This window comes from Eulemur rufifrons, chromosome 8, assembly GCF_041146395.1.
Source record: "Eulemur rufifrons isolate Redbay chromosome 8, OSU_ERuf_1, whole genome shotgun sequence".
NCBI classification, from domain to species: Eukaryota; Metazoa; Chordata; class Mammalia; order Primates; family Lemuridae; genus Eulemur; species Eulemur rufifrons.
The window spans coordinates 12422999-12707565 of NC_090990.1; the positions used below are offsets into that span (position 1 = coordinate 12422999).

General features: G+C 48.7%; 8 protein-coding genes across 12 annotated transcripts; 3 read left to right on the forward strand and 5 right to left on the reverse strand.

Moving 5' to 3' along the window:
* The first annotated feature begins 1988 nt into the window (after nucleotides 1-1988).
* Nucleotides 1989-15229, forward strand: NBL1 (NBL1, DAN family BMP antagonist). 3 transcript variants are annotated; one of them, XM_069477409.1, is made up of 4 exons: nucleotides 1989-2071; nucleotides 11499-11690; nucleotides 11812-11923; nucleotides 13672-15229. In XM_069477409.1, exons 1-4 carry the CDS (start codon nucleotides 1989-1991, stop codon nucleotides 13933-13935), a joined length of 651 nt encoding a protein of 216 aa, XP_069333510.1. In that variant the 3' UTR covers nucleotides 13936-15229. The 3 variants fall into 3 exon arrangements, with proteins under 3 accessions (XP_069333510.1, XP_069333512.1, XP_069333509.1); XM_069477411.1 differs by lacking the exon at nucleotides 1989-2071 and adding an exon at nucleotides 3040-3160 and having other exon boundaries at nucleotides 11496-11690; XM_069477408.1 differs by lacking the exon at nucleotides 1989-2071 and adding an exon at nucleotides 4654-4733 and having other exon boundaries at nucleotides 11496-11690.
* A 6256-nt stretch (nucleotides 15230-21485) lies between these two features.
* Nucleotides 21486-33007, forward strand: HTR6 (5-hydroxytryptamine receptor 6). The gene is made up of 3 exons (XM_069479151.1): nucleotides 21486-22199; nucleotides 32206-32364; nucleotides 32570-33007. The coding sequence occupies exons 1-3, from the start codon at nucleotides 21486-21488 to the stop codon at nucleotides 33005-33007; spliced, it is 1311 nt and encodes a 436-aa protein (XP_069335252.1).
* A 1775-nt stretch (nucleotides 33008-34782) lies between these two features.
* On the reverse strand, nucleotides 34783-127798 carry TMCO4 (transmembrane and coiled-coil domains 4). Of its 3 annotated transcripts, XM_069479431.1 has the most exons (16): nucleotides 127672-127798; nucleotides 126745-126918; nucleotides 115498-115605; nucleotides 113374-113542; nucleotides 107114-107288; nucleotides 106345-106372; nucleotides 93346-93478; nucleotides 85126-85223; nucleotides 84733-84876; nucleotides 83796-83915; nucleotides 80106-80270; nucleotides 79103-79239; nucleotides 76614-76698; nucleotides 48709-48826; nucleotides 42538-42655; nucleotides 34783-36634 (listed from the first exon to the last, which is right to left on the reverse strand). In XM_069479431.1, exons 4-16 carry the CDS (start codon nucleotides 113532-113534, stop codon nucleotides 36227-36229), a joined length of 1890 nt encoding a protein of 629 aa, XP_069335532.1. In that variant the 5' UTR covers nucleotides 113535-113542; nucleotides 115498-115605; nucleotides 126745-126918; nucleotides 127672-127798; the 3' UTR covers nucleotides 34783-36226. The 3 variants fall into 3 exon arrangements, with proteins under 3 accessions (XP_069335532.1, XP_069335530.1, XP_069335531.1); XM_069479429.1 differs by lacking the exon at nucleotides 115498-115605; XM_069479430.1 differs by lacking the exons at nucleotides 115498-115605; nucleotides 127672-127798 and adding an exon at nucleotides 127439-127463.
* A 15892-nt stretch (nucleotides 127799-143690) lies between these two features.
* On the reverse strand, nucleotides 143691-144807 carry RNF186 (ring finger protein 186). The gene has a single exon (XM_069477412.1). It carries the CDS (start codon nucleotides 144706-144708, stop codon nucleotides 144037-144039), a length of 672 nt encoding a protein of 223 aa, XP_069333513.1. The 5' UTR covers nucleotides 144709-144807; the 3' UTR covers nucleotides 143691-144036.
* A 42945-nt stretch (nucleotides 144808-187752) lies between these two features.
* Nucleotides 187753-217748, forward strand: OTUD3 (OTU deubiquitinase 3). The gene is made up of 8 exons (XM_069479433.1): nucleotides 187753-187975; nucleotides 195548-195696; nucleotides 201095-201207; nucleotides 204402-204524; nucleotides 209319-209450; nucleotides 209935-210031; nucleotides 211215-211399; nucleotides 212716-217748. The coding sequence occupies exons 1-8, from the start codon at nucleotides 187755-187757 to the stop codon at nucleotides 212890-212892; spliced, it is 1197 nt and encodes a 398-aa protein (XP_069335534.1). The 5' UTR covers nucleotides 187753-187754; the 3' UTR covers nucleotides 212893-217748.
* On the reverse strand, nucleotides 200053-201043 carry LOC138389069 (large ribosomal subunit protein eL31-like). Its single transcript, XM_069477247.1, has 3 exons — nucleotides 201028-201043; nucleotides 200738-200825; nucleotides 200053-200383 (listed from the first exon to the last, which is right to left on the reverse strand). The coding sequence occupies exons 1-3, from the start codon at nucleotides 201041-201043 to the stop codon at nucleotides 200053-200055; spliced, it is 435 nt and encodes a 144-aa protein (XP_069333348.1).
* Nucleotides 217749-222880: 5132 nt separating the features above from the next.
* Nucleotides 222881-225898, reverse strand: LOC138389200 (group IIE secretory phospholipase A2). The gene is made up of 4 exons (XM_069477413.1): nucleotides 225859-225898; nucleotides 225049-225187; nucleotides 224754-224860; nucleotides 222881-223023 (listed from the first exon to the last, which is right to left on the reverse strand). Exons 1-4 carry the CDS (start codon nucleotides 225896-225898, stop codon nucleotides 222881-222883), a joined length of 429 nt encoding a protein of 142 aa, XP_069333514.1.
* A 30544-nt stretch (nucleotides 225899-256442) lies between these two features.
* On the reverse strand, nucleotides 256443-259468 carry LOC138390251 (phospholipase A2, membrane associated-like). The gene is made up of 4 exons (XM_069479152.1): nucleotides 259429-259468; nucleotides 259077-259221; nucleotides 258706-258812; nucleotides 256443-256585 (listed from the first exon to the last, which is right to left on the reverse strand). Exons 1-4 carry the CDS (start codon nucleotides 259466-259468, stop codon nucleotides 256443-256445), a joined length of 435 nt encoding a protein of 144 aa, XP_069335253.1.
* Nucleotides 259469-284567: the final 25099 nt, after the last annotated feature.

Sequence of the window (284567 nt, forward strand, 5' to 3'; positions counted from 1 at the left end):
ACTAACTGCCTTTTATAGATAAGGAAACCAAGGCCGGGTGTGAAACAACTTTCACGGATTCCCACAGTCAGGAGGTGATGCAGCATGATTCAAACCCAAGCAAGGAACCTCCAGAACCTCCCATGAGTCCTAACGGCCCCTCCCAGCTCCAAACCTGGAAGTGTGCACATTCTTGGTCTCTGTCTTGAAGAGGAAAGAGAGACTGTGCACCAACCCTCCGATTCCCCGTGGGGCTGGCCTGGGAAGGAAGGCCTCTGCTTGTTTTCATTCTCATTCTCCAGCGAGAGTGCAGAGGTTTGGACCCCTGGCGAGGCCAGACTGACAGGATTAGAGGAAACAGCTGGCCTGAGCCCGTGCCCTGCAGGAGGGAGCTCACATTCCCGGGACTCAGGGAGGGAGCAGCTCCCCACAGCCCAGTCACATTCCAGGTCGGTCATTTTCCTGAGCCCAGATGTTTGCTAATGAGCTGGGGAGAGGGGCTTTCAGCCCTCAGCCCAGCTCTGGGCCCCACGTTACCTCGGCCCCAAGAGGCTGGCCCAGGGCCAGCAGGCTCTGGCCTCAGGCCCATGCCCTGTGCCAGCCAGGCCTGTTGGGGCAGCTGGAACGCTGCTGCCAACCAGGTGCATCTCCTCGAGCTTGGAGCCTCTGACGTGACTGGTTCTGCCTTTCCCGCTGGGGCCCCACTACCCTGGGTCCCATTGGTGCAGCATCCACACTGCGGCCTGATGGGAGGGGCACTGAGGCCACCTTGAGGGTGTGGTGGGCATGGGAGCATGGGCTTTGGCATTGACAGGTCTGGGTTCAAGTCTAGTCACTAGCAATGTGGTCTCGGGCAGGGAGCTATACTTTTTGGTGCCTCGATTTTTCTCACCTGTAAAATGGGAACAATGATGGGATTGTGGTGAGGATTAGAGGAGATAAAGCAGACATGGTGCTTTGCATAATGCCTGGCACAAAATGTAGCTGTTGACAGATATTATTACCAATCACCTGCCAGGCCCCCTGCCCATATTGTACCCCTCCCGTAGTTATCAGTCTTCACCAGACAGATGCGACTCAACTCCAAAGCCCATGTCCTTGACTAGGTGACCGGTGTTTGAGAGTGGTGGGCTGCACTGTCGCACTGCCTGGGAGTCCTAACTTCCTGGTCGTGTGTGATCTGACAAGCTTCAGTAGCTCCACAATCAGCCTCCTGCCATGCGGGAGTGGATTCTTACCAAATGTAGACGTCCACTCCCCACCTTGCCCAGGGTCCACATGGAGAATGGTGGTGGTAAACTTTGCCTGCAAAACGTAAATATTTCCTGAGTGCCTACTGTATACAATGCAGAGAGGCTGGTTTCTGCCGTACATGGTCATCCAATAGACGATAGCTGGCACGGCCTCTTACTGTGTGACTTTAGGTGAGTTACTTAAGCTCTCTCTAGGCCTTGGTTTTTTTACTTATAAAATGGGGATAACAATACTGTTTATCTCAGATTTATTGTGAGACTGGAAAGTGCTTAGAATAGGACCAGGCACATAGTAAGATGCTCAATACATGTGAGCTATTATAATTATAGTAACCATTATGGGAAGACTTATCTGTGCTCCAGCTATGAGGGACAATTACTTGATTCAACCAAATACATTGTACATCTCATCTGGCCCCACCTTAGGCACGGGGGACACTGAAATAAACATGTGATCCCTGCCCAATGGAGGAGAGAGATGCACACAACTATTCTAGAGGGAAATTAGCATTGACAGAGGACTGTCCTGTGCTCCCGGAGCACAGTGGAGGAGGGAGAAGTTTGTGCTTCCTGTGAGGGTCTTGGGAAGGCTTGAAGACTGTTTACCAGGAGATGAAAGGAGGGGAAGGGAGTCCCAGGCAGAGGGGAAAGCACAGGTAACAGCCAGGAGGCATGGAGATGCAGGCTGGGTTTGCAGGGTGCAGACAGGTGGAGCACACTGTAGGGTTCCCAGCAGGCCTCTAGGAGACCCCCAGGATGCTCCACAACCTCATGACATCAGATGAGCAGGGCTGGTCCATCTGGAAGATTCCAGCCAAGCTGGGCAAAATGTATGGACACAGATAACTATGATATAAAGCAAAATCCCCCAATCCCACAATAGCGTCCCTGGGCTACCACTTTCCGGGAGCAAAGCTATTTTCTTACTCCGTTGAACACACAGAATAGAGAAGGCACGAGTGCAACCCACCCAAGTGCCCACTGATTACATGGGTTACCCCAAACACCGCCAGGTGAGGCTGGACGCTGGCCCAGGCGCTCCACTCTTCCCTGGAGCCAGAGAGGTGAGTCCATCTGCTGGCGTTCTTAGTTCCTAATAATAGTCCTTCCTGGGACTTCTCAGACCCTTCTCGGGATGCTTAAAGCAAATGCCTGGAGCCGAGCGGAAGTCGAGTGACACTCGGATGACACTGGGCGGAGGATGAGTGACCTAGGGTACAAACACCACGGACTGGAACCCGGTCGCATGCCCGGGAGCGGATAGGATGGACACACCGCAGATGGTCTGCGAGTGAGGACGGACTCCTGGTGCCGGCAGGCTGGAGCACAGCGCCACACTCTCGGGGCAAGACTGCAATACCGGGTTCCCACAAAGAGGACCCCTCCATCTTTGTCACCCAGAGGCCAGGCACCGCCTGACGGCTCAGACTCGGCAAAAGTCGGGCGGGGAGAAGTGGAAGGGCAGAGAAAACGGGGAGGCGCTTGGAACGGGCCGGGGGCCCGGCTCGCTGCCCGGTCCCTCGGGCGCCGGTCAGGCGTCCCGGCCGCCGTGCCGCGCCGTCGGAGCGCGCCGAGCCCGGCCCGGGGGCGGCGGGCGGGCGAGCGGGGGAGGCCCGGGGCGGGCGGCCGGGCGCCCCCTCCTGCGCCGGGAGGGAGCGGCCGCGCGCCCGCCCGCTCTTTCTTCGCGCGTCCCTCCCCTCGCTGCCCCCGCCCTCGCTCCCTATTTGGAGCGGAGACACCCTGACGTCGGAGCCGCTCGCTCGCCGCTCCCCGCGCCGCGCGCCCGCCCGGGCCGCAGACGGCGCAGCGCAGCCCAGCCGAGCCTCGCGGGGCCGCCGCCAGCGCTGCCGGCCGCCTCGCCCAGCGTCCCGGGCACCCGGGCCCGCGACCCCGGCACCCAGCTCCGCAGGACCCGGCGGGCGCGCGCGGTAAGTCCCTCCCGGGCCGGCGCGAGGGCTCCCGGCTTCCCGAGGCTTCTGCCGCGGGGGCTGCGCCGCGCCCCTGGCCGCGAGCTGCGTCCCCCGGCGCGTCCGGCAGCCGCGGGCACCGGGCGGAGGTGCTGCCGCCGAGTCCGGGAACCGGAGGCCGGACGGGCGCCTCCGGACGCGGGCGCTGGGGATGTGGGCGCGGCACGGGGTGGCCGGGGGGCGCCGATGCGCCCGGAGCCCGCCCCCCGCCTCGCCTCGGGGTGCCGTTTCTTGGTGGGAGTTTCCGCGGCAAGAGAGAGAGGAGGAGGGAGGGAGACGCGCTGCTGAGCGGGGGCCGCCGGGCTCGCGTGTCCCCGGCTCTGCCCGGGCCTCTCAGCTCTGGACGTTTCTGCCCCGCTCTTGTCCCCGTCCCCGTTTCGGTCTCCCCGTCTGTGTGTCTGTCTCCGTCGCCGTTTCCGCCCCTCACTTTCTCTGCTTCTGCTCTTTCTGTCCTCTCTGTCTCCGTTTTCAGTTTCCCTGGGTCTCTGTCTCCGCCTTTATGTTTCCTCTCCCGCTCCCTGCCTCTCCGCGCTGCCCCTGTGGGAGTCTCGCTCTGTGCCTGCGCGTGCCCCTGACCCCCGCCCTCCGGTTCAGACAGTCCCCAGTGTGGGAGGCTCGCCCCCTCCCCAGCTGGGCTCAGGCACAGTTTGCTAGACCCGGTAAAAGACGCCAAACCCTCCCCCTGCCTCCCGCCTGCCCCAGCCCGGCCTGGGTCATCCCCCTGGAATTGAGTCTGGGGCAGGGAGAGCCAGCCTTTCCGGGGGCTCAGTTTTCTTAAGAATTCCACCCCCGCGAGGCAGTCTGGACGACAGGGCCCTGCTGCCGGCCACCTGCCCGGCCGCTCCCAGGGCAGGGCCGTTCTGATCTTTTACAAGCCCCGGTAGTGGGGCAGCTGCCTGCCCTGGCGTGGCCGGGGTTGGCGGGCATCGGGGGAGAAGGCCACAGTTCCAGGCTCTCTGAGGCCCTCGCCCAGCTGGAGGCCACCAGCCTGTAACTAGGGGCACCCCAGGAAAACAGGGGTCGGGACTGGAGGCCAAAGACTGGGTGCTGGCTGGGCATGGGGGTGGCGAAGCGATTTGTCAACAAGGAGCCCCTCACCCTTTGTTACTGTGGAATCGGGCCTCCTGCGACTCCCCCAGATGCAGGGGCTGCCTGGGCGTGGTTTGCCTTGAGTTGGGGCCAAAGAAAAGGTAAGGCTGCAGTGCCTCCTTGGTGACCCCCACCCCTCTCCACCCACCCCTGCAAGCTGGACCTCTCTCTCCTGGGCCTGTATGTTGGAGGATGGACAGAGGAATGGGTGCTCTGCATCAGCCAGGGATGTGGCCTCATTATTTTAAAATGAAATTTCAGACTGGGTTTAGTTCCCCTCCACCCCCAACCCCAAGGGTCGGAGGCTGCTGGAGCCAGCGGGCAGGGTTGTTGGTGAGGTCTGCAGTGGGACTTCTGCTGAGCAGATGTGCCGGCTGGCCCTGCAGCAGCTCATTAGCATGGATTTGTTTTGGAGACTGTTTTTGGTCTGCGGGCAGGAGGGTCTGTGGGTAGGAGGGCTGTGGCCTGGGTTGGGGGGCTGGCACAGAGGTAGCCACGGTTGGAAGGTGGAGCTGCCCGGCAGAGACAGGCAGGCTTGGGTGGCATGGGCTTGGCCTGTGTGTCTACCCACCGGACAGTTGGTTCATGCTGTGCCTGGCCCAGAGCCTCCCCTGGGCTGAAGGAAGGAAGGAAGCCGCCCTGCGGTGAGACTGGGGTCGTGGAATCACTGTGGCCTTAAGGAGCGCTCTTCCCAAGGGAAGCTGCTAAAAGGGACATTCCCAGGCCATGCCACCCATTGCACGGGTGGCTAACGTGAGGTTTAGGAGGGTGAAGCAAATGGCCAGTGGCTTGGTGTGCAACCATGAGGCCTCCAGGCACACAGTGAGCCAATGAATGAGCTTTGGCCAGAACTGTCCTCGGACCCCACAGTGGGCCCAGGAAACCCTGCAGGGCTGACCAGGGCTGGGGCCTGATCTGGGCCAGGGGGATCCCCAGGCCGGACACTGCATTGCCCCTTCCCAAAGCCACATTTTCAGTTGCACCATTCAAGGAAGTCCCTGTACTCACTCCAAGATCTGGAGCGATTGCCCCACCCTCGCCAATCCCCAAGCCTAGGGCTGCGGCCACAACCACCACACCCTCCGCACCCATGCTGGCGGCTGGGCAGAGCCTGTTTTCTCCAAGTTGGATTCTGGAGGAGGCTGGTCTCTCCTGGACCCTGTCTTATCAGTGGCCCAAGGGTTAGAGTCTGGTGAGATTTTCCTCCCAGTTCCCACAGTGGCAGGCCAGTGCGTTGGGCAGCACTCGACAGTTTATAAAATCCCAACTCATGAGTTTCACCTCAATGTTTCCCCTAAATCCGGTTTCACTGGGGCAGATACTATCCCAGACTGAGGTCGCTCTCACATGCACAGAAGCAGGTGTACTCCAAACCCACCTGTGCCCTTAATGAACACATAGTAGTAACACACATACACACAAGCATATGCATATAGAATCATGGGTATATACACACGGGAAAACGCATACCACGCAAGCTCACAAACACACACACATACATACACACACACATTCCTGCTGCCTTTCCCACCAGCCAGCCCACGGCAGGGGCCATGGAGAGCCGGGCTGGCCAATCCTCAGTAGAAAGGGGGGCCTCTCCCTCCCAGCTTCAGTTCCTGCTTCCGTAACCTCCTCCGGGAACCTTTCCCACCTTTGGTCCCAACTGACTGGGATGGATGTTCTACCTGCGGGTTCAGCACTGGGGGGCATCGAAATACACGAAATAAGCTCATGGGGTTGTGGCTTGTTTTCCAAACTAGATGCTCCCCCTCCCCGCCTCGGCCCCCTTTCTCACCCCCCTCCCCCACCTTGAGGGCAGGGTCTGGGTCTCCTCCATTCTTCCCAACTATAATAGGACAGACCCAGGTTTGAATCTTAGCTCAGCCATTTTAACCTTTCTGTGCCTGTTTCCTTATCTGCAAAGTGGGAATAGCAGTAATACCTCATATCTCACAGGGCAGCTGTGAGGATTAAATGGCAGAGTCCATGGAAAGCTCTGGAGAGGTTGCCTGTCACAGGGTGAGTCCTCGTACATGTCACCCTTAGCGCTAGCAAGTGGGGCGCGCATTCAGGCTGGATTGGCAGCCCTGCCCTGCATGGCTGCAGCCCTGGGCGGGTTGCTGGGAACGGTAGCAGGAAAGGCTGGTGTGTGTTAGTGTTATTATGATGTGGTCAGTAGGGGCACAGGTGGGTTTCGGGTACACCTGCTTCGGTGTGTGTGAGAGAGACTGGGGGTGTGTAGACACACTTGAGAGTCCTGGTGTACTCTGCCTCAGTGACCCCGAATATTCAGATTTACCCAAAGGAGCAACTGAGGAGTGACTGCTTGTTTTACCAGATCAACTCTTTGCTCTACAAAGGATTTCGTGGTGGGTGGGTGGTAGGGAGGAGGTGTTCCTTGAAATCTAGGCCTTTCTGGTGCATTTGGGATGCTATTCCAGGCACTAGAGCCCAGGTGGTGGAGCTGGGAGCCCCTGTCAGCAGTGCTGTTAATAGAGGTCCCTTTCCTGGGGGCCTAGGGGGGGACTGCTGCTCCTGGCCCAACTGGCTTCAGAATCACGTGGGGAGTGCATTCAGATGTCCCGGTCACACCCCAGACCTGGGGATTCAGACCCTCCAGGGCTGGGCCGGGCATTTGGGTTTTTGGCAAGCATCTCAGGGAAGAGGCTCCAAAGGCCCCACCCTGGCCTTCCTGAGGGACCCTCTGAATCAAGGCTTCCAGGGGAGCCACCAGGGCAGGTGGACTGTGTTTGTTCACTGCCCTCTTCCCCAGAGTGGGAGGTATGGGTGCCTCAGTTTCCACAATGCCAAAATAGGTCCGCCAGTGTCGCCCTCTAGGGAACTTCCTTTCTGTGTGAGCAGCAGCTCAGAGCATGTCAGGCATTTACAGGTGGCCTCTGAGGAACCCAAGCACTTGGATTTGGGGGTGACCGGTGGGTTGAGTGGTAAGAAGGCACCCACCTGTGCGAAGGACACCTTGGCTAAGCCTCATAGCATCGCTGTGAGGGAGGATAGTGTCATACCTTTTCTAAGGCTCCGAGAGCCAGGGCTCTGCCCCCGGCCACATGCTGGGGAGTCCAGTCTGCTGGGGAGCCAGGAGCTGGATTTGAACTCTGGTCTGTGGGCCTGCAGGCTTCCAGCCCGGGCAGTGGCTGAACACCAGAGTGCTATCAGGAATCGAGGCACAGTCCGCGGGGCAGCGGCAGGGAGCCCCAGGCCTCATCCCAGCTCCAGATTCCATTCTTTCTCGCCTCCTTCTCTTCTGTGAACCTTTTCATCGGCGAGGGTAGCTGGGGCTTAACCTGCTACTGTCCAGGTTCAAATCCCAGTTCTTCCATTTACTGATTGTGTGACCCCCCAGCAAATCTCTGAACCTCTCTGCGCTTCAATTTCTTCATCTGTAGAATGAGGGAAGGAACAGGCTCTATCTCATGGGGTGTTGCAAGGGCCAAATAAGTTAATGCACACGCATGCACCACGTAACGACAGACCACACAGAAGATGGTGGTCCCGTAGGATTAGAATATTGTATTTTTACTGTTCCTCTTCTATGTTGAGATGTGTTCAGATGCACAGACACTAACCATCGTGTTACAGTTGCCGACAGGGTTCAGAACAGTAACGTGCTGTGCAGGTCTGTGGCCTGGGAGTGACAGGCTACACTGCACAGCCGAGGTGTGTAGTAGGCTCTGCCACCCAGGCTTGTGTAAGTGCACTCTGTGATGTCCCACGCAACGAAGGAACTGCCTAGTGACGCATTTCTCGGAACGTCTCCCTGCTGTTAAGCGATGCATGGGTGTAATTGCAATCCTGTATTTAATCCAGAATGAAGAACCTCTGCTCCCCTCCCTGCCGGCGTCTCTGACTGCCCGACTCAAAACAACTGCTCCTTTTTACCCACTTTCCTGCACCTCTCCACGGGGCCCTGAGCTCCTGGGTGGGTGCAGGGTTTGGGGCCACAGCCCTCCCCCTCCCCTGTCTCCCTACTCTCCTGGAAGGTGCTCAGTGAGCGAGTGTTGAGCTGCGGGGAACTGCGTGGCCCAGGGAAGGGCACTGCTTTGCCTGCCGTGCTGGGGGGCCTTGGGACGACCCCTCTGCAAAGCCGGGGGAGCTGGCCTGGAAGATCTCTGACTTCCTCTCCCGCCCTGGCTTTCTGGGAGTCCCATGACTTGCTGTGTGACCTTCAGGGCAGGGAGGAAGGGTTGAGAATCTGGGTGAGGCTCTCAAGGCTCAGGAAGGAAGGTCTGATTGCTACTTAAAAAAAAAAAAAAAAAATAACTGAGTTGCTGCTACAAAAAACAAAAAAGCATAAACCAACAAAAAGTAAAACCTACTAGCCAAGAGCCCACCCCATTGGTGGGGGGCAGCGTGGGTTCCCGGGGGCTGGGCGGGAGGAGGTGGGTGTGTCTCAATGGCAGGCATGTGTGGGAGAGGCTTCACCTGGCATCCGTGCCGCCTCCCTTTCCAGCCCTGCCTTGGCTCTGATGCCAGCCCAGCCTTTCCCATGATCCCCTGGGGGGCAGAGCTGGCCTTAGCGGGCGCCTGCTGGGTGCTGACTGCTTTCATTGGATCCTCCCAGTTCTCCAAGGAGGGGACTATTTTAGGGTTGAGGAAGGTAGGTTCTGAGGAGTGAACTTACTTCTGGAAGTCACACGGCTCCTAGGTGGGAGGGCTGGGATTCAAACGTTGGTGACTCAAGGGTCCCTGCTTTTCTGGGGAGTCCAGGCAGCGTGCTGGGGCTTGGGGCTGCTGGCCTGGGAAGCAGAGTGTGTCCCCAGCGCCCCGCTGAGAGCCCGGTGGGTTGGGTTACAGCGCCCCTCTGTGGGCACAGCTGGCCCTTGCGATCAACTCAGCCGAGTACTGGAAAGGGAGGAAGGTAAGGGAGGTGACCTTCTGCCTCAGTTTATCTCATTTCTCCTCCACTTCTGCCACAACGTCGCCCCAATAACCAGTTCCTGATCTCTGGACAGCAGCCTCCCCCCAAAACTCACCATTATCCCAACTCTCAGTAAACCTTGTGACTCACCCGAACCCCCATCTCGGCTCTACTGCCTGTAGCCGGGGTCCTGACCCGCAGCCTCAATTCTCACCTCTCCTGATTCCAACGCCAGCCAGACCTGTGTGCTCATGTCCAGGCTTCGTCATCTCAACCCCCGTCTCAACTCCAGATCCGAGGAAACCTCAGCATTGCTTCCTGCCCCAGTCACCTCTCTGGCCCCACCTGACCTGTTCACGATGGCTCGGCTATAGGACAAGAGTCCCTGGACCTCTCTGAGGTCTTTGGGGGACCTTAAATGGGCCTCTGGACCCCCTTCAGGTGTGCCGTGGTCGGGCCCCGCCACAGAGGGCGGAGGACCTGTTAGGGGTGAGGAAGCCTTTCTGGATGCCAAGCTTGTTGAAAAATGTGTTAGGCTGCCAGTTAGGAAGGAGGCCATTCTATTTTGTTAGGATGTGGTTGTACTGAAAACACGGGCTTTGAGACCGGAAATGTGTGGGTGAGAGCCTGGATTGTGACAGGAACTCACTTGGGATGGGGGCAGACTGTCTGGCCTCCCCTCCAGCTGCTCTCCCTCCCTGGGCTGGGAGCAGGGCTCCCCCAGGCACTGGGGTCCCTGCAGATGGAGACCGCTGGAGGGGGCGGAGCCTACAGGCTAGCCCGGACCCTCCCTGGAAGCCCCACCCCAGCCAGTGCACCCCCACACCCCCTCTCCGGCCACTTTGCAAAGTGCCTGCCTGTGCCGCCCCTACCGCCCCCGGAAGGGTTTTCCTGAGTGGGACACCCAGTCCCAGCCATCCGACCTCTGGTGCTGGGCTTCAGTGGGGCCAGTGGGACTGCGATCTGGCCCTTCCTCCCAATTCAGCCTCGCCCAGACCCCTCTGGGGACGGTCCCAAGACGCAGAATCCCAGACTGTCTGAGCTGAAGTGGTTCCCTAGCCCGGCTGCACATCAGAGCCACCCGGGAAGCTGGTTAAAAATGCAGAATCCCATCCCACCCTGGAACTTTCACTCCACCGGTCCCCAGGGAATTCTGCCGACCTATCAGGTTTGGAAACCACTGCTCTATGTCACCTCACTCATTTTACAGGTGGGGAAACTGAGGCCTGAGTGTTTTGGTCACACAGCATGTGTGGGTCCAGTCCCCTTTCTTCAGCGTCCTGTCCTTAGAGGGTTTGGGGACCCCTTGCAGGCACTGCCCTCATTTCTGAGTCTCTCTGAAGCCTCCCTGCCCCGCGCTTTCTGAAGTGGCGGGTGTGGGTGAAACCTCCGGAGGATATAGTTGGGGAATGTGGTGGGGATGAGAGTCCCCTTTGAGCGGAATACTGTAAACACAGACTGCCCTGCAGCGCCATCTTCTGGCAAGTTCTGACGTGGTCTTGGTGTCGTAGTCCCTTCCTCCCACAGCAGGGGAATTTGCAGACGGGCCCTGGAGCAGGTCAAGTACTTGGCTTTGATGGGCTCCTGCTCCAGGTTGGGGCGGGGCTGCGGGTCATGGTGTATGTGAGGGGCTCTGGTGGGCTTGAGGCTCTGGTGGGGCATCCTAGCGAGACATACTGTCTGCTTCCGAGTTCGTTTTTTTGCATGAGGTTCAGCCGGCCAAGGTGGCACAGGGCTTCGCTGCAAGAGGAGGGTCAAAGTTAGCTGTGACTCCCTCAGAATCCCGGCAACTGTGGTGGTGGCTTTCAAGGAGACATGGTGGGTGGGCAGCCCCTAGAAGGATGCGTGGACAATTTTGTGTGTGTTTCCCTGGACAACCCACATCAAAGAGAGAGAAAGGGAGCTGATGTTTGTTTAGCACTTCATCACTTAGTGTCTTGTTTGTAATTGCAGCAATCCTTTGCCATGCACCCTGTTACTGTCTCCCTTTTTTAGATGAAGAAACCAAGGCACAGAGATAAAAAGTTACTCGTCCAAGGCAGCATAAGTTATAAAATTAACAAACACATATGCGAATAGCAGAATGTGTATTAACTGTTAGGCTTAATACTTCATTTACTCTTCCCGATACCCATCTGATGCAGGTACTATGAACAACCCCAATGTTGAGGTTCAGAGAGGAGAAACGACTTGTCCAAGGTTGCCTTGGTTAGTAAGTGGGAGAGCTGGGATTTGAGCCGAGGAGTCAGATGCCAGAGTCCATGCTCGTAACACCACCGCCTCTCACTGCTGGTCCCCTGGGCCCAGCTGAGAGCTGCCACCTGTGCTCAGTTCCAGGGCTCTGGAGGCCACGGGCATGATGCTTCGGGTCCTGGTGGGGGCCGTCCTCCCTGCCATGCTACTGGCTGCCCCGCCGCCCATCAACAAACTGGCACTGTTCCCAGACAAGAGTGCCTGGTGTGAAGCCAAGAACATCACCCAGATTGTGGGCCACAGCGGCTGTGAGGCCAAGTCCATCCAGAACAGGTGGGACCCAGGGGGTGGGTGGGGGGAGGAGGAAAGGGGCCCAAGAGGAAGGGAGAGGACCAGGGCTGCCTGTCCCTGCCTCCACCGCGTGACACAGGGACAGTGACCTCTCCTTCCACAGGGCGTGCCTAGGACAGTGCTTCAGCTACAGTGTCCCCAACACCTTCCCGCAGTCTACAGAGTCCCTGGTGCACTGCGACTCCTGCATGCCAGCCCAGTCCATGTGGGAGATTGTGAGTATTGCCCTCTCCATCCCTGCCCAGCCTTGGCCTTTCTCGCCAGGCTCCTGCACTGCAGCGGGCGGCCACAAGCACTTAGCAAGAACCCCGCTGTGTGCAGGGTGCGAGGCTTGTGCTGGGAGTAGAGATGTGGTCCTTGCTACAGGATGGCTCACAAGTCTGACATCAACTTGTACAGGACAAGGGGTCTTTCTGAAGCTCTGATCTGATGCCATGGGTGGAAATCCTTTTAGTGGCTTCCTATTGTTATGAGACCAAAATCTTTGCCATGCCCACAAGGTCAGGCAGCGTCTGGCTCACCAGTCTTTCTAGTCTCGTCTTGCCTCCCCCCTGCTTGACACTTGATACCAGCTCACCTCCTTTCAGCCTCTGACCCCTGCTCTGCTTGCTGCCACCACAGGGCCTTTGCACATGTTCTTTTCCCTGCTTGGAATACCTTTCTTCTCCTCCTCATCACCTGGTTACCTTCCATTCATTCTTCTGCTCTTGGCTCAAGCAGCGTTCCCTCAGGGCCCCTTTCCAGGCCCCCCGCCTGGGTCAGGCCCCTGCACCGCTGGCTCTCAGAGCACTGCCTGCCTCCACTTTGGCCATCTGTCACATCTGCAGTCCTCCCCCTGCATCTGGGTGATTTTGGAAGGTCTCTTTCCCCCACTGGACTCTGAGTTCCTTGAGGGACCATGCCTGTCCTTGCGTCCTCAGAGCTGGCATAGAGTGGGTGCTCTGTGGAAGGAAGGGAAGAGGGTAGGGAGGGAAGAAGGAGGGATAATTAGAAGTATGGTGACAGGAGAAGGGCAAGATGCAGATGGGGTGCCTTCAAGGTGAGCCTCAGCTGGCTGGAGGTTTGGGATGGGGCACTTTTTTTTTTTTTTTTTGTTGAGACAGAGTCTCACTTTGTTGCCCAGGCTAGAGTGAGTGCCGTGGCGTCAGCTTAGCTCACAGCAACCTCAGACTCCTCGGCTTAAGCGATCCTACTGCCTCAGCCTCCCGAGTAGCTGGGACTACAGGCATGCGCCACTATGCCCGGCTAATTTTTTCTATATAGATTTTTAGTTGTCCATATAATGTCTTTCTATTTTTAGTAGAGACGGGGTCTCGCTCAGGCTGGTCTCGAACTCCTGACCTTGAGCAATCCACCCGCCTCGGCCTCCCAGAGTGCTAGGATTACAGGCGTGAGCCACCGCGCCCGGCCGGGATGGGGCACTTTTGAGGAAGTGATGTCTGTGTTCAGACCCAAAGGCTGAGTTTAGAATATACTGGGCAGAGTTTGAGGCAGGTCATAGGGGGATGTGTTGGGCAAGAACCTTCTAGGCAGCAGGAACAGCATGTGCAGTGTCTCTGAGACAGATCAGGCAGCACAGAGTCGGTGGGACAGTGCACGGTCAGGGTGGAGGGGTCAGCCAGTGGCGCCTGCAGGTCCTGGGTGGTCTTAGTAAGGAGTCAGGATTTTTCTCCAGTGCAGTGGGGAGCACTGGGTATTTTAAGCAGGGAAAGGCCATACTGGACTTTTTCCCTAGGCTGCCCTGTGGCTGCTGTGGGGGATGGATAGGAAGGTGGCAGGACTGGATGTAAGGAGACAAGTCAGGTGGCTCCTGCAAGGGCCTGATCCCCCCACTCCCTGGACGGGACCCCAGAGCTAACCTGGGTATCATCACAAGTGGGCTCTGGGATTCTTGGTCCTGTGAGGGAGTATTACTTGTAGGGCCTTTGGAAACATCCCTCTCCTTCTCTCCTGCCCGCTCCAGGTGACCTTGGAGTGCCCTGGCCATGAGGAGGTGCCCAGGGTGGACAAGCTGGTGGAGAAGATCTTGCACTGCAGCTGCCAGGCCTGTGGCAAGGAACCCAGTCACGAGGGGCTGAGCGTCTACGTCCAGGGCGAGGATGGGCCGGGCTCCCAGCCTGGCACCCATCCCCACCCCCACCCCCACCCCCACCCTGGTGGGCAGACCCCTGAGCCCGAGGACCCCCCTGGGGCCCCCCACACCGAGGAAGAGGGGGCTGAGGACTGAGGCCCCCTAACCCTTCCTCCCCTCTCGTCCCCCTGTGGAATGTTGGGTCTCACCCTCTGGGGAAGGGCGAGGGGAGAGGCTGAAGCCCCCGTTTGGCACTGGATGGACTTGGACTCAGACTTGGACTTGGAATGCTGCCTGGTTGCCATGGAGATCTGAAGGGGAGGGGCTGGAGCCAAGCTGCACAATTTAATATATTCAAGAGTGGGGGGAGGAAGCAGAGGTCTTCAGGGCTCTTCTGGGGGGGGGGGTCTCTTCCTGTCTGCCTTCTAGAGATGTGCCCTTGGGAGGGAGAGGAAGTTGCCTAAGCTGCTGAGGTTGGCATGGGGCCATCCAAGATGGCGGGAACCAGGCTAAGGCCCACACAGCCCCGGGGGTGGCAGGACCCCTGGGGGTGCAGATGGTACAGCTGCCTTGGGCTGAGGGTGGGCACCTAGCCAGCCCAGCCTTGAGGGAGGGCCTGGGCTAGGAAGGCCATTGGCAGAAGCTCCTGCCCCACAGCTTTCCCCAAGGGCCTTCCACCCCACTCCCCATGCCCAGGGAAGCATCGCCCCAGTGGCACTGAGGTGGCTTCCCTCAACGGCGTGGCTTGGGAGTCAGGCCTGGGCAGGACCCTGCTGACTCACGGCACTAGAGCTGGGAGCCAGGCTCTCTGGGCCTTTCTCTGGCTTCCTTGGCTTGCCTGGTCTGGGGTGCGGGGAAGAGGGGGAGGAGGAAAGGGAGGAGTCTTCCAGGGTCAGGAGTTGGGGCTGACCCCCCAGGTCACCTCTGAAGAAGAGCATCCCTCCCTCCCTCCCTCCCTCTTAGAGATCTTAGTGCCTCTCACTGCCCCCCAATTTCTGATGGAGCCAGCCCCACCCTCTTGGGGAAGCTATATCTGAATATCTGACAGGGAGAGGGACGTGGGGGGTCATCTCCCTTACCCAGAGGTTCCAGGAAGGACCTGGGTGCGATGGACTCTGGCCAAGCCTCAAGGAACTCCAGGACAAGGAGGAACGAGGGCTCTCTCTAGCTCCCCAATTCTGCCCACCTCCTCCCTCCCAGCTGCACTTTAACCCTAGGGGGGTGTGGGACCTGGGGGAAGGGCAGGGCAGGTGGGCAGTGAAGAAAGTCCGTCAGTCCCCAGAACTGCCTGCATCTGCCCTTCTGTGCCCAGGGCAGCTGCCAGCACACCACCCCCGGCCTGGGGATGCCCCGGCCCTCACCGCTGTTCCGACGAGAGCTTCTGGAGCTTGTAAGCAGTAGATGGTCTCCCTGATGGACCCTGAGTCTTCTCATGAATAAATTTGTTCAATGCCTGTGTCCTCTTCCTCACCAGCTGGCTCTGCTGACCCAGGGTTCTTGGAAGGTCCCAGCAGCAGGGTCTAGGCAGGAGCTGGGGGTGGGGTGAATTCTAGGCCCAGGCCTTGGAATGCTGAGCAGAACCCCAGCCCCCGGCTGCAGCCCCCCTGCATCCCATGGCCTTCTCATTCTCCTGCCATTCGTGCCCCAGGCTCCTGGTCCCCCAGCTGGCTCCCTGGCTCCCGCCTCTTCCTCTGGTCCTGAGTCTGGCCTTGCAATACACCTTGGGTGGCCTCCAGAACTGGACTTGGTGGATTTGACCCTTGATCCCTTGGACTTGCCTCATGCCATCTCTTGTCATGCTCAGAATGACCCAGTATCAGTCCTTGCCTGGGCCCAGCCTGCCCCGGCTCCCAGGAGAAGGGGAAATGGACAAAACTGATGGTTACAAGTTTGTACACAAGGTTCCGCCATGTGCTGAGTGCTTTACATAACTCTCCCGATCTGCGCCCTCACCCAGCTGCGTAGATGTTGCCCTCATTTTACAGATGAGGCATCTGAAGTGCAGAGGGAGTAATTTTCCCAGGGCCGAGCAGGTCAAGTCATCAACAGGACTTGAACCCAGGCATTCTGGCCCAGAGCCCACACCAAGCTTGGGGACTCCAGTACTCATTTAATCACTCGACAAATCTACAGGTAGGACTGTTTACATTCGTCTACAGAGCGAGAAACCAGGGCTCTGGAGGTGTAGGTGACTTGCATAAGCTCACAGTTCCCCTGATGTCACACCAGGACACTTGAGTGCAGCAGTCAGGATACTGCCATGGGTGTGGCAGCACAGGTCCCCGGTGCTGGGCCTCTGAGCCCGGGTGGGTTTTGGCCTTGTCTTGGTGGCAGGATGAGTCTTGGTCAGCAAGGCAAGGTATAAATTCACAGACACATAAGAAATTAAAAAGGAGCTGGTTGGAAGTAAAACAGAAAGGTGGGTTGTTGGCGTGGTTGGTAGCAGCCGGGAATGCCGGCCACAGTTCAGACTTCATTCTCTCTGCAGCAAGGAGCCCTGGGGGTGCCTGCGCAGAACTGGGTGTCAGCGAGACTAGACTGGGTGGGAGGTGGGAGAGGCTGGGGACCAGCAGGGCTGACTGCACGGGTCCAGGCAGAGATGATGCCGCCGGCCTGGTGGGCAGTGGGGTTGGAGGGGCGGGGCCACATGGGAGGGGCGGGGCCGCGTGGGAGAGGCGCTGCCGATTGGATGTGGGTGCCCAGCGAGGGGGCGGAGCCTGACTGGAGCAAGGGCAAACGGAGCAGCATGGTTAGGTGTGCCAGTTTTGGGGGTGTTGTGAGAGTATAGCTCAACTTGAACCACCAAGACAGCCCAGGAAAAAGTTGCAGCTCCCCTGCCCCTTCTCCACAAGGGTGGAAGGAGTTAAAATCTTTAGGAGGGATGAACTGCGATGCCAACGTTGTCAGCCCCTCTCCCCTAACTTGTCAGCCTACACGGAGCCAACGCTCAACTGGTTTTTTTTCCTTGCTCCAACCCCCTGGGGAAATCCAGTCCACCTGGGTTCAAATCCTGGCGGAGCCACTTCCTAACTATGTAATCTTGAGCAAGTCACGTAAATCTCTGCGGCTCAGTTTCCCTATGTGTAAGGAGGGAATAATGATCACTCCTACTTACTGGCAGGGTCGTGGTAAGCATCACATGCATAGATGCACGTATAGAGCACAGAACAGCGCCTGGCGTTTAATAAGAGCTCAGAGATGTTGGCTGTTGTTATTACTGAGAATGAATGACTGGCCCACGCTGCAGGTGGTTGGGCTGATGGTTTTGTTCATTGATAGTTATTGAGAGCTTAACATGTGCCAGGGATACAGCCACAAAACAGACAAATCCTAACCCTAACCCTAACCCTCACAGCCTTACAAAGGAGCCTCCCAACCTCCTTGGGAACTTAATATCTCCATCTCTGTGATGAGGAGCTTCCCACAGTCCTCTGTACTGACAGCATGGAGGTCTGGGGCAGAAGATCTCTAAGACTCAGCTGTCCCCTTATGGCATCAGCTGTTTCCTCCAGGGAGGAAGCTCCTGTGGCCAAAGTAATCGAGCAAAAGCTGCGAATCCTTGAAAGTCTCTCTTTGCTCTGAAATATTAAGGAAGTCTAGGCCTTTATTATTCCAGTATCTAGATGACAGATACAGGAGCACACACAGCTCCATCAAGGTCTCAAGTTCAAGATAATAACAGTGTGGCCACAAGGTGGCACCACGACCCTGGCCCAATCTTAAAGTCATTTTTAAAATTATAGCAAAGTACAGGTTAAAATACAACAAACATCTGTGACTCTATCACCTAGAATAAGCAAATGTTAAAGTTATTGCCATGATTTCTTTCGGTCTTTTTTTTTTTTTTAACAAATAAAAGCCATCAAACAGAAAAAGCTGACCGGGCGCGGTGGCTCACGCTTATAATCTAGCACTCTGGGAGGCCGAGGCGGGTGGATTGTTTGAGCTCAGGAGTTCGAGACCAGCCTGAGCAAGAGCAAGACCTCCCGTCTCTACTAAAGAAAATAGAAAGAAATTATCTGGACAACTAAAAATATATATAGAAAAAATTAGCTGGGCATGGTGGCACACACCTGTAGTCCCAGCTACTCGGGAGGCTGAGGCAGAAGGATCGCTTAAGCCCAGGAGTTTTAGGTTGCTGTGAGCTAGGCTGACGCCACAGCACTCTAGCCTGGGCAACAAAGCGAGACTCTGTCTCCAAAACAAAACAAAACAATAAAAAGCTAAAAGCAGGGAGACTAATATTCTATTCCACTACACACTAAGTGTTACAAAGCTAAAATACACGAGGCAAATGGTCTATCGGGCACTCATCCCGTTCACAGCCCCACTGCCCCAGTTCATAGCAGCAGAGAATTTTAGAGGCTTTGCCAACCTCACAGAGCAAGTAGCAGAATTGGGATGAGGAACTCAGGTCACCGGGCTCCACAATTGTTCCACACAGCACCTCTTGAGTCACTGTTGCTCACATCACAATCCCTGGGCGGAAGGAGTTACCACGGGGCTGAATGCGTCACCATTGCACAGATGGGAACACTGAGGCCAACAGCTCGCACTGACATAGTATGGTAAAGTCTACAGATCACACTGTGTCATTTCATCCCCTCAGCAACCCCGTTGAGACAGGTGCTGTATTGTTCTGCTAACTATTGTAGAGGACAAAAGGTGACCCAAAGAGATGGAGCTGCTGGCGCTAGGTCCACAGAGCCGGTAAGCGGTGAGCTGGATCCCAAGCCAGGCCTTTCTGGCTCTCAGCTCTGGCTTGGTGTACACATCCTGTTCCTCGGGGCATGCAGACCCCTCACAGTGCTGCAGTGTGGTGTGGGGGGTGGGGTGGGGAGGGCAGGCCTCCTTCACCTGCTGAGCAGGTCCATCTGTGGGCAAGACTGGGGCTCTGAGCACCCAATAGTGGCTTAGGGGTGGGTGGGGCTCTGCAGGGGCTGAGGTTTGTGTCAGGAGGTTTTTGACCGTCTGTAGTGGGCTCCCTCTGCCACAGGCGTCAGGCAGACTGAGTTTCAGTTCCTGCTGGACCGCTTGCTGCTGGTGACCGTGGGCCAGGACCTTGGCCTTTCAGAACCCCAGTTTAACATCTACTCGGCATTATTGTCGGGGTAGGAATAAATACTTGGAGAAGTAGGAATATTGTAGGAGTAAGAACAGTATAACAGGCCGGGTGTGGTGGCTCATGCCTGTAATCCTAACACTCTGGGAGGCCGAGGCGGGAGGATCGCTCGAGGTCAGGAGTTTAAGACCAGCCTGAGCAAGAGCGAGACCCCGTCTCTACTAAAAATATAAAGAAATGATCTGGACAGCTAAAAATGTATATAGAAAAAATTAGCCAGGCATGGTGGCACATGCCTGTAGTCCCAGCTACTTGGGAGGCTGAGACAGAAGGATTGTTTGAGCCCAGGAGTTTGAGGTTGCTGTGAGCTAGGCTGACACCACGGCACTCTAGCCTGGACAACAGAGCAAGACTCTGTCTCAAAAAAAAAAAAAAAAAAAAAAAAAGAACAGTATAACAAAGCCCCTGGGAACAGAGCAAGAGCCTTAACTGTGGAAGGTGTTATAATACTTTTCTGTTTCTGTGGAGGAAAAAAGACCTCTCCTCATCCCTTTGTACTACATTTTCTTTTTTCTATAGCAGTTATCACTTTATGATTACTTTACTTTTTTTTTTTTTTTTTTTTTTGAGACAGAGTCTCGATTTGTGAACCGGGCTAGAGTGCCGTGGCGTCAACCTAGCTCACAGCAACCTCAAACTCCTGGGCTCAAGCGATCCTCCTGCCTCAGCCTCCCGAGTAGCTGGGACTACGGGTGCACACCACCATGCACGACTAATTTTTTTCTATTTTTAGTTGCCCAGCTAATGTCTTTCTATTTTTAGTAGAGACAGGGTCTCGCTCTTGTTCATGCTGATCTTGAACTCCTCAGCTCAAGCAATCCTCCTGCCTGGGCCTCCCTGCTAGGATTACAGGCGTGACCACCTGGCCTTACTTTACAGGTTTATTATGCTTATTGTTTATTGTCTGTCTCCTTCCACTAGAGGGTAAGCACCATGGAGGTGGGAATCTTTGTTGTGGTCACTGTAGTGTCCTGATTGGCCAGAACAATGCCTGACACCTAGTGCGTGCTCAATAATTATTTGCTGAATGAATGGATGGAATCCACAGTAACAATCGGCACGGCAGTGTTAGGTAGAGACTCCTCGGCCACAGGGAAAAGGTACACAGGGAGGTCACACTCAGGGGATGCCACACCCCACCTCTCTGCCTGCAGTGACTGCTACCACACCTGCCTGGGCGTTCCCCAATCTGTTCACACTCTGTTAGACTGGGAGTGCCAAGAGGTCAGGGACTTCATTCTTAGTGCCCGGCCCCTTTGGGGAACCGGATAGTTTCTCCCGGTAAGACCCTGGGAAGGGCAGCCAGCTGCTCAGACTAACGGTGAAGAGTGCCCAGAATTATTATTAACCCATTTTGTAGACACAGCAACTGAGGCCAGAGGGGTGTCAAGTGATTTGCCTGTTTCCTAACTCCTGGGTTTCCCCGGAAGTGCGGTGACCTCGCTGGGAGTGGGCAGACCCCATTAGGGAGCAGTCCCCTGACAAAAGGAGGTCACAGCCCGCTTCTCTAAATTCTGCCTGCGCCGCCGCCCGCGCGTGGGTTGCGGAGGAGTATGCGGGGGGTGGGGGCTGCCGTACCCGGGAGGCTGCCCGGCGCAGCTGGGGCCCTCGGATCGCTGGTCCCCAGGCCCGGGGTACTCGGCCCCCGCCCGCCTGCGGGGCCCGAGCTCTGCTCTCCCCGCCCACCACGGGGCGGGGCGCACGCTCCGCGGCGCGGGGACCGCGCGCTTCTGGCCCCCTCCGCCCGCTCCTCCGCGCGCCCGGGCCCCTCGCGGCGCCTCCCCGGCTCCGAGCCCCCGGCCCGCCGCCCCCCCGGCTCGCGGCTGCCTCTCCCCCTCCCAGCCCCGCGGCGCTCGCCGCAGTCGCGAGCAGCAGAGCAGCGGCAGCGCCCCAGGTACCGAGCGCGGGCGGGAGGCGGGCAGCGACCTGGCGGCAGGGTGGGGAGGGGGCGCGGCCGCTGCCCTCCTCTCCCCGCGGGGCCTGGCCGGCCGCGTCCTCCCGCGCGCCACAGGGGCCGGGTGCGCCCGATCCGGGGGAGCCTCTGCGGGCTGCGACCTGCTTTCCCCGCCCGGGCTCCGCTCGGCCCCGAGGCCCCCACCCTGCGACCCCCAGCGCTGCGGCTCCCGACCTAGTGTCCCCGCACGCCCACCGCCGCGGGGAGCCTGCCCTGCGGGAGGGCGCCCATTTGGTCCCTGCTGCCACCTCCCCGGGCTCCCACCGTCCTCGTCCCCATCTTACCGCCCACCCCTCCAGGGGGCTCTGTTTCCACCCGAGGGTGGCCCCCACGACCTCCTCCCAACTTTCTTCCGCTGTCTTTAAGGGATTCGGCTCATTAGGTGCCCCTCCCTAAACTTCCCACCCGTTTGCTCCAGGTGTCCCTGTCCCACCCCCGAGGGCGCCCGTGTAGCTCCTCTCCGTCTTCCTCTGGTCGCTGACCCTGGACCTAGCGCCCCCGCCTCCATCTTCCCACCTGCCCCCGCGGGGGAGGGGGGAGGGACGCGGTCTGTTGTCACCAACGGTGCCCACCCAGCCTCCGCTCCTCCAGGCCACTCCATCACACCCTCACCCTCCATCCCCGGTCCCCATGGTCCCGGAGCCGGGGCCCTCCAACAACAGCACCCTGGCCTGGGGGTCGGGGCTGCCGTCGGCCCCGGGGGGCAGCGGCTGGGTGGCGGCCGGGCTGTGCGTGGTCATCGTGCTGACGGCGGCGGCCAACTCGCTGCTCATCACACTCATCTGCACGCAGCCAGCGCTGCGCAACATGTCCAACTTCTTCCTGGTGTCGCTCTTCACGTCGGACCTGATGGTGGGGCTGGTGGTGATGCCGCCGGCCATGCTGAACGTGCTGTACGGGCGCTGGGTGCTGGCGCGCGGCCTCTGCCTGCTCTGGGCCGCCTTCGACGTGATGTGCTGCAGCGCCTCCATCCTCAACCTCTGCCTCATCAGCCTGGACCGCTACCTGCTCATCCTGTCGCCGCTGCGCTACAAGCTGCGCATGACGCCACCGCGCGCCCTGGCACTTGTCCTGGGCGCCTGGAGCCTCGCCGCGCTTGCCTCCTTCCTCCCTCTGCTCCTGGGCTGGCATGAGCTGGGCTATGCGCGGCCGCCTGACCCGGGCCAGTGCCGCCTGCTGGCCAGCCTGCCCTTCGTCCTCGTGGCGTCGGGCCTCACCTTCTTCCTGCCCTCGGGTGCCATCTGCTTCACCTACTGCAGGATCCTGCTGGCCGCCCGCAAGCAGGCCGTGCAGGTGGCCTCCATCACTACCGGCATGGCCAGCCAGGCCTTGGAGACGCTGCAGGTACCCGGGGTGCACAGGGAGACCCGGGCTTGTGGGATGGAGAGGAATGAGCAGCCACTGGGCGCCCTGGGGCCTCACCACTCAACTCACACTTGCTGGTGACCTCCTCTCAGCCTTTCCTAGCTCCGGCCTTTCTGCTCCACTCAATGCCTGACCGTCCACAGGACAGCTCCATCAGACGGTGGGGCAGGCTTCTCCCAGGTCACATGTGCAACAAGGAATTTAGGGCGGCCCATCTCTCTCCATCTGCTCCTCCCCTGGTCTTCCCCATCATGGCAACGGCACCATCGTGGCATCCCACACCAGAAACTTGGGAATAATTCTTGCCCTCTTGCTCATCCCATTCATTAGCGAGGCCTGATGGCATTGCTTCCTAAACTGGTGCCATCTTCACGGCCACTTCTTGCCTGGGAGCCTCTGATAGACTTCTACTGGCCCCCACTTCCGCTCCAGCCACTGCTGTGCATTTTCTGCACTGGAGCCAAAAACCCTGCTTCAGACCCTTCAGTGGCTCCTCATTGCATTCAAGGTAAAGAGCAAACCCATCTCAGGCTCTGGCCTCAGGATCTGTCCCTGCCAACCGCTCCAGCGTCACCTCCCCGCCCTCTGTTACTCTGCAGCAGCCTCGTGGCCCTTCTGACAGTTCCTAGGAGGCAGTGAGCTTCCTTCTGTGCCAGGGGCTGTATTTGCTATGCCCTCTGCCTGGAATGCTCTTCCAGCAGCTGCTTTGCCTGACTGTTAGCTCACCTCTTCCCAGGGGCCATGCCTGGCCACGGTGTCTGCAGACCCAGCCCTCCCCCCCCGCCGTTCCCTAGCAGGTCCCCTGGTTCATTTGCCCACTTGCTCATCCTGCCTCCCTGACGGGGATATAAGCTTTGTAAGGGCTGTGCATATCTGGGTCATTTTTGCTCCCCGCTGCACATAGAGGGTGCACCTATTTAGGTGCTTGTGAGTGGGGTAGGTGCTCTTAGCTCAAGGCCTTGCAGTGTCTGTAAGTGGAGTGGCTGCTCTTGCCACCCACACCTCTCTGTGCTTCAGTCCCGCAGTCCACCCTATGCGGTGGGAGTGTACACTGCCCAGGCCTGGGTCCCAGGGACTTAGGTCATAGGCCCTGGGGAAAGTCCCAACTGGGCTCTCTTGGTGGAAGAAGCTCCAGGAGGATGGGGGATGCCTTGGGGGGTCATTGGGTGGACAGGGACTTGGCTGAGGGGTGAAAGGCCAACATTCCCCTCACCCCATCAGTGAGGCCCAGAGCTGCCCCTGGCCCATCAGCGGAGAGGGCAGGGCCCTGTGTGGCCAGGGGGTCCTGGGAGCAGCCCTGCTCCTTCTCCCTGTCTGCGCTCCCTGAAGAACATTCTTGAGTCTCACAGGTGGCTGTGACCCTGACTTGCTTCTCCAGGTGTGGATGGCTGGCCTGGGCTGTCCACGCTCTCTCCCTGGGTTCTTGTTTCCCAAACTTCAGGCGTCCGGGACATCTGCCTTGCTACCTCTCCCCACCCCCATCTCAAGCCACTTAATTCATGTGTACTTAGCATTTTCTTTAAATCATCTCTCTTATCTTTTTACTTTCATGAATTTGTTTAGAAAAAAAACTTCGTATCTCTTCCAGAAATGGAAAATCGGTGTCCCTTGCCCTAGATTGAAGGTGATGATCACAAACACAACTTCAGTGATATTGAAGACACCCCAGCAAGAGCTCTGAAGTCCAGCTTGGTGCACTTGAAGTGGCTGAGCCTGAAGCCCACTTCCTCTTTGTGAGTGTTAGAGGGCCTCAAAGACATGGTAGCACCAGCATGGGTCTTTCTCTTGACGTACCTGGAAGAGTTGGAAGAGAAGTGGCAAGGGCTAACGTTCTCTGATTCACTTATTTTATGGGGTGTCCACTGACCACCTGAAATCACCACCATTCCCTCACTTTGGGAAGCTCTGCTCTCTTAGCTGGGGGTGTGGGACCTGGGCTGGTCTGGGTGAGGTCCAGGCAGGAGAGATCAGGATTCCAGGTTCCAGTGGCCCTGGTGACACAGGTTTTCTTTCCATTAAGCTAGTCAGCTGGTACCAGGATGGGGCTTGAGACTGTGGCCTCCGAACCCGGGCGGGAGTCTCCCAGGTGCCATCAGGTGCAGCCCTCGCAGTCTTTGGGCGCTCACTACGTGCCAGGCACCACCGAGCTAAGCTTATTAATCTCCCAGTCACCCAGTGAGGGCAGTACTGCTGTCATCCCTGTTTGACAGATGGGGAAACTGAGGTTCAGAGAGAGGGGAGGCCGCTTGCCCAAGGTTACACAGCTGGTGAGTGAGGTTCAAGGTCTGATCTGGCTGGTGCCACAGCCTCCGTCTGAGCCAGTGCACTGCCTTTGGGCAGTGATGCCCTTGAAACGCTGTGCTTGGGGACACCACACTGTGTCCCTTTACTTCTCCGTGCCGTCTCAGTGTCCTCTGTCGGGTCCTCGTGATCCGCCCAGCCGTGGCATTCCCGGGCCTCATTCCCCGGCCTCTTTGCCCTTTCCCACATTCGCTCCCTTAGTGATCTCATCTTGTCTCATGACTGCAGATGCCACCTGCACGCTGATGACTTCCTGCCTGGGCTGCTAACTTGACATGCTCGCAACAGAGCTCCGGATTTTCCGGGCCCCAGACCTAGTCCTCCCATAGTCTCCCTTATATCAAGTCACTCACTGTCCCGGAGCGAGTTGATCAGTTGTTCAGGCCAGAGACCGTGGAGGCAGTCTGGACGCCTCTCTGTGTCTCACACTCCACATCCAGTCCTCTTATGGCTACCACGAAAACATGTCCAGGCTGGGACACTTCTCACCTCTCCACTGCTGCCCCCGGGGCGGAGGCCCTCCAGCTGCTGCCTGGGTTACCGCAGGACTCCCTTGACTGATTTCCTCATGTCGTCCTTGCTCTCTTTCAACCTCCTACAACAGCGAGCATGATCCCTTTGAAGTGCAAGTCCTGCCGTGTCATTCCTCTGCCCCGTGCCCTCCTGTCACCTGGCTCTCTGCTCCTTATGGGGCCCCTCCACTCCCCTGCTCTCCTTGCCATGGATCGAACACAACAAGCACATTCCTGCCTCAGGATCTTTGCACCTTCTGTTCCCTCTGCCTGGGGTGCCCTTTCCTCACTTCCCCACGTGGTTCTCCCCCTGACTTCCACCGTTTCCTTCCAGTCTCTATTCAGTCGCCTTCCCCAATCCCTCTATCCACAGAAGCAACTGCCACCCCCTCCCCAGGTCCTGTCCAGCCCTCACTTGCTCAGTGATTTCTCTCAGCAGCGCTTACTACCCCCTGACATATTATGCACTTACCCCTTTATTTACTACTTTGCTCTATTAGAGCGTAAGCTCTGTGAGGATGGGAACTTGTCTTTTTGATACCCTGCCGTGTTCCCAGCACCTAAAACAGCTCCTGGCTCGACATGGTGATCAGGACGGGATGAAATGAACGCAGTGCCTCAGGTAGCCTGGGAGTCTATCCCTGTTCACGTGGCTGCCTTTTCTCTCACTCCTTTCAGAATCAGTTCTTGCATGCGACAACCTAAGCTTTTTATCACATGGGTTCATTTGCTTGGTGACACGTACCGAGTACCTACTTCGTGCAGGCTGTCCTGGGCAGTGCACGTGCTGGCGGACAGGACTGCAACACCGGCCCGCCTGGGCTGTGTTCAGCTGGGGAGACAGACACTGACCGTGAAACGCTACCACGATGAGGATTATGGAGCTTACAAGAGGGGCGCCTCACCCAGCGAACGTTCCCTGAGTATACACTGGAAGGGTAAAGCGAGAAGTCACACTGAGCTCTAAAACCAAAGGCTAGGAGCAGCCTTCACGGGCTACTTAGGCCAGCACCCCACCCCCGAGGCAGAATGACCTGTGGGCCTCTCCAGCCAGAGATGTGTCTATTCGCATACCCCTCTTTCTGGAAAGCCTGTTCTGGTTCGTATGTGAAGTGTCAGCTCCTGGCTGCCGGCCTTGCTTCCAAATCACTTGGCTCCTAAGTGAGCCTTCTGCAGGCCTGTTTTGCTCATGGCCAGGAGATCGGGCTGCATTCTGGGAACTGGCTTCTGGGATGCTGCCTCTACTCTGACCTTCTGGGTCACCACCCCTTCCTTCCCACCGGAGCTGGCCTGTCTCAGAGACCGGCAGCTTCTAGCCTGGAGGCGGAGGCTCCCTCGATGCCTGGACCTAAAGGCTCTGCTGAGAATGAATAAGACTGGGGGTGCGTCAGCCCCCTTTCCTCCTGTGCTCAGTCCCACTCACCCCTTGCTGCTGTCCCCAGTGCAGCCTCCAGCTTCCCTGCAGAAGGGAGGGAGCTGGGCATAGGTTCCCGAAGCCTCAGTTTCTCTGGGGTCCAGAGCATGGGAGCTGGTAGCCTTGAGCATTTTATCCCTCCCATATAGTCTATGTATGTAAATGGGCTTTTCCCCCTTTTTTTTATTTTTTATTTTTGAGACAGAGTCTCAGTCTCTTGCCCAGGCTGGAGTGCAGTGGTGCAATCATAGCTCATTGCAGCCTTGAACTCCTGGCCTTACGCCATCCTCCCACCTCAGCCTCCCAAGCAGCTGGGACTACAGGCACATGCCACCACACCTGGCTAATTTAAACATTTTTTTGTAGAAATGGGATCTTGCTGTGTTGCCCAGGCTGGTCTTGAACTCTTGGCCTCAAGTGATCCTCCTGCCTGCAGCCTCCCAAAGTGCTGGGATCACAGGCATCAGCCACCGTGCCTGGCCTAAATGGGCTTTTAGAAAAACACTGGCTGGCTTAGTGGTTTCCCCAGGCCTTCCTGCTGCCCCAGGGGCTGGAAGAAGGGGCCCTGCTTAGTGCTAAGGCAGGGGCTGTGGGCTGGGGGTGCAGGGGTATGGGGGCGGTGGTGACAGAGTGAGATGCCGCCAGGGGCATGTGCGTGTGTGTGTGTGTGTGTGTGTGTGTGTTTGGTGGGGGCGTGGGAACCAGACTGGGGTGGCCTTCAGCCTTGGGAGACTCCAGAGGGCCCAGGGTCTGGGGCAGTTCAGGGGCGCAGCAGGAGTAGCCCAGGCTCTTCCTCTCCGTGCTGGGATTTCTGGGTCTCTGTGGCCCACGACCTCTGCCCACCTTCTCTGTTCCTCATCTTCCTCCCCTGTTCCCTTCTCTGCCTTCTGCGTGCCTGTTTTCCCCTCCCCCTATCAATTTCTCCTCCTCCTCCTCCTCTTTTCACCCTCCCTCACTCTCCTAAGCATTATTCTGCCTTAGTGATCCATCTTCCCTTCCATCTCTGTCCTTCCTCCCCCTCAGAGGAGGCTGTGATCACAGAAATATCTGCGAGGGGGAGGAGGGGGCTGAGCCGGGGAGAGGCTGGCAGAGTGGCACTGCTGAGCGCGGCGGGCTGGGCTGCGCTTGGAGCCAGGTGGCCTGTGAGCCAGGGCTCCGGCTGTGGCAGGAGCTTGGGTGTCTGGCTGCTCAGGGCTCGAGCTCTGCCTTGCATGGAAGCCGGATGACCTTGGACAAGGCATCTCACCTCGCTGTGCCCCAGGGGGAATGATGTTTATCTCATGAGGTTGTTTGAAGAGCCAATGAGATAATATACATAAAGTACCCGGCACACATAAGGTGCTCAATATATGTTCGTTCCTCTCCTTTCCTGCTGGTGGGAAAATATACGCTTCTGGGAGCTCACGCCTTTGAGCCTTTCTAGGGAAAAAAGTCACCACTGCCGCCACAGTGATCAAATAGCTGCAGCATCACAGTGATCACATAGCTGAGCCGGACACTAATAATAGCAAACGGCAAAGACGACAGCTAACACTTACGTGGCGCTTACCGTGTGCCGGGCACTGTTCCAACTTGCTGTACGTTATGTTATCGAATCCGCGCTACGATCCTGTGAGGTAGAAGCCGTTATAATTGCCGTTTTGCAGAAGTGAAGGCTGAGACAGAGAGGGGCGAAGCGACTTGCTGAAGGTCACTCGGCTAGCTAGTAACGGAGCCAGGGTTTGCAGCCAGGCAGTGCGGCTCAAGTCTGTCTTGTGATCCTCACACTAGGATTAGATGATGGCAAAAATTTTAAATTACAGAAGGGGATATATAAGTACATTTTAAAATATAAATTCAACAGTAGAGATGAAATAAAAGACACCCCCTCCGGATTCCATCTAATCACCTTCTACTCCCAGGGACACTCTTATCAATTTAGGAAATGTCCTTCCATTTTTTTTTTTTTTTTTTTTTTTTTTTGAGACAGGGTCTTGCTCTATTGCCCAGGCTGGAGTGTAGTGGCATCATCGTAGCTCACTGTAACCTTGAACTCCTGGGCTCAAGTGGTCGTCCTGCCTCAGCCTCCCAAGTAGCTAGGACGACAGGGTAGTGCCACCATGCCCAGCTAACTTTTAAATTTTTTGAAGAGACAGGGTCGTGCTATGTTGCCCAGGCTTGTCTTGAACTGGCCTCCCAAAGTGTGGGGATTACAGGTGTGAGCCACTGCACCTGGCCAATTCATTCGTTGAAAACGTCTGGGTACCATTCTGGAGTGGGAATGTACCGTGGTTTATGTAAACACTCTTGTTGGGCATTTCGGCTGCTGTCAGTTTTTTCCCATCACACATAGTGCTGTGGGACACATTATTGTCTATGCCAGGTGAACAGACAAGTGAGCAGGTATTTTTTGAACATAAAGACCTGTAAGTAGGATTGCTGGCTGGAAGGGCACTGCCAGATTGTCCTCCAGGTAGCTGCCCTCTGACAGTGCCACATGCCATGGACGTGTACAAGGGACACCCAAACAAAAGAACGTGGCCACGAGGGGCCGTGAGGTGGTTACAAGGCAGAGAGAAGCCAGAACGGTGATGCTGGTGTCAGCCAGATCCCAGGTGTGGCTGGTGGTTTCTCCTAGTTTCTGCTCCACGAGGGCTCTTGGTGACAGTAGTGGGGCTTCTTAACCCTACCCTGTCTGTGGCCCATGGATGCCATCCCTGAGTGTGCAGGTGGCATGGTGAAGTGAGAAGGGTGCCGTTTCTGGGGCCAGAAATGGGTCCCTGACTCAATTCTCACCTCCTTTGTGACTCCTGGCAAGTCCTTTTGCCTCTCTGAGCCTCAGTTTTCCCATCTGCAAAATGGGGATACTCCTAACTATCTCTGAGAAAGAGCGAATGACTTAAAGAATACCAAATGCTCATGTGTAGTGAGTGCTCAAGAAATGGGGATGATAATGCTGACTTGAAGTCACTCTGGTTTGTGTGGCCTTGCACTGGTACAGTGGTGACCTTGGGAAGGTCCTCTACCCTCTCTGAGCCTCGGTTTCCTTCTCTATTCCCTCTTGGTTGTGTTCTCCGGTCAACTCTTTGGGAAGGAGAGGAGAAAGAAAGATCTTGGGTTATTCCCACGGAGACCAGAGAGAAAATCTCATTTCATCATCACTCCCTTCCCTGGAGCTTCCTTCCAGATGGTTGCCCCGAGACACCCCCGCCCCGAGTGCCTCAGGTTCCCCCTTGCCCTAGAGCTCTCAGAAGGCCAGGGCTGCTTCCTGCCCTGTCCCATCCCCAGGTCACCAGGGGGCAGAGGGGCACCTGGATAAGTGGGACCTCCTGGAGACAGTGTCACCTCCCTCCATAATGTCTGTCCCCATTGACGGCAGCAATTTGAAGGTGTGGCAGGTCTTAGGATGATTCTTTTGGGGAAGCAAGAGGCTCCTCCTCCAGGCTGACCATGGTGGGGCCACAGAAACCATATAGAGTCCACTTGGGAGGAGAGAAAAACTAGAAGAGGAGAGAGAAAAGCGGATGCTCTTTTTCTCCCTTGCTGACTTGGGCCAGACTTCAGAGCAGACTTGTGTATGGTGGGGTGGAGGTGGAGGGGCACCCTCCGGTCACAGAGCCTGAGCTGCAGCGTCATGAGTCAGAGCTTCTGTCCTGGTGTCTGTGCTGCTTTGGGGAGGCCAGAGCTGCTGGCAGAAGGACAGGGACCTCGAGTGCTCAAAACCCTCCCAACCTCACACACATATCACAGAACCAGCCTCAGGGCTATCATGTATGTAGCACCTACTCTGTTGGGCACTGTGCATGCATTTATTACCCACAGCCTCACTCCGTAAGCTGAGTATCATTTTTGCCATTTTACAGATGTGGAAACAGAGGCTCTCGCAAGATCACAGAGCGAGTAAGTGGTAGAGACATGATTTGAAGCCAGCTCACCTGTCTTAAAAGCCCAGCTTTTGTCTCTGCAATGCTGCCCCTCCAAGACAGCAGAGAGAAATCAAAGGCCTCTCTTAGGCTGCTCTTTTGCAAATTTGTCCTTGGTATTTGTGTAACCAGATTTCACCTGGATAAGCACATTGAGGGATGTGCTCTGCCCCCCTCTACCATTCTAGAATTAGAACCCCCACTCCCATAGAAAGATGGTATGTAGCTGGGGTTTCAGCACCATGGACAACACACCAACTTCCGGCACCCGGAGGAGGCCCAGAGGAAGGATCCCGGGATGGAAGGAGAGCGCATGCGCATGAAAGTGGGTGGGGCTGTTGGCTTTGTACTGCCCGGGTTGGCACATCTTGGCTTTGCCTTCTCCACCCCCTTTCCATCTGCAGAAGATCGCCTGGGAATCTGGTTCCCTTCCTGCCTCCTCTGACCTTCTCATCTCCCAATAAATACCCAGCCCACCTCTGGCTGCCTCAAGAACGAAGCTGGGCTGTCACGCAATATAGAAAATGCTGGGCCTATCTGGCTGTCAAAACCCAGGTGTGTGCCTGGGCAGCGCACACCCCCTTTGCATAGCTCACGATGAATCCCGCACACCATTGCACACTGGCATTTACTTACGCTGTAAATATGGGTGGGTCTCACTTCGTGCAAGTCTGATATACGAAAATCCAAATTGGTTGCAACACGTGATTTGGAGGAGGCCTTCACATCCCAGCCTTTGCGGACGCCTAGGGGTTTCATGGTGGGAACCCACAGACTTAAAGGCAGTCTGTGAGCCTTCTGGAAGTGTGGAACATTTTTTTCCTTGTGTGTATGTATATAAAAATGTATAAGCCTTTCATTTTCTGGGGAGAGGTTTTTTGTAGATTTTCAAAGGGCTCATGAGGTTTAGAAAGTGAAGAGAACTGCAGCACTGAGGGATCACACAGTTCAGGGAGGCTTTTAGTGTTTTGGGGCTGCTGGTTGCCAGTTTGCAAAGTCAAAATCTAACCTCCCACACCCACGTCCTCCTGTCAGTGGCTCCTGGGAGCAGCTTCTTTCTCCTCTGTCCCTCCTCCCCTCTCCTCCTCTTCTGTCCACTCCTGAGAACAGAGTAGCCTGCCAGTCCACAGCGTAATGGAGTTGTAAAATATCAAGGTCACTAGCATCCCTTGTAATCTGTAAAAGACTTAATTGCAAGCATTTGCTTTGTGCATGTGTCCTCAAAAAGCACTTCTATCTTGTGGAACACGAGAGTAATCACACAGGCAAGACCATTACTCCCAAATATGAAGAGAATTCGTATACAGAAAAATTGCCGAGCCTTGGACAGCAATGGGTCCTCTTTTTTTTCAATTACTCTTCCATTGCAGCTGATCGCAAAGGCGTTGGAAGGTGCTGGGGCTCGTTGTGATGCGTGTTGGCCTGTGTTGCGTGTTGTCTTTCCAGGGATGGTGGTTCTTCCAAACCATCTGACTTGAGTTTGGGGTAGTATTGCTGTGTCTCATTGTACTTCCTAGAGCTCCTTATGAAATTCTGGGTCAGGGTTGGGGCTCAGTGTGGACCAGGATCAGGGCTCAGTCTAGGTCTGTGGCTGAGGCTCAGTTGGAGACCTTGGTTCCGTAGGGCTTTATGGCAGGTGTCAGGATTCAGCCTGGGACCACGGTCAGGACTTTGTTTATCACTGATGTCAGGCCTCAGTCTAGGACTCCAGCTGGGGCTCAGTCAAGGATCAGGGCTCAGTTTATTTCGGTACTAGGGCTCAGTCTAGAATTAGGACTGAGGCTCAGTCTGTGGCTAGGACCAGAGTCAGACTGGGGCTCTTTCTCAGCTGCCTCACTTGGCCTTCCTTTCTGCAGGTGCCCAGGACCCCACGCCCAGGGGTGGAGTCGGCTGACAGCAGGCGTCTGGCCGCCAAGCACAGCAGGAAGGCCTTGAAGGCCAGCCTGACGCTGGGCATCCTTCTGGGCATGTTCTTTGTGACCTGGCTGCCCTTCTTTGTGGCCAACATAGCCCAGGTAATGCCACAGCGGGGGGGGGGGGGGGGGCAGGTGAGTCCAGGCCTCGCTCGGGAGGCCCTGAGCCCCAGCCCAGGCTCGGGGAGTGGGGAGGGTGGCTGCCTCGCATGGTGCATGCCTTTGTGTGCATCTGCTTCGTCCCAGCTGGGTCGGGGGGTCTGTGTCCCTGCCCCAGGGCCAAGCATGACCCGTCCCATCCCCTCAGGCTGTGTGCGACTGCGTCTCCCCAGGCCTCTTCGACGTCCTCACGTGGCTGGGTTACTGTAACAGCACCATGAACCCCATCATCTACCCGCTGTTCATGCGGGACTTCAAGCGGGCGCTGGGCAGGTTCCTGCCATGTCCCCACTGTCCCCGGGAGCGCCGGGCCAGCCTTGCCTCCCCCTCCTTTCGTACCTCTCACAGTGGCCCCCGGCCCGGCCTGAGCCTGCAGCACGTGCTGCCACTGGCCCTGCCGCCGGACTCGGACTCGGGCTCGGGCGGCTCCTCAGGCCTGCAGCTCACGACCCAGCTGCTGCTTCCTGGGGAGGCCACCCGGGACGCCCCGCTGCCTACCAGGGCAGCTGCTGCAGTCAACTTCTTCAACATCCATCCCGCAGAGCCAGAGCTGCGGCTGCATCCACGTGGTTCCCTCATGAACTAACTCAGGCTTGGAGCTGGCCAGCGGGGAGCTGGATTAGATGGAACTAAGTCCCTGGGGCCTCGGGCCAGCTCTTGGCTAGGAGCAGGAGGCTGCGGGTCTCTGAGCTCCGAGGAGTACACAGGGCCAGCGCCTACTGCCCACTCCCGGGCCCTTACCTGGAGGGATGACAGCGGACTCAGATACAGCTTTCTGTGGGACGCCCTGGTGTGGAATGTAACCTGTGTGTCTAGAGGACGGTTTGGAGGACTCCATGTTGGGGACAAGGACCTCTTGGTTCAGGTTAGGATGAAAACAATCATGTCCTTTGCCCACGCCTCCATCCGCAGACGGGATCAGTGCTCGCTGCGCCCCTCACCACCCGCAGTGTAGTCAATGGACCATCATCGTCATCGCCACCCCCTGGGAATTTGTTCAAAGTGCACACCTCTGCCCCACCCCACACCTGCTGAATCGGAACTGCATGTTAACAAGGTCCCCAGGTGAATCCTGTGCGCATTACAGTTGAGATGCGCTGGTGCAGATGGTCTTTAACCCTGAGAATGACGTGCTGGCCGGTTTTCGGGTGTGCGGCCCCTCGGCGTGTGCGTGGCAGCGCAGAAGAGCACGTGCGCCAGGGAGCCCGGCGCACACCCGAGTCTCTGCTCCACTCCTCTGGCACAGGTTACTCAACCTCTCTGAGTCTCAGCTACCCCATGTGTAACGTGGGCTCACGAGGCCTACCTCACAGGACTGTCTGGAGAATAAGACGTGTGCAGTAGACAGTCAGCAAGTCCTGCTGCTCCAACCCCTGGCCATCCAGCCCTGGCCTCTGGCTATGGGCCAGGAGGGCTGTTTGTTCCCACTGTTCCTTTTCCATTTTCCTCCCCTTCAGCCCCAACCCAGATTCCCACAGCCTGACTCTGGTTCCCCAACCCCTCCTTCTGGATGCTGGGTGGGGCCCCGGCACTCAGGGACCTTCCCAGCCCCCAAGCTGCTGCATTGTCCCTCCTGGGGGCAGAGGGGCAGACGGCAGTTTCCTGTTCAACCTCAGGGATGGGTTTTCCTCTACCCTGGGCTTCCTTGGACCTAGAAGGGAACAGCTGGGATAAACCCAGCCCCTTGCCCATCTCCTGGCCTTCCCCGGGGCGAGAGAAATGGGAATGGCGGCCACTTGGGTCAGCAGAGGTGAAGAGGAGCTGTCCCTGGTGGTGGGGCCACCAGGAAGGTGGATGTACCCTGGCACAGGGGCCTTGTTTTGGGGGCCAGGGGTGGGGGAACTTTTGGTCCCTAAAGTTTACCTGTCAGAGATCCCTTGCTAGCCTGAGGGTTTTTTAAAGCTTTCGGTTCCCCAATTTCCATCAACCCAAACTCCCGGGGTCCTCGACCCGACCTGCGGCCTGGCGCTCTCCTTGGTGCTGACTAGACTCAACTCTGGCCCTGACTGCTGGCTGCAGAGGGGCCATGGTGCTTGCTGGGGCTTCCCCTGTCCCCCAAGACCACCCGAGGGACTCTCAATAAACACTAGCTGAAGGCTGTGGCTGTGGTGTGGACTGGATTTGATCTTGGGGCCACTTGGGGTTTGAGAAGCAGCTGGTGTAGTGGGAAGAGACCTGGGTGTAGGTGTCCTGGGTTCTGGTCCACACTCTGCCCCTAATTGCTTTGGGAGCCCAGCAAAAGTCATTTCCCCTTTCAGAACCTCAGTTTTCCATGTGTGCCGTGAGCAGTCTGGATTAACAGCAGCAGGAGTTGTATAAATATTTGTTGAATGAACAAATACACATATGCCTGAGCAGAGATCCAGCTCCTATATTCCATGACTCCGATTTCTCCTGCCCTCCTCCCGCCTCCCCCAGAGCCCGTCAGTACTGCCTCCACCTGGGCCTTGATTTCCCCATCTGCACAATGGGGGAGCATTATCTCTGGCCCTGTCACTGAGGGACGGTGTGGGGAACAGAGGGAGGCTCCCATGGATGCAGATACAGTGGATAAAAACTCGGGCTCCAGAGTCCAACTAACTGTGTTTTGTTTTGTTTTGTTGAGACACAGTCTCACTCTGTTGCCCGGGCTAGAGTGCCGTGGCATCAGCCTAGCTCACAGCAACCTCAAACTCCTGGGCTCAAGTGATCCTCCTGCTTCAGCCTCCTGAGTAGCAGGGGCTACAGGCTCGCACCACTATGCCTGTCAAATTTTTCTATTTTTAGTAGTTACGGGGTCTCGCCTTTGCTCAGGCTGGTCTTGAACTCCTGACCTCAAATGATCCTCTCACCTCTGCCTCCCAGAATGCTGGGATTACAGGTGTGAGCCACCGCACCCAGCCTCAACCAACTGCGGTGTGAGACTTGGCTCCATCACTGACCAGCTGTCTGACCCTCGGCAGGTCACCTGATCTCTCTGAGCCTTAGTTTCCCCAAGTATAAAATGCAGATTATAATAGTACCTTCTTCATAGGTGGTTGTGAAGGTCATCGGAGCACCGGGTACGTGGTAAATATTCAAGCAGCCGTAGCCATTGTTGTTATGTATTGTTAACCACCTCTGTTCCTGCTACAGGAAATCCCTTCCCCGTATAATTCGTTCTTGTCAGAAGGCCCAGTTCCCGGCCACACTGAATGCTGATGCAGCATGTATTCGTGTTGCACAACTTTGGGGGGGGGCCACTCACACGTATCTATGTGAGTGATGCCCCAGCAGTTGTGCAGTGCATAGCCTGCATGGCTGTACGGGGCAGATCTGTTTGGCTCTCCTAAGGGCAGAAGGAATAAGCTGCCCTGTTTGCCCCTGTGCCTGCTCTGTTGGTGCCAGGTGGCGGTGCCTGTGGGCTGGGGCAGCCCTGGAGTGTGGATGGAAGGCAGGAGGGCACCCAGCTTTACCGAGGCCAGGGGAGGGGCGGCATGGGAGCCCCAGCCTCCAGAGAGCCCCCTGGACCTCCGACGAACAGCCAGACTCACAGCTGGTGTAGAGTCCTCGTGCTCTAAACTGTGCTTGGCTGACTCCGCAGGTCTCTGGTCTGGCTTCCTCAGGGAGGGAGTGTTTTGTCCCCAAAGTCCCCTTCCTTCCATTTCCTTTTCCTTTCGGCTCCAATTCCTTCAACTTAGGAAAGATACTTGTGGAAATTCATCTACACCTCCAGTCCCGTGAGGACCCTGTGTCCCGTGAGGACCCCGTGTCCCGTGAGGACCCCGTGTGTAAGAGTGAGCTGCACACAGCAATCTGGGAAGATGGCTCACGTCCCCCGCTGGGGTCATTCCAGCCCTGGGAAGGGCCCCTGGGTCTTGTGGGCACAGTCAGGGCAGCCCAGCGGGTTGGGGTCCACGCCATGGCTGCAGATACAGGGGCTCTCGGCGGAGTTGGCAGCAGCGGGAAGGGAGGCCCCTTCAGATTGGTCTGGCCCTGTTGGCACCTGGGCTGGGCTGGGGTCAGTGGACATGGCCATTTTGGAGGTGTCTCCCGGTGTGGGACCCTGGGTTTGCCCAGCCTGGCGAGTGGTCTTGCCTGGTGCAGAGGCGGTGGCCACCTGGCGAGGCTCCTCCTGGGGCAGGCTGCCCGGGGCCAGCAGGAGCCCCTTCTCGTCCCAGCCCGGCTTGGTGCGGATGCCCACAGCCTTCAGGATGGCGTCCATCTGCTTGGCGTAGTCCAAGTGGCCGCTGACCTGCGGGAGGACAGTGAGTGAGGGCTGCGGTGGGAGGGCTGGGCTCTGCCAGGGCCCCAAGCAAAGCTCCTGGGTCTCCCCTCGCCCTCAGCCAACCGGTCACCAAACCCATGACTGCAGCTCTCAATGTCTCACATCCAGAGGGGGCTGGAGAGGCTCTAGGTTCAAAGCTGTTCTAGAGTTTATTAAATAAAGATGGAGGAAGTTTCTCTAAAAATCGTGGGTCCTCTGGGGGCAGGAAGGAACCTCCTGAGAGAAGGAAAGTTGGGGAGGAAGTTCTCATTCTGGGCCGCAGCTCCGGCTGCTGTGGGAGGGCTCTGCCGCCCACCATCCCTCTGGCTCAGTTGCCTCAGCTGTAAACTGGGGACAACAAGAGTGGCTCCACCGGGGGGTGGCCGTGAGGACTTCCCCAGAAATAAAGCTATGGCATGGACTGCAAGGTACTGGCTACAATCCACTCTCCCCCTTCTCCCTTAGTCTTAAGAACCCCACTGTGTAGCTGGGCACGCTCCCCGCCTCCCTTGCAGCTAGAGGTGGCATTGTGACTAGTTTTGCCCAATGAGATGAAGCAGTAGTGTGATGTGGTGCTCCTTGGAATTCTTTTTAAGAGGAGGAATGCTCCTCTCCCCGCATCTCCTCTTTCCTGCAGGCTGGAATTCAGCCGGGATGGCCAGAGCTTGAGCAGCCATCTTGGGCTATGAGTTGGCCCGCTAAGGAGGGCAGCGCAAGCCACAAGACAGAGGGAATTTTGGCCCCTGAAGACAGTGGAACCAGCCCTAAACTGCCAATTCTGGCTTCTTTTATATGACAGAATCAACTCTCATGTGTTTAAGACACTTAGTGAGGCCTCGGTTACATGGGCCTGGATCTTGACTAAGACAAAGGCTGAGAACTCGGAAGTGCCCACCCCCTTCCTCAGAGAGTAATACATCCCCATTTTTGTGTTGGGATGTGTCGGTGAATGAAAAGTTGGGGTGTGACTGGAATGCCTGATGCCCGACTGTAATAATGGACAACGCCCAACACATAGTAGGTCCTTAATACGCTGTGGCAAATAAGCTTATTGGACCTACACCTTTGACAGGTGTCGGCTGCTAATTGTAGATGAAGAAACCGAGCCACAGAGAGGTAGAGTGACATGACCAAGGTCATACAGCTGGAACACATCAGAGCTGGGATGGGAATCCAGGCCTGTCGCTAAAGCCTGTTCTTTTCACAGAAAATCAGTTGGGGGTGGCATTAAAAGCCATTCTCATTTACAGATGAGGACAGCAGAGCCCAGAGAGGGATGCTGGATTACTTAATGACACATAGTGCGTGAAGAATAAAGCTGTGTGCGGTGCGAGACACTGCCTGAAGAGGCTGCTTGGCACACATCTGCCCCCTGAGAGGGAGCCTCTCGCTCTCCCGGCCACTGGTGGGGACCCGCTTCAGTGCCAAAGGCAAGCACAAGACAGAACGCTCTCTTAAGGCTGGAGGGGGAAGGCTTTCTTTTAAAAAGAGAACAGGAAAACACTAGGGAGGCTCTTGTTGGGAATCTTAGCAAACCACACAAAGACTCGGCTGGTAATGTCTGCATTTCCATTTGAATCACAAATCACACTGGGTTATTCAAATGAGTTTTCGAGAACACAAAAAGATAATTCCCTGTACAGTTTTGTCATTTCTCACCACCAGCATCTGCCTACCCCTTGTTCCTTTCCTTATTAATGCTTTTAAACAGTGGAAACGCACGTGTGTATCCACACATCTCAGTGGCTTTTCAGGCCCCTGGGCTCAGGCTGGAGGTCAGGGTGGGGCCAGTGCCCTTCCCCAGTAGGGAGCATATTTAGTGGCTGCAGGGACACTAGAAAGAACGTCAGTTAGTAATTCGAGAAACTGGCTGGTCCTCACAATTCCTGAACCACACCTTCCCCTAGCCCTAACCCTAACCCTTACCCTTCCACATCAAAGACTCATGACTTTGAATTCTCATTCAAACAGATATTCAAGGGCCTGACAATTCACAGGGACTCAGTACATGCTATCTTTCATTATTATGTTTCATATATGATCCAAAATACTTTTAAAGAGACATTACCCAATTCGAGTTAGTGATACCTACCTGAATGGGTTGTTTAGAATAATATCTACAAATCATGAAGCACAGTGCCTGGTATGTAGCAGGTGCTCTATAAATGAGTTCTCTTACTTTGGCTTCCCTAGAAGGGGGGATGGAGAGTAGGGAGGTAGCTGGGCTGATCCATTTGGGAGCCCAAGATAGCTGCTCAAGCTCCAGACATCACGTCTGAATTCCAGCCAGCAGGAGCTTCATACCCACAGAGACAAACAGTAACTGCCTAAGGACAAACAAGAACTGCCTCCCTGTACCTTTTTACTGTAAAGGGCTGGTGCCAGGGCTAGAAACAGGCCAGGAAGGAAGGGAGGAGGTGTTTGTGGCCACTGGCTGCAGGTGATACCAGATGAAACTCCACTGCACAGTTGCCCTTGAACACACAGCTCTGGCCCTCCTTGGTGACAAGTTGGTTTAGGCCTCAGGCAACCCTAGTCCCTGAGCTGTCATTTTACAAAGACTTCAGGGGAGCAGTCTCTGGCCGAGCTCCGGTTTCACAGTTGGCGGGACGGATGGAAGCCAGGGTGAGGTGCGCTGGGAAAGAGCCTCTTCTCAGCAGCGGAAAGTTCTGGTGTGGCTGATGTTGGATGAAGATCTCAGCCCCTGCCCATCTCCCTGGCTGTCCTGATTGAAATCTGCCAGCTGCCCGGATCCGCACAGGCCGTCACGGAGTGGAGCAGCCTTCCTTGACTCCCCCTGCTGGGAGGGACCCGCCCTGGGGCTCCCCAGCCTCTGCGGACACCCTTGAGAGCAGTCAGTGACCCCGTCGTCACCTCCTGCTCAGCCGTTTATGTTCTCGGACAGACCGTGCGCTCAGCGAGAGCAGGGACCACCTCCAACTCCCCCTGCTCCCAAGGCCAGCCCTGCACGTCGGGGGGGCTCCACAGTTACTGGGTCCACACAGCTGCGGATGGGTCCCAGCACCTCCTGTTTCCTGCCTGTTACGACACTTCAACTTGCTCAAATGGAGGCTGCCACCGCCCACCTCTGCCTGCCCCGACAACTCCTTCCAAGCCCTTTGGGTTCCTTCACCTCTCGGGCCTCAGTTTCCTCATTTGCAAAATGGGGCTAATAAAGATACTATAGCATGTGAGTGGGCTGTGAGGATTCAGTGAGCGCATGCGTGTAACAGGCTTGTCGGCACAGGTGACAGGTCACCACCAGTGGCCACGGCGACGGATGAATGAGGGCAGCACAAAGGCAGTGGGTAAGAGCCCAGGTTCATCCGGCTCTACCGCTCACATGCTGTGGCACCTCCTGCTGCCTCAGTTTCCACATCTGCACAATGGGTTATTACGCCTCCATGGGACCGTCAAGAGGATCAAATGACATATCTGCAAAGCACGCAGCGCCCGCTTCGCATCAGCTACTGTTATTACAGAGCGTCCACCTTGTGCCAAGCCCTTTGCGAAGTTCCAGAAGCCAGCTGGCATCTCCTCTGGGACATGAAGAGTCTTGCCCTGGGCCGGGCCTCTGCCCCCCAGAAGCCTCATGAGTTGGCCCCTGGGGTGGCGAATCCCCCACCTGCTGCGACCCCATCCCCACGAGGGAGACTGAAGGGCACGAGGGCAGCTTCATTCGCCCCAGAGATGCCCCCTGCCTGCGACAGGGCCAGCCCCGTGGGGTGCCCCCGAAGGGCCCTGCCACGTCGTTGGTCCAGCCGGGAGAAGACAGGTGCTGCGGGTCTCTGCTCAGAGCAGAGGGCGACCAGCTCTCCCCGACAGCAGTAATGGAAACTCTGCCAGCGTTCTCAGGGAAAACAGGGGGGCAGCAGAGGCCGTGCTAATTAGCTCTAATTGCCAGGGACGAAAGCGCTGCTCTGCGCTGTGCTCCTAACGCGGTAAAGAGCTGTCATCAGGCAGGAGCTGGGAAGCTGCCACCGAGACAGGCTGAGGAAGGAGAGAAGTCTGGGGAGCCGCTGGTGGCAGGGACGGGAACGTGGACAGCACAGGCTGTGGACCTGGGGTCAGAGTTTGGATTTATGACTCTCTGGCTATGAGTCCATTCTCTCAAGCCTCAGTTTTCCAGTCTGTGACTTGGGGATGCTTAACATCTGCCAGGTGGGGTGGGTGTGAGGTTTACATCGTATGAGCCAAGAGTATCGGGGATAAAGATGGTCCGAAAGGCTTTCTGTGACTCTAGGCACAGTCTTTCCAGTGACGACTCTAACCAGGAGCAATCGGTTTCACGAATGGATGAGTCTAGAAACCCCTCTTATCCTTGGGCCTACACCAGTCCCCAAAGCTTCCAGTTAGGAAGGCACAGGGTGGCTTGATGTGTGTTCCCTGAGTAGATGAGGACTTGTGTGTTAGGGTCCTGGGAATCTGGGAGGTGAAGACAGAAAAGGGGATGAATTGGCTCCAGGACCTGATATCAGGTGGAGTGACAGGCCCAGGTGATCTCCAGGCAGGGACGTGGTCTGTGGACTTCAGGGGCAGCAGTGCCTGGTGAAGTTTTGGTTTCATGTTTTTTGTGCAATAATTCCCCTATGTCATCCAATGCCTGGTCAAGTCTCAACGAACATGCTGCCCAGATCGCGCCAGGCTGGGGCACGTATCGGGGTCAAGGAGCCCCGCTTTATCTGCCACCAGGGCGCAGTCGGGGGGCGGTCAGCTGCTGATGCTCAAGGGAGAAGCCAGAGCCCTTCAGAGGCCGCGCGAGCCGGGGGGGTTTCAGACGCGCAGGGAAGGGTCTGGTCTGTCTACTGTTACGCAGAAGCTGGGTTACGCTCGGGTAGCCCTTGGCGCTTCATACCAATAACTGGAAACCAAAGATCTCACTGGCTGAAGTGGGCTTGTGGCTGTCCCTGTGGCTTACTGCCCTTCCCCGCCTAGTGTGGGGCACTCTCCCACCGCTTCTCGTATCTCCCCGAGCGGGGGCTGCATCCATCGGCTTCAGACCTGGGATTGAGTCCTGCTCTGCCATGTTCCAGTGGTGTGACCCTGGGCAAGCCCCTCAGCCCACCAACCTCAGTGTCCTCATCTGTACAGTGGGGACAGTAATGCCTGTGCAAGGCTTAGGGCAGAGCCATGCAGAGTCCACATGTGGAGCTATTAACTCCCTGTGACAGGCGTGTGGCAGGTTCCTTCAGGCCTAAAGGCGGATCTAGAAACTCAAGCTGAGTGTGTGTGGCTGCCCAGCAGGCCCCCGCCCACCCCATTCCCAGCAAGGACTCTGCCACCTGCCCCTGCAGCCCAGCCCAGTGTTTGCAGGAGAACCCTCGGGAGCACGTTTAAAATGCAGACTCGTCGGCTGTGCCCCTAGAGGCTGATGCGGACCATCTGGGCTGGAGGGCCCTGGGCTCTGCATTCCAACCTTTCCCCGCCTGGCCTGGAGCCCTCCACCTGCATCCTGTGTGCTCTGTGTGTTTCTGGGAGAAGCAGGTGGTCCCGACCAGTGATCTGGGAGGGGGGTTGAAGCGCAGCCTTCAGGGGAGGACTGCAGGCTGGGGGCAGGGTGGCAATGTGGGGGCAAGAGCGTGGGCTCTGGAGGTTCCCATCCAGTCCTGTTAATTGCTAGTTGTGTGATAGGAACATTTTTAAGCCTCGGTTTCCTAATCTGTGGAATGGGGACAATAGTGCCTACCCCAGAGGCCGTGTGAGGATTAGAGATGGTGTGTGCAAAGGGCCCGGGGACAAGGCCCCGCCCAAGGAAGGTGCCTGGTAGAAAGGAGCTGCCTCTTCTCCACCCTCTCTGGGGTGGACCGGGCTGGGGCCAGGGGTAACCAAGTCCCGCCCCGCCCCTCACCCTGGGCAAACGCAGAGCCCTGGGGGGACAGGCCGATACTCACCACCGAGGACAGGTCCACGTTCTCCACCCTCCTGTCCTGCAGCAGCACGGGCTGCAGGCCGGCGACGCGGAGCTGCACGGAGGACGTGCGGTACACGAAGCTCAGCAGCCAGTCTCCCCTGTGGAGAAGGGAGCCAACGTCAGCCTCGGGACGGCAGAGGACGGGACAGGACAGGACAGGCCCAGGCTGCCTCCGGGGGAAGCCTGGAGGGACTGGAGCTTCTGCTGGATACCGGGGCCCCTGACTGCCCCGTGGAGGAACGATGGTGGGAGCAGCAGCAGCTGGCGCTTTCGGAGCCTGGCCGGGGTGCCAGGCGTGTGCCCAGGGCTTTGCACAAGTGCCACGGCAGCTCCACGAAGGCTGTCTGCTTTGTTCCCTGCTGGGTGTCCAGTGCCAAGAACAGGGTCTGGCATGCAATCGAGGATATCTGTTGAGTGAATGAATGAATGAATGAAGAAGCTGGATGAAGTTCTCGACAAGTCAGTGCGTTGCTCAGGAGAGCTCTCCTAGCTTGGGAGAGGGGCTGGGCCAGGGCTCCCTGGGAAAAGCGAGAAAGGAAGGGTGGGGAGTCGGGTCCTCCTGGGGGGAGGGGTGGAACTCTGGGGCCTGGGTGGCCCATCTGTGGCTGGAGGGACCAGCTCTGCTTTCTGAGGACAGGCCCGGCCCAGCCTGCAGGTCCTCCCTGCCCCCAGCCATCCTGGGGGAGGGGAAGGGTGGTTGCCCAGGCAGGTCACAGTCCGGGGACACTCCTCCACTTTCGTGGGTGCTGTTAACACCACTCCCCGCACCCTCCCCCAGCCAAACACACCCCCTACACTGTCCAGAGAAAATAACCCAACTCTCTGCTGTCCGTTCTTCAGGTGCCATGAGCACCGGCCACAGAGCACATGGTCTGAGGGGCCCACCAGGCAGCCTTCCCTCTCCAAGCCCTGGACTTTGGGGTGAAGCCGGGCCAGCCGAGGGCCTCTTGTGGGCAGGGGCCTCCCTGCTCCTTCTACCAGCTCCTCACCACGTGGATCTGGAGCAGGGCCCACAGGGTGGCCTCTTGTCCCTGCGCTACAAGGAGTCCCGCTGGGAACTCAAAACGAACCCTCTCGCCACGGAGTGAGACAGGCCTGAGGTCACACCTGGCTCTGCTGTGGGACCCTGGGCGAGTCACTTCCCCTCTCTGAGCTTCAGTTCTGCTGGGGTGCAACAGGGAGCAGCGCTACTCACCCCAGCTAGCTTCCAGAAGGTTCACAGAAAGCCCAAGTAAGTGAATGAATTTGCAGAGCTTTATCAACATAAATTACACATTTATAAATGTGTAGTTTGGTCACGTTGGCCTGAATTCCCTTCCCTCTCACTCCCCCCACCGCCATGTTTAAGGATGTTCACAGCAATGACGAGGCCTTTGGAGGCCAAGAAGCTGGAGCCCTGGCTGGTGCTTGATTTAACCAAGGAGACACAGTTGCTGTTTGGTCTATATGCGCCCTCCCCCCTTCCCTTTCTTCCTGCTCCTTTTCCTCCTCCTCCTTTCCGTCTATAGAGGGATGGCCCAGGGCCTCATAAAATAACCGAAAACCAAGCAATTAGCCTCAGGTGCTCATCAGAACAGATGGGTTTAATAAGATCTTGCTGCTTCCACGCTGCACACATGCAATTTTAATACGTTCCCTTTGCTGTTTATAAAAAGTACCAAAAAAATCATCTGTTATGTGAATATGCCCAGCAATAAATACTATAGCTACTATCATTTATCGGGCACCTACTAAGTGCCAGCCCTTTTGCTTCATAATGTCATTTAATCTTCCCAGAGCCCCTGAGCAGGAGGAACTATTATTCCTATTTTATTGGCAGAGACATTGAGATTCAGGGAAGCTGTTTGCCCAAAGCCACCCAAAAGATAAACGGCAGGGCCAAGACTTTAACCCAGGACCGTTGGACATCAAAGTCTTTGTCCATTCTTTTTTGTTTTTCTTCTTCTAAACACTATGCTTATTTTATTTACTTTTTTTGAGATGGGGTCTTGCTATGTTGTCCAGGCTGGACTCCAACTCCTGGGCTCAAGCTATCCTCCTGCCTCAGCCTCCCCAGTAGCTGGAACTATAGGTGTGTGCCACTATGCCCCACCAAAACTATTCTTACTTTAAAAACAAAATCAAATCAAAGTCTCTGTTATAACCTATTTCCAATCTCTGCCCACTCCTTAGGGGCGGCCACTCTTATGTTTGCCATGGTTCTTCTATACCTCACTGTACACTTATGGACATACACAGGTACATACATGCATATGCAGAATTTTCTCCCTCCTAAATGGGATCATAGTATAAACTGTTGCATTTGCTTTTTTTCACTTTAAATTTTCCCTATTTATGGCCATTTTTGGTTGTTTTAAATTTTTCATTATAAATGAAGCTGCAGTGATCTCTTTTGTACATCCTGCATTGCTGTGTGAGTATCCTGTATTGTAGAATCTTAGAAGTCAAAATTTGTGGGGTCAGAAAATAGGCACATTAAAAAAAAATTTTTTTTTGCATCCCCCCTGCCCCCGAGCTACTGGGGACCTTACATTAAAAATTTTGACAGATACTGCCAATTGTCCCCTGAAAGGATTTACTAAATTCAGCCACCACCAACAGTGTTTGATGCTGACCATTTCTCCAAATCTTCACCAACACTAAATGTTATTTATGTTTCAAATTTTTGATAATCTGATGGGTGATAAATAGTATCTTACTGATTTTACTTATTGCATTTATTTCATTGATGATGAGGTTGGGCATCTTTTCAAAAGTTTATTGACGATTTGTATTTATCCTATGAGTTTGTGTGGAGATATCCTTTGGTCATTTCTTAGATTTTTTTCTTATTTATTTGTATGAGCTCTTTATATATTATGGCTCTTTGTCGTTTCTGTTGCTGTTCTTTCCACCATGTCCCAATTTTAAGCACTAAGTTTAGAGTATGAGTGATAGAGCCTAACTGATTGGCTGAACTCCTGTGTCCTACTAATGCCCTCTATTCACGGCTAAACCCATCTTTAGCTTTGAACTACTGAGCTACTATTTCTGTGGGCTAAATCATTTGAATGATAAAGACTTTCCAAATCAATTCCATTTAGTTTTGGATGGTTGAGCTTAGATCAAAATTAAAGTTAACCGACCTCATCTGAGTATACACTAATTGCTAGCAAGGGGAGGAAGCTAGCAGAAAAATGTCATCTGGGACGAAAATTTTACTGTGTATGATTCAAACTATAGATCAGCCACTCACAGACTGGTGTGTCGGTAGTGCTGAAAACTCTCGACAAATAAGATCTGAATGCAAACTCCAGAAGGGCAGAGATTTCCATCTGTCTTGTTCAATGTCAGGGAGAATAGAGGGATAGAGGGAGACAGTTCTGGTTTGGAGAAGACTAAAGAAGTCCCCAGTGCCTGGCACTTGACAGGCACTCAGTGAAGACCTGCTGAATGAAAGTAGTTTTAAAAACTCAAATAGCCTATAAAATTGTGTCCTGGACGGGAGGAAAACTCTCGCAGAGGCCCATTAGTCTCATACAGAGTAATCAGACTGGCTTGACATAAACATTCTGGTTCTGCCATGACCTTGGGCAGGTGACTTAACCTCTCTGAGCCTCAGTTTCCTCACCTGTAAAGTGGGATTAGTAATACCATAGGATTTAGGGGAAGATTGAAGGAGATAATTACAACAAAAGATGGGGTCTGGCGGGTGGTAAAAGTCTAATACTCATTATACCCCTCCCACCATTGCTGCATTATTGCATTTTTAGATTTTTAAAAAATAATTGTGTTTCCATACGTGTCCTTTCTGTTAGACATGGGCTTCTCTCATCTTGTCCATCTTGTATTCTCATGCCCAGCATAAGCACTCAGGCACATAGTTCATTGGATGCTTTTTTTTTTTTTTTTTTTTTTGAGACAGGGTCTAGCTCTCATCACAGCTCACTGCAGCCTCCAACTCCTGGGCTCAGCCTTCCTAGTAGCTGGGACTACAGGTGCACACTGCCGAGCCTGGCTAATTTTTCTGTTTTTTGTAGAGATGGGGGTCTACACTCTTGCTCAGGCTGGTCCCGAACTCCTGGCCTCAAGCGATCCTCCCACCTTGGCCTCCCAGAGTGCTAGGATTATGGGTGTGAGCCACCGTGTCCAACCTGTTGGATGCTTTTGAGTTGCCCCTGACCTCAGGCTGGAAGCTCTTCCTCCTCCCATCCTGAAATACGTTCCTCAGAATTGGGAACCCAGGGCTTTTTTGTTTCTCTGCTTTTTTCCCTTCAAACGATTCCACCTGTCCATCCTTCTGGCTTCAGCTGTCGCCCAGGAGCCGATGAGCTCATGGTCCTTGCTCCGGTTCTAATTTCCCTCTGAGTTCTAGCGCTGCCTTTCCAGCGCCTGCTGCAAAATCCATGCTCATCGCTCAAAAGAATCGGCTGCTTCCCCTCCAAGTTCTTCCTCCTTATTTTTTTTCAATTGTTACTTTTAAAGGTGTGTTAATGGAGCCACTCACCTCCCATCAAAGCCCTGGCGTCATTTTTTCTGCCTTTTTCTTTTTTGCCTTCCTACAACTAATCAGCCAACTTTACTGTTTCTTAAACTCCAAATGTGTCCTTTGGATCTGGGCTTAGAATGTCACCTTCTCTGGGAGAACTGGTCAGCATCCTGTGCTTTTGTGGCAATGACTCCAAAATTATAGTTCACTTATCCACAATCCTTCGGGGCCTATTGTGTTTCAGAATCCATAATATTTTGGATATTACAAAGGTAATGCTGCTTGTAGCCGACATATCACAAGATATTCCTGCAAGGTTTGGGGTGCTGTCCCCCAGTCACTCAGCCATCAGCACAGGGGGACAAGTGAAGCCCATAATTGTCTCTCATCAGCTCAGGCCAAGTCTGTCACTACCTGAGTTTGCATTATACCTGGAGAAAAGAATCTTTGGTTTACTTTATTTTTGTTTTAGAGATGGAGTCTCACTATGTTGCCCAGGCCATACTCAAACTCCTGGGCTCTAGCGATCCTCCTGCCTCAGCCCCCACCCCGAGGAGCTGGGACTACAGGCGCGGTTTTCAGAGCTCTTGGATCTTGGTGTCACTGACAAGCTCTTGTACGCCTGCTGGAGTTGTCTGTTCTCCTGCCTGTCTTCCCTGCTGGATGTCACGATTCACGAGGCTGGGGCTGGGGCTTGTTGGCCCACCACAGTGCCTGGCACGAGGTTGGTGCTCACTGAGTTTGCTGAATGACTATCCCAAGTGCTTGATGGTGATGATAAAAAAAAATGATAACATCACCTGTCACTCACAGGGCATGTATGTGCCATGTGCAACTCTGTAGTTCAACCATCATCACGAGCCTGGGGACAGTTGCTACTATTATCTGTCCTTTACTGATGGAGAAACTGAGGCAGGCATTAGGACCCTGGTCCCTGTGATTCCAAATCATGCACTCTTAAACACTGTCACCCTGTCCTTGGCTTCATCCAGAGGCTGAACAGATGGGCATCTTCTCAGGCTGATCCCCTGAGGGCTCGTGGCGGGCTTCGCCCTCCCTCCTTCCCCAAAGTCTGGGTGGCAGCGTTGGCCGACATCCCGCAAGTCCTCCTTCTCAACCCCAAACGAGACTTGCTTCCTTTCCAGCCCCACAGCGATTGGCCTTCGCAGGCCCCCACACGTGCTGGAGGGTCCGTCGCCCCGTTTGGGCACTGGCTCCCCCACACAGTCAGCTTCCTGCTCTATCGCCCTGTCCCCGCCTCGGGCAGCGCTCAGACAGCTCAGCCTGGACCCGCTTCCCCCACCGCCAAAGATGAACATACGCGCTCTTTAGTCCCTGCTTTAAGACCTCCCTGTGGGCCCATCTTTGTTTTTCAGTCTGTGTCCCACTCGCCCACGTCCCTCACCCAGCTCCAGTCGAGCAGAGCTCGCCCTGCAAGCTGCTCCCAGCCTGACACGGGACGTCCTTTGCGGGATCTGCCCCTGATGTCCATCACGCTACGGGCACCGACGCCTCCCAGATCAGAACACGTGGCCTGGCCTTGCTCCTGACAGGGCCATGCTGACCGGTTCCTGGGATCTTCCAGGACAGGCCTCAGAGATGTGCCCCCCACTCCAGGGCTCAGGCACACTAGGTGTGCGGTAAGTGTAGTCACCTCCCCACTGGCGTGAGGTTTGCACAGACCTGCAGTAGCCATTGATGATCCTCCCGGACACCACCTTCCGGAAGGGCTCCCAGTGCTTGGCTTCTCCTTCCACGGGCGCACCCAGCAGGACGACATCCTCGATGATCCCCTGGCAATCTGGACAAAGAACCCAGAAAAGGCTGTCAGTGCCCCTGGCCACAGTGGGTCCTGGGAGGGACTCTCCAGCAGTGGAGGACACAGGTGTCACACACATACACATGCATGCACACGTGAACACAGACACACACATGCAAATGCCTACACGGGCACGCACAGTAATGGGGCCTTCTGCGTATTGAGCTCCAGGCCCTGGGTCAAGCCCCTGGTGTGCCTGATCTATTCCTTCAAGCATCATTCTCCCCATTTTGGAGGTAAGAAAAACCAAAGGCATCTGCCAGATCACATGGCTGGCAAGTGACACAGCCCAGGTTGGAACCCAGGTCTCTTTCCACCAACCACGAAGCTCACACCAGCCGAGGACTCGATTCCTTTAGAAGGGACTAACAGGCCCTGTACCAGCGCACATGCCAGGCGGGAGCGCCTTCCTCTGCAACAGGTTCCCGGGGTCTGTGCAGCCTGGTGCCAAGACAGGGATGAGGAGGACATGGGACGAATGGGTCCCGGGGCAGGGAGCGTCAGCTGCACTGATCTAAGGGTTCAGAAATATTTCAGGCCACGGCTATTCAACGTGCAGCCTGTTTGTCCTGTAAGGACAGAAACAGAGGTGCAGCATGTCTTTTATCTTGCAGACTGGAAACCATAGCTGGATGGGTGTGCAGAACAGGCTTGGGCAACACTGCTCTAGACAAATGGGAGGTGCACACGCACCCCCTCACCCAGACACTGTCCCCTCCCTCTGCTTTCTCTTCTTGTCACCTGTCATTGTTTATCATTTGTCTCCTCCCCTAACGTTGAGGCTCAGTGAGGGCAGGTGCTCTAGCTGCCTTACCCACAGCTGGGTGGCAGGGCCCCGCTGTGCCTGGTACAGAGTTGATGCTCAATAAAGATTTGAACGAATGAATGAATAAGGGAGTGAATAAACTTCTGTCCACCAGGAAAGCCAGTGTATGGGCTTTGACACTGGTTCAAATCCCAGCTGAGCCACTTCTGAGCTATGTGACTTGGGCCAAGTCATGTAACTTCTCTGAGCCTAAAAGAAGACAAAGATACTGGCCTCATAGGGTCTTTATGAGGATTAAGTCATGGTGTGGGAAAAACCTCAGCACGGTGACCGCCCAGTGGAAGTGGGCATGCCCCCCGCCCTGGCCCCCCCACTCCCTGTCCCCGCCTGTGGCTCTTTCCTTAGGATCCTGAGTCCCCTCACATCTGGGGACCTGCACACTCAGTTCATTCCTGGGGAATGTGCCCAGCTCTCAGCTCTCTTGCTGAGTGACACAGGGCAGGTGGCCTCCTCTCTCTGCGTTCTGGTTTCTAACCAGAGCGCTTCCAGCTGCTGTCCATCTGGGCTCCCGTGTCAGAGTTTGTCGGAATAAAGGGTTCCAGGCTAGCAGGAGTTTGAGGACCCCTATAGTACCAAGCTTCCTGAGCTCTCCTCTGGTGCCGACGTTCAAAGATTCAGTGGCACAGAATTCTGGTTTCACTCCTTTTGCTTCCAGGGAGATGATAATCTGGCAGAAGGATTTAACATTTCAGTGAACTGACGGTTTGTGCGGAGTGGCAAGGATGGCTCAGACACCCCTCGTGAAAGGGATGTTTCACGTGCGTATGTTGTTGGCAAGGCTGTCTCTGAAAGTAGAGATCAGTTTCTTTCCAACCCCTTCTCTCGGGAGAGGACGAAACAGGCTCAGAGAGGCTTGCCCAAGGTCACACAGCCAGTGAGATTAAGTCTGGGACCAGAACTCAGACTACAGGCGAGCTCCCAGTCCCCGGGGCGTTCTCTCTGCTGTTTGCAGTAACAACACACACAGGGGTCACCTGTGGCTTATTGCTGTTCCCGGAGTGTCAAATGGCTGTGAACCCAGGGCTGACCACTGAGCCCAACGCTGGGGGCTGGCTGTTCAGGGGGCCTTCTCTGCCCAACAGAGTCCCACCTCGTGGAGGAGCTGGGGGCTGCTTTGCAGCGCCTGGAGGGCGGGGACCCCTTGTGGCCAGAAGTGGTAATAGCAGCACTCCTGGGCGACCGTTAGGGTCAGTGGAAAGCAGTCAGGAAAACCAAAAAAGGTAGTTAGTTGCCCGTGACCTTAAACTGAGACTAGTAGCTGAATCTCATGGAACATTCCAGAGTGCAGCCAAACCAAGCCAGGGTGGGCAGTGAGCTGGCTTCTGTCTTATCAGGTCTCCCCTTTCCATCCTCAGGCTGTTGCCATGCCCAATGTGCTCTCTGCGTGGCTGCAGCCTGGAGTAGCCACGAGGCCAGCGCTCAGTGACGTGCAGGCGTGAGCTCGGGGAGCTTAGCAAGAATCACCTTAGACCCACCCGAGGTGGAACCATGGGTGGGTGGTCAGAGCCCAGTACCACCTGCTGCCCCTGGCATGGGAGGCGCAGGACGGGAAACCTGTGTTAGGACACAGACACTGCTGGCTACTATAGTCGCAGCTGGAAAGGAAAAAATGTCAAAGTCCACTGTTCGGTTCCCAAACCATATAATACCAGAAGATTTCAGCCTTCTAGATAAAATACAAAAAATCCTCACTCAGGTACCACTTTTAGTGTCACGCAGGCCCTTTCCACGGGGACAGACGATCCCTCGATCGTGATGTGGGCTCAGGGTAGGATGCCCCCACTGCTCAAGACCAACAAAAGAAACTGGAACTGGGCTGGGCGCGGTGGCTCATGCCTGTAATCCTAGCACTCTGGGAGGCCGAGGCGGGTGGATCGTTTGAGCTCAGGAGTTCGAGACCAGCCTGAGCAAGAGACCCAGTCTCTACTAGAAAACAGAAAGAAATTAGCTGGTAACTAAACATATATAGAAAAAATTAGCCGGGCATGGTGGCGCATGCCTGTAGTCCCAGCTACTTGGGAAGCTGAGGCAGGAGGATTGCTTAAGCCCAGGAGTTTGAGGTTGCTGTGAGCGAGGCTGACGCCACGGCACTCTAGCCCAGGCAATAGAGACTCTGTCTCAAAAAAAAAAAAAAGAAAAGAAAAAGAAAAACAAACAACAAACTGGAACTGAACATTTTAATAATAATTAATGTGAGACGACCTGCTTCTCTTTTTGCTGCAGGGACAATGAATGTTTCCTAAAACATGTTTGGGGTTTATTCCTCCTGCTACCATCAGCATTTCGTCTTTTGAATTCTTAAGGTGTTGAGTTAGTCCTACAGCTTAGCGATGTTCAGACTTTTTATGTAAAAAAGGGCAGGGATCATCTTCAAGTTCGGAAGTCACAGACACATACAGCTTTAATGCTTGCTTCTCATTTTTTAAACAGTTCTCTAGATGTTATTAATACCCTACTGTTACTGTCAGAGCTGGAGGCCTTTCATCCTGTTATAACTTTAGCATTAAGGCGGCTCCAAACCTCCGGTAGTTAAAAATGAAAAGCTCTACCAGGCACGTTGTTACCCGCCCCCCCCACCCTTAGAACTTTTTTGCCATTCACACGTGCCGTGAAAAACATTTCTTTCCAACACTCTTTGCTCTACCTCTTATTTCTATTCTTAAAATGGGAGCCAAAGCGATCTTTTTAAAGTATAAGTCATAAGCATGAAGTGTCTTTTTGGGGTGATGGAAATATTCTAAAATTGGGTGATGGCTGCACAACTCTGTGCATTTCCTAAAAATCGTGGAATTATATACTTAAAATGGGTGGATCTTATGGTACGTAAATTATACTGCAGTAAAGTCAAATCATGTCACCCCTGTGCTGAAAACCCTCCTGGGCGGACCCGTCTCTCATGGAGTCAAGATCAAAGTCATTGCAGTGGCCCCTGAAGCCCTATATGACCATCTCCACTCTTCCCCTGCTCCAGCCACACTGGCCTTGCTGTTCCAGAACACGTCAGGCCTTTGCCATTGCTGTTCCCTCGTGCTGAAGGCTTTCCTCCCAGACACCCATACCTCCCTCCCGTACCCCCCGACTCTGCTTCACTGTCACCCACAGGGGTAGGACAAGCAACCTCCCACCTGACCAGGTGCCCCATCCCCCTTCCCTGCTTTAATTTTCTCCATAGCACTTACCACTATCTGACTTCCTACCTATTTTTCTTCTTAAAATCTCATTGACAGTCTGTCTCCCACTAGAATGGAGGCACACAAGGGCGGGGATTATTGTCATTTGAGTTCACTCTTGAATCCCCAGAGCCTGGAACAGTGCCTGGCATCGATGCGGTGCCCGAGAAACATTTGTGGAATGAATGAAAGAAAGCAATGAGACTCAGTGGTATGAACCTTCATGTTGAGAATAAATGCAAAGAGGGTTTTCTTTTCTTTGGTTCCTCTTGGCACAACTTCTTCCCAGCAGCTGTGGTTGGGGACCTCTGAAGACTGGATAAAAGCAAACGGAGAGTGCTAACTGCTGAAGGGACACGGAAGAGTATTGAACCACTGTTCTCAGCTCTGCAGTTGCTCGTTTCTAGAGCTCTGCTCTGGGAGACGGATGCTACTGTCAGTGACAGCAGGCTTCAGAGGGCAAGAAGAACCGACGATCCTTCCAGAAGCTAAAACCTCCTCCAGCCGCAGACAACGTGACTCGAAGGCTTGCGGGAACCCTCCCACGCAGTACCTAACACCGGCTGTAGTCCAGAATCCCTATCACGTAGCTTAGCTTACGTTATGAAGGCTCAGGGTCTCCGGATCTTTCAGCTGATTCAGGGCACATCTCAGGGGTGCCCCGTCTCTGGGGGCAAAGATGCAGAGTGACTCTGAGGGCCTAAGAAACCACACGGGCACTAACCGCTGTGGGCCAGCTAAATCCCTCGGATGTCTCACGAACCACGTGCCGTGACTTTAAGACTGTATGCAGGTGTTGTTGTGACTGGTAGACTTCCTGGATTCAGAGTAACTTGGCCATTACATATTTTCTCAATCAGGAGACTGAATGTGTGACCGCTACCATGTGTAGTCTGTGCAAATGTCTGCCATCAGAAAGGGTCCACGTGCTGAACAAGGTTGGGGACCGCTGGTCCAGTGGAAGTGGCACAAGAGAAGCCTGGGTTTGAATCCCGGTTTTGCCACTGTGGGAACTGAGGTCAGTTCTTTAATAACTTGGAGCTTCAGCTTCCTCGTCTGTCAAATGGAGAAAATGTGATGACACCGATGTCCCAGGGCCGGAGCCAGGTCACAGGTCACGTATACAGGGCAGTGTCTGGCACGTGGCTTGGTCGGCAGTGTCTGTTCCACAAAGACCACCAGCTTGGCAACCATGTGGAAATGGCGTGTATGAAATATTGTTTTTGGAGATGGCCTGGCCACCTACGGCCAATGTATCTGTCTCTAGCCAGCCACCAAGTGCAGGTACTGTTCTGGGAGCTCAGCAGTGGTGACGCCTGGCAGGTGGCAGCAGTGACAACCACCAATGGTCTCCTTTAGAGCAGAGCCTCTGCAGAGAAGCAGCCAAAGAGCTGTAAACTATGGTCAAACACTTCCTCATTTACTTTTCTCATTAAAAAATTTTTACTGTGGTCAATGCATACAACGTGAAATTTCCCGTCGTAACCGTTTTCGGTGCACAGTTCAGTAGCGTTCGGTACATTCATTGTTCTGCAACTATCCTCACTGGCTGTGATCAATCAGAATTTAGAGAGTTTAGTTTATATCGTGTCAACTGCTCTTTTTGAGCTTTCAGTGGTTCACACTGGACTCCTGAGATGGCGCTTTTACCACCTGGCACTCACAGCAGCCTGGGATTATCTTAGTTTTTCAAAAAAAAAATCAAAATCAATAAAAATCAAGAGCTGGGGATGGACAGCTTCCTCGCAATAGCAAACTTCAGTTCACACTACAGCCTTGGTCTTGAAAATTGTGTATCACTTGAGTTTTTGTAAAATTAAACTCAAAACTAAAGTTAAAATGTTTTGAGGAGGATTGTGAGAATGTAAAAGAAGAAAGAAAAATATGAAAAAATAAATAAATAAATAAATAAAACGTACCAAGCGGGGCCAGCTCTTTCAAAGAGCCTCATGGAAAACCCTTTTGGACAGGGTGGGGCCCTTTGCCAGTGGGAGCCACCCCTCCTAGCTTTACCCTTCGTGTCCTGCCTTTTCCTTAAAGTAAGGCAAACCGTGCGGAGCTTCCTAGTCCCTCCAAACAGCCTCTCTTAGCTGTTACACCGGGATCTCATTCATCACACAGCTGGCCAGGCGACACGGCCCATCCCGCATGCCTTGCACGTTGGCAATAATAAGATTCTCCTGGGCCGCAAAGACCAAAGGACCGCAAGTTTGAGAAGCAAAAAAGGATTTTCCCTGTCCCGGCGGGGGTCCGTGTGTGCAGCGACTGATAAGGTGGGACTAAGGAGGGAATTATCCCCCAGCGGGGCCAGAAAGCAGACCTTGAAGGAAGTGACAGCAGCTGCACCCAGCACAGATGAAATCCACACGCACACAAACACACGCACACACACACACACACGCACATGATAAACACACGGTGGGGGGCAACAAAGGGGAGAGGGGGACAGAGAAAGGAGAAAGCGGGGCTTTGACTGTCCCCCCAACCCCCCAGTGGAATGACGTCCACACCGGAAAGAACTGCTTAAAGGAGCCCGTTTGGACATATTATCGGGATTAGGGATGGATTCTTTAAGGGAATGACTAAGCCTTCATCGCTCTCCTTTGGTTCTCATCTCTTTTATTTGGTCATGCACAGGGAGAGACTGTTAGTAGGTTCTGGGACGCTGAAAATTAATCTGCATGGCGTGATCCTCCTCATCCCCCGCCACCGCCCCCCCGGGGGACCAAAGCCAGGTTTGTCCGAGGATAAAGCAACTGGTGGACGCACCTGCAGTGCAGATTAATTTTCAAGAGGCAGTTTAGGGACTCAAGGGTCAGGATGCTGAAACGTATCTGTGCGAGCACACCGACAACCTCTTTTGCCTTGGTTTTATCTTGGAAACATCACGGCCAGTCGCGGTGGCCTAACTTCACAGGGGCAGGGAATGGAATTGGAGAGAGAGATTTTGCTGCAAAGGATTTTTTTTTTTAAACAAAGTTCTGGAATTCTATATCTTAATCCTTCTCTGCCTCTGCCTGTCCTTGATCGTCATCATCGTCACTGTAGCTGGCTTCAGGCTAGGATCAGGACAAAGCGCTTCACTCAGCCCCCACGGCCTGAGGACAGAGTCTTCCCTGACCCTGAACCTGGGACTCAGAGACACCTGTATCCAGCCCCCAAACCGGGGCTTGAGAGCAGAGCACCCACGGCCAGTCTCAAACTGTGGACTCAGAGACCCTCCCTTGACCCAGATCTGAGACCCACTTGTCTCCTGTGCTCAGCCCCTGAGCAGGGGCCTGGGGCGAGGCATTCTCAGACCCTGCACCAAAGCTTTTCCGAACCCCCACCCCAGCCTGGAACCCAGGTCAAGGCACTGCCAAATCTCAAACCCCAAACCCAAGTGTTCCCAGCCCCCATCTGGGTGGACGGGGGTATCCTGATTCATTGAACGCTTGGTCCCAGGTGATCCCAACCCTCACCAGTCCCACTTGCCTCCCTCCAGCTCTGCTTGGGATTTTGCCCCTTACCCTGATGTTCCGCAGTGTCCAGGACCAAGGGGTGGGTGGGGTGGGGGAGGCCCCAACTGGGGGTGGGACACATATATCAGTATTGCTGCTAATAAAGGCGGTTGCATTTCTCAAGCCAAAAAAGAAAAAAAAAAAAGACGAAGTGCTTTATCCATCTGTTCTTTCCTTTACTCCTCGCAGTGATCCCGGAGGAAAGCATGGCGACTCCCAGTTAGCGATGGGAGAGCCCAGGCTCAGAGACACCAAGTCGTCTGTCCAAGGTCACATAGGAAGTAGGTGGCATGGTGGGATTTTTGGTTGTTCCTAAATTTTCTCTCCTATTCTCCTGTTCTACTTCCCTTTGCAATCAAATATAATCTTGAACCAAAATGTAGGTCCTTTGGACAACTGTGACATCTTCCCAAATTGTTTAAAAACAGTGCACACACACCTGCAAAGATTAACATTTCCAATCTGGCTGATTCAGGAACTACGCTAGCAGGAAAATTTGCTAAAAGGTCAATATCCCGGCGCGTGGACCAGGCAAAGGGGCACACGACCTCTTGCTTTGGTGCTCTCCGGCACGTTTGCCAAATCAGAGGTGGGTGAAGAGATACTGCTAAGAAAAGAACAAAGGGCCGTGTGAAACGCGACATGCTTTCTAGTTTGGTGGAGAGTTATGCAATCAGCCCACACCCTGCCACATGAACTTGACATTTCCCGTCAGGAGGATGAATTTAACCGAATTAACAGACCTTAACAATACAGCTGCCAGTATGCTGAGGGTGCCAGCCAGTGCGGAACCAGAAGTTTCACTGCATCTGTGCATACAGGCAGCCCTCGCTGCATTGCGCCTCACTCTGCTGCACTTCACAGACACTCTGCTTTTCACGAATTGAAGGTTGGTGGTAACCCCGCCGCGAGCAAGCGTGTCGGCGCCATGTTACCGACAGCACGTGCTCACTTCGTGTCTCTATGTCTCACTTTGGTAGTTCTTGCAATATTTCAAATTTCATTATTATTATACCTGCGATGGTGCTGTGATCAGTGATCTTTGATGTGACTATTGTAATTGTTTGGGGCACCACACACTGGGCCCATATACGACAGTGAACTTGATTGATAAGTGTTGTGTGTTCTGACTGCTCCACTGACCAGCCCGTCCCTGTCCCCCTCCCCCTCCTCCAGTCTCCCTATTCCCTGAGTCACAACTATATTGGAATTAGGACAATAAATAGCCGTACAACGACCTCTAAGTGTTCAAGTGACAGGAAGAGCTGCATGTCTCACTTTAAATCGAAAGCTAGGAAGGATTAAGCTTAGTGAGGAAGGCACGCTGAGCTGAGACAGGCCCAAAGCTGGGCCTCTTACACCGAACAGTTAGCCAAGCTGAGAGCGCAAAGGAAAAGTTCTTGAAGGAAATTAAAAGTGCTACGCCAGTGAACACACAAATGATAGGAAAGTAAAACATGCTTACTGCTGACACGGAGAAAGTTTGAGTGGTCTGGATAGAAGATCAAACCAGTCGCGACACTCCCTTAGGCTGAACCCTAATCCAGAGCAAGGCCCTGACTCTCTTCCATTCTATGAAGGCTGAGAGAGGTGAGGAAGCTGCAGAAGAAAAGTCTGAAGCTAGCAGAGGTCGGTGCATGAGGTTTAAGGAAGGAAGCCGTCTCCATAACATAGAAGTGCAGGGTGAAGCAGCAAGTGCTGACGGAGAAGCTATGGCAAGTTATCCAGAAGATCCAGCTAAGACCATTGATGAAGGTGGCTGCACTGAACAACAGGTTTTCACTGTAGACGAAACAGTCTTCTCTTGGGAGAAGATGCCATCTAGGACCTTCATAGCTAGAGAGGAGAAGTCAGTGCCTGGCTTCAAAGGACAGGCTGACTCTTGTTAGGGGGCTAATGAAGCTGGTGACTTTAAGCTGAAACTAATGCTCATTTACCATTCTGGAAATCCTAGGTCCTTAAGAATTATGCTAACTCTATCTGTGTTGTCTAAATAGAACAATAAAGCCTGGATGACCGCACATCTGTTTACAGAATGGTTTACTGAATAGTTTAATCCCACGGTTGAGACCTACTGCTCAGAAAAAAAGATGCCTTTCAAAATACTACTGCTCATTCAAAGTGGACCTGGTCACCCAAGAGCGCTGATGGAGATGTACGAGGGGAAGGATGTTGTTTTCATGCCGCTAACACAACATCCACTCTGCAGCCTACAAATCCAGGAGTAATTTTAACTTTCAAGTTTTACTATTTAAGAAATACATTTCATAAGGCTATAGCTGCCAAGACAGTGATTCCTCTGATGGATCTGGGCTAAGTAAATTGAAAACCTTCTGGAAAGGATTCACCCTTTTAGAACATTTGTGACACAGAGGAGGAGGTTAAAATATCAACATTCACAGGAGTTTGGAAGCAGCAGATCCCAACCCTTATGGATGACGTTGAGGGGTTCAAGACTTCAGCGGAGGAAGGAACTGCGGATGTGGTGGAAACAGCACGAGGACTAGAATTAGACGTGGAGCCTGAAGATGTGACTGAATTGCTGCAATCTCACCATAAAACTTGAATGGATGAGGAGTTGCTTCTTAGGGATGAGAAAGAAAGCGGGTTTTTGAGACGGAATCTACTCCGGGCGAAGATGCTGTGAACACTGCTGAAATGACAACAGAGGACGCAGACCGTTGCCTACACTTGGTGGATAAAGCAGTGGCAGAGTGTGAGAGGACTGACTCCAGTTTGTAAAGACATTCTACTGTGAGCACAATGCTATCAAACAGGATCACATGCCACAGAGAAATCTTTTGTGGAAGGAAGAGTCAGTCGATGTGGCAAACTCCACTGCTGTGTTATTTTAAGAAATTGCCACAGTCACCCTCAACGTTCAGCAGCCACCACCCTCCTCAGTCAGCAGCCACCAGTGTTGAGGCAAGACCTTTCACTGTAAAAAGATAATGACTTGCTGAAGGCTCAGACGACTGTTGACATTTTTGAACAATAAAGTATTTTTTATTTATTTGAGACAGGGTCTCCCTCTGTTGCCCAGGCTGGAGTGCAGTGGCGTCACTACAGCCCACTGCAACCTCAAACTCCTGGGCTCAAGCGATCCTCCTGCCTCAGCCTCCCAAGTAGCCGGGACTACGGGTATGCACCACCACACCCTGCTAATTTTTTAATTTTTTGTAGAGATGGTGTCTCGCTCTTGCTCAGGCTGGCCTTGAACTCCTGGCCTCAAACAACCACCTGAGCCTCTCAAAGTGCTAGGATTACAGACGTGAGCCACCTCGCCCAGCCTGAACAATAAAGTATTTTTAAGTTATGTACATGGTTTTTCTCTAGATATAATGCTGTTGCACATTTAATAGACTACAGTAAAATGTAAGTATAGTTTTTTTTTCTTTTTTTAAGAGACAGGTTCTCACTCTGTCACCCAGGCTGGAGTGCAGTGGCACGATCACAGCTCACTGCCACCTCTAACCCCTGGGCTCAAGCCATCCTCCTGCCTCGGCCTCCTGAGTAGACGGGACTGTAGGTGTGCTGTTTTATTTTTAATGTCTTTATATTTTACTCTTTCTTTTATTTATGACAAGTAATACTGAGTGTCCATCTGAGGCAGAGCTGCATGAAGGTGACAGTGGTTGGGACGCCTGGCCCTACACCCACAGTGGTTATTATTAACCTGCTCACGGTCACCACCGCCCGGCGCCCACAGCCTCCGTTACGGTTTAGCAAGTCTGCATCCCCTTGCCTTTGATGTTCTCAGGACCAGAGTGCCAGGCTGACTTCCTGACAGCACTTCTATTTTAAAAAGTGGTCATATTTCAACCGGTAATTTACTTAATTTGACTCGAAAATTCTCTAGGTACAAGATAAGATTTTCCCATGTTTGCTTCCCTTACCCCCTTCCCAAGCTTTATAATCCTTTTTCCATTCCTGAAATAAACGCCCCACTGACTGCTGGTAAGAAATCAACAATTATCTCCGCCTTTATTAAGGCAGGGAGTACTAATAAAGCCACGGGTGGTGATACATGTTTATGACCAATTATGCTGGCTCCTGGCATGAACAGCCCTGCCAAACTGCAGAGCCCCGAGTGGCTGGCCAGCATCCTGCGTGTCTGAATGTCCCTGTGAGCTGTGAGCATGCGTGCGTGTCCGTGGGCCTCCTTCGCCTAGGCCCGGGTCCCCAGTAGGGTTTGCGGTGACTCCCGGAAGCCCAGGGGAAATGCAGTAGAATCAAGGCATGGACTTCGCCATCGCTCCTCCTCCTCTCTAGTAATGACGTTTCGGGTCAGCCACAAGCAGGGGCCTCCCGGGTCCCTTCAGGTGCTGCGGAATTCTCAAAACCTATTCCATCTATGAAAGAAAAAGGGGCCATATGACCCTGATTTTGTATAGATTTAGTCATTAAAAAACAGGCAACTTGTCACTAACGGGTTCCAGTTTTTATTTCTTTGTCTTGTCGTACAAGAAGCAAACCTCTGGTCAGACCATTTCTTCCTGACTTTTATCTGGGAGAAAAGGCCACTGAAACAACAGTGCGTGTCGGGCAGCTGCTGCCAGCAAGTGCAGCCGTGCTCGGACAGGCGCGGGGTCGGCTTTGCCAACAGGCGGGCAGGGCCCGACGCGCGTCCTGTGCCGCTTGGCTGTGGGGAAATGACCCAAGAACCCTAAACCTGTGCTGTTGGGAAGGTTCCATGGGATGACGTCCGGAGACACCTGTCACAGCAGGCGCTCAATACATACTAGTTCCCTCCCCTCCCTGTGTCTTTGATGCCTAACGAATGCTTGTCAAGTCAGATGAGAACAAGGATGTAACTGGTGACATGAACGTTTCTCAGGATGTAAGAGCAGCTGCGACTTCTGCACGAGCCCTCAGGGAAAGGCAGGGGACCCTCCCAGCAAGCGCCCTCTGGAAACCCCTCTGGGCCCGGCTTGGGGGAGCCCTGGCTGTTGGAGGCGCCCACAAACCCTTCTCCTCTGTGAAGCGCAACCCCCTCAAAGTCGCCACAAGGTGGTGCTGTGGCGACCACACGAGCTCCAGGTGTCTCCAAAGCTGGGCCCTACCCCAGTTCAAGGAATGCCACCCCTGTTAGGGAGGGAGCACCGCAAGGGGTGGCTGATCACACCCCGGAGTGCCCGCCCCTCCCTGGGGTCCCTGGGACGGAGCTATGGGAGGGGGACTCCAGACTTGCCCCTGCCGTTAATTCACTGTGCAGCCTGGGCCAGTCGGGTACACACGCAGCTATGAAATCAACAGGACAGATACGGGGTCAGTAGGAAGAAGCCTGGTGTGGGTGGGAGACGGGTTTGGGGCCTTCTCTTGGCTCCATTGCTTACAAGCTGTGTGACTATGAACAAACCTCCTGAGCTCTCTGAGCCTGTTCTCTTGAAAAACAGAGACAGCACCAGGTGCTGCCCCCAGCTGGCTGTGAGGACTGACGAGATATCACATGCACGGGCCCGACCTGAAAAAGACACCCTATCCTCTGTGTGGTGCAGGCCCTGTGCCCGGGCAGCCAAGGCCGGAGCCCCAGCCCTGGGGAAGCAGAGTGTGCGGGCAAAGAGGAACCAGGACTAGGGTCTGACCGGCCTGCAGGGAGGGGTGGCTGAAGGACGGGTGTTCAGGAACTGTGTTCAGAAGGGAGGCCCCTTCCCATCTGAGACTGCACCTGGTGGGGATGGAGTCTGCCTCACCACTGTCCCCTCCGTGCCCTGCACAGGCCCTGGTGCGTGGTAGGTCCCCAGCAGAAGTTTGCTGACTGATGGATAAATTAACTACATCAAGTGAAAATGCCACCACTGAAGATTCGAGGCAGAACCTGCTTCCAGGTCTCTGCTTTCAACGGGACAGGCGAGGCCCCTGCATTCCGCACCCTGTTTGTTCATCTCTCCAGCCTTACTTCTCTCAGTTTCCCGGCAGAAACCTCGGCTCGGGTCCCCAACCCTTCCCAGACCATTCACCTTCCTGCCGCAGGAACTTGGGTACTGCCAGTCCTGGGCCCTCAGGCCTCCTGCCCCCTCAAAGTGTCTCTAGGGTTACCTGCTCTTCAAAGCCTGCCTGAAGCCTTCCCTACCTTCTAGAAGGAAAGGCTCCTTCCTCTGAACTGCTGCAGCCCATAATGTCTAGGCTCTTGAGATGTAGCATTTGGTACTGTTATTTGCTGTTTTAAGGCTGGCATCTTATTTTCTTAACTAGATTATAGGCTCTCTGAGGGCAGCAAGCTGGTCAGAAGCGGCAGCATAAAAGAAGGGTTAACAGGAAACGGTTCAGAGTCAGACACACTGGGTTAAGAATCCCAGGTTTGCTAACTGCTGGCTGTGTGCCTTTGGACAAGTCACCTAACCTCCCTGGCCTTCGGGTTCCCCATCTTTAAAAATGGAAACTGCAACTGTTTCCAGGTGTCATAATGCCCACACCTTCCAAGGTGGCTGGGAAGAAGGTGGAGATGGATTCTGTTCCTACCTGGCACACAGCAGGTCCTCAACACACACCAGCTCCCTCCCTGTCCTTGGAACAATGGTTTCTTATTTTAGAGAAGAGCAGGTGCTCTCTAAGCAATTTTTGCAGAGGAAGGTGGCAGGACTAACTTCAAAGCATGTTCCCCGTTGTTCGCTGGGCCTGCCATCCAGCCACCGCAGTTCCAAAAAGCATCCTTCTCCAGCAACTGCTAAATTACAAAATGTAAAACCACCCAGATGAAAATCCAACTCAAGGCTCGTCACCTAAGTAAGTTCTTCCAAGCACCCAGGTGCGCAGCAGAGGTGAAGAGAGAATTATCTGCAGTCTGAGTTTCTGAAGTCCCTGCTGCAGCCATCCCGACACACCTCTGTACACTCAGGCAGGCACCTTATAAACATCACTTCCAACCACGACATTCTCCGCACAGCTCCAGGTAGGTCAGCTCCAGCCCCGACCTTTCTGGCTAGCCACAGGCAGAGATACCTGAGGCTCTGACGGCTAATTAAGTCTGATCCTGAGCAGAGGAGAGGGTGCGACTCTCAGACAGAAGAAATCAGGTTGAAACGAAAGGTCTTGCTACCGTGGGGCTGGCATCTTCACATCCTCTCATGGACAGGAGAAAGATGCTGTCAGCTCTTTGTTTTTATTTTGACTGCTAGGAAGCCAACAGCTAAAGTCACAGCTCAAATATAGCACTGGGTAATAACATAAACATATGATAATAACAGTAACAAAAACAGTGGCTACCAAATGCCTACTGCTCGCCAGCCGTCCTGCTAGGCACTTTACGTCTACCATTTCACTTAATCCTTTTAATCATCCTAGGAAGAAAGTGTTACTAGACCCATTTCTCAGGCGAGGAGACTGAGGGTGAGACTACGTGGTGTCTGTTTGCCCAGCGGGCAAGTGGTGGAGCTGGAACTCAGACCCAGGCCTGGCTGCAGGGTCAGAGCACCCTCTGCTCCAGGCTGCGCTTCCTTACGCTGGATCTTCCCACAAGGCTCTCGGCGTCTATTCCCATTTATGTTTTTTCTGGCCTTGATGTTTTATGTTTGTCCATCAGCTGTTGCTTTAGTGGCTGTATTTCCTAAAATGTCCTGAAAATCCTTTGAGAAAGGATGATGGGGCTTTGCATAAATATGTAAATGGATGTCTCAGTAAATGAATGAACAAAAGATGAAAGAAATAAAGAAAGAATAATGAAGATCTTACTAGAGACCTGAAAGGTCAGAGTTGACACAGGGACATCGCATGCTGGGGTGGCAGAGACAGGGGCCCCAGAACTCAGACTGTCACTGAAGCACAGAGTATGGGCTACGCGCTGACTCATAGGCAGGAGCATTTTTATCTTTTGCTCTGCAAAACAGACTTGGCAATTTTCTAAACGGTAAGTTTCGACAATACTGGCTGTGCAGGCTTGACGATCATGGAAATCTTAGATACAAGGAAAAAAAAACAGTTTCCATTACAGAATGCTTTGAACTGAGATGATTAATTAATATGTAAGTTAATGAGACTCTGGGGTATTTTTTTTCCCAGTTGGAACCCCCCCAACCTCAGAGGATGCTCTTTCACTGTAGATGGTCTGGATTCTTCTGTGCACCAAGACTCGTGCAAGGGACCTGTTTATGCAAAATTCTGAGTGACAGAGGGACCCAGCGGGAAGGAAACTGAGAATGGTCCCTAGAGGGGGCATCTCTGACACTGGGATGGCCATCAGGGCTCACTGTGGCCAGGAAAAGATATATTCCTGGAGACCGTTCCCTCCATACACCTGTGCTCGCCACAGACACGTAGGCAGAGAATCTGTCCCCCTGGAGCGTGGGCAGGGAGTGTGGCAATTACTGGTGGACCTCGAGCAAGCAGGGTTCAGTCTGCAACACTGTCCCTTGTGAGTTTGCTTAATGGGGCCCTTCTCAGCTGTGGGGGCAAAATGGATAAAATCATGTTTCAGCAAAGCCCAGGACCAGCCCTGAGGACACGATGGCCATCCAGGTACTGTGGCCACAAACCTCTGTCTGGGGTGCCAGCGGCCTCTTATCTCGTCACACATTCATGCAACACCGACAGCCTTAATGACTCTTTGGGCAGGGCCTGATGTCCCACAATCTACAAGGTATTGACTCTCAGATTAAATCGATCAGTTCCTACATTCCTAACTTACTACCCCTGGCATAGTGTGTCTCCTGTCACTAGAAGCAATTAAGCAGAGGCCAGTAGACTCCTTTGATAGATGATGTCAAGGGGATCCCGTACAGGGTGGAGGTTTGAACCTGATGATTTCAAGAATCCCTTGGAGGACTGAGTCTAGGAGTCCACAAACTCAGGTTCACGGGCTGAAAGAATGAGATGAGGCCCACTGTACTGATGCCAAGAAGAGGTTCTTGCAGTGCCTTCTGGGTCATCAAATTATGATTAAAGTATAAGGATCTCAGCCAACGACTGAGCATGTACTGTGCACCAGGCTCAGCGCTCGGGGCTTATATGTGCTGTTTTATTTATCCTTATGAGGTTGGGAGCATTTGATTTATTTTGGTAATGAGCAAGGTTTGAAGAACTTATATAACTTGGACAGGGTCATGTTGTTCCCCTGATCTTATTAACCCTGTGGTATGGAGAATCGTGGCCTTCCGAGTAAATTTAGCAGACTTTTCCCTTAATCAACTCCTCATTCTGATACACTTTATAGTTGGGGGCAGGAAGCGTGTCTACACATGGCTAGAGCAGAGGACAGGAAAGACAGGCAAGGGAGATAAAGTCCTGGAATAAAGAACTCCTGTGGACTTTGGGACAAAGGGTTCCCTGGCTCCAGGGAAGTGCTGCTGGTCCAGAGGTGGCCAGATGTGTGGCCTTGGAGCAAGGGGACCTGGGTTCCACCCAGTGTCAGCTACAGGAACAGCGGGATTCTCCGCCCCTCTTCCCGTCATGCCAGCGCACCTCTCTGCCCACCTTCTTCCCAGGCCTCCCGTTACTGCCCCTAAGGGAAGAGGGGTGCTGGTCTGATTAGTCAAGTGCAAGGACACTGATGGGCCACATGTACCAGTGCGCAGGTCACAGCACATGGGGAAGCCAGACGGCAGGCTCTGCTCCCTCCCTTGAGCTGGACAAGTCCTTTGGGGCAGGCAGGGCCACCTCCTCTCTCTCTGGCCCTATAAAGGTTGAGTGTCTCTCACCTGAAATGCTGGGGACCAGAAGAGTTTTGGATGTTGGAGTTCTTCACATTTTGGAATATTTTTATCAGTTGAACATTCCAAATCCAAAAATCTGAAATGTTCCAATGAGTATTTCCTTTGAGTGCTATGTCGGTGCTCAAAAAGTTTTAGATTTTGGAACATTTCGAGAATTTTGGATTTGCGATGCTTAACTTGTATTCAACCCACGTGGGAGACAGTTCCCATCATTGTCTTCCCCTCTCCTTTGACTTCCTCCTTCCATGCCCCTGGCCAGGAAGCCACAGGTCCCCAGACCAGGACTGGAGCTTATGGGTGGCTGAGTCTGGGGCATGGTGGGTACAGCTTCTTCCCTGGGGGTTCCCAGGTCCCAGCCTAGGTGGCATTGAAGCGGTAGGTACCAGAGTCTGTGCTGTCTCTCCTGGGAAATCTGCGGGGAGAAGGGGCAATTTCCAGGGCTAGGATTTGGGCATTCCTGGGTTCCCCCAGCCATACAGCATCAAACTTCCAACACAAGCACCAGGTACCACTGCCTTTCAGAACTGTACTCCCTCGGCCTCCTTTTCCTTGCCTCTAATATGAAGGTGTTGGACAAGGTGATTTCTGGGGGCTCTTCCAGCTCTGATAGGGGGCCCTGGAAGCTAAGTGGAAGCATTTAGTAGGCAGTGGGGGCTGGGGGCCAATCTGTGAGAGGAAGGTGAAGCCGGTCACCAGGGACTACGCCCTGCCAGTTAACCGTGTAGCAGGGGCCAGGCCACGGGGGTGAGGCCAGATCAAGCCTGAAAATTTTTCCCTTCTTCCCACAGCTGAGACAACCCACACTCAGGGTGTGATCAAATGCATTTTAGCAGGTGGCGACTGCTAAGGTCAAGGGTGTTTGCATCCCCTAGAGGAAGCAAATGCCTTTCAAAGAGTCACAGGCCAAGCCTCTTGGGATGACCCCAAGGGCTGGACGGCCTTTATTTAGATTAAAGCAGAGATTAAAGAACCCACGTTCTGCTGACTCACTCCTCCCCTGAGAGCTGCCAGTCCAGTCTGAAGACATTACTGTTGCATTAGTGAGCTCAGAGGCAGTGAGTACTACAGCTCTGGAAAAATCCATTTGGCTAAATGAACAGAGAGAAGGAGAAATGGACGCTTATTTACTGAGCCCTGTGTACAGAGAGGCTAGAGAGTCCCAGGCCCACTGCATGTAAATTATTGCACCCATCCTGGGTGCAGGTGACAGAAAAGGACATAATCTCTGCCCTCAACCTTGTCATAGGCAAAATAGGAAAATCAATACCTACATCTCAGGGTTGTTTGTATATTAAATGAGAGAAAATGGGCAAAGCCCTTTAGCATATCCCAGGCACATAGTAAGTGTTCAATAAATGGCAGTTATTAAATCCCAGAATAACCCCTAGAGGCGTCAATATCCTAATTTTACTAATTAGCCGGAAGCTCAGAGAGGTGAAGAGACTTGCCCAACGGCACCTGGACAGTAACTAGTGGGGTCTGGATTTGAACTCGGGTTTCTAGACTCTAAGCCCAGACCTCCTTTCATGTCCTCGACCGGTTGCCACGATCCCCTGCATCTTGAAGGCACTAGGAAAAGTGATCTCATTGAGCCGGCCTATGGACGGTGGAGGGATGGGGGAGCCAGGACTGGCTGAATTATCGGGCCCCAGTGCCCAGAGTGAGGCAGGTCCTCAGGCTCTAACGTGCTGAGTGAACACACCCACGGCCCAGCTGCCTCAGCTCAGAATGTCTTGCCAACTGCAGGGACAGGGCCACGGGGCAGAGACAATATGCAATACACTTAATTAATTTCCTTCAAAGCCTTTTGCAATGAGGAGGAGAATTAATGCATAAATAAACTAAAGCAGCAATTGATTTCTTGGTTCATGTGGCCATTGTTTGGCTCAGCCAGATACTATGAGTCAGTCCGAATTGAATTCACTTTTCAATGACTTAACTTTTGAAAACTTTTTAAAGCAAATACTTAGAAAAGATGACCAATCCCCTGTGATCTGGGGCCCAGAGTCTCTCGGCGAGTGCTCAGATGGTGGCTCTTCCTGGGAGCAGGCACCCCCTCCCTGCCCCTTGCCACCTGCTGGGGCCAGAAATACTCTTGGGCAGAAGATCAGTCACTACCAAAGCAGATCCATGCCCTTGGCTGCGAGATGGACCATGGCCGGAGGGGGACCGTTCATTTCTGGGAATCCTGACTATGTTCATTTCCTGCGCAAAGGCTCAGCCATCTGGCAGGTGCACATTCTGTCTTTGTTTCGAGTGGGCAAGGTCACTACCCGGCTGTGCGTGTGCTGGCTGACCATGCCTGGGGGCAGTCTGGAACGGGGTGGCTAAGCACAGCTCGGCCACTGGGAGGTTTGGGCAGTAGCTTAGCCAGCTGGCCCAGGTGTCGGGGCCAAGGCAGCTCAAACACTTCCCCACCCAAAGGCCTCGGGCACTGTCCTCTGCAGGCAGCGCTCGCTGCGAATGTCACGGCTGCCTTCATGGCGCTCATGAATGAATCAGCTCCTAAAGTGTACTGGGCAACTCCTACGTGCCAAGGCCTGACCAGGAGCTGGTGATGCAGAGGTGACAAAACAGTGCCTGTCCCGACGGGACCACGAGTTAGCAGGGGAGAGAGACGTGTGAGCAGATGTGTCATGACACAACACGGTGAGTTCAGAAACAAAGACGGGCAAAGCCCCGAGGGAGGGGGCAGGGAGGTGGCCGAGTGGAACGATGCAGGTGCTGGGGGACGGCCCCGGGGTGTAAAGCCCAACTCCGCCCCCTCCCAGCTCTGACTCTGGGCAAATCCTCTGCCTCTCTGAGCCTTAGTCTCCTTGTCTGCAATTCTATAAAATGGGCTGAATGGTACTCCCAGAGGATGCTGTGAGGATCGGAGTCGATCAAACTGTTGCCATCTGGCATCAGCGTGTACATCCCATCCCCCTGTGACAAATGCCAGAAACAAAAAACAAACCCACGCTTTGCTGTCTGAGATAATGCAAAAATAACAGGTCGCCTTGTCCAGTCTGGTTCCTGAAATAAATGAACATTTCCCACAGGCTGCTGACTCCCTAATGAGAACTCTGTCCCTGGTGTTTGGAACGCTGGTGTCCGAAGACACCTACGCCCCAAGTGGCTTCAATTACTGCATGAGAAAATGGCTGGTTTCTCATCAAGAACGAACAAATGACACCTTGGTGCCTTGGTCATCATGAGAGTGTGTTTTCCCCTTAATTACTGCGTGTGTGTAGGGGCGTGTGGCCTTGACGCCCATTTGAAAGGAAGCTGACTGCACGGAGCTTGACGGAAGGGCAGGCCAGGCTGTAAGGGGAACCTCGAACGGTGCAGATGCCCAGGGCAGCCACCGCTGTTGTCTGCAGCATCAGCCAAAAAGGGAGACGAAGCTGTGGAGACAGTTGATTCCACAGGCAAGCCAGTTTTCTAAAGTCTGACTAGATTATACCTTTTTGCAAGAAGCAACTTTTCTAAATGCTTCTGAGTCCGAGTCCTCTTTCCGCGTGGAATAGGGAGGAAGGGATTTGGGGCCACAGTTTGAGGGAGACAGGAGTTGCCCTGAACCCCCAGGTTTCCTTCTTGTGTCCAGGGGAGCTCGGGGTGTGGCTAAAGGAAGGGCAGTTTATGGAAATCTCAGGGACTTGCAACCCCAAATCCTAATGGGCCTACCTGGGCAAACCACTTTGCCTGACATGGAGCCTCCGCTTCCTTAGCCGTAGAATGAAGGCAATGATCTTGACCTTGGGGCGCTGCAAGGCTTAGAGATCAAGTCGTGAACAAGAATGCGGGTCAGCCACTGTGGATCCAAACTCCAGCCTCATCATACTAGCCCTATAACCACGGGCTACTTACTTTACCTCTGTAAGCCCTGGTTTCCTCAACTGTAAAATGGGGATAATTAAAACCTCAGAGGACTATTGCAAGGACTAAATAAGGCATGTAAAATGTTTCACTGTGCCTGGCACATTGTAAGTGCCCAATAATTCTTAGCTGGGCAGATGATGACGATGTTGATGATGATTATAAAGAATCAGTCATGAAGCAGGCAGCAGGAATCTCAGCAAACGCCAGCTGAATCTGGGCCTGTTTTTGTCTAAAGAGAAGATCCCTAAGCTACACAAAGCATTCACAACAGTCACTCAGAAGGCAAGGGATTCCCACTGGAAATCAGTCCTTCTCACTCAGCCTGGGCACACCTGAACAGGTGGCAGAGCTGCTTCGGGAATGTGAGTAACAGCTGGAGAAAGTCCCTCAGACGCCCACAGATCTACAGGATGAAGCACGGGGGTTTCTGCAAACCACATGCCTGGAGCAGAGGAGCTGGGAGCCTTGTTGAGCATGTGACTCTGTGTCCAGCTTCTGTGACTCCTATTTCCTAAGCCAAGTGCTCTCGGGTTTGGAACGGTAGAGATGATGGTCTCCGTGTTAGGGCAGGACAAGGAGACAAAGGGATGTCAGCTCCACCTGGGCAGCTGCCCTAGAACCTGGTATGGAAGAGCAGCAAGAGCTCCCTTTCCCAAGCACCTACTATGTGCCAGGTGCTCCGTTGGATAATTGACACGTGTCACTGCTGACCCCGACACCACTCTGCAAGGCCCCAGCCTATGTCTCCGGGAGGGCAGTTTATGTCAAGACTGTGAGCTCCGTGAGGAAAGGGGCCACATATATCAGCTGTCAGCTCCCCAGCACCTGGCACAGCCCCCAGCACGCAGCTTACTGTGAGTCGATGGCGTGAATTCGATGTGGACCAGTTCTCTGTTTAGAAGTCTGATCTGGGAAACAGCTTTGAATGAGAACATCCAACCAGGAGGGATGGAAATAAAATGGTACAACAAAAATAGGAGCTCTGGAGTTGGAAGAAGATATGTCAAAATCCTAGTTCTAGGGCGAACTGCTCCACCTTTCTCCGAATCTCACTCTTCTCATCTGAGAAATGGGGGTAGAAGTACCTGCCTCATGGGTTTGTTATGAGAGTTGAAGAGAATGTGTGTAAGATTCTGAGCAAAACCCAGGCAGGCAGCTGGACCTTCACAGCCAGCAGCTATTGCTGCTGTTACTATTATTATTATTATTATGGTTATTCTCATTTGTGGGCAGCTCTGTGTTCTCAAGGCATTTTCACCAGGTCATCTCCTCTGACTCTCTGGGCGCTGGGCACAGTCTGGGGCCAAATGAGCCCAGAGCTTTGGCCGGGACTGCCTGGGCTCTGCTCCCTGCCAGACTGAACCCGGGCTCTGCACTGGCCTCCCCTGTTCCTTAGGCAGGTGACATGCTGACTGCTGTCCCACCTCTGTCTGCGTGGAGGCCCCCTGGGTACCACCCATCACTGGGGTGCTCGTCCCAGCACCCCCAGAGCCTGCTCCACTCTGACCTTCCATCACGGAGCACTTCTACCTTCTGAGTGTAACGTCAGGCAGAGAAGGGGAAGAGAGGAACGTCTCAACTTTTCAGATAAAGACACTGAGACTCAGTGAGGACAGTTTCTTGGCTGAGGTCTTAGCTGAGAATTAATTACAGAGGCCAGAATACAACTGAGGGCTTCTGGCTGCTAACTGCATGTGAAGTTCTAGTTCACGTTCAGGAAATGGAAGCTGCTACTTGGTGTCATTTTGTATGCAACTATGGGCCCCCACGATGGATATAAGAATAAGATGTGTGAGGTGGTCACTGGGGCTGTTTACCAAATGGTTCCAGCTCTCTGCCTTCTGAGCACACTGTAGGAAGATGTTTACTGGCCCCTCCTTGATGTTAAAAATATCTTTGTGCCTTGGTTTGGCCAATGACATGTGCATGAAAGTGACACGTGTTACTTCTAGGTGAAGGCGTTTAAGAGCCAGTGCATAACTCAGCACATCCTCCAACCCCCACTGAGGACCACACGTTGACACGGAGCTCCCTTAACCTGGGTGTCTCCGTGACTCCAAAGATCAGTGCCTCCCTGCCTACTCAAGTAGCGCGAGTGAGAAGTGAACCTTTGCTGTGTTAACACCTCTAGGATGTTGGGGATGTTTGTCACTGCAGCATAACCTAGTCTGTCCTGACTGATACACTGTGAATGCTGGTAACATTGGACTTCAAGTTCAGTTTACTTTTGGGGCATGCACTCTCTGTTGGCTTTATCCCAGGTATAGGAGGCACAGACGTCAGTCAGGTACAATCTGTGCTCTCAAGGGGCGTGTGGCCTTGACACCCATTTGAAAGGAAGCTGACCGCACGGAGCTTGACGGAAGGGCAGGCCAGGCTGTGAGGGGAACCTCGAACGGTGCAGATGCCCAGGGCAGCCACCGCTGTTGTCTGCAGCATCAGCCAAAAAGGGAGACGAAGCTGTGGAGACAGTTAATTCCACAGGCGACTTCTGCTAGGGAGAGGAAAGGAGGGAGGAGCTGTGTTGGGGGGCGGGGTGGGGGGGAGGCTGGCTGAAGGACTGTGTGCTCTGTGCGACTCTGGGATTTAGTGCTCCGGTTCATTGCTGCCTCTCAAGGGACTCCACAAGACAATTAGTGGATTCAAATGCATTAGAGTCATTTCTTTTTTAACATCCCAAACTCAGATAATGTCAGCTTTCCTGCAATTAGGAGAGGGTCTCTTCAGTGTGCAGATTAATTGGGTGTTAAACAAGTGCAGCTGCCTGAACCCAGACAGCTGAGCTGGAAGCATTTGGATGTGAGCAGCAGCCCTGGGCAAAGGGCGAAACTTTCACTGAAGACCACAGCCAGCCGGAGATGCGGGGATGCTCTGTTGGTAACCCGCGGCAAAGGGCTTGGGAGGGAGGATGCCGAAGAGGAGGGCAGGAGGCGGCCGTAGGAAGGAATAGAAATGCAGGCCCTGACCCTGCGCGAGGCCACTTTTTCCTCGACTAGGTTCAGGGTTCATGCCATCTATGGGGGAGGGGGTTGCTGTAATACTGCGTGCCTCTCCCGTTTACTAACAGCTCCTGGCATGTTGTCAGTCAGTATCTCCATATTATCAGTATCTCCAGGCTCTCACTACAGGCCAGCATTTATACAAGCTATTGCACATAATGCAATCCTACTAATGACCTCCATGTAGATATTTAACACTACTATTATTTGTTATGTTTCACACAAGCCCACTGAAGTTGAGAGAGGTGAGGTGACTGGTCTCCTGGTGGGTTTGGGATTCAAACCAGAGGCCCTGACTCCAGAGCCCATACACTTGCAGCAACTAAGCTGGTAGCCTCATGACAGGGAAGAACCATGTGGCCCATCATCTGTGACCACGGAGGCCTGCACCTGGCTGCATCCCACAGGCTCTTGGGATTCAGGACCTCTCCGTTCCCCTCTGCAGGTGGTGGTGTTTTGTTCCAGCTTCCCACGCCTACTACCCGTCAGGAGTTCCCCTACGTACTCTCTGGAAAGAGCTCTAGCGTCAGAGAGATCTCCCTTCCACCCAGAGTTGCTGCGAAGGCCGGTGGGGTGCAGGGGGTTAAACCCAGCACGACTGTGCACCCACCTGCGTGGGAGGACAGGGACTGGCCGCGTGTCCACAGGCGTGTGCACAGCTGCTGCTCACATTTGGAATAACCCACCAGCAAGGGCAAGGCAGAGAATTACCAGAGTCCTCCCTCCTGTCTAGATGATGAGATGCAGATGGGGTGTTACGAAATAAAGGGGGAACCATCAGGCCAACTGAGAATAAAGACTGTGCAGAGTTTCCTGGTCCCAAGTTCTTCCTTCTGAAGGTGACTGGAGGGGGAGAAGCCAGCTGCACTCTGACCACTGGGTTTCTATTCACCTTGGAGTCAGGGTCCTGTCAAATTCGTGTTATCTGGAAAGCGTCTGATCCTAGTCTACTTCTTTTTTAAAAATGTAGGAGGTTCTCTAAATAAAATGTTGCAGATCTATGGTGCCCATGTTAAAAGGACTCCCTCCTACACTCGAACCTCATTGCGATCCACACCAAGCACACACAGCACACACACATCTCCCCAGCACACACAGCTGAACACGACATGCTCTTCCCTGCAGGGAACTTCAAGCTAGTTGGGGCGATGGACATACAGACCACCGCCGCTGATTCATGGTGGAATTCACTCGTTTACTTGGTTCATGGGTCCTGTGTTCACTGAGCAACTACTATGCACCAGGCACTGTTTATGGCTCATAAGGCGACAAGGAGAAGCACGGCCTCTGCCCACCCTTACCCTGACGGTGCTGCAGTTCCTGGCAAGGGCTGCACACCAGAATTGCCCGGGGAACTATTTCCAAAATAGGCGTGCCTGACTCCTTCCACGTAGGGCCCTGGCATATATATGTATTTGGGGGGGGGCTGCCTGGGGGTTCTGATGTGTACTCCCAGGTAACAGTTACTAGTGGGCTGGACAGAAGCAGGTATTAACAGGTGGATAGATCCGTGCTGAGAAAGATGTCTAGGAGTTGGAAGCTGCAGTGAGCTATGATGATACCACTGTACTCCAGCCCAGGTAACAGAGCAAGGCCCCAGTCTCAAAAAGAACGAAAGAAAGAAAGAAACACCAGACATCACCATTTCCAGACACCCCTGAACTGCTGACAGCCCTGCCTCAACCTGCGCTGGCCGACCCTCTGGAATGCCCCTCCCTCTAGCTGCCCACCACTCAGGGCTCAGGTCCTCTGCCAAGCACAGCACAGTGGCTGGGACAGAGGGCTCTGGAGCCAGGCTCCTGGGGTTAAATCCTGCTCTGGTGCTTAGGATTCTCGTGCTTAACCTCTCAGCCCAGTTTTCTCATCTGAGAAGCAGGGAGAACAGCAGTGTCTTCCGGCCAGGGCTGCTGAGAGGGAGAAGTGAGGTAATATGTGCAGGTGCTCAGAGCACGGCTGGGCAATGTTTTCCATGGAAGAAACAGAAACTCGTCTTACCCAAATTCACCCCTGCTTCCTTAGTGGCTTTTGCCCGACCTCTGACCCAGCCTGGATCTTCCTGGTGGACACAGCCCAGACCTGGCTCCCCGGGGCCGTTGCACGGGGGTCCCAGGCTACCCAAAGCTCCTGGAAATAGGACAGGGGTGGCGCCCGCTGCTTTCATAGATGTGCACAAAGCCAGGGTAGGGGCTGCTGAACGCTACGAGGGAGGAGCAGGGGCAGCGTGGAGAGGCAGGTGGGCCCACCGCAGAGCACCCACGGCAGCTCGGACTCCCACAGTCAGTGCCAGGGATGGCACGTCCACCCTGCCTGCTGGCCAGGAAACCCGCTCTTGTCCTCAGTCCGCAGTGATGGCGGGGAAACATTTTAGCACAAGAAAAGGAACAAGAATGAGACGTGCCCCTAAGCTCCAGGGTCTCTCCCATGCCCTCCGATCAGGCCACGCTGAAAGTAACAGCAGTCAGCCCCTGAGCCTGGCTTCCTCAGCCCTGGCCAATGGCCGCCCTTCCCGCCCACCTTGCTCGCCAGCAGCTGGGCAGCGATTGTGCCACTGGCTCGGGCTGACCAAGGACAGTGGCCAGGGCTCATCTGCGCGGCAGCCTCGGCTTGGCAGACACTGACGCGCAGGAGCTGCGATGTGACATTCTTGAGCTGACTCTGATCAACGACGGGTTTTAAAATTTGCAAAAATGCCATACAGAGTACCCATTTGCTCCTCAAAACAACCCCATGGGGTGGGTATCATTAACCCTCCTTTATATGGGGGGAAACTGAGGCTCAGAGAGGCATTGAGTGGAATCCTGAGAATGCTGGCTGCAGCTCCAGCACCTTCTCTTCCACCCACCCTCCGCGCTTGGGCTCAGGAGTCCTTGTCCTAGTTCCTTCTCTTGCCTCCAGAGTCTTGCCACTGCTGCACTCCGCCAGGAGGAGGTGAGTCCCTGTCCCAGGAACCCGCTCCAAGTGCCCCGAGCCCCGCAACTCAGTCCCCCAACCAGCGCCCCCTACAGGCAGCCTCTGCTGGCAGCTCTGCCCAAACCCCCATTCTGCCCTACAGACCTCGCCCACCGGAGGCCCAGACCAGCGGGCCTCAAGCTTTCTGCTGCCTCAGCACAGAAGGGTGACACTGGAGGCCGGACACAGTCCCAGGGGTGTCTGCGGTGGGCTGAGCAGGGCCCACCCTCAGAAGGTGCGTCCACCCGGAATCTGTGAATGAGACCCTCTCTGGAGAAAGGGTCTTTGCAGATGTGATTAAGTTAATGACGTTGAGACGAGATCCTCCTGGATTCGAGTGGGCCCTAAATCCAATGACACTGTCCTTACAAGGGAAGAGACAGGGAGGAGAAGGCCATGCAAAGACAGAGGCAGAGACTGGAGTGACGTGTCCACTGCCAGGGAACGCCAAGGCAGGCCAGCAGCTGCCAGAAGAGACAAGAAGAATCCTCCCCTGGAGCCGTCAGGGGCAGGGGGTCCCACTGACACCTCACTTTTGGACTTCTCGTCCCCCCCATTCCACTCGAGAATGTGCATCGGGATGCAAAAGCCAGTGTCATTACTGTAGGGCTGTCTGTCTCCCATCGCTCTAATTTATGCGATCATTTTCCAAACAGTTTAATTATTTTTTTCTCTATTTTAAGCTACTTTTAACTTAACTATTATTTCTAAGAACTGGGAACACACTTTGCAAGGCTCATGACCCCTGGCCCAGAACCTCTGTCGTGTGGGACTAACTTGGGAAGGGTTTTCATCCGTGACAATGATCCGGACTCACCTTTCTCCTGAGCCATCTCTTGCAGACAGAAGTAGATGACTCTGGCTCCCAGGCTGAAGCCAATCAGGGTGACGGGTCGCCGGCCCTGGGTTGGGGAAAAGACACGGTGTCTGGAGGGCATCCGGCCAGTTCTAGCAAAACCTCAGCCCTGAAGAGGGCGGCCTTTGCACACTCCTCAGTGCCTGCCTCTCACCACATGAGTCATGCATGCCCCGTCCGGCCCCTGAGCTCTGATGTCTTCATCAGCAGAGTCAGGCCCTCATTTACGCAGGAGTGCACCTGCCGCCGGAGTCGGCTTCCTCCGAGGCCAACAGGCAGCCTCTGGCTGGGTTAATTCCCTTTCATCTCAAACCATTATCCAGCCGCCATCTCTTCTTCTCCAGGAGACAGGACTAGTCTATTACAAGAGCAACTTCCCCTGGACTCTCTGCTTTGTGGCAAATGACTGCAGCGTTGCGGGACCCCTTCTAGAGCTGGGGAGATCAGATGGAGGCACCCCCGGGTGTGATGGGTACAAATGCAAAAGGGTTTTGCATATGTGATCGAGTTAAGGACCTGAGATGGGGAAACTACCCTGGGTTACTTGGGTGGGCCCAGTGCAGTCACAAGGGTGCTGACACGGGGGAGCAGGACGAGTCAGGTAGACAGAGGTGACGCGATGATGGAAGCAGAGGAGCAGAGAGAGAGGTGGCGGGGTTACACTGCCAGTTTTGGGGATGAAGGAAGGGGCTATAGGCTAAGGATGTAGGTGCCCTTGGAAGCTGGAACGGGCAAGGAAGTGGATGCTGTCCTGGAGCCTGCATAAGGAATGTGCATGTCGGACTTCTAACCTCCAGAGCTGTAATATATTTGTTTGTAAGATAATCAATTTGTTTTAAGCCAATAAATTTGTGTTAATTTGTTATAGCAGCAATAGAAAACTAATACATACCATCTTGCCCTGGAGGCTGACACCCAGACTGCTACATGGGAGAGAATTAACTTCTAACTCGTTTGAACGAATGCCATTTTGTCTTTGCCTTCCAGTCAAACCTGTCAAAGAGCTTTTATATTTCTTTTGACAAAGACACAAGGATTGGCTGGGGATCACCAGTTTCCCAAGCAATTTACCCACATGGCAGAAGCTGCTAGTTGTCCCTCAATATCTGTGCTCATTTTTTTTTTTTTTTTTGAGATGGGGTCTTGCTCTGTTGCCCAGGCTGAAGTGCAGTGGTTTCATCATAGCTTAACTCTTGGGCTCAGGTGATCCTCCTGTCTCAGCATCCCAAGTAGCTGGGACTACAGGCACATGCCACCATGCCCAGCTAATTAAGAAAATTTTTTTTTAGAGATGGGGTCTTGCTATGTTGCCCAGGCTGGTCTCAAACTCCTGGCCTCAAGGAATCCTCCCGCCTTGGCCTCCCAAAGAGCTGGGATGACAGGCGTGAGCCACCATGCCTGGCCCAGTCTTACTTTTTCCCATGGTAATTGCATTTCAGCTCGGTTCACTGCCACTCAATACAGATTGTATTTCCCAGCTTCCATGGCAGCTAAGTATGGTCATATGACTAGGCTCTGGCCAATGAGACGTCAACTGAAATGTTGGAAGGCTTTGCTCTTTCTTCTTCAGCTCTTCCTTCTTCCTGCTCCCTGGAGCTCAGATGCTGCCATCTTGGACCACGAGGTCAAGACCACATATGGCAGAGCAAGAAGGTAGGAGGAACCTGGGCAGGAGGAACCTGCCACACCATGGCACACAATTTGAGTGTGGGACAGCCTCCCTAGGCTTTTCCAGGAAAAATAAACTTCTATCTCATTTAAGGCACTGTTGTTTTGGGTTTTCTCCTACTTGTAGCCAGAACAAATCCTAACAACACAGTCATCTCTAATACTATTTCTCAAACTATTATCTCCATTTACTCAAGTTCATTTTGAAGGGGATAGTTTCCTTTTCATGGTAAGTACAGCTTTACTGGATTCAAATTTTAAAAGTATTATGATTTCTCTTCCTGACCATTTTACATGCTGTTTAGGCTACTGAAAGTGTCCTCAATGTGGTAGCTTTATACTTCTAGGAGGGAACAGCTGCCACTAGCACCTGGAAATTCCACTTGTGGCTGAGGCACGTGGTCCCATCACTTAACTGGCTTTGCTGCAAACTGAGTCAGAGGTTTCCACTGAAAAAGCGCCCAAGTGAGCTGTACCCATTATTACCAAACTCCTTCATTAAGAGCTGATACACAGGAGCCACTTTGGCTTCTGCAAAAGCCCCCAACCCTGTTCCTACCTGCAGATGCCCCTGTTATTCAGTCCTCACCTGAGAACCTGCTAGACATGCGCAGTCTATACCGTCTGCAGTTCTTACTGGTCCATCCCAGGGCACTCGGCACCTTCGTCACTTGAACTAGAGACACACTAAAGACCAAGTGGCCTTGCCTCTAAGGCCGATGCCTGTGCACAAGTGAGCACCCGCACTCCCCCTCCTCCCGACCCCCGTCATTCCCAGGTACCTGCTGCCGGGAGAGCAGGATGTGGGCCAGGTGCTTGCCAACCTCTGCGGATCGATGGAGACACACACCCCAGGGGTTGTCGATGACGTTGGCGACAGTGAGGAGTGAGGCTGGCCAGGTCAGGGCAGCCACAATGCCTGGGGAGGTGACATATCAGTGATGGAGGGGGTTGGGGGAGGGGCTTCTGGACAAGTGACTGGCTGACCGATACTCCAGTGCATGCAGGCAGAGTCTCTCACTTGGAACCTGCAAGTTTCCAAGTGTGTCAAACTGCTCAAGAGCAGAGAAGTCTGAAACTCATGCATTTCTGATATATGGACTAAATTCCATGCATTTCTGATATATGGACTAAATTACTTCTGCTCAAGCCCTTGTCATATGTGAGATACTGAAGATGGCCCTGATTTGTCACCCTACCCTGTATCCTCCCACTTTGCCTCACAACTCTGCAGAGCCCCACCCTGCCCATCCCCATCTAGACTCAGCCATGGGAACTTGCTTTGGACAATGAGATGTTAGTAGATGTGAGGCTTGAAATGGACGTGTGCATTGGGGCTAGCCTCTCTTGCACTTTTACTGTTGGCTTGGGCTAGCCAGGAGGAAGACGAGAGACAAACGGAGCAGGGCTGAGTTGCCCCAGACAAGGCTGGCCCCGAGCAGCAGACAGTTGGCTGGCACACAGATATATGAGCAGGCCCAGCTAAGACCAGCCAACTCCACCTCCCAGCTCCTGGGTTATTATGACAAATGATTGTTATTTTAAGCCACTGAGTTTTGGGGTAGCTTGTTATGCAGCAATAGCTAACTGATACATCATGTGATTGGAGGTTTACCTGTCCCCTGCCCTCAAAGAGCATAAACAGGAATGTGGCCGTAACCTCTCTGTGTTCCTAGGGTCCAGCACAGTGGCCGGCTTGCTGGGGGCCTCAGGCATGCAATGATACGGTACCACTGTGGGATGGAGGCAGTGGGCATGCTGTTGGCAGGGGCCAGGGGAACTTACCAGACAACGCTGTGTACTTTAGGGCCTCCTGGGCCACCATGTTGGCAAGGCCACTGAGGATGGTCTCCAGGGCGTTGCCGAGCTCCATCAGGTACTTGGCCTCCCAGGCCAGGCAGTACTGCTCGCGGCTGCGGGCCAGGGCAGCCCACGGGGCACTGAAGGTGCCTGGGGAGGACACAGATAGGTGGGGTCTCTCCTGTCGGTGGCAGAGGATGCCCCACTCCACTATCCCAGACAAGCAATGACAGAGGACCACTCACCCTCACGCAGAAAACAAGAGGCCCACCCCCTGCTGTGCGCGGCAGTGTCAGCGGAGCAGATGGAGCACCAGGCTGCCCTGTGAGTCAGCAGGCTGGGGTTCGAATCCCAACGCCTGCATTCTTTAGAACCTGGGTGACCTTGGGGACATCACTATCCCACCTTAAGCCTCACTGTGCTTATCCATTAATATTTATCTCCCTTCATAGGGTAGATATTAAGGGAGACCATTAAGTGTTTGAACTACTATATATATAAAGTATTATTTTCTCTCACTCTGGCATTAAGCTGCTGACGGCACCACGGGAGCACACGAGGGGACAGCAGCGTGGCTCTGGGAGTCAGCAGCATCTTGATGCAACAAACACTGACTGGGAAATAGCTAGAAACTCAGGGAGGAGGTGTTTGAGCCCAACTCTGCCACAATCTTGCTGGGTCACCCAATTCCCCTGAGCCTCACTTTTCTCATTTAGGAAACGTACAAGTCAAACGACCCCATGGCAGGATGATGGCCACAGTGGCCACGTCAGGTAGGAAGGTACGTGACTGCCCACCTCCCCCTTCCTCCCCTCTTGCCCGCCCGGCTGCCTTTGGACAGAACAGCGGGGCACCTAATCTGGCCCCATCCATCTCTGCCTGTGGCCCAAGTGAGCCTTTCACATCATAGATCTCCTCCCACCCCTGCCTAAAACCCTTCAACACCTCCTGATCAGTTCCCCTGGATCACCCTTACTTGTCCTTGAGATTCCAACTCAATCACCTCTTCCACAGGGAAGCCCTTCCCGGCCCCTAGGATAGATCAAATGCACCCTGCACCCCCCTCCCCAAAGTTCTCATCACGGTCTGTAATTATCCATTTATTTTTGCATCCTCTGGTTGACATGTCTCTCCTACTGTCTGCTTTGCCAAACACCGTCTTCCCGAAGCCTGGTGACATGAGGCAGAGTGAGCACTCCCCAGACACGGAGCATGACCGAATGGTTCTGGACATCGACTATGCCTCTACCTGCCCCCTTCAGAGGCCTCATCCTTACCTGCAGGGCACTACATTGACACCAGACAATCCTGCAGGCTCCCTCTCCCTCTGCAGGGACCCTGTCTCAGCTCTGCAACGACTCGGGTCAAATGCCTCTAATTATGGATAAAGTGACAGCCAGCCCTGAGAGAGGCGGTGGACACAGAATGGGGGCTGGGGGGCCAGGGCTTGCTGTGATGCCAGCCTGGGTGGGTTCCCAGCTCAGCAGCTTCTGCCGGCGTGACCCACAGCAAGGCACGCTGCCCTGTGACCCTCGGTTTCCACATCTGTAGGAATGGAATTAACAACATCTGACCCACAGGTGTGGCGGGGAATCACACAAGGTGCTGTGTAAAAAGCATTATGTAAACTGTAAAGTGCTATACTGCAGTGTGTTGCCCTGTAGCCGAGAACATGGGCTGTGGAGTCGGATAGAACGAGAGTGAATCTTGCCTCTGCCCCTGGCTAGCTGGGTGACCCTGGATACCCCTTGGGAGCCTCAGTTTCTGCATCTGTAAAATGGGGGGGGCCAATGACACTTACTTCCTTGGCCTGAAATGAGGAACTAAGTGAGCTAATCATACCAAGCGCCTGGCTCGTGGCACACGGTTAGCGACTAAGCTACTATCTTTATTGTATATAACCATGATTAATAAAGGGGCGGGCCAAAGAAAGTCCGATTGCTCCCAGCCAGCCTGGGATGACAACAAGGCTCCTTTCCTGGCTGTCAAGGAGGCAGGAATAGGTGATTTTTTTCCTTCCTGAACTTTCTCTAGCTTGGTTGTGTTTCTTTTAACTACCCCTCTGTCAAGGTACCACACTGCACTAGACTGCTGGAGATCAATGAAGACTATGTCCCTCCCCGAAAATGAACTTGACCTTTGACCTGCGGCACACCGAGCAAATGGGGGTAAACCGAGGACATAGGATTTGCTTTCCATGCTGGTCAGAATCGCAAATTCCTTCACCCAGGCTCTTGTCCTTCCTTCCTGTAGCATGGAATGGTGGAAACAAATGAAAGAGACCCTGGGCTCAAATCCTGCATCTGCTGCCCCCCTGCCACGTGCCCCGCTAGGTCTCCTCTTCCAGCAGATTAGGATGAGAACGGCCCCACCCGGGTGGACGTGAGGATCCCATGAGGGAATGCAGACCGAGTTCCTATCGTGCAGGCAGAATGCCTGACTCAGGGCAGGCTCGAGCCAGGTGCTTGGTGAATGCTGAGGCCTTCTGAATGCGGCTGGGGGCCTGGCGGCCACACACCAGTAAAACCCTTGCACCTGCTCACATTTCCTCACTTGTGTGTGGTTCAGAAGAGCTGTGGCTTCCACCCCTGGGTCTCAGAGACTTGGGAACCCAGGAGGCCCTCAGCATGTGTCCCTGGTCTCACGGATTCCTGGGCCCACCCTGCTCTCTCTCCAAGCAACGTGCTGTTTGCTGAGCCCTTGCAAAGGGGAGCTAGGCGGTGAGTGGACCACTGTGTGAATCCTCAATGCCACCCTGGTTAGAATCCCCCAAAACACACACGTTCAAATTACACCAGCAAAGGGACCATGTTTGTGGAATGCCAACTGGAAACCGAGTGCCTTCCACGTGTTACCTAGTTTCATTTAATTTTTGCAGCAACCCGAAAAAACAGAAATATATTTGTTCTACTTTACAAATGAAGTAGCTGAGGTACAGAGAAGTTAGGTAACTTGCCGTGGTCACATGCCAAGATGTACTGATCTCTCACCTGCATGCTTAAGTCCACTTGCTCCAAGGACAGATTCAAACTCCTTGCCACAGCCCACATGCTCCCGTGTGGTCTGGCCCTGCCTACTCTCCTGCCTCTGGCCCCCTGCCGCAGCCATCCTGTGCTCCTTTTGGTTCTTTCATACCACTAGGCCTTTGCACATGCTGCCCCTTTGCTTGGTATGTATTTTTTGCTCCTTCTTTAACTGGCTAACTCCCAGCCAGCCCTTAGCCTAAATGCCACTTCCTTGAGGAACCCTCCCCAGACACACCCTGTGCTTCCCCTGCTGTGCCATCCGTAAAGCTTCCCTTTAATCACTTGGTCTATCTTCTATCTTGGACAGTACGATCCAGGGCAGAGGCCATGGCTGTGCTATTACCACTAAATTCCTAGGGCCTGGCTCAGTGCATGGCACGTGGCAAGTATAGCACTCTGTACATTCCGCTGGGTGGATGGGCGGATGCACAGATGGGTGGACAGATGGGTGGGTGGATGGGTGGGTAGATGGGTAGATCGATATGAGATGAAGTCACCTTACCTCTATGAGCCCCCTGCAAAGGGGGCTCCCCATACCCACTCCCTAGAGACATTCACAAGCAAGAACCCAGCCCAGGGTCCGGCCCACAGCAGCAGGCTCAGCTCAGCCAACGCCCACCCCCTCCGCTCCTGGCCCTCTGGTCCTCACGGTATTTGCCAGACGCGAGCCAGCCGGTGATGGCAATGGTGATGTGCAGCTGCCTGCCCTCCGTCAGAGGCAGGAATGTGAACTCTTCAATGGCCCCAACACGCTTCTTCATCTTGTATCCTAGAGACCCAGATACGAGAACGAGAATGGAGGTGACCGAGGTCCCAGGGAACACTGGCCAGGGTGGCTGTCTCTGCTCACACACTCACACAGTGAGCACCGACCATGTGCCCTGCCCCTGGACAAACGCATTCGTGTTTGAATTCATTAAGGGAGGTGCCATTATTGTCCCTGATTAAGGACGAAGGTAAGCAGCTGCCTGAGGCTGGCCAGCCCCCGAGTGGCAAAGCTGCGGTTTGAGCTCGGAGCCCAGCTCTCACCACTGCTCCGTCCTCAGTTGGTTCAGTATCTTTTTCCTGCCCACACACTTCGGGGGTAAAACACATTCCTCTCAGTAAGAGCGAGTCAAACGGACCAAGATTCTCAACAGGTGAGCCACACTCCACCTGGGGAGTTGAACAGAGATCTGTGTATGTGGCGGGCGCTGCTGACACACGGGACTTGGGAAAACTCCCCCGGGAGGTGCTGGTGAGTGAAAGGTAGCCACATTCTCCCTGAATATGAGGATGCCCCGGCATCGTCTCTGAGGCGGCTTTCCTGGAAACTTCCGGATGGCGGAAGCAGGTCTGGCCAGGGTCTTTCCCAGGAAGTATACACAAGGTGCCTGGGGAAAAGCCAGCCTCTCCGATTCGGCCCTTGCCCTGAGCCACGGAGCTATCAGCCCTGTGGCTCCAGCAGGGCTGGGACCAGAGTGAGAGACGCCATGTCTCCCCTGCCTCCCAGGAGCCCACACTGGTGAGAATCTGGGTGTGTCCTTCAGGAGCTGGGCCACCCTGGCTGAAAATCCCTCCGACCCCACCAGCCCCTTGAACCCTACCTGTCAGGCCAGCTCCAGCCGCACTGAACAGCGAGGTCATGACAGCTATGCCCGCCGTTGAGCCCAGGGCTGCCGCCCCAGCACTGCCAATGATTGTCGCAGCTCCGGCGGCAACAAGCGGGGCAGCTAGGCCCCCGGTCACGCCTGCGGGGAGGGCAGCAGGTAGAGCTGGGAGTGAGGATGTGGCCTGACAGGGCCTAACCCTATCAGCTGCCCAAGGCCTCCCACGGAAGCTTCTGGCAATGCTAATGAGCACGTTGACTACTGTCTGAGCACCTACCACACACCGGGGGCCACCTCCCAGCCAACCCTCTGCACTCTCTGCTCTCACTCCCAGCCTGGTGTCACCTCTCGATCTACGTGGCCCCAGCCACCATCTCAGGCTGGCCTTACCGATCAATGTTCCGCCTCCAACAGTCGCCAGGCCTATCAGGAGACAGCGCTTCCATTTCCTCCTGTTTTCTTTCTTCTTCCTGGATGCCTCGGCCATCCTGGGGGAGAAGTGGTTGGTCTTTAGGGCCAGCTGTGCCCAGGCTCCCTGGAGACGCCCCTGCCTCACCAACCCCCGAACTGGGCCCATGCCAGGTAGGTGCTCTGCCATGCAGAGTGAGGTACCGGGATCTCCCGGGGCTCCGAAATGGTTCTTAAAAGCTGAAAACATTCTCAAACCCAGATGGGGAATCTCAGCGTAGGGGATGTACTACTTACCCAATGGATCCGTCCTAACAGGGTTGCAATTTGAATAACGAAAAGACAAAAATATAATAATAACAATAGCAAGAGAAATATACAAAAAATATCTTTAAACAGATGGACCCAGAACAAGTACAAAATAGAATCACATTGAAGCTCTGATTCAGAGGGTGGGGGGCAGGGGCAATATACATAACCTAAACTTTTGTACCCCCATAATATGCTGAAATAAAAAAAAAAAGAATTTGGTTTCTAAAAAAATAAAAAATAGAATCTCAGACTCCATCACCTCCTTCCCTCCCTCCCTCCTTTCTCCCCAATCCTGCCACCTGACCCCACCTCCCTCTGGGACATTTGGAAACCAATTTCCTGATAATCATTTCGAAGACAGGTTAGAGGAATGTCTGCATGGGAGACCTCAGCCTTGGAGCAATAGCTGGACTCGTTCAGACTTTAAATTTAAGCACTAGAAAATCTAGCAGAAGGAAAGTGTTTAGAGTGAACTGGGGTCAGGTGACCCCGGAGAGGGGTGATTGTGAGTGATCGGGAGTGACGAGTCCCAGTTTTTCCATTGGACATTCAACCCTCAGCCGCTCTGATGAAGGTGGGATGGAGCAGTCATTACGTGGGAACTCTGAACCGAAGCTGGAGTTTGGACAACTCCATGAGTGATAGCAAAGGATGGTGATAATAAAAGAAGAAACGTGGTTAATATTTACTGAGGGCTTCCTAAAGCCCAGCCACTGTGCTTTGTACTTCACAGGATTTATCTTATCCTAAGGAGCAGGATTATTACTGTCCCCACATTACACATGAATTAGGGGTTAACAGTTACCTATCTAGCTCCCCAGGGACTGTGGAGTCTGTTAACAGACTGTTTGTAAAGCATTCAGCATGTTGGCTGGCACACGGCAAGCATGGAACAAAACAGCTGTCGTCATAACGATACTGCAGCCCCCGAGCCTCAGTTTCCTCTTTTGTAAAATGGGGACAATATTAATAACAAGTACCTCATAGGGTTGTTGGTTTGTAAGGATTAAATTCATTCCTTCTTCACTGAATCAAGTAAGTTTTATTGACAATTGAGGCCGTGCTGGCACTTTTGGGAGCTGCATCTCTGTGAGAAAAACGCATGTGCTCCACCAGTGCCTGCTTCCCTCCCATCTCCCTGCTCGGGAACCACACGTTTTACTGAGAAATAGCTCATTCTCCAGCCATCTGAAAGAAAGGGGATCGGAGTCGGGCATTCAGGGATCTGCTGTGCCTTTTGGTTTCCTAAGCACAGCACTTCTCAGTGGCTGCCTTACAGAGAAGCAGAAACCAACAGCAGGAATCTCTTCGCACATCGTGGGTGCATCTAGCAAAGTGGAAGGCAGGAGGACGGCCAAGATCAAGGGTTCCAATGTCAGGATTTTACCCTGTAAACATGGGCTTGAATCCTCACTCTGCTGCCGTGGTGTGGCCACTCACCAAAGACTCAGTTACCCCTCTCCGCAGAAAGCTTATATGTCTCTGCCCTGTGGAACTGAGTGGTCACACGACCAGCTTTAACCAATAAAATGTAGGTGGAGGTGATGTGTGTCACTTCCAGCAGAGTCTTTAAGGGCCAGTACAGGAGCCTGATACGTCTCCTCTCCCTCTGTCCTGAGACCAGCAATAATCCAGACAGGGGTCACTCTGTCAGCCTGGGACTCAGAACCAAGACAATGTGAATTAAAGCTACAATCTGCAGTGGACATGGAGTGTGAACAAGAAATACACCTTTTTTTTTTTTTTTTGAGACAGAGTCTTGCTCTGTTGCCCAGGCTAGAGTGCCGTGGTGTCAGCCTAGCTCACAGCAACCTCAAACTCCTGGGCTCAAGCAATCCTTCTGCCTCAGCCTCCCAAGTAGCTGGGACTACAGGCATGCGCCACCATGCCTGGCTAATTTTTTCTGTATATTTTTAGTTGTCCAGATAATTTCTTTCTATTTTTAGTAGAGACGGGGTCTCGCTCTTGCTCAGGCTGGTCTCAGAACTCCTGACCTTGAGCGATCCACCTGCCCCGGCCTCCCAGAGTGCTAGGATTACAGGCGTGACCCATCGCGCCTGGCCAGAAATACACCTCTGATGCTATAAGCCATTGAGATGTGTTACAGCAGCAAAACCTCACCTATCCTGATGGATAGGACCACGTACTAGCTTTGTGACTATGCACAAATTACTTGTCACATCTCAGTGTCTTCATCCAACAAATGGGGATAACAACAGTACTTAATTCCCAGGGGTGTTGTGAGGACTAAATGAAAGTGATCCACATACAGTGACTGGCATCCTGCCCCACAAACCCTGGCGTTTGTGGCTATCATCATTCCTTTATTATTACAATAATTTCCTCCTAAACACAGGCTGGGGATATACTTTGACCTTTAACTGCCTTGACCCTTAGTTGATGATTCTTGATTCAGTTCAAACAGGAAGGCTGGAGATTACTGGCTTTCCGCAGAGTCCAAGGCCTGAGAAAAAACTCAAGCTCGTGACAATATATGACAGGAACATGCAAGGGGACAAGCGGCGTGGCTCTGTGAGTCAGTGGCATCTTGATTCAACAAACACAGAAATAGTCTGGAAATTTGGGGAAGAGGTCCTTGAGCCCAGCTCTGCCGTGATCTTGCCGGGCCACCCAGCGTTTCCAATCTGTGATGTGAGTGTGAAAGGGCCACAGCGCCAACGTCAAGTAGGAAAGCACAACCTGACTGCCCGCCTCCCTCTCTTCCTCCCTTCTTGCCCACCCTGCTGCCTTTGGGACACTGTCACCTCCCCAGCATGACACTCAGGCCCCTGCCTCCTCCAGCTTCATCTTTCCTCATTTCCTGACACTTCACCCTCTGGAAACACTGAACCGCCTGCAGGCACCCTGTCCGCAGTTCCTGTCTTCTTTCTGGCCCTCAGCCATCAAGCACCTTCTCACCTTTCTACGTCTAGTTCATTCTTATCCTGACATCAGAGTCACCTGATGTCAGAGTCACCTGACATCAGGGACATCTCCTCCAGGAAGACTGCCAGGAACCCCAGGGTTGCCGAAACGCCCTGACTCTGGGCCCCTCTAACCTTCTGTACCATATTACCCTGCAATTCCACACCAGTGATTTTCAAAGGCTGGGCATCGGAATCACCAGGGGGTCTCTCTTTAAAAACACAGCTTCCTGGGCCAGGATCTCTGGGCCTGAGGGTGAAGAATTTGTATCTGCAACAAGTTCCTCCAGGATTCTGCTGTGTCTCCAGTCTGAAAATGGCTGGGCTAAACCTTCAGGGCGTGGACCAAGCTGTTTCCAGCTCTCCACCCTCAGCAGCTTGTCCTGGGCTTGGAACCTGGAACCTCAGAACATTTTTCATGAAGAGAATCTAATTATTCCAACAAGGATTGGAGGTGGCCAGCTTGCTGCAGGGATATACTTGATACACTCCCCTACTAGTTGTCCACATCTATGAAAACCGGAGGGGCACAGGATGGACATCTTGGCTAAATGCAAATATGTAGCCAGAGTATAGGTCAATCACCACCCAAATGGAAACTTCTGGGATATTAGAACAAATCTGAAGTGTCAGAAAATTTTCATGGTTATGACAGATTTTTTATTGAGAACATAGACAAATTCTTGAGTTAGTGCAACCAACATTTCTCAGCACCATCTGCTTCTAGGTTGTCCCTGCAGGGACACCTGCATGTCTCTGATACTAGACAGTCATCATTTTTAGATGAGTTTGATGAGGGGGGGAAGATCCATGGCCTAAATGGAATAAAATAACTAAACAGGAAACACAGTCTTTGAAGGCAGTTTTATTTAAATGCATGAGTGCTAGTATATCAAATAATTTTTTTTTTTTTTTTTTTTTTTTTTTTTTAGAGACTCCAGGCTGGAGTGCAGTGGTGTGATCATAGCTCACTGTAACCTCAAATTCCTGGGCTCAAGTGATCCTCCCAAGTAGCTGGGACTATAGGTGTGTGCCACCAGGCCCAGCCAATTTTTTTTTTAACTATTTGTAGAGATGAGGTCTTGCTATGTTTCCCAGGCTGGTCTCAAATTCCTGGCATCAAGTGACCTTCCTGCCTTGGCCTCCCAAAGTGCTGGAATTACAGGTGTGAGCCACTGTACCCAGCATCAAATCGATTTTTTATTTTTATTTAAGAGACAGGGTCTTGCTCTGTCTCCCAGGCTGGAGTGCAGTGATGTGACTATAGCTCACTGTAACCTCAAATTTCTGGGCGCAGGTGATCCTCTTGCCTCAGCCTCCCCAGTAGCTGGGACCACAGGTGTGCACCACACACTTGGCTAATTAAAAAAAATTTTTTTTTGTAGAGATGGAGGGTCTCTCTATGTTGCCCAGGCTGGTCTTGAACTCCTGGCATCAAATGATCCTCCCACCTCTAGCCTCCCAAAGTGCTGGGATTACACTGTGCCCAGCCTCAAATCAACTTTACGAAGACTAGCTGGATGATATGCTCTAGTCTTTAGTACTATTCTGCTTTATATTATTATTTAAATGTTTGTTTATTTGAATCAGTTGTTGATTCAAAGATATTTTTCCTAAAATTACTTAGTAAAGGCACTCTCTCCTAACATTCACCTGAACAGCCAATCTACTTCCCTATTAAGCATTTTCACTTCTTAATAATTGTTCTGTACTTAAAATGAATAGCTTTTCCAGTCATGGTTAATTATGGCAGCATTTTACCCTTGCAATTACTTTAATTATCTGATTGGATTTCAACACTGAAAGCACAAGAGGAAATGTTTGCTCTGAGTCACAAAAATAATGTTTCTTCCTCTTCCTTGGAAGTGAAAATTCAGAGAATCACACTAGACCCAAATGACAGCCTTGTTCCTACTATCGACTTTGCCTGATGACTAGGCACAATGGCAACCCATACTGTCACACAGTCACGACCACACTCACGTTCCAAAATGCCAGAAACTAACTCGAGTTGGCATTCCATTGTCAGTTGCTCGAAGATGGAGACTGAAGCCCCACTGCAGATTTGAGGCAAATCCTCGGCCAACGCCAAAGGTGGCTCATGAAGAGCGAGACACCTGCATTGTCCATCTCCAGGATCCACCTTATCTCCCACCAGAGGGTGTTTCCCATCCTTATCCTCACCACCTCCTCCTTTTTTTTTTTTTTTTTTATCGCTTACTTATGTTGATAGACAGGAAGAGCTTATCTCGGAAAGGTCTACAGACACTTTACCAGTAAAAGCTTGGAAGAATTATCTTTCCTGCTTTCCTCAGAATTAAGGAGGGAACCTGGAATTATCAACCAGGCCTGGAATTATCTACCAGGCCTTGAGGGATACTGTAAGTGACATTCAGACTGGATATGGTGGTTGAATCAGAGGATGCTACCGACCAGCCTGTGACCTTGGTCCTGCCCGTCTGACTTCCTTTCTTTATCTGGGAGACCCTTAGGGGGCTGTCATAAGATCAGATGAGATGGCATCTTGTGCCTGCACCTAACAAGCACTCAATAAAACTTAGATGTTCAAAAAAAAAAAAAGCCGGGCGCGGTGGCTCACGCCTGTAATCCTAGCACTCTGGGAGGCCGAAGCAGGTGGATCATTTGAGCTCAGGAGTTCAAGACCAGCCTGAGCAAGAGCGAGACCCCGTCTCTACTAAAAATAGAAAGAAATGATCTGGACAACTAAAAATGTATATAGAAAAAATTAGCCGGGCATGGTGGCGCATGTCTGTAGTCCCAGCTACTCGGGAGGCTGAGGCAGGAGGATCACTTGAGCCTAGGAGTTTGAGGTTGCTGTGAGCTAGGCTGATGCCACGGCACTCACTCTAGCCCAGGTAACAAAGTGAGACTCTGTCTCAAAAAAAAAAAAAAAAAAACACTCAGATGACAATGTTACCGTGACGTGAGTGGTATCACCTACAGCAGCACATGGGCTAACGTGTACTGAGGCCAGTGTGCCAGTATTGCTCTAAACTTTTGATACGTGTTAATTAATTCAATCCTCTTAACAACCCTATGATGCAGATATTACTATTACCCCAGGTGAGCGACGAAACACTGAAGCACAGAGAAGTGAAGTCACTAAACAAATGAGGGAAGCTTGGATGACCGTAGGGCTCAGATGGGGACCCAGGAACAGAGGGGTGGTATGTCTCACTCTAAACCCCAGCTGCAAAGAATCAATTTGGAGTGTCCAGTGCTAAGGTCACCTCCCAGAACTATAAAACCTTAGAGTTAAAATAAATCTATATATAATTCAACCCCCTAATTGCCTAGGTAAAAAAAATGGGGCTGGTGTCCAGGGGGGAAGAGCAACATGCTCAAGGCCACGAAGAGCGTGAGTAGCAGAATCAAAATGAGAACCAGGTCCCCCGGCTGAACAGGTGCTATTGCTTTCCCTGGGTCTCAGATCCTTCCTGAGACCATGGGTAGCATCTGAAAGGTCCCCAAAGTCCCTAAAATTGAATAAACAATTACATGAGTAAAGCAGTTTTCTGGGGAAAGAATCTATACTAATCATAACAATCATAATAGTCCTGTTAAAAATAGCAAATAATGTTTATGGACTTGCTACTCTGTCCCAGGCCCACTTGAAACACTTCACATGTGTGAACTTATTTGGACCCCAGAAGAATCCCGTGAGGAGGAGAGTGCTGCTATTGTCCCCATTTTGCAGGTGAGGACACTGAGGCCCAGCGAAGATAAATAATGCCCAAGTCTGCCTGGCTGGTAAGTGCCAAAGCTGGCCTGTGTTAGAACTTCTGGTTAGTATCTTCCCTGATCTAGCATTACTAGTATTATCAGAACAAATTGCACTAGGTAATATGTATGTTTATGATAATAAGATTTCCAAACAATAACTGAGAGGTTCCTTAATTTCAAGGCATATAAGACCCTACAAAGTCCCAATATATCCAAAGAACCTGGGCAGCCCCTGCGATTACGGGAATTGGCCTGGATCCAGGTATTTCTTTACTGACATGGCTTTGGGAGTCAAAGCCAGTTTGTTTTTAGGTTATTTCAACGAACCAACTTTCCTTCTTTCTCAAAGAAATACCTCTTCCCTTTGCCCCACAAACCCTGGCAAGGAAGGCGGCTCTGGCTCTGAATTTGGCTTCAGGATGAAATTCCTGGCTGGACAGAACTGGTGCAACCCGCTGCTCAAAGAGCACCACTGCGGCACAACAAAACCCAGAGGTGGGGAGACGTGCCTGGTGTCAGGAGCCCATGATTAAGCTTTGACTGGGGCTGATTTATTGCTCTCGGATTAGATCCGTGTAAGGTGTTCTGCAAAGAGCTGAGCTCCAGCCAAGTTACCAGGATTGCTTCCCTCACACACTCTTGAGCACATAGGAACATCAAAGCTGCTCTACAACTCACCGGTACAGGGATATGTGTGGAAAGGGAGGACTCACATCTACTGAGCACTTGCTACGTGCCAGCCCTGGGACAAGCATTTTATAATATGATCACATTCATTCTTCCCAATGACCCAGGGCGGGCACTATCCTTATTCCTGTTTTACAGATAAGAATACTATAGCTTAGAAACAGGAGGCCATCTGCCCAAGGGCAAACAGCAGATGGGTGTCAGAGGTGGGATTTGAACCCAGGTCACTTGGGCCCATGGACAAGGTGTCACAAGAGCCTGAGGCAGAACAGGGTGTCAGGGCCACGGGATATTAAAATCACAGATTCAAGGCCCTATTCAATCTCTTCTTGAAAATGAGGTCTCAAGCCCAGAGAGGCCAAGTGACTTGCTAAGGTCACACAGTTAATCAGGGCTACAGCTTGGACTCTTTGTCCAGTGCTCCTTCCACATTACTGCACCATCTCTTAATAAAGGGAGAAGGGGACTCTGTTGTCTGCAAAGTGCACTTAAGTGGAAATTCTCCGTCCCTGCCCGGGTCGCAGGGCTCTCTTACTCAGATTCCTCCTCTTTGGTTTCCTTCAGGCTCTCAAGGAATGTCTCTTCGAGGAAATCCAGCTCCTCCAAGGGCACCTGGAGCAGGGAGTTCATGTAGCAAATGAGGACTCTGGCCCGGGCATCGTAGCGCCCTCAAAAGAGAGAAACAGCACAGGCAACGGATCAGTTTAGGTTTCACGCACAGAGACGCTAACAGCAGCGTAACTGATAAAACCCCAGCCCTGGAAACATCCTACACGCACGACCGCGTGAGGGCCAGTCGGTGGAACAATGGCACAGCTTGCTGGACGGAATTCTACGCAACTACTAAAAGTGTTCATCGAAAGCAAGGGGGTATTTCTCACCAGTCAACTTAGCAAAGAGCAGTTTTTCAAATCCCACAGCTGTGAAGGAGATGATACAAACGGTGCTCAAAGACATCGCTGGTGGGAGTGCGCGCCGGTGCGGACTTGCTGGAGGCCAATTCGATAATATGTAACTAAGACTTTTTAAAAAATGTATATCCCCTTTGCCCCAGGAATTCTGTTTCTGGAATTCTAATCTTAAGAAAAAAACCCTAAGTGTAGACAATACTTAGTAAGAAAAGGCACCGCTGCTGCATTTATAGCATGAAATTGGAAGTAATCTGGAGATTTCCAACACCAGGGACTTAGTTAAGTCAGCCATGTACATCCATCCAGTGGAAAACTATGGGGCCATAAAAAATGATTCCTAAGAAAATCTGTAATAGCTTTTGAAAATAAATGCTATGCAATGAAACAAATTTTAAAATGGATAGAAGACTGATTTGATAATCTGCCATAGGGTCTCAGCTAAGAGACAAAACACTGCACAGGAAAAAAAAAAGTGAAGGAAATATGTCACATATGATTTTTTTTTTTTTTTTGGAGATAGAGTCTCATTCTGTCACCATGGCTAGAGTGCAGTGGCGTCATCATAGCTCACAGCAACCTCAAACTCCTGTGCTCAAGTGACCCTCCTGCCTCAGCCTCCCGAGTAGCTGGGACTACAGGCATGTGCCACGACGCCCAGCTAATTTTTCTACTTTTTGTAGTGACGGTATCGTGCTCTTGCTCAGGCTGTTCTCAAACTCCTGACCTCAAGCAATCTTCCTGGGCTTTCTGTCTTCAGGCAGCACAGCAATGGACGGGACTCTATGCAAAGTGTCCCTACTCTACCAAGCCTAAGCTGTCAACCCCCATCCCATCTGCCAGACAATGCCTCCCTGTGTGGCATAAAGCAGCGGTCCCCAAACTTTTTGGCACCAGGGACCAGTTTCAGGGAAGACAATTTTTCCATGGACCGGGGGGTCAGGGTGAGAGATGGTTTCGGGATGATTCAAGCGCATTACATTTATTGTGCATTCAAACCTCTTTGCTAATGATAATCTGTATTTGCAGCCACTCCCCAGCGCTAGCTGATATCGCCGCCTCAGCTCCAGCTCAGATCATCAGGCATTAGGTTCTCACAAGGAGCCGCAACCTAGATCCCTCACGTGCGCAGTTTACAGGAGGGTTTGTGCTCCTGTGAGAATCTAATGCTGCCCTCAGGAGGCGGAGCTCATGCAGTGATGCCAGCAATGAGGAGCGGCTGTAAATACACATGAAGCTTGGCTCACCTGACACTCACCTCCTGCTGTGTGGCCCAGTTCCTAACAGGCCACAGACTGGTACAGTCTGAGGCCCATGGGCATGAAGGACACTTGTGGGTCTCCTCTTGGGTGACCTCAGGACATGACACCACCCAGCCGCTCAAGCCAGGACTGGGAGCCCCCACAATCCTCCCCTAGCCCCCTTCACGTGCAACGTCTCCAAGTCTGTTCGGTTCTACTGAACATCTCACTGCGTCTGTTTCACTTCTTCCCATCCCCACAACCCCCGCCTGGCCCAGGCCCTCGGCGCATCCTCAATGCCTACGTCAGGGAAACACTCCCTGGTCACACCTCTGCCCACAGAACCAGCTGTGCCTGGCCCGGCATGTGGGGATCACCCCTCACCAGCTCCCCCTCGTTCCACACCCTCCCTCGGCCCAAGTACGCCAGGCTGGCTCGCACCCATGTGCCTCTAACTCGGCAGGGCCCACGGGGACGCCCGCTCCATCTGCCCACGAGAGAGGTCTGTGCCTTCCAGTGGCTACGAGGGCGGCTCTTGAACCGGACAGCCTTGGTTTTCATCCTCTCTCTGCTGTTTTCTACCTATGGGGCCTGGGATCACTTTAACCTCCCGACCCAGTGTTTCCCGAGATGGTGAGTATAAATCACTTACAACAGTGCTTTACGTGAGGGGAGCCGTATTCGTTTCCCGTTGCCGCTGCAACAGTTACCATACTTAGTGGTTTAAGACAAAACAGATTTAGTATCTTACGGTTCTGGAGGCCAGATATCCTAAAATCAAGGTGTTGGCAAGGCCGTTTTCCTTCAGCAAGCCCTAAGAGAGACTGTCTTCTTGCTTTTTCCAGCTTCCAGAGGCTGCCTGGGTTCCTCCCTCCAATCATCCAACCTCTGCTCCCGTGGTCACATCTACTCTTAGATCCTTCTGTCTCCCTCTGACAAAGGCCTGTGAATACACTGGGCCTATCTGGACGGTCCAGGATAAGCCCCCGTCTCAAGATGCTTAAGTTAACCACCTCTGCAAAGACCCTTTTGCCACAGAGGGTAGTGTATTCCCAGGTTCCGGGGACTAGGAGGTGGGCATCTTTGGGGAGCCATTATTCTACCACTTAAGCCTTGAACTTTTATTTTCCTCCAAGATGTGGCTCAGCCATCACGTCTCTGAACCCCCTCTGCATCACCCCTTCCTTCGGAGGTCTGTGGTCGCTTACACAGGCCGCTGTCCCAGAATCTCCCCCACGTGGTTGTACCTGTCTGCGCCCTACTCCACCGCAAGCTTACTCATCTGTTTGTCCAACCCCAGCACCTACCTGGGGTGTGGTACATAGTAAGAGCTCAAAAAATGTTTAATGAATGAACAAATGAATCAACTCTTCTGATTTTTAGGTCAAATTCTTTATGATTCAAGTTTGTGCTTCCAAATGGGATCTTTTTGACAAACAGAGAAAGTCACAAGGACTTGGCATTCAGCTACTCTGCACCCGGCTTCCCTGTGTGTACGGGACCTGTGAAGATGTAAGTTGTTTAAAATGCTAATTCCCAAATCCAGCCGCTCATCAGCATTATCTTGAGAAAGCTGCCAACAATAAGGTTTCCTGAGTCCTGGTATAGGGGACCCTTCTTTCCCCAGCCTCAGGTTTCCATGTGAAGGACTGTTTAACGTGATGTAGCCCCTGAAGTCTTGAAGTCTGAGGTTCCAGCTTCTGCAAAAGAAATCAGTTCCTTCCTCGGCCCAGGTCCTTAGAGTGAGCTGCGGTTTCATGGGACTGCCAGCCTGGGCTCGCTGCCCAGATGCCACTCTGGATGACAAACTGTCTACGTGCTGGGGAACAGACCTGCATGTTGTCTCGGGGTTACTGGGTCAATTAAAACTTCCTTGAAAAACCAAACACTATTTTGCCCAGGTGATAATCGGGGTTGTGGAAACCAAAGCTCGGAGGGATGATTAATTGGTGGCAATTATAATTAGTTCCCAATACGTACTCCACTGGTCAAGGCTGTGTTGATTCAGCTTCTAGAATGTAGGCTTCCAGGTGCACGGGTGATTAATATTCCCACGGTAATCTCGGGCATGGGGCTCTGTACCTCGGCCGCATGTAAGGGTCACTTCGAGGACTTTGGTGGCCAGGCTGCTAAGTTTGGGCCTGACGTTCTATTTAAGGCAGGTGGCTTCAGGTGTGTTCCTTCTATTTAAAGTGCGAATATCCTTCCCTGGAGGGAGGTGGGGCAGGGGCATAAGTCCTGGGCTATCCAGGAGATACTGGCATTCTCTGGCCTGGGCTCTACTCTGCCAATTGGCCTGGATGGTCACCTCATTCCTTGTAAGATGGACAGGGCCTGTCCATCCTGTCTCAATAAAAGGTACCCCATCCACCTTGGGGCTCAGACCAAAGGCCTGGGCATCGTTCTTGACTCTTCCCTTTCCTCTGTCCCCAACATTCGAACCACCAGCCGATGCCGACAGCTGCACCTCCAGAATATTCTATATCCTGGGTCTGACACTCGCTCCATCTCCACTGCCATTGTGCCAGCCACTGCTCTCCAGCCACCAGCCACATCACTGGTTGCTCCTCGTTCCCTCTGGCCTCTGAACTTCATTTGCCACACAGCAGCTAGAGAGATTCTTTAAAGTCATCAATCTGATCATGTTCTCTCCTGGCTTAACAGTCTCCAACAGCTAGCTCCCCAACACATTCAGAATAAAATCCACATTTCTTCCCGTGGCCTGCAAGGCTGTCCCTTATCTGGCCCCTTCCTGGCACCTTCTCCCACTTCGCCTTCTACCTGTCACTGCTTCATGCACCAGCATCTCTCCTGCCAAGAAGCCAAGCTGATGGCTGCCTCAGGGCCTTTGCACTTGCTGTTCTTGGTATCTGGGAAGCTTGTCCCCAGAACTCTGCTCAGCTGGCCCCTTTCCAGTCAGGTCTCAGTTTAAGTATCATCTCCTTAGAGAAGCCAGTGGCTCCTGCACTAGAGCTGCCCACCCCCCAGTCATCCCGTTCCTGCTGCCCGGATTCCTGCCATTGTTTTATCTATGTACAGGTTAACCGTCTGGCTCTCCCCATCAGAATGACAGTCCCACAAGGGCAGGAGCCTTTGTCTTGTTCCCTGCTGTTCTCCCAGTGCCCAGGACAATGCCTGGAGGTTAGCAGGTGCCCAACTAAGATGTGTTGACTCATTAACTGACCAAAGTTCTCCCTCACCTGCCAGGGTTCTCTGCGGAGGCCACCTGCCCCAGAAAGCACAAAAGACTTCTTCCTGCTCCCCAGCCCCCCCAGACTGATGCTCCCTTTCCAGCACCCTCCAATTCCTGCTCCCCCAGGGCACAAGGGGAAGAGAGTGGATTAACTGGTGAAGGCCTCTCTCCTCCCCTGGGTGGGGTCTCCTCTTACCGTGGTGAGTTATCCTTAAACGTCAGAGTCTTGACCGTGCCGGGAACACTCTCTGCTACGTCCGCTCATCACTCAGTTTCTGCCTCAACTCAAACGTCGCCTCCCTGGAGAAGCCCTCCCCAGCCTCCTCCACTGCTTCCCATCCCTTACTGGGAGTTATTGCTTGTCCCCATTGGAAACTATACATTTTTATTTGCCTATCTGCTTATCGTCTGTCTCCCCCTCTAGAATATAAGCTCCGAATTCACCCTGTACCCCCGGCACCCAGACCCATGCCTAAAACAAAGTGGAGGTTTACTAATCTCTGTATGAGTGAAGAATGGAATGTTTGTAGGAAAGAACGAAGGGCTGACCTGTGGGAGAGGCGCAAAACAGGGGAGGACCATCGTGCTGGATGGGATCTTCTATGCCAAGGAGTCACATTGATCTGGAAGCCACATTTCTTTACTGCTCACTCGTGCTACTCCGCCACATGCCTTGGTTTATTGAACCCTCACAACTACTCGAGGAGGTAGGCACTGTTAGGATCTCCGTCTTATCGAAGAGGAAACCGAGGTGCAGAGAGCTCAGGTCACTTGCCCAGGCTCACCGGCCAGCGGGCAGTGACTCGGGCAGGCTGGCTGCAGAAGCCGTGCCCTCGCCCCCCACCTGTGACGTGGGAACCACGGCCACGAGACAGCAGAACACTGTCTCCCAGACATGCATGTGTCTCCCAAGCTATCCCCACTGGCTGCCCCCCACGCTGCTCCTGAGAGCCACTCAGATTCCAGTGCCCAGGTCAGTGCTTTCGGATCCTGCCAGAAGGACTGAGGTGGAAGAAGCTGGTCTCCTGAGGTCCTTTCCAGCTCAGAGATCTCAGGGTCAGCCTCGGGGTGCCTGCTCCACCTCACAGGGAGGGACCGTCAAATAGACTTGAAACAGCCCGACAGTGACAGGGTGACGCGAAGTCTTGAGACTCACGAGGGGACAGTGGTTTTTAAACTTTAGTGAGCATAAAGGTCGCAGGGAACTCACGGAAATCCAGGCTCCCCGGCCCCCAGGCCCGAGGTCTGGAGTGGAGCGCAGGAGTCTGTGCTTTTGACAAGCACCCGGGGATTCTGAAGCAGGGGGTTCCTACTGCAAGAGGCAGAGCAGTGGGCTCCCCTCCTGCAGGCAAGCTCTGCCCATCTAAGAGGGTCCGCACGCACTCACGGAGGCAGTGGGGTGGTCCACACAGCCCTCCGGGGAACTCTGCAGGGAGGGGAAACCAGCATCCACAGCCTGCTCCTGCATGCCAGGCGTCACGTGAGGAGCTGGCATTCGTGACTGCTAATCCTCCCAATGGTTCTAGGAGGCTGTCATTGTGATGCCCCATGTTGCAAATGAGGGCAGAATAGGCACAGAGAGGTTAAGAAATATTCTCAAAGTCACACAGCTGAGAGAGTGCTGGAGCTTGATTATAATCCAGAATTACCTGATGCCAACATTTCTGCTCATCCCACTGTGGCTGTCTTTTAAAGGCAAATCTGCTATTCTGGAGTGAGTCTGGGGTTCTAGGACACTGCCACGTGGCCAGCTGTGAATCCCATCTTCCAGGCACAAGGGATATGTACACAATCCCAGGGATAGCCCTAGGCCATGGGCCACAGGAGCACCCCAAAAGTACACAGCATTTGGGCGACCAGTTCTTCGAAAAGTCGGGGGATTGGGGAGGGCGACCCAGGGATCTTGGCTCTGCTACCAGCGGGCAGGGGCCTGCCAGCCCACCAGAACTGCTGGACAGCCCTGTGCCCACCTCACCACACAACCACACACTGTGGGAGGTCTCAGAGCCCAAGGGTCCCCCCAGTTTAGGAAGAGCAAGGGGCATGTCCCGAGCCAGCCTGTGTGTTCATGACAGCCGGGGCCAGAATCCACATTCCTGGACTCTTCCCCCCACCAGCAGCTCTCAATACAGAAGCTACTGTGCTTTGTATAATACTTCGTTATCCAACACTGCCTAACCCATGGAGCCTGGCACTAAATGCCAGTTGGACCCCGGGTTATAACAACCCCGACCCTCCCTACATTTCCAAATGTCCTCTCCCCCAGGCGGGGAGCAGTACAGCCTCCTGTTGTAAGGTGCTGAGCCAGCCTGTTCTCAGCAATGGCCCCTGCTCTGAGGATGGGAGCAGGGATGGTGGACCTGGAGTTGACCTTGTACCTGCTGGGACAGCCGCAAGGGGAGCCCAGACCTCTGGGAGGAGCTCATGGTCAATCCCTGCCCTTTGGGGCTGCCCTCCAGACCAAAGGAAAGGAACCCAGAGGCAGAAACGTCGGCCTTTGTCATGCATACTTATCTCACTACCTGCTAGCCAAATGGCTTTAGGACAGTCTCTTAACCTCTCTGAGCCTCAGTTTCCTCATTTGTAAAAGGGGAATAAGAAAACATTTTCAATCTGGCTTTGCTGAGCTGCAATAAGAGGATGCACGTGGTGAGTCTGGCCAGCACCCAGGACACATGGTAAGTGCCATCTTTCTCCTGTCCTCTCTGGGAAGCCATGCTAAGAAGCCACGCTCTGCGCCAGGGCTGCCTGCTGAGTGCCAGGGCAGGGGCCCTCTGTCCCCTACCCACTGCACGACCATCCCTCGAGTTACCAACTTTTCTACTGACACATTCTTTCTAGAATACTTATTATTTATCCCCATTTTTACCCAAAGTGAATTATTCTCATATAAAGAAGAAACTGCACCATGTTCCAGCCCCATGCCGCCCTGTCCATTGCTGGGCACCGGGTTAGGCTCCTTTGTGTGCCCAGGGCTGTCACTTTGGGAGGCTGAGCCCAGCCATGGGCCCCTCACGGGACAGCAGTTTACTTCCGAATGTTTTGGGGCTGATTCCTGCCTTTTGTCCCTGTGGCTTAGGACAACTAAGGGTGTTAGGGTGGCGACAAGCTTACTCCAAGACCAGGGTGGTGGGAGCAGAGGGCAGGGAGGAGGGGCCGCTCTGAGACCCTCCTCCAGCTCCACCTGGATACAAGACCAGCAGGATCACTGCTCCTCGGGCTCTGCCGCAGGGGGCACTGCCCTCTTAAAGTCAGCCGTGGGGGTGGGGGCTTTGTCTCCGCGTGGGATGCAGAACAGCAGTTAAAAGGTGGGCTCAAATCCTGACACCTCACTTTCCAGCTGTGTGACCATGGCAGGTCATGTCATCATCTGTGCCACTTTCCTCTGCCATAAAATGGGGACAGTAATAGCCTCTGCCTCCTAGGGTCACTGTGGAGCTTAAAACAATTAGTACCTACAACGAAAGCACTTAGCTCAGAGCCAGGCATACAGCAGGTACTCATGGAACATCAGCTCTTAGGATTATTCCCAGTGCCTCGCATGCGCTGGGCACACACAGCGGGTATTTAGTTCTTATTTGCTAAGGGATGAACCAGGCTGTTTCGATACTGACTGTAAGGTGTGTGGATCTCAGGGATGCTGCCAGAGAACCCGGTGACCAGGTGACACGATTTGCGTTTCACCACGACCCAAGACTAACATCTCAAGCCTTCCTGATCCATCAGGGAGGTTTGCAATCCGGTAATAAATACCAGGGAAGAAAGCAGAGCCAAGTTCACTGCAGCGCACGTGCGTGCCCCGTTCCATGGCCTAGACTCAATCCTGCCTTTGGATTCCGGGTACAGAGGGCAGAAACCATAATTCGGTTTAAGTTTCCCAGGCACTGATAGAGAGTTGACAGCGAGATGCACTCTGCCCTAAATGGAATTTCGAAACTTACCTTGAAATGTAACCCTGGGTTACTCACTTAACCTCCAGAGCCTTAATTTCTCCCCTGAAAGCACCTGCCTGCCCCGTAGATCTGAGGATGACATGCCACGCAGTCACCCACCATCTATGTAAGGGGCCAACAGAGCAACTGGATAACTTACAAAGATTACTAAATACAAACAAACTGGTCCCACCTGAGATGGCCACATTTTCAGTTTTGCCTCCTTGAGGACATCTAGCAATGTCTGGAGACATTTTTGGTCACCACAACTATTCTACAGGGCACGCAACAGCCCCCATGATAAAGAATTATCCAGCCCCAAACAGCAGCGCCGAGGTTGAGAAACCCTTACTTAGCCTTATCAGCTCAGATTCAGTTTAACCTTCATCACGTAAGAGATTTATTTTTTTCGGTTGTGTGGGCAAAGCACTTCGTGGGTTGCTACCAGATGAGAAGAAAATGGTTAGCACACTCTAAAAATTCCACCCAGCTGCCAATATGGCATCGTTTTGTGACTCAGATCCCAAAACCGTCAGTAAAGGTCAACCTTCCAGGAAGTTCTGAGAAATGCAGCTTTTCATGTTGATTTCCCGGGCTGATTCCATGACTAATCACCCACCTCCCACCCAGGGAGAAATCCCGCAGCACAGAGAGCTTCCTCCTCCGCAGCGTACCCCTCCCCCTGCTCTGTAGGACTCAGGCAACCACCCTGCTCAGCAGCCAAGCTCGTTCTCCAGAGAAAGGCCGCCCACCCATCCTGCTCCCCTCCCTCCATCCAACAAGCACCAAACGCCCACCGTGCCTCTGTGTTGCTGGGATACAAAGGTAAACAGGCCAGACACGGGCACTGGCCTCATGCAGCTTGCGGGAAAGGACTTAAACAACTGGCCCACGTAGGACACTGACCTCTTCCTTACAAGATCTTTGACCGTGTTCTCAGAATCCAAGAGAGTTTAAAATTTTTATGTTTAAAAATTTTTTTTTAATGGAGCATCTAGCTCTTGTTCCTTATTTGTACTTGAAATTGCAATTCGGAAAAGTGAAATGACTAGATCAAGGTCACATACCAGAGAGTCTCAGAGATAAGATGAGAATCTAAGTTTCCTGATTCCAGGGTTTTCCCATTTCACCACGACCCACCATCACCCCAGCAGCTTTGCCCAGTGTGCCAGCGCTGGGCTGAGCACTGCACATGACTGGCTCATGTCACACTCGCCGCCACCCTACAGGTAAAGACTACTGTTATTCCCACTGGACACCTGAGGAAACCGAGGCACAGGGACGTGCAGTAACTTGCCAAGGTGGAGCTTGGATTTTAACACCCAGGCAGGCTGACCCCCCAGGTGCTTCTCATTCTCGGTCCCTGGTTATTCCTCAGAAGGGATAGAGAGGTCAGACATGACAACTGTCAGCAAGCCCCTCTCTGGGCCTCGGTTTCCCCATCTATGCGATGAGAGGGTGGTCTAGGCAATTTGAGGGTCTTGTGAACTCTGGAGACCTTTCAAGCTCTGGCTCCTGTTCCCATGGGGTTCCGGTGTGCCACTGACGCTGCTCCTGTTCTTAGCTGTTGGCACCTGCTGGCGCTGTCAGATAAGCCAAAGGCAGCCCCAGATGTTACTGGAGACTGGTAGTATTTAGATAGGAGATATTACTATATTCTTGCAGGGACTCTATTCCTCAACCCTTGTGGGTCAAATCTGCTAAGGTTTTGGTTAACAGCACTTGTTTTAGCGTATCCAGCTCTGCCACTTACCAGCTTAGGCAAGTTCTGCACCGCTCTGGGCCTTAGTTTGCCCATCTGTGAAAGCGGGCGAGTGGGCGGGCCTATGTTAAAGGACGGCCGCAAGGATGAAATGAGACAATGATTGACAGGGGCCAGGTAAGGTGACCTGCACCTAAAAGGTGCTTAATAAGTGGTGCTTATTCTCCATAGAAATTTAAAAGGCAATGCTGGTTTAGTTGCCCAGGAGAATGCTCTCGAAGCACCAGGCAATGACATAAACAGGCCATTTTAAACCCACTCGGTTGTTCTGCAAGAGCCAGCAGACAGGGGTTAGGAGAGCTTACTCACAGCAGGCAGGGGTAAGGTGAGGTGTCCTGGTGCCCAGGGGTGCTCAGGATAGTCTGTGGTTTGCGGGAGGTGGTGGGGGTGGGTCAGGAAGAGGTGGCAGGATGCACGTGACTCACCAGGTGAGGAAAGAGCAAGTCCGGTAGATTTGGGGCACAGGTGGCTTCTCCTTCCACCCAGTGAAGAGGCAATGGGAGGAAGTGCTGGCCCAGGAGGCCGGAGACCTGGTTCTCACTCCCAGTCTACCTCTGCCACTGTGTGTCCCCAGGGACGCCCCCTACCCTCTCTGGGCTTTAATCTCTCCACCTGTGAAAGTGAGAGGATCGTCCAAGTTGACCTTGACGTGTGGAGTCTCAGGTCTGCAAGATGGGAGCAACAGCCTTGACCACGTCACCAGGGGAGGGGAGTCAGATGCCTGCGCGAGCCCCTGCGCCACGCCCGGCACACAGCAGGTACTCAGTACATGGTGGCTTTGCCGTCACGATGATGATGATACCAGATTCTAGCTGCTGAGGTGCCGCCCTGCTCTCCAGCAACTCGAGCCTCAAACCACCGGGCGAACCCAGCCTCTCTCTCCAAGAGAGTCCGGGAGGGTCGGATATTATTATTCTTCCTTTTCTTCTGTTAAAGTAAAGTAATACAATCACTCCTTAATGAGATATGTGAAACTCCTGCGAGAGCGCACAGCCCCTGAAAATGTAGGCCCCAGGGCGTGCAGACAGAGAACGCTCCAAACTCGGAGTCCGATGACCGAGGGGTGGTCTCAGGCCAATCCCACCACGCTCTTGGGGGCTGTGTGGCTTCTCCACTAAAGGGAAGTATTGCCGCAGGCCTGGCCTGCCTGAGAGCAGAGGCTGCCCCAAGGCACCCCTTGGGGTCCCATGCGGCTCTACGATAGGGAGTTAAAATGTTTCGTTTGGATAGAGTTGGCCCAGAAATATTCTTTGGGGGCTGAGCCTTCCAGCAGCCTCCTCAGACGATAAAGTACACGGGAACCCCTGGGTTTTGCCAACGTGCAGACCCTGACTCAGTGGGCCTGGGTGGGGCCCGAGACTGCATTTCTCCCTCACACTGCTGGGTCCGTGGAGCACACGAGGAGCAGGAAGGTCTTAGAGGTCAAAGCAATAAAGAGAATTTATTATTCTCTTAACACGCGTCCCAGGGTAGGGCGACCTATGTGCTGCCACCTGGAAGACACTGAATGTACCGAACAAGCATTTGCCAACAAGCCTCAGAACCAGTCCACGTGACCTGCTGTGTGGGCTGGAGGGAGTCCCAGCTCCCTGCCCTCTTAGGTTCTCTGACCATCATCTGCTATAAAAGGGTCACTGGAGACAAATGCCAGAATTCCTGAGACAGGACCCCGATCCCCTTGCAGCTGGCACCAGCAAGCAGGATTCCAGAAGTCACTTGAGTCCCCTCTCGCTCCCCCATGCCCTCTCTCTGGCCTGTCGCAATTCTGGGGTCTCTTCCTTCAGATGGCTCCTGGAGCAGCCTCTCCCTGCTGCGCTCTCTGCGGCCCTCCGCTGAGGCCCTGCGTCCTCAGAGGCAAAGAGGGGCAGGAAGAGTGTTCCTGCCAGGGGGAGTGTACAAGGGCGCAGCAGTGCAGGCAGCATACGTGTGCGGGAGATGCCAGGAGGCCAGCGTGGCTTGGGCCACACTGCAGGGGGCGACCGTATTGAGAGATGAGGTGGAGGGGGACAGGGGCTAGCCCACTAGGTCCTCAAGAGCCACGCCAGAGGGCCGGCCTTTCTCCTGAGCACAGCGGGAGCCACTGGCAGGCGATCAGCAGGGAGGTGGTTTGGTCACTGGACCTTTGAAAAGATCACTGGAGCTGCAGAGTGGTGGCAGGAAGACCAGTGAGCAGACCCTGCTGTCATCCAGGAGCGGTGGCGGTGGCTCAGACCAGGGGGTGGGTGGAGGTGGGGAAGGGGCCAGATGCAAGAGCTGCAGAGGAGGTCCCACCGCAGGCCCACCGTAGGGGACAGTGAGACGAGTGCTGAGAAGGACCCTGCAGTCTTGGCACGAATGAGGGGCTCCCAGCTCCCCGGCAATATCGGGCTCTCTGTCCTCCCTTGTGCCAAGAAGGCCGTGGGGGACCTGGCCCCAGGTGCCAGCATCTATCACTGGCTTCACTGTATAGGGGTGAAGACGGGCACCCACAATTTACACAGTTTAGAAAATCAACTTACCATCCTGGAGGGAGAAGCTCAGCAGGTCCTGAGGAGAAAGGCACTGGAATCAGTGACAAGGTGATAGGCAATCGGCCTGCACATCTGACAAATACTTATTAACTCCTACCACGGAGAACAAGACAGACACAAAGCCTGTGCCCTGGATCCCAGTGGCAAGCCGGATAATAAACTAGCAGCAGATAAGGAAAGAAATATGCGAGAACTCCAGGCAGCAAGATAAAGGAGGGAAGGGGCTGTTTTAAATCAATGCACTTGCCCCCTCGACAGCCTGTGTCACAGTTTCCGTGTGCACTAACTGTACACACAGCAGGTGAGTGACATGCTCAAGGGCACACAGCAGAGCTGCTGCTCTGAAAAGAGGCACCGCAGCTTGGGGAAACGTGGGCTCTGGTGTTAGACCACCGAGGTTCAAGTCCTGGTTTGGCCATTTATCGGCTATGTGACCTTGGGTAAATCACTTAACTTCTCTGTGCCTTAGTTTTCTCAACTACTACCTACCTTATAACATTGCTTTGAGAGTTACACGAGTTCATTTTTGTAAAGGTACTAGCACATAGTAAACACCACTAGAGGAGCATTAAGTCGGACTAAATATTCAATAAGGATAATTCAACATCAGCTCTGATCATCTCATAATATGATATTATGAGGATGTAGTTTATCTTTCAACCACTTCATCCCCATTAGAAGCAATTTTTAGACTGCTTCTGAAACACAATGCTCGGTTCCACTGTGCCTGGCAGCTGCCACCAGGTATTAGGTGTACCTGAGTGATCACCAGCGCGTCGTCCTTCAAGATGGGGTCCTTCAACAAGATCTGGGCAAAGACGTCTGTTCCTTCGCCTCCCAGGCCACCAGCAAATGCAGTCATGGTTGGCAAGACGGCCTCGGACAGCTGCAGCCACTTCACCAGGCGCCCCACGAACTCTGTGCAGAAGGAGCTGAAAGGCAGACGGGGCTTAGATCCCGGAGCGCCCAGGAACTTGGCCTCACAAGGCCGTTGGGAAGTGCAGGTCAGCTGTGGTCGTGGGTGTGAACAGCTGGCGCGCGCACACACACACACACACACACACACTTGTGCACACAGAACTGAGTGACTGTGATCCTAATTTTAGGTGATGTGTATTTGATTAATAGCTTCTTCTTCCACCAAAACTTTTACCAAAAAGGCCAGCAAACCACAGGGAGAGGGCAACTGCCGTGTGGTACGCTAGGACAGAGGCAGCATCAGGTCCTGAGCAGCCTAGACAGGGAGCCCCACGGCCACCTGTGGAGGTGACGGCAGTGACTGGAAAAGGCTTCCCAGAGAAGGCGATCTGCCGCTCTTGGGAATCACCAAGGACGTGCTTTCTGGAATAAAGCTGGCTGCTGCAGAAGTGGATACAGTGAAGAGGGAGGGTGCCCTCCCCACCAGGTGCACTGCCACCGCGGGGCTCTGTCCACAGTGGGCATTTGCGTGGAGTCCCGCAGGAGCCCCGGGGGGAGGCTGGATGGGGGCTGCGCTAGATGAGAAGGGCCCTATGGGCTGAGACACAGAGACGGGGAGCCCATGGCACTTGGGGGACGTGGCAGAGTCCACATCAGACTTCTGACACAGAGCCACCTCTGGGGCAGGTGTACGCTGGGTGGTGGGTAGTTGGGGGGATGTGGAGCAGGGGAATCAATTTGGAGGTGATTATACCAGTCCAGGGAAGAGGCTGACGGCCAGAGGCCAGGGCTGTCTCCAAAATCAGAGTCTCAGCCTGCCTCGAACCACATTGCCCTGGGACTCCAGCCCGGGTTCTATACTCTATAGGGACTGTGACCCGATCAGGGTGGGCTCAGGCTTCCCAGGAACAAGCACAGCTCCCTAGTGATGGGGGTGACCTCAGGAGCCCCCCTCCCCTTGTACCACATGGCCCACCCATCATATTCCTTAGTGTGGCCACAAAGTGGAACGACCTGAGGCCAGGGCCCTTGACGGGAGTAGTGAAGAGCTTGCGGTTGAATCCTATGGCTGGATCCCCAAGAAGCTGCCCTAAAGTGGAGAAGGTGAGGGCTCCCCTGGGGATGAATACTGTGGGGGGGAAGGGAGGAAGCAGGCCTGGGCAGAGGGGGCAGTCGAGCCGTAGTGCAGTCTCAAGGGAGGCCTCAGCCCACCCTGCAAGAGTGGGTGGGGATGACCCTGCAGAGCTGCCCTGGTGGGTCGAAAGGGCCAGGCCTTCATAGCCCCACATCAGCCAGTCACTGGACGCAGGTACCCCAGGGCGGGAGCAGAACCTTGGGCAAGGCGGCTCTCTTTAGCTGAGGTGGGTCGCAAAGGGGACAGGCAGCTCAGGGCTGGGCTGGTGGCCCTCCCAGCTGCTGAGGGTGAAAGTCCTTCATTCCTGAAGGGGGATCTGAGGGCATAGCACCTTGGGAAAGTACCTTGACCTCTCTGTGCCTCTGTGTTCCTATCTTCAAAATGGGTTCAAGAGACCAACTCCATAAAGTTGGTTGAGGATTAGAGAGGTGATACACATAAAGCACCTGGCATGTAGTAGATGCTCAACTAATGTTAGCCATCACATTTATGTACACGGTCACAAAGGGAGGCAGTCGGGGACAGGGTTAAGAGTCAGACTCTGGCGTCCAACTACCTGGGGCAGTCCTGGCTCTGCTGTGTCCTCACTTCACCTCTCTTAGCTTCATCTTCCTCTGCAGTAACATGTGGACGATAATAGGGCCTGCCTCTAGCTTAGTTGGGAAGATTAAATGACACAGTAACAGTGTCTGGCACTGGGGTAAACACTCAATAAATGTTAACTACTGCTATTATAGTGATTACCATTTAGTCCACTACAATTTACTGGGATTACCCTGGGGTGGTGTGTGGGTGTGCATGAGGGGAAGGAGACGGCTAAGTGAACTGAACATTACTTAGGGGTGAATTTATAAGCAGAAAGGGCGCAGGGCCAAGGGCAGCAGCGTGGCCTGACCCTGCTGTCTACAAAGAAAGTCTTGGATGTAGAGAAGCGCCTTGTAACAGAGTGCAAGGAGCATAGCCTCTGGTTCAAATCCCAGCTCTGCCACTAGCTGTGTGATCTTAGACAAGTTACTTCACCTCTCTGGGCCTCAGTTTCTTTATCTGTAAAACAGTGGAGATGATGAAACCTATTTCATAGGGTAGATGGAAGGATTAACTAAGTTAATATTTGTCATGTGCTTAGAACAATACCTGGCACGTATAAAGCACTATATATGTTTCTTTACATGGGCAAATAAATTAACAAATATATACACAAAGTGCCCGTGCAACAATGTATCAAATAACGAGTAGCATTTTAGATCAGCAGGGCCTTGGTAATTGCTACTAATGTGGCTGGTGGTCTAGTTGAAATACATAAAAAGCAACAGCAACAGTGACTATAATCACAGAGCACCTGTCTGGCAGGCCCTGTGCCAAGTGCATTATACACACTGAGTTGTTTAATTCTCACCATAACCCCACAAGGGAGGTAGGTACCATCTTACCCCCATTCTAGAGGTAAGAAAACCCAGATCTAGAGACATTAAGTGACAGCTCCCAGTTCAAACCTACATCTCTGGGACTCCAGAGGCCATGCTTGCTCACTGCAGAGACTGCTCCTCTCCCAGGGTTACATCCTTGAGCATTCGCTAGATGCCGGCCACTCACGAAACAAGGGCATCAAACAACCCCCTCTCACAGATGGTGCACCTAGGCTGCTCCTTAAATGTTTTTTCAAGGGTCTCACAGCAGGGAAGGGGCAAAGCCTCACCTGGAATCCAAGGCTTCCAGCCTCCTGGTCAGTTCAAAGCTCCTCCCATTCACCAGGGCTTAGCAAACTGCAGCTCACAGGCCAAATGTGGCCTGCAGCCCGTGTTTGCAAATAAAGTTTTATTGGAACAGAGCCACATGCATTCCTTTGCATACTGTCTATGGCTGCTCTGGGGCTACAACAGCAAAGTTGAGTAACTGTGACAGAGACCACCCCACCTGCATTCCTAAAATATCTGGCCCTTGGCAGAAGAAGTTTGCCAAGTCTGTTCTACCCCATTAGTTTCTCCACATTTAATAAATGGAATTAATTGAAGGGAACAGCCTCTGTGATGTTTATGGCATGGATGAGAAATATTTTAGAGGTTTGCTCTTATACCTCATGGGGACAAAAACCGCCAGAGTGTTTTCTAAAGATTACTGAAACTAACAGCATATCTGGGCTTTAGAAAGATTGAGACTTTTAAAAAAAATGTGTATTGTGCCCCAGAAGACAGATCAACCACGTGGAAATAACTGACATACTGAATTGGAAACATTTAAGAAAGAACATCCCAAGGCAAATGTTTATGGCCAGGCAACAGCTGCCTGTGTTTGGAACAACACTTGGACGTCATGGGGCTGTGGGGACACAGGACAAGAACTCGCTGCCCTGTGTGCCCTCCTAGGTGGCGCCTAGTACAGGCCTGGCACACAGTACAGGTTCATAAATACTCATTTATGGAAACAAAGTACACGAAGCTCTTCCTTGGCTATGTGCTGGTTTATCAGGTGGGGGTTCCATTATTAACAGTTAATGGCAGCCAATGCTTGTTTGGCGGCAGCTCTGCGCCAGCCTCTGCAGGGGCCATCAGTGCGTGCCCTCCTTACAGCCACCCTCTCTGACGGTGCTGCCAACAACGTTGGCTGTTTCTCTGAAGCCACAATCCCCCGGCGAACCCACTCCCACAATGGAGACTGAAGATGGCAAGCGCCTTTAGTCGATATCAGGCACGTGACAGGATCTAGCTAATGACACAAAAGGAAGGCTTCCGGGGGTATTCTGGGAAAGATCTCTCCCCTGATGAGAGACCTGAGAATTACTGCTCCCCTCCTTCCTGACTTGGGCCTTGTCCTGAGATGGTGTAATGCATGGAGCTGCAGCAGCTATTTTGTGATCAGGAGGGGGCAGGCCAATAGAACTGTTGGGAAGCCAACCCAAAGGGCTTTTGAGGCACCGAATCAACCCTGGAACTATCTACCTTTGGATCTCTTGTTAAGTGAAAAAAAAAAAAATCTCCTGTTGTCTAAATCTCTTTTAGTGCCATGTTCTATTACTTGCAGCCCCAAACACCCTGACTAGTAAGAGTAAGGTCAATATTATCCTCATTTTCCAGAGGAGGAACTGGGCAAAGAAAGTAAGTCACAGAGTTAAGCAAGCAACTACTGCCATTTTTTGAGAGCCTACTACGTGCTTTATCTATATCACCTGATTCTTGCAATCACCCTGCAGGTGGGCATCACTAGCCCCACGCTACAGAGGAAGAGACTGATGCTTACCGAGGGGAGTTAAATGGCCTGCCCAAGGGCACATGCAACTGGAAGGTGGCAGAGCTAGGATCTGAACCCAGATCTGAGGCCAAAGCCTATGGAACATCTCCTTGTTAACAAAGCCAGCATTTATCCACCTCTCCTTTTCCTGAATCTTTACCAAGTGTCTCCGCTGCACTGAGCTGTGTGCGAGGCACTGGGGACTCAGAAGTCAACAAGGCGGCCTCTGTCCCCAGGAGCTCAAACTGGAGGAGCGATGAGAACGGAAGTGTTCCGGTGCAGCGGGCGGGTGCAGTGATGGGTCACTGAGCATACAGGTGGAGTGACACCCTGGTCTGCGGAACAGGCTAGGGGAGGCTTCCTGGAGGTGACCCCCATGGAGTTGAAAATGTTCAGTCGAGTGGATTGATAAAGAAAAAAACAAAAACAAGGCTGGGCGTGGTGGCTCATTCCTATAATCCTAGCACTTCTGGGAGGCTGAGACAGGGGGATTGCTTGAGGGCAGGAGTTCGAGACCAGCCTGAGCAAAAGCAAGACCCTGTCTCTACAAAAAATAAAAAAATTAGCCAGGTATGGTGGTGTGCGCCTGCAGTTCCAGCTACTTGGGAGGCTGAGGCAGGAGGATTGCTTGAGCCCAGGAGTTTGAGGTTACAGTGAGCTATGATGACCCCACTGCACTCTAACTCTGGTGACAGAGTAAGACTTTGTATCAGACCAAACCAAATCAAAACCAAAACTAAAAACCCCACACAGCTAAGACCCAAGGCACGAGGGAAGTTTACTCCAGGGGGACCAGTGAGCAGAAAGTGGGGGGAGTGTCTTAAAAACACTGAGATGCAAGAACTTCTCATCATCTCCTGCCCCGCAACCTGTGTTCCCTGTGCTAGTAAGGATATCTCTGTCCTGTGCTCTTCTCTCCACCTGAACCTTTGGAGCCACAGTCAGCTCCTGCCTCTGCCTCACCCCCAACGTTCAACCTGTTCCCAAGTCAACTCCATTCTCCCTGAGCAGAGTCTGTTCCAGGTGCGCCTTCCCTCCAGCCCTCGGTCATTGTCCTGGTTCCCCTGGTCAACCCCATCGGCCTCCTAACTGGCCTCCTCCTGCCTCCAAGCTCTCCCCCTAGAATCCTTGAAGGCCAAAGCCCATAGTGTTAACAATTCTGCTATTCTGATTCCACATGTGTAATTTTAAAAAACACACAGTAGATATCAGCAATGACAGGCATTACACTGTTATTATTGTTCCTGTCATGGCACTCACTCCCCTGTACCTGTCCGCTGCTACAATCAGCCACCTGGGTGCCCACACCTACACATAAGCATCTTGAAGGCAGGAGTTAAGCCTTGCTGTTTCTTCCACAGGGCTACTACATCCAGCACATAGTAGGTACTCAACAAATCCATGTTGCACGAATGAATAAATGCCTTATCTCCCTCCTAGGCTGCATCCTACTTGAGGGGAGGGATGGCGTCTCTCTCATTCCCATTCACCCTCCATGTACTTTAAATTGTTTCTGACACACAGTAGGTGCTCAAAATATGCTTGACAAAGGTAGAAACGAATGAGCAACTGAATGAGGAGACGTCTTACGCCCCTACCAGATTCAGAGTTCCTCAAAGGCAAGGACAGTGACTTGCTCCTCTTTGTACTGTGCCACAGTCCCTGGCAGGCTGCTTGGCTGTCCATAATCATCTCCCTGAGGAAGCATGACCTTCCCTCTGTGAGACAGAAGAACTCACCTGTGCTCAGGTTCTGGAAATAGTTGGGACAGGGAGATGCTACAGAGGGCGGCATAGGCGAAGCGGTTGGCCTCAGTCAGCTCCTGGCCCGTGGGCGGGTGTGGCTCCTCCTCTGAAGCTGGCTTGGCCACCTGAGTCCGCTGAGCCTGCCATGTGGCCATTCCCAGCCCTGCGGGAAAAATCCCAGTGAGAAATGCTCCGGCGGTAGGCAAAGGTTACTTAAGTGGGACACAAAAATGATAAACTATAAAAGATGAATCAGGCTTCACTGAAACGAAGAACCTCTACTCATCACTTTTAAGAGAGTGAAAACACAGACTGGGGTGCGGGGAGGTTTTCAACACGTGTATCCACAAAGGACCTGCACCCATGGGGTGTAAACAACTCTTACAAATCAGTAAGAAAAAGAAATGAAGCAAATGTTACAATGGGCAAAAGACCTGAATAGATTCTTCATAAAATACATCCCAATGGCTGACGAGTATCTGAAAAGGTGTTCAACATCATTAGTCATCAGAGAAATGGAAATTTACACCCCGATGAGATGCTACCACTTGCCTACCGGAATGGGTAAAACCAAGAAGGCTGACAGTACCAAGTGCTGGCGGGAGTAAGGAGCAAGCAGAACTTTTGCATGCTGCTGGTGGGAGCGTAAATCAGTACAACTATTTGGAAAGCAGTTTGACAAAAGCTGACCATGTCTTCCCTAGGCCCCAGCAATCCCACTCCTGAGCCACGAGGGCCATGTACGCAAAGACACGTCCATGAATGCTCATGGAAGCACACTCACAAAAGTCCCAAACCGGCAACAACCCACATGCCCATCACAGTAGACTGGATACACTGCATCCTATTCACACCGTGAAACATCACATAGCAACGAAGCAACAATGAACTACGCCAACCACAACAACATGAACGAGTCTCACAGGCAGAAGGACACGCAGGAAGCCATTCGCAAGAGAGTACAGACTACGGGATTCCCTTTCTATGGAATGGAAGAGCAGGTAACCCCCATGGATGGTGACAGAAGTCAGAAGAGAGGTTACCTGTGGGAGGGAGTATTGGATTCAAAGGGACACCAACCTTGACCCGGGTGGTGGTTACACAAGTGTAACATATTTAAAACTCCACTGTGCACTTTGTGTGTGGTATACTCAGTGGAAGGAAGGAAGGAAGGAGGAGGGGAAGGAGGGAGGTCTCCTCCTTGTCCTCCCTCTCTCTCCTCCTTCCCTCCATTCTTTCCTTCCTTGGGGAGGCATCGGAAGAGGGGGGTGAGGAGAAGCGGGGAAGAGAGGAGAGAGAGGACAGGTCAAGCCAGGCATCAGGGGGGCAGGAACGGCCCTGGGAGTGGCCAGGAGGGATACAGGGAAGGATGCCAGCCTCGACTGTGGGGCACCAGGGATGTGAACACAGGCTCAGAACCACAAAGACCTGGGCTTGAAAACAAGCACTGCCCCCTAGTAGAAATGGGACCCTGGACAACTTCACTTTTCCACGCTTAGATTTCTTCTCCTGCAAGTGGGACCCCATGGCACCTACCTGGAAGAGCTGTGTAAGCTGTAAACAACACAGCCCACATGGGTTAGCATTTGCAAAGCACCTAGAACGGAGCCCACGAGGCTTCTGCCATATGAATGTTTGTTAAAGAAATAAGCGCATAAATAACCCACAGGCAAATGAGTTAAATGCTTTGCATGGTGCCCGGCACCAGCAAAGATGTAATAAACAACCATAAGGCCTAACATTACTGAGTTACTACCGAATGCCGGGCAGTGGGGCTGTAATTTTAACATGTGTCGTCTCAGCCAACTCTATGAGGTGGGTAGGACCATAATGGCCAGTCTGCAAATTAGGAAACAGGCTCAGAGAAGCAACTGCGCCCAGTCACAGGGCTAGTAAATGGCAGACTGACGGAGCCCAAAGACAGAGCTGTTGGCCACCACCTCTGTTTTAACTACCAGTCATATTGCCAAGAGCTTACTAGTCTAATAACCATACTCCACGCTGGTCTTGATCCCTAAGTTTGTTCCCATCTAGCTGAGCAACAAAAACTTTTGTTCTCAATATATTACTTCTATATAGGAGTTACTTAAAAGTCTGTCCACGATAAAAATTCATTACCTTTCAAAACAACCCTGAAGGCTGGGCGCGGTGGCTCATGCCTGTAATCCCAGCAGTCTGGGAGGCCAGGAGTTCAAGACCAGCCTGAACAAGAGTGAGACCCCGTCCCTACCGAGAAAAAAAAAAAAAGAAAAGAAAAATTAGCTGGGCGTGGTAGTGCACAACCTGTAGTCCCAGCTACTTGGGAGGCTGAGGCAGGAGGATTGCTTGAGCCCCGGAATTTGAGGTCGCAGTGAGCTATGATGACACCACTGCACTCTAGCCCACATGGCATAGTAAGACTCTGTATCAAAAAGAAAAAGAAAAAAAAAAACCCTAAGTAGTTAAAAGCAACAAATCAGTACTTTTACAGCATGTAACAGTTTGCAAACCATTTTCCAATCCATTTAATTCTCACAACTACCATGAAGGTTAAGTAGTGCACGAAACATTATGATTCCCTCTTACAACTGGGTTACAGGCCCAGAGAGGCAAAGTGATTTTTCCCAAAGTCACACAGTAAGTGATAAGATCCAAGCCACCTTTTGACTCCAAACCTCGAACTCCTTCCTTTACATCGGCACAGAGATCTTTTTCCCCTTGTTTCAGATGGAGAAACTGAGGCCCAGAGAGGTTAAGACCTTGTCCAAAGTCACCCAGCAAGACTAGGCTCAATGGTTGCTCCAGGAACCCAAGTTTGAGATTCACAGCAGATTTCCCTGGCTCAGAGGGTCAGCCCAGACCACGGGGGTGGAGAGACGTGCACAGCACAAACCACAAATTGAGGGCAGCGCCAGCCACGATGTCAGCGGGCTCAGCAATTTCCACTGCATTTAACCGATTCCATGCGCCATACGGAGGCGCGGTAATCACACCTACTACCCAGAGGAGCCCAAGGTGGTATTTTATTGGGCTGGTATCTGGGGAGCCCACATCAGTTCTTAGCTCAAGAATAAACAGAGAAACATGAGCTGGCCTGTCTCTAACCACAGGGGAGACGGGGAGGTGCTTAGTGTACAAAAAGCTCAGCTTGGATCAAATTCATTCATTCGTTCAACACATACACTCTTGATTCCTACAATGCATTCCCTATATAGTGGCCCTCGTGGCATTTTTGTCACATATACCGATCACGTCACTCACCTGCATAAAAGCCTCCAAAGGCTTCCCACTGTGCCAGGAAAAAAATCCCAATCCCCATGTGATGGCCGACAAAGTCCTGCGTGGTCCGGCCCCGCCTGCTGCTGACCTCCACTGCACACCCACGCCATTTGCTCACTGTGCAGCCGCACCGGCTGTCTTCCTGCTCCCGCCTCCAGGCCTCCGCACCTGCCATTCCCCCTGCCTGGAACACTCTTCCCAGACCCTCACTTCATTCTGGCCTTGGCCTGGGTGTCACCTCCTCTGAGAGGCCTTCCTGGACCACCCAGGCTAAAGTTTCTCTGCTCCTCTATCTCAGCACTCTGTTCTATAATACTTATCCCTATCTAAAATGATGGTTTTTTTTTTTTAACTTATTTTTTCACCTGCATATACAGATAGAATGTAAGCTTCCTGAGGTCGGCCCCTGCTTGTTTTTCTCTGCTGCACCCTAGCTTTGAGCACACGCCCGGGAGTACCGTAGACATCAACCAACGCTCACTGGATGAAGGAAGAGGGGTGTATGATGTGGGATGCTCTGCTCTGGACCTTGGGGTAGGTCAGGGGACAAAACTGACAAACGCCCTGCTCTCAAGGGGCACACATTCTGGTGGGAGACAGGCAACAATACACCGAAACATAATGATAAAATGATTTGGGTCCGTGGGTCAGGTTGCAGAGCTAAGCAGTGGTGGAACCAAGAGTCACACTCAGGAGGTCTGGCTGCAGCATCCATGCCCTTAGCAGCCCACTGAATAAACAAGAATTGGACAGGGGCAAGGGCAAGTAGGCAGGGCGAGGGGGACATGAAGTGATGGAGGAGGAGGGCTGACTGCTATGTGGATGAAAGGGGTCCTTCCAGCAGAGGCCTGCAGGGAGTCACAGGATGGGCGGGGGAGGGCCTCCCAGCAGAGGAAACAGGACAGTGGTAGAGACAGACAAGTAGACAGATGACAAACCTGCAGCATAAATGCTGTGACGGGGAAACACAGGAGACAGAGGGACACCAAGAGGAGACCCAGCACTAGAGAAGGTGACAGTTAAGCTGAGCCCTGAAGTACAAACAGGAGTGAAGCAGACAGAGGTGGGGTGGGTAGGAAGGGCATGTCCTGGGCAGAGGGGACAGCACGTGTCAAGACCCAGAGGTGGAAGAGAGACAACACCTTTGAAGAACAAAGAAGATGTCTGGTGTAGCCAGGGCTTGGACGATGGGAGCGCCAGGGGTGGGGGGAAGAAATGAGGTTGCAATGGAAGCTGCCAGGGATACACCATGCAAAGCCAGGTTCATCCAGCTAAGGAGTTTAGACTTCACTGTACAGGTGATGGCCATGCAGGAAGCTGAGTGAGGTATAAGGGACCTCACGGTACTATATTTGCAACTTCCTGTGAGTCCATAATTAAGATAGAAAGTAAAAAAAAAAAAACAAAAAAAACCTATAATTCTGTATTTCTATAGAATTTTAAAGAACTTTTCTTAAGGCTTAAGTAAGGTGTAAATAAATATTTCCCTTTTAACCAGTTAATCTAATCAACATGTATCGGCACCTACTCCAGCGGTGACTAAGACAGACATACAAAGACCCCGGTCAGGGAGGTTACATTCTAGCAAGGGACATGATATGTAAACTCAGAAGTAAGATGATTTTAAATAATGGTAAAGGGATCTAAAGAAAACAAAACCTTAAATAATACCCAGATTTTGAGAAACAACTGTGGGCCTCCCCTCTCTCCAAGTCTGCAGACAGGCTGTTCAGGTTTTACAGCGTTCTTCAGAGAAATATGCAAATCGCCCTGGGGGAGCAAACCAGAAAAACCAGCCTGTGGGTCCCCAGGGTGTGGGATCTGGAGCTATAGGAGAGGCAGCGGGTCGGCCCAGGCTGGAGGAGCCTGGCAGTACACGCTCTGGGCAGCCTTGCAGTGCACTCTCCTCTGGGCCTCTGCCCCTGCAGGTTCCTCTCCTTGGGGTGCCTATCTCAGCAGGTGGCTATGAGTGCTGAGCCCTGGCAATTCACATGGATCAGCTCATTTAATGACCTTGTCCTAACTCTTTATACCCTGAGCTCTGGTTACTGCACCCAGCCCCTTGGCAGGCACTGTATCTCCTCCACATCTGTATCCTGCTGCCCAACCAGGTACCTGCCACAGAGTGGGTGCTCAGAAAGAAGTGGATGTCAGTTACATGAAGGAATGAATGAACTAGTTTTCAGGCCTAAGCAAGAGCTAGATTTTCCTGTTTCTCTCCCTAAAGGCACTCCTGTTCTCATGCTCCTGGTGAAGGGAGATGGAATTACCTAAGGATGTCCCTGGACCCAAAACCAGGGTTCCCCAAACTTCAAATAATTTGAACTTCATCCTTACAGCCATTGTCAATGCTGGGGAAAAGGAATATTATTTTCCACCTCTCTAAGCCTCAGGAGGGTTTTTAGTAACGCCTTTCCTCTGGATGTCACCCTCCTCTGGGGCATCAGAGCATACCTATACCATGCCTAAAAATTAGGATACTCAAACTATGAGTCCAATCATTTAAAAAAGAAGCAGGGAAGAAATACAACGGGAATAACAGCCTCCAGGTAGCAGAGACTTTTTTGTATTCCCAACTTTTCTGCCATATATACGTACTGCGTTTGAACTCTCTAGAAGTTATTTCATACATGTCCCTACCTGGAGACTGTTAGGACATGCATTGGAACGCTAACCGTGGCTGACTAAGGGGGGGGGGGGTTGGATTCTGATAATTTTAGTTTTTTTTTTATAAGTTTGTGTTTTGTGAATTCTCAGTAATGAGTGTTGATTTTAAGATCAGAAAAAAATAGATACAATTTTAAATTACGACATGGTGTGCTGGAGCTGACGCATACCAGCTGGCGAGAATCAACTCTGTGCATCTCCTCCCAACTCTGCGCCCTGAAATCAGCATAGTGGGAATATTTACACCACAGACATTGGCAAATGCTACAAATCAGGGATTTCTTTTTCCTAGACAGGTGGTTACCAGCATATCACTGGATATACAATATAATTCTACCTATGTTTTAAAAAAATGTTTCACAGCGCAAAAAGGTCAGAAAGAAATACATGGAAACGTTCAGGATCATTGTCTCTTGGCTGGTGGGGCTCGGGGACAAGGGGTGATGGGTATCTGTTCTTTCTACTTTTCTGTAATTTTAGCATTTTCTGTCATGAGCTTATTGGTGCTTTAATAATGTAAAATAACACTAATTAAAAACAATTCTGCCCCTTGATCCCTAGAAGGGGAGTGTTTTTAGCTCAGAAAGCCCTGACCCCATGTGGGGCTGAGGTCAGAGTTAAGTCCCACTCATGTGACCAACAGGTCTTATTAGTCACGAAACAGACAAGGGGTGGCGTGATGACAGAGGCGATTCTCAGCCATTTGCAGTGCTGGGATGGAGGGGCTCGTGGTTCCGACTCTATGCCTTGTCCAGCTGGACGGGCTGGCCCCCCAAACTGTTTCAGCTGAGCGAGTACGGCAGCACCCTCGGGGTGGGAGAGGTGCCACCTGCTGTGTGTACGGGTTCTCGGTGGCCTCCACCCCTTGATCTGATTTGGGATCAGGATCCAGTCCAGAGTTAAACCGGGATTTTTCAAGTGTCTGAGAAGCTACATTGATTCCAAGAGAGTACCGGGTTCCTGCAGCGAGAAACACAGCCTGCTGGTCGGGACCTGCAGCACCTCTGTGCCCTGGGGTCACCCATTGTGCCCAGGCTGCCCCAGCAGCACCCCCGGGGCTCAGGGGTCACCGACAGAGGAAGTAGCTTGTCTTGGGGGGGTCTTGTCCCTGCCTAGGCACTGCGGAGACACCAAGAAATTCCAAGAAAGGCCCGCACTTGACCTAGAAGAGCCCCAACTCTCAGGGAACAACATGTCAGGAGTGAGAACCACCAGAGCAAACCCATGCCTATAGCTTGATTGCCCAGCCCAGACCCAGGATGGACAGGGATGATTCCAGAATGGGACCTTGTTTTGATGCTTCATAATTATGACTTTTGTCTAGCCAGTCACAATATCCATCACTAAAGAAAATGCTAACTGAGTCATTTTGTCAGCAGTGGGGGTGGACAGCCATTCCACAAATATCTGTCCTCAGCTCCACAAGCACCCACAGTGGGTGCTCAACGAATACATGTTGACTAGGGCCATAAACAATACAGTGGGATTTCTCCTCGGGGAGATGAAAAATTCTAAAGTCAGCACCAAGAAGAAAATTAAATATGGCTAAGATCATTCTTGAAAATCCTTTCAATCATCCTTGAAACTCTATGATCTGGGCCTTTAGAAGATGACATGCAAGAATGAACTTTTTTTTTTTTTTTTTTTTTTTTTTTTTTTTGTTGAGACAGAGTCTCACTTTGTTGCCCAGGCTAGAGTGAGTGCCGTGGCGTCAGCTTAGCTCACAGCAACCTCAGACTCCTCGGCTTAAGCGATCCTACTGCCTCAGCCTCCCGAGTAGCTGGGACTACAGGCATGCGCCACTATGCCCGGCTAATTTTTTTCTATATAGATTTTTAGTTGTCCATATAATGTCTTTCTATTTTTAGTAGAGACGGGGTCTCGCTCAGGCTGGTCTCAAACTCCTGACCTTGAGCAATCCACCCGCCTCGGCCTCCCAGAGTGCTAGGATTACAGGCGTGAGCCACCGCGCCCGGCCTAAGAATGAACTTTTGTCTCTCATTCCACACCAGCCAGCTATGTCCTTTTCTCCTTTGGAGCAGTCAGTGAAGGTCAAGGTCAAATTTTCCATGAATGTGTTAGTGTGTGTGTTGTGGGGGTGGTGGGGGGAAGAGGGTGGGGTCTCTTTCTCTTTCTGGTCACAGTTGGATTTTTAAACGATTCTGCAGTGCAACAAAATAAGCATTAATAGAGAGATGGCTGCAGTGTCACAGGAAGGCTGAAGACTAATTATTCTGATGCCAAGGAGAAATCAAAGCACCAGGCTGAAAAAATCCTTTACAAAACATAGAGCTATAGCACTGTCCTTAGGCCAGAAACTCTAAAGATTGCAGTTGAAGGTTAAAATACACACACACTCCCAAACCCAAAATAAGACAATCTTGAGATACCCCTAGAAGGGCGGATTCTAGGCAGGCCCAGTTTAGCACCCACCCCCGCAGCATTTTAGGAGAGAAATTCATTCATTTTACACCTCTATCTGGAAGTCAAATTGGAAGCTAGAGGTAAATGAGGCATCTTGGGAGGTCTCCATGGCAACAGTTCCAACTTAGAAGAACCCGAAGGGTTTTAGACAATCACATTACAGATCAGAAGAAAACAGAGATGCTGGCCTGGAAGGAAAGCTCCCTCCCACCCTCACTTCAGCAGCCTGGAGGAGGGGCAGGGGGACTGGTGGGGCAGAGGGACTGTGCCACTGGGATGGATACCCAGGCCCACATTTACCGCTGCTCCCTTCCTCCCCTGCCACGCCCTGGCAGGAACCACTGTCACCTCTCACGAGCCACCGTCACCTCTCACATGGGTCATGAGAGGCGCCTCCTCACCCACGCTGTTTCACACACGGCATCCAGAGAGGTCCATCTCGAATGGAGTCAGATCACACCCCTTCTCTGCTGCAAACCCTCCAACAACTCCCTTCCCTCCCACAGTCACTAACTCTTACAATGGTGACAGACCCTATGCCATCTGGCCTACTGGCCTCTCTGTCCTCCTCCTCCCCTCCGCCCCCTCATTCATGCTGCTCCAGCCACGCCACCCTCCTTACTGCTCCTGGCTCCACCAGGCACACCTCATGGTCATTGCACTGGCTGTTCCTTCTGCTGGGAATGCTTTTCCCCAGATAATCACATGGCCAACTCCCTCCCTTTCTTCCCATCTGTGCTCAAATCTCACCCTGGGGGCAGCCACCCTGATCCCCACCTCCCACCCCAGCACCCTCTACCCTACGCCTCTGCTTTTCCACACATGCCATCCTCTGACATACCGCATCAGCTACTTGTTTAATTTGCTTATAGTATATCTCCCTCTGCTCCATGTAAGCACAGTAGGCACTCAGAAGCATTTGCTGAAAGAATGGTGGTTTCCACTTGGGATGATTAAAAAATAATTTGAGAGGCAAAGTTACCCAGGAAGGAAGGGGGAGAGATGGCAAAGTTTGCAATGGTTCATTTGACCCACTGGTTGAGCCCTGGACAACTCATTTTCAAATTATAGCAATAAATAATCCAGCAATCCCACTTCTGAGAATATATCCAAAAGAACTGAAAGCAGGGTCTCAAAAAAATTTGTATATTCATAGAATTCACGTTCATAGAATTATTCTCAACAGCTAAGTGCTGGAAGCAACCCAAACACCCATTGACAGATGAATGGATAAACAAAATGTGCTGTATACACACAATGGAATGTTATTCAACTTTAAAAAAGGAAGGAAATTCTGGTACATGTTACAACACGAGTGAACCTTGAAGACATTAAGAAATAACCCAGGTAACAAAAAGATAAACAGTATGTGCTTCCACTTACATGAGGAGTCAGGTGTAGCCAAATTCATAGAGGCAGAAAATAGAGTGGTGATTGCCGGGGCCTGGGGGCAGCAGGGAGGGGCTGCGGAGCTGTTGTTTAATGGGTATAGAGTTTCAGATTTGCAAGCTGAAAAGTTTTGGAGATTTGTTGCACAACAATGTGAATATACTTAACATTAGTGAACTGTACACTTAAAATTAAGATGGCAAATTTTATGGCATGTGTATTATAATTAAAAAAAATTTTAAATTATAACAGTAAATGCTTGGTAAATGTTATCCACCCCACCCCCAACCATTTCCATGCATTTTCTCATTTCCTCCCAGCAATCCTACAAGGTGGGTGCTATCATTTCCATTTTACAGATGGGGATAGAGAGGCCTGGAGAAATTAAAGTCAGGGTCCCAGAGGAATAAGGTGGTATTTAAATTTGTACCTAGGTCTGAGACCGAAGGCAGCCACCTTAACTATGATGCTACTCTGCTTCTCTTTCGTCTAGTTTACACCCTGAGGTGATCAAAAAGGTTTCAATCACAATTTGAAAACCACCGAATTTGATGAACCTCACTACCTTCCACCTCCCCACAGGCTGACATCTCACTTCCTGGAAACCCCAAGCACCTCTGGATGGGCCCAACCTGCCCTTCCTGATTTATTTGCCTGCACTCCCCTCTTCCGGCTGGTCCTCCCCATGGTTTCCAGCCCACGCTGGGATCCCACCTCCAGCCTCAGCTCATGCTGCGCTCTTGGTCTGAGGCCCCATGTCCGTTTTCAAAAGCACAGTTTAACAATAAAACCAGCTAATATTTCCTGGGAACCTACTATGCTCATGATCCCATTCAGCTTCACAATAATCTTATGAAGAAAAGACAATGACTGTCCCCATTTTACAGACGAGAAGACTGAGGTTCACAGAAGTGGAGGTCACACAGCCAGCAAGTGGTAGTCCTAGGATCCTCCTCCAAGGCCTGCGTGACTTTCAAACTCCAAGTTCTTGTCCACTTTACTGAGGGGGCTCAGGGGCTTCCCTGTGCCATCCTGGATTTGTCCAGCTAATGTGGGGCCTGCTGCCTCTGGAGCCCTATGGGCTTGGTCTGGGCCATCCCATCTCCTCTCCGGTATAGTGGCAGGTTGCCTATGTGTAGGAGGGTCAGGGTGACAGTGGATGAAGCCCAGGGCACCAGTGCTTCCCCATTAATGCTTTGGTTATTCATTCAGGTCTAAACTGGCCTCGCCACTCCCTGCCTCCCATCAGACCCTGCATGATTTTTCTTAATTGATCGCTACCTGATAATACATCACAGGTTTATTTGGTTATCATCTGTCCCCCTCACTAGAGAAAGCTCCATGAAGGCAGTGGCTTTTGTGTTGTATTCCCTGATGTATCCTAGAATAGTACCTGGCAGAGCTGGTGCCCAATCTCCGTGGCTGAAGGAATGAATGAACACCTACCCCCACAACTGAGAAATGACTTCAGCATATGTTTCTGAAGGACAACACAGTTTTATATAAAGCAAGGCCTCCAATTTGCTCAAGAGGTCCTCCCTACAGGCAGATTTCATTACTGAGCACCTACGAGCAAACTCGGCCCCAACCCCGGATGTCAGGGTGGTGTGCAGGGTACAGGCAGAAACTAATCCCAGCAGTGAGTGTGTAATTCCACCCTGAGCTTAACCTCCAACACACCGGTGGATGTCTTGTGACCTGGGGCGTTTGGAATACAAGTCTGGGGAGGGCTCAAATTTGAAGAATGAGAAGGTATTTGCCTGGACAATGGGAGGCAGGGAGGAGCAATGGCCAGGAAGGGCAGACGCCAGGGCCCTAAGGAAGGAGGGGTGCTGGGCAGGGAGGGCTGTTGGTAAGTGCTCCGAGGTGCGAGGGGAGGTGCAGGCCAGCAGGGGGAGCAGAGCCTTCCGGCCCGTGTTAAAAATTTTTGTTCTTTTCCGTAAGAAAATGAAAGCCACAGCAGGGCTTTAAGCAGAGGGTACAATTGGACCAGGCTGGCTGCCAAGTGCAGGAAGGCTAAGTGGAAAGTAGATTGGCTTCCCCTTCCCGCCCACTCCTGTCCACTGTCACACACCCAAGGAAGGCAGGTCTCCGCTCCTCACCAGCAGCCCCAGTTTATGGTACACAGAGCAGCGTTTACAAAACACACAGGCCGTAAGAGGACAGGATGAGAAACAACCTAATGACATTTCTCAGGTCCCACATTAGGCAGCCCAGGTGGCTGGTCCAGCATTGGAGCCCAGTGGGTACCAGTGTAGGGAGGGATGGTTTGAGCCTTGTGAGGAATCCTCCAGGCTCCAGCCTTCGTGGGAGCCACACGCTGAGCTGTGACAACCTCATCAGTCAACTGTGCCCATCCAACCCCTCCTTGGACCTTAAGCCTAAAAAGTGAAAAGTCTCCCAAAGTGTCAGACACCGCACCGGGCCCTTGGTGGCTTCAGCTCGTCTAATTCTCACGACATCCTTGGAGATAGCAGATTACAAATGAAGAAATGGAGGCACAGAGGGGTCACATAACTTGTCTGAGCGGTTATGAAGCTGCCAGGCTAGCCCCCAAGCCCACCTTTGTCTGATGCTGCATGTGCGGCTACAGGGAATGTAAAACTGAAATGCTGATGGTGACATGAGCATCCCATTTCTGGAGCTGGGGCAGGGAGCCTCAGCCACCCCTATCTCTGACTCTTACATTTCTTTACTGCAAACAGTAACAGGTTATCGACAGAGTCATTAGAGCCTCTAAATAAATACACTCTAAATAAACACACCCTTGCTTACACCTGATTTGGCAGGGTCTCTGATACAGGCCACACTTTGGACTGTGCCTTACGATTTTGACGATCTCATCAACCCTATGAGATATGATCCCCGTTATATAATAAGGAAACAGAGGTCCAGAGAGGTTGAGTGAGCTACCCAAAGTCACACAGCAAGGAAGTGGCAGTACCAGGTTTACAGCCCAGATCTCCAGGCTCTGCAGCTAGTTTAGGGCTTCCTTTGACTCACTCTCTACCCACCTACTCTGCCCCCTCAAATCCTTGGGGAGTGGGAAAGCTCAGGCTGGCAGAAGCATCTTAAACAAGGCCCATGAGGGCCAAAAGCTCAGAGGTCTTGAGGCCATTCTAATGAGTCACTAGAAAAGTCACCCTCTGCCCTCTTCACATACTTCCTTGTTGCGGGGGGGATCCCAATGGCCTCTCCTGTGTCCAGCCCTCCCTCCCCAGACCGAAGGGCAGTGTAACTCCCTGAGGACAGGACTCATTCACTGCTGTATCCTCAGTGCCTAAACAGTACACACAGTAGGTGCTCAATAAATATTTGGTGAATGAATGTATGGATGTCCCCAAAGCTTAAAAGGGGTTTCATATTTTCCGCAGTGAAATAAACACTGACTTAGGAAAAGAATAACTAATGTGTTGACTCCTACTTTGCGTTAGGTAGTAGCCTTGGCTTCTAGCCGGGCCCTGCTCCTAACTCCCGTGCAGGGCAGGGACACTGCGGAGGCCAACTCTGTGCCTGGCACCGGGTCAGGCTCTCCAGTCAGGTGGCCCGGGTTCTTATCCTCTTCTCCTCTGTGGCAGTGTGCTCTTGGGAAAATCCCTTCATCTCTCTGAGCCTCGGTTTACCTACCTGTAAGATCCACTCAAAAGTCAGCAGCAGTAATTCTTCCCTCCTGTGACTTCAGGCATCATCAGGGCAAGAAGACACGGCCGGCCGGCAACATTAGGAGCCTGGGCTTTTCTCCAGGGGCTCCCCGAGCCCCCCTGGAATTCGCAGTTGGAGAGTCTGCAGGAGCGCTCAGGGCTGTAGGGGCAAGGAGAGAGGGGCTGAGGGGTGCTGGAAGCTTCCTCAGCAGGGCGCGAAAGGGACTAGTGCGACAAGGGAAGCCCTGTTAACCTGTGTGACCTTGGGCAAGACCCCTCCCTGCCTCCCTGGCTCTGACCAGCCTCCTCATGTTTCAAAGTTGTGGCTGGGTGACCTCCAAAGGCTCAGAGGCCCACCCTGGGAAGCAGGAGACCCGAGAGTTCTGCCCGGCCTCAGTTTCCCCATCTGCCGTCCTACATGATTTCTAAGACCACTTCCGGCTCTGAAAACCAACCAATCACCACCAGGCCGCCGGGCCTCAGCTCAGTGAGCGCCGGGGCAGCGCGGCCACTGCGGGTGGGCCAGGTGTCCCGAGAGGCAGGGGGCGGGGCGGAGGGCAAAGGGCCCGCGAGCGGGGCCAGGCTCCGGGAGTCCCCGCGTGGGGCCGGCGGCGCGGGCGGCGGGGAGTGGCCCTGCGGGGTAGCGCCACCTCGGCCTGGCGGCTCCCGGGATCCCTTACCTGGAGGCGGCGGCGGCGGCGGCGGCGGCAACGAAGGCCAAGGCGGCTCGGGCTCCTCCTGCCCGCCCCGCCCCCGCCGCCCCGCGCCGGCCGGGCCGGTCCCGCCGCCCGCTCAGCCCGCCCCGAGCGCCTGGTCGCGGCCCGTGCGTCGGAGCGCGGGGCCTTCCGGGCTCGGGCTCGCGGACTTAGTGTCCCAACCCGCTCGCCCCACTGCCGCCGCCACCGCCACCCACCGTCACAGCGGTGTTGCTCTCAGGAAGTGACGGGCCGGCCCGTAGCGCGAAACCTGTTTTTGGGTGCAGTTGCCCTCCAGGAAGCGGCAGGACGGGCGGGCGCGGGAAAAGGACCTTCAAGGTTGAACTTTGCGGAAACGGCTCTGTTGTGAAAGTGGCCGCCCGGCGACTGGCATGGAAATTTTCAAAAATGTATGATGTAAAATTAAAGAACCAGCCACAGAAACAGGCTTGCCGCAAGTGTATGCAGCACTTTGAAATTGACAGAATATCGAGATATCCAAGATCTCCCTGATTCTTCTGTCTTCCTAATGCCAAGTTTGGTCTAGTCTCAGGGCCTTTGCACGGGGGGGGGGGGGCGGGGGGGAGAGCTGCCATGCCTGGTCTCTGCCCAGACCTTCCTTTTCCCCAGATTGTCTCTGGCTTCTCATTCTGGTATCCATTTGCGGTGGCATCTGTGAGTCTTCCCTGACCACCCAGCACATTCAGTCATTGAACAAATTTACTGAGCACCTACTATGTGCCAGGTACTGTTCTAAGGGCTATGGAACCACACACCAAGCATCTAGTCCTGTTCTTTTTTTATTTTTTCTGGTCAAGTCCAAGACAGAAGAACCTGTTCTACTTTAATTGTAGCATTTATCATTATACAAAATTATTTCGTGTGCTTTCCTGTTTACCAGTTTATGGTATGCCTCCCCAACTAGAATTTAAAATCCCTGAGAGTGGGGGTGTTGGCTACCTTGCCCTCTGCTGTGTGCCCAGCCCCAGGGACTGTGCCTGGCACTTTGTATGTGCTCAAGATCATCTGATGAATGGATGCATGGATCTTATTCCCCTAGCAACCCTGTGAATTCTCATCACACCCATTCTACAGGAGAGAAAACTGAGGCTCAGGTCAGGGGAGTGCAGAAGCCACAGAGCTAATGAGCACCAGAGCAGGAACAAGAATCATCATGGCTTCAAAGACTGTTGCTCTTTCTCCCAGTGGAGAAAGTCTAGGACTATGAGTGGAAAAGGTACTGAAGAGAGTGACAGACAGGCATTGCAGTCCAGAGGCTGTCACTCATGCACTTTGTGGAATGTTCTAGCCTCCATCTGCTCATCTCCCCACTGGCCAATCAGGATCAAGAAGAGCAGCTCTGCCCATCTATGGGGTTATTGCGAGGGTCAAATGGGCCAAGAGTGTGCAAGCTTTAGGGGCATAAGAGGTTATATCTGAGTGTGTGGGCCTTGTCCAGATGGAAAGCTTCCAGCTAGCCCTCCTTCACACAATGTCTGGCAGCCCCTTCCAGCCAGATTGGCTTTGTGGGACCAGGCACCACTCTACACAATGGCTTTGCCCTGTCTCTGATTTGGTTAGAGACTGTGTGTTGAACACACTTGCCTTCGGACATTGCATCCAGTTCAGCTGTTGCCATCCCAGTCACCCCCACCACACATAGGCCCTAATCCCATTATCAAGGCTGTTGGTAGGAAAGGTGGAGAAAATATTTAATATGTTTACACCTCTCAGTGTATGCCTTTGAGATTTTTTAGGTTTGGACATTGAAGAATTTAGTTTCTTTATCTGTACAATCAGGAAAATTATGGTCCCCACAACCTTCGAGAGTTGTCACGAGGATTAAATGAGTATATACAGGTAAAGTGCTTTGAACAGTGTCCGACACACAGGACACACAATAAAAATTAGCTGCTATTATTCTCTCTAAAATACACTTCTGACAAGTGGTCTTCCTATCAACTCTCCCCCAAAGGAATGTTTAGGGAATTGTGTTGGAAGTGGAAGCCTTTTATTAATAATTAACCATTGACTAATTCAACCAGGAGTTATTGAGTTGCTGGTGGGATCCTAGGCATTGAAGATACAGCAGAGGAAAGAATCAAAGTGTTTCCTGCAAAATCCTGGAGGTTACATTCTGGTTTGGGGGATGGGCAGAGGGGAGATGGGCAATAAAATTGTTTGTTTGTTTGTTTGTTTGTTTTTTGAGACAGTGTTTCACTCTGTTGCCTTGGCTAGAGTGCAGTGGTGTGATCATAGCTCACCACACCCTCAAACACCTGGCCTCAGGAAATCCTCCCGCCTCAACCTCCCGAGCAGCTGGGACTTGAGCCACCGCACCCAGCCAACAAATAGATTTTAGTCTGTCTGGTAGTGATAAGTGTTGTAAAGAAAAAGTAAAGCAGGGAGGGTGTGCTGTCGTATATGAAGTGGTCAGGGAACACCTGCTGGTGACCTTGGAGGTGAAGGGAAGCCACTGGGTATGGGGCAGAGCATCAGAGGCAGCCCCCGCAACTGCAAAGGTGTTGAGGTGGGAGCGCAGATAGGAAAGGTGGAGTGTGGTTGGCACTTTTAAAGACAAGGCCGGAGACTGGCGTGGAGAGAGCTGGAGAGAGAAGCAGATGAGATGAGATCAGAGAGGTAGTGGGGGTCGTACCATGGTGAACTTTATAAAAGTGCTGATGCTTGGGCCTAGGGTTGCCCAATTTAGAAAATGAAACTGTAGTACACTCTGCTGTACTGGAATTCAGATACACAGTGAATAATTTTTTAGAATGTGTATGTCCCAGTATTGCATAGGATATACTTATACTAAACAATTAATCGCTGTGTATCTGCAATTCAAATTTATTTATTTTATTTTATTTTTTAAATTCAGGATATTATGGGAGTACGAACATTTTGGATACATTGAAATTCAAATTTAAGTGGGTGTCCTGTATTTTATCTGATAACCTTACTAGGTCCCCACCCCAGAGATCCTAATTCCATTGGCTTGGGATCGGGCCAGGCATAGGTATTGTTCACAAGCCCACCAAGTATTTCTAATGTGTGCCCGGAGTCAGGAACACTGATGTAGGACCTTGTCTAGTTGGTAAGGGATATGGATGGAGAGTTGTAGGGGGGTTTGGGCAGTGAATTGACATGACCTCACTTTTTAAAAGGATCCTGCCGTGGGGGAGGACAGAGGAACAAGAGCAGACTGAGGCAGCTGGTTAGTTAGAAGTATAGTCCAGGGAAGGGGCCTCTATTTGTTGAGCACCTACTATGGCTAGGCACAATAAGAGTGTATAATGGAGGCAGAGGTTACTAGGTCCTGCCCCAGACCTACCCAGTTTAGAGTTTCTCAGGGGTATGGGAGCCTAGGAATTTATATTTTTAACAAGCTCCCTTTGTGATTCTGATGATTAGTTGGGTTGAAACAACTAAATTGTTGGATTTAATTTTCCCAGGACCTATAGCGATAACCATGAATATTGTTTAGGGTGCATTATCCTTGTGACTGGCTCTATGTGCTTTACATACATCCTTTATATTGCTTAATCCTATGCAGTATATACCACTTCTCAGGAGAAGGAACTAAGGCGCAGAGGCTAAATGATTTGGCCAGGATTACTGAGCTACAAGATGGCAGAGTCAGGATTTGAACCCAACTCTGGCTGATTCTGCTATCTGCCTTCTCTTAGGTCAAAATGTCAGCACAAATTCAAGGATATTTCGGTGATTTGCAGATAATGGCTCCTCAGTGGGAGAAGCTTCCTCTGCCATGTCCCATTATGTCTGTCCTAGGACTGAAGTGGAGGCCTGACCTGGCCTGGGTGTTTGTTGAATGGAACTGAATTGTAAGAGTGATATTACTGAAGGCAGCCCTGTAGAGTATCCTTATGATGCTCTTGTGCTGAACTTGAGACTGAATGAGGCAGGGGGCCATTTATGGCCACTACTTCTTTCCTAACTACACTCAGAAATAAAACCAGCTCCCATGGGGAGGGACTGGACACTCCCTCAGAGGAAGGCCAGGGCAGAGGGTGCTACAGACCGTGTGTGGTTACCATGGGTGTCACATTGCTGAACAATATCTTGTTTGTGTTTCTAAGGCATCTTTGACCCAAAGCACTGAACAACTTCTTGTTAATTGGACCATCAACTGGAATTGGCAGAGCTAAGTGGCAGGGATTTGGAGTCTAAGCCACTTGGGTTAATATTTTTTCCCCATTGTTCTCACGTGTCAGGTAATAATTTTGTAGTCTCCTGCCTTATTTCTTACACAGAGAGTTGGGTTATGTCTTCCATCTGCTTCTTATCTAAGAATGCTTCGCACTTGCCCCTGTTCTGATATTTTCCAATATGTGAGAGGTACATAGATACCTTTAGCTGGTACATCCATGAGCTTGTGTTAAATCATCCTGAATCACACAGTGAGAAGGTTATTCCCTTCAATCCTTATTCTGTTGAGAGCACAGTTTGAGACTACTAAATCTTTAAAACTCCAACATTTACTAATCTTCCTTTTTAATGAAGGGAAAACAAGCCTCAATGTAGAGCCTATCGAAAATATTGAGTTACGATATAATCATTATGTCATTTATTTATTTAGTACACTTTTTACTTTGGAAGGATTTTAGATTGACAGAAGAGAGTACAGAAAGTTCTTATCTAAGAACCATATACCCTTCACCCTGTTTCCCCCAATGTTAGCATCTTATGTAACTGTCGCACATTTGTCCAGACTGAAAAACCGATATTGATACATTACCATTAACTAAAGTATGGACTTTATTTACCAGTTTTTCCACTAATGTCCTATTACTGTTCTAGAATCTCAGTCTAAGGTATCACATTGCATTCAGGGTTTTTTTAAAATTTATTTTCAGTATTGATTTCATTTTATATATTTTTAGTACTTTCTATAATGGCATATGATCCTGGTTTTCTGTTTATGGTTTTTGTTTACGGTTTTTTGTTCTTTTAAAACATGAAGCAAAGTAAGAGGATTTGAAAAAGAACAATAATAGTAAGAGTGGTATGCAGGTATGGCAAAAATTCTCAATTCCCTCTGGGTTGGCTTTACCTATCAGAAAATCCTCCCATAAGGTGAGAAGAAGGTCACCAGCCACCCTGGCAGTCTTCCCAGCCACAACAGTTTCTCCCACTAGTCATCAGAATGTATGTTTATGGCAGAATGGCTTGTCTCGTGTGAGTATCACACGTGGACCAACATAGAAACCTAAATCATAATGACACCAATGACTTACGCGACATAAAATCCGGAGGTGGGTGGTTCCAAGGCTGGTTCAGTAGCTCAATGATGCCAGCCAGGACGTAAGTGCTTTCCGTCTTTCATTATCCTTAGCATGATGACTCTTGTCTTTGTGTGTCATCCTGTGGTCCAAAGATGTCTCCCTCTGCTCTGAGCCTCATATCCTTCAGTAGTGGTGTTCAAAAGCAGGAAAGAAGAGAGAAAGGGGGTTCTCCTATTTTTTCATGGGCTTCTCTCCCGTGGTCAGGGAGAAATATTTCCCAGAAGCCCCCTTGCTGGGATCACATGGCCACCTCTGGCTGCAAGGGAGTCTGGGAAAGCAAAGATCAGACAAAGGGGATTGGCTAAGACCCCAGTGGGCGGGAACAGTCCAGTCCTAAAATTGCAGAGCTCAGGGCAAGGGTGCAAAATGATCAATAAAACATATCCTAACCTCCACTCTGACAGATATACCTTCAAAATCACCTGGAACACCATGTTTGAATTTTGAATCCTTCAACTCTTTAGAGCTCCATGCCAGGATGTGGCCCCCAGCTTGCTGCCCATCTTCTTTCTCTTCCCATCCTCAGCTCAGCTCATGCTACGTGAGGTCTCACATGCAGGAGTGTGGATGCTCCAGCCCACCCATCTGGGCTCTGTCTACCCCTCCCACAAACAGCTGCCTCCTGGCCACTGCTCGAATCTAGGAGTGTGCATACCAGCTATACCCTTGGGAGAATGGGTTGGAGAAAAGGCTCACTCCTGCAGGCTGGAAGTGGGCTTGAAGCTGTTTGGACAGAGAATTTGGTGGTCCCAGGTGTAGGCTCAGGTGGGACATCCTCTTGGCCTTGTAGACTCTTCTCTCCATTGAGATGGGCATGGCTAGAGAAGGGCCAGAGTGGGGCCCTCTCAAGGATGGGCCCCGAGCAGAGACTGCTCTTGCTGCACAGAGGAAATCCGGTTTCTCTTAAGGTAGAAGGTGGAATGGCTGTCAGCAGGCAGCCCTTAGTGTCTGCCTCAGTGTAAGCTCAATGGGGCTGAGACCCTAGGACCCAACCCAAATGCCTGGTATATGGTAGGTGCTCAATAAATACTTATTGAATGAGTGAATGAATGAATATCACTATTAATGTCATTTGAAACTGTCCTGCATCCCATCACACAGGGATGTTGGAAACCAGAGTCTAGAAGGGAAACACTGAGGAAACTAGTTTGTCATCCGTGGCAGAGCCACAGCCCAGAACTCTCAACACTTTCTCCCCTGGAACCCCGCTGCCCGCCACACCCACCTCCAGTGAACACGTCTTTTTCATGCACACAGCCACAGACTTCCCCATCGGAGTCTGCTGACAAGGGTCTGCCGTTGCAGTTTTTGACTTTCGGCGCTGCTAGGGAACTCTGAGCACACCCACGCCAAGCCCTCCGGGGCATAGTGGACCTCCCCAGACTGGCACACGGGTCCTTGCGGTCAGGGCCAATCAGCTTCCTCTGCTCCCCCTGACAAATCCCCTATTCAGACAGGTCCACTCTCTCCCCCACATATGCGGTTACTTTCCAGTCTCTGTGCTTTCCTCACTGTTCTTGCTGTTGGAATAGTGTCCTCATTGTCCCCGTTCTTTCAGGCTATTCAAATCAAACTGGCTTCAAGGCCCAGCCAGTTCCCACGTCCTTCCTGAGGTTCGTCCGGGCCACTCAAACCCCCTTTCTCACATCTTTGCACACACCAGGTCTTGCCGTGGAGCCTTCTTCCATTGAACATTCAATAGAGGCCCGTAGGCCTTACTGTGCACCCGGCCCTGTGTTGGGGAAGGGATGGGGAGGTAGCCACCTCACCTAAAGAGAGGGATATTGAAGGATGTGTCAGGCATCCTCATGGACAGACAGGCAGGACAGGGATGGCAAACAGCCTGGTCTCACTTTGACTCGAGATTTTGAAAGGCAGAACCTGAGGCTTCTCTCTTTGCCTCTCAGAGGCCACGTGGCCTCCCTCATGGCTGCCTCTCCGGATCATGTTGATTAGTCACTTTCTCTCACATCCAGCTTCCTACTTCTAACATGCACCTGGCTCCTTATTGGCCACCCCAGAGTTCACGCTACAGGACCTTGTAACTCAGGCACTCACATTTGAGTCAGGGCTCCTTTGCTTGTTAGTGAAACGATGGTTAAGCAAAGAAAGGGAGTTTATTGGTTCATATAACTATTGAAAAGTCCAGAGGAAAGTCAGGTTTCAGGGTCTAGGCGCTGAAATAATATGATTAGGAATCTGTCTGTGTCACTGGGCTCTGCTTTCCTCTGGGTTGGCTTCAGCCATAGGAAAGTCCTCCCCGTGGGGTGGCAAGATGTTCACCAGAAGGCCGGGCGCGGTGGCTCACGCCTGTAATCCTAGCACTCTGGGAGGCCGAGGCGGGTGGATTGCTCAAGGTCAGGAGTTCGAGACCAGCCTGAGCGAGACCCCGTCTCTACTAAAAATAGAAAGACATTATATGGACACCTAAAAATCTATATAGAAAAAAAAAAAAAAAAAAAAAAAAATTAGCCGGGCATAGTGGCGCATGCCTGTAGTCCCAGCTACTCGGGAGGCTGAGGCAGTAGGATCGCTTAAGCCCAGGAGTTTGAGGTTGCTGTGAGCTAAGCTGACGCCACGGCACTCACTCTAGCCTGGGCAACAAAGTGAGACTCTGTCTCAACAAAAAAAAAAAAAAAAAAGATGTTCACCAGAAAGTCTAGATGAACATTCTACCAGCTTAGCAACTCTGGCAGAGAAAACACTCCCTCCAGATAGTTCTAGCAAGATTCCTGGGTAGAGCTGTCATTGGCTTAGCCTTGAACATAACTCTGTGGCCAGGGGATGTGATGTTCTGGTTGGCAGGTTTGAGACACATGCCTTTCCCCCAAAAGACAGGTATAATATTATTACCGTCAGAACCCACTTGGACTGAGATTGGGTGGGGAGGAGGCAGGCCCCTCAAAGAGAGTCCCGATCAGATAGGAAGTTCACCTTGAATTAACTGTGGCAGGAGTGGGAATTGACTCACAGACCTGCTGCTCACATAGGTTCTCTGCAGGGTGACCAACTATTAATATTACCTGTCTGCCCAGTGCCTCTCATTTTTCTGCAAACAGCATACTGCTTTGCTTGAGGACCATCTCCCCAATGACAAGATTCTATTGGGGATACCAATCCCAGCCCTGCTGGTGACAAAGGAGAACATGTGACCCAAGAGGACGAGTCAGAGTCCTTCCTTGAGATTTTTCATCATTTCACCAAAGGAAGAAAGTCTGATCCTTTCTTGCTGGAGGCGAAGCTGGGAAGACATGAGTGAGAGCTGGCCAAATTTCCAATCTCATGGACAAAAGCTGGTCAGGGAGAACAAAGCCCAAATGTGGAGAGAAAAGGAGACAAAAATGGAGAGAAACAGTCTTAATGAAGTCCACTGACTTAGTTTCATTATTGCCAAGGCCTCACAGGAAGCTGCCTTTGCCATCGTTTGGCCAAACAAGCCAATATACTCCTTTTTTTTTTTGCCTAACTTGGGCGTCTAGTGTTTCCTGGGCACGTCTTCTGTGCCAGGTACACTGTGCTAAATGGTTTCTACAGATGATCTCTTCTGATGCTCACAACTCCATGGTTACTTCTCTCCCTCTGAGGTTCAGAGAGGTTGAAAGACTTAGTCACACAGCTAGTAAGTGGCAGAGTAAGGATTCAAACCAGACAGTCTCCAGGACAATCCACAGCCCTGAAACCCCCAGTGTGGTAAGCGTGACCGGAGCAGGCATCCCAACGTGGCATTAGAGCCGGACACCAAAGTCTCAGGCCAAGCTCTTAGACTCTATAGTATTGTTATAATAGAAGTAAAAAAAATTTAAGCTATGAAGTATGCACAGAAAAGCACATAGAAGCTGTAGGCACTGTTTATAAATAATTAGAAAGTCAATACCCACCTGTGTAACTGCCGCCTAAGACAAGAAATAGAACACTACCAGCATCCCAGAAGCCCCTCCACAGTCAAAACCTCCTTCTCCTCCAGAGAGTAAACCCTGTCTTACGTTACTACTCAAGTTTCATTTAGTTTTTCTGATTTTAGTGCCTATGTATATGCCTTGTTTCCCTAGGTAGGGTGATGGTGATGGGGGAGGGGTGGTAAGGAGTGTCCCTTAAGAGTGTCTTTGCGGCCCCCGCCTTGTCAGGCGCTCACGTTTGCTGATAGGGTGACTTGAGAACCGTGCCAGGTGTCGTAAGCATCATCTCACTGAATTGCCATAAAATCTCAGTCAGGTAGGCCTGATGACGCTGTGTTTCCAAACAAGGAAAAAGTCAGGTTCCGGGAAGGCATATCCGGTACCTGAGGTCACACAGAGCATAAATGGCAGAACTTGGCTTTGAACCCAGGTCTGTCTTGACTTGTTTCGATGGGGGGAGGGGAAGGTGGGGAAAGAAGGGAGCAAGGTGGGTGGGGGGTAGGGATGTAATAGCAGGATGAGGAGGAGGCTCTGGGGCTGGACTGGCCTGCCAGGTTTCAAATCCCAGTTCCTGACCTTTCTCTAAGCTTCAGATTCCTGCCTGAGCAGGGGTTTGAGCTGATTGGATGAGGTAACACGCAACGTGCCCGGCACCGTAAATGACCGTACTAACCTTGTGGGGTTGTTGTGAAGAATAAGGCAGTTAGGCTGAGCACAGGAAGGTCTTAGAACAGTCCCCTGCGTGCGGTAAGCCTCAGTGAGCGCCAGCCACCGTTGTTGTTATTAATATTGTTGTTGTTTTCCCTCAGCCCTCACGTTCACGGGCGTGTGGGGAACTGCAGTCGTTTGGGAAGCTGCTGTGGCTACAGCTGTTTGCAGACCGTTTTCTTCTGCAGACTGACTCCAGTGAAGGGCTCTGGCTGGGTGTCTTTGGAGAACTAGGGCTTGTTTCTGCTGGGACCGTGAAGCCGCTGGAGTGGAGACTAGCCTCCTCTGATGGTGGCTGGCCTGGCCCCCACGCCATGTCTTCTGTCTGTTCCCACAGCTGGGCGGAGCTGACCCTGGGCCTGCCATGAGGGCAGCCTCCCCACAAGGCCAGGCTGGCCCTCAGGAGGGTGGGAGGCCGTGCGCAGGAGCCTCCTGGCTCCCTGGCCTGTAGCGTTGCATCTTACCTGGGCTGTGGAAAGGCGGAGGCTCATGGTGGGATTTTCAGCAGCTGGGACAGCTCCCGTATTAGGTCAGGGGTATTGATCGCAAGCAACAGAAACTGACGCTGGCTGTCTGAAGAAAAAAAAATTAATTATAGGGAAGGAAACTGAGGCTTCACTGAATCAACAACCAGAGGCGGAAGGACCAGAGCTGTGGGGATTATGTTGTCTGCTGCGGCTGCTGCTTTCAAACATTCATCCTTCCTTTCACCACGAGCTCCAGATAGAAAGTTCTGGAAAAGAGCGTCTGACTGGAATAACTTAGATCATGTGATGGCCTCAGGTGAAACAGGTGGTGAGTGAGGGAGGACCAGGTGCCCCAGTTGGTGGAGTGGTGGCTGGTGGATCTCTCCCTTCAACAAGGTTAGACATAGGGCAGTTTCCTCAGAAAGGGAGGTGGCCGGGGGGCTGCTAAGTACAAGACAGTCGAAGGAAAGAAGAGGAGACAAACATCCATCATCGTCCTGTCCTCCTGGGGCAAAAACAAGCTGTTACAGTGGGTCCCTCAAGTGTCCCGAAAGATAGGCTTGCTTCTCCACGCAGACAGGCTGCTGAGAGGCAGCGTGGAGAGCGGAAAGTACAGGTGTAGCTTTGGAGTCAAACAGGATCTCGGCTCAAATTCACGTACCTCACCCACTTGCCCGTGACCTTGGGCAAATGCCTGAACACCTTGAGTTTTAACTCTTCAATCTGTGAAATGGGGATAATCATTCAGCAATTCTCATATGGTTATTGCAGAGACTAATTTAAGAACTGTAGGCTCCATCTATGAAATATTGGGCCTTTGGGGGAAATCACAGGGCTTTTCTGAGCCTTGATTTCCCATCCACAAAACGGGAAAAGAAAGTAGGGCCTAGTCTTGGGAGTCAATGAGACTTGATTTTGATCTGAATGTTGCTACTTCTCTGCCGCAAGACCCAGGACAAGTTATTAATATTTAGCTGAACTTGAAGTAGCCCAGCTTAATGGGTATAGTGCAAGGGTAGGCACAGAATAGGTCCTATATTGGTTTCCTAGGGCTACCATAGCAAGGGGACTGGCTTTAACAGCAGAAATTCATGATCTCACAGAGTTCTGGAGGCTGGAAGTCTGAGATCAAAGTGTCACCAGGGTTGGCTCCAGCTGAGGGCTGGGGAAGAGAATCTGTTCCACCCCTCTCTCCCAGCTCCTGGTGGTTTGCTGGCAATCTTTGGCCTTCCTTGGCGTGTAGATACGACACCTGACTTCTGTTTTCACCTTCACGTGGTGTTCTCCCGGTATGTCTTCACATCTTCCTTCTAGCGTGTCTGTCTGTGTCCAGATGGCCTGTTTTTTATAAGGACACCAGTTATATTGGTGTCTTTATAAAATGACCTCATTTTAACTTGATCACCTCTGTAAAAACTCCGTTTCCAAATAAGGTCACATTCTGAGGTACTAGGGGTTCAGACTCCAACATATCCTTTTTAGGGGGACACAATTTCAACCCATAACATGTACTCGGCATCTGTTTGTTTTCCTTCCTCATCAGATAAGATTGAATACCCTGCTCAGTACGTGGCACAGAGCAGAACCCGTCAGTAAATATTTGTTGAATAAATGACTGAACAGATTCTAGATTCCATGGAGTTCTGAATTCTTCAGAGAATTCTTTACTAACCACAGACATACGCCCCTGCCCCTTTAAAAAAGTGATTTCAAGATACTCAGAAAAAAATACAAACTTCATAAGAACAGTTCCAGGCAGATTCAAGAGCTTGGGCCTGATTTCTCTGTTTAATGTGCTCTATGCTGTTCCTATAGTTGGAAAAATTGCAGAAAAGTCCCTCATTCCTAGAAATACTCTGCTTTGCCACAGACAAAGGATTAATTGTTTTAGCAAAGGCTGAGAAACTCCCTCCAGTCATTTGAAAAGAGGTTTGAACAATGAACAGGGGGTCCCAGAAATAAATCAGGGATATAAGGAGAGGTAAGGAAGTGGCTGGGGAGATGGGACAGGCGTTCCCATAACCCTCTGCCCCAGGCACCTGCTAAATCAGGAAGCTGCAACCAAACGAGGCAATGCCAGCCCTTCTTGATTCTTCACCCTTAGGGGCAGGGGCCCACATACCTTGAGCACTTATGATGTGCCTGGAATGTTCCATCTGGTACAGTGAAGTGGCTCAGACCCCAAACTCTGGAAAGACTCCTGCAGTCTACTCTTGGCCCCACCACTGCCTCGCTGTGTGATCTTGGGCAAGTTACTTAACCTCTCTGTGCCTGAGGCTCCTCACTGATAATTTGGGGGTAGCAACAGTACCTACCTTATAGCCTATGTGACAATATATATAATACACTTTGCCAGTGCACTCAAATAATGTCAGCCATTATTGTTATTATTATGCCTTTGTTAAAGACCCCCCTGAAGCTGAGGCTGGTAATGGAAGAGGTGACCTCTAGTGCCCAGGTTTGAATAAATGAGTCTGTTCTCGTTATTCCTGTTGGGGCTTTTTGGATCGCAACCTGTCTTCCCCTTTCTTTACCTCCATATGATCCTAAGTGCTCAACCACAGATGATTTCACTAATCCCCCCAGGAACCTTCTGAGATAAGTATTGTAACCTCTGTTTCTTTTTTTTTTTTTTTGAGACAGAGTCTCACTCTGTTGCCCAGGCTAGAGTGAGTGCCATGGCGTCAGCCTAGCTCACAGCAACCTCAAACTCCTGAGCTCAAGGGATCCTCTTGTCTCAGCCTCCCGAGTAGCTGGGACTACAGGCATGCACCACCATGCCCGGCTAATTTTTTCTATATATATTTTTAGCTGTCCATATAATTTCTTTCTATTTTTAGTAGAGATGGGGTCTCGCTCTTGCTCAGGCTGGTCTTGAACTCCTGAGCTCAAACGATCCGCCCACCTCGGCCTCCCAGAGTGCTGGGATTACAGGCGTGAGCCACCGCGCCCGGCCGTGTAACCTCTGTTTCATGTGTAGAGACCTGAGACTCAGAGAGACGAGGTGACTGGGAAGTGGTGAAGCTGGATTCAAGCCGGGTGTGTCTGACTCCAGGGGTAATGAAGAGGGAGGTGGGTCTGATGAGGATGGAGCTTGGCCTCCCCTGCAATTCCTCTTCGTCCTTAGGACCTCTGCACACACTTCCCCGCCGGATTGGCCTGCCCTGGACATCGCTGCCCACTCTCGACTGGCTTCTCCACCTGTCATCAAGGCTGGCCCCCTGCTGGCTGTCACCCTGAACAGGCCCCAGGGAACCCATTCATGCAGGGGGTCAGTGATGGATGATGAAGGCAGTCCGTCGGTCTGGACACTGGCATCCCGTCCAATAGCACCTTGGAGCCTCGGAGGCCATGGGAGGGTGCCCCCCTCCCCCACCGCAAATGTGAGCAAACCAAGGCTCAGAGAAGTTATGCAACTTCCTCCCAGCACGCGCTGGGGCAGCGCTTGGCCTTGAGCCGCAAGCTGGCTCTCTGGCTTCTCCCGCTCTCATCCTTTGCAGCACTGCTGTTTCCTCTGCTCCCTTTCAGGGCGGCCTGGGCTGCCACTGGCCTCTGGGCCCTCTGTTCCCACACCACCAGGGGCAAGGAGAGGGTCAGCACCAGCTGGGCTTCAAAGGGGGTGCTAGCAGCAGTGTCAGAACACCTTTGCCCAGGGGACCGAGGGCATGTTGGTTGGGGACCCATCACATGCCAGGAATGATGACAGGACATCCACTATTATAGGGGCCTTTCTGATTTTCACAACCTGAAGTCCAGGGAAGTAAAGTGACCTGCTTACGGGCAAGGAGGGGGCAGGTGAGGTCTCAGACCTGGCCCTCCAATGTGCCGGCTGGCCTAGCCCCCTGCAGGGGACGCTGGGGCTGGGTGGTAAAAGTCTACAGGAGAGCCATCCCATTTTATCATTCTCTTTTCTTTTCTTTTCTTTAGCACAGACACAGGGTCTAGAATTCTCTGGCCTCTCTGAATACTTGACCTCTGGAATTCAGAAGCTCCTGAAATTTCCTGTTCTCCATGGGATTCCGTACAAGCTCACAAGTGGGGACCAGTTTCCTGGTTGTGTTGGAGCTGTGTGTAAAAGAGGCAGTGTGATGAGGCTGAAAGAGCATAGGGTTAATTCCTTGGTGGACTGGGGGGGGGCCTCTGGCAGTGACTGGCTGTGCAACCTTGGACAGGTGAATTCACCTCTCTGATCCTCAATCTCCTCCTCTATAAGAAAGGGATGATAATGGCCCCTACTTTATAAGGTTATGAAGATTAACTAGATAATACATGTAAGCAGTTAGTTAGTGCAATGCTTGGCACATAGTAAGTATTGGAGAAACACTTAGCCACCATTGTTATGCTAGATATGGTGTTGTCATTAGCAACTGAAACCTTGGTAGAGGTTTTGTTCTTGGGGAGGGATTCAAGAACTAGGTAGAATGGGAGTGGAGGAGTGAGTAGGGGGAGAATGTTCCTTCCCTATCCCACTGGCAGCCATCCCAAACCGCACATGTCCAAGGCCAGCTCAGGAAATACCCAGCGATCCTTCTAGTCTACTCATCCTTGGGAGACAGGGTGTCCTGCAGGCCCACTCGGTCTGGCTTAAAAGCACAGGTCTGTGCGTCCCCACCCACTCACGCACCCTCTGTCAGCACCATGCGTTGATAAGCCAAGGGCATGGGTGTCAGAGTTGCCCTGCAAGTACCTTATAAGAACAAAAGAAGGCACCCCAATTTTAAAAACAGCTAATTGCGCGCACATATTTTGATTTCTCTTTGTTTGAGTCTGCAGGGGATATGACCCATGTCCATTGTTCTGGGGCCCAGCAGTGGCCTCAGCTCCTGAGACTTCAGCGTGTTTTAGGACTAATCCAATCCAACTCACTCACTTTGGGGAAAATGAAGCTGAAAGAGGCAAAAGACCTGGCTCAACCACACAGAGCCCCTGAGCCAGGGTAACCCCCATGCTCCAGTGATGGAGTTCTCTCGTCCCTCCCTGGCAAAGGCACTGTCACCATGAACAATGTCCAGCTGTAACTCTCATCCTGCCAGGAGGAAAAGGTGGGGAGCAGGACAGGACAAGGCACTGGGCCTGGAAGCCCCTCTGAGGTTTCAAGTCTGTTTCCCCATTATGGGGCCTTTAGAAGGAAATAACGTGTCTCCTCCCACCCTCTGCTGCCCTGCACTCCCACGGAACCCCCCGGCTGGGGCCTGTCCCTGGCAGCCTCACAAAGTCATTCCCTCCAGCACATGCCTCCCCTACATTAAGAAGCCGAAATTGTCTCGAGAAGGCACACAAGGCCTTTCAGATGATTGTGACTGTCAGGGTGAGGTGGGAGCGGTGGGGTTATTGGTGAAGACCGTTGCATTTATGGGGACTCTTATCTTTATGACAGAAGCTCAAATGGGACTTGAGATACAATAACAAGGAAAGCACCATCCATAAAGATTTGGTTCTATTGCGTGGGACCGTGCAAGAGATGGGCAGCTGGACCCGCTCTGTGCGGAGGGCGGTCCTGGTAACCCCAGGATTCTCTGATGGCACGGAGCTGGGACCGTAGACCCAGGCCCTACCCTCCTCCACGTCTGCCAGCTGATGTGGGACTGCCCCCACAGCATCAGGAGTGCCATCCCTTCCCCCACGTTCTCGCCCTCCAAGCCTGGGGGCGATTCCAGAGCAGACCCAAACAGCCAGGACATTTGGCAAGGTCGGGATGGGCTGTGCTGGTGGAAGCACAGGAGGACTCCCCGTGGGCTCCAACTTCCCAGGAGGGAAAACGTGAGCCAGAAATGTGAACAGACGACCCCGAACACAAAAAACCAAACCAAACCAAAACAAGAAAATAAAACCAGCAATATAATTGCAAAAAAGGAGTCCCAGTTCTATTTGTTCAGACTCAATACTGCGATACTTTCATTAAGTTATATAAAGAAAAACCGGGAACATTGCAAGAAGAGGAACAGGAGGTCTCCCTCATGGCGTTCAAGTAGTTTGTGCCTCTTCCCCTATCCCCCAGGGGTTTGGCTCTGCTATCCCAAGGGGCAGGTGCAAACCTACTGTCCAAGCATCAGTTCTTGACCCAAGATGACCATCCTGGCTTTGGCTTGCAAGTCCAGCTGGCATGGGATCTCCCGAGGGAGCCAGTCTCAGTTCATGGCCCTGTTCGTAGGGAGGTCAGGGGGCCCAAGAGGCAGGAGGGGCTGCAGGGGCTGCCTGGTCCGAGTGACTCAGGCAATGGAGGAGACCTGGCTGTCTTTCTGCTCTCTGCAGAAGAGAGTCCTGGGGAAGGACGAGCAGCTGCCCTGGCTGGGGTGACAGCAGAAGAGGATGGACATTAGCAGGGCCACGGTGATGATGGAGGCAAGCACCCACCGGATGACACCCGGGTAGATGAAGGGCAGGATGAGGATGATGAGCAAGACCAGCAGGAGCAGGTGCGCCGCCAGGCGCCGGGCTGCCGCGCGGTTGGCACTTACTGCATCCTGGCCATCTTCTCCTGCCAAGCTGGGGTGCCGCTCCGTTGAGGCAGCAGGATCCGCCAGCCCCTGAAGAGAGAGCTGCACCTCGGGGTAGGACTGGGCCAGTCGCCCCAGCACTGCCTCCTGGTCACGCAGGCTGCAGATGAGGCCGCCAGGGACGCCGGTGACCTTGCGGCATAGTGGGCAGGTGATGGACCAGGTGCTGTCCTGAATGCACAGCAGGAGCTTCAGGCAGACAGCGCAGAAGGCATGCTGGCAGGCCAGCAGCTTGGGCGACCGGGCGCAGCTGTAGGGCTCCCGGCACACCAGGCACTCCAGGTCGCGCTCCTTGGAGCCACGGTGACCCCCAGTGGGGCCTACACGGGTGGTGGCTCCTGCAGAGCTGGGCTGGGGCTGCTGCAGGGTCCCGGGACAGGCCATTCTGGGCTCGGGGGCCGGCGGGACTTGGATGGAGACTGACTCTCCTTTCCGCCCTCGCCAGGTACCTGCTACAACAGCTATCTGGCGCTGCTCTCTCCCAGGGCTGCCCGGCTTGTTTCTTGGCTCAGTAGTCCTTTCAGTTGTTATTATTCCTTTCCTTGAAACCTGGGGTTAATCAGTAACCCGTGGGGCTGGAGACTTTGAATTGCCTGATAGAAGGGCCACAGGGGGCAGGGCCTGGTGAATCAGGACTTTCTCATTGGGGCCAGCTGCCCGGTGAGTGCCCACAGGACCGCGAGCTTTGGGATGCATCAGGATCCCACCCCACTCAGCCCCCTGAACCTTTTAAAAATGCAGATTTCTAGACCCCAAACCCAGAGGCTGAGCTCCGGCAGGCCTGGATAGGATCTGCAAATCTTCCCAGTTAACAAACATTCCCATGATCCCCATGTAAGTGGATTAGGGGACCCCGCTTCGAGGATTGCTGCCGCGGTCTGGTCTCGGACAAAACCTCCTAGACATCAAGATGAGCAGAAGTAAGTTTGTCTGTGCTTTGAGCACATTTGCAAGCAGGTGGCCTTGTAAGGAAGAGAGAAGGGATGGGAAAAGTATTCTGAGTGGGAGGAGAAAGTCCAGCCAAACACAGAAAAACAAACACAAAACCAGCCCGCAGGTATTGGCACCTGCTACGAAATTCAGTTCCTGATGGTCACAACAGTAGGATCAATAGTTACCGATGCGTGAGCATCCCTTCCCGTCGGTGCCCGGCTATGCACTGCGTGTACCTAATAACAGTTATCAGTTGTTGTGCGCGAGGCAGCCGCGTGCCCAGTCGTACTAGCAACAGCTGCTGTTTATTTGGGTCTGCTCTGAGCCAAGCCCCGAGCCAGGGGTCCTCATCCGTGATCTCCTGGAATGCTGGCACCGCCCTGTGCAGAAGGCCTGAAAGAAACGGCAGGGTGTGGTCAGGGTAGGCCTGCTGGCCCCCTGCCAAGGGGCCTTCCACAGGGCAGGACCTTGTGGAGTCCACCAGCGTCCAAGGTCGGGTTCCTGGTCTCATGGAATCAATCTCGTCGATTGGTGCCGATGCAACTGGCAGGTGACTGAAGCCAACAGGACTCATGTAAGCAGCATGGCAGATAAAAAAACACGACCCCCTTTCCTTGTCATGAGCGCAAGAACAGTGGGGTGGCACATCCACTCCCTCAAAAGACATCTTTTTCGGGCGGCTCTGAGTCCAGAAGCACACTCGAGGGGTCTTTTGCCGCTCACCCCACCTGTCCAGGACCCCCAGGGATCCACTCCTCTGATGCAGCTCTTGCCCTTGCCCTGAGGGGCAGGCACGGCGGCTCACCCTCTGTGTCCTGGAGTCACCAGCCCCACAGAAGCTTTCTGTGGGATGACCCTTGTTTGACCCTCCCGCCGGGCCCCTCTGTCTCTGAAATCCAATCTCCCTACCGCCCCATGCCGTTTCTTCTCCTCAACCTTCAATTTGACAATCAGTCTTTTCTTTGTCACATTTTCCCCTGGATCAAGCTGATGGTGGCCACTGGGCATCCGGTTTTTTCCCCATGCCGAGGGTCGGTTTCCCGCTTTTTGGGTAACAGTGGCCCATTTTCACTTTGAGCAACTTCTGCTCCCCACTGTCATCCTGGGTGGTTCTGGTGCGGTGGATCTGTCACTCCAGCTCTGCGGCAGGGGGGAGCTGAGGGAATCCTGGATGGACCAATCAGCGTTCTCCATCCTGCTGGCTGCCGCAAGGGGTTTGGGCATAGGCACGAGATCTAAGCCAAGCCACTGAGATTCAATTCTGGGACTTCTGTTGGAACTTGAGAAGTTTCTCTTTCTGCTGGGTTTCCAAGCTAGAGGATGGAACCCTGGGGCTGCCAGGACCGCAGTGCACAGAGAACCTGCCCAAGAGGAAGGTCAGCACAAAGGCCTGATGGCATTGTCTGAACACCTGGATCCAGCCATGCCTGATGCTAGAGATCTAGCTTTGGATTTTTCAATTATATTAACCTAGGACATCTAACCCAATTTTTATTCTTAAGTCAGCTCAAGTTGGATTTCTGTCCCTTGCAAGCAAAAGACTTCCGAGAAGCACAGCAATGGATGAAGAAAAAAGACTTTGCTAGCTCTCTCTGACAAAGGATCGAGCGAGCCCTGAGGGACAATCAGATTTTGTACACAGCCAAGAGTGACCTAATGCCTGCATGTTACTATGCTAAAAGAGACTGTGTTTTCTCTGCTTTTACTTGCATTGCATCATGTTCCTTTCTGTTTGCTAGATCTGAGGAAGACTTGGGGATGGGAGGAGAAGAAAAACTTTGCTGAACCACATACATTTATAATGAGACATAGAAAATCAGCTGGTCCATGCCGTGATGTTGGCTTGGCCTGTGGCCCTCTCTCTACCAGCCTGCTCAGTGGGAAGCCAAATTGCCAGAAGGTGGGGTTGAAATCAGACCAAGGGTATGCTGGGTGCGGTGGCTCACGCCTGTAATCCTAGCACTCTGGGAGGCAAGGTGGAGGATGGCTTGAGTTCAGGAGTTTAAGGCCAGCCTGAACAAGAGTAACACCTGGTCTCTACTAAAAATAGAAAGAAAAATTAGCTGGGCGTGGTGGCGTGTGCCTGTAGTGCCAGCTGGTCAAGAGGCTGAGACAGGAGGATCGCTTGAGCCCAGGAGTTGGAGGTTGCAGTGAGCTGTGATGATACCACTGCACTCTACTGGGGCGACAGAGCAAGACTCTGTCTCAAAAAAAAAAAAAAAAATAGACCAAGAGAAGATCCTTGGGGTTTGTCTCTAGAAATTAACCTTTTGACGTTGGGCAAGCACTATTAGAAAAACATACTGGTTGTAACAACACATGTATTACAGAAATATATAAAGCAGAACGTGAAAGTTCTTTTTACTACTCCTGAGAAATGGCCACTGCTCACTGTGTGTTCCGTTCATCCTGACATCTTGGCTTGGGAACAACTGTTTCTTAAAGGTGCCTTGCTTTAACTATCATCTGCACTGCCTTTATACTTGGAAATCCATCTTCTGTCACTTTACTAGCTGGGTGACCTTGGGCAAGAATTTCAACTCCACTGAAGCTCAATTTTTAAATGTTAAAATGGAGACAGTAACACTTCAGGAAATTATGGAAGATTACTTAAACCCCCCACGCCCACTAAAACCTGCTCAGAGGAGGCTCAGTAATTTATGCACTTTGGGTTGTAACTGACCTGCGTGTAATTGATCCCTCCCAGGGATACTGTTAAGACACCTTGGTGATCTGTTCAGGTAATGCTTCTTGAAGAGGAGGGAATGTGGGCGGAGCCTATGGTGTAGTCTGAAGGAGATCTGTCCCAGGGGAAGTACACAGTGTCTCTGGAGACTTAAAATGTTCAGTTCATCTAGGTGTCACATTCTTTTCCTGTTATATATATATATACACACATATATATGTATGTATATATATATATATATATATTTTTTTTTTGAGACAGTTTTGCTCTGTTACCCAGGCTAGAGTGCTGTGGCATCATCATAGCTCACTGCAACTTCAAACTCCTGGGCTCAAGTGATCCTCCTACCTCAACCTCCTGAGTAGCTGGGACCACAGGCATGCGCCACCATACACAGCTAATTTTTTCTATTTTTAGTAGAGACGGGGTCTCACTCTTGCTCAGGCTGGTCTTGAACTCCTGAGCTCAAGCGATCCTCCCACCTCGGCCTCCCAGAGTGCTAGGATTACAGGCGTGAGCCACCTCGCCCAGCCTCCATGCTATATTTGTGCTTGCTGTAATATCCGAATCCCAAAACGTAAATGAATCCTTCCAAATCTCCAAATAAAACATACTGATTTATTTTAATTGCTGTACAAATATGAATTCATTAATTTTCAGTAAAACTAATTTTTTTTTTCCTATTTGAAATGCAGTTTCTTCCATCTTGTGGCTTCTCACAGCCCCAGGGTTATATAGACTTCAGTTGAGAAGCTGCAGCCTCCAGTGAGGGTAGAATTTCACACCCAGCTGCAAGTGTGGAAGCCAGAGCCAGTTCTGCTGAGAGGGAGCACCTCAGAAATCACAGCGTGCTGGCGACCACAGACCCACGTCCTTACAAAGTCATTTCTGATCTAGGCTTTAGGTCGTACATCAAGTTCATTGAGAAAGGAGTCCGGGCAGCAATGTCATGAGATCAAACTATCCAGCCCATCCCTGGCCTCAGTCGTTGGTCGGCCCATCTTTATCCCACACTCCAGTGGACACAGAGAGCCGGGTCCCAGCCAAATGCCCACTGCTCTGCACTCCTGTCTTTGCCCTGGGCTTGCTGGCCAGGGTCTTAGCCAGAGGTGGGGAACTTATGGTCTTCTAGGTCCTTAATTGCAGCCTTTTGACTGAATCCAAATTTTACTGAACGAATTCTTTTATTTTTATTAATACATTTTTGTTCATCTTTTATATTGTTATTTTATTTTTCAAATGAATGTGTTTAAAACGCCAAAGAATAAAATAAATTTCAACAAATAATCCTCCCAGATTGACCAGCACAGTTAGAATATTAGTAAGGCAGAAGGGCTAAATTGACAGCTGCTACACTCATGATTTAGTTCTAACTTCCCCTGCCTGACTGGCGCCACTGCTGCATGAGGCTGGTTGGTGAGAGTTTATGGGGGTCAAGTGCGTGAGTCTGCTAACAGCTTTTCACAATGGTGCACTGTGTTTCTGTTTGAAGTGGAATTTGTGAATAGTTGCACAGCTTGACAGTATTTTTTAATTCTGTCTGCTTAACAGCCCATCTTGTCAAAGAAGACCAAGAGAACACTGAAGGAAGAAAACAAACTTTTTAATGAGGATTGGGAATTGCAATATTATCTTGTTTCTGCTAAAGATAAGATGATTTGCTTGCTTTGTGGTACTGCAATATCAACGTTAAAGAAATTCAATGCTCACCAGCATTATAACACTCAGAAGGACCACAAATATTTTAAATTCGAGGGAGAGGTGCAAAAGGTTGTATTGTAGAAATTAAAAGATGAAACGCAAAAGCAAAGATAATTCTTTCAAGCAGCAATAAGTCACCTGGCAATAATGCCCCCGAAGCAACTTATAAAGTAGCTTATATACTTGGGGAAAAAAAGAGAAGCCATTCAGTGATGTAGAAATTGTGAAAGAATGCACTGTCCACGTTGCAGGATGCTTAGACCCTGATAATGTTTCAAAGTACAAACAATTGCCTCTTTAAGGAGAACCATAACTAATAGGCAGCATGAATTAGCCTTGAACTTAACAGAACAACTTCATACAATACTTTAAAAGGAAAATATATATTATTCAATCACTTTGGATGAATCAACTGATACTACTGACTCGGCACAGGTTTTATACTTCATTTGGGTCATAAGAGAAGATTTTCTTTGCTACGAAGAGTTACTACTTGCTCTTGGCACTCTTGTGAACAGAACACAGGGAATAGATATCTTCAACAACTTTCAAGATAAATGTGAAGTTGGACTAAATTTAGTAAATTTAGTGAGTGTATGTACAGATGGTGCACCTTCCATGACAGGAAAACACGAAGGGTTTATTGCATGGATTTAAAAGAAAGTATTAACAGATCTAACAGATCCAGATGCTCTCATTTCTTTTCATTGTATCTTGCATCAGCAAAATCTCTATGCTAAAGCTACTATTTTAAGTGACACTTTGCAACAAATTATAAATATTGTTAACTGTATTTTTGCAAATGCAACACGACATTATCAGTTTCGTAACATGCTAAAGTTGAATGATGAGGTGTTCAGTGTAGATTTGCCATATCACTCTAAAGTGCTTTGGCTATCGCAGGGACAAGTGATAGCTAAAATTTTATCTCTGTGAGCACAGATTGTTAAATTTTATGAAGAACAGAATCAGCAACGTGAATTATTGAAATAATATTTCTATAGGAATGCAGCATTTCTGTGTAATACCATGTCAAATCAAAAAGACTTGAATATTTCTTTGCAAGGTAAAACTAAGTCTATATACAATAGGTAGCAAAAAAAAAAAAAAATCCAAGCATTTCGGAAAAAAGCTATCTTTTTTTCAAAACACTTCTTCAAAAGGAAATTTGGGATGAACATTTTCCCCAGTTAGCAAATGTCAATGATGAGCAGGATAATATATGCAAATCACTTGAACAATGTGTAGCGTTATAGACCTTTTAATTGGAGAATATAATGAAAGGTTCACTACCTCTTGTCTTTATGCTCCATAACCTCCTTCCCTCATCCTCCAGTTGTTTGGATTAAGAATGTGAGTCCTGGAAAAGAGAAGTTTAGGAAGAGTTGTTCTTATTTAATCAAGAGATGGATCCACCCCCTGCTGACATAGCAAAACACCTGAAGTCTGAGCCTCATCTGACGCTATTGCCTTAAACCATCAGATGGTCACCCCTTAGCAAACACCTGGTTGAAAGAAATTTTGTTTGGAGGTGTTTAGCTCATCCATTCCTCCCAATCAGTTGCTCTCAAACTGTGGTTCTTGCATCCTTACTTTTCTGTGAGTTTCTAAAAGATACTTCTGAAAAAACTGGCGGTAGGTGGAGAGGAGGGTTCCATATACAAATAAGTTTGGGAAATAATGCATCCTTCACTTGATCTTGGAGATTCACTATGGACATTAGAGTACTAAAAGCTTTTAGAAATCCTACAGTTAAAAAACCTGCTTGATTTTGTTTAATCCTGACTTTATCTCTAATTTAGTTAGTTGTGAAACCCTTTTCTTATAAGACATTTATTAATGCAGTATATAACTCTAGAGAGTTCTGAGAGACACAGTTTGGGAAATGCCATTGGATCAAGCTAAACCGTTAGGAAGTTGCATTTGCCTCTGCTTTCTAAAGGCTCCGAGTTGTATTTTTTGACTATTCTGTTGGCTTCCTTTAAAGGATGGTCCAGGAAATAGGGTTACGAAACCTGTTACTGCATTTGCATTCAGGATATGCCCAGGAACACTGTACATGACAGCACTTAGTGTCACCTATATACAGCATGTGAAAATTTTCTTTTGGGGCTAGGTACTGGAAAAAGCTTTTTGCTTCTTCTGATGGCAGATCATGTCTATCCACACCACTCCAATATTTTGAACTACATAATTGACTCTGTTTCCTATTTTTGCTTTGGCCACCAGGAAGCTCAACCATAGCAACTGTGAAATATCACATTTGGCATGTGGTATTGCATTCCATCACCATCATACTTCCTATCCTAGTTCATGGTTTACCTTGTCCTGATGCCTGATGTTTGATTTTTGTGTTTATATTTCACTTGTATACATTTCTTGTAAACAATTCCAATTGTGGAAAGAGGAAAGGTAGAGAAAAAGAAGAAAAGAAATGAAGAAAGGTAGAGAAATAATTGGCAAATATAGGACAGAAGGCAGAGGTGGGGGGAAAGTGTGGGTGTGTGATTTGTCATATCTTTTGGCTTTGTCAAGAGGAAACCCTTGAACTTCCATCTGCTTCGATTCATGCTGTCCTGGACACTGAAAGCTTGGAGACGACATGAGCCTGTCTGAGAACACTTCTGCACCTGTCCCCTGCTCGCCACATTCCAAGGAGCACAGACCTGGGGTCTAGACCACTGGACCATGTGAAAATTAATCCTCCCAAACAAGGTCTGTGATCCATTAAACTACTCTCCAGGGTGATCAGCCCGAGGGCAGGAAGCTGACAAACTGGACTCTCTTGTTTTCCAAAATGTCTAGCTGTGGCCTTTGCGTAGTCTTCCTAAGAGAAAGACACTCAACTGGAAGTAAGAGAGGGTCCTGAGCACATGGGCTTTGAGCAGAGGGTGGGAAGGCGGTTTTTGAGTAGACTGGCAGTTCAGACAGACCTGTGTTCAAATCTTACCTGTGTGCTTTGAGCAATCAACTAACCTCTCTGATTTTGTTTCCTCATCTGCCTAATGAAGATCAAAATAGTGTTTGTGTCAGGAATGTTTTGGTCATAAGAGTTGTAAAATCCAACTCAAGCTGGCGTAACCCACAAAGAGCATTGCTTGGCTTGATTTTGATCACGTGGCTCTCATAAGAGCTACCATTTGTTGAGTGCTTCCGCCGATTACTCATTTACTCCTTACAACGCACCTAGAAAGTAAATACTACTTCTGCTTTATGGGTGAGAAAACCGGTCACAGAGAGGTTAGGTTGAAACCCTGCCAGCACACCGCAGCCGGGACGCAGGCCAGGGCGGCTGGCTCCCGAGCCAGTGCTCTCCCCACTACCCAACATGGCCTCCTTCATGAGGCAGCTCCTCGTGGTTGTTCTGCTGTTTTCCTTCCTGCCTCAGTTTCTTCATCTGTTAGAAGAGGATAGTGTTGTCTACTTTAAAGAATTGCACGAGGCTTGGACTTGATGTGTGTAAATCACCTTGCGCAGTGCTTGGTGCGTAAGTCTCTCGGTCATGGCGGATTTTCTGTGCTACTCGGGGTCAAGAGGAAGCCTTGAACGAGATCCGAGACCTCTCTGATGTAGGCCTTCTATCCCTATCATCTGGGGCCACTTCTCCTCCAATGATCTTGACCTCCACTCAACCTCAGGCCTTGCTCCCATGAGCGGATTTTGTTTTTCACCAGTAAGTCACGATGTCAATTTCATGCTTCCGACTCTCTACCTACCACTTTCTGTCTTCCTAGCTCATTCTCTTTAGTCCCCAGACTCTGGCAATCCTTGGACACTGGAACCTCCAGTGCTCCTGCGAGTGTTTCACGGCCCCTCGTCCCTTAATATCCCCCCCTCCTTCTCCTTCCCCAGCTGCAATCCAGTGGCCAATCACTACAATCACTAACTCTTTGATACAATCCGATTCTCCGCGTGTCCTGTGCCTGTACCACTGAAGCTAAGCAAGGGTGGAGAGAAACACACAGCCACACTGACGGGTCTCACTCTAAAGTCTCAATTGTGATCTCCCAGGGCAAATTCAGCGCTGCCAGGCAAACATCTGCTGTGTCCCTAGTCTACTCACTCTGCCCTCTTGAGTTTGGCTATTGTACCCCCTGCTGTCCCTTCAAACTCCCGACCCCTCCCCAACCTTACTCTCAACTGTCCCTCTTGCTGAGATGCTGAAAGAAGCAGAAGAGAACTCACCGTGTCGCCTCCCTTTCTACTTGCCCTCCCACCAGCAGCTGCCCCGACATCTCCACACCACTGTCCCCATGGGTGAGCTCCTGGGTTTCTGCCTAAAGCTGGAACCCTCGGAAGCAGATCTCGTCCCCTGGGGCTGGTCAAGGACATCGTGCAGATGATTCTCCTCTCTCTTTCCTACAGCCTCAGTTTCTTCACTCTTTTCTGGATCATTCCCATTCCTGACTTAAAAACATCCATTACGGTCGGGCGCGGTGGCTCACGCCTGTAATCCTAGCACTCTGGGAGGCCGAGGCAGGAGGATCGCTCGAGGTCAGGAGTTCAAGACCAGCAAGAGCGAGACCCTGTCTCTACTAAAAAAAATAGAAAGAAATGATCTGGATAGCTAAAATTATATATGTAGAAAAAAAATTAGCCGGACATGGTGGCGCATGCCTATAATCCCAGCTACTCGGGAGGCTGAGGCAGGAGGATCGCTTGAGCAGAGGAGTTTGAGGTTGCTGTGAGCTAGGCTGACGCCACGGCACTCTAGCCTGGGCAACAGAGCAAGATTCTGTCTCAAAAAAAAAAAAAAATCTATTACTTTTCTTATCTTAAAAAAAGAAAACCACGAAACACTTATCTTGACCCCACTTACCCAGACAGGTGTCATTCTAGTTCTTTATTCTCTTTGGAACAAAATTCCTTGAAAGACTCGTCTATAGTCTCTGTCCCACTCTTCTTTCCTCCTGTTCTCCCCCACCAACATATTATTCTGAAATTTTAAAAACTTGTATTCAACAAATGGAGCTGGGAATATTAGATGGCCACATGAAGAAGAATGGAGTTGTACCCTTACCTAATACCATATATAAAAATTAATTCAGAATGGATTAAAGACCTAAAATTACAAAATTCTTTGAAAAAAACACAGGGCAAAAGCTTCATGTCATCGGATTTGGCAATGATTGCTTGGATATGCTTTGTCTGTTTGTTCTTTTGCTGCCTCCCACCAGCACCTGTCCCCACACCTCTTGTTTTCACAGGTGAGCTCCCAGGCGTCCACCTAAATCTGAAACCCTTGTAAACTAGATCCCATCCTACTGGGCACAGGCAGCAGGCAACAAAAGAAAACAGACAAATTAGACTTTATGAAAATTAAAATTTTTTTTTACCTTAAAAGACATGATCAACAGAGTAAAAAGGCAACTTGTAGAATGGGGGGAATATCTACAGATCATATATTGGATAAGGGATTAATATCCAGGATATATAGAGAATTCCTAAAACTTAACAACAAAGAAAACAAACAACTTCATTCAAAACTGGGCTAAGGGCCAGGTGCAGTGGCTCACACTTGTAATACCAGCACTTTGGTAGGCTGAGGCAGAAGGATCACTTGAGGACACGAGTTTGAGACCAGCCTGGGCAACATAGCGAGACCCTATCTCTACAAAAAATAAAACTAAACAAACAAATGAAAAACAAAAAAACTGGGCAAAGGGGACTTGAACAGACATTTCCCCAAAGAGATATGCAACTTGGCCAACAAGCACATGAAAAGATGCTCAACATCACTGATCATTAAGGAAATGTAAATCAAAACTACAATGAGATACCACCTCACACTCACTAGGATGGCTTCTATCAGAAAAACGGAAAATAAAGTGTTGGTGAGAATGTGAAGAAATCGGACCCTTGGGCATTGTTGGGGGAATCTAAAATGATACAACTGCTATGGAAAACAGTATGGAGTTTTCTCAAAAAATTAAAAATAGAATGGCCATATGATCCAGCAATCCCACTTCTGGGTATACGCTCAAAAGAATTGAAAGCAGGGTCTCAAAGAGATATTTGTACACCCATGTTCATAGCAGCGTTATTTGTAATAGCTAAAATGTGAAAGCAAAACAGGTGTCCATTGATGGAGGAATACAATAGCAAAATGTGGTATGTCCACACAATGGAATACTACTCAGCCTCACAAGGAAGGAAATTCTGTAATATGCCATGGCATGGAGGAACCTTGAGGACATTATGCTAAGTGAAATAAGCCAGTCACAAAAAGACAGATATTGTATGATTTTACTTACATGAGGTACTTAGAGTAGTCAAAAGTATAGAGACAGAAAGTAAAGTGGAGGTTGCCAGGGGTTGGTTGGGAGGAGAAGGGAATGGGGAGTTATTGTTTAATGAATGTAGAGTTTTGGTTTTACAAGATAAAAAGTGTTATAGAGATGTTTGGTGGTAATGGTTGCACAACACTATGAAAGTATTTAATACCACTGAACTATACACTTAAAAATGGTTAAGATCGTAAATTTTTATGTTATATGTGTTTTACCACAATAAAAAAGGAGGAATATACTGTAAAGTCAAAAGAAGTTTAAATTTATGCACTACCTAGATTCAACCACCAATATTCTATTCTACTTGCTTTATTGTGTATCTAAGCATTCATCCATCCCTTTATCCATCCATCAACCTATCTGTTTTTTATGCATTTCAAAGTAAATTGCAGATGTCAGTATACTTTCCCTTAAATTCTTCGGTATGCATGTTATTACCTAATATATAATGTTTGTTTACTTTTTTTCTTTTTCTTTTTGTCATTCTGTCACCCAGGCTGGAGTGCAGTGGCATAATCACAGCTCACTGCAGCCTCCAACTCCTGGGCTCAAGTGATCCTCCTGCCTCAGCCTCCCAGAGAGCTAGGATTACAGGCATGAGCCACCACACTGGGCCTGGGTTCTTCGTATATTCTGAATAACAGTCCTTTATCAGATATGTCTTTTGCAATTTTTTTCTCCCAATCTGTAGCTTGCCTTCTCATTCTCTTGACAGTGTCTTTCACAGAGCAGAAATTTTTAATTTTTATGAAATCCAGGTTATCAATCATTTCTTTCATGGTTTGTGTCTTTTGTATTGTCTCTAAACAGCCATCACCATACCCAAGGTCACTTAAGTTTTCTCCTTATGTTATCTTCTAGGAGTTTTATAGTTTTGCATTTTACATTTAGGCCTATGATCCATTTTGAGTTAATTTTTGTGAAGGATGTAAGGTCTGTATCTGGATTCATTTTAGCTTTTCCCTTTTCAGTTGATGGTAACTTCATCCTTCAAGTTGCTCAGGTGAAAAGCCTTGGAGATGTCTTTTGCACTTCTGTTTCTTTCATACTCTACAGTCAATTAGCCAAAAACTAATTGGCTCCACTTCAAAAGACAAAGAGAAAGTCTTGAAAGCAGCAAGAGAGAAGCTACTAGTCAAATACAATGGATCCTGAACAAGATTAACAGCTGATTTCTCATCAGAAACCATGGAGGCCCGAAGGTGGTGTAACGTACGGTACATTTAAACTACTGGGAGAAAAATGACTTGTCAACCAATAATTCTATAATCATCAAAACCATCCTTTGACATGGAGGGAGAAATTAAGGCATTCTCAGATTAAACAGACAAACAAACAGACAAAAAATCAGAAAATTCATCACTGATAGACCAGCCCCACAAAAATACTAAAGGGAAACTTTCAGGCTGAAATGAAAGTACACTAGACTCTGAAAATTAGACACTGTCTAGTAACATAAGTTACCATAATAGATTGTAACTTGACTCCACATGAAGAAATAAAGAGCACTAGTAAAGGTAGTTACATAGGTGAATATAACAAGCGATATAATTGGATTTTTTGTTTGCAACTCTTTTTTCTATCTAATTTAAAAGACAACTGCATAAAAAAAATTATAAATATGTGTTGATGGCCATAAAATGTATGCAGATATACTTTGTATAGCAATAACAGCAGAAAGGGGAGAGAAGGAAATGGAGGTATACAGGAGAAAAGTTTTTGCATGCTATAGAAATTAAATTCGTATTAATATGAACTAGATGATGATAAATTGAGATATTAATTGTAATCCCAGGTTGGGTGCAGCAGCTAACACCTGTAATCCCAACACTGTAGGAGTCCAAGGCAAGAGGATCTCTTGAGGCCACGAGTTCAAGATCAGCCTGGGCAACATAGAAAGACCAGTCTGTATAAAAAATAAAAAATAAAAATAAAATAGTAATCCCTAGCTCAACCACTAAGAAAATATCTAAAAATATATGTAGTGAAAGAGATGACAAGGAATTAAAATAACACTCTAGAAAACATTGACACAAAAGAAGGTAGTAGTAGATGAGTAGAAGAATAAAAAAGACAAGACATATGGCAAAGAAACAGCAAAATGGCAGATGTAAATCCTATGTTATTGGCAACTACATTAAACATAAATTGATTAAATACTTCCATTAAAAAACAGAGAATGGAAGATTCGATGGAAACATGATGCAACTATATGGTATCTATAAGAGATACAATTTAGATTCAAGGACACAGATAGGTTAAAAGTAAAAGGATGGAAAAAGATATACCATGAATTAGTAACTACAAGAGAGCTGGAGTGGCTATACTAATATCCAATCAGACTTTAAGGCAACAGTTGTTCCTGGAGGCAAAGGACATTTTATAATCATAAAAGAATCAATTCATCAAGAAGATATATCAATTATTAACATACATGCAACAACAACATAGCCCCCAAATACATGAAGCAACAACTGTCAGAATTGAAGGTAGAAATAGAAAATTCAAAAATAATCATTGAAGACTTCAAAACCTCCCTTTCAACAACGAATAGAATAATTAGACAGAAGATCAGCAAGGAAATAGAAGACTTGAGTAACACTAAAGAGCAATTAGACCAAACAGAGATCTGTAGAAGCCTCCGCCCAAGAACAGCATAATATAAATTCTTCTCAAGGGTACATAGAATGTTTTCCAGAATAGACAATATGTTAGGCCATAAAACAAGTCATAATAAATTTAAAAGGATTAAAATCATATAAGTTATGTTCTCTGACCATAAAAGAGTAAAATTAAAAATCAATAATACAAGGAAATCTGGAAAATTTACAAATGTGTGGTAATTAAACAGCACATTCCTAAATAACCAATGAGCCAGAAAAAAATCACAGAGGAAATGAGAGAATACCTTGAGATGAATGAAAACAAAACCACAACATAGTAAAACTAATGGTATGCAGCTAAAGCAGTGATTAGAGGGAAATTTATAGGTGTAAATGTCTATATTAATAAAAAGCATCTCAAATCAATAACCTAAACTTGCACTTCAAGAAACAAGAGGAAGAAGAGGAAGAAGGAGGAAGAGGAGAAATGAAATCCAAAGGAAGCAGAAAGAAAGAAATAATAAAGATTAGAGTGGAAATAGATGAAATAGAGAAAAATGATGGAGAAAAATCAATGAAACTAAAAGATGCTTCTTCGAAAAGATCAACAAAATGGACAAACCTTTAGCTACGCTGACCAAAAAAAGGAGAGAAGACCTAAATTATTAAAATAATGAATGAAAGAGGGGACATTACTATTGACCTTATAGAAATAAAAAGCAGTATAGGGGAATACTATGAACAATTGTATACCAACAAATTAGATAACCTAGATAAAATGGGCAACTCCTACACAGACACATATTATCAAACTGACTCAGGAAGCAATAAAAAATCTGACCAGACCTATAATGAGTAAGGAGATTGAATTAACAATAAAAAACTTCTCACAAAGAAAAAGAAAAGCCCAGGACCAGATGGCTTCTCTGACGAAGTCTATCAAATGTTCAAAGAAGAATCAACATCACTTCTTCACAAAATTTTCCAAAAAACAGAAGGAGAGGGAATACTTCCCAACTCATATTTTGAGGCCAGTATTACCTTAATATCACAACCAGACAAGGACATCTCAAGAAAAACAAAACAAAACAAAACATAACATAACAAAACAAAACTATAGACCAATATTCCTTATGAATATAGATGCAAAAATCCTCAACAAAAAACTAGCAAGCCAAATCCAGCAGTTAATAAAAAAGATTATACACTACAACCAGGTGGGATTCATGCCAGGAATTCAAGCTTGGTTCAGCATACAAAAATTAACTAATGTGATACACCATTTAAATAGAAAAGTACAAAAATTATATGATCATCTTAACAGTTGCAGAAAAAGCATTTGACAAAATCTAACACATTTTCAAGATAAACATACTCAAGAAACCAGGAATAGAAGGGAAGTTCCTAAACTTGATAAAGGGCATCTACAAAAAACCCAGAGCTAAGATCATACTTAATAGTGAAAGGCTGAAAGATTTCCTCCTAAGAAGAGGAGTAACACAAGGATGTCCATTATTGCCATTTATATTCCACATTATTCTGGAGGTTCTAGACAGGGCAATTAGGGGGAAAAAAAAAAGAAAAGAAAGGAAGGAACATGTAAAACTGTTCCTAATCACAAATGACATGATGTTTTATACAGAATATCCTAAAGAAAACATCCCCAGACATTCCCATAGATATACAATTAGAGCTAATAAATGATCAGCAAGATTCAGGATACAAGATCAATATACAAAAATCAATTCTGTTTTTATACACTAGAAATTAAGAATCCAAAAATGAAATTAAAAAACGATTGCATTTGTAATAGCCCCACAAGAATGAAATACTTAGGAATATATTTAACAGAGGAAGTGCAAAATGTGTGCTCTGAAAACTACAAAACATTGTTGCAGGAAATTGAAGGAAACCTAAATAAATGGAAATAAATCCTGTGTTTATAAATTAAAAGATTAAAAGTCAATACTCCTCAAATTAACTTACCAATTCAATGCAATCCCTATCAGAAACCTAGCTGGCTTTTTTTTCTTTTTTTGCAAAAATTGACAAGCCGATCTTAAAATTCATATAGAAAATTCAAGGGACCTAGAATACCCAAAATAATTTTGAAAAAGAAGAGTGAAGTAGGAGGACTTACACTTCCCACTTTCAAAAACGCACTACAAAGCCACAGTAACCAAGATTATGTGGCACTGGTATAAAAATAGACATATAGATCAACTGACCAGAATAGTAAGACCAGAAATAAACTCAAACATTTACGGTCAATTGATTTTCAACAATGATGCTAAAACGATTCAATAGAGAAAGAATAGCCTTTCCACAAACGATGCTGTAATAATTGGATATCCACGTGCAAAAGAATGAAGTCAGTTCGACACCATTTACCAAACATAACTCTAAAAGAATCAAAGATCTAAATGCAAGAGCTGAAGCTATAACATTCTTAAAAGAAAACAGGTATAAATCTTTATGATCTTGGATTACGCAGTGGTTTCTTAGATGTGACACATAAAGCACAAGAAACTGAAGAAAAAGTAGGTTAAATGATTTCATCAAAATTAAAAACTTTTGTGCTTCAAAGACACTACCACAAAAGGGAAAAGACAACGGAGACAATGGAAGGAAATATTTTCAAATTCTATATCTGATAAGTCTAGTATCCAAAATACATAATAAACTCTTATAATTTAATAGCAAAGGACAAATAATCCAATTTAAAAATGGGTAAAGAATTTGAACAGACATTTCTCCAAAGAAGATATATAAGTGACCAATAAACACATGAAAAGATTCTCGATATGAGTAGTCACTAGGGAAATGGAAACCCAAACCACAATGAGATAGCATTTCACACCCACTAGAATAACTATAATCAAAAAGGCAGACAATAACAGGGGTTGGGAAAAATGTGGAGAAATTGGAGCCCTTGTATCATGGTAGTGGGAAAGTAAAATCATGCAACCAGTGTGGAAAACATTTTGGCAGTTTCTCAAAAAGTTAAACATAGAATTACCATATGACTCAGCAGTTCCACTTCTAGGTCTTCACTCAAGAGAATTGCAATCATATGTCCATATAAACACTTGTACATGGATGCTCATAGCAGCATTAGTCATAGTGGCCAAAAAGTGAAAATAACCCAAATGTTTATCAACTGATGAATGCATAAACAAAATGTCATCTGTCCAGACAATGGCATAATATTCAGCTATAAAAATGAATGAACTACTGGCACATGCTATAACATGGATAAGCCTTAAACACATTATACCAAATAAAAGAAGGCAGACACAAAAGGCCACATATTGCACAATCCCATTTATAATGTCCAGACTAGGCAAATATATACAGTCAGGAAGCAGATTAGTCGTTCCTCGGGGATTAGTGAATTGGAGAGGAGAGATTTGGGGAGTTATTGCTAATGGGTTTGGAGTTTTTTGGGGGTGATGGAAATATTCTGGAATTAGATAGTGATGATGGTTGTACAATCTTGCAAATATACTAAAAAGCACTTCGTTGCACACTTTACACAAGTGAATTTTGTGGTATGTGAATTTTGCCTCAAATAAAAAAATGGTCCTAATTTTTCATTATTGGAGAAGAAAGATATGAGTACGGAAAGGCAGAGATCTCGAAGAAACTCTGGTTCTGAATTGGAATTGGAGGTCTGGGTGTGAACTCATACCTTTCAATATGTATAGGTGGGTAGATATGGAAATGAATATAGGTTGAAAAGTGTACATACACATGTGTGTGCACGTGTGTGTGTGTACATTCCTTGTCTCTGTCCCCTGGAGCCCGGGAGCAGTGACATCCCCATAGCAATGAGCACAGATCTCAGTTTCTAAATGCCATTCTCCACGTAGGTATGAAGAAGTCCAGGGAACCAGGACATCTGGGGAAAATGGCTGATTCCAAGGCTAGAGTGGAGACAATACATGATGAACCTGAAACATGCTAGAAAGCAAGAAGGCAGTCAAAAAATTAGGTCCCTCTGTCCAAATCAGGGACAACTTGGTGTCAAAATAAGTAATGATAATAATGGATTCAAACTCATGGAATAAAATGGGAAACTGTGAGTCTATACAGATATAAATCAATAAGAAATAAATTAAAAATGTCATGAGGAACAGGATATTTCCATAGTTTAAAAGTATCTCCCAACACAATACTTAATAATTGCAAAAGGAAAAAGAAGAACATAGCGGAAAAGCTGGGCAGACACCACCGTAATCAAAATGAACATCGTAGATAACAGGATGGATCTAAAAATGGCTCCATCTGAGAGGACGCAGTGAGAAGAACCCAGCATTGCTTCTGCAGTACTCCTGCCAATAACACAAAGCCTACACAGAATCAGGAGGAAACATCAGTCAAACCCAAACTGAGGGACATTCTATAAAATAACGGGCATGTAAACATCAAAAATGTCAAAGTCATGAAAGTCAAGGAAAACTGAGGAACTGCTCCAGATATAAGGAGTCTAAAGAGACTTTACAACTAAATGCAACATGTGATTCTGAACTGGATCTTTTTGCTATAAAGGACATTGGGATACTTGGTGAAACTTGCATGGGGTCTCTGGATTAGAGGGTTTTAATGTTATTAATAGGTTCTGGATTTTTCTGGTTTTGTTGTGATTGTATAGAATTCTGGAATGTGTATGTTTGTGGGAAATATATACTATAGTATTTAGGGGCGATGTATCAGATTGGCAACTTACTCCCAAATGGTTCAGGCATAAAAGTTCTTTATGTCAATGGTATACTACAGCAGCCATGCTTGTATCTTCCCAACTCTGCGTGGAGTGACATCCTGATGGCAGCTTGAAACTGCCTGCAGGGAGTATTTACAGCAGGGGGATTGGCAAATGCTACGACTCAGGCCTTTCTTACTCAGACAGCCAATTGTCACACACTTACCAGCACACCATCTTTCCAGCTTTTTGTAAATCTGCGATTATTTCAAAAAATTATTAAATTTTAAAAAAGAGAAAGGGGTTAATAAGTTACTGCTTTAAACCTTCTTTTGAATAAGACTTGCAATAAATATATAACAAGCATTTGTGTAGTGTTTTATAGTTGACAGATGTGTATCTCTATACTTTCACTCAGTGTTCTTGACAATCCTGTGAAGTAGAAATTATCATACCCATTGTAGAGACAAGTAAATTGATATGAGTTATGATCTTAAATCTTAGGACGGTGGCTCTTTTTATTCATCTTCGTACTGTTGGTGCCTGGTATCTTCCTTGGTATATAATAGTTGCTCAATAAATGATGGCTGAACATCTCCAAGTGGAAAAGGTAAATCTCATACCCAGAATTTATGACTCTAAATCTTGTGTATTTGCTTTATTACATAAACTTTTTTTTTGAGGGCCTTGCTCTGTTGCCAGAGCTAGAGTGCAGTGTCATCATCATAGATCACTGCAACTTCAAACTCCTGGGCTCAAGCAATCCTCCTGCCTCAGCCTCCCAAGTAGCTGGGACTACAGGCTCACACCATGACACCTGGATAATTTTTCTATTTTTAGTAGAGACAGGGTCTTCATCTTGCTCAGGCTGGTCTCAAACTTCTGAGCCCAAGCCATCCTCCCACCTTGGCCTCCCAGAGTGCTAGGATTACAGGCGTGAGCCTCTGTGCCCGCCCCGTAGATAAACTTTTAAATGTTAATTTTAATTACACAAGTACTGCATGAATATAAATTCATCATAAAATGTAATATGTTACAGGTAAGCCTAACTTCTTCCCGACCACATTTACCAACCTCTCCAAGGCCCCAACTCTAGTCCCCCTACAGAAGTAGCCTTCCTCATCAGTTGGTGTTCCCTTCCAGACCTTTCTCTGTGCATTTGTGTTTTTCTCTGAAGCACACTGTGGTCCTTTATGGCCCACTTTGACAATCCAGTAATCAGTGTTTTTCCCGGGAATGAGCTCCACCCACTTGCTCCCCTTTTCTAGCCTCAGCTTGTCAACTTTGATTTTCCTTAAAGCATAAAGTCATCTCACCAGCAATCGCGCCACCCTCCTCTGCACGGAGGCCTCAAGATTTATTTCCATCTCAGAGTAAAGTCCTAGTTTGTGGCATTGGTCCTGCGTCACAGAAAAAATCACCACATTGTTAGATTTTCCCTTGACGGTGACCTCTAGCCGTAAAGTAAACAGCCATGTCTGAAAAGAGGAAGAAGGAGAGACGGAATATTTCCCAAACGTGAGAAAGACCGTGAAGGTGACGGGGTGAGGACACGAAGGGTGGGGCTTGGAACAATTTCCTTTCTTCGGTAACCTTCCGTGGGGACTGTCTTTGCCCTACATAGTCAGCATTGCCCATTCATCTTCAGGAAATGTGTTTGTTTCCTGAAACAACTGAGCCAGCAATTGGGCAGACCTTCATCCAGGTGGTGTTGGGACCTGGGTCAGAGCACATGGTTGGCACAGAAGTTTTCTTCCAGAGGCACGGTTTGCCTGAAAAACAATGGGTCTCTTCTTTAAAATAAGAACTTAGAACTAAAATAAAACAGAACTCTTATTTTAAACACAAAATAGAACTCAATCCAAACTAATCACAAATCATACTTTGCTTAAGGAGTATGAAGAACATACTACTTGTGTATATATACTTTGAGATCTTAATTTGTATTTTTATTTTCATAATGGTGGTCTCTCCTACATCATCCCAAGATGGTAGCCAGACACAGGAGTTTCTAAGACTCCTTAAATCAGAGCCCTCCCCTAGCCCTGTCTAGGACCTGGGTTCCCCTGGGTGAGCGGAGGGGAACTGTCAGAGAGGGGATGAGGCTCCAAGGGTTGGGAGAGATGGAGTGAGCCAAAGGCAGCCCTTAGTAGGGAGAGGAGAGAGGAGAAATTTGGGACATCTCCCCAGAAAATAGGAAGGGTAGAACAGAGAGATTTTTATGGGTTCCAGAAAAATAGAGCTGGCAGGACCGCTGATGGGAATGATCGTGGGCTGAGCCAAAGGAGTTCTAGCCCCAGGCACAGAGATCCCTGACTTGGGCAAAGACCTCCTGTGCTCAAGCTTGGCTCCAAGGCAGCAGAAATGCCACCTTCAGGGTGGCTGGGACAAGGGACCTAGAAAAGTCCAGTGTAGGCTGATGATTGGAGGGTCGGTCTCTTCCTGAATCTTGCAGACTACACAAGCTTCGGAGGACTTTTACACAACTCTACAGAGAGGAGGGCCTCCCAAAACGTGACTGGGATTTTCCAGCAGTCAGGCAAGTAGGGCCCATTAGCTGATTTAGAGAGTAAGCATTTTCTTATACTTGCGTGTTAGGGAGTTCAATGCACACCCATTACATAAACACTGACTTTGATCCACATAACAATCTTTATACTACTTCTACTTACAAATTTTATCTATATGGGTACATTCCATTTAATACTTTACAAGAGTCCAATAAAGCCCTGTCACATACAAAATTTCATTTTATCATCACATTATACTCCGATAGTGAATAAAGCAGGTATTGTCTAAACTGCTGAAACTCAGAGAGAAACCTAATCCATGCATGGGTCTTTTTTTTTTTTTTCATTTCAGCATATTATGGGGGTACAAAAGTTTAGGTTATGTATATTGCCCTTGTGCCCCCCACCCCCCGAGTCAGAGCTTCAAGCGTGTCCATCCCCTAGACGGTGCGCATCGCACTCATTATGTATGTATACACCCATCCCCTCCCCGCCCACATCTGCCCGACACCCGATTAATGTTATTCCTAAATGTGCTCTTAGGTGATGATCAGTGAAACGAATTTGATGGTGAGTACATGTGGTGCTTATTTTTCCATTCTTGGGATATTTCACTTAGTAGAATGGGTTCCAGCTCTATCTAGGAAAATACAAGAGGTGCTATATGTGCTATTGTTTCTTATAGCTGAGCAGTACTCCATAGTATACATACACCACATTTTATTAATCTACTCATGTATTGATGGGCACTTGGGTTGTTTCCACATCTTTACAATTGTGAATTGTGCTGCTATAAACATTCAGGTGCAGATGTCTTTTTTATAGAATGACTTTTGTTCTTTTGGGTAGATGCCCAATAATGGGATTGCTGGATCAAATGGTAGGTCTACTTGTATCTGTTTAAGGTATCTCCATATTTCTTTCCACAGAGGTTGCACTAGTTTGCAGTCCCACCGGCAGTGTATGAATGTTCCTGTCTCTCCACATCCATGCCAACATTTATTGTTATGGGACTTTTTGATAAAGCCCATTCTCACTGGAGTTAAGTGACATCTCATTGTGGTTTTTTTTTTTTTTTTTTGAGACAGGGTCTAGCTTTGTTGCCCAGGCTAGAGTGAGTGCCGTGGCGTCAGCCTAGCTCACAGCAACCTCAAACTCCTGGGCTTAAGTGATCCTACTGCCTCAGCCTCCCGGGTAGCTGGGACTACAGGTATGCGCCACCATGCCCGGCTAATTTTTTCTATATATATTTTAGTTGGCCAGATAATTTCTTTCTATTTTTAGTAGAGACGAGGTCTTGCTCTTGCTCAGGCTGGTCTCGAACTCCTGACCTCGAGCGATCCACCCGCCACGGCCTCCCAGAGTGCTAGGATTACAGGCCTGAGCACTGTGCCCAGCCCTCATTGTTGTTTTGATTTGCATTTCCCTGATGATTAGAGATGTTGAGCATTTTTCATACGTTTTTTTGGCCATTCTTCTGTCTTTTGAAAAATTTCTATTCATGTCCTTTGCCCACTTTTTGATAGGGTTGTTTGATTTTTTCTTGCTGATTTTCCTGAGTTCTAAATAGATTCTAGTTATCAGTCCTTTTTTATCGGATGTGTAGCATGTGAAAATTTTTTCCCATTCTGTAGGTTGTCTGTTTGCTCTCTTGACAGTTTCTTTGGCTGTGCAGTAGCTTTTTAATTTAATCAGGTCCCATTTATTTATTTTTGTTGTTGCTGTGACTGCCTTTGGGGTCTTCTTCATAAATTCTTTGCCTAGGCCAATGTCTATAAGAGTTTTTCCCACATTTTCTTCTAGAATTCTAATAGTTTCACACCTAAGGTTTAAGTCTGTTATCCACCATGATTTGATTTTTGTGAGAGGTGAAAGGTGTGGGTCCTGTTTCAGTCTTCTACATGTGGCTATCCAGTTTTTCCAGCACCGTTTATTGAATAAGGATATGCATGGGTCTTTTATTGCTCTTTCCTGTGTCCTAGGAGGCCTTGGTTGGGCCCCATGTTGTCCCACTCAACCCCAAGATAGGCTACCAGAGCTCTGGCCTTGAGATTTGTCAAAATTTTGCATCTCTTGCTCTCACTGCTTTGATCTGCCTGGCCTTACACATACAAGGGCAGCCTGTGTCTGTCCCCTGTCAATACTCCATGCCTGGCTGTGATCCCGGTCAATTCTAATCTTCTCAATATGGGGACACTTCTGTTTCTGTGCTTCAACTCGTTCAGATTAACAGACACGTAATGAGCGTGTTAGGTGTGTATCAGGTATGTGCAAAGCGTCCTCATGCAGCACCTCACTTGCTCTTGTGTATGCCTCGTTTTCAGATGTGGAATGTAAGGTGCAGGAAGGTTAAGAAATGTGCCCAAGTTCACCGAGCTGGAAAGTGGTAGAACAGGGGTTCCTAGCTCCCTTCTCCAAGTCCAAGTTTCTGCTCTGCGCCTAACTCCACTTGGTTGCCTTACACAGTTTCCAGGTTCTCAATCCATTTCCAAACAGCAAATAAGGTAAAGGTCAAAAGAAAAGCTATGCTTTATTTCTCTGATCCCAATTGCACGTTGCTATCTGCCGTGGTTTAAAGTCACCCAGGAGTAAGAACTCAGTTTTGACTATTCCCTTAGAAACACTGTTACAACAGTAGCGCTGGTTTTTGTAGCTCAGCGTCCCAAAGTGAGTTCCATGGAACAACAATTGCATGAGAGGTTTTGCAAGCAAGAGATTCTGTTGGAAAAGCTTGGGAAAGGGGGTGGTGATAGGATTTGCTACTGCATTGCTTCTTCCACAAACACATGCGTTTGAATTGCCAAGGGACGTGTGGGGTGAATATATATTATATCGTTTCCCAAACTCATTTGGTCATGGAAACTCCTCTTCTTGTTTTAGGCAGAGCACCTTCCAGAACTAAGAGGAGGCAGAACACAGTTTTCAGAAACAGGGCTGCGGTTTCATTACAGCTGAAGACATTTCAGCTTTTCACCACGTGGTTGTCAACAACCACCCAAGTAATAAAGTAATCCTGGTCTCTGAAAGCGGCCAAATGGAGAAGCTGAGCTGATGGGCCTTCCCTAGCAGGAAAAGTCCCTTTCTTCACCAGTGGAGGTGACGGAGTGGACAGGTTGCCATAGGACACTGAAGCTTTAGGGTCCTGAGTGATGACTGGAGCATCTTACAGAAGGGGAAGCTGAGCCCAGACAGAGAAAATGACTTGTCCTCGTCACTTGGGCTGGGACTAAACCCCAGATTTCTCGAAGCCTGGCACCAAGAGGTTATACCTCACTGAGACCCAAGAACTTTCCATACTTGATCTTGCTTAACTTTTAAGAAATGTGTGTTCACAGACTTTATGTACTGTTCATTTCATGGCACTAGTAACTGTAAAAGTAGGGTTGCCAAATTAAATCCAGGATGGCGAGTTAAATTTGAATTTTAGATTAAAAAAAACCAAATAATACTTATACTAAAAAACTATTACTTATCTGTGTTTTTATTTGTTAAAGCTTACAAGCCTACATGGGACCAATGCTCTTAGGAAATGTTTAGCCATAGTGTAGCGGAAAGCATGGAAAAGTTTTGATATTAAGTTAACATCCTAATTTGGCTCTTACAGACTTGGTGACCTTGAACAAGTTACTGAACACCTCTAATCCACAAAGAGTTACGGTAATAATTAAGAGAAGAAAACATGTAGGAACGCTCCTAGCACAGTGCCTGGTATGTAGTTGGCACTGAAAAATGGGCAGTTATTATTATTATTATAATTTTCTTAGAATAACACTCTTGGTCAGGCCCTTGTTCTAGGCAAGAAAGCGTAAATGTGGGTCCTGGGGAAATTAGTTGGAAGTGTGTACTTGACTTGGGCACCCTGATGAAACACTTCACTTTATCGCCCATTACAAGCAGAAAAATTCAAAGCAGTAAGCAAATGTGGACTTTCACAATGGCTGCAGGCACTACTAGATGCTTACCTAGGGTAGATACAGGTTTTGTGGAACCTGAAGTTTATGCAATTTGGGGCAGGGGTTTAAGAAAAAGAATATGAAACTAAGAATATAAAATTAGGTATAGGGTATCAGGAGGGGCCTGGCAAACAAGAAGCTTAAGCTTCATGAGCTTTTCAGTAAACCTACTTTGCTGCCTGCCCAACACCCATTCTCTACTGCTTAATTTTTAACAGAACCCAAATTTGCTTTGGGTGGCAATATTTCCAGCTTAAAAAAACAACAGCTGTCCATTTCCCAAGTTCTCTTGCAGTGAGGCATGGCCAAGTGACCTAGTTCTAGCCAAAGAGATGTTTGTGGATGTCTATTGGACGCAACTGGTAGAAAAAACAAGCGTTTCCCTGATTAAAAGGCACAGGCTCAGCTGGTGTACTCCTTGGTCTTTGCTCTTTCCCTTTCCCCTTCTTTCTTGGGATGAAGACAGATTCCAGGAGGTGGCAGCCACCTTGCCTCCAGGAGGATACAAGCCACATATTAATATGGCTTAGCAGAAAGAAGACACACGGATCCCTGGTGGCATCATGGAGCCACCACACCTGCACTGGATGGTCTATCTCCAGAATTCTTGTTATGTGAGAAAAATAAATGCCTTTGTTCCAGGTGCTATAGGCTGGTTTCGGATACATGAAGCCAAATACAATCCTAACTGGTACAGCATCAGACACATCTGCGTTCAAATCATGACTCCAGCACTTACTATTTGGGGGACATTTGCCAAAGTTATCCGAATTCTCTACAATTTAATTATCATATCTATAAAACAAGAGTTACTGTGATGATTAAATACTAGAATATAGAACTCAGAAACAGACTTATTTATTCATGGGCTGTTGATATATGATAGAAGTGGCTTTACAAATGAGTGGAGAAAGGATAGATTAATAGATGGTGTTGGAGAAAACAACTTACTCTATAAGAGAAAAATAATGTTGGGTCCCTACTTCCTACAATATGAAAAAAATCCTTAAATAGCTTAAAGACCTACCTAAGAAAAATAAATATTATAAAGCTAATAGAAGAAAAATATAAGATCATATCTTGGGCATATGGGCATGGATATGAATTTCAAAAACAAGGGCCTGAAACATAAATTTTAGGGGAAAAATAGATTTAGCTACATAAAAATTAATATTAATATGTTTTTAAAATAAATAATACCATAAACAAATGGGTATACCAGAGAAGAGATTTTCAACATAAAATCAAGAGGGAATGAATATCTAGGGTCTAGATTCTAGGCCTGCACTGTTCAATACAGTTGCCACTAGCCACATGGGGCAATTGCGTGTTTTATATGTGACCTAGTCCAAATTGAGATGTGCTGTATGTATGTATAAAATACATACCGGATTTCAAAGTTTTAGCTTGCACAAAGGAATGTAATGTATCTCCATAATTTTTATATTGACTATATGTTGAAATAATATTTTAGATATATTGGGTTAAGTAAAATATATTGTTAAAATTAATTTACCTGTTTTTTACTTTTTAAGTGTGGCTATTAGAAAATTTTAATTACATATGTGGCTCTCATTAAATTTCTATTGGATAACACTGTTCTAAACTATACAAGAAACTCCTGTATATCTGCAGGAAAAGAGTAGAAGCCCAATAGTAAAATGGACAAAAGGTATGAACAGGCAGTTGACAGAAGGGGAAACCCAAATAGCTAATAAGTAAATGAAAAAATATTCAACCTCACTGATAATCAGAGAAATACAAAATACAACAATGAGATCGACTTGGCAGCCATCAAATGTGCACACAATTTAACCCAGAACTGTTTGTGGAACCAAGACGTGAACCTAGGTGTCTACCACTAGAGGGCTATTAGGTAAGACTTGGTCTATGCATTCAATGAATTGTTATATAAAATCCAGAACTAATGATCTGTATTTACATATTGCAACATGGGTAGATCTCAAGAGGAAAGTATTGAGGATAAAAGTAGAAACAGAATGAAATTTGTAGTACAATTCCATTCGTGGGAGTTAAAAAAATCCACACAAACCAGTACTATAAAATTTCCAAGTTTTCATATATATAAATAAACAAATGGAAGGTAAATTAGATGGACTATATTAAAACAATCAATTTGGGTGCTTACATTGGGGAGGAAGAACTGAAGTGGAAATGGGGAATGAAGGGAAAAAAATAATAAAAGAAAACAAAACAAAAGGTGGGGGGTTACTCAAGTTGCCATATTTAGCAAATAAAAATACAGGACAACCAGTTAAATCTGAATTTCAAATAAATGGTAAATAATTTTTTAGTATGGCCCAAATATGCCCAGTTAAATTAGAATTTTAGATAAAGAATAGATACTCTTTTAGTATAAGCATGTCATCACAATTAGACATATATCTATAATTTTGACAGTGGTTAAATAAATAACAAAATTCAAATTTAACTAGGCCTCCTGGATTTTATCTGGCAACCTGAGACTGAGACATTGGCAAGCTCTTTCCTCGACCTGGCTAAACTGTCCAGGTGGTCATAAAAGTGATGCTCATCAGATTCTAGTTCTTGGTAGCTTGGTCCTTGCTTCCCAGAGTGGCAGCCCTGGCACTACCCGCAGCTTTCTGACTGGGTACCTGGATATCAACAAGCAGGAGATATAACAGGCAGAGCCGATATCCTCAGCAGAAGGGTGGTACGAATCAAGGGTCTCTTTGGCCATTTAGAGCAATCACCACACCTGCCCTGTGTTAAAGGCCTGTTTTTTAGGTCCCCTGGGGAACATTCGGCCCATCACTCCTTATTCCCACCATATAATGAAGAACACCTGGGAAGCAGGGGCAGAGCAGGTAATGGGTGAAATCACAGGCATTAGTGCCAGTACAACTTTGTTTTTTGTTATTTTAATCCCTTTGTTAAATTTCTCTGATAGGCTTCTGAATTCCATCTCTGTGTTGTCTTGAAGTTCACTGAGCTTCTTTAGGACGGCTATTTTGAATTCTTTGTCTGGAAGGTCATCTACCTCCATCACTTCAGGATGGGTCACTGGTACCTTATGTAGTTCGTTTCGTGAGGTCATGTCTTCCTGGATGTTCTTGATGCTTGTGGATGTTGGTTGATGTCTGGGCATTGAAGAGTTAGGTATTTATTTTAGTCTTCACAGTCTGGGCTTGTTTGAACCTGTCCTTCTTGAGAAGGCTTTTCCAGACACTCAAAGGAAATTGAGTGCTGTGATCTAAGTCTTTGGTCACTGCAGCTATATCAGCACTGGGGGTGTTCCAAGCCCAGTAATGCTGTGATTCTTGCAGACTCCTTGCTCCCACCTTGGGGAGCTTGGGTATCTTACAAGAGAATTCCTTGGATTACCAGGCAAAATCTTTCACTCTTGCCCCTCACCCCCTGTGCTTGGCTGCTAGAGTTGGGGGAAGAGTGATGTGAGCCCTCAGCACCGGGGCACAACTGAAACCAGCCCAGTCTCACCCAAAGCCAGTGGTGGCTGTTGCCTGGCTACCTCTGATGTTTATTCAAAGCCCAAGGGCTAGTCAGCCGCTGGTGAATCCTGCCAGGACTGGATCCTTCCCTTCAGGGCAGCGTGCTTCCTTCTGGTCCAGGGCGGGTCCAGAAATGCCATCCAGGGGCTAAGGCCTGGACTCAGTGGCCTCAGGAGTCTGTTTGGTATTAATACTTTATTTTACTGTGACTAAGCTGGTGTTCAAGTTGAAAACCAAAGTCCTCTGAGCTCTTCCCTGTCCTATCTTCACGTGGAAGAAGACTCTCCCTGTTCCGCACTGCCTATAATTGGTGGAAAGGTGACACAGGCACTGGCTTGGCCACGCACACCCCACGTCCTTACGGGCTCCGAGCCCGCACAGCCACAGGAATTGCCCAAGGACTGTGGCCCTTGTGCCCCGAGTGCCTTATGAATTTAGTCCAGACCCCAGGCTGCTCTACGTTAGCAGACGGTGGGGCTGGCCGGCAGTCGGGCTTCCGGGCAGAGGGTTTCCCTCTGGCTGGGCTGGTCCCAGCGCTCTCTCCGTGGGCACAGCAGAATTCTGCCCTGTGCTATCTGCCCCCGTGCCAGGGTGGCCCTGGATTTCAATGCAAAGCCCCACAATCACTTCACTCTCCCTCCTCCAGGCTCACGGATTCTCCCTTCACTCCGGCGCTGGGGGATGGGGAGGGGTGGCGCAGGCCAACGCCGGACTGTCTTTTCCGCCCTCTTCAGTGCCTCTTTCCTTGATACAATGTTAAAACCAGGTAGTATGATCTCTCACCTGATTTTTGGTTTTGCTGAAGGTGGTTCCTTGCGTGGATAGTTGTTGAATTAGGTGTTTGTGTGGCGGGATGATCACTGGAGATTTCTATTGGGCCATCTTGCTCCCGCCGGTACAACTTTGGTTCAAATCCCAGCTCTGCCATTTATTAGCTGTCTGATCTGAAGTAATTTATCTCCTGAACCTCAGTATTTTCATCTGTAAAATGGGAGAAAAAATAGATACCTCACAAGTTTGTTGTGAGAATAGTAAGAAAAAATAGTAAGAAGAAATAAAAAGAAAAAATATGTAAGGAGCATAGAACAACGATTAAAAACATATATGTACCATGTATAGAAAAAAACCTGGAAGGACGTCTAAAATATTGATTTTAGATTGATTTATTTATTGATTCAGTGGTTAAGTAAATACTAAATGAGAGAGATCACATGAAGTGCTCAGTACGTGATTTACTCAGCAAATGTTGTTATCATTTTTCTATTACTATTTCTTGGGGTGGGATCATGAATAATGGTTACTTTTTCTTTATACTTTCTGGTTTTTCCCCACATTTTCTAAAGTGAAAGCACAATTATGTTTGAACCAATGCACCTCTGTGGGGCACCTACCATCCCTGGGCACCACGTTGCTTGCTTGGCATGGACCCTGAACGGACGGGGCCGTGGTGGGAAGCCCGGGCTGAGATGACAGGGCGGGTCTTTGCTGCTGCACGTGCTCCTGAACCATGCTGCTGACATCACGCATCATACCCAGTCTGCAGATCGTACTAGACACAACGTGTGCCCCATGGGCTTGGCACCTTCCTGTAGGCTTTCAGATCATCCCTACCATCACCTGCACTCTTTCCTTCCCCCTTTCCCCCTTTCCTCTCATAGAGTACTGGGAAGAGTCATTAAAAACCAGCTGGCACAGCCCTACAGATGGAGAACCACCCTGTGGCCTCTCTCCTCTCCCACTCTAGTTTCCATTTCTCCCTTCCCATTGCTCTCTCTTTCTTCCGTTGCCATCCCACTTCTACTTTTCTCCTTGCCTCTTGGCTGTGCACACTCATGGTGAGCTTGTGGTGTGGGAGACATTTCTGGATGCTGGTTTGCTGTGTGCTCTGTGCCCTCTGGCCACAGGGAACCCACCCCCAGTTGCTCTTGCTCTTCAAGAGACAGAACTGGATGATGTAAAATACTCTGGACTGAATGCCGAGTCCCCAAGTTCAAGTCCCTCAATACCAATAATACCAGCTGCAGTTTATCTGGGACATGCTCCAGGCTCTGCGCTGAGCCCTTTGATATATAGCCTTTCTTGCTGGTGCCCAGACACGCCAGAAGCATGTGTGAAGCAAGACAGACTCACAAAGTAGTGTACTCTAAAGTATAAGTGACTGTTATGTTAGGAGGGCGACCACTTGAATCCAGTGTTTTTAAAAATTGTTCAGGTGCAAAAGCACCTTTAGTCATAGTGCTCTTTGTGGAACATCATAAAACTTTATATACTTCCCCCAAAGAAAGTCAATGCAAAGATGTTATATGTATGCTCAACTCTGATTAAAATACAAAGAGGTTGGACTAAGCTTGGCTTTCTCTGCACTTTCTTTCTAATTTGGGGCTGCTACTTGTTTATTTGTTTAGTCATTTTTGAGTATTCATCAGATAGTAAACAGATACTATAGTCATTTGGGGCCTTTTATGAGTCAGACTCTCAGAAGAAAATGGTAGGATGTTCTAAAAGTCCAGGAAAAAAAATCTTTATATGAGAAAAAATTTAAATTGACAAACATTGAGTACCCTTCCTGGGGATGTTTACATTTGCAACGAGGTTTCATTTCTTTTTACCTGAAAAAGATCTCCAGTAGTGGAATTTCAGCCATGTCTATAGACAGAAGGTCTATTTGGGGGCAGGGATACCCTCTCAAAGCCACTCCAATCATGCAACTGAGGCAGCACTGTCCTTGTCCCGGCAGGGGTCTTTCCAAAGGGTGGGCCTCAGTGCCAAAACGTTCTCTAAGCTTCATCTTGAGATGAGACGGGGATGGGGTCCTCGGAGATCCCTCTTGATGGGACTTGGCCTTTGAATTAATATGACTCTGCAGAAAAGATAAGAGAGTAACAGCAGAAAGATCATGACCCAGAGGCACCTGTCCCCTTCATGGCCATCTGCGTGGTGGAGCAGGTGTTTCCAGGAGTGTCCTGGTTGCCATGTCAGCAAGCACGTCAGTCTGCACCTACCCTGCTGTATCCAGGAAAACCCTCTCCTGTTCCTGATGTCCTTTGCTCTGCGGTTCAGCTCCCTTGGCCGTGACTTTGAGTGAGCACAGGCCCCAGTGAGGCCTTCTGCCCCCAACCCTTTCTCTTAATATTTAGAAGCACATCTGCAGGAGGGAAGGCTAGACAGCGGCAGATGCTTCCTTCCTAACTAGGTGGCCATGGCAAGTGTCTTAACCTTCGCAGGCTTCCATTTCCTGATCTGAAAGTGGGGATAGTGATAAAATCTTCAGAGGGCTGTGGGAGGATTAAATGAAATAACACACGAAAGTGCTTTAGCGCAGTGGTAAATGCTCAATCAATAGTAGCTTGGATCACTGAAAATGCAGAATATGGGGTCACGCAATCCTCATGACCTGGCATGCACTTGGTCTCCCACCGCCGACTCTCTGGAGACCCAAGAGAAGTGGCTTTCTCTGTGGGATAAAGCCCCCACTGCAGGAGCGAATTCGGGGGTGGTACGGGGTAGGTGTTGGATTCTGATCTCTGTGGATGACTCACCTGCTTTGGCTCGGAACCTGCCTTTGCAAAAGGGGGATAATAAAGCATTTCCTCTCTCACTGCCCCACCCTTGTCTCCCAAGTTATGAGACTGACGGGAACACTGATTAGCTTGTAAACTCCTCAGTCTCCCTTAGAGAAAAACATCTGATGGAGGCAGTAAGGGTAGTTGCAGTTTACAGAACTAAAGATTTGTTTTCAATGCAACCCTTCCCAATACCTGAAACTGAAGACTTGGTTACATCTAGATTCAGGCAGGGAGAGGGTGGAAATAGTATGGAGGTCACTCTTGCAGAACCAACAGTCTATAGGGTTGATACTTGTGCCTGAATCTATGTGGCAGGATAAATGATTCTCTGATCCTTGGCAACAAGGAACTTTTTATTTAAAACTTTGTGGTCAGGGGCACAGGCTCTGGACTTGGCATAAGGGTAGCTTTTGAAACCCTGGAGGGCTTCCTCTGGGTGATGATATTGGAGCTGGGGGGGAATATTTAATTGTGAGTTGGGGAAAGGGGTGGCCTATTACTTCTTTTGACACTTTACATGTTTACTTAATGCATTGCTCTCACCAGCTTTGTAAACTACCATTGTGCAGCAAGACCAGCCTGGCTACCATTTTGTGACTGCAAAGCTCCTGAGCATTACAATCGAAAGGGCACAGAATAGATTCACAATGGCAAGAGGTGGGTTTCTCCTTTCTGTCTCACTTAGAGGGAGGTAAAGGAAGGTTCTAGGTTCATAACAAAGTGCTGGTAGCTTTCTTTAGCCTATAATTAAAGTGACCCAGCTACCCACGTGATGGCCAGCCCATCTCAAATTCCTGATGCCACAGCAATGCCAATGTACAGCTACAAGCATGAGTGGAGTATCCCCAAGGAGCAGTACTCAATATTTTTCTTAAAAATCTGAGTTTTTATTTTCCAGTTTTTAGGGGAGCAGCCCAAGCCAATGGATATGGCAGCTATGCCAATTCCTGGTACCAAAAAATATGCTTACATAATGTCACAAGTGACATACCTGGCACGAATCAAAGTCAGGGGTGGTTGCTGGAGGATGATATATTAATATTTGACCTTTGGGCTGCTTTGGCCCTGGCATTGTGAGTTCTGGAGCTGAAGGAAGCTTAGGGAACAGGCTTAGAGCAAAAGTTCAGGTGCTCCAAGAGTTGTTCACATCTTCTCTGAGATGCTTTTCTTGTTAGCAATTGTTATAAATTTTCAAGGTCTGAAATTTAGAAAAGTAAAAACCATGCAAACAAAACACAGTAAAAATCACATCCATTTCCAAGGGGTAATCGACTTACTATTTTGATGTCTATTCTTTCATTTTTTTTCTCTCTCTCTGTGTGTATATGTGTCTTTTTACAAAAATGGAAGCTGTATCTCTTTGCAAACTTCTTTTTTTCCACCCAATAACACATTGTAGATGTCACTCTATTCCTTTGGTCTATTCCCTTCTATAGGACTATTGAACAGTTACCAATTATTCTATGGTATGGCAGCATCCTCACTTATTAGAAAAATCCCCTAATGGTGAATATTTAGGTGCTTACCATTTTTTCCTATGATAATAAATGCCTGAATGGTTATTTTTGAGACCAGGTACTGAGTGAAATGGTGTGCACCTTTTAAAACATGACTTATTTTTCACCAGCAAAATGGAGAAACCTCAGCAGTCTGGCTGTGCAAATTAAAATAAAGGCTAATTAAAAGTATATGTGTGTACGTGTGTGTGTGTAATATTATGATTTGCTGTAAATACAAAAATTAAATGCTCATTTCTTTGAATAGTTCTACTCCAAGGGGGGTTCATTTTCACCCCAAGTCTTTCTTCTTCTAACTGAGAACAACGAGATGTTGCCTGGGAAGTAGCAGGTGGAGGAAGCACCTGTTTCCCCTTCTTCCAGGTGAGTTTATACTTTTCCATCTAGAAATTTCCACACAGGACTCTTGAGTGGGCTTGGAAACCTACTACTTTATTTGAGAGATCCTCTCTCTAGGAAAGAGTCTCTCTTGAACTTTGCTGCTACACACGCTTTTATTCCTTCCATCTTCTTCAAGAAGAGAAATGGACGCAGACCCGAAGGCAGGTGCCTGGGCTGTCAGCAGATGTGTCTCCTTCACTGGATGGGCACGTTCTGGGTGAAGGGCTGAGAGCAATGGCTCCCAGCTACTGGACAGGACCCGTGGTGTGTGGCAGCAGTCACAATGAGACGCAGGTTTCCATAACTATGAGGACGTCATTCTCTGTCAACAACCCATGTCCACGTTCAATAGTTAAACTCAGTCTGCCAATAAAAATTGCTCCCATTTATAGGGTACACATTTTATACCAGGCTGTTTATAGCCATTCACTGGCAAGGTAGGCATCAGTGACTCTACTTTCTTTTTCTTTTTTATTTCAGCGTGTTATGGGGGTACAAATGTTTAGGTTATGTACATTGTCCTTGCCCCATCTGAATCAGAGTTTCAAGCATGTCCATCCCCCAGACAGTGCGCACTGAACTCATTACGTGTGTATATACCCATCCCCTCCTCCCCACTCCCATCTGCCCAACACCCAATCAATGTTACTACTATATATGCACTTAAGTATTGATCAGTTAAAACCAATTTGATGGTGAGTACATGTGATGCTTATTTTTCCATTCTTGGGATACTTCATTTAGTAGAATGGGTTCCAGCTCTATCCAGGATAATACAAGAGGTGCTAGATCACCACTGTTTTTTGTGGTTGAATAGAACTCCGTGGTATACATATACCACATTTTATTAATCCACTCGTGTATTGATGGGCACTTGGGTTGTTTCCACATCTTTGCAATTGTGAATTGTGCTGCTATAAACATTCGAGTCCAGATGTCTTTTTTATAGAATGTCTTTTGTTCTTTTGGGTAGATGCCCAGTAATGGGATTGCTGGATCAAATGGTGGATCTACTTATATCTCTTTGAGGTATCTCCATATTGCTTTCCACAGAGGTTGTACTAATTGGCAGTCCCACCAGCAGTGCATGAGTGTTCCTATCTCAGTAACTCTACTTTGCAGATGAAAAGATAGAAACTGAACGAGGTGAAATAATTTGCCCAGGGTCGCACATGTAGGAAGTGGAAGTAACAGGATTTCAACTCAGCTCCATCTGATTCCAGAGCCCCTGAACTCTTGCCATGATGCCATACTGCTGCTGTGGTTTATTATTATTCCTGTAGCTGTAAACTCATCAGGGGTAGGTGGATTTTGACTACTAAAGGAGTCGTTATTACTATTTTTGTGGTCTGTGTTTCAAGGTTCCAGCAATGCCATTTCCTACCAATCACACATTTTAATGGTCCAAAAAACTTGGTTTTATAGATATAACCAAAGAATCCTGAGAAGATATAAATACCTTTATCTGCAAATGTGGGCTTTTGGTTGCCATGGTGAAAGGGACCTAGTGATGTTTCAGGAATGGGTTCTGGGCCCTCTAGAAGCTTTCCCTAATGCTCCTGCCCTCCCCTGCAGCTCTGGACCGGACGCCCTAGCACTCGAAGTCTGTCGAGAGAGAGAGAGAGAGAGAGAGAGGTGTCATAATGAAATGTTCAGCTTTGATGTCTGCCTCTCCCAGATCAAGCGCCTTCTAATCATCAGTGCTGCCTGCCTTGAGTCCAACAGACAAGTCTGGCTTTTTCAGCACATAGTTTTCAGTTTTTCACCTCTTGCACCTGTTTATGGGACCTCTTGGGTGGCGTAGATGACTAAGACAGTCCCCACCATGGAGGAGACCTGTTGAGTGGAGAGAGGCAGATAGCAAATCTGAATATTTAATAACAAAAAAACAGAAAATGAGTGAACAAAATCTACGTGTGTCAACATGGATACATTTTCAAAAATATCTATAATGTTTAGTAAACATAAAATGTCACAAAAGATACATCCACCTTGGTGTCATTTGTATAAAGTTAAAGATGCCAAACAATACTGTATATTGTTTCATAATACAAACCCATGTATGATAAACACTGATTTATGAGAGTGGTTACCTCAAGGTGATGGGGAGGGGTTTCCTCCTGGGAGGGTTGTATAGGGGGGCTTCAGTTGTATGTGTGACATTTTATTTCTCAAGGGAAGGGTGGTAGGCATACTAGTGTACATGGCACTGTTCTCTATACATATTTAAAATTGCTAATATTTCATTTAAAAAGGCATGCTTTAAAGATACACACACACATATGCACATACAGTACCATATCAGTTTTGTATTTAAAAATGGTTTTATGTTGGTCGTGGAGAAAAGTGGGAGGAAATATTAGGTTAAACCAGCTGAAATTGTCATTTTTGTAGGTTAAAAATGGTCAAATATCAGCAATTTCATATAGTTCAACCTAATACACCAAAATGGCAACAATCATCGCTGAGAGTGGGAGTATGGGCGATTTTGTTTTCTTTAATGTCTTTTTAAATTTTCTCTCATAAACATGTTATATTTTTCACATCAGAGAAATCTCTATGTCTATTAATTGAGAGAAAAGAGAGAAAGTTGTTGAGTCCACCCTGGGGACGATGGGGTGTGTATTCAAGTTCCCGCTCTGCTGCTAACCAGCTAATGTGACCCACAGACCCAACTTCCCTTCTTGGGGCCTCAGTCTCCCCATCTATAAAATGGCAGAGTTGGACTAAATTCATATCCAATGTCCTTTTCTGCTCCATAAGCCTTGGATTCCTTTGGACTCGCTGGAAAGTCAGGTTGACAGCGGTTCATCTCCAAATCACAAAGAATGTCTTTCTGCTGCCCCCTTGTGTGCCCTACGGAACAGGCGTCCACTTCCCTTCCCCTACCTGGTTAGTCCATTCGTGCCTCAGGGTGGGGTCCTGGCATTGGCGTCCATGCTGCAGTCCCAGGTTATTATTTTATGAAGGATGACGATTAGCACAAACACTGTGTGCGATTAGGATCTTTGGCACGGAGACACCAAACAGGGAAATTGCTCTGGAGCTGTAAAGATAAATCTGCAGCTCAAGGGTTAGCAAGTTCACTGAAGGAACTTGAGGGATAGAAGCTCCCCACCCCCACCCCACAACCATTTTTCCCCAATAGGGGCCACTGATGGGGTAGAACAAGTGAGGGTCACGTGCAAACAAAGACGGGTGTCTCTTATTCCCCTTGAGAGCAACGTAAAATGTTCTGTATCTGTAGGTTTGTAGCAATCGTGTAGTTGCTAGAAAAAGTTACAATGGAAGATATTAAACTCTTCATTTTGCATAGATAAGTGATTTAATATACGTAATATATTTTGGTTTTATAGCCATTTAAGGGAAAGTAGAGAAAATGGGCAGTGGTGAGGAAGGACAAAAAGAGAAGTTAACAGAAAGAGGTGGAAGGAAACTGGCACTGATGCCGCCAGGTATTTTGTTAGGGTCGGAACAACCTGGAGAAGATGCCACAGCTGTTCGCATTTCCCAGATGAAGAAACTGGAGCTTGGAAAGATCATGGAAAATACTGCTGGCCACACAGCTTATAAGCAGCAGAAATGGCAATTGGACTCAGTTCCATCTGACCACTGCAAAACTGTATTTTGTTTTATTGTTTTTTTTTTTTTTTGGTCCATCCTACGCTAAGCACATGAGACAAAAGAGGCGCTGGAACTCCAAAGAAAGAGGACACACTCAGAGAGGGAGAGTGGGACAGACAGAGGCACACAGGGATGACCAACCACCGCCGAGAGCGGGAACCACAAACGGAAAGGGACAATGGAGTCACAAAACTCCACGTGTATATGTACACGCACACACGCGCACACACCCCCCAAACCACCACCACCACCGCAGAAGCAGAAACACATGATGACCAAGAGAGAGAAAAAACATTCTTCCCTGTGGCACTAGGGGACTGTCATGGAAGACAGTCCAACTGTGTTGCATTTTCACAACATGGGGACCAAATGATGACATGGTACCAGAGACTCCCCACCCTGAATTCATCCTTCTCAGAGGCTCTGCCATCCAACCACCCGCCCAGAGCACCCATCCTGTGCCAAGTCCACTCTCGGAGTGGATCTGGGTGGTGGGGTGAGGGGGTGCTCTTTGTCCTGATTATTTGATACCTACATATGTTCCCTGTGCCCATCAAATAGAGTGAAATATTATTAATTCAAATTCTAGTAATAAATCTGGGACAGTTTGAATATGGATGACTTGATATTTAATTTTATTTAGGACGCCCTGTCCCCACAGGAAGAGCAAATTAATAATAAAATGAAGATTGATCAGAGGGTGATATAGGGAGAGAAGCAAGAAAGCAAGATGCCAAGAACTCTTTTTTTTTTAACTTAATTTATTAGATTTTTTATCATATAGAGTAAAAATTGTCATGAAATAAATAAAAGACTTCTATCATACTTGCAACTAAAGTATAACTTTTTGTACCTAATTTCCCAAAATTTAAAACAATTAAATAAAAATGTAACATAAATTGTGCACAAAAATAAGGAAATATAAAAAGTAAAAAGAGGTCACAGTGATGTATGTATTTATATTTCATTTAAGTACAGTATTTCCTTCTGAGTTGGAAACTTGTCTTCATATACCTTCTACACTTGACAGAATCTTGTAAAAATCAGGGGCTTGTCATTTTTTGATTGACTCTGAAAATAATTTTCAAAGACTTTTTGATTGTCTTTGAAAATAATGTCTGAGCAAAATTTATTCTCTGAGTATGTCATGTGTCTAGATGTATGACAAACAGCAGTTTATTTAATATTTACATAAATTTGGGGACTCCAGATTAAGTTTGACTGTGGAGCTTAGATGAAAGCATTATGTTAAAGAGTCACGTTGTCAGGTTTCAGTCTGGCGCACTCACGGCCCAAGAATGACCAGAAACGCCAAAGTAAGGCAAGCACAAAAATGAGGTTTATTGAGGAGAGAAAGACAGGATTACAGGACAAGAGCAAGATGTAGGTTTACAGAGTGTGACACATATGCCACAGATGATGACCGGACCCACTGTCACAGCAAAGGGAGAGCAAAAGGAAGGGGCCAAAAAAAGGGTCCCAAAACTCTTTAAAGACTTTGGAAATATCCACTCATAGAGGAAAGCGGTATGCTTATTACAAATTCATGTTAGCTGAAAAAGCAAATCCCCAAAAGAACTCTACAGGGCTTCAATTTGAAGGAAAGAATAGATTGTGTCAGTCTAGTAAAAATTGTATTAATTTTAATTGTACACATACATACATGAACACTTTGCCCTCGTTTAGAAAATAGGTATGAGATAAGGATAAAGTCACTTTCACTCTCTCCTTGCTCTTATCACTTCGGTATGTATTTTTCCAGACCATTTTCTACGCATTTAAGTATGCATATATACCTGTAGAAAAAGTACAGTTATTCCATTTTGTTTTATTTTATTGTTGTTGTTGTGTTTTACATAAAGGCCACACAGAACGGACTATTCTGCTGCATGCTTTTTCATTCAACCACAGGACTAGTTGAATGGAAGCCTATCCATGTGAGTTCATGTAGAGCTACCTCATTTTCCTGTTGCCTCCTTCTTTTAAGCCGTTGCATAGTATTGAATAAATGGCTGTTCCATAATTTAAGAAGCCATTTTCCTATTGACGGATATTTAGGTTGTTTTTAGTTACTTGCTTTTACATACCATTATACCTTAAACACCTTTGGACATACCTCTTAGTGTATGTGCATGTTATTTGCTTTAGGATAGATAATGAGATGTAGAATTTCTATTTTTAGGGTGCATAGTGAGATGTAGGCACTGGGCATTTAACATGTTACCAGATACCATCCAAACTGCCCTCCAAAGTAGCTGGACTAATCTAGCTCCCAACAGCGGTGTGCGAGAGTTCTCATTTCTCCATGCCCTTGATGGTATGTTCTTGAAAGTCCTAAAGCTGCATTTCTTTACTAAAATTCTGTTAGTCGTACTTTTTACTAATTTGTACTAAATGCCACCACCCAATGAGGTTTGATGATTCTTTTTATTCAACTAGTGAAGCCGGCAGACCATTGATTTTATTTACAAGTTCTCCTTCCCTTTGGCCTTTAGATATAATTTATAAGCAGTATTGATTTGCACTTAAAGAGAGACACTGTCTAACGCTGACCTCTGCTGAGAGAAGAGAAACTAGTTCATTCAAAATTCTATGCTTGGGCTGAAAGGCTAAGGGCTTATGCAAGAAAAGGTTTTTACAAGAGGGGCAAGTGTTTGCATTTCTGTTAATATGTCAACAGTCTGCATGTCCACAGGTTTTGTGGTGACAAACTCTGCTTCCCTGGTTTCTGAAGTTTGCAATGTCAGTGTTTGCCTCTGAGCCTGAGACATTTCCACAGAGGAATGATTCAAACAACTTCATTAAGTGGGTACTTACTACATGCCTGGGACTTTACATTTTTATTCAATCTTTACAATTCTCCTTCCCATTCTTACGTTACTGTCATTTTACCGAATTGAAAACTGAGGTTCAGAAGTTAACTTGCCTAAGGTGAAACTGGGGTGGAAATCCAGGCCTATTAGGCTTTCAATACTTGTGATCCACTTTAATGCCAAAAAAGTTAAATAGACAATCAGTCAATAGTGATGTGAGACAACAGAGATGGTAGAAAGACCATAATCAGCAACAAGTACAGGAAGTGTAAGAGAATTAATAATGGAACAAATTCATGTATTATGTAGAGTGCTTTGTGGTTTACGAAAAATTTCATGTGTAGTATAATATAGGGGTTAAGAGCACACACTCTGGAGCCAGATGTCTTGACTACAAATCCTGGCTCTGCTATTTACTAGCTATGTGACTTTGGGCAAGTTACTTAACCTCTCTGTGTCTAAGTTTTCTCATCCATGAAGTTGGGATAAAAATAGTACACGTTTCACTGGGTTGTGATGATAATTAAATAAGAGAGTATTTGTAAAGAAATTAGAATGATGCCTGGCACATAGTAAACACCATAAAGGTCGGTTAATATTATCATTATGATTGTATTTGGTGTTCACTGTCATTATTCCCATTTTACAGATGAGGAAAAGGAAGCTAGGGAGGTTAAGCAAGTAACCCAAGATCATAGAGTCAGTCACTGGCAGACCTGGACCAGAACCTAGGTCTCTGGAAAATTCCCATCCAGGCAGTTTTCTACTCCCAACACTGCCTCCCAACTTTACGAAACACAAGCAGAGGGGTCAGTGCAGACCTTGAAATGTCTGGGCAAAAAAGGGTGAGGGTAGTCACAATTCACACTCTCTCTTCCTGAGAACCAGGGAATAATTTGTAAAGGAGAAACTGCAAAGCATGTGAAACATTCCACGCTTCAGGGAAGTTTCTTTCATGAACTTTTACGGTCATGTGATATCTCTCTTTCCAATCTACCTCCTTTTTCCTGCACCGCAGCCCAAGCCATCACCATCACCTGTCGTTGGACAGCTACAAGAGCCTCCATCTGGCATTCCCCTTTCAATCGATTCTCCCTACTATAGCCACAGTCATATTTCTACACATAAGCATGATATGTTGGCCTACTGATTAAAACCCTTCAATGGCTCCCATGGCTCTAAGGACTTGGGCTAAACCCGTTCATATGACCTACAAGATCCTGCCAGATGTGGCCCTTCCTTCCAACCCTGCCTCTTGGATCAGTCAGATTCAACTTCCTTCTGTTTCTCAAAAACCTGCTCTAGTGTTGGAGACACAGTATCCTTTGCTCTGAACTTTTTCTAGTCTGGCCAGATTCTACTCATCCTTTAAGCATTAGTTTAGTACTCAGCTCTTTTGGGAAGGTATTTTGCATTTTTCACTCCATTTTTCACTTTTTCCCCCATGACACCCTGAACCTCCTTCTTGATAGCATTTGTCATGCAGTATTGTGATTGCTGTGTCCTTGCCTGTATCCCCCACTGGACTCTGGGCTCCTTGAGGGCATTCATCATTTCTCTGGGTCCTGGCACTTCGCACGGGGAATGAGAGTTATTTACATATTGATGATAAATAGAGATGCTCTTTGAAACTGGGCAAGTGGAGGCTATTGCCAAATGGGGACTTGTAGGTGGAGTGAGAAAAATAAGATTATTAAGGGCAGAAACATTAGGAACATTCCCAGGATGGTGAAAGAGATTGGTTAGGAGAAGATGGTGGTATAACTGTGGGGGTAGAGAGGTTTATGAAAAGTAGTGAGGATGAGGGAGAAGAGGGGATTACTGATGGAGTTAGGTTCCAGACCAGGCAGGTGTAGATTAGGGTGACCAACTAGTCCTGGTTTTCCCCAGGACTGTCTCAGTTTTAAAACTAAAATTCCTGCATTCCAAGAAAACTCTTAGTCCAGGCAAACCTGGGATGGTCACCCTGGAATGGAATCTAGATTTCTAGAGGAGCCAATGGGCTTGGACAGAAGGGCTACCTGTTCCTGTAGTTATGAGGGCAGGCGGAGAGGCGAAGGGCAGGACTAAGTAAGCAAGTGTATGGGCTTTGGAGCCAGGGCGATGCTCTGCCTCTTAGCTGTGTGATCCTGAAATTACTTAACCTCTCAGATTCAGTTTCCTGTAACTTGGGGATCATTAAGAATGAGCCATGTGAAAGTGCCTATCCCAACCGTCGGCCCACAGCAAGAGTTTAAATCTTTTTTTGTTCACTTCCTTTCCTAACTTTTGCCACTGCTCGTCTTCCACTTTTCCACCATCCTCTATGACTACCCTTGACTTTTCCCATTGCTTCGTTCTGTCTGCTCTTACCAGCGCCCCACGCTGAGTACAACCTACCACTAGAGGGCGGAGTAGAACAAACCAAGAGGGGTGCCCCTCTAGCTCTCCCAGGCGAGCTCTCAATGGCTCCTGCTCACCGAGCCCCGCGGAGGGGGCGGGGAAGCCCGTCACGCCGTCACGTGACCGGAGTAGCCGGCGTCGGCGCAGGCGCGGTAGCCGCGTCGCCGCCGCCGCCGGGCTCCGTCGCCCGTGCCGCTTCGTCTTCTCGGCACCTGAGGCGGCCGCCCGGCCGTCCTGCGGCTTTTCCGTCCTGCCGCTGCGGACCGCGGGCCAGGATCATGTCCCGAAAGCAGGCGGCCAAGAGCCGGCCGGGCAGCGGCAGCCGGAAAGCCGAGGTCGAGCGCAAGCGGGACGAGCGGGCGGCGCGTCGGGCCCTGGCCAAGGAGCGGCGGAACCGGCCGGAGTCCGGCGGCGGCGGCGGCTGCGAGGAGGAGTTCGTCAGCTTCGCGAACCAGCTGCAGGCCCTGGGGCTGAAGCTGCGGGAGGTGCCGGGGGACGGGTGAGGCGGGCCGGGAGCGCGGGAGGCGGCGCCGGGGGACCCGCCGGGCTTGGCCTGGCGACCGTCACCCGCTCCCGTGCATCCATTCATCGGGGCGGCCTGAGCGCCTCCTGCCAGCTAGCGGCTGCTCCGAGCGCAGGGCCTCCAGCGGCGAGCGAGGCGGACGAGGCCCCTCACCCCGAGACTCTCGCAATGACCCCAGAGGGCCCTAATCGTGGCGGACGCCGCCAGCGAAATAGAAAGTGGGTCCTGAGAGAGAATGTGGGAACCGATTGGTGGCCAGGAAGGTCTCTATGAAAGGTGACATTTAAGCTGAGACCTGAAGGAATGAGATGAAGGCAGTCATTCGAAGCGAGTCATAATGACATTATAGGGAGGCGTAAGCCCCACTTGGTAGAATGCTTTGCCACCTTTGAGTCCTTGCTGTAGGGTGTTGCTCCCTTTTACTCTTGGGAAATTAGGTCTTTTTACTGAGCTGAAGGCACCTTCTCTAATTCTTGTTTCTATGGGCCTCAGTTTCTCCTCTGTAAGCAAACGTGCTTACCCGAGCTTGCATGGGGTTTAGACTGGAATCCAGGTCCATCTTTTTGAGAGAACACGAGATCACTGAGGGCTGGAGGGAGAGAATGGGGGAAGGAAAAGCAGTTTCAGGAAAGGGGATATGGATCCAGGAGTATGGTTGGGAAAAGGGTAGGGGAGAGGGTATGAGAACAGTTAGTATCTCCATTGCAGGGGCAGGTAAGGGCGGTCTGGTTGCCAGCTGTGTCACCCTGGAAGAAACAGTGTTAATAACAGCCTGGCTCTTGTTTTTTCCTCCCTGTATTTGAGTGCTCAGGTTGGGCAGAGGAAAGAATAAGATGAAGCTAAAGACCATGCAGAATCACCTTACATACTAACTGTGGAAGAAGGTGTTTTCTTGATTTCACATTACATTGCAGCTTCTTGAGCAAGCCTGTTTGTGAACTGGCCCTAATTTACTCTTCCCACCTTTCCTGTATTCTCTCAGTGCTGCAGGCAAAGTGGATTTCTTTCTTTTCACAAAGAGTTCACCACACTCCTGCATTGGTATTTTTCCTTAAGATGTAATTGGAGCCTAACGTAGTGCCTGGTACGTAGAAGGCACTTAGTACGTTTTTGCTGAATGACAGGTAAAAATATAGAGGGCGGCCAGCTAGCCCAAGCACAAAGCACTGCTATATAAGCCAAAATACCTATTGAATATAGTGGAATTGGGGTGGGGCGTGGGGTTCTTCCTTGCAAATGACTGGATTGCTTGTCTGGTACACTGAGCATGGTTTCCCTATGTCAGGGTGCTCAGGAAACTGAAATACTTAAAAGATAGTTGCGTATGAGCAGGAATCAGAACACAGGGAGTTGTCACATCTTGAGGGGACTTTCATAAGGTTATGGAAAACTCGGAGGATAGTACCTCTGCTCCTTCCCCGCCAAGAGCATACTTCTCTAGTTAATTCAGCACACACTGCTTGAGTAAAGTGCTGCTGGGAATATATTGATGATTAAGATACTTAAGTAGTTCATAGCCTTGTAAGGGAGAAATGTGACAGTGGGTCTCAAAGTTTTTGGTCTTAGGACCCCTTTGCATTCTTAAAAATTATTGAGGAACCCAAAGAGCTTTTGTTTATATGGGTTAATAATATTTATTAGAAAGTAAAACAGACATTTTTAAAGTGTAAGAATACACAATCATATTACATTAGCTATCAGAGTGGTAGCCTCATCAGGTAGCCTCTGGAAAACTCCACTGTACTCTCATGAGAGTGAGAATGAAAAAGGAAATACCATCTTAGTTTTGAACTCGTGGATACCCTGAAAGGATCTCAAGAGACCTTCCCACCTCCCCGGTTCCCTGAGCTACACTTTGAGAACAGATGATATACATAATTGAAATAGTTTGATCTATTCTTAATAACAGTGACTGATTACAGTAGTACCATTGAGGAGGAAGTGGCTACCACTCCCTGAAGTGGTCTGGAAGGCCTTCTCATTCTTTCAGCAAATGCTCAGCAAATACACTGTGCTAGATGCCTCTCAGAGGAGGTCATACTCTGGGTCATGAAGGACTGTTAGGAGTATGCCACAAGAACATTCCAGTCTGAGGAGTAGTATACACAAAGGCACAGGAACACATTATTTTTGGGAAGTCTACAAGTTGTTGAGGATGAAAGGAGTATAGGGTCCAAGGGTAGAAGTAAGGGGCAGTGAGGCTGCAGAGAGCGACTCCGCTGGGATGCTCATTTCTCTCTCCTGAGGTCCCTATTTGGACAGTGTTAGATAAAATTACATTTCTTATGTGCGCTTCATGAAGCTAACCCCCTTGTGTTCGAAATTTTTCACTGGGTACTATGAGATGGACTGCGGTTCAGCCCTCTTTAGTATTGTGGCCCTTTTGAATATGATGATGACAGGCTTTATCATGGGTGGTGTTTCCTGTGTTTGTGATGGATTGGTATCAACAGATTTTTGTGTGTGTGTGTGACAGGGTTTTGCTCTGTTGCCTGGGCTGGAGTGCAGTGGAATCATCATAGCTCACTGCAACCTCAAACTCCTGGGCTCAAGCAATCCTCCTGCCTCAGCTTCTTGTGAAGCTGGGACTACATGTGTGTGCCATCATGCCCGGCTAATCTTCCCTTCCCCTTCTCCCTTCTCTCCTTCCTCCCTTTTCCTTTCCTTTCATTCTTTCATCTCTGCGTCTCCCTATGTTTCTCAGGCTGGTCTTAAATACCTGGCCTCAAGTGATCCCACCTCAACTTCCCGAAGTGCTAGGATTAAAGGCGTGAGCCACCATGCCCGGCCAGATTCTTTTATTCATATTTATTAAGGACTCTCAGGATGATATATAATGAAGTTATGGTGCTATTTTAAAAAATAGTTGACAGCCTCCACTTTTTTCTCTTTTCATTATGGTCTGATTACAATAACGAATAGCCTGATACAGTATCTAGCTATAGGCATGTTCATTGTGGGCAATATGGTACTTGTAGCATTCTGGAACCTGTGGGGGCTTGGGTATCTTGTAGTATAGCATGTGAATTAAGTCAGCTGAGCATAGATTTGTCAGGGAGCTACTTAGAGGGTTTTGTAATGCATCATGGATCACCTTCATGTTTGGTGTGCTGTCTGGAGGGTGGACCCACATAAATTGTATTCATTTTCAAAATGAGAAAGGAATAGTTTAACCTTGATGTTATCCTTTATAATGTGAAAAGAATCTGTAAGTGGATTAGGCAGGACAATATTAGCATCTCTCTGAACTATGTCTAGTTGTATCTTACTAAATGTAGCCCTAAATTACATTACTCAGTAGTGTTCTAAAATTAAAACACTGAAGAATCACTAATTTTAGCTATTATCTCTATCACAAGCGAGTAGTTTAATTTAATTAATTATTTTTAGAGACAAGGTCTTGTCTATCACTTAGGTTGGAGTGCAGTGGCACGATCATAGCTCAATGTAACCTCAAACTCCTGGGCTCAAGTGATCTTCCCGCCTCAGCCTCCCAAGTTGCTGGGACTTCAGGTGTGCGCCACCATGCCTGGCTAATAATTTTTATTTTTGTAGAGATGAGTTCTCACTATGTTGCCTAGGTTGGTCTTGATCTCCTGGCCTCAACTGATCCTCTCTCCTCGGCCTCCCAAACTCTGGAATTACAGGGGTGAGCCACGGTGCCTGGCCTAAGTGGGCTTTTAAAAAAACACTACCTTCTTTTGTGTTAAATGATGTTTTCAAGTGTGTTATTTTAATTCCTTGTCATTTGTTGCACTACATATATTTTTAGTTATTTCTTAGTAGTTGCCCTAAGGATTACTATTTCTTTTTTTTAAATTTTTATTTTGTTTTTAATACTGTAGGATCTTAGTGGTGGAAAGACACAGGTCGTCTTGTCTGATTATCCATTAGTGCCTGCATGGCCTGTGCAGCAGTTCTGTCTTTTGTGCCTACCTCGGTGGTTTTCAACCCTGGTGCCACACTAGAATCATCTGGGGAGGAACTTTTGAAAAAATACAGGGTCTAGTCTTCCCCTAGATCAGCGACACCAGAATCTTAGGCAGTGGGGCCTGGTAATTCATTTTTTTTTTTTTTTTTGAAGTTCCATAGATGATTGTTATATGCAGCCATAATTGAGAACTGATTTAGAGTCTAGATTCTAGACTAGTGTTTCTCAAACTTTAGCATGCAACATAATTACCTGGGGTGTTAATTAAAACACCTGGAAGGACTAGATTGCTGGGACCCAGCCCAGAATGTCTGATTTAGTAAGCTTGGGGCAGGGCCCCAGAATTTTCATTTCTGGTAAGTTCCCAGGTGATGCTGGTATTCCTAGTCAGGGAACACACTTTCAGAATAGTGATCTTGACCAGTGCTGTCCCTGGAAATAGAATGTAAGCCATATATGTAATTAAAAATTTTTCCAGTAGCCACATTAAAAAGTAAAAAGAAACAGGTAAAACTAATTTTAATATATTTTATTTATGCCTCTGTATCTAAAATATTTCAACATATTCAATATAAGCATTATTAATCTTTTACATTTTTTATACTATTCAGAATCTAGTATTTTATATTTAACAGCACCCCTCACCTTGGATTAACCATGTTTCAACTGCTTAATAGTCACATGTGGCTACTAGCTGCTACTATATTGAACAGCACAGATCTAGACAATTGCTGAGGATTGCTAGTGATAGAAATTTGCGAAATCCTGAGTCTATAAGTCTATCCCTGTGGGGCTAAGATAAAATTTCCTTTTATTTGCCAGGATCTATGTTTCTGTAGTTTCCATATTTTAGTTTTATTGTACAAGTATAATTTTCATTTCATATGCTAGTTGGAGGCAGCTGTCATGTCCTTCTGAGGGACATGTTTAAAAAGAAGCTGTTTAGCTTCAGGCTAAACATCACTAGTTTTTCATGTTCTTCATATTATGTAATTTAAAGCTGCATCATCTCATCTGAATATGTCTCTTTTAAAATGCAGTAATCAGAATAGTACCCAGTACCCTAGCTGTGGTCTGACCTCAAAGAATAGAACAAAACCTTCACCTCTTTTTTCTGCACATTTACTATTACTGCAGCCTGAGAATCCATTAGTTTTTTGGTACCTGTATTGCACTGTTGTCTAGTACTAAATTATTGAGCACCCAAAACATTTACATGCTGCTTATGTAATTGGTTGTTTTTGTGAACTCACGTGCAAGATCTTACATGTATCCCTATATTACAGTGGTTCTCAAGCAGGGATGATTTTGCCCCCCAGGGGACATTTGGCAATGTCTGGAGACATTTTTGGTTGTCATAACTGGTGGGGAGGGAGGTGGTAGTGTGCTTCTGGCATCTAGTGAGCAGAGGCTAAGGATGCTCCTAAACATCCCATAGTGCACAGAACACAACAAAGAATGATCCCCAAATTCCAATAGTGTGGAGGTTGAGAAGCCCTGCTGTACTGTAATGGGTGAGGGTGTGGACTCGGGAAACAGCCTGGATCTCCTAGAGGTCCTTTGGGCAATGGTGTTTTGTTCTCTTGCGTTTCTTGAGTGCTCTTGCTGGGCTTCCTAAGGGAACTTCCCCAGGTCACTGTAGTGTTTGCTCATGTTTCTTGTGTCACTGTCTTATAACTTTGTCAGAAAGGGAAGTGATTTCAGTCTATTTTGACTTGTTTGTAGTGAGCTCAAAGAAAGTTTGGTAAATATAGAAAAGTATTAATATATAGAAATAAATTTAACAGTTACTTTTACTACCTAGAGGTAATTACACCTAACACTTTGGTGTTGACATTTGAGTGAGAGTACAGCCTAGAGCCCGGTTGCCTGGCTTGAATCCTGGGCCCAACTACCTACTAGTTTTATGACCTTGGGCAGGTAATAGTACCTATTTCAAGAGTTGTGAGAACTAAACACATTTAATCCATCTGAAGTGTTCAGAACAGTCCCTGGCACATTGTAAGAGCTATTTAAGTGATTGTTTCAGTGTTTTTTTTTGCATGCGTGTATGTGTTTCTGTGTCTGTGTATAGATGAACATGGTTGAGTTTATGCAGTGTTTACAGTTTTATACCTACTCTTTTAGCTTTATATGGAGAACATTTGCCCATGTTAGTAAAAGTTCTCAGCAAGCATGTTACTCTGTAGAATACTATGAATTTTGGTCCATTAAATGTAAAATAACTAAATAACATAATTTTGTGGTAGATTGTACCACCGTTTAAACTAGATTCAAGGATAGACTAGTAGTGGCAGATGCTAAAGGTTTAAGAGAAGTTTGAGAGAAAAGCTTAAAATTGAATATGTTTTATCCATTAGCTTATTTTTCCCCCTATGGTTGAAAAAAAGACTTTCATTGTCAGATTTTAGCAAAAGACACCTCAGTCTAGCCTATAGAATTCTATATCCCATTCCCTTCTAGAATCTTGTCTCGGGGTTGATGCAAAGCTTCTTGGTTTCTCATTTATAGAATCTTTCTTGTTTAAATTCTCCTTTCCCCCACAAAATAAAAGTATAAGTCTTTATACATTAGAAGAGATTCCTGCCTCTCTATTGAAAATTTTTTTGAGTTGAAAAACAAAAACCCTTTTTCTTTTGTACACTTACATCTGAAATCTTTCTGAAAGTAATGAGTTTTTATTTTGGAATTAGAGTATCATCATTTTTCATTTGGAAAAATAAACAGTTTGGTGTGAAACTGTGCAACTGTTTGGCTTCAGAATGGTTTATTTCCTTAGTTTTAAGGATACCAGATTGTGTTTATCTTGGTTCAGTCTCTGTGTATCTGCGCTTCTGTGTTTGTGATATAGTTTGGAATTTTAGAAGCCTTTGAGGGGTTTGAAAGTGAAGATAACTCTTGTAGTTTATTACCAGCATTTTAATTTTAGAAAAACAAAACATGGTGTTTAAAGTCTTTATTTGGCAGGAAAAACAGTGGCACTGTTGTTCTCTGGGTGACAGGTGAGGAGGCAAGGGGGAAGTGTCTTTCCAGAGTACATCAGTTTGTTGTCTCATAGCTTTGCTCACTATATTCTTAGCATTCAAACAGGATGTTGAGTTCAGTTGTTTGTACTGGGAGGTTGACAAATTGCTATCTTTTGGATACTCTTTGTTAAATGATAATGATTACCTTAGCTGGGTAGCTGTAGTGAAACTTGTTTCAGGAAAGAGGCAGTAGATATAACATCATTTTAGAAGGGGATCTGGGAATCATAGGCATTAGTGTGGAATGGCCTGTAAGGGCTAGACCTTGTCCTCAGGTGGTTAGTGTATCACCAACTCCAATTGTTGAAGCAGCGAAGGCCCAGGGAAATTGAAAGACTGTCCTGAGTCAGCCAGCCTGTAAGTGGGGAGTAGAATCCTTGCTTGTTGCCTCTCAAGAAGGTAACGTGGTTGAATATCTGCCCTAGTGCTCTCCTCCCAGGATCTGGGAAGAATCTTGGACTGTTAAGAGTTGAGACTTTACCTCTTCTGTGCATGAAAGATTTCCATGAATTGCCTGGCATCAAGCATCATTGTTTTAGTTGAACTAAGTTCATTTTTGAAAGGTCTTGACCAACATTTTTGTTTTGATAGCAATTGCTTGTTCAGAGCTCTCGGTGATCAATTGGAGGGACACTCACGAAATCATCTCAAGCACCGACAGGAGACAGTGGACTACATGATAAAACAGCGGGAAGATTTTGAACCCTTTGTAGAAGATGACATTCCTTTTGAGAAGCACGGTAGGTTCACCATGGGACACTGGATCCTTCAGGAGCAGTACATTGGGTAATTAAGTCCATCGGCATTCTCCACCCTCCCGGCCAGGGATTTGGTTGTATAAATTATGGCTTTCATTTATTCCACAAATATTTATTTGCCTACTCTGTCATCAGTGGCTTATTAGGCAGCTGGGATTAGCTGTATATGCCCTTAATAAAAATGATGGTGTAAATTATCCTGGAAAGCTGTTCAGGACTTCTTATTCAGTGGTGAGAAAAGCAGGCTGTAAAATAGTGTGTATAGGTATATAGATTGATCCTATTTTTTAAAAGGTGTACACAGAGACAGTAGACAGTCTGGAAAGATACATTTTGTGTTTGTTAATTCTTAGCTTCACTTTTTTTTTTTTTTTTTTTTTTTTTTTTTTTTTTTTTTTTTTTTTTTTTTTTTTGTGACAGAGTCTCACTCTGTTGCCCAGGCTAGAGTGAGTGCCGTGGCATCAGCCTAGCTCACAGCAACCTCAAACTCCTGAGCTCAAGCAATCCTCCCGTCTCAGCCTCCCGAGTAGCTGGGACTACAGGCATGCGCCACCATGCCCGGCTAATTTTTTTCTATATGTATTTTTAGCTGTCCATATAATTTCTTTCTATTTTTAGTAGAGATGGGGTCTCGCTCTTGCTCAGGCTGGTCTCGAACTCCTGAGCTCAAACGATCCGCCCACCTCGGCCTCCCAGAGTGCTAGGATTACAGGCGTGAGCCACCGCGCCCGGCCAGCTTCACTTATTTTTCAGAAATCACTCACTCTCTTTAAACTTATTTTATAAAAGGGAGATAATAATAGCATCTATCTCATAGGGTTTTTTGTGAAGATTAAATTAGATGACTAAAATAAGCTGTTAGCATTAGCCATCTGGGGATGGTGGGACTATGGTATTTTAAATTATCTTCTATAGATTTTTCTGATTTTTAGATGATGTATTACTTTTATTATAGTGGGAGAAACTTAATAAAATCATGTTAATTTTTCACAACCCTAAACAGCATGTTTTTTTGAGTCAAGTCAATTAGGGATTTTAATTGATTGTAATTTGATAGTTACAAATTTAATAAAGAAAATACAAATGAGTTTTTTTTTTTTTTTTGGAGGAGGAAGATAGGGTCTTGCTCTGTTGCTCAGGCTAGAATGTAGTGGCATCATTATAGCTCACAGCAACCTCAAAGTCCTGGGTTTATGTGATCCTCCTGCTTCAGCCTCCCAGGTAGCTGGGACATGAGAGCTTTTAAACCTTAATTTCAACAAATATTTACTGAGGATCTACTATGCTAAGTGCTGATATATTTACGTTTTACAAGTAGCATTTTCATCACAGGGCTCACAGTCTTTTTTGTCTCTTATCAGGAAAGAGAGAACCATTCCTGTGTTTTAGAGAGCTAACTCTGGAGGACATGTTGAGAGTGACTGAGAATGGAGACTAGTTAGAGGGCTCCCCACATTGGCCAGATGAGAGTAGAGGAGAGTCTCCATCAAGGCAACTATTGAGAATAATGGGTAGGGCCCAAACCAAGCCACGGTTTGGCAGTATAATTGACAGAACTCGTTGGAGGTGGGGAGGGTGGAGAGAGGAGACAAGGGTGATTCTGCAGTTTCTGCTTGGGTAACGCCTTGGCAGCTCTACTGTTAGCAAGATGGAGGGCAGCAGGAGGAGGGTGTTAGGGAGGGAAGCTATTGGTGACCCTAAAGCCTTTCCCATTCCTCACTAGGAGAGAACCCATCATTAGGCACCACACCCAAAGCAGCATAACTTGCAATGTGTGGTTCATGCCAATCACTGAGTTCTGATGGTGCCTCTTCCTGGGATCACTTTCTGTCTAGTTTGTGATGTGAAATTCCACTTTGAACATCATCAGTGGAAGTCGTGTGGTGGATTTGGGGATGTGGCAGGACAGGGAACCCAAACCTTCGATTGCCAATGTGATGGTCACTTTAGATGGACCGTGGAAAGGGATCTTCTTGAAATGTCATTATGCATGCCTGATGGTTGGTGCAACGTAAGAATTTGAGCATCAAAGAAATAAGAAGTGGTTTCCACTGCCAGAGCAGAAATGAAAGGAAACCTGGAAGTCTGCACATTCTCCTTGTGTGTTGCTTGAAGGGTTGACTTACCACATTTATCACTCTTAAGTGGTAATCATTTAAGACTTAAGTTATAGTTACTGGTTTTTACTGTCTGTCTACCTTGTTATACTGTGCAATCTTGAGGGCAGGGACTGTGTCTTTGTTTCCTAATGTGGCAATACCTGGTATCTGGTAGCCATTCATAAACTATTTGTTGAATGAATAAATGAGTGAGTCATTAAACTGTTGAGGACCTGGTACCCTTTTTGCATCTGGCTGTATCTTTAGGATTATTCCTTTCCTTTAGACTGTGGTTTCAGAGAATGAGCAACATCTTTTCTCCCAGCTATAAAAATATGCAAATCAAAAACCTGAGTATTCCTAACACTTCCTCTCCCTGGCTCCTCATACCCATTCATTACCCATTCTTGTCACTTGTACCTTGATAGTTTTTGTGTGCCACTGCCTCATAAAATCAGGCCTCTGTGGCCATTTGCCTATACTTCCTCAATACTGTTTGGGCTGCTATCTTGTCTCTTGACCGCTTCAGTCTGTTTTCCATGTTGCAGCCAGAGTGGTGATTTAAATACATTTTTCCTCTATCTAAAATCTGTCAGTGGCTCCCCATTGATCTCAGGGTAGAGTCCAAACTTTTTAGCCCTTCATAATCTGTGATTTTCTTATTTCTCTATCCTCATCTCTCACCATTTTTTCCCCACATTTTCTCATCCCCTCACCCCCCATCTCGGCATTCTCGGTTCCCACCGTACTAGAGTCCACAATCTCTCTCTCACCTCTTCTTGGAACATCATTCATTTCTCCCATGTCTGGCTCCTCCTTGTCCTTTGGGTATCAGCTCAGTTGTTTCAGCTGAGAAGCTTATCTGATACACCTTACCTCCCCTTCCCCACTGCTACGCTGGTCTTTGTTCCTGAGCTGGAGTTAGCCAAACTACAAGGTTTGAGGGCACAGTCCTTGCAAGACTCCCATCATTTCTGACACCATCTACAAGTTTGAGATTTCCCAAAACCATCCTTACAGAATTCACTGAAAGCTGTCATACTTAACAGTTATGGTTTATTACAGCGAAAGAATACAGATTGTTAGTAGCGAAAGGAAGAGATTCATAGGGCAGTTGGGAAAGGTTATAAACACAAAGCTTCAGTTGTCCTCAGGGCATATTATCCTCCCAGCATCTGTGTGTGACAGTACATACAGAGTATTGTCAACCAGGGAAGCTCACCCTAACTTTGGTGTCCAGAGGATTTTTTGTAATTTTTTTGGTTTTCTTTTTCTTTGCTTATTGACTTACTGTTTGTCTAAGTGGTTGAACCCCCACCCTCCCACCTGGCCACCACAATATCGAGTGGCTGATACCAGATGTGATTCATCATGAGAAACAAAGAGACTCCTATCACCTTTGGAAATTCCAAAGGTTTCAAAGTTAACTCCTAGGAGCCTGGGATAAAGGTATTTGGGCAAGGCCAAATTCTTTACTGCACATGCCCTCCTGGAAGTGCTTTTTATGTGTCATTAGTGTCTGTCTGTTTGTTTGCCCCAGACTGATGAGTGGCCAAGAGCCAGGGCCTTGGAGTTGGGCTGCCTGGGTGAAAGCGCCACTGTGTACTGGCTCTATGGCCTTGGGCACAGTTATTAACTATTCTACACCTCAGTTTCCTCATCTGTAAAATGGCGTGCATAATAATACTTCTTTTATTTACGGATTAATAGTGAAAATCTGTGAGAAGTGATTTGACCAATGTTTGACACATAATTAGCATTCATTAATGCAAGCTATGATGATTACTGTGTATATTGTTACATTTCAGCATCTTTTATAGAGATAAGGATATAGGAAGTAATCAGTAAATATTTACTTATTTTTTTATTTTGTTTTTGAGGGTTTTTTTTTTTTTTTTTGAGACAGAGTCTCACTCTGTTGCCCAGGCTAGAGTGAGTGCCGTGGCGTCAGCCTAGCGCACAGCAACCTCAAACTCCTGAGCTCAAGGGATCCTCCTGTCTCAGCCTCCCGAGTAGCTGGGACTACAGGCATGCACCACCATGCCCGGCTAATTTTTTCTATATATATTTTTAGCTGTCTATATAATTTCTTTCTATTTTTAGTAGAGACGGGGTCTCGCTCTTGCTCAGGCTGGTCTCGAACTCCTGAGCTCAAACGATCCGCCCATCTCAGCCTCCCAGAGTGCTAGGATTACAGGCGTGAGCCACCGCGCCCGGCTGTTTTTGAGGTTTTATGACTTCATTTAATGATCAGTGGTTGGTTCTCATCCACATTGACTGACTGTATATTTTTGGAAGTGGTAACAGGTGTATAGGTAACCAAGTATAGGTAACCAAAAGTATAGAGCTTGTTTAGTGAATCTTCATCCTCGCTACATTTTCCGGACAACTGCACATGGCTATGGTATGGGACATTCCTTATTCCTTTGGCCCAGACAGCTTTGTTGAGCCAGGTATCAATGCGCACATCAGGAGTCCCCATCTCCTTCATGGCAAATTTCTGGATCTTTTTGAGTGTCTGAGGGGAATGCTGCTTGAAGCCCACTCCATGGATATGCTTGTGAATGTTTTTTTTTTTTTTTTGGAGACAGAGTCTCGCTTTGTTGCCCAGGCTAGAGTGAGTGCCGTGGCGTCAGCCTAGCTCACAGCAACCTCAAACTCCTGGACTTAAGCGATCCTACTGCCTCAGCCTCCCGAGTAGCTGGGACTACAGGCATGCGCCACCATGCCCGGCTAATTTTTTGTATATATATATTTTAGTTGTCCATATAATTTCTTTCTATTTTTAGTAGAGACGGGGTCTCACTCTTGCTCAGGCTGGTCTTGAACTCCTGACCTTGAGCAATCCACCCGCCTCGGCCTCCCAGAGTGCTAGGATTACAGGCGTGAGCCACCACGCCTGGCCAGATATGCTTGTGAATGTTGAGGTGTATTCTTGTGTCACCACCTTGTAGACAGCAGAATGGTCCTTCTTGTCACCCTTCTTTGTGGGAGCCAGGCATTCTTCTGGGGCTAAGTTGGAAAGGAAGAGTGTGAGGGATTGTAGTAAATATTTATTGAAAGAGTAAAAATAAATGGATCCTTGCTTTATGAATGATTAGTGTCCTGAGTAGCAGTGTGTGAATTGTTCAACCAGCTAAATTCCTAGACTGTGACAAAGCTAATGGACTTTTCAGATATACACTCTTATTTTTCATTATTTAGAACTAAATACCAAAGTATATTTGCATTTGGATTTTTCCATTATAAAGACTTAATGTTTCTTTCCTATTTCCATGCAGTGGCCAGTTTGGCAAAGCCTGGTACTTTTGCTGGCAATGATGCAATTGTAGCCTTTGCAAGAAATCATCAATTGAATGTGGTGATTCATCAGCTTAATGCCCCTTTGTGGCAGGTAGGTCACCTATTCAAGAATTTATCTTAAGCTCTTATTTATAAATTAGCTTTGGGGATATTCTAGGATGGTGGGACTTGACTGGTAACATCGACCTGTACAGCATAACTTGCACTGTGAACCTAACCAAAGACAGGAATCTTGTGGTAGCTTGGAATTAATCCCTGTGCTATGTACAAATGGAGTCTGGAGTATAATTTAGAAATCTTGTAAAATGCTGTAAATATATTCAACAGATGTGGAAATACTTTAGATAATTCCATAAAATACATGAGAATTTAAAGGATTGTGCATGTAAATTCTAGTTTTGGAGTATGCCCATTCCCTTGTCTGTTTTTGTGCTGCTTAGGTGGAGAGAAACAGAGCAAATTTATATCATTGCTAAAATGTATATTCTGAACAACAAAATTTATTGCATGGCCTAGGATATCAGACTTTTTCTGTGTTCTGCTCAGCTTATACATGATGTTCCCATAGTTTTTGTACAGCAAATAAGATTTTACAACAGATGTTAAGTTTGTGCTGTGAAGTGGCAGAATACATTGTTAATCATTTGGATTTTTACTTTTTTTTTCCTGGGGTGAAGTAGATGTCCATTCAACTCTTTTAACCTTTCTGTTAATCCCTCCTTGCCGCACTCCATTAACTTTTTTTTTTTTTGAATACAGATTGGCACACCAGTCTAACTTTTTTCTAGTTAAAAAGTTAAAATGTGTTAATTGTAGAAAAACTTGAAAATTCAAAAAGGCCATAAAAACAAATAAAATAAATAAAATCACCCAGAGTCAGGCTACCCAAAGATTATTGCTGTTATTGTTACACTGTGTATCCCTGTCATTCACACACACACTTAGCTATAAAAACATACGTAACTTGAAAGGTACAAATCTACATATATACACACACTTAACGTGTCCCTGTGTGTTACTATTGTAAAGGTAACAATGTGCTTTTTTTCATATGCCACTTGTATATTCTCCTTTGTAAATTGCTCAGTCATAGCCTTTGCTTATTAAAAAAAATCAAATTTATAGAGATGTAATTTACATATAGCAAAAGTCACCCTTTTCAAAGGTGTACAGATCTGTGTATTTTGACAAACACAGTCATGTAATCACCACTGCTGCACACTAGTCCTCTCTTGGGAAAGTTACTTCCTGGCCTGTTTTAGTCACTAGTACCCTGCTCCTGTTCCCAGCCTCTTGTAACCACTCTCTGATTTGTCTCTTGTCATTTTGCCTTTCCAGAATGTCATATAAATGGAAGGGTGCATCCTTTTGTGTCTTGCACAATGTCTTTTTAAAAAAATTATGCTACAACAAAATTAATTAGATACTCCATGGGTTGGCAAGGAATTTTACTTTACAGGAATATAATGAGCAGGGGTGAAACAGGATCTCTGTGTGTTCTTGAGGGCAGTGTTGCCAGATGTACCAACACCAGGTAGAGCTATCATATTTTTAGTAGGGCTCTCTCTTTCTAAGGGAGATCTTCAAGCCAAGAATATGGTTATCCCTTTATTTAAATTTTTTAGTCATTAAACTTATACTGTGTAGAAGTTATCCAAATCATTTGATGATAGAGGATAATGACCCTAATCTTAAAGGAAAAATATGCAGTGCCAACTCAGTAACCAGAGCTTGCCTTTTCCTCCATTGACAACTTTTTAAAAGTTTCTTAATTACCTAGGTAGTTGTGGAAGATAACTCTGCATAGTTAGAATTTTTTTCCTATTTATTTCTGTAGTGTTGTCTTTCGTAAATTGCTAAACATTAAAAATATGTATTTTTAAAATATATTTTATTTCCATTGGATCTCCCCCATGTCTCACTACCCTGGTGAAGCGTCTCATAAAATTTAAGAACTGAAACTACATTGGTTCTACTGTCATGTGTAAGAGCTCTTGCATGAGTAGGCTCATACCAACAACATAGAGATACTGAAACCTAATTTTTTTCTGGTTACAAATAGCATATGTGCGCCTGTGAACAATATAGATGTGCGTAACTTTTTGAAGTGGAAGTCATCTGTAATCTGCCCATGAAAATCAGTTAACAGTGACTATTCTTCCAGTTATTTTTTTCTATTCATAATATATATATAAAAAATATTATTACTGTGTATGTAAGTGTTTTAGGGATTATGTCATGCAAAGATTCTAATAAACTGTTCCCTTTCCTAGTACTCCTCCTGGGAGACAAATCATGCTATCTCTGTTTTATATGTGTCCAAACCAGACTCTGCACTTTAAGACCTAGGTGTTCTACTGGAGAAACTTGCCCATTTCTGGTATCTGGACCTGTGTGATTCCTGTTTGTTCCATGGTTTTTGCTGTGTTTTTAAGCCAGGGATGCTGTTTAAATTAATGGTAGTTAGTAAGTGACTACCTGTGACTTTCAGTAAAAACAAGGAGGTGCTGATGTTTTGGAGTTTTAACAAAGGGGCAGTTACTGGGCTTTCTAAGGGACAGTCAGCATTAGAGTTTCTGTGGAGGTGGTGGTTTTTTGAGGGTGTGCCCAGACCTTAGGGCATAACTCTAGGGAGCCCTGTTGTACTGTGCTCCAGGTGTGCTGTTCACGTAGAGTACCTTGTGAGTGGTGCCTCCAGGGTTGTGCAATGTGGCAGTACTGCTTTGCTCTATGTAATTTTGTTTTGAAGTTGATGTGAGAGATTGGGTTTGTTGTTCGTAAAGTTTCTCACATACGTGGTTGATGGAAAATGCTGTTTTTGTTTTAAGATGGGTGGGTTTACCGTGAGGATACTATAGTGTAGGTGTCGGGCCCCTCATTTGTATGGCTCCCTTTTGAGGTCTTGGGAGAGGTTCTAGCAATTTCATATTTGAAATAATCTATTATTTTTCTCAAAGAGGGCTCCCAAATTGTTTGGGCTTCAAGCTCAGCAAATCCGGGTCTCCTCTGGACCTGTGCATTTGAGGGGCTAAGGGGTACTAAAGCTCGAAGCATAAGCTTATTGAACTTCATTGTTAATCTGCTCCTGGGTTTAGAATTTGTTTTCATATGGATTTAGGAAGGAGATAATTCAGAAATGCTTATGACTCATCCCAGATATATTCCCAGTTAGTGTCTGTGTAGAGCCTGTCAATTGGGCTTCCTGGACAGTGCAGGGAGGCATTTCTCTCCAGAAGCTGACGTTGTCCCAGTCCTCACTGGCATCTCCCCTCCTTTTGTCTACAGATTCGGGGTACAGATAAAAGCAACGTGAGAGAGTTACACATCGCGTATAGGTATGGAGAGCACTATGACAGCGTTCGGAGGATCAATGACAACTCGGAAGCACCTGCACATCTCCAGACAGATGTGAGTGAGACTTCGTTTTTTTGTGCGTGTTCTCAGCCCTACAAGAAGCAGTTCGAGAGCTGTTTGCCGTGAAGCTAAAAACCAGTGATTTTTTTTTTTTTTTTATGGAAAGTTGACTCTAAGAATCTGTGGGCTTGATTTTTAAAATATTTTTTAGTTTTTAGTTCAGGTGAGAGTGACAGATAAAATTGCCGTTATTCTTTTTCTTTTCCTAATAGCTGATAGCTATGCTTATTAAATGCATAAAAAACATAAAATTTTAAAATTACTTTGATCTTTTAAGATTAATTCATGCTTCTCTGAAATCTGAAAACTGTAGAAAAAGTAAAAGAGAAAATTAACAGTACACAGAATTGGCTACCTGGATGCAAATTTTGCTACTGTTTTGGTAGATTTCCTTTTAGTCATTTAATGCATGAAAAAATGGTTGAGATTGTATTGTTTATATAGCTTTGTTTCCTGCTTTTTTCAGGTAACATTATTGCATAAGCCTTTTCTCACATTTTTACACACTTTCTGAAGCCATCATTTTTAAAACAATTTTATTTCTTGAGTAGGTCATATTTGTCCATGGATCAGAATTCAAAACACATAACATAATATATAAGAAAAGTCACTCTACTACCCTTGTGCGTTAGCCACAGTGTTCTTCCTGGATGCAACCAGTGGTATCAGCATACATGAAATCTAGAGATAACTGTACATACCAAACAAATATGTGTGTATGTGCATGTATTCTACTTTTGCCATTTTTACACTCTCCCCACCCCCAGTTTGTAACATCCTACACCTCTTACGGGTACATCCTGCTCTGTGCTTTTTGAAGTTAATGTGTTTTGGAGTTCAATTCATACAGTACCTAATGAACTTCCTGTATCTTTTTAAAAGACTGTGTAGTATTCTGTTGTATGGGTGCATTATATAACATTGTTGGCCAGTCCCTATTGATAGACTTTTAGATAGCTTTCAAACTTTTGCTGTTCCAAACAACATGCAGTGCCTTATGTATACCTCATTTCACACATGTGTGAGTATCTGCAGAATAGTTCCTAGAAGATCCTTGTTGTATTGCAGAATTTTGGTAGGTATTGCCAAATTACTTTCTATCAGAGTTTTACCAGTTTATACTCCCACTTGTAATGTCTGGCTCTTTTCTGTACCTTTGCCAACACAGTGTGTTATCATATTTTTAAAATGTTTTTTATTGTTAGGGAAAAAATTGTTTTCTTAATCTAGTTTTAATTTGGACTTCTCGTTAGGCAGTTTATGTGTCTTTTCCTGTGTTTAAGACCTCTTTGTGTTTCCCTTTTTGTGAACTGTATTCATCTTCATTTTTTTCCTATTATGTTATCCTAATGATTTTTAGAAGTTTTTTATGCATTAGGGAAATTAGGCTGTGTGTGTGATATGAGTTGTAAATATTTTTTTAGACTCTGTCATTTGCCTTTTCTTTCTCCTGTGGTCTTTGCTATGAAAGAATTTTAGATTTTATATGGTTAAATTTGTTAATATTTTCTTATATGCCTTTAGGTTTTAGGTTATATCTAGGAAAGTCTTTTCCATTCTGAGACTAAAAATTCTTCCATAGTTTAGTACTTTCATAGTTTCATTTTTTAAAAAAGCTAAATCTTGGCTCCGTTTGGAATTCATATTCGTATAAGGGTGTGAGGCTATGGATCCAACTTTTTATTTTCCTTGTGGCTACCTAGTTGTACCCAGACCATTTATTCACTATACATCTTCTCTCCCCTAATTTAAAATGCCACTTTCTTTTACCATATACCAAATTCCTCTGTATTTGAGTCTATTTCTTGACATTTGGCTCTGTTCCACTGATCTCTCTGTTCACCTGTTGATACCTCATTGTTTTAAGTAGTAAGAGTATGTTTTAAAATCCGGTAGAATTTTTCACTCAGTTAATTTTCTTTTTTAGAATTTCCTGTATATTCTTGCTTTTATAAGAGAAATATGGATGTTAGAATCAGTATGTGCAGTTAAAAAGAAGTCCTGTTCAGTTTTTAAAAACTGGGATCTCATTAAGTTAATAGTTTAAGGAAAAATTGACATCTTTTTGATGTTGAGTCTTCTTAGCCAAGAATCTGGTAAGCTTTTTTATTTGTTTAATTGACTTTTTTTTAATCTAGAGGAGCATTTTCTTTGTATCTTCCTCATTTTTTGTTGCGTTTATTCTTAACATATTTTGTGTTTTTTGTTTCTATTATAAGGAAAGGATCATTTTTTCTTTATCTTTTCAGCTGATTATCATTTGTATATGAGAGCTGTTAACAAAATGTTAATTACATACCCAGATATCCTATAGCACTCTTTTTTTTTTAATCAAGGCAAAATTCACGTAACATAAAATGAACCACTTTAAAGTTTACAATTCAGTGGCACTCGGTACACTCACAGTGTTATGGAATCACTTTTCCATCTAGTTCCAAAATATTTTCATCATCTCCAGAGAAAAACCCTGTGCCCATTGAACATCACTCCTTTTTCCCTTTCTCCCCCAGTAACTACCAATCTGCCGTCTATCTCTATACATTTACCTATTCTGGATATTTTATGTTAATGAAATCACACAGTGTATGACCTTTTCTGTCTGACTTCTTTCACCTAACGTATTGTTTTCAAGAGCCATCAATGTTATGGCATGTGTCAGTACTTCCTTCTTTTTTATGGCTGAATACCATTCCATGATGTGGGTATATCACATTTGTTTATCCATTCATCTGTTGATGGGCGTTTGGGTTGTTCCCACCTTTTGGCTATTGAGAATAGTGCTGCTATTTGTGTACAGTATTTGTTTGAGTACCTGTTTTCAATCTTTTGGGATATACCTAGGAGTAGAATTGCTGAGTCATATGGTAATTCTAAATTTAACTTTTTGACAAGCTGCCAAATTGTTATCCACAGTGGCTGTACTGTTTTACATTGCTACTAGCGATACATGAAAGCTCCACTTTCTCCACATCTCTCCAACACTTGTTATTTACTTATTTTTATGGTCATCCTAGTTAGTGTCTTATGGTTTTGATTTGTGTCTTCTTAATGACTAGTGACATTGAACATCGTTTCATTTGCATATTTTTGGAGAAATGTCTTCAAGTCTTTTGCCTGTTTCTAAATTGGGTTTCATCTTTTCGTTTTTGAATTGTAAGAGTTCTTTGCATATTGTGGATACTAGATTCTTATCAAATGTATAATTTGCTGGAATTCTTTTTGTTTGTTTTTTTGTCAGTTCTCATGGTTTTTTTCAGGTATAGAATTATGTCATCTACTAGTAGTGATTATGTGATTACTTTTTTTTCTTGTTAATTTTATACTTCTAATTTCTTTATTTTGACTAATTGCATTGGCTGTTACCAATGTTAAATAATAATGGTGGGCCGGGCGCGGTGGCTCACGCCTGTAATCCTAGCACTCTGGGAGGCCGAGGCGGGTGGATCGCTCAAGGTCAGGAGTTCGAGACCAGCCTGAGCAAGAGCGAGACCCCGTCTCTACTAAAAATAGAAAGAAATTATCTGGCCAACTAAAATATATATAGAAAAAATTAGCCGGGCATGGTGGCGCATGCCTGTAGTCCCAGCTACTCGGGAGGCTGAGGCAGGAGGATTGCTTAAGCCCAGGAGTTTGAGGTTGCTGTGAGCTAGGCTGACGCCATGGCACTCATTCTAGCCAGGGCAACAAAGCGACACTCTGTCTCAAAAAAAAAAAAAAAATAATAATAATGGTGGTACTGAAAATTCTTATTGTGTTCCTTAGTTTAATGGGAATGAAGACATCATTCTGTGGATTTACAGTGGTTTATTTAACCATACCCGTACTATACAGCCTTTAGGTTGTTTCCAGTTATTCATCACCATAGGTAATACTGTTGTAAGCACTTTTACATAAATCTTTTGTATATTTGACATTATTTCCTTTGGCTGAATTTTAAACTACGGGTCAAAGACTTGATACTTTTGCCACAAATTGTTAGGGTATAATTATTTTATAATAGATTGCTTTGTATAAACATTCTAAGGACTATACTGCACATTGCTGGACTTCACTATACTTGTACGTGCAAAATAGAAATGCCCATTTACCTATCTCCGTGCATTAATGGGAAGCAGAAAGAGAAGGTGATTGAGTAGCCATAGAGGGATGATTTTAGCTTTCCTGATTTAAGGTCATACTGTAAAGGCCTCATGGACTGAAGTAAACTGCTCTTTGTAGCTTTAGAGTTTGGGTTGACAGGCTCCTCCTCAGTGTGGTGGTATGCCCCTGAGGTTAGATGAGTCATGCTCACCTGCGGCTGTCTAGCTGGGACAGGAGCTTCCTACCTCAGAGCTCAGTGATACTCAAATAAGGCCTGGGAACCAGATGAAAGTTGTATGTGTATTTCTTCAAGACAGTCATTGTTCTGCAAAACCTCATCAGGTGCAAGTATAGAGGATCATCTTCTGTTGTTAAGCCCACAGCTCTAGAGGTCAGCTGAATCAAATGTGTGCGTCAGAATCGGCAGTTGTCAAAATTTTGGTATCTAGAAACCGTAGGAGCTCTAATGCCCTTCTTACTGAGCAGTTCATCCTGGTTTTGGGGCCTTTCTTTTTAATTCTTCCATTGTCACTTAAATGTCAATGCATGGATAAAATTTAGCATAGTCATTGCTGGTCTCTTCAGATTGTTTCTAGACTCTTTTCCCCCATATATTTGAATATTTTGAGATTAGAGTGTCGTCTTATGTTAAAGATTCTGAACATGGTTTTCTAGAGTTCTGTGATTACTATTCTTTGTTTCCTTTAGTTTCAGATACTTCATCAAGATGAATCAAATAAAAGAGAAAAGATTAAGACAAAGGGAATTGATTTTGAAGATGACCTGAAGGATGAAGTAGAAGATGCTGTCCAGAAAGTTTATAATGCAACTGGATGTTCAGTTAGTATTTCTGTCATGCAGTGATGATTTAGAAGCAAGCTTTGCTGTGCCTGGTTTACGTGCTAGTTATGTAGCACCACTAGAGCGTGCCAGCACCTGATGGGCCAGAACGAGCCCATGGGATTTCAGTTTGATTAGGTTATGTGATATGACTTAATGAGAGCTGTTTATTCATTTCCTTTTTGTTTGCTAGACTTTGCCCAATACTGCTCTAAATCCTAAGGAAATATGTGGACTTCATTTTTTCTGACTAGTGTTTGCAGTAGCACAAGTGCAGTTTTATAAAGGGAATTCATTTATAAAAACACTTTAAATGGTTGTTTCAGGTGACCAGCCTTATTGAAGATTGACATTTTCTAGATGGAAAAGGTCCTGAAACTTTGTGTCAGTTCTCATTAATCCTCGTGTTTATCAGATTGTTGAAGTAGAGCTAGGTAGAGAAGTATACCCAGAGTTTTGAAGTTTTTCTTTGTTTCTTGGATAGGATTTTAATTTAATAGTCCAGAACCTGGAAGCTGAAAATTATAATATTGAATCTGCAATAATTGCCATGCTTCAGATGAACCAGGGAAAAAGAAATAGTAAGTTCACAACTGATATTTATAAGCCTTTGAAATGATTGTGTTGGTGATTTTCCTAATATTTATTTTTAATCAAGTCCCAGGTAGTAATTGTACTGTCATTATTCATTCAGCAGTTGTTTATTGAGCGCCTTCTACATGCAGGCATTTTTTTTTACTAGGTCCTGACTCTGATTCAGGAATAGAGTTTCGGGCTGGGGGGAATGGTAGAGATAGGTACGCTGGCACAATGGGACGGGGGCGCCACATGCTAGGGGCATTTGAGGAGGGCACCTAATCCAGTCTTGGGGAGGCGGAGAGTGTCAAGGAAGAATTATTATTTTAGAAAGAAGATCCCCTTAGAATACCAAAATGATAACTGAAATAAAATGGAGAGAAAAATACCTTATTTTTCTGATGGAAATATATAGAGTTTTATTAACTGGTGATAATTCAGAATTTTTTTTACTTGAATTGAGTTTAATTTTGTGACTCAGAGGAAGAAAAAAGGAGATAACATCTTATTAATTTCTCCAATCATTTATTTTAAATGATGTCAGTAAATGCTTACTGCCAGATATTATTTGCCAGATGCTGTTGCTAGCATCATAGTTCTCCATGTGATTGGGTATTTTATTACCCACTGTATATTTTCTGTGCTTTCTTAAAAAGCTATAAATAACTTGGTCTTTGTGACTTTAAACAGCACCCTCCAGTGATGTGTGCTGTTCAGTGTGGTGTGTACTTGACGTGTGTATAGTGAGACTGGGGAGCTATGTTTTAAATGTTATTTAATTTTAATTAATTTAAATGCAAATAGCCACAAGTGGTTGGTGGCTATTGTATTGGACAGCACAGCTTTAGAGCCTGTTTCCTTTCTGGGTTTGTGTGCAAATAGAAGATTTCCTCTGAAAAATTCATGTTAAAAAGTAGTTATTAGAATAAAGCACTCTGATGGTGGGAAGCTGATCATAAGGCTGGTTAACAGGTTATTTTAAAATTTATCTTCCAAATTTTACCAATCATTTTTTTCCCTGTGTTTCCCACCATATTGACTTGATATTAGGAATTTGTCTCAAGGAAACTTGCTTCCCAGGTGACAGTGATCTAGGGACCCAGGTAATCTTGGTCATTTAACACGGTGGTCACATTGTGTAACTCTCTTATTTACTTTAAATTTTAATGAAATGTCTTTCTTTGGAAGATGCAGAGGACAATCTTGAGCCCAGTGGTCGAGTGTTGAAGCAGTGTGGCCCCTTATGGGAGGAGGGTGGCAGCGGTGCCAGAATCTTTGGAAATCAGGGCTTAACTGAAGGCAGGACCGAAAACAATAAGGCCCGGGCCAGCCCTAGTGAAGAACACAAAGCAGATAAGAACCAGCTCCCAAAGGTATGAAGGGTGGGGTCCAGAGGGCACGTGGTGGGCTGGGGTAATTCTGTGGCCATGGTGGGCACTTGAAATTCGTTTTGGTGTGTCTTTTTCTTTTAGTTTTTTGAGACAGTGCCCTGGCTAGAGTGCTGTGGCATCAGCCTAGCTCACAGCAACCTCAAACTCCTGGGCTCAAGCGATCCTGTTGCCTCAGCCTCCCGAGTAGCTGGGACTACAGGCATGCGCCACCATACCTGGCTAATTTTTTCTATATATTTTTAGTTGTCCAGCTAATTTCTTTCTATTTTTAGTAGAGATGGGGTCTCACTCCTGCTCAGGCTGGTCTCGAACTCCTGAGCTCAAACGATCCGCCCACCTCGGCCTCCCAGAGTGCTAGGATTACAGGCGTGAGCCACCGAGCCCGGCTGTCTTTTTCTTTTAATTAATAAAAGTAGTTACTGTGGAAAATCTGGGGCACGCATAAAGGTGTATCAAGATGCAGAATGAAGACCTCATTTGTCCTTTTGGTGAATGCACTGATAATTGGGAGGAAATATACCCTGAGATTATCCTATGTGTGCAAATGTATAGCCTCCTTTTCCCACCTGACATAACTGTATGCATGAATTCTTCCCATGTTAATTCAAATTTTTTATAAATGCCTTCATCTTCTATAAACAACTTTGTGCATAAATCTTTGGTTTTTGCATTATTTTCTTGGATAGATTCCCAGAAGAGGAATGAATAGGTTAAAGGGCATGGATAGATGAATCTTTTTAAGGCTTCTGGTAAATCATCAAGTGCTTCCTAGAGAGGTTGTACATCACCCTCCCTGCACTCTAAGAAGTAGTGTGTGACATCCTTCGTTTTACTGAATTTGAAATTCATTTTAAAGACTTTGACCAACAAGTTCTGAGCTCAAAATACCACATAATGTAAAAAGCCGCTGGCAGAGGCAAAGATGCAGTAAGCTTCTGAGGATTTTGTTAGAATTACATGGCGAATTAAATTATATAGAGAAAGGTGTCCCCTGGCATGTTTGAGTGTTACCTCTTGCTGGACTAGAGTTACTGTTTCTTTTGGTCATTTTGAATTGGTTTATGAGAAGAATGGAATTGATTTTGTTTGCTGGTTCACAGCAAGGGGACATAAATTTAAATGTAAATTTGAACAGTAATGGAAAATAAAGCATTTCTGGTGTCTTAGGCTGGTTTTCTCTGTTCTCGTGGAAAAGCAGTCTGTGCCCTTTGCATCTGTCAGCCAGCATCTCCTTTCCAGCCGGCGGCAGCCCGAGTCAGCAGTGCCTGGAGACCCACCCCTGTGGTCTTCTCTTTCAGGTCGCAAACAAGCAGAGGAGAGAGCAGCAGCGGCTGGAGAAGAAGAAACGACAGGAGGAGAGGCACCGTCATAAAGCCCTGGAGAGCAGGGGTGGCCACAGGGACAACAACAGAAGTGAAGCAGATGCGAACACACAGGTCACCTTGGTGAAGACCTTTGCCGCTCTCAACATCTGACTCTCTGGCCTCCTGGGAGTTAAAACAAAAGCAGATGAAAAATGGAGGCTGCGTCCCAGGCTTTCCAGCGAGGCCGTCCTTTTACAATACGAAACACAACCAAGAAAACCCACCCATAAGCTCACCTACAGTTAGTTTCCTTCAAGCTGCCTATTTTTTGTTCAGTTCTGTCAGTGGTGTGTTTTGTTTTATGAAAGTGCAGTGAAGCCATTCGTGTTCTGTACTACAAACATAACATACTGAGTTTTAGGGAAGGATGAATAGGTCAGGAAAAACCTTTTAAGTGTAGTTTTATTTGCCCTGAAAGTCAGAGTTCAGTGATCCTGGGATCTTTCCTTTAACACTGGGGGTGAATTTTGCTGTAATTGTTCGTGAAGTAGTTTAGAGTGATTGTTAGAAATTCAGAATGACAAGTTTCCTTAGTTTCTATTTCATTTTCAAACAGATATTAACAAATAGGGTAGTTTATAAATGATCTCCAACTCAGGAACGTGTTTAGATTTAATTTTCTTCTAATCTGAATTACTCAGATAATAATTCAGGAATTGTTTTCCCAAAGTAATATGATGTGAGGGTTGGGGCTTGTAGTCAGGGTAGAAATTAAAAAACTACATTTCTTTCCTTCCTGGTTCTGACGTTATTTCAGATGGGATGCAGGTGCTGTTAGTTCATTTGCACTCAAGCCATATGATAAATGCACCTGACTGTTAATTAGGCCTGGGCCTTTCTGGGAAGTCGATAGTGTCTGCTTTTGGGTATTTGTTCCCTGACAATGGGAAAATAGCATGTTACTGCTTGTGATGCAGTTCTGGAATTCTGTTAGTATGTAGAGCAGGGTCTGTAGTCGTAGAGGGAGACGGGATCCCTGGGGTTTTGCCTTGGAGGAATCTTAAGAAGGAGAAATCTGGAAGAGTAAGGTTTTTCATGTTCACATTTTAAATAAATGTGTATTTTCTTCTCTGTTACTCTAGAGTTAGAAAGAGAAATAAAGGATAACTTGACCTTATAGGTTGGTAAACTTGCTTAGTATTGTGGAAATGAAATCTCATAAAATGCCACGTTTATTTCTTTTTGTTTAAGCCCTGTTTGTTATTTTGATATTGGGAAAACTCTCCAGCATCTGCTGGAAGTTGTCAGTGATTTAGGTTGGACCAGCAAGGAGGAGAACATACTTTGGTTAAGGTCTTTGAATGACTGCAGTTCTGAAATAGATTTGGACAGAGGAGAGATGTCATTCCAAAAACTGAATTAGGTGGACTTGAACTGTAAAACTGTAATGTATGAGGAGACCAGTCTTGGGTAGTCTTTGCCTTTTGGGGACCTAATATTTGGGCAGATAATATATGCTGGGTCAAAAGGCAAATTTTTAGTTATCTCCCCTACCCCTCAGATTTCAAAATTATAAAAATTTGGAGGCAAACTAAAAATGTTTTGACATGTGTAGCCATACTGGCTGGCAGGCCCTCGGTTCATTGAATTGTCCAGTAGGCCATTTCCTTTCTGCAGTTTTAATGATGATGCCTTTTGATTTTTTGTTTGATTTTGGTGGCTTTCTGTGGATGGAGCATCAGTAGTCTCTTGGAGCTGCTCCCAGGACATTGTGGTTTGGGCTTCTTCCTGGGTACAGTACTTTGTAGTATTTAGCAGGTTTTAAAAACCACATATTTTTTTGCTCTGCACATTGCAGAGTCCTGAGTCTGAGGCTCTAGTGCTGTACTCAGTCCAAACACGTGAAGGACTGTTGTGGCCTTACTCTAAGGAAGTGGGATCCGGTGCTTTAGGATTTGTTCTTCCCTTGGTTTTCAACTCTGGGCCGATTCCTGACTGGCAGAGCTTTTCTGAATGAACACTTTCCTGTCTGTTTCGTACAGCTTGTGTGCAGAAGACCAGATCCTGTCAGAAAGATCAAGACTGTGTAACAGAACTTCACATTTAGGAGTCAGAAATAGCTTAAGGGAGACCAATTGTCAGAAATAGTAGAATTGCTTTATTTACTTGGTTAATGAAGGTGTCCTTGAGCCCTCTTGGGTTTTAGAAGTTGAGAAAAAGTTACTAAAGAATATTGGGAACATTTGTTTATAAATTACCTAATTCTGATAATACCATTTCTGGGGTACAATAGCAGTAGTTTTAAAAACTAATCAAATGACTTTAGTAATTTTCTTTTATTACCATTTCATAGCTTTCCAGCTACAATTGGTCTGGGTTTAGTGTGTTAATTATTAGGAATGGGGTACATGCACCCAACTTCAATGATATCTTCTAGCCTAAGGGTTTGAATTTCGTATTCACAGCCTCAGTCTCACTGCAGTGAGTAAGACAGATGGAATCCCTATGCTTAGTTGCCTTAGTGGGCACTTGAAAATTATTTCACTGGTAGCCCAAATGAAGGTCAAGTATGTTTAGTCCTGGGGTGACTAGTGTCAGTGACTGTTAACCCTAGCGCAGTTACTCATGTGAACTCCAAGGAACTGGATCAATCTAAACCTCTGTGTTACATCTTGGCTGGTAGAGATTTATGTTAGGTGGGATTGTCATGGTAGCTTGTAGCGTGGCCAGGAGAAAAGGGTAGGGCAACGGTGCGTAGCTGCTTACTGGTCTTATAAACTGTATATAAAGGTTTTATGGATTTTAAAAAAGATTTTTTTTAAAGGTCAAAATAAATAAAATTTTAGTGGCAACAACTTTGAATTAGAGAGGTAGATGTATTAAAAACAACATAGAACCACAACTTCTAAATAATATAGTTGCCACCAGGAGATATTAGAAAGGTAGAATGTATATGTATATTTAGTTTTTCAATAATATGAACGTAGATTTTCAGGAGCAAAGTACGGTTGAGGAATTGTGGCAGAGTGAGTTTTAAATGTTAAAGTTGTCGGTAGTTTCTTTTATAAGCTCTGAAAACACTTCCAATGCCATTTTGGTTCTGAGGGCTTGTGAAGTGGAATCTCCCTTTCGCGGCAGCCAGAGCTGGGCTCGGAGGGAGCCTTTCTGTAGGTGCCTCTAACGCCCTGCCTGCTTCCCCCGGGAACTGTGCAGTGTGAAACGACAGGGTGGTCGGGCGGGAGGAGGGCCGTGTGAAGTCGCGGAGGGAGTTGCTCACGGCTTATGTAGATCGTCACATGGACTTTGGCACTGAAACTTATTTGTAGTGAGTCCCTGTAGCGAATGTGCAATTTCTCTTATTCTGAGAAACTCTCTCGATTCTGCCTGGGTTTTACTGGGTCAACATAGAATGCTCTCAGTTTACCTCTGAAATACCTGGTCAGTTAAGGAAACTTGGATTCCTTGTCAATGTTGACTGAAAGTCATGCTGATCAAAAGGGTCTTTGCGGGGGGAAGAGAAGGAAGTGTCCTGCTTCCTTGTGTCCCATCCGTGGCGTGGCCCTCTCCGACGCTCTTTTTGGGTAGATGCGCAGCTCTTCACCTTTTTACCCCAAGGCTCTGTCTCGTCACAGCGAACCTTTAGACTCAGAGTCTGGTGCAGTTGTTCTGTTTCGCCATTCTCAATATTCCCAGTTTCATTCGTCTCAGCTTTCAGAACAGGTGTTTCTAAAACTCGGGGGCCTTCGACAGTTGTTCTGAGGTGATTTAGTAATGGCACTTTTTACAGGATGTTTCCCTGGCTCTAACGTAAATGGTATTTTTCCACTGACGTTGTTGAATATCTAGATGGCATGTTTAAATTATAACAAATCTATCAATGTGAATTATAAAGGGGAAAATCGATCATTTGGGGGAGTGGAGATACGGAGCACAGGTCACTGAGCGTGTGTACAGTGTGTAGCTCACCGTGTGCTGCTGAGCTGGGCCACAGGACAGCTGTGCCTTGTGGGTGGCCTGGCCCTCTTTTGTCCCAAGCTAAAATTCCCCTTCATACCTCAGGCTCTTAACTATTTTTTCTGAGTGGTTGCTCTCTAGAGTCTCTCTCTTTAATTGTCCTTGTTAGGACTACTTTGTGGCTTGACGCAAATGTTTAGTATCCTTGCAGAATTACTTGAGAAGGGGCTGGTACCAGTGTAAAGAGTCTGAAAGCATGAACTTTCGCAGAGTGAATTTATTTTAGGCAGGTGTACCTGTGGTACAGAGCAAAGCTGCTTCCACTCACTGTGCCGGTCCCCACGCAGGTAGCGACCACTGGACTAAACCTCCATGGTCTGGCTCTAGGCTTTTGCATGTCACCATCCAGCAGGTCTCTGTGCCAGCTGTCCATGACAATCATTTGAGCTCAGTCACAGGCCTCAGCTGCGGGTTGGATCCTTTGGCAGGTCCCTCGAGCAATGCTGGTGAGAGGCTGCTCACAGTTTCCCACTCGGACGGTTCATTTTTCCTGGCAGGAAGGGCCCTTGGCCTCCCTAGCTGCCCTTCCAGCACCCTTCACCAGCACCGAGCTCAGAGGAAAGCAGAAAAGAGCCAGGAGCCAGACTCCGCCCCTGCGTGCTCCCCTTTCTGAGGGGAGGTGTCGGCGAGCGTCAGTCCCCTGTACGGAGGAGGCGAGTGTGTCCGCGGAGAAAGGGCCTTCTCTTTTTTCTAATTGCACTATGCTCGTTCTAGCTTCAGTCTGGAGATATTTAAGACCTCCATGGGGTCATGATCCATAGACTTAGCAAGTCTTGCCTTATCTATGGAGCTTGATGGTGAGAAATGTGACGATTGTCTGAGGTCCATAGTTCCTTTCCCCTTCGTGGCTTCCTTCCACAGATTGTGTTCATCTGAACCATTTTATTTTTTATTTACCAAAGTACTGTACTTGGCTATTTGCAGTGTTTTCAAAACCAAATGTTTCTTTTTTTGTGTTTTTAATCTTCAATACTTGGTGCAATAGAAGCTGCAAAGATGTGCCACTTTATCTATGAAATGGAGTTTTGTATACCAATAAATTCTAGTTTAAAAACAAAGTTTCAGGTTGTTCTTGTATCTGACCACCGTTTGAGTGAGCGAGAGAGACAGAGAATGTCCTGGGAAGTTTCTTTTCTAGAGACTTGTGTGTGGAAGATGTGCGCATGTGTCAGAGTGTTCTAGCTGTAGAGTTGCTTGGGACAGCGGATTTTAGCTTTAGTGCTGAAGTCTGGCCACCACACACGCCGACAGAGCCATTCTGAAAGACTGAACACTTAGGATTTCTGCTGGGTATCTAAGAGCATCTCTGCTAATTTGAAATTGTCTAAATACGGAGCAGTTGTCTGTCAGCTGCTACCCTGGGCTTCCTCTAGAACTCTGGGGGTTGGTTTGACCCCATTCCAGGAGGAGGCTCACGCCCCCAGACACACGTGGCAGGGGTGTCTGGGGCACTCATGAAACAGGAAGAGGGAAGGGCACCCACGGGAACCCCGAGGGAGGGGAGTCCCTCACTGCGTCCGCGTGGGGACTCTGGTCAGTCAAGAGGTCATGGGGCTGACTTTCCAGACTGCACTGAGTCCTCATGATGGTGACTTTGAGACTCCCACTCTGTTCTTAATTCTGTACTCGATAAGCAGCCTTCTGAATTGGCACCCTAGGCTAGGATGGTTTCCTGGATAAAAGAAAATATTCCAGCTACTGGCAAGGAAATTCTCCCACAGCCACTTAAACTATCTTCCTTGTGTGATTTTTCTTCAGTCCGCAACTGAGAGGCCCATCGTCTCTGGGTGGACGAACACCATCCAGTTCCTGAGCCCGTGAGGAGCTGGACCTTGAACCTAAGTCAGGTTCTTTCGGAAAGATCCTGCTATGGACAAAGTCATGTCCCAATTTAGGTGCTGCCTCCAGACCACTGAAAAACTTTCACGGCCTCTAACTTAATTCCTTTCAGGATTCAGCTGGGGCCAGGTGGCCACTTTCTTAGGGTGAGAGGGGCGTCCTGCCTGGGCAGCGGTTGGACTAGTTGACTTGTAAGGTGCTGTCTGGGAGATTGGATGAGCCTTTAAGGGCCAGGAAGTGTTCTGAGGACTTAACCGCTCGTGGCTGCCTTGGAGAAGCCTGGTCGAAACCCCAGGGGTTCAGAGTTACTCATCAGCCAGACAATGCCGCAAACACCTGGCCTTTCCCAATGCATACAAGCAGAGTATGTGTGGCTCGAGGTACAGTACGGTTCATAAAATGCCCTGTTCCAACATGGGTTTGGCTGGACTGCTGGACAAAACGGGTATTCTCAGACCAGAGTGATGCAGAGATCTGGAACTTCTGGTTGAAAAGGATCGAGAGTCCTGCCACTGCGTGATTCTGACTTGGCAGAAGGAAACATCTTCCACCTTGGAGAAACTTACCTGAACCTCGCTATGGTAGAGGGACTTGGCTGCCTCAAGATAATTCCGCTTCTATTCAATTTATTCTCTTATCCAAATGTCCAAGAACCCATCCCTCATTTGCTGAAGTTCTGGGTGTGGGTCCTCATTTCTGGGCTTTGAAACAGTCAGGGACCCTGCCCTCAAAACACTTCCAGTTCCAGAAGGAAAGTGGACATTTAGCTCTGATCCGATGTGACCTGACCCAGGAGAACACGTGCCCTCAAGGAGATACTGGGGAGTTCCGCAAGTTCAGCAGGGAAATCAGGCAAGGCCTGGTGGAGGAAGTGCCACTTGGACTAGGCGTGAGAGGGGAGGTGGGGTGCAGAGAGAGGGAGCGAAGGCATGTTGGGCTGAAGGACTAGCATAAGCAAAACCCGTGGATTTCCAAGCGTGTCCATTTATGATAAATGAGCAGTGCTGAGAGGTAGTGAGCCAACAGGCTGCCCAAGTAAGTCAGCAACTTACCATATGTGTGATGCCACTTCCCTAAAATAATCCCAGTTGTTTTGTACCCGTGGCTTCAACCGAACAGATACTTATTAATGTTTGGCACTTACTGCGTGACGAATGCAATAGGGGAACAAAAATACAGGTGAACTGGCGTGGATGGAGGGTCTATAGCCCCAGGTTCCTTGAATACATTGTCCCATTTAAACCTTCACACCATCCCTTGAGGCTAATGGTTCTATTCCCATTTTACACATAGATTGAAGGAATAAATAACTGGCCCAAGATCACGGATTGGTAGCAGAGGCAGGATTTGAACCCAGGGCAGTCTGTCTCCACTGTACAAGAATCCAGATAACTGGGGTAAGCAGCACTAGGAAAGGTATAAACACATTGCTTGGCAGTTCAGAGAAGGGCGAAATTGCTCCAGTTGGAAAAGCATCGTGGAAAGGTGGCATCTGAGTGTCACTTAAAGCCCGTGGATTTCAGTCACGAAGGTGTGAAGGTTGGAAAGCAGTGGGCACGTCGCGTAGGAGAATAGATGCGGCTGGAAAAGGCTGGAAAAGCAGATGATCTACCAAGCCTTGAATGCCCGGGGCTGGTGGACAACCGGGAGCCACTGATGGTTCAGAGGCAGAGGAGTGACATGAAAACCAAGCTGTGTGGCATCCGTGGACACGATGGAGGTGATGAAGGATGGGGGTCCTGATACTCTCTTCTTAGTTCTGTCGTAGAACTTGCTGGTGTAGAACCCATCAAACCCGGAGAGGCAAGCTATGAAACATCTAGGTAACAGTGTCCCCTTCCCAGCCTTGTGGCTCCCTTGCCTCCTTCACGCATTCAGTGAATTAATACTAATCACTCACAACAGTGCCCGGCAAATGCCATGTGCTTAATAAATGTTAGCTATCGGTACGACTACCATTCATTCATCCGCAGAACGCAAACGCCTGTTTTGGGCCAGGCATTACTTGTGCACGTTCACACAGGCTAACCTATTCAAACCCTGCCACAACCAACCTGCCAGGGAAGTGTCACTGTTCCATTTGACAAAGGCAGAGACTGAGGCTGTGACATTTATCAGCACTTTGTAGATTTTAAGGTGCACACGAATCCCCTGGGGGTCTTGTTAGCCTACAGATACTGACTCAGCAGGTCTCCGGCAGGGCCGGGATTCTGCATTTGCAACAAGACCCCTGCTGCGCCGCACTGCCCGGTTAGACCACCCTGAGCAGCAAGGCTCTGACACAGACCCCCTGCTGCTGAGCGGCAGAGCAAGTGTCTGCACCGGGACCTCTGGCTTCCAGGTCAGGGTTCTCCTTTCCTTTTTCAGTCCTTTTCACAAGTCTCCTTCTGGGAATTAAGTGATTGTACTGTAGACACACACACTCGCGCACACAGAATCTAGACAGACCGCTTGATTCATGCATTGAACATTTACTGAGCCCTGGGAAAGCAAAGGATAAGAGCTGGTCTGTGGCCAAAGGACTCATAGCCCGGGTTGGTGGGTGCGGGCAAGGGTCGCAACAGGCTGCACGGGGGTCTTGGTCTTAAGTTCCAATTTTCACTTTGTCAGAAAGCTATGCAACTGTGAGGTCACCAGGTACTTGTCCCATTGGTACCTTAAATCCATCATGTCCAGGATGTTACCTCTCTCCATCCTGCCCAGACAGCTCCTTCCTGTGTTTCCTGTGGCTGCAGCGGCACCACGGTCCTAAGGTGGTTGTGAGGCCTTTGGTGCTCTCTCAGCCACCCATTGAAAGTGCGAGAGGACCCATTGCACCAGCTCTGGATGGACACCAGAGGGCGCCTCAGGACCAGTTTTCCCAGCACCCGCGGCCACCTGCTTCCCCCACACGAGCCACTTTTGCTTTCAGACCTGGTCTCCCGATGCTGCTTTGCCAAGGATTTGAGTCGGTTACGACAGCTGAGCGCACATATCTGCCCCGTCCCCAACTTTCTTTTGCTAGCACAGAGTTTTTCAGCTTTTAAAGGTCATGACTATGCGCCCCTTTGATTTCTTCGGGCTCTTTCCTGCCTTCGAAGTCCTGAATGTCGCACACACGCCATGAAGAGGAAGCAGGGAGTGAACGGTTTATCGAGTGTCCGCTGAGAGCTTGCCCTGTGCAATGCATTTGCAGGTGCTTCGTGCCATTGAGTGGCTCGTCCACTGTCACACGTAGGATTTCATCAGCATGAACAGATAACGGAGATGTCACATCTGCATTTAGAAGTGACGTCTGCGGAGCCATACTGCTTGCAGACGGGCTGCCTTCCTCCTGCTGGGAGTCCTTGGTGCGCTACACTTTTCACAGCTGCGGAGTCAGGAGGTGGGAGTCGGCCCACGATGTGGAACTCTTTTCCCCTTTTCTCCCTGGATCAGGAGGCTGACCCGGCTGTGTCCTCACAGTGGCCTGCTCTGGGCACCCTGGTCTTCCCTAGGTGACAGCTATCGGGTCTGGTGAACGTGGCCACACCAGAGCATGAAGAAAGGAAGGGCCTGGGAGTGAGGAGTCCCCTCGGGCATTTCTGGCCCCCAGACGCCTGTCTGTCAGTGAAGGGGTTTGGACGACATGATGTGAAACTGCTTTTCACTCTTAACCTGACTTTGCCCATGGTGGGGATTTGAGGCCTGATGACCCAGTGGGGACAATATTTTTAGGTTGGTATTTTTCATGCTTCTCACATGAAGCCATATGGCCAAAATTACTCCTTCCAGAGATTGCCATTGTTATCTTAGATAAGATTGTATTACAGAATGTTCGAAAAGGAGAAGCACAAAAACTTTCTGTCATGGGAAGTTAAAAGGACTTCACGTTGGGATCGCAGACGGAGCCGCCCACGCCAGCTTTGTTCCCACCGTGTTCCAGTGCTTAGCATGTCCCTGGCGCACGGTAGGTGCTCAGAGAAAGTTAATGAATGAAAGAATAAATGAAACTGAGGCCTAATTAAATCCTAGAGTGATAGAATCTGAGAATCGAAGCGTATTAGAACTATAGGGAAACATCATTCACTTATTGAGAAGAGGGCACGGAGGTCCCAGGAGTTTGCTACGGCGTCTTCTGGCTGCCACAGGGTGCCAGGCCCCTGGGCAGGGCTCCTCGGGGGAGAAGGTATAGCCTGGGAGGCCGGGGGTGGTCCAGGCCGTGTCTGCAAGCTCTCGGGAGGGATGGGTTTGCAGGAAAGGAATTTTCCAGAGGGAGGGCCTTGCCTGGGACCACGGCAGCCTGAGGCGGCCCCCGGGGGCGGCAGGGAGGAGGCCCAGCAGGGCCCTAGCAGGGCGGGGTGGGCCCGGTGCACAGCTTGTTGGGGTAATGGGCGTATTTGCGGTCGTAGGTGCCCAGGTTGTGGCGAAAGCAGAGGGCAGCCCTCTTGTCACATTCGCAGGTCTGCCGCTGGCAGGCGGTTTTGCCGGCTGGGTGGGACAAAGTGAGTCAGGGCCCGCGGGGGGTTCAGGGCTCTCAGACACAGACAGGACAGCTCCTGGCTGCTCTTGGGTCCTTGTTCCCAGCCCTGTGGGATGGGGGCCACGCTCACGGTGTCTCAGGGACGGTGAGAGGCAAGGGCAGGGCACGCTGGAAGTTTGCCCTCACTGTCGCTCCTTCCCCTCCCAAGCCCACCCTGACTGCCCTTGGCCCTCTGCCACCCCAGGGAGGCCACTTGGTCCGCTGGCTGTCACCTGCCCCCAGCCCTGGAGGGTTTCTAGGCAACTCCCTCCCAGGTGTGGTGCATTGCTGCTGGTGGGTTGTGGCCATCAAGCAGACGAAAGCTACCAGACGACAGCAGCCCCATCCGGATGGCCTGTGTGTGCCCCAGGGTGGCTTGCACCCAGGCTGGAGGCCACTGGGACCAAAGCTGGGGGCCTGCTCGGGGCCCTCTGCCTGTCCCCATCACAGTGGATAGAGCCCCCTTTCCTGCCCACGCCCAGTCTGGGAGTCAGATGTCCACCCTGACCCGCCAGCGTCAGCCCTGCAGGGCAAGGGGCCCAAGGGCTTCCCCTCCTCCCTCGGCTGCAGCTGCCTCTGTCTGCCCAGAGTGGCTCTGGCTCCCCGCCACAAGACTGCCTCCCACAGCTCGGCCCGGGGGAGGGTCCTGCCCGTGCCTGCTGTTTCAGCAAAACTGAGAGTGGGAAGGGGCTTCATTCTGGTCAGTCAGCCTCCTTCGGGGGAGTTCTTGCCAGGAGCCGGAAGGAGCCGGGGAAATGGGTGTGATCGTCTCCCTTTCACAGACAAGGAAGCAGAGGCTTTCCCGAGGTCACGTGCCCAGAGTCACATGGCAGGTAGAAGGCGAAGACTCGAGTAGAATCCAGAGCTTGTGTCCCCACCCACCTGGGTCCTCCCTCACTGATGCTGACAGGTGGCCACCTGGCCTTGCATGAACCCCCAGACGCAGGGAGCTCACTGCCTGACACGGCTGCCCTGCCGAGCGGTGGCTGCAGGAGAAGCTCTGAGCCAGCTCTGCTTGGTGGCTCTGGTCCTGCCCCTCCCCCAGGACACACCTTGCAGGTCTGAGCTGAGTCTTCTGCGCTGACCTTCCAGGTCCTTCTGCTGCACCCCACGACTGCCAGGCCCTGCCCTCCTTCCAGGCTGTGCCTGGCGTTGTGGCAGGAGGAGGGCCTGGCTCTCGGATCTGGGCCCCTCCACGCTCACTTGGCTTAGGCTGCGTCCCCAGGCCAGGGACTGGAGGAAAGCTAATCGGTCCGAGTGGACATTGGACGTGGTGAAGTTGAGCACATGGGCCCAGCCTGACAGCCCCGGTGGGGGAATCCGCCTTTGGGAACAGGGTCTGCTGTCCCAAATCAAAGCCCCAGCCTGCTCTGAGCCACCTCACCTTCAGCTCCTGCCCAGGCCCCGGGAGGGGTGTGTGAGTCCAGCTCCTCGGCCGGCTCAGACCTGCCGGCTCTGTTCCTGTCACCCGAGGCTGGAGCTGGGAGTGTCTCTGGGTGGGGAGGAAGCGCCTGGGCCCGAGGTAGGAGCCAGGGGTCCCGGTGAGCTTCTGGGCCTCCCCGCTATTACGTGGTGACGGGAAACCCCACGCCTCAGCCCAGGCTCTGGCCCCAGTGAGGCCCGAAGTCACCATCGGGAGGAGGTTCCTGTCTTAAGCTGTCCCCCAGGTGTCTGGGTCACTCCCGGGCTTTCCACTTACCGCAGAAGATGCTGTGCCCGCTGGCAGAGAAGAGATACTTCTCCAGCTTGGGCTCACAGCCCAGCTTCTCCAGACGCCCGTAGCAGCAGTCGTGGGCGTGGCAGCACCTGCAAGGGTCACGGTCGGCCTGGAGGGGCCTGTGAGCCCGGCTGGGCCGGACCAGGGCTGCTGGGGGCCCAGACGACCTCAGAGGAAGGTCAGCCCCCACTTTCTCGGTGCCCCAGACCCTCCCTCCTCCCAGGGGCTGCCCCCGGCTCCTCCGCCCAGAGAGGTCCCCTGCCGGCCGCCTCCTCACCAGTCCGTGGGGTCCACTGGCCAGTGGGAGCCACCGATGCCGCAGTAGCAGCCGTAGTCGTTGTACTGCAGCGCCGACTTGCCTGTCATCCTCTCGATCATCACCCCGAACTGGACCAGGTTCCCGCCGGCCAGGGCCACTGCGGAGGGAAGGCCGGGACTGCCAGACCCTCAGGGCCCCCACCCTCTGCAGCCAGCGCTCCTGAGTCCTCTCAAATCCGATTGATCCCGGATTCCAGTGTCTTTCCACCTGTGCGGGTGGGCTCGTCCCCCACAGCGCAGGCCTCTCACATCGGCAGTGGTGATGAGTCACAACATGGCCGACGACACTGTTGCATCAGAGCCACCCCCCATCCCCTCCCAGAATGTCACTCATCGGGCCCTTCTGGGGGCTCCACCAGCACCCCCAGGAGCACTGTGTCCCCTCACTCTCATCGGAGGCCACCACACGTTTGCTAACCCCCTTGGCTGACTTCCCCGACGTCCCCTGGGCCCTCCTGACTTCGCAGTGGGGCCAGTTCCTGCCCAGCGAGGCAGGCTGGAACCAAAAATGGAAGCGAGGGTGGGGAGGGAGCCCCAGGTGTGCCCAGGGGGTCCGCCAGCCCCGTCCCCCGCCCCCACCCTGCGCGGGGCTGCATCTCCTCCCCCTCTGCCCTCCCTCCTGCCACTGCTGGCTGGGGCAGGACTGGCCTGAGGACCACCCTGGTGGCAGAAAGGGGGTGGCCTCCAGCGTCTGGCACCCACCACACCCTCTGCAGGGCCGGGCCCAGGGGCGTCCTGGGGAAGGCCAAAGGTCACGTAGGTCACTTACCCAGGAGGCAAAGGAAGGTGAGGACAGGGGGAGGCTTCATCCTGGGGGGAGGCGAGAGGGGCAGAGGAGCCAGCAGGGGAAAGCAGCAGGGGCACCTCTGGTTTCAGGGTGCCTCCCAAGTAGTTAAATACCCAGGTCCTGTCCACTCCCCGTCATTAACCCCTGAGTGCCCAGTGATGCAACGATCCTGCCAGGTCTGACACTTTGGCCCGGTCCCCAGAGGAGGGGCCAGCTGGGGCCTGTGGGCTCTGCTTCCGGGTGGTGCCGGGGTCGGGGGCAGGCAGCCCTGTGGCTCGCTTCCCCGACTGAGCTGTGAGCCAGGGGCCGTGCACGTGCTTTTTGTTCTTGGTATCTTTTCCTCATCTGCACTTGACTGTTGCAGCAACCGGGGCCCAGAGAGACTGAGAGACTTCGATTGTCACAGCCTGGAAGTACCAAGGGCCACGTCTGTCCTGTTTCTGTGTTTCCACTTAGGCAGAACTGGTGATGCCGTTGCCCTGGCCGGCCACCCCCCTCCACCATCCTCCATGTCCTCATCTGTGGCCGGGATAACTTGACCGGCCACGTCCATCAGGGCGCAGGGCCAGGGAGCTGCTGGGTCCGTGGCCTTGGAGTCCTGGAGTCCCACTTACGGTGTGGCCTCGGGCAGGTCCTTCCCTTACGTGGAACCTCAGTGGTCCTGTCCGTATGATGGGGATAGAAGACACCCCCCTGCCTCCTTCCCAGGAGGGTGGAAAACTCCAGTGCCACCAGGCAGCTGGCCCTCGCCAAGTGCTTCCTATGTGCCAGGCGCCGTGCCGAGCCCCTCGCAAGCGAGATCACAGCAAGCCCTCAAACAGCCCCATGACATGAGTGCTACGATCACGCCCATTTCACAGAGGGAGAAACTGAGGCACCACGCTTAAGTAAAAGGTGAGCCAGAATTTGGGCCCAGATGGCCCAACCAGGGCCACCTTATCTTTTGGGCACAGGAGGTGCAATGCTGAGACCCGTGATACTTTTAGAGGCCACCCCCCCCAGAATGTTTTAATTTCTTATAAAATCAGAAGAAGATTGAGTATAATCCAGCCTGGATTATATTTGCCTTCAAACCAATACAGTCGTAAAATTTAATTATTAATATATTTTTTAATATGGTGGAAAGGACCCACGGAGCCAAAAGTGGCCAGGGCCCATGACAAGCCGTGCTGCGGCCCTGAGCTTAACCACCAGGCTTCAGGCTTCAGGAGCCGGTTTGAGGCCAGGAGTCAGCCTCCCTTCCTGCAGAGGAGACCAAACCGGCCAAGGCTGGGTCTCCTACCCAGACAGGAAGGATTCCCGACACAGATGCCTTCACCCCGCCCGGGCAGAGGCGAGAGTCCCGGGCAGGTTTCCGAGTAGGCAGGGGAGGGATCCTGTGGCTGGGATTTGGGATGAAAGGTTTTTAACACGAGAGTAAAGCCCAGTAAACACCTGCCCCTCCCATTCATTTCCTGCTAATAATTCCTCCTGGGACTCTTATGCTGGGCTCCTCTCGGCCCACTTTAGAGAAGACTTGGGGCCAGAGAGGGGAGTCTACCTGCCCAGGGTCACCCAGCAGCTGTGAGTCAACGTCTCCTGAGAAGGGAGACCTTTGCTCACTGTTTCCTTTTGATTTTAACAAGGGCATCTCCTGGCAGCCCCTGGCTCCTGGCGTGGCATACGAGAATCCAAGCAGTGAGTCACTGAGGAGCTATCTCCCAAACAACCGAAAATTAGCTTTGATTCCCCGGGAGGTTTGGCCCACAGCCATTCCTGCCGCAGCACAAGGGGTGTTTCCCGGGAAGGCACAGGTTTCTGAGATGATCCCTTTTGTGACCCATTTTGAATCCTGGCCTGGCCAGGATGGGGCCCCTGCAAGCCCCTATGGGTCTGTACCTGTGGCAGAAAGTGGAGGACTATAGGGCCGGAGCTAGGCAGGAAAAACCAGGTAGGCTTCCAGGCGGAGGTGCTCCCGGCTGAGGTTTGAAGCCAGAGTGCTGGTGGGACTTGGACTTGGGGGATAGTTTCAGACATTTGGGAAAGACGGTTGGTTTTATGGTCTTGACCCCATCAGCACAAATGCCGTAGAAAGGACCAGCGAGCCCAGGGCTTGGGTGTTAGCGCCTCCGTTTAGGGGCTGTGTGACCTTGGCTGGTCCTGTCACCTCTCTGAGTCCAGCTTTGTCATCCATAAAATGGAGATAATTAGACTGACCCTACAGGGTTGTAGGTCAGATGAAAAGGAAATGAGATGGGTAAAGCCCTTTGCAGAAGGCCTTGCCCATAAAAGGAACCCATAAATACTCGGTCCCTTCTTCCCTCCTCCCTCCCCTGGCTGCAGAGGAGGCAGCTGCTGTCCCAGGAGCTCAAGGCACTTCCTCCCACCGGGGTAAAGCGTGCAGTTGGGCCAGGGCTCCCAGCATTTCCGGGGATTATTGTCCCCAGTTGACAGATTTTAATGTTCATGATGGAGGGTGGTTGGGTGGAGGGGGGTGGAGGGAACAGAGCCCAGCCTCTCAGCAATGTCCTCTTTTTTTTGGTACAAACGTCTCTTTTAGCAAGAAGTCACCATCGTGTTCATCATCATCACTGTCATCACCGTAATCACCATCACCATCGCCACCATGGTCACCGTCGTCCCCCTAACGATAAAAATGGCAGAACAGACGACTACCACGTGCTGAGTCCCTGCACTGTCATGCTGTGTTGTCACAGCCGTGCGCTGCTTTCCCCCAGAGCTTTAAGGATCCTGCAGGCCTCTCTGAGCAGAGTGGGGTAACCTTATTACCGGGAGTATTAATTGTTCCTGAGTCAATAAACTGTATTAGGGAACTATTGTGTGCTGGGGGTACATCAGAGAGCAAAACCCAGTGTGGTTCCTGCCCTCGGGGAGATTATACTCCAGTGAGGCGACAGATGTTTGTCATACATACTGCATGGATACTTACAAAGAGGGATAAATAGCTTGATAGAAATTTCCATGGGGCTACAAGAGTGTTTTATGGGGGTGTTTGATCTGGGCAAAGGATTAGTGAGGGCCCTTCTGTGGAAGAAATGATTGAGCAGAGATCTCAAGAAGTTATCTAGGTGGAGAGGGAAGTGGAGAGAGTTTAAATAGAGGGATGGCTTGTGCAAAGGCCCTGTGGTCTGAGGCAGGTGGTACCCAGGAAAGGCTGAAAGGAAGCTGAAGTACCTGGGGCTGGTGGTGGGTGGACCTTGAAGGGCATGATTTGCTGGGAAGCTGATCCTGGCACCTTGACCGCCTATTAACCCCACAGGAAGCCATCTACCTGAGCCTGGTGGGAGGTGGCCTAGAGTGTGCAGAGTGGTGGAGAGGGCCCGGGAGTCCTCCATGAGAATGAGGCACTTTTCTGACAGACCCCTCGGGATCTTCATCCCAGTGTTACTCCCGGCACTGGGGAGCCTCTATGGGCACCCAGCGGCCAGGGAGCGTTGTTCCTCCAGTGGGGACAGCTGTCGTCACACAGCTGGGCTCTCCCAGCCATGATGGAGCGTAAAGAACAAGAATTTGTGGCATGGGTCTGTTGTCGTCTTTTGGAAGGTTGCCAGCATTCTTGTGGAATGGCAGAGCGGGGCCTGGTTGGTGTTTATCCAGGGAGCAATGGAACGCCAAGGAGAGGACCTCCCGTCTGCGTCTGGAAAAGACGGGCCTGGCTGCTGAGAGGAGAAGGAACAGGAGGAGGACCAGCGAGGGAGAGGGAGGCCAGCTGGCCGGGCTCTGCAGGGCCAGGATGGCACAGGCCCAGGTGCCCCCCACGTATCAGATGACACGAGCAGGCTGTGCTGGGACACCCCAGGGTGGGGAGTGGAGCCCAGGAGGGGTGGTGAGGGCATCCCTGAGCCTTCTTGGGTGCAGCGGTCTGACCCCAGAGAGGAGGTGAGGGGGGTGGAGGGAGGCTGGTGGGTGGGGGGAAAGCTGGTGGCAGGTGCAGGCAGGTGTGCCTGTGTGGCATGAGCACCTGTGAGTTTTGCCGGGGCGGGTGCCACTGTGAGTGCAGGTGTGCAGGGGGGATGTCGTGACGGAGACGAGGCCGTGGGCTCTGGGGTCCCGCAGCCTGGCCTCAGCACCGGCCCACTGGGCGCTCTTGGGCAAATGACCTAACTTCCCACGATCCATTTCGTCACCCTCACTGTGGGGCTGACGCAGTGTCTGCCGCCCAATGCTGCTGGGAGAGTTAACAAAACAACACCCGCACGGTGCTCGGGGAGCAGCCCGCACAGCTCAAGAGTTTGCACTATCGTTGTCACTGTTAGTAGCAGGAATACTAGTTAGCACAGATTTGGGACCTCCCCCCAAAGCCCCTTTCTGCCTGGCCCTCCCCATCCCCCCACTTTCCTAGAGGCCTCAGGAGCCCCTTCTAATTGGGGTGGTCACGTTCACTCCTAACATTTGCGGGGTCTCAGGCAACAGTCCATGGGAGGCCTCATGCCACGTGCCTGAAGATTTAAAAGTTATCCATCAAGCCAACAAACTAGAAAATAAAGCATGTTTTATCCTCTGTCTAAACTATCCAGCCATGTAACCGTTCTCCTTACTTTGACAATGGCTGGATACTTTCTGGGCAGCCCTTGGATCCTTTCCTAACAACAAAATAAGGAATATATGGAAAGCCACGGGCTTTATGTGACTGAAACTCAGAAATATGTCTGAGCTGATGGAGTTTAAGTATCATTAATATTTTGTGTGTCTGGGTGTGCTGTCGATGGGCTGGCGATATTTGCATGAGTTCTAAAATAAAGACACACGTACATCATACATTCTTACACATTTATCCCATAAAATTTGTTTTTATTGCTTTCTTCGGCAAAATTCCCAATGATGTTATAATCAAGTTTTCATGCAACTTGTGTTCTTCTTAATGACCCAAAAGAGTTTTTAAACAATGTAATTGCATTTGAGGTATATGAAATCTAATCATATTTCATAAAAAGCAAAGTAAGCCTAAGGATACAAAATTAAAATTATTTTACTATGCTTTCAAAAAGATATTTTTCTTTGAAGATATTCTACATTCTCTATTAAAATAAAAAGGCAAAATCTAAGGGGTAGCAAGTGAATATGAAAAATTTGAAATAAAATTATTTAGAAAAAGTTCATTTTTTAAAAGTTTTAAAAAGTTGCATCACATCCTGCCCAGTATCTTGGTAAAAATAAAGCTGTTTACAATTCTCGTGTTCAATGTCAAGCAGTTGCCAATGTAGAGTTGCTGTCACGGCACGTATGTGCAGACCTACATACATGTACATTTATGGGTCATATGTTTGGTATTGCCGAATGGCCCTTAGCCACCCTGAGAAACTGGTGAATACCCCACTGATCTACCGTCACCCCCAGACCTGGGAACTGGAAACAGACCCAAGACAACGGCTGTGTGGAACTCGTGGAAATACGGCCTTGTTATGCAAGAACCTCGTGGGTTCGCCCAATGAGTGAGTGAACCCCACGCGCTGCTGCCGCTCACGGCCTCCCTGTGGAGCCCAGCGCCGACGTGGCAAGAGCACAGTCCACCGGCCTGCGTGGTAGTTAGATGCAGTTGCCCTTTGTTTCGGGGACCCAGGGCAAGAGTTTCACTGGGGTCTGACCGGTGTTGGTCACGGGATCGGATGTTTAGCGTTGGGGATCGGACTGCCCCAGGGCTGGTGCCGGTCAGGACACACAATAAAGACTCTGTGCGTGTGTGTGTGTGTGTGTGTGTGTGCGCGCGCGCGCGCGTGTGTGTGATACACGGGGTCTTCTAGAGTGCCTGTCTCAGGGCTGCGCTGGTGTAGAGCTGGCCGCCACCTGTTCGGCATCTCCTCCGTCGCACTAAGGGCTCTATGTTGAACCTTCGCCACACCCCTGTGAGGTGGGCACCGTTTCTCGGTTTTACAGATGATAAAACTTCAGCCCAGCAGCTGCCAAGGAAGTCACCAGCTAAGGCCACGTGCCCCTGGGCCTGGTGGGAGTCTCAGCAAGGGGGGCCCAGCAGTGAAAGAGGCTGTGTTCCAAGTGTCTACCACTGGTGACAAGCCACCCCAGAGCACAGTGGCTCAAAGCAACAGCAATTTACTACTTCTCACAATTCTGGGGTCGGTTGTGTGTCACCTGGGCTCACTGTCTGTCATCAGCTGGAAGGTCCAAGGTGACCTCTCTCCCTGGTCTGGCGGTTGGTGCTGGCTGCCGGCTGGGGCACCTCAATGCCATTCCTCCACTAGGATGACAGATGTGACAACCAATCCTCCACGTGGTTTGACTGGCTTCCAAGAGGGCAAAAGTGGAAGCTGCCTCACGTCTCGAAGCCTAAGCCCTGGACAGCCCCTCGGGGCAGCTCTCTTCCCACATCCGATTGGTTAAAGCAAGTCACAAAGCCAGTCCACATGCAAGGGATTCCATCGCCCAAGGTGGGGAGCGGGACAAAGTCACATTACCAAGGAGCCTCATGCTGGGATGGGAGGAATTTGTGGCCACTAAACAATTTATCACAGACTAATGGGAAAAGCACCGTCTTCAGGGACAGCTTCAAAATGACTTATAGGGGTTGGCAAACTTCTGTAACTGGCCGGCTGATACATATTTTAGGCCTTCATGGGCCTTATGGTCTGTTGCACTTCTCAACTCTGCTCTTGGAGCTCAAGAGCAGCTATAGACAAGATGCAAACAAAAGGGCATGACCGTGTTCCAATAAAACTTTATTTATAAAAACAGGTAGCAGGCTGAATTTGGCCTGGGGGCCATAGTTTGGCAACCCTTGACTGACACACACATATTGATGATTACCCTGGAAGCATCTTGAGGGCAGGAACAAAGATTCATAGAGGTGGCCCTGATTTTAGACACGCTGAATTCCTAAAACCTGTGGCATTAACAGCACTGGTCAGGTCACTTTCAGCTTATTCATTCATTTACTAAATATTATTTAGCACTACTATGTGCCGGGTACTGTTCTAGGCACTGGGGAAGGAAGACAGATAGTTTACTTACATCCTATTGGTTGAAAGGAACAGAAAAAATGTGGAATGGCTTAAACATTACAGAGAATTTTGGCTCAGGTGACTGAAGGGTCCATAGGTAGGTCTGCCTTCAGGCAAGGTTTGATCAAGACTCGGGTTCAGTTTCTCTGTGACCCTCCACTTGGCTCTGCTCTCCTCCACGTGGTGGACTTGCCCTTTTGGTTCTGAGTTTGGTTTTGCTCACAGCAGTGATGGCGAACACCAGGCAGTGGCTTCCTGGTGCTACCTGCATCCTCGTTCTCATTCAAGAGAGTGACGTCTCCCTCAGCCACCCACGAGAGCCCTGATTGGCCCATCTTAGATCCTGTGCTGATTGATTCAATCCTTGTCCTTGGGAAATGGCAAGTTCTTATTGGCTTAGATCTGGATTACCAGGGCCAATCATGATGGCACAGAGGGTAGTAACCCCTGATGGCTTACACCAATCAGAACCCACTTCCTGGGGCTGCACCTGTGCACCTGGGGTCAGTTCCATTTCCTGCTGCTCTGTAATAGGTGATGGGGAGGGTGGCTGTTAGAGAGGTCGTCACACTGAATGGGAACCATCACAGAGCAAAAATCACAATCTATCTTCTTGCCGTTCCATAGGAATCAATGAATGGGGGGACCAAGCAGCAAGCAGTGAAGGACAGAGGGTTGTTAGGCGGCATCATAGGAGCAGGGCAGGGAACATGAGTGGTCAGCGTGGAACTGGCTTCTGCTCAGAGGCCTTTGGTGCATCAGGACTGAAGAGGCCTTAGAGCTCATATCATCCAACCCCTCACGGTATATAAGGGGAAACTGAGGCCTAGAGAGGAGCAGGGATTTGCTGAATGAAGTCACTCAGGGAGGGAGTGGCCAGAGTTTGAGGTAGACTCTGAGTCTCCTGCCTTTCTGTTTCTTTGTTTCCCTGCACATGGACACAGGCTTTGCAAATAGCAGGCCCAGTAAACAGGTTGATTCGCTTTGCTTCCAGTTACGGCAAATACACCTGTCGGGGTGTACTCATAGTGGATATATCCCAAGACCTTCATGAACCCCCCAGTTTACAAACAGCCAATAGCAGGAGGTCCTATACCATATATTAACACACCGTCATAGGCTGGGTGCAGCGGCTCGTGCCTGTAATCCCAGCACTTTGGGAGGCCAAGGTGGGAGGCTCACTTGAGGCCAGGAGTTCAAGAACATACCATGATAACATGCATGAACTTTGGACAAAGAGACCTGAGTTCAAGTCCCAGTTCTGCCACTTAGCAGTTCTGTGACCTTGAGTAACTTAGCCTCTGTGAGATTACTGCACACTCAGTGCCTGGTTCACTGTACATGCCTAAGGTATAACTGAAATCCTTACGTAACCCATCAGGCTCCTCTTACAAGGGATAACTGCGTAGGCAAGAGACAAGTAGAGAAGAAGGGAGCCACATGGCAGCATAGAGGCTGCGGAGTGGCAGTGACTTGCCCAGCACAGAGCACGACACATGGGAGAGTAGCAGCCTTCGTTTCTGTGCCATGCTCCTTCTTGGCCTGGGACAGCCACCTGGAATGCTGCACCTCACACTCTTTACCCAGTACACTCCTTCCCATCTCATCACTAATGTCACTTCATCAAAGAAGCCGTATCAGCTAAGATAACGCTAGTGGCTATAATGAACAACTCCCCAAATTTCAGTGGCTTAACACAAGTTTATTTCTGTTTCATGTAACGGTGGCAGGCAGGTTGGCAAGGGTAGAAGGGGGTGGTGGTGATGGGCGGGGTGGGGCTCTGCCCCAAGCAGCCTTTCAGGGATCCAGGTTGAAGAAGATTTTCCGTCTTTAACACGTGGCTTCTAAAGTCAGCCTTGGCGTCAGCCAGCAGACAGGAAAGAGAAGACAGGAAGACATGCCCATTTGTTGAATGCTTCTGCTCACATTCCACTGGTGAGAACCAATCACATGATCACTCACATGCAAAGGACACTGGGAAATGTAGTCCCTGACTGGGCTGCTGGATTCTTTCCAGTAATAATCCAGTATCTTAAAACATTCCAAGCCTTTAGACAAAACTTCATTTCTTTAGCCAATTAAAAATCAAAGAATCTTTAAACCCACCTATAACCTATATTACCCGTTTCGAGATGTCCTGCCTTTTTGGGCCATACCAATGTATGCCTTCCATGTATGGATTTATGACTTTATGTGTAATTCTTGTCTCCCTGAAATGTATAAAACCAAACTGTAACCCAATCACAGCTAGACCACTTGGTCAAGGCTTCTTGGGTGTGGCTCTCCAGGCCTTGGTCACACATATTCGGCTCAGAATAAACCTCTTTAAATTATTTTGCAGAGTTTGGGTTCTTTCATGTTGACACTTTACAACATGGAAGGGGTGGCTCTCTAAACAAAATCTGAAGTTCTGTGGGAAGGTGTTAAGAGGGCAATGGATCCTGCAGAAACAATCAGAGCATACCCCTTTCACCACTGTGTTTCCAGAAACAAGGGCATTTCTAGAACCAGCTATAGTAAATCCAGAAATGCCTATTAAATTGGAGATCGGGTGGAGAGAAGGACCCACTGTTGTGAAGCTGGGGAGAAAAACCAAATCCAAGCCAATTCAATAAAATTGTGGAGCTGAAACTACTCCTAGAGAGAAATCCAGAAGAACCTCAGCTGTGTTTGGGCAATTCTGAAGATATTTGCTCTAAGCCCCAGAGTGTTAGTCATATGAATTTTGCTGTTATAAATTGTTGAAAGATTCATCAGTGATATCCTGGAGGTCAGCATCACGTGGCTCACATGTCTTCCTGTCAGCCAGGACACAAAACAAACAGTTGAAATCCCTTAAACCAACAGAAACGACAGCCATAAGAAGAAAAACCAGCAAAATAAGATGCAACACAATGAGCACCTCTCACAAACAGAGCAAACAAGCTCAGGTGCTCCCAGAAAATCTTACAACACCAATAAGGAAGCTGCCAGAAGTCAGAGAGAGACTGCCGGGGCAGCAGCAAGCGCCCCAGTGATGCCTGGAGATGCTCAAAACGGGTAGAAATTTATTTATTATTTACAGTTCCAGTGCTGTGCCGGCTGACAAGCTGAAAAGACTATGTGCTGACCCCAGTGGGCACAGAGAAGCGAGCGTGTGAGCATCTGCAGCAGAGCTGTGGTAGAAAGCACAGAGGAGGGGACAATTAATTCCCCCAGGAGGGCCCTCTAGGAGAACTGCAGACGGGAGCTGTCACCTGAGCTGGCCCTTAAAGGATGAACAAGGTTCAGCTGATGGTCAAGGAGAGAAATGCAGTAGGAACGTGGCTACGGAGGCCCATGAGCTCAGAAGTCGTTGCTTTTCTCTGCCCAGCATCCCTTCTCCTTTCCTTTGACCTCATCACACCCTACTTTTCCTTTGGGGAAAATCCCTCTCTTAGTCTATATGGTCCTGTTAGAACTGCCAATCACAATGAGGCCCCACCTCAAAGGTAGGCACATGATCCAAACCAGCCAATCAGACTCTCTCCTGGGACTCTGTGTCTTCAGCAGGGTGATGCACTAGCCTAAGGTAGCTGGAGCAGAGGCGTTCTGTCCTCAGGGTCCTCAAGAAACTATCCATGAGGTCATGCCCCTGCAACTGCCTGGATTCTGTCCTTCCCAAGGCCTGGTGGATGGCTCTTCCTTCTATGTCATGAGTCATTCGGCTTCCTTTCTTTTTGGCTTTGGCTAGCCAGAATAAGTTGCTGTAGCTTGCAACCAGAGAACTTTAACTGATAAGGACATTGGTACCAGGATGAGAGTTGCAGGCAATAGGCCCTGAGAGAAATAGGGAATCTGGGGTAGGTTACTGGGTGAGATGGGGCTGTAATTTGGCACACCAGCTGCCCGTGGTACCCACAGTTGCTAGGCAGTCACCTGCTTACCAAGGGCAAAGCTTGGAGGACTGGGTGGTTGCTGACATACAACAATCAGGTGGCCTCATGATGGGCTCGTTGCTTTGATAGCATTAGGTGTTTTTTTGTTTTTGTTTTTTTTTTTTGAGACAGGGTCTTGCTTTGTCGCCCTGGCTAGAGTGCAGTGCCGTCATCATGGCTCACAGCAACCTCAGGCTCCTGGGCTCAAGTGATCCTCCTGCCTCAGCCTCCCGAATAGCTGGGACTACAGGCATGCACTGCCACACCTAGCTGGTTTTTCAATTTTTTTGTAGAGACGGGGTCTCGCTCTCGGCCAAGCTGGTCTCAAACTCCTGGGCTCAAGTGATCCTCTTGCCTCGGCCTCCCAGAGTGCTGGGATTACAGGTGTGAGTACACCTGGCCTGTATTAGGTTAATTAGAGAGGGAGATACTTATCGTCCCTGGCACCACCCAACATATTCTGTATAACATTTCTTTGTTTATTTCTTCTGTTATCCCCTAATAGAATGTGAGTTCCCCGAGGGAAGGGACTTTGGTTCACTGTCCTATCCCCAGTGCCTAGACCAGTGCCTGGCACAGAGTAGGGACTTAAGAACTTGATGAACAAATGCAGGTGTGAATAAACAGCCGGCTCAAGCTGAGGATATCCAGAATAAAAAACAGAAGGGTTATTCCAGAAAGAATTGAAGGAATTTGCTGATCTATATTATCAAAAATCTGGGGAGAAATTGCAGGAGTAGATATTGATCCTCCTCAACCAAGGATACAATTTGGGGGCAGGTTGAATTTATGACTGTGGGTTCCCTGGACCAAGATTCTGCAATTCCGTGGGCTAATTCGGGCTGCCCCTGTGGGTCTAATGTTGCGTAGGTTGGTGAATGCAAATGCTGGGTCACGTCACATGACATGAGAAGCTAGACTCTGCTGTCTTAACCCGAAGGGAGGAATGAAACAACGTTTAGGAGACATGAACTCCTGGCTGTGTTTGTCCTGGGCACCCTGCCCTCCTACCCATGCTTCACTAGCCCTCTGAGAGCACCCAGATTCCTCTCCTGTCACCCTCACTTTGAGAACCAGGTTGGTGAGGGGAGCATAATAACTTTAAAAAAGCTTTTTCTGGGCTTTTCTTTCTTAGCCAAGGATGATAGTGGGCAGGGCTGCAGCTGAGATTCTTTCAATAATGTTGAGGGACGCCCGGGTTGGCACGGCCAGGAGACAACAATGGCCAGGGGATAGAATGGCAGCGGTCACTGTGGCGGAGTTAATCAGATCCCAGAGCATGGGCTGACCCATGGCAGAGTTCCCAGAAATGAAATGGGCAGGCAACTCACTGGAGTCCTTTTTTATTTGAGGTCAATTACAGGAACATACGGGACCTCCTCTTCAGTGGAGTTCTTTAGGCTCCAGCAGGCTGTGCTCTGTCAGGATGTTCCCCCCTAAATTCAGAGGAGAGGCTGAAACTGACATCAGATTTCCATCAGGCACAGCTGCCATTCATTCTGGGACTTCCTTTTTATTATCTTTGTGGGTTGGATCCAATGGTTTTTGTACTTCATGTCTTCATCTTAGTTTATCTTCTTGTGTTGTTGGACTGCATCCTCAGGTAGTTTTCTATGAAAACGAGACAAACTTCTAAGTCCTTTCACATCCAAAAACATCTTGGCTGCATCATATTTTCACTGGGTGTATAACTCTAGACCAGAAGCTGAAGAGGACCCAGACTACTCCAGGCAGTTTCCCCAGGTGGAAGGAATCTGGTCTTCCTTCTACTCAGGAGACCCCTGGATGGGAGTGCGCCCAGGACGTGTGTGCAGGTGAGGCTGAACTCTGGGTGCTGAGCTTTGGGAACATGAGCAAAGATTCCTGAGCCCAACCATGGCCTGGAGAGGGTATTGCCCCACTATTTCAAACACGCTAAGTGGCCACCAGAAAAGGCAACCATGGTGTACGCACACTCTTTCCCAAATATTCTGGGCTAGACAAGTCCTCAGGACTCCTGTACAACTTCAATGGAGGAGGATGTGATTATTCCCTAAAACATGATTTAAATTGCCCACCAATATGGATTAGGTAAGTCAAACTGATTTGATCTGGAAAGTTAAAGCAATGCAATATTTCTTGTACTTGAGTGTCATAAATAAATTCATATTTATGACTCCTCTTCCTCCTCACCATCATCCTTATCACCACCACCATCATCATCATCATCATCACCATCAGGTTTCCCAAGTCTATGCTACTCAAGTGTTAAATGACACCACCTGTGAGATGTTAGCAGCCACGCTCAGGCCCATCTCCTTCTCAGTTTTCCTCACCAAGGTAAAAACAAAGTCTTTCCCTACCCAGGGTCTCCCTGTTATACTCTGACAGACACAGAACACTTTCAGATCAAGCTCTGAAATAATTTGTTAATCAAGTCCTTAGCTGTTGAGATAATGGAACAAAGTGACCCAGGGACAGATGAAAACTAATGAGATAAGTGACTTGAAACCTTAACAAAAGGCTAGCAGCGAACTATATAAGGAAAAAGTCAATCGGCAAATCAGACAACATGGCATAAGATCTGCAGGAGTTCCAACAGGTGGGAAGGGTTCTATCACAGTTGGCTAATCCACAGGACTAGGTCTATGGCACACCTAGAAAGAAACTGAGGATTGCTTAATTTATATGCGTTAATAAAACGGACCAACCAACATAGTAAAAACAGTTGTAATCATTCATTAAATAAATATTTATTGAACATCTGTTATATTAATATATAAGCTTTTGTCCAAGTACAAAAACGAATCAGATATGGGGCCTATCCTACGAGTTTGTTGGCCTGGAGAGGAGATCAGTAGGCAAAAAAATAACTTTAACACACAGTGGACACTGATGAGAGATATAGGAGAGGTGGAGAGAAAATTCTTTAGTATTTGTGTTAAAATGTTTTGAAATTAAAAAAAAATTAGACAAGTGAGATATGATGTTCTTCTAGATCTGGGTTAACAAGAGAAAGAATTTGACATTCATTCCAAAAGCCACCTGAATGAAAAACAAAAATAAAATACACTAAGAATTAAACTCAATGAGAAGTGGTTATGGGCATATGAGACACAAGATAAATTTACACAGCAGTGCAATATGGCCCAGGTGCATGTTATGACTTTGAAAATAAATCATCTTCCCTTAAATAAGGGGAGGTATATGTTACTGATTTCACTAAAAGGAAAATCTAACAATCTGATGCTTACAAGAGCACAGATAAAATGAAAACCTATCAACAGAAAGGTATTATATGATGGATAAAGGGCTTTTGAGATTTTACAAATATGAGACATGGAGGGCTTACACTATTGGTTAAAAATCCTCAGAAAAAAGCACTAAGTGAGACAAAGATACTCTCTAATGGAGAAAGATACAGTGGAAAGCAATGCCCCATGGCTAGGAACTAGCTGTGCTCATTTTTCAGAAATTTACTATTTAACCTGATAGTGAAGTACAAATGGATGACCACCAAGGAAGTAGAGGAAGCTCACATCAAAGACATAGAGAACATGATCCTAAATATGTTAACAGAAGACAGAAGAAAAATTGCTGAATATTTTTAATGAAAAGGCACCTGGCCCTTCTGGTTTCACGGGAGACAATGTTTTTCAAACATTGGAGGGGTAAACAAACTCTGCTAAGTCGATTGCTTCATGTTACAGAAAAGGATGGGCATTCTAGCCAGGCATGGTGGTGCAACCTATAATCCCAGCTACTCGGGAGGATTGCTTGAGCCCAGGAGTTCAAGTCCAGCCTGGGTGATACAGTGAGACCTCATCTCATAAAACAAACAAACAACAAAAGAGAAAAGGATGGGCATTTTTATGAGGGAACATTTATGTTCTGATCCTGATATTTCCACCCAGTGAGTAGAACATCCATTGTGTAACACTGTGATCTCCCTCCACCCATGCCCTCATTCCTGCCTGGGAGATTCTCACCTGATCGACAAGTTTGGGAAAAGAAACTGGGCACGTCCAGTTCGGCCCTTCTCTCTCCTTCCTCTTTGATTGTTGCCTGCCTGCTGAGGGCACGTGCTCTGGTCTGCTTCTGGCTGGGTGGCCAGCCTAGCTGTAAAGGCTCTGCCCCTTTGTTGAGCACTGCCCATAACTAGGTAGGTTAGTCATTTAATTCTGGGCTGTGGAATTAGGAAGTTCATTATTTCCATTGTCATAAGCTACATCCTCCAATTTAGCCTTAATCAATATTTTTAAAAGTCAGAAATAATTTGATCTCTACCTGACTGACTCTTTTGTCTTTTAATTGGTCAAAAATAGGGGCAGGGAAAAGAGGTGTTATCTAATGACCCCGTTTCCAAACGCCAAATCTGATGTGTTAGCTAGGAACTTAAAAAAATAAATGAGGAGTAAAACTAGGGAAGCAAAATGCAAGTGACATTGGAGGCGAGCTGCTGTTTCCATACAGGTGGGGTTGCAAGTGACAATCTCAGCAGACACAGGCAGGATCACGGCAGGGACTTAGCAAAATTCGAGCACCAAGGCCTAGCAAAGGCATGGGCCATGCAGGTCTTAGTGTGCAGGCTATTGTAACTTGACCTTGAACGACAAGGAGCTGACCTTTGCACATGTTCAGGGAATAGCTGGGGTCTTTAGCAGAGGCCAGAGGGCCATGGGAGCTTCAGGCAGCATGCACAGCTGAGGCAAGGATTTATTATGGGGGGAAAGAGAGGCTTCCTGTATGCAAGTCCTGTAGACACTGGGGGCATGACAATGGTTTGCTGCATTCCTGTATTGCTTCAGCCAGGTCTCCAGGTCAGGACTTTAGCTTGAGCTAAATTTCAGTGTGCTTATGCAGGGCTGTGCTCCTCCAACTTTAATGAGGTTTTGTTAAAATGCAGATTCTGATTCCTTTGGTCTGGGTTGGGGACCAAGATGTGAACCATGCTTTGAGTACAAGGTAGGTCCCATTGCAGACCTTCCGAATCAGGACCTGCACTTTAGCAAGATTCCCTGGGTGATTTTCAGGCACGTTGAATTTTGAGGAGCAGTGTTCCAGAACACTGGGGTTTAACTTCTGGCATTAAAGGGCTATGTAGTTGGCAGGGAGGAACTGCCCAAATTTTCTATTCCATTTCCATTGTTTTGAGTGGCTTCAGATTCAAGAGACTAAATTATAGGGTGGTGTGCTCAACTGGGGGTGATTTTGATCCCCAGGGGACACTGGCAATTTATTTGTCACAACTGAGAGGATACTGCTGGCATCCAGGGAGTGCAGGCCAGGAATGTTGCTAAACATCCCACAATGCTCAGGCCAGCCCCCACAACAAAGAATTATCCAGCCCAAAATGTCAATAGTGGTGAGGTTGAAAAACTCCGTTATGGCGGGATCAGCCTTGAATTTAGATGGCATGTCTGCATGTGGTCAATTCCACTTGAATTCTCAAATTGACTCTGGATTTCTTAATTACAGAACTCAGGCCATGGCTAACTATTGGATTCACCCATGCAAGGATGGTAGATTTTATGACACATACAAAATAAAAAGGGAATGGGCACTCTTGTTGGAAATATAACATGCCATCTATCCATATTGAAGTAGAGAAATGATACAGTTAAATTGTTGTTGACTTGAGGGTTAAGAAGGCAATTAAAGTGTGCTGCATTTTGTAGTACAGTACTCTGTCTCTAGGGATCAAGAGTGCATAGGAAATTTAAAATGGAACCAGAATTATTTGAGAAGTGTGACTCAGTTTTTTGTTTGTTTGTTTTGAGACAAAGTCTTGCTCTGTATCCCAGGCTGGAGTGCAGTGGCACAATCATAGCTAACTGCAAACTCAAACTCCTGGGCCCAAGTGATCCTCCTGCCTCAGCCAGCCAAGTAGCTGGGACTACAGGTATGTGCCAACATGCCTGGCTATGTTTTTATTTATTTTGATAGAGACAGGGTCTTGCTGTGTTGCCCAGGCTGGTCTCAAGCTCCTGGCCTCAAGTGATCCTCCTGTCTTGGCCTCCCAAAGTGCTGGGATTATAGGCATGAGCCACTGTGCCCGGGCCGTTTTTGTTTTTTAATATTCTAAACAGGAGCAGTGGACAAAGAAAAACAAAATAAAAGAAGATAGGAAAAGAGATTTCCTTAATATAGTGGTTCTCAAAATGTGGTCCCTTACCAGTAGTATCGGCGTCACCTGGGAACTTGTTAGAAATGCAAATTCTCAGGCTCCATCCCAGCCTGTTGGATCAGACACTCTAGAGGCAAGGCCCTGGAATTATTTTATACAAGCGCTCTAGGTAATTTTGATGCTCACTCAAGTTGGAGAGCCACTGCCTTAGGAGAAAGGTTGAGATATTGGGGGACAGAAACAAACAAGGTAAAATGAGATCTTGAAGATCAGGCATCTGGAATCCTAGCTGAGACTGAGACCATAAGAAATTGGGGAGAATAAATTTTGGATCATAATCCCTTGGATTTTAGTTTGCAAGGTGATTGATATACCCATTTGTCCTTTAATCTACTATGCTTTGATGCTGGTTCTTTTTAAAAAATTATTTATTATTTATTTAATCATTTATTTATTTATTTATTTTCCTGCTGGTTCTTTCTTTATCTTATCTGAAGTGTCAGTGGAAGGTTTTTGCAAAACTAGGTCACGAATGCTACCTGTCAGACAACTGTAAGATGACATTGATTTTAAGATGCATCCAGGTTACAGAGTTGTTAAAATGAGGAGGAAATAGGCATGTTAGAATGAATGATTAGGGTAATTTTCAGACTTGACTTTGTTACTGAGAATTTGATAGTGGGAGAGGATTCATATGCAAATGACGGGCACATTGTCTGATACCCTCCAGGACGCTGCCCTCCTGGCTGGTCCTCAGGCATGCCAGGCACACCCCCGCGTTGGGCTCTCAGCCATGGTTGTCCCCGCTGCCTGGCAGGCTCTTGCCCCACATGTCTGTGTGGCTGACACCCTCTCGTCCTCCAATTCTTAGTTCAAATGTCACTTTTTCAATAAGGCACACCATGACCACCCTGTCTGCAACTACAACCGTTCCCCCCACCCCGTTCCCGTTAACCTGCTGTACTTTGAATTTTCCCCAGAGCATTTATTACCGTGTAACATACTATATAATTTATTTATTTGTTACGTTTATTGTTCATTGTCTGTCTTCCCCTCACCCCCTACCTTCCCTATCATCCAGGGCAGGGAGGCTTTTTTTTTTTTTTTTGAGACAGAGTCTCACTCTGTTGCCCAGGCTAGAGTGAGTGCCGTGGCGTCAGCCTAGCTCACAGCAACCTCAAACTCCTGAGCTCAAGCGATCCTCCTGTCTCAGCCTCCCGAGTAGCTGGGACTACAGGCATGCGCCACCATGCCCGGCTAATTTTTTCTATATATATTTTTAGCTGTCCATATAATTTCTTTCTATTTTTTTTTAGTAGAGGTGGGGTCTCGCTCTTGCTCAGGCTGGTCTCGAACTCCTGAGCTCAAACGATCCGCCCACCTCGGCCTCCCAGAGTGCTAGGATTACAGGCGTGAGCCACCTCGCCCGGCCAGGGAGGCTTTTTATCTGATGCAAACCTGGAAGAGCAGTGCTGGAACACAGTAGGTGCTCAATACATGTTTATTCACTGCCGGGATCTAATAGGTCTAATTCTGTGCCCTGGAGATAGAGGCCAGTCCTTGTAGTCATGCCCGTGTGGGGTGGACACAAAAACTGACCATATATTAGGTCTCAAAGAAATCATCAGTCAATTAAAAAGAAAAATAGAGATAGTACAGACTCGGTCTACAACACAATAAAAAACAGTAAATACTAACAAAAGAAAAAGGAAACCCCCAACCACTTGGAAAAGTAACTCTTCTAAATGACTCATATAAATGAGGACTTTTTAATACTGCGGACTATTGAAAACATAATAATGAAAACACAACATCTCACACTCAGGGGTTATGAATTAAACTGTGTTCCACTGAACACCAGCCCTGTCCCCTGCTTGGCTCCTCCCCTGGTTGCCACTGTCCTCATTCTGGTCTCGGACATGGGCTCAGATGAAAGTCGGAGGGAGGGGGCTTGCTGGTTCCCAGACCTACTGAGCAGGTGCCTTAAGTCCCTCAAAGATGTCACTGGGTTCCCACCCGCAGGGGTTGCCTCCCCAGCCCCCAGACAGTGCGCATCCATCTGCCCCCACCTCCTAGTCCCTGAGTGAGGGGCCCGTGGGGGTCCTCTCTGGCCTGGTTCGGAGTATCCCAGCTCATCTGGTTCTGGATCTTTCTCCCTTGGCCCCGGGGGAAATTGTTGGAGCAGTTAGTGGAGGATGAATGAGCCTGGCTGTGTCGTGGGAGAAGGCAACCCTTGGGGTGGGCACCCAGTGTCATTCACCAGCCCTAACTTTGGGGGAGTTCTGGCTCAGTGTATAGTTGAACTTGGTACAGTGACAAGGTGATTGGCCACTTCTCCACCAGTCACAGGTGTAGTATTTCCAAAGTCCTCAGCTGAGAGCTGGGTCAAGGAACCTCCCCAGGTGTCAACTGCTTTACCTCCAGCACACTATTCTGAGTGACCGTCCCCAGGCACTAAGCCATTAGGAGTCAGCCCCTGCTCCACTGAGCACAGGTAAGGCACGGCTCACGGTGTTGGTGTTTCCTCCGTCCGTCCCTCCTGCCTTGCCCATTTGCATATGGACTTGGTTGCAAATGTCCCACCACCATGTGCCATCCTGTTTACTTTCCTGGTTCTGATTCTTGATTACCTTGGTTTTCTCTTTTTCCACTCAAATCAACTCCCACATCATTAAGGTTGCTGAGGACCTCGCCTCTCCAGCATGTGGGAGTGAGATCCTCAGGCTCTCGGCTGGCCTCCCTGGCCACTGCCCCCCTGGGCTGGCCCCAGCCCCTGCACTGGGAAGCCAGAAACCCACTTCCACTTCCTTCAGCCTCTCCCTGCCCGAGGCCGGCTCTCGTGCCAGCTGCCAGTTAAGTGCGGACATCTCCCATCTCCTTCCTGGTCCTCCACAATCCAGCTTTGTGTGCCAGTCTCTTAGTTGCCTAGGCCTGCAAAACAAGTTATTGCCAACTCGGTAGCTTAAAATAACACACATTTATTCTTGTACACCTCTAGCGGTCAGAAGTCCACGAATCAGTTTCACTGTGTGCAAATCAAGGTGTAGACAGGGGCTGCACTTCTCGCAGGGCCCCCTTCCTTGGCTAGGGGCCCCTTCCTCCTGCAAAGCCAGCAGCCTGGCATCGTACTTCTGTGGCAAATCTCCCTTTGCCTCCCTCTTATAATAAAGGACAGTTTGTGATTACATTTAGGGCCCACCCAGATGATCCAGGGTAACCTCCCCATCCCAAATTCCTTAACTTGATCATACCTGCAAAGTCCCTTTTGCTACATAAGGTTACATTCACAGCTTCCAGGAACGAGGACCCCGAGGTCTTTGGGATATTCAGCCTACCAGTCTCCATCACTGTATTAATAATATCTTCTCCCAAGGGTGTTCAACCCCTAAAAAGGCAGGCTTTTCTTGCCCTCGAGTCCCAAGCTGTTCGAAGCTGGGGTGCCCAGTGCAGGCCGTGCTGCTTGTGCTTTTCTCGTGCTGGGATGTGAACCGCTGTGTGGCTGCAGCCTGGTCTCGCGCTGGTTGAGGTCCTGTGAGCGGCTCTGCCATATCCTATTCCTGGATGTTTCCTCTTTCCTCCAGCCTCTTGCAAACACCCCTCGCTGCTGCCTGCTGCAGGGGGGCGCAGCGCTCTTCACAAGCCCCCTGCTGCCCCTGAAACCCCACGCAGGGACCTGCCTGGGTAGGGGTGTGTGTGTGGGGGGGATCATTCTTCCTCATCAATTCCGACCACAAAGCGGAGCCCCTACCTGGCCGAAGCATCCATTCTGAAACCCTCCCTGCTCCCCGCGGCTCCCCTGCTGTCACCCCACCCGCCCGCGCTGTTCCTGTCTGGCTGGGAGGACCTTCCAACTTGCTGGGGGCCAGGCGGGACCCTCGCCCAGCCCAGCCCCTCGTGCTCCCCGTGTGGGTGCCACGCCAGAGAGCTCCTGTCTCATGTCGGGGGGTGCCTGGATTTGGGCATGTCTGGGTTCCACTCGGCAGTTCCCGGAGTTCTCGCGGGTCCCTCCTCTCAGTCCTCCTCCCTCCTTGCGCTCCCACCTGAGTCCGGTCCTGCGCGGCCCCTGGTGGCGGTGGCGGGTCAGCGCATCGCACGCACCTCGCGTCCCAGGTGGCGCCCGTTGGGAGCTCAGCAGTGGGAGCCTCAGGGTGGCCTTCTGTGCGACAAACCCGTCTCTCATGCTACTACCGATGTCCTCTCACGGGCTAACCTACATCTGGGGTTATCCTCTCGCCAGGGCCGAGCGTGAGAGGGGAAGAGACTGCGGCCCCGGAGTCCGTCCCTGTCGGCCAACCCCGCTCGGGCCCTCTGCTCTAGCGCCCCCTACCGGGGAAGGGGCGCACTGCACGTTATTCTCACAAGCCCGTCAGGTGTTGTCCCTTCCAGGTGAGAAACCCGAGGCTCAGAGAAGTTACGTAACTTGCTCTGGGTGGCACAGCGGGGAGGTGGAGGAGGTGGGATTTGAGAAGTCCACTTACTCTACCACACTGCCCAGATTTTGTGAAGTGAGAGTATGTGGGGTTGAGAGACACAAAGACACTACAGCAAAAAGGCCACAGTCCCCAAAGCACAGTCCGAGAGGACAAAGCTCTCTCTTTCTGTGGTGGAGGCAGGAGAGAGGGACCCCTGGGGAGTGGTGGGCTCCCCACCATTTTGAGAGGGTAAACCTGTCTGTGTTAGGACAGTTGCAAATGACAGCAAACTCAGGCTGCCTTAGGCCACGACAGGCTGAAGGACCCAGAACAGAGCCCGGGTCTGTCTCCACCTGGCATTGCTTCCTGCTGCCTCCTCCCCACACTCAAGGGGCCAAGACAGCTGCTGCTGGGATAGAGGCCCACGCTCCCTCCCCCCATTCCCGTCTCTCCACATTCCCCTCACCCCGCCATCCAAATCCACCAGCCACAGGTGGCTCTTTATGTTTAAATTAATTAAAATTAAGTAAAACTTAAAATTCAGTTCAGTAGTCACAATGGTCACACATTTCAAGTGTTTGAAAGCCACCCGTGGCTAGTGGTGATCATACTGCACAGCGCAGCTGTAGAATGCGCCCATTGTCACAAGAAGTTCTACAGGGCTGTGCTGGTCTAGACCATTCCCAAAGGACTAGCGCTGGCGGTGGGAGTGTTGCGGGGGGAGAGCTCCCCAGGGAAACAGGACTGCTGGGGCTCCTGGCACAAGTGCCGTTTCTGACATGACTGTTGCTGTGGCGCTTGGAAGCAAGTGGGGGCCAGCCCCAAATCCTGAAATGAGCCTTCAGCTCCAATCCGAGCTCTGTCATGTGCGGTAGAGACAGTCCACTCAACCCCATCATGTGATCTGCCCACTTTCTCTCTCCCCTGGGCTTTCACATCAGCTTCTCAATCTCTTCTCCCCCTCCCCGCCACCAGCATCCTCCACCTCCCGACAGGTCATCCCTTGCTTAAATCCCTCCAGAGGCTCCCCAGCACCCCAAGGATGACAGCCAAACCTGGGCCCAGCCCCTGCTATATTCTTGTTCTTTTGCTGACTACCAGGTGGAGAGATGTAAATTAGACACAGCCGTGTCCTTGAGAAACCCAGTCTAGTGTTGGGTTCTAGGCCCACCCACAAATAAATAATAAGGAAGTGCTGAGTGCATACGGGAAAGCACACAAGGCCGTGGAGAAGAGAGAAGGATCTCCACACCCTTCTGGGGACATCCAGGAAGGCTTCGTGGAGGAGGAGACTCCCCCAGGATGAGCAGTAGCATCCTAGGAGAGGCAGAGGATTTTCCAGAGGGGTGAGATTTCCAGGCAGAGGCACCAGCAAAAGCAAGGAGGTTGGAAGGAACGTCCTCTCAGCCAGAGTGATGAGTATATGGGAAAGCGGACCAAGGCATAGATCTTGGAGGTGGCAGAAAGAGGCTTGGCTCTCATCCTTTGGCATGCTGGGGGGTCTCTGAAGGGATCTAGGCAAGGGGCGACCTGACAGTGGTGGAGGATGCTGGTGGGGAGTGGAAAGATGAGTGAGATGCTGACGTGAAAACCCCGGGAGAGATAAAGTGGGCAGCGCTTGGGTGACGATGGCGGGAATGGAAGGGGGTGCTGATGGGTGGTCAGCAGGTGGAAGCAGAGGCACTTGTCCCTGGATGTGGCGGACAAGGAGAGCAGCTGTTAAGGTGACGAGTGTGTTTTTGGCTCGGGCAGTTGGGCAGAGATTGGGGGATGGGGGCACCTCCAGCTGAGCCCAGGACTGTGGGATGAAACCGTAGATGGGGACAGGGAGCAGGATGAGGTTGGCACAGGGCGACTGTCAGCAGCTTGTGGGGCCCCCAGGGGAGATGTCCAGTGGGGCACCTGCTGGCGAATGCACCTGCTGCTTGGGGGAGCAGCAGGGCTGGGGACCTGGATTGGAGAACCATCTGCTGAGAACTGAAAGAAAGTACCCACAGGATGACGTTTAAAGGCCCAGAAAGGAGCAGAGAAGGAACAATCAGGAAAGTGGGATGGAAGTCAACAGGCAGAGGGTGTCAAGAAGCCGGAGGTGACTAACAGTGTAAGAAGTAGCAGCATGGCCCAGTGGGGTAATGACGGAGAGGAGACCTGGAGTTAGAGACCCGGAGGCCAGTAGAAACCCGGGTGTGTGTGTGCAGATTTCCTGGACGGAGTGAGATTTCTGTGAGTCAGGAATGAGGAAGTAGAGGCAGGGAAAGCAGTTTTTATCCCCCTTTTCTGAGGAAGTTCCATTGTGAAGGGGCAGAAGTGGGACATGGGGGCTGGCTGGAGGAGGCTACTCTGTCTAAGACAGATGATTTAGGGTCCCCGGGGATAAAGCTCTGAGCTGGGCCATGAGGGTCTCTGTTCTGCACCACGTTTTCCTTCTTTCTGTCCTCAGATATGCCGAGCTTAGACCTGTTTCTGTATCCCTACCTTAGCTGTTCCTTCTGCCTGGACTGATTTTGTCCATGATCATCTTGGGGCTGACTTGTTCATATCAGGTGTGATCTTGCTTTCGGTGCCTTTTCCTACCTCTGTAGCTCCTTTCGTGATTACTCTGTGTAAAACACATGCCCTGCCTTCCCCTTGCCCTCTCCTATTCCACTGTTTTTGTTCTGTTTATATTACTTATCAGTATCTATTTTTCTCTTGAAATTTGTTTACTGGCTGCATCTGTCTCCTCCTAGTGGCCTGTCAGTGCCAAGAGGAGGCAGGGACCTTGCCTGTCTGGCTTTGCTGTATCCTTAGTCCTTGGTTCTGTGCCTGAAATGTTGCACATGTTCAATAGGTGTCCTGTGGAATGAATGAATGGAAAACAGAAATAGCGATGTTATCTACCTCATAGGATTGCTAAGAGGATTGCACGAGAAAATACATTTAAAGTGCTTGACCCTGGACCTGCCATAAAGTCAGTGTCCAGTGAGAGGGAGCAGTCGAGACACGCTTTTGCTGCTGACATTGAGCTGACATAGCCTGGCTTCTGAGTGCCTTTCTCCACCACGCTCTCATTAGGATGAAAGTTACTGCCCGGTCCCGAGGCAGGCGAAGAGTGGGACCGTCCCTTGGTCAGCCAGCTGGTTCTTTCATCCCCTCCATGCTGCAAAAAGCGGTTGATGTGATTTATTCCCCACAGGGATGGGGTTCGTCAGTATCTGTGCCCTTGAAAAGCCTCCTGGGCTGGGTTTGATCTGAATGTGGGAAGCTCAGATGATCTGGATTTGATTGTCAAGGTCGTCAGAGACCATGAAAAGCCTCAGCGCTTCACTGGCTAGATAAAAGAGTTGGAAATCAAACTAAAGATGTGATTGTGGAAAATGACTGGAAAAAAGGCTACTTTTTCTAAAGACTTAGCCTTTCTCCAGAATTCCATTCTTGAGCCAAGACAAGCAGCGGCGCCATCCTTAGACCTGGGAGCCAGGACCCCTTCCCTGGGGATTGGGATGCCCCAGGCCAAGGGCAGTGTCTGCCATACACAAGAATGTGAATGGGTCTCATCGCTATTTGACTGAAGGGAAGAAGCCAGACATGAGAGTCCACACCATATGTTTAATATGATTCAATTTATAGAAAGTTCTAAAATAGGCAAAACTAGTCAAAGGTGAAAATAACTGGCATAGTGTTTTCCTCGTATTATGGACTGAATTGTGTCCCCTCCAAAATGCATATGTTGAAGTCTTAACACCCAGCACCCTCAGAATGTGACTTCTAGACCATAATCCGGGTGTCTGCGATTCTGGAATTTCTTGCCCAAATGACCCTAAGCCACATCTGGGACCAGTGCAGGTCGCTTGTCCAGGTTAATCTTGTTGAGTGAAGATGACGGTTGCCACAGGAGCAGGAAATAAGCTCTCGTGCTGGCCGATGGGGGGGACATCTGAAATAGGCGGGAAGACGGCATGGCGAATGTCCTAAGATGGGGAGCAGCTGTAGCAGCAAGGGCTGCAGCTACTTCACTCACCTTCTGGAGTTAAGTCCTGCAGGCGGTCTGCACTGGATCTCGGGGGGACTGTGTGACCCTGTCGGACGTGTGCTCCCCTCACAGTATGAGGCGAGGGTGTGCTGCTGCCCCAGGGTGGCAGAGGGCCCGGGCAGTGGGGTGGGAGCTGGCACAGTGGACGGGCATGGGAAGATCTTGGCGGCTCAAGGGGCCACAGTTTATGGGCCTATCAGATTCTTTTTCTAAAAATTATTTTCATAAGTTTAGGGATACAGGTGCAGTTTTGTTACATGGATATCTTGCTTAGTGGTGGAGTCTGGGCTTTTTGTGTAACCCTCACCCATTCAGTATATGTAGTGCCCATTAATTTCTCATCCCACACCACCCTGCCACCCTCCTGTCCTTTGGAGTCTCCAGTGTCCATTATTCCACTCTCCGTGACCATATGCACACATTATTTTGCTTCCACTTGTAAGTGAGCATATGCAATATTTGACTTTCTGTTTCTGAGTTCTTTCACTTAAGATAATGGCCTCCAGTTCCATCCATGTTGCTGCAAAAGACATGATTCCATTGTTTTTTTAAGGCTGATTAGTACTCCATGGTGTATTACCCACCCAAAGGAACAGAAATCATTATATCAAAAAGCTATCTGCACTCATGTGTTTATTGCAGCACTATTCACAGTAGCAAAGATATGGAATCAGCCTGTTAAATTCTCTCAGCCTCACCTGTCTCTTGAACCTCAGCATCTTACTGTACCCCAGGCCAGGCCTGGGGCTAAAGGAGAAGCAGGTTTGGTTTCTATAGTCTACCCTTCACCCATTCACTCACTTGATTAGTCTCCCATGGAATCCTGTGTAGACAAGTTCACTCTCATCTCTCTGCCACCAGATAGGAAGGTGACTTCATTCCTCTAGTTACCAGGCAGGATGTGCCAGTTATCTCCGTCCTAAAACGGAAGACAGATGTGCAATGAAAATGATTTTTAGATTATCTACAATCATTATTACTATAGCCAAGCAATGGCAATAATTGAGAAATGAATATTTCATTCCAGCTGAGGGTGTAGTCTAGGACCCAGTGGCATCACTGGCTGGTGTGTCAGCTGACACTTGGGGTAGAAAGACCAGACTTTAGACTGAGACAGCTCTGGGTTTGAATTCTCATTCTCTCTTCCACACCGCTCACGTACCACGCCTTGGTAGGGCACATTTCCACAAGCAGGGTTGCTGAGTGAAAGGATGAGTGCGTTTATAATTGATCAATTCTTAACCCATGTGCACCACGGTTTCACTTCATAGCACACTGTTACTGCTTTGTTCACAATACCAGTTTTGTTTTATTTTATTCACTTTAGTCCTTAATCCTCCATCTCCACTATCAATTCACCCTTCACATGTTTATTTAGATATATGGTTTCTTGCAAAACATTTAGTGTTTGCATGACTTTCTGTATGTGCTTTCAAATTATACACAGATATTAAAGCAAATAGGTCTGCTAAATGTAAAAGAGAAGAACTTACATTTCCTTTCTGTCTGCTCAGCTCTTTTCAGATGTTGTGAAAATAGAACTCTGCAGGGTGCCTGTTAGCTAGAGAGCTCATATGATTGATCTTAGCCCTTACTGAGAAACTAGATAATTTTTTTGTTATTTGGCTGGCAAGGCCGTCCTTTCACTTAGATTGAGAAATCTTCCCAGGGGAAAGAACAAAGAGAAAATAGAAAAGAAAATTTAAGTGATGTGGAGTATAGATGAACCAACTTCCAGATAGTAGAAGTCCCAAAATTAGAAAGGAAAAATGGAAGAAAGGAAATATTCAAAGGAATAATAAATATAAAATTCCTATAATTAAATAGAGATGAAATGACCTCAGAGTACAAATAGGACAGATAAAGAAAAACCGTTAACCAGACACACTGTAGTGCAAGTTAAGAACACCAAAGACAAAGAGGAAAATTCTAAAGACTTCCAGAGGGAAAGAACAGATAATCAACCAAACAGGAGGCCTAAGATTCACATCAGACTTCTCATTAGTGCTATTGTCTGTAAGAAGAAATGGGGGAATATTTCTAAGATATTAAAAAGATTCACATTGAACCTAGGGATACAATATCTTTCCACATTATTATTCAGTGTGAAGTTGTAAAAAAAAAATGCTTCCAGGAAGAGAAGGGCTTCAAAATTTTGCACACAAAGACTCACATTGAAAATATTCTTAGATGAATAGTCAGTTAAAAATGCAAAATCTTTACTGGAGGGAGAGATGTCATAGAGCTTATGAATGACTTCATTCCTTTCCCTTCCTCGAGCCCAAACAGAAGAAAAGAAAAGCCCCCAGCAAACATTCAACAAAGGCTTTCTTTTGAGGGGCTTGTCAGCACCTCTCTTTAGAAGCTAAAAATCAGTCGCTGAGAAGTAATAAGTTTCCACTACCTACATAGTAATCAATGATACTTGCTCTATGTTAAAGGACAAAAACATATTGCTAATTCTAAAATCATCAAGGTCATTTGTCTTTCCTCACCATGAATTTGATCAGTGCTTCCCCAGGCGAGGTTCACAGGGCAGCGCCAGTCTGTGGACTATTTCCCAGCCATGGAGAAGGACACGCAGAGACCAAGTGTTTGGAAAATTGAATTTGACAGAGCACTGTTATGTTTACTGAATCCAATAAAAAAATTGCATTTGTATTTTGTACATCTTTTATTTAACAAAGTATTGATTTGCCTGGGACATATTTGGAAAAAATAAAGAATAAATGGGTTCATCACTACAAATAATTTGAGAAGCACTGGATTAGACGGGGGATTGGCAAACTCTTTCTGAAAAAGGCCACAGGCTCTCTGCTGCAATGATTCAATTTTGTTGTCGTAGCATGAATGCCAGCGTAGAGAACACACAGCCCAAAGAGCGTGGTTGTGTTACAAGAAAATTTTACTGATTGTCACTAAAATATGATTTTTATATCCTCTTCATGCCTCAGAAATTCTTCTTCTTATTTTTTTTTCAACCATTTAAAAATGTAAAAACCATCCTTACCTTCCACGCCAAACAAAAATAGTCAGTGAATAGATTTGTCCTTCAGGACATAGTTTGCCAATCCATGGGTTCGACTGCATTGTCTCCAAGAATTAGTATTTATCTTAGAGACAGCAATGTTTGTGTGTGTTTGAGGGTGCTAATTTTCTTTTGAATAGGATATACATTCATAGGGTTAAAAACTCAAATCAACATAAAAAGTTACACATCCAGAGATCTTCCTCTTCACCCATCTGTGCCAGCCTGATTTATTCCCAGCCCCACTCTTGTGTTTTAACCCCTTATTCATCTTAGAAGCCCCGTTCTTTACAGCTAACCGTTTTTTATGAATTTCTTGCATGTTCTTTTAGTGTTTCTGGAAATATTAGCAGAAACATATCCACAGATGTATTTTCCTAGATAAATGTGGCGCACAGATTCTCCTGTTTGCTTTTTTCTCCTGCCACCATATCCTCAACCTTTTTACGCTGGAATAAAGAGAGCTTGCCTCATTGAAGGGATGTATTGGATTCCTTTTTGGGTTGGCACCATTAGTTATTTAACTAGTCCTCTCAACACAGATTGGGTTAGTCCCAGTGTAATTTAGAACAATGCTGCAATGAATGAACTTGCTCACAGATTGCTCTGTGTGTGTGTGTGTGTGTGTGTACGTGTGTGTGCACGTGCATCCATAGGGTAAATTTCCAAGAAGTGAGGTCTCTGAGCCAAAGGATAAATACATTTATAATTTTGATAGCTATTGCCAATTTGCCCTCCGCGGGCGTTTTGCCCTCCCACCAGCTAGCTACGAGAGTGCCTATTTTCCCATGCAGCCTTGCCAGTGGAGCAGGTTGTCACGCTTTTGGATTTCTATCCATTTTAAAAGATAAACATGGCATGTCAGTGGAATTTTCATTTGCGTTTCTCTTGCTATGCGTGAGAGTGGACGCAGACAGGACGACCTCCAGCAAATGAAGCATCTGTGAGCAGAATTAGAGAAAGGGGTTCCTCCTGCGAAGATGAATTACAGAGAGGCACCTCCTCTGGGCAAATGCAGAGCTTGCTGGGCTGTGCACGGGCTCCCACCCAGGGCAAGTTCAACTCCCACCTGTGCCTCCTGCATGGGGTGACTGTGTGAAGATATCCACATGCAGCAGCCCTCACAGTGATTACTAAACAGGTGGGGCTCTAGCTGGTCCAGGTGGGAATTTCCCAGCAGAACCTGAGACGGCGGCAGGAGGGGAATAGCACTCAGGTGAGTGCAGAACCAGCTACGTGGGGTAGGACCAGCTCCATAACGTGTGTGGCCCAGTGCAGAATAAAATTGTGAGAACCCTTGTGGAAAGATGGGTAAGAATTTCCAGACCGCTGCAGCAGAGCATGAAACCAGGCATGACATCCTTCCAAGCACCACGACCCCTGCAGGGCCCTGAGGGACTGCAGGTGTTGCACACACTGGCCCTGGGTGAGGGGATAACCCACAAGGGGCCTGCTGGTGGCCGGCATTGCATTGCCCCACCTTGTTCTCTATGAGACTGGCAACACAGGAGAAGAGCATCCCATGCAGAAGATGTGCATTACAGCTCCCCCAGAGGTCCAGACCAGCTTTCCTGTTTTCCCCAACAGGCCAGTGGGAGCTTCTCTTGCCCTGGGAAGGGGAGAGAGATGTCTGGGTTTCACTTGTAATGGCGGCTGTGGACATGCCAGACCCAGGGCCTTGCACTGGTCATCATTTCAATTCTCAAACATGCCCATGCACCAACAGTATCTCCAACTGAGGCTTAGGGAGCTGGGGGAGGGGTATTTGCACAGCCAGTCTGATTCTAGAGCCTGTATTTCCAACCCCTACCTCTTATACTTGTTTGTTCATACATCAACAGCGCAAAGGGCAGAGCACACAGGATTTGCTGAAGAATTGCTTTATTTAGAAGAGAACCCCAGGAGTGTAGCTGCTACTGCTAAGCAGGGAGTCACACTGGAGGAGAGAGGTGGAAGTCTAGAAATCTCCTGCTGCCCAGGAAAGGCGGAGGACAGGAGCCCAGTTACACATGACTAGGCTTCGGGCGTGTCATTCTGGGTAGGGATAGAAGGTTGGGAGAGGGATGCTGTGTTCATTGCCAGGAACTCGGCTAAGGGAGGGGGCGTGTGAGAGAAGGAAGGTCAGCATTGGGTGGCAAGGCCTCCAGGGAAGAGGGCATTTAGCAAGGGAGGCTGCTCCCGCTGCACTCGCCGTTGGGATACAGCTGGTACTTGTCATTATAGGTCTTCTTGTTTCTAGCCAAACAGTAGGAAAGATTTTTATCACAGTCACACAGTTGATTCTTGCACTCATCCTGGTTTTCTGAAATCACAAGAAAATAAACATCGTATTGGGGGGAGTTGTTAGTATTCTGTGGCTTCTTGTGCGAACCCTGGGGAGAAGACAGCCCCATGCCCCGGAAGCTCCTAGTCTGAGACAAGCCCCTGCACTCCAGACATTTCTGACTGATGGGGAGGCACAATGCCTGCCCTTGGGAAGCCAGCCTGCCTTCTGATGGGGACACACACAGCCTAGCACTGGGAGACTCTGAAAGGCCTTCCTGACAGCCATTAGCTCTTCCTCTTGCTAACCGATGTGTCCAGGTGGCAAAGCCCAGCCCCTCAGGCCTGGGAACACATTGTGATTGGTGTTAGCCAGGTAGGCTCATCCTTCTTTCCTTCACTGTGATTGGTGGGTCTCTTGGTAGCACATGACCTGTTCTGGCCAATGACCTGGGGAAAAATCTGCTGGGGGCTTGCGGGCAGGATCAACTTCCTCCCTCCAAAAAGAGAGATGTGCAAGGGGAAGTCTCCTTGCGGTGCGAGGCCAGGAGGTGCGGAGCGACAGCCTGTGTGTTGACACCACAGGTGTAGGTACTGCCCACTTAGCACAGCTGAAGGCTGGGAAAAGCCCAGGTCCTTGGTGACATGGTTGAGAAGCTGCCCCAGGCCTGCACGGCCCTGTCCAGAATTCTAGTTATGTGAGGGTCACACGTCCCCGTTGTCTGAACCTCTGTCAGCTGGGAATCTCACTGCCTGTGACCTAGGCCTGCTGAAGATGCGTGCCCTGCGGAGAGACCGTGACGGGGAGCCGTCATTTCTGACCTTAAAGGATTCAGGCTGTGGGCAGGAGCCCGTGCTCTCTCCAATCCCACTCATGGTCTGCCGTCTGGGCACAGCGAGCAAACCCTCCCAGTGCTCCCCACCTCTCTCTCCTCCAGGGCCAGGCTTTCCCCAGGAGGTTGTCTACACCTACTGTCTCACGTCCCTTCCCATTGGCCCCCACCCACTCTAATCTGGCTTTGCCCTCAAAACTCCATGGAGACGGCTCCCACGGAGGTCCCCACGGCCTCCCTGCCTCCAAGTCCAGAGGAGCCTTGTTGGTGCCATCATGGCAGACTCTTCAATTGCTCCTGTCAATCACCTCCTCCCTACCGACTCCTTGCCCTTCTCACTCAGTCCTCCTCCTCCCTGTCCACCCCTCCTCCTCTGTCTCCTTTCTGGGCCTTTGCATATCACATGGGTGAGCACACCCACCTCCCGGCTCTCTGCTGCTGGCCTCCGGATGTGCCCCAGTCCCCCTCCCGTCCCCGAGCTGCACGTTTGCACGGCCAGCTGCCTGCTGGGCCTCTCCCCGGGTGTTGTGGAGGCCCCCAAACTCGACATGCCCCTGGCACACTCCACATGACCTGCTTCTGGGGTCTGCATGGCAGTTGGCCATCCACACAGTCACACTCCCACCCAACAGCTCCCTCTCTCCACCGCATCCCTTCAATCACCAAGCTCAGCTGATTCTACCTCATATTCACCTTGATTTCTTTCTCCACCCTTCTGTCCTGGCCTCTGCTGTCCTATGCCAAGCTGTGGCTCTCTCTAGTCGGCTTCATGGCAGTTGCCTTCTCTGGCCTCCTTCCACATGTCCCCATCTACCCTGTAGCCAGACTGAGTCCTCTCAAATGCACATGCCACCGCTTTGCTTAATAGCTCCCTATTGCTTTAGGACAAAACCCGGACGCCCTGACTATCTGGCTCCTGCCTGTGTCTCCAGCACCGTTGCTCACCACTGCTTCTCTCCCTCGCGTTTCACTGGGCAGAGCACAATGGCATACGGCACCCCTTGGTGCCTTTGACTGTGCTGTGTGCCCTCCTGGGAACGCCCATCCCCCCTCCCCTGACTCTCTGCACAGCCTTTATGACTCAGACTACAGGACACCCCTTCCAGGAAGCTTCCTGGAGCCTCAGGCTGTGTCAAGGCCCCCTCGGTTTGCTCTCTTCCCACTGGCGTCTTCACCACTTGGGCGTTCATTTTCCTGACTTCCCATTCAACTGAGAGCTTCTTGAGGCCAGGACAGTGTCCCTCTGTTCTCTATCTCTGGTGCCGAGCACAGTCCCCGGCACTGTGTAAACGAGTGAGGGACCCTCGATGACGCTGAAGGCTCTTACCACAGATGATTTCGCTCCCATTATAGGTAAACTTGTAGCTCAGAAATTTGGTGCCACACTCACGTTTCTCCAGACGGCTGTAGCAGCAGTCGTGGTCAGCACAGCACCTGGGAGGAAGACACACTATTGGGGCGGTGTTCCCACAGCTCTGGGGGAGGGTGGCTGGTACCTGTGGTCTCACCCTGGGGACCCTGGGCAGAGACCCGGTGACTTTGGACTAGCCTAGAGCAGAGGTTACCGCATGCCGGCTGCTTTTCCAGCTGGGACGTCCGGAGACCTCTGTGCCGATGAGGCACCAGCACTGTCCTTGCGGCTGCCAGCCCTGCCTGGGCCAGAGTGAGAGGAGGGCAGGGGATGTTTTGTGGCCTCACCAATCCGTCTCATCCACGGGGGATCCTTCACCGCCCAAGCCACAGTAGCAACCGTAGAAGGCATAACTGGAAGCAACTTCCTTTCCTGTCATCAACGCGATCATTTCCCCCAAATGCAGCAAATCCCCATGGGCCCGCAGTGGGCCTGGAAGGAAATCAGAAAATTGCCTGGTGATGGAGTGTGCGCTGTGTCCTCCCTCTCTGCTTCTCTCTGCTACTCTCGCTCTTCCCAAATATCTTCCCTCCTCCTCCCCCTGAGGGAGGACTGCTGCAGTGGGAAGGCAAACTGGGGGATAGGGCCCTGCCCTCCGGGGCTGCCCCTCTGTGCTCAGAGATCACCCTCAGCTCTTACCAAAGGCCATGGTCACTGCCAACAGCAGGAGGGTCTTCATGGTGAGAGTTCTGTCGGGGACAAATGCAGATGGACTGGCGTAGCCCCTCTCCCGGATAGTCCCAGCTTTAGCCCGAATCCCTGCTGTCCTGCTCACCCTCGGCAGCCCTGGGGCACAAGACATGCTCTTCCAGCCCAAGCTGAGTCACACACAGAGCACATAAGGGGTGTTCTCCGATAATGCCACCTCTGCGGAACAGTGTCACACACATTGGGCCTCAGACCCATGGAGACCCCACATGATGCACTCATGAGACCCCCACGAGCCTCATCAGACTGAGAGCTCCTGGAAGGTTGGGACCAGGTTCTTCCTGACAAACTAGGCAGTTCCCAGGTCAGAGATTGTGTCCCCTTTACCAGACATATCTTGCATGTTCCCACGCTGGATTCATGGCTTGGAGTCTCCAAGGCATCCATGGAGTCTGAGCCCTGATATTTTCCCGCAGAACTAAAGCAGTGCCCTCTCTCTGAAAGGCTTTCTAGCCCCTTCTGCATATACACACCCCCAAACACATAGATGCTCACACACATGTGCCTGCGTATGTTTACTCGAACTCACCTACTAGTGCAAACACCCTCTCATACACTGCACTCATATGCCCACACAACACACGTGTGCATACCCACCCTCTTGTGCATGCCAAACCATGCACATGCATGCTCATCCCACGCATGCCTACCTACACATGCCTACACACACGTGCACACACATGCACTGCACAGTCACTCTCAAAGGCAGTGAAAGAGCAGAATTCTTAGGCTCTTGTCCGGGCATTACTTCTGGCAACTTACTTCTCCGTGTCTCAGTAGATACTGGAGTCATACCTCCAAGTGACTGTCGTGTTTGTTCTGCACTCCAGCTTATCTAAAATAGCTGCTCCCTCTGCCCGAGGGTAGGTGAGTCATGGGGGTGGGGGTGGGGTGCCTGCCTGTGCCCCTGGATCACCTGTTTCCTTTCTTTTATCAGCTGGCAGGACTGGAAAACCTTTCGTGCCACAGGCTGATGCCAGAACAAATTCAGGCCATTTTGCAGTCTTTCCATAGGCTTGGCTTACGACTGGGTAAACTATAACCGACTCTGGGTATCGTTACCCCCCCCATTCCAGGGTGGCATGGACAGTCTGCTGTAGGCTGTGGACTCATTTGCCCAGCCAAAGGGACGGTTTATTCAGTGCAGATTGCTCCTTTCTTCTGGTAAATGCTGGAATTAGACAGAGGGCTTTTAGTGTCGGTTCAATCAATCAATCATGCATTCACAGGAAGTATATATTAAGCCTCTACAAGTTCTAGCACCTGTACAAGCCTCTTGGTAGCTGCCCTTGGGTGCCCCACAGTCCAGCAGGGAGAGGGTTTAATCTGGCTGGAGTGCAGTGGTGTCATCATAGCTCACTGCAACCTTAAGCTCCTGGGCTCAAGTGATCCTCCTGCCTCAGCCCTCTGAGTAGCTGGGGCTGCAGGCACATGCCACCATGCCTGGATAACTTTTCTATTTTTTGTAAAGATGGGGTCTCACTCTTGCTCAGGCTGGTCTCAAACTCCTGAGGTCAAACAATCCTCCTGCCTTGCCCTCCCAAAGTGCTAGGATTACATGCTCGGCCATCAGTTCTTTCTAATTTGGTCTTCAGGTCTTTCTCTAGAGAGTGGCTATAAATGTAGCCCTGACCAGGAAAGAAGTTAGGTTTAGGTGTGTTGATCAGGGGAGACACCGAGGAGACAGCACAACAAAGCATAGGAAACAACAGAAACATTGTTGTTACTTACACATCCCACAGGGAAGAGAGCAGCATGTCTCTCAGGGCCAGCAGGGAGTGGGGAGCCATCAGGACATGTGCTCCCCGCAACCAGCAGGTGGGCCAAAGCGTTACTGGGGTCCAGGGTTTAGAGCACGCAGGCACAAGTTCCATGAGGTCACGCTGTGGCTGAGAGGTAGCCCCTGTGGCATATCTGGGCAGTCCCTGGGAGTGTGGGGAACAAGAGGGCAAGCCAAGTAAGTTGTCTCCAGCTGTCCCACAGGGAGGCTGGGTGGCGGGAGGTCACCAAGAGGCGGTGGTATAAGGCAGATACTTGGACTGGCCATTTGAGGGACTGGGAGCAAGTGCAGAAGTGGAAATTGTCAAGGGAGACTGCACCCTGCTTCTGGTAGGAGACAGTCCGACTTATATTTAACAAGGATGCTGAGGCAGCATAAGATTATGAGACTTCACCACAAGCTGCCATGGCAAAATACTCCAGACTGGGAGGCTGCGACAACAGAAATTTATTCTCTCTAGAAAACAAAAGGAGGTTAGAAGTCTGGTCCGAGATCAAGGCGTTGGCAGGGTTGGTTCCTTTTGAGGCCTCTCTCCTTGGCTTGCAGATGTCTGTCTTCTCCCTGTGTCCCTGCATGGCCTTCCTTTTGTACATGTCTGTGTCCTAATCTCCTCTTCCAATAAGGGCACCAGTCATATTGGATTAGGGTCCACCTTCATGACCTTATTTTAACTTAATCACTTCTTTAAAGGCACTATTTCCAAACACAGTCACATTCTGAGGTGCTGGGGACTTGGACTTTGACATACAAATTTTAGGAGGACACAATTCAGCCTATAACACTGGGAAAAGCACTGGTTTGATTATTTTCCCTTTAGGTTAGTTTTCCCACTTAAAACTTCCTGGAAATGGAATCAAATGTATGTGTGTACTCTTTTATGTCTGGCTTCTTCAAACAAGTTATGTGCTTCCAAGATACAGTGTTGGGACAGGCATTCCCATTCCAAAAGGAAGAAATAGAAAAGAAGACAGGAATAACCAGTCCCAAGGAAGTCCAAAACTCAACAAGGCAAACATCTTGAGGCTTGAGAACAATATTCTTGGATGCCATGCATCGCCCTTCCGACTCACTGGGGCAGGAGTTGAGTCTCCAAGCGCCAGGGGGCTAGACCCCAAGCTTTTGCCAGACACAGCCCACATGCAGCTTTTACAAATTAGAGTCCAGCGCCTGTGGCTCTCCCAGGCTGCATTTGCATGTTGGTGGCTCTACCGTTCTGGGATCTCTGGGGCAGCCCCACGTCCCAGCTCCACTAGACATTGTGCTGGACTGCACTCTGTTGGGGTTCTCTGGGCTTTGCCTTAGTGGAGGTCTCCACAGCAGCCCTGTCGCCCCTGTGGCAGTTCTCTGACTGCACCCAGAGGCTCTCTGAGACATCCTTTGAAACCTAGGTAGAGGTAGCCACACCTTCCACAGCTCCTGCTCTCTGCACACCTGCAGAATTGGCACTACCTGGAAGCTGCCAAGGTTTTCCCCTGTGCCCTCCAGAGCAGCAGCCTGAGCCACAGTTGGGTCCACTTGAGCCACAGTTGGGTGGCTGAGGAATGCTGAGCCAGAATGCAGGGAGCAGAGACAGGAGGCCCTATTGGCACCCTGGGCCCTTGAAACTGTCCTGCCCTCAAGGCCTTGGTACTCTGGGTCTGCCAGGAGAGTGACAGCCCAGATCTTCAGAACACCTTCAGGGTCCTTCTCCCATTGTGTCCGAGAACAGCACCTGGCTTCCTTCTACCACTCTTAATCTCCTTTTTCAAACTGTTTGCTTGGCCACAGGCCTGGGCATTTTCCCCCAACATGCCTTTAAGCATTTCCCCTATGTTTTCTTATAACAGTTTTATAGTTTAGGTCTTACATTTAAGTCTCTAATCCATTTTGAGTTCATATTTTTACATGATGAGGAATAAAGATCTAGTTTAATTTTTTCTGCACGTGGCTATCCATTTTCCTAGCACCATGTATTGAAAAGACTGTCCCTTCCACATTGAATGTTCTTGGTGTCTATGTCAAAAATCAGAGGCTATAGATATGTGGATTTATTTCTGCGTTCTTTATTTTGTTCCATTAGTCTATGTGCCTGTTTTCGTGACATGACCATACTGTTTTGGTTACTATAGCTTTATTATATATATTATATAATATATAATACATATATATTTGAACTTTTGAGAAAAATTACTTCATTAAATAAATTAATAATGCTACCTTCTGATTTTCATTTCTTTAAAATTAGGAAGCAATATTTTTTTCTATTTTTAATTGACAAATGTACACATTCATGGGTACATAATGATGTTTTGATACATACAATGTATGGTGATTAGATCAGGGTAATTAGAATTTCCATAATCTCAAACATTTTTCATTTCTTTATGTTGGGCACATTCAATATTCTCCTTCTAGTTATTTGAAACTATATAACATATTACTGTTAACTATAGTCATGCTACAGTGGTATAGAACATTAGAACTTTTTGGTCCTATCCAGCTGTAATTTTGTATCCTTTAACAAATCTCTCCCTATCCCTCTCTTCCTCCTATCTTTCCCAGCCTCTATTATCCTTTATTCTACTTTTTACTTCTATGAGATCAACTTTTTTTTTTTTTAGCTTCCACATATGAGTGAAAACATGGGGTGTTTAACATTCTATTTCTGCTTATTTCACTTAACATAATGCCCTCCAGTTCCATCCATGTTGCTGCAGATGACAGGCTTTCATTCCTTTTATGGCTGAATAGCATGGTCATCTATTGTGTTTATATGCCACATTTTCTTCATCCATTCATCTGTCTTTGGACATCTAAGTTGATTCCATATCTTGCCTCTGGTGAATAGTGCTGCAATACATATAGGGGTGTAGATGTCTCTCCAATACAATGATTTCATTTCCTTTGGATAAATTCCCAGTAGTGGGATTGCTGGATCCTATGGTAGTTCTATTAGTAGTTTTTTGAGAGACCTCCGTACTGTTCTCTGTAGTGGCCATACTGGTTTGTGTTCCCACCGACAGTGTATAAAGGCTCCCTTTTCTCTGCTTCCTCACCAGTATTTGTTATGTTTTGTATTTTTCATGATAGCCATTTTAACTGGGTGAGATAAGTCCTCATTGTGGCTTGGCTTTGCATCTCCCTGTTGATTAGTGATTCTGAGAATTTCTTCCATATATTTGCTGTCCATTTGTATGCCCTCTTTGAGAAATGTCTATTCAAATCATTTGCTCATTTCTTCTTGGATTGTTTGTTTCTTTGCTGTTGAATTATTTCAGTTCCTTGTTTATTCTGGATATTATTCCCCTGTCAGGTGAGTAGTTGGTAAATATTTTTGCCCATTCTCTAGGTTGTTTTTTCACTCTGTTGACTGTTTCCTTTGCTGTGTGGAAGCTTTTTAGTTCAATATGATCCCGTTTGTGTATTTTTGCTTTTGTTGACTGTGCTTTTGAGATTTCATTTATAAAATCTTTGCCCAGACCAAATGTCCTGAAGCATTTTCACTCATTTTCATTATTATTTTTATATCTATTATGGTGACTCTGCGGATCAGTGATCTCTGATGTTACTACTGTAATTGTTTTGGGGTGCCATGAACTGGGCCCACATAACAATGAACTTAATTGATAAGTGTTGTGTGTTCTGACTGCTCCACTGACCAGCCCTTCCCCTGTCTCTTTCCCTCTCCTCAGGCCTCCCTGTTCCCGGAGACACAACAATATTGAGATTAGGCCAATTAACAACCCTACAATGGCCTCTAAGTGTTCAAGCAAAAGGAAGAGTTGCAAGTCTCTCACTTCAAATCAAAAGCTAGAAATGATTAAGTTTAGTGAGGAAGGCATGTCAAAAGCCAAGATAGGCTGAAAGGTAGGCCTCTTGCATCAAACAATTAAGCCAAGTTGTAATGCAAAGGAAAAGTTCTTAAAGGAAATTAAAAATGCTACTCCAGTGAACACACAAATGATAAGAAAGTAAAAGAGACTTATTGCTGATATGGAGAAAGTTGGAGTGTTCTGGATAGAAGATCAAACCAGCCACAGCATTCCCTTAGGCCAAAGCCTAATTCAGAGCAAGGCTCTGACTCTCTTCCATTCTGTGAGGGCTGAGAGAGGTGAGAAAGCCGCAGAAGAAAAGTCTGAAGCTAGCAGAGGTTGGTGCATGAGGTTTAAGGAAGGAAGCCGTCTCCATAACATAGAAGTGCAGGGTGAAGCAGCAAGTGCTGACGGAGAAGCTATGGCAAGTTATCCAGAAGATCCAGCTAAGACCATTGATGAAGGTGGCTGCACTGAACAACAGGTTTTCAGTGTAGACGAAACAGCCTTCTCTTGGGAGAAGATGCCATCTAGGACCTTCATAGCTAGAGAGGAGAAGTCAGTGCCTGGCTTCAAAGTACAGGCTGACTCTCTTGTTAGGGGCCAATGCAGCTGGTGACTTTAAGTTGAAGCCAATGCTCATTCTGAATATCCTAGGTCCCTTAAGAATTATGCCAAATCTACTCTGCCTGTTCTCTGTAAAAGGAAGAACAAAGCCTGAATGACAGCATCGTTACTGAATAATAGTTAAAACCCACTGTGAAGACCTACTGCTCAGAAAAAAAGATTCTTTTCAAAATATTGCTGCTTATTGACAAATACACCTGGTTACCTAAGAGCTCTGATGGAGCTGTACCAGGAGATTAATATTGTTTCCATGCCTGCTAGCACAACATCTGCTCTGCAGCCCATGGATCAAGAAGTAATTTTGACTTTCAAGTCTTACTATTAAATTTCAGGAATACATTTCACAGGGGTATAGCTGCCATAGATGGTGATTCCTCTGATGGATCTGGACAAAGTACATTGAACAATTTCTGGAAAAGATTCACCATTCTAAATGTGAATTAAGAACATTTGTGATTCATGGGAGGAAGTCAAAATATCAACATTAACAGAAGCTTGGAGGCAGTTGATTCCAACCCTCAGGGATGACTTTGACAGGTTCAAGACTTCAGTGGAGGAAGCAACTGCAGATGTGCTGGAAACAGCAAGAGAATTAGAATTAGAAGTGGAGCCTGAAGATGTGACTGAATTGCTGCAATCTGATGATAAAACTTGCACAGATGAAGAATTGCTAATCATGGATGAGCAAAGAGAGTGGTTTCTTGTGATAGAATCTGCTCCTGATGAAGATGCTATGAACACTGCTGAAATGATAACAAGGGATTTAGAAGAGGACAGAAATTTAGTAGATAAAACAGCAGCAGCGTTTGACAGGATTGATGCCTATTTTGAAAGAAGTTCTGCTTTGTGTAAAATGCTGTCCAATAGCATCACGTGCTACAAAGAAATCTTTGGTGGAAGGAAGAGTCAATCAATGTGGGAAACTTCACTGGTGTTTTATTTTAAGAAATTGCCACAGCCACCCAACCTTCAGCAACCACCACTCTGATCAGTTTGCAGCCACCAGCCTCGAGGCAAGACCCTCCACCAGCAAAATCATTGTAACTTGCTGAAGGCTCTGATGACCGTTAGCATTTTTAGCAATAAAGTATTTTTAAATTAAGGTATGTACATTGTTTTTCAGACATTATGTTATTGCACACTTAATAAACTATAGTATGGTGTAAACATAACTTTTATATGCACTGGGAAACCACAAAATGTGTGTGACTTGCTTTATTGTGATCCCAGCTTTATTGGGGTGGTCTGGAACTGAACTTGCAATGTCTCCAAGGTGCGCCTGCACAACAGCGGGATTCACTGGGGTTCACCCCAAAGCATGTCTGTCATAGTAGCTGCTACGGTTTCAACATGTCCCCCAAAAGTTCGTGTGTTGTAAACTTAACCCCAATGCAACAGTGCTGAGAGGTAGAACTTTTAAGAGGTGATTTGCGTCTCAGGACTCTGCCCTTGTGAATAGATCGATGCCACTGTCACAGGAGTGGGTTAGTTACCGTAGGAGTGGGCTTCTGATAAAAGGATGAGTCTGGCCCCATTTCCATTCTCTGTCGCCCCTCCTCACTTACCTTTCTGCTTTCTGCCATGGGATGATGTAACAAGAAGGCCCTCACCAGATGCAGCCCCTGATCTTGGACTTTGCAGCCTCCAGGACCACAATCCAAATAAATGTCTTTTATTTATAAATCACTCAGTCTGTGTTATTCGGTTATAGCAGCAGAAAACAGAATAAGACAGTAGACAATCTCATTGGTTTCCAGTTGATCCTTCCTGAAATTCTTTTGCATAAATGTGTAGATATACATATATTTTCTTTTAGCCTCTTCTTTCTTATATGAAGGGTGGCATACCATAGATTATTTTGCACTTTGTTATTGTCACCTAACAGTATATCTGGGAAATCACTTCATATCAGCAGATAGAAATCTTGCTCTTTGTTTTTAGTAGTATTCCATTGTGGGGATGTACTGTAATTTTTTCAACCATTTTCCCAGGATGGGTATTTAGGTTTTCTACTCTATTTTAGAATCACAAACAATGCTTCAATTGGTGACCTTGCACACATGTATTTTCATAACGTGGCATGTGTATACTCTGGATAGGTTCCTAGAAGTGGGATTGCTGAGTCAAAATGTAAGTATAGGTATAGTTTTCTTAGGTATTGCCAAACTCCCCTACAGAATGGTTGAACTGCTTTGCATTCTTGCTAGTAATGTATGAGAATGCCTATTCTACTATGGCCTCACCAACAGAATGTTTTATTAGATTTTTCATTTTTCATTCACTCTTCTTATTCTTAACAGAAATCACTTTTCCTTCAATAAACATTTAGTGAGGAGCCCCCCAACCACCCAGGCACTATGAGGGGAATGCAGTGACGGGGAATGCAATGGTCTCTTCCTTGATGGCATTTTCAACCTGGCAACAGAGAGAGACACTGATCAGATGATCACACACACAATTACAGAGTGTCGTGTGCTGCGTTGTTCCATGATCCATTGGGTTAATCTAAGAACTGTGTCCCCCAGAATTCTCTTTTCCGTATGGGTGTGGGTTAGAGTGGGCCAATGGGTAAATTTGCCCCAGATTTTTGGAGGTGGAAGTAAATCTGTGACCTCTGCTCTCTGCGAGTCCTTGCAGTGAGAATTCCGGGTGGACAGATGCTCAGGTTTCTGGAGGGTGTCACTGGTTCTTGTTCTCTGCTTTCTGTCCAGGTTTTCTTACTGATGACTGGTCTCAGTGACCTAGTGCAGCCCTGGTCCACCACGGGGACAGCAGCTTCCTGTAGACCTCTCTAGAAGCTCCCCTTGCCATCTGTCTCTGGCAGTTGGAGACAGTTCCTCAAGGTTCCTGCAAGCTCCACCACCCAGTGCTCCAGGACTAGCAGGGACTCTCCTCTAATCCTCTTACTCCCTCTTTTGGACTTCTGCTTCCCTAGCTGCTCTCCGAGCTGTAGGAGGTCTGTTTCCCACAGTGACTCTCTCGTCCTTTCGTGCTCATCATGACTCTGCTTCCCTCACTGAACCCTGACTGACTCATGTAGTAAATGCCTGGGACGACCACGAGCTAAGACAGCTTGTAGCAAGAAGTCCTCAACCAGTCTGGGGGCTGGAGAAGGTTTACCAGGGAGACGACATTTTCCTGAGTCTGAAGGGAATTTAGAAACTATCTGAGTAAGTGTTTTCTGTGGCTTGGCTAACTCAACATTTATTCCAGATGCCTCGTGTCTCTAGCCAGAGGCTAGAAGGAAAAACACTGCATATTCTCTCTCTTTCTCGTTTTTTAAAAAGATTTTAGTTTTTAGAGCAATGAGGTTCAAAGTAAAATTGAGCTGAGAGTGTAGAGAGTACTTTGCCCAAAACATACAGCCTTCTCCACCCCAACATCCCGCACCAGTGTGGTACATCTGTTGCAATCAGCGAGCCGACGTAGACACGTCATTATCAAAGAAAGCCCATACTTGACATTAGGCTTCACTCTTGGTGTTGTATAGTCCATGGGTTTTGACAAATGTATAAGGACATGTATCCACTCTTATGGCATCATACAGAGCAGTTTCACCTCCCTAAAAATCCCATGTGAAATCCTGTGATCAATCCCCTGTTCATCCCTCCCTCCCCACAAACCTCTGACAACCCTGATCTTTTTATTGTCTCCACAGTTCTACCTTTTCCAGAATGTCATATAATTGGAATCATATGGTACGTAGCCTTTTCAGATTGTCTTCCTTCGCTTAGTAATATGCCTTTAAGCTTCCTCTATGCCTTTTTGTGACCTGATAGCTCATTTCTTTTTGTCATTGTGTAGTACTGCATTGTCTGCATGTACCACAGTTTATCCATGCCGAGGGACATCTTGACTGCTTCCAAGTTTTGGCAATTATGAATAAAGCTGGTATAAACATTTATGTGCAGGCTTTTGTGTGGATGGAAGTTCTCAGCTCATTTGATTAAATATCAGGGAACATGATTGCTGGATCTCATAGCAAATAGTTAATATTTTGCTCTGTAAGAAACTGCCAAACTGTCTTCCAATGTGGCTGCGCCATTTTGCATTCCCACCAAGGATACATGAGAGTTCCTGTTGCTCCACATCCTCATCAGCATTTGGTGTTGTCAGCGTCTTAGTCTGTTTTGTGTTGCTATACCCCAAGCCTGGGTAATTTATAAAGAAAGGAGGTTTATTTGGCTTACAATTCTGGTGGCTGAAAAGTTCAAGATCAGGCAGCCTATCCGGTGGGGGTCTCATGCCGTCAAGCAGAAGGGGAAGCAGGAGTGTGCAAAGAGATCACGCAATGAGAGAGTAAGCAAGAGAGAGAAACTGAGGAAACCAGACTCTTTTTAACAACCTGCTCTTGTGCTTGGAGATCACTGCAGCCTGGAACTCCTGGGCTTGAGCGATCCTCCCACCTCAGGCTCCAGAGTTGCTGGGACTACAGGTGTGAGCCACCAGGCCTGGCTTACTTTGGACCTAATTTGTTCTTCTTTTCCTTTTTTTCTGAGGTAGAAGCTTAGATTATTGCTTTTTGGTCTTTCTTTTTTGTAATGTATGCATTCAATGCTATAAATTTCCCTTTAAACACTGTTTTCTCTGCATCCCACAACTTTTGATAAATTTTCACTTTCATTTAGTTCGAACTATTTTGAAATTTCTCGAGATTCCTCTTTGACTCATGTGTTATGTAGAAATGTGCTCTTTAATGTCCAATTATTTTGTGATTTCCCAGCTATCTTTATGTTACTGATTTCTAGTTTAATTCTGGTGTGGTCTGAGAGCACACAATGTACGAATTCTATTCTTTTAAATCTGTTAAGCATGTTTTATGGCTCCCAATGTGGTCTCTCTTCTGAGTGTTCCACGTGAGCTTGAGAAAAATGTGTATGCTGCTGTGGTTTGGGTGGAGTATTGTATAAATGTCATTTGCAGCCAGTTGATGGATGGTGCTGTTCAGTTCAGCTGCATCCTTACTGATTTTCTCCCTGCTGGCTCTGGTCATTGCTGAGAGAGGGATGTTACATCTCCGACTATAATAATGCCTTTGTCTGTTTCTCCCGCATTTCTATCAGTTTTTGCCTCACGTATTTGAGGCTCTGTTGTGAGCAGCACACATTATCTCTTCTTGAAGAATTGACCTCTTCATTGTTATATAAATGCTCCTCTTTTACCTCTTATAATTTTCCTTGCTCTGAAGCAGGCTTTGTCTGAAATTAATGTAGCTACTCCAGCTTTCTTTTGATTAGCGTTAGCATGGTATATCTTTCTCCATCCCTTTACTTTTATTTTTGAAAATTTAACTAATTAATTAATTTTGAGACAAGGTCTCACTATGTTGCCTAGGCTGGTCTTGAACTCCTGGGCTCAAGTGATCCTCCCATCTCAGCCATCCCAATATCTGAGATTATAGCCATGCACCTCCTTGCCTGGCATCCCTTTACTTTTTTTTTTTTTTTTTTTTTGAGACGGAGTCTCACTCTGTCACCCCAGCTAGAGTGCAGTGGTGTCATCATAGCTCACTGCAGCCTCAAACTCCTGGGCTCAAGCAATCCGCCTGCCTCAGCCTCCTGAGTACCTGGGACTATAGGTGTGTTCCACCACACCTGGCTAGTTTTTTTATTTTTATTTTTAGTAGAGATGGGGTCTTGCCCTTGCTCAGGCTGGTTTGGAACTCCTGAGTGCAAACAATCCTCTCGCCTCCTAGAGTGCTAGGATTATAGGTGTGAGCGACCATGTCTGGCCCATCCCTTTACTTTTAATGAATATATGTCTTTATGTTTAAAGTGGGTTTCTTGCCTGGTCTCCTTTTCCAGCTGGTTTCTGATTGAGATTCAGGTTTATAAATAAGATGCAATCATGTGAGGCGTGACTGACACATGGCAGAGCGAGTCAGGGTGGAGGAGTGTGTCCTGCTCGTGCCTGTGCAGCAGGAGGGCTGAGGTTCTGGAGCTGCGGCTCCAGCAGCAGCTTCTCGATTTGACAAGTCAGTTTCCCGATTGCACCAGGGGCAGCAGCTCCCTGTGTAGTTTAGCCATGAGGTGGAAGATATTAGTAGCCAAGTGAGGAATACCTTCACTAGGATACACAAGATCGGTTCAATGAAACTGGACGTTGAACATTAATTACCACATGGCCATTTCGGGGTCTTCGTGCCTCTGGGCAATAGGCTCAAAGGAGAGCCACTTAGTTGGAAGTGAGGTACAGGTACGGGAAGAAGGGTACGCACGGCATGGACAAAGGGCTGGGCTGTGGAAGAAGTCCATAAACCAGCTCGCTCTACCTCTATTTCACCTTCTCCCAGCGCACCTTCCTGCTCTGCAGACCCTGAAATTACGTTTCTAAGACTGCTTTGCAGGAAGCTTCTACCCATTAAGATTCTGCCCATCAGATACATTTGTTTGAGATCTGAAATCAGAACTGAGCCCATGGGAAGAGGGGCAGGACGGAAGGCATCGATCTGCTGCTGTAGACCGTGGTAGCGGAGCCCGATTCCAGGACAGAAGCGTTGACAAGAGCCTCACAATCTGAGGAGCAGCTTCTTACTGCGGCAGAAGCAGGTGTTCCCTTGACAGACCAGTTCTGCAGTGTGACTCTGAGAGTTTTTTTGGAAACTCAGCCTAGGATCTGCTATTCCAGCACCCCCAAAGACTCTGTAGGACTTCAAATCCTGACTCATGCCCTCGGGGAAGTTTGGTGGCGTGTTGCAGGCAGCGGAGCCGTGGGTGCGAGGGCTGTACACAGGGAGGAAGTGTGGTGGGGGAGGAAGTGAGAAAGGCCCATGGGATGGAGCACAGCGGGTGAAATGTCACTTGAGAGGTCAGCAGGGGCCAGGTTACCGTCGGCCTTCCGGCCTTTTTGGGTCAATGGATGGCACTGTGAGGCCATGCTTTGAAAGGTGGAACATTGTTAACCAGCCCTTATCTTCAATCAATTCAGTATTTTCTTTTCTTTTCTTTCCTTTCTTTTTTTTTGTGGGGGGTGTGGTGGACAGAGTCTCACTCTGTCGCCCGGGCTAGAGTGCAGTGCGTCATGGTGGCTCACTGCAACTTCAAACTCCTGGGCTCAAGCGATCCTCCTGCCTCAGCCTCCCAAGCACCTGGGACTATGGGTGCAGGCCACCATGCCTGGCTAATTTTTTTATTTTTTGTAGAGACAGGGTCTTGCTATGTTTCTCAGGCTGGTCTCAAACTCTTAGTCTCAAATGATCCTCCTGCCTCGGCCTCCCAAAGTGCTGGGATTACAAGCATGAGCCACAGTGCCTGGCCGATTAGGTATCTTCAAAAGAGAGAGATTATAGTGCAGTGACAGGTTTAGGCTCGATGTGAAGTGAACCTCCTTTGGGGGGATGGTTTTAAGACTCAGAGGCAACCAGTGGCTAGTTTTGGAATGACCTTTAGGAAGAGGCCAAGAGCCCATTTCGGTGCTGGATAGAGCAAGTCTTCCACTGTGGCAGGGACTGGACTGGACGGCCCTGCATGGACCATGCAGCCTGCTGATCCCAGACCTCTTTGCCAGGTTGGCTGCATCTCTGACCGGCTCTGATCTCGCTCTGGGATTTGACCCAGGGATACAAATGAATCCTCCTCTTCCTCTTTTCCAGAGAGCGGACTTCCACGTTAAGAACTGGTGCCCAGAATGGCCATCTCACATCCGCCCCACTCATGTCAGAAATCTCTCAGCATGAAGTTGTGTCTTTCAAAAAGCACAAGTTCTCAGTTTTAATAAAGTCCAACTTAATTCTTTTCCCAACTCCAAATTCAGTAGTGTCATGTTGGTACCTTTAAATCAGCCATGTTGGGAGTATTTACACTAAAAATATTGGCAATTCTGCAAATCAACGATTTCCATCTCGCCCACAAGAGTTGGTGGTTAAACTATTTGTTAGCACACTACTGCCTCATGCTGACTTTCTATTGAATTGTCTCCGTTGACCTGTTACTTTAGTTATGACTTTTTTATGCGTCAGAGAAGCTTTTTGTTTTGTGTACATACATAAAATTTGGTATTTTATTTTTCTTTTGATTTAATTGCTCTTATTGTTCACATTTCCTCCACTACCATAGGAAGTATGATTATTGTCATTTTTATCTGGGTAGGAATTCCTAAATTATATAAATTGTTTTTATTTTCTCACTTATTACTATATTATTTAGATATAAATTACTTGGATATCAATGATTAAAGTTTTGATTACTGATGAAATTTCATGAAAAATTAGAGGAATAAAAAATAAGTTTATTTCTAAAATTAATAATTGTACAGTGGAAGAGATTAAGATAAAATAAAAGAAATAAAAAAATAAAATTAATAATTGTACATAAATTAATTAAACCAATAAAAGAGACAATAATTTTTTTTTTTTTTTTTTTTTTTTTAGAGAGTCTTGCTCTGTCACCCTGGGTAGAGTACCATGACATCATCATAGCTCACAGCAATCTTAAACTCCTGGACTCAAGTGATCCTCCTGCCTCAGCCTCCCAAGTAGCTGGGACTATAGGCATGCACCAAGATGCTCAGATAATTTTTCTATTTTTAGTAGACCCAGGGTCTCACTCTTGCTCAGGTTGGTTTTGAACTCTTGAGCTCAAGCGATCCTCCCTCCTCGGTCTTCCAGAGTGCTAGGATTACAAGTGTGAGCCACTCACACCCAGCCAATAAGCTTTTATAACTTCAGAAAATTAACTTCTTAAAAATATCTAAGATCATGAGTATAAGTAATGATTATATTTAGTAAATTTTTCAGAATTTAAGGAATTAAATGAAAATTCATTGATATGACAATAACCTCCTAATTTGCTTGCTTCATGGTTGGAAAAGTTCCTGTCATATGGTATGCAATCAAGAAATATATTTTGAAATATTGAATCAATGAAAGTCAAGAATAAATCACAGATGCTTGCTATCACCCCGGACATTCAATGTTTTGCTAGAAGTCTTAGCCAGTAAAATAAAACAATAAAATAAATAGGTATAAGATTTAGGAAAAAAGACAAAATTGTCATTTGTGGGACTGTAATTTTCTTTGTAGAAAATCCAAGAGATAATTACCATTATAAACAAATAAGAGAAATATGGTAAAGTTGTTAAATATAAGAGCAATATACAAAAATCAAAGGCATCCCTCCCTATATACCGGCAATAATTCATTAGAAAATGTAATGAAAAAAAAAAGATGCCATTCACAAGAACGAAAAATATAAGATTCCTAGAAAAAAATCTGAAAAATATATATGAAAACATTTATGAAGAAAAATCATAAAATTTTATTGCAGAACATGTAAGAAGGTCTAAATAAATAGAGAGGAAGACCATGTCATGTTCAGAGTTGGCAAGACAAAATATCATCAAATATTCTATAAAATTCAATGCAATGCCAATAAAAATCCCAGTGGGAGATTTCATGGAACTTGGAAAAACGATTCTAAAGTTCACATGGAAGAGTAAGGTTTGAGAATAACTGAAATGTTCCTAAAGAAGAGAGAAGAGGGACTTTCTTTAGTATATGTGAAGACAATAAAAAATTATTGTAACTGGGCAGAGTGACAATAGGGCAAGTGTAGAAAAATGGGTCAAAGAAATGTAAACCAAGCCTAGAAACAGATCTAAGTGTAGGTGGAAACTTAGGCACTGGATGAAAGGTTAAAATCAGAGGGGAAAGGTTGGATTGTTCAACAAAAGTTGTTGTAATCACTGATCTTCCCTATGGAGAAACAAAACTAAATTTCAGCCTCATACTACACACAAAAATAAACTCCAAATGTATTAAAGGATTAAAGTCCCTAAGTGTAAAACCTAAAAATTTAGAACCAATAGAACAATAGAAAGATATTAAAAAAAAATCTTTAAGATCTCAGAGCCAGGAAGAACTTTTCAAACAAGATACTAAAAGTTACAGACTGATAACTTTTATTACATAAAAGTTAAAAGCTTTTATACCATAAAAGTTACCATGAAGTTAAAAGACAATTGATATGCTTAGAGAATATATTTGCAACATATGTGGCAAAAGAGTACTGTCTTGCTCTCCAATTTCCTGCCTCCTGGAAGGAGCTGGGACCCGCAGACTGCATCCCCCCACCTCCTCCTTCAACAAAGCAGAGCAAGGAAGGACCCAGACAGCAGTGAGGGCAAGGAGGCCCAGAATTCGCACAGATACCAACAGGCCATTCATTAAAGAGGAAGTCCAGGTCCGGCACTGTGGCTCATGCCTGTAATCTCAGCACCTTGGGAGGCTGAGGCAGGAGGATCGCTTGAGGCCAGGAGTTCGAGACCAGCCTGGGCAATAGAGTGAGAACCCATCTCTACAAATAATGATAATAATACTAAAAAAAATTAGCTGGGCATGAGGCTATGAACCCATAGTCCCAGCTACTTGGGAGGCCAAGGTAGGAGGATCACTTGAGTCCAGGAGTTCCAGGTTACAGTGAGCTATGATGGTGTCAACTGCACTCCAGCCTAGGTGACAGAGCAAGATTTCCACTCTAAAGACAAAAAAAGAGGAAGTCCAATGGCCACACAGTATATGCAAAAATACTCAGTTGCACAAACAGCCAGGGAAAATAAGTTAAAACAACAATAACATATGATTTTATGCTCATCAGATTGGGAAGAATTGACAAATGTGACGTTATCAAGTATTGGCAGTGGTGCTGCTAGGAGTGTGAACTGGTACCTGCATTGAGGAGAGCATTTTGGAAACAACCAGTGAAGTTGAAAATGTGCATGTCCCGCCCCCCGCCCCCCGCCCCTGCCAACTTACACAGCATTCTTACTAAAAATGTTCAACCTGATAATCGTAAGGAAACAACAGACAAATCCAGACAAATTGAGGGGTATTCTGCAAGACAACTGGCCTGGATTCAAAAGTGTCAATGTCATTTAAAAAAAAACAACAAAACCACATTAAAGAACTTTCTAGATTAAAGGAGAGCAAAGAGCCACAATAACTTAATGCAATGCCCGATTCTTGTTGAATTCTGGATTGGAAATAATAAGCAAACAAACCAGAAATAAAAAATATTATTGGGACAATAGGGAAAATTTGGCTGCTAGGTATTTTAATGTCTACTAGATATAGTAATGTGTTCATGCTCTTGTCTGCAAAGCCCCCAAGTACTCAAACGGGCAAGAGATTTAAGAAAGTTCTGAGCCCGGGACTGAGGCGAGGGTTACTGCAGGCCGAAGGGATTAGCAGAGGCTTGTGGAGAGGAAAAAGCCGTGACCTGGATAACTCAGGACTCAAATCCATCCCCTCCGGAATTCTCTGGATGGCTGCCCAGGCCCTTTGGCAGGAGGGCAGCCCCAGGCTCTGGGTTTTTGCGGGACTCCCTGCGTCTGTAAAGCCAGCTGGGGGCTGAGCAGGGGCCTGTCCTGCTGGGTCCAGGCAGAAGTTTCTGTCTTTGTCGCTCCCTCCCATTCAGGGCTTTAAGGTTCTGGAGACCGAGAATCTGTTCCCTCCGGACCCACAGTCTGTGGACCCCGATGTTCTGGCTGGAGGCAGGGAGCCAGTGGGGCCTGGGGTTTCAGTCTCTGCCTGAGGAGCGAGACCTGAGGCCTGGCCAAAGAGGTCAGTTACTGGCATGGGGGCTGCACACACCGGGGAGGGACGAGCCAGCCGGAGAGGGACAGCCTGGGGAAGCTGGGGTCTGGAGAGCCCAAGAGGGGGCCCCGGGAGAAGTGGGCAGGCACAGCCTCTGTTGGGGGACTCTCCCTCACTTGTCAAGCCTGGAGTGTTGATGTGGTTCTTAAGGAGGCCAGGCCACCCCTGATGGGAAGACGGAGGTGACCCAGAAGATCATTCCTAAGCTTAGGGGCAAAACCCAGGCAGGGATATGAGTAGGGTGTGTTAGGACCTGTGTGTATGTTAATCTGAGGTCTTGCCTGAATTTCTTTTTAACCCAAACCACAAGAAAATATTTCCTTTGGGAAAAGGAATCATCAACATCTATGGAACATCCCTTAACCTTTGTGAGCGCCCAGTGTGTGCTGGACGGGTCAGCACAGGTAGACAGGAATCCAGAGGTGGGTACGTCCTTCCTGGCCCCAACAGGGAGATCTTTCTCCTCCCTTCCTCCACCTCTCTCTAGCCTGTCTCTCTGGAAAGCAGTTTAGCTTTGGGCTCAGTATATGTGGCCTTGGAAGTCAAATGGATCAGGTTCAACTCAGAGCTTTGTCACCAACCAGCTGTGTGACACGGGTGAGCCATGTCATTTTCTTTGATCCTCAGTATCCCAATTTGCAAAGTGCGTATGATAATATTATCTGCTTCGTAGGGGCATTTTAAGGATAACATGAGGTCAGCCATGTAAAGAACTTAGCATGGAATCTGTGCTTAATAAGCATTAGGTGTTTCTATTAGTCATCCAACAAACTTTTTTTCTAGTATCCGATCTGCACCATACAGTGGTGTACTAACTAGGTGCTGCCAGAGATGGAGACAGATGAGACATTCTCAAGGATTCTCAGTCTACTTTGTTCATTCATTGATTGATTCAGTGAGACAGTCAATAAATATGTATTATGCCTTCTACTGGGCACTGGAGACATCAGAATGAAAGACACAGTCCCTGTCCCCAAGTTGCTTGGGAGACATTGCAGCACAATATGATTGGTGCTATGAGGAGGGAGAGCACAGGTGCTGAGAGAGCTCAGAGCAGAGGGACCCATCCAGTTCGGGGAAGGGTGATGCGTTCACAGAAGACTTTCTGGCAAAGGTAGACCTAGCTTCCATGTTTCTACAAATCACAGGCATGCTCCTGCCCCAGGGCCTTTGCACCTGCCCTTTCCTCTGCCTGGAGCAGTCTTCCATAAGATATCCCCCAATGCCTGCTCCTTCACCTCTGTCCTAGCTTTACTCAAGTGCCACCTCCTCAGGGAGACCTTTCTTAGTCATCGTATTTAAAGTGGCTACCGCTACCATCAACAGCCTCCCACCCCCAAGCACGCACACCCAGCACTCCGATCCCCCTCACTTTACTTTTCTCCATAGCATCTATCACCACCTGACAAACTACATGTTTCACTTATTTGCTTGTCTATTTCTGTGTTCTCCCACCAGACCGCAAGTCTGCCCTGAGGGCAGAGTTCTCAACTGTGATTCCCCAGTGTCTAGAACAGAGTCTGGCACATGATAGGTGCTCACTAGTTTTTGAATAATAAGTATGCTAAGTCTAGAAAGATGAGTAGGAATTAAGAGAAGAAAGACAAGAGAATAACGAGGGGGAGAGAGAGAGAGAGGTTGAGGTTGAGATCGGTATGTTTGGGGAGTGGAAAGAGTTTGCATTAGGCTTCGCCCCAGGAATGCACTGGGGAGCGGGTGGTATCGGGCCTGGCTGGAGAGGGTGGGGTGGGGGGCAAATCACAAAGGCCATGCTCCCGTGGGGGGAGACAGGTGCCTCTAACTTGGGCAGGATATGTTATGTGCTGTGGTAGAAGTAAGAAAGATTGACCCGGGGAAAAGAGGAGGAAGCCATTAACTCTTCTACGGAGGAGTCAGGGAAGGTGTCTCGAAAGAGGTGGCACCTCCTCTTAGGCCTGGGGAAAGAGTTCAAATGTTATTCTAGGCGTGGTGGACATCCTGACGGCCTATTCCCATTTCCCCATCCTCAGAGACAGATGCTGGGTTAGAAACTCGTATATGCAAGGACTGATGAGGTTAGCTTTGCATTTGTTTCTCATAGTGTCTAACAGGAACTCTGCCCACAAGAAGCGCTCAAGACACGTTTGCTGGGCTGGATTGGCATTGAGACAGGTGACACGTCCTCAGACTGTGGGTGTCTCCTGCTCGCCAGCCAAGACCTTGGGCACCATCTGGGATCTTGCCAGCCAGAGCAGTAGCCTATTCTGGGGTTCCTCCCTCCTCCAAAAAAGAAGTAACATTATAGCATGGAAAAACAAGTGGGCTTTTACCAGTTAGAAAAAGAGAGCAAAGAACATTCTAGGTGGAGGGAACAGAAGAAACAAAGACAGAAAGGAAGGCTAGTTCGTGGTATATTTCTTCAGCGTGAACAGTTTTAACTGATTAGAGTTTTCAAAGATAAAACAAAATGTACTCGCTATCGAGTGGGTGTTTGGATTTGCATTCTTAGCCAAAGTTTTGGCGAAAGTTGGACTTGAGCCTGTTATTGAACATTAGCTGCAATATATGTACAAACTGTATGTATGTCCCAGACTGACACCAAGATGGGACCAGCTGTGCACAGGTTTAGAGCAAGCTGCCAATTTACAGACTGGCCGAAGCTCAGGCAGCTGCTTCCCTCATATTTGATTGGTTCATCCACCCAGTCCTTGCATTCCATAAATAAGTATCAACCGCCAAAGATTTGTTAGTTTCTCTGCTAGTGCTGATAATATAATGAAGAACAAGATGGACGAGTTTCCCGCCCTCAGACGCTTATCTTGCAGTGGGAGGGACAGGGGACATGAGTTATAAACTAGTGAATTAAAGAGAGTTAAAAATGATGGCAAGTTCTACGAAGGAAAAGAGCAGGGTGATCTTGGGTAGTGGTCAGGGAAGGCCTCCTGGAAGAGGTAGCATTTAAGGCGAGACCTGGAGGATACAGAATCGGGAACACTAAAACTTGCTAAATATTCCGGGCAGAGGGAACAGCAAGTGCAAAAGCCCTCAATCAAAAAGCTCAGAATGTTCCAGAGCCGGATGACGAGAGAGCACGTGCTGTCGTGGAAGGGCAGACCAAATCCCACTCAGCAGGTGTTGCTCTTTGCAACGTCTCTGAACATGAGCCTGGCACGCAGCAAATGTTGCAGGGGCGGGGGCGGTGGACGTGGAGGGCAGGGAGCACAGAGTGGTGACAGCTCTCTCCATGCTACAGAGCAACTGAAGGGCTCATGGTTTCTGTTTTGTTTTTTTTTAAATCTTGGTAAAATGTAATGTTAAAAACTTTTTTTTACAGACTAGAACCTATGCATCATAACTGATGTAGCTGACTGTGCGGGGTCTGACGGGTCTTAAAGAAAGTTCCTTTTCCTGAGAAGTCGAGTCGGGGCATGTCCCACCCACTCAGTCCCCACTTCTCACGCTACGTTTCTTTCCCTAAAAAGTGGTCAGTAAGAAGTGCCTTCTGGGGACAGGAAACTCACCACTCCTGAGATAGCTCATTCGAGTCCCACGACATGGGAGCTATTAGGAAAAAACATTCTTGGCTTGAGCCCAACTCTGACTCCTTAGAGAGTCTGCGCCCGCCTGGTGTTGGTCCCGTGGTCTGGAGCCACAGGGACAACTCGGATTCCTTTTACCCCCAACAGCCCTTCAGAGATGTGAAGACAGTCTGGGTACCCCGAGCCACTTTCCAAACACGAGCCAGCCCCGATTCCCTCCCTCCTGTCTCCTGTGACCCAGACACCCCCTAGTTTTCCAGAAACCCGCGCAGAGGGAGGGCTCAGGGCAGGCACATCTCTCTGGGTACAGTCTGCTGGGGTCCTCACACTTCTGCCATCAACACCATGGCAACCGCGGTTTCTGTGATGTGACTGGTACCGGGTTTGGGGTCACATATATGACGGCTAAGCTGTGCTACCCACCCCGCCCTGGTGCATTTCAGCTTTGGAGAATCTCAGGATAGGATCTCTTCAGCCTCCTCTTATCGAACTCAGATCATCTCGCTGTTGGTCAAGATCAGGACAAAAGTCTAATCTCCTCAGCCTGACACCCAAGGTCGTTTGTGACTTACCCAGCTGTGTCTCTTTGGCCAGACCCGACCCTCCCACCATTCCTGAATTTCTACTAAACACTTAAAGGAAGTTCCATTTTCTGAGAAGAGGGGACATGTCCCACCTTTCTACTAAAAATAGCCAACATTTATTGAAATCTTACTGTGTGTTTACACACCTGCCCTGTATCCACTCAGAACACAGGGATGAGGTGAGTGAAATTACTCACCCATTATTCATGTGGGCAAACTGAGGCATAGAGCGGTTAAGAAACTTGCTGGAGGTCACACAGCTAATACGTGGTGGCTCAGGGACACGGGCTCTTAACTACCGTGCATCCTGCCCCCGTCCCTGGTGTGTAGCTTATGTTGGCTTATAAGGGCTGATTGCCAAATTTGCAGGAATTTTGCAAGCCAGTTGTTAAAATACAAGCATCATTTAAAAACTATATAAACTGACAACCAAATAAGTAAAATTAAAAACAAAGAGAAATACTCAAAACTTGTCACAGCCTAATGATTTTACTACATGTTACTATCACCTGTGCTCTTAAGGATATTTATGTTTATTGGGTCTGTGTGGGGGAAATACATACAGTGGTGTGCTGCATTCAGTGACACTGTGCTAGTAGCACGAAATTGTCCATGGTGGGAATATTTACACTACAGAGATAGGCAGATGTTACACACTAGGGCTTTTTTTTTTTTATTAGAGAGCCAGCTATTAAATATTGACTAGGATATCTCTGCTTAACACCCTCAGCTACCACATCAATTTATAGTTCCCCAAATAAGCCATTGTAATGGATGCCAATGAGTCTTGCGTGTGCTGTTCCTCCTACCTAGAACGCCCTTCCTCACATTCTTGGCCTGGTGAACTTTAGCCCACTCTTTAAGGTTCAGTACAGGTGTCTCCTCTTCTAGAAATCCCTTAGAGACACCTCATCCTGAGATAGGCACCCCTAGCGTGCTCACACAGTATTTAGTGAGCCATTGCTATGTACTCTACACTGAGCTCAGCACTTGAAGCACAAGGTTGCATAAGAGATGATCTCTGCTCTCAAGACACTCATTGTGTCATCAGTGGTAAGCGTGTTGAGAGGGTAGGACTCAAGACTGAATTCTATGGCAGGTCATGAGGCAGACCCCTCCAGGCAGAGAGCAGATTGGACGTGAGACAATAAGGAGTGGTGAGGACTAGGGCAACGCTAACCCTATGCCCCATCTATGAGTGCAGCTACTTCTCCGCAATGGCCAGTTGTTGCCATTTAGGAATCCAGGCCTAGGATGGCCACATCTTTTAAAGAGAAGCTGGAAATTTGGATTTCTGTGTAAGATCTCTTAACCTTTAGACATTGGCAACTAATTCCATTTTTAAAAGAAGCACTGTGTAGGGGAAGCAAAGCATCTCCTAGGGCTGCCTGGAGCCCTGGGCTGAAAGTTGATAACCAAAGATCCAGTTCCACTCATCAAGCAACTGCTGGGATCATGAACCCGTTTCACTACATTTCCATCTTGTCCCTAAGAAAACCACATGACACTGTGGTCAAATAGCTTATGAAAGTCCCAATCATTATGTCTTTACTGGGTCTCAACCCCTTTGTGCAGTGGAAAGAATATGGATTTGGGTGACAGATACAGGGCCAGACAGATTCTGGGTCTCCCTTTTACTAGCTGTGTGACCTTGGGCGAGCTACCTAACATCTGCCCCTTACTTACAAGATGGGATCATAAGTGTCCCACAGATTTTGTGAGGACTAAAGAAGATTGTGAATGTTATACTTGCCTTATAATTGCGTCGTGGATGTTCATTGAAGGCCAAGTTCTTCTCTCCTTCCTTCCTGAGCCATCGCTCTTGTAATCCCCTCCAACAGGAAGTGCCAGAGTGAACAGTATGTGTGATGAGTTCTGTAACATTCCAGGGATGGAAGGAGGAATCATGGAAAACTTCCTGGAGGAGGAGGACTCGATATAGACTTTCTGCCAGTGAGTACCAGACAATCCTATGTGCCAGTAAACCATTCGATGAGGCCAGGGATGTCTGAGCAGCTCAGGTTCTCAGAAAGAGGGAGAGTCCAGTGTGGACTGGGGTGGTGGGGTGAGAATGAAGCTGGAACCAGAGGAGTCATGCATTCACTCAACAGACCCTTGCTGAGCACCTACTCTGTGCCAAGTGCTGGGGTACAGAGGTGAAACTGACACAGTGCCTACCCTCATGGAGTTCTCAGTTGACTGGACAGACATCATAGCAATAATATTTATGATAGTTATGATTTACTGAGCACCTACTGGGTGCCAAGCACTGTACTGGGCCCTTCTGCCTAACTCATCTCATTGCTTTATCACAATTACTAAACGAAGCTGGTTCTATTATTCTCCCATTTTACCCAGATAAACAACCCGTTCAGGTGACACAGGCAGTCAAAGGTGAGACCCACGTTTGAATTCATGTCTGTCTGGCTTGAAGCTCAGGTTCTTCCATCTGACATTGTGCCTCCTCCTCCCTCGTGAGTTCAATCATGCCTTCATTAAGCGTTACTTGTTACGTCAGAGCCACTGGCGAGCTGCTCTGCCTGAGACACCCCCTGGATGCCTGCAAAGAGGTTAGAGCCAAATCCCCGAGGTGGGCTGAGCTCAGCAGGGAGAGGTGAAGAGAGAAGAGCAACTCCTAAGGGGCAGGTCCCTGAAAACACACTGCACTTGGGGGCCAAGAGAGGTGGGGAGGGGTGAGTGCAGGAGGGCGGCCGGCACAGCGTGGCCTTGCGAAGCCCGGAGGCGGACAGAGTTTCGAGGAGGAGGAGGTGGTCCTGAGATGGAGTGCCCGGTGAGACTGAGGGGTGGACCCCAAGCTCGGGCTACGCCAGGCCTCGGGCGCCCCTGAGACCAGCAAAGGCTTCAGAATGGGCGGTGAGGAAGCGGAGGCCACTCCGTTCAGAACTATGGTTCTTACCGGAGAAAGAAAGCTAGGGAGAGAGGTCACCTGAGGCAAGGGCTTTGGCTTTCTTTGTTGGCTTGACTTTGTTTGGTTTAGGATGGCAAGGTGGATGTGTGCCGGTAAGAGAAGAGAAGAGGTTGAAAAAGAGAAATGAAAATGCAGGATAGAGAGGACTTTTCCCCACAGCACTTAACACCACCGGACACATTATATATTTATTTGGTGTCTTTTTGTTTTTTTTTTTTAGAGACAGGGTCTTACTCTGTCTTCCAGGCTGG

Excerpts from the sequence above, each read along its gene's own strand:
- NBL1 (XM_069477409.1), top strand. The coding sequence starts at position 1,989 with ATGCTCCACAACCTCATGACATCAGATGAGCAGGGCTGGTCCATCTGG. Across the intron at positions 11,691-11,811 it reads GCCAAGTCCATCCAGAACAG|GGCGTGCCTAGGACAGTGCT; the intron begins GTGGGACCCAGG and ends CTCCTTCCACAG. Across the intron at positions 11,924-13,671 it reads CCCAGTCCATGTGGGAGATT|GTGACCTTGGAGTGCCCTGG; the intron begins GTGAGTATTGCC and ends TGCCCGCTCCAG.
- HTR6 (XM_069479151.1), top strand. The coding sequence starts at position 21,486 with ATGGTCCCGGAGCCGGGGCCCTCCAACAACAGCACCCTGGCCTGGGGG. Across the intron at positions 22,200-32,205 it reads AGGCCTTGGAGACGCTGCAG|GTGCCCAGGACCCCACGCCC; the intron begins GTACCCGGGGTG and ends TCCTTTCTGCAG. Across the intron at positions 32,365-32,569 it reads TTGTGGCCAACATAGCCCAG|GCTGTGTGCGACTGCGTCTC; the intron begins GTAATGCCACAG and ends CCATCCCCTCAG.
- TMCO4 (XM_069479429.1), bottom strand. The coding sequence starts at position 113,534 with ATGGCCACATGGCAGGCTCAGCGGACTCAGGTGGCCAAGCCAGCTTCA. Across the intron at positions 83,916-84,732 it reads GGCTGGAGCTGGCCTGACAG|GATACAAGATGAAGAAGCGT; the intron begins GTAGGGTTCAAG and ends CTGGGTCTCTAG. Across the intron at positions 42,656-48,708 it reads ATCATCAATGGCTACTGCAG|GGGAGACTGGCTGCTGAGCT; the intron begins GTCTGTGCAAAC and ends CCTTCTCCACAG.
- RNF186 (XM_069477412.1), bottom strand. The coding sequence starts at position 144,708 with ATGGCCTGTCCCGGGACCCTGCAGCAGCCCCAGCCCAGCTCTGCAGGA.
- OTUD3 (XM_069479433.1), top strand. The coding sequence starts at position 187,755 with ATGTCCCGAAAGCAGGCGGCCAAGAGCCGGCCGGGCAGCGGCAGCCGG. Across the intron at positions 204,525-209,318 it reads CTGCACATCTCCAGACAGAT|TTTCAGATACTTCATCAAGA; the intron begins GTGAGTGAGACT and ends TGTTTCCTTTAG. Across the intron at positions 210,032-211,214 it reads GAACCAGGGAAAAAGAAATA|ATGCAGAGGACAATCTTGAG; the intron begins GTAAGTTCACAA and ends TTTCTTTGGAAG.
- LOC138389069 (XM_069477247.1), bottom strand. Across the intron at positions 200,384-200,737 it reads GTGACACAAGAATACACCTC|AAACATTCACAAGCATATCC; the intron begins AACATTCACAAG and ends AAAAAAAAAAAA.
- LOC138389200 (XM_069477413.1), bottom strand. The coding sequence starts at position 225,898 with ATGAAGCCTCCCCCTGTCCTCACCTTCCTTTGCCTCCTGG. Across the intron at positions 225,188-225,858 it reads CACCTTCCTTTGCCTCCTGG|TGGCCCTGGCCGGCGGGAAC; the intron begins GTAAGTGACCTA and ends TTCCCTCCGCAG. Across the intron at positions 224,861-225,048 it reads CCAGTGGACCCCACGGACTG|GTGCTGCCACGCCCACGACT; the intron begins GTGAGGAGGCGG and ends TGACCCTTGCAG.
- LOC138390251 (XM_069479152.1), bottom strand. The coding sequence starts at position 259,468 with ATGAAGACCCTCCTGCTGTTGGCAGTGACCATGGCCTTTG. Across the intron at positions 258,813-259,076 it reads CCCGTGGATGAGACGGATTG|GTGCTGTGCTGACCACGACT; the intron begins GTGAGGCCACAA and ends TCTTCCTCCCAG. Across the intron at positions 256,586-258,705 it reads TGGGAGCGAAATCATCTGTG|AAAACCAGGATGAGTGCAAG; the intron begins GTAAGAGCCTTC and ends TTGTGATTTCAG.